This window comes from Pteropus medius, unplaced genomic scaffold, assembly GCF_902729225.1.
Source record: "Pteropus medius unplaced genomic scaffold, Ma_sr-lr_union100, whole genome shotgun sequence".
In the NCBI taxonomy this organism is placed as follows: Eukaryota; Metazoa; Chordata; class Mammalia; order Chiroptera; family Pteropodidae; genus Pteropus; species Pteropus medius.
This window is the reverse complement of record NW_024354911.1, coordinates 3654287-3898079: the sequence shown is the minus strand read 5'-3', so window position 1 is coordinate 3898079 and position 243793 is coordinate 3654287. Positions and strand designations below refer to the sequence as shown.

The following is a 243793-nucleotide window of genomic DNA, read 5'->3' as shown; positions in this document are numbered from 1 at the left end:
TCCTGTAATACTGGCTTGGTGTTGATAAATTCTTAGCTTATTTTTGTCTGGGAAACTCTTTATCTGTCCTTCGACTCTAAATGATAGCTATACTGGATAAATTATTCTTGGTTGTAGATCCTGGGTTTTCATCACGTTGAATATTTTGTATCAAGACCTTCTGTCCTGCATAGTTTCTTTTGAAAAATCAGCTGCCAGTCTTATGGGTGCTTCCTTGTAGGTAACAACTGCTTTTCTTTTGCTGTTTTTAAGATTCTCTCTTTGTATCTAACCTTTGACATTTTAATTATGATGTGTCTTGGTGTGGGCCTCGTTGGGTTCCTGGTTTTTGGGACTCTCTGAGCTTCCTGGGGTTGTATGTCTATTTCCTTCACCAGGTTGGGGAAGTTTTCCATCATTATTTCTTCAAATAGCTCTTTAATGTCTTTTTTTTTTTCCCGATACTCCTTTGACACGGATATTTTTACACTTAATAGTGTCCCATAGACTCCTTAAATAATTATTATAGTCTTGGCTTCTTTTTTCTTGCCATTCTGATTGAGTGTCCTTGGCTTTCCCATCCTCTATATACATCATTCGATGCTCTTCTTTATTCACTCTGTTGATTCCCTCTAATATACACTTCATCTCAGATAATATTTCTTCATTTCTGACTTGTTCCCTTTTATAATTTCCATTTCCATTTTTATGTTTTTTTATCTCCTTGTTAAAGTTCTCACTGAATTCATCTGCACTTCCCCAAAGTTCCTTGAGCATCTTTATAATAGGTGTTTTGAACTCTGCATCTGTTAGATTGCCTGACTCCATTGTTCCTGGATCTTTGTTCTATTCTCTCCTATGGTTTCTGCTTCTTTGTCTTTTCATTTTGGCTGCCTTTCTGCATCTGTTTCTGTGTACTAAGCAAAGCTCCTAAGTCTCCCAGTCTTATTAGCATGTCTTTGTGTAGTAGGTGTCCAGTGACACAGTCCTGAGAGGAGTTCTGCTGCAGACCAAGTTTAGCCCTAGCTCATGCCCCTCCAGGGCCACCTATTGAGATTCAGCAAGCAATCCACAGATGCTGTGTTTATAGTTGCCTCAAAAGGCCACACCAGAAACTGTGTTCAGCTGCCACCAGTGTGAGTCTAGGCGCTGCTCAGCAAGTGGCAGAAAACTCGCTGAGGGCGCAACTGGATGTGGTTTGGGTAAGGCCAAGAGATGAGGGAGGCAGAATTTCAGGGAATACTATGGGCGGAAGGACCTCTGTTACCAGTTTGATGATGTCTCCCCTGTGGTGGCACTGAGACCGCGCACTGGGAACGGGGAGGGCTCAACAGGGGAACAATGGATACCGCAGGCACTTCTGTACAGAGCAAGTCTTGCTCTGGTCTTCACTCCAACATCTCAGTGTCCCCCCTGTAAGTCTCTAGTGCTCCTCATGTATCATGTATCAACCCAGTGCTGATGTTCAGAGCAAGCAGGTCCATCACCGCGAAAGTCTGCTTTTGGACATGGCCCCTTTAAGAGACATCTGCAGCTGCTGGCTTCTGCTGCTATGGCCTCTGTCCCACTCAGCCCCTCGAGACCTGGCAGCCTTGAATCCCCCACTCCATCTTACCTCTTCCTGTTGCAGGGTGATTTCTCATTTCTCTCCCTAGTTGTATGGCTTGTTCATCTAGATCCCAGGTGATTTGCCTCTCCATTTGCTCTTTGTTTATGTCACAACTTTGATTTGGTTGCCAGAGGAATAAACAGAGCCTCTGTCACCTATCATTTTTTCCTCTCTCCCTCTTCTATTTTCTTTAGTATTTGTCCAATGTACCTTTTATTTTCTGAGACTATTCTCTTTTTTCTAGTTGCTGCTTTTTTCATAACAACCTATTCTTGTTTTACAGATATAATAGCTTTTCATGTCTTTCTGAAGGTTTTAATTATCTTTTTTTCTTCCCTCTGTTATCTCTGTTCTCTGGGGTCACTTATCATTTCTTTCAATCTCTTCATTATGGTGGAGATTTTTCTCAAATGTCTGATAATATTAATTGTTGGTTATTATTTAATAATGAGGCACTAAAACGCCTATTGGAGCTATGTAATGGGTTGGGCTTTAGGAATGGTGAAGTTTGCTATAGATTATCAGATAGGAAGTTTTTTTATACTGTGGGTGGCCCCAAATACCAGATAAATAGAATTTATTCAATTTCTCCGTGAAAGAACCCTCTGCCTGGGAAGAGTTGCCCTGCATTTTATGCTCAATTTGTGAGAAGATATTTCATTCATAAACTTTCAATTAATCCATCCGTCTTCAGTCCTACATCTTACTCCTGCCCCTTGGGGATACATGCCATCTCTGCTGGGGCTGTTTGCTTTCCTCTAGATTCTATCATCCTCCATGTCCCAGGCTGCAGCTTTCCTTGCCCTACTCTATCAGTTACCTTACCTCATGAAATATTCTCTTTGGAAACTTTTTGAAACCTCTCTTTCACTTTGGTTTGTGACCATAGTCTTTTTTTCTTCTTGGTGAGTTGACAGCTACACTTGTTAACATGACAATACATTTGGTCTTTTAAGTTATTTCCTTGTTTTTAATATTTTTTTGATATTTTACTATATTGATGTTTCACTTTATAATCTGCAATTACATTTTTGGAATATGTGTGTATACTGTCTATGTGGGGTTTTCATCTGATAATTTGAATGTTTTTTAGTGTAGTGTTCTTCTAGTTGATAACTTTATAACTTTAATTTTATGTAATATAATTAATTCTAGCATATAGCTAGATTTTAAAACTCCAATATGTTAATTTATGTTTTTAACAGGTAAGTATAATCTATTTACATTTTTATGAATATGCATATATTTGAATTTTTTGTACCAGCTTATACATCATTTCTGTTTACCATTTTTTTCTTTATTCTTTCTTTCTATTGATAGATATATATTTATTCCAATCCTGTTTTTTTCAGTCTACTCATTTGGAAAGTATAGATTGTTCTTCCATTTTTTAGTACATATACACACTTAAGTCCTCACTTTTCTAAGACAACTGTTATTTAATATTTCAATCCTACCTTCAGACATTGTCATACTTTTACTACTCTTTGAATACTCTCATCTTCTATCATTTTACACTTCTTTAGAGTTTCCATTTTACATTTTTAACACAAATAGTATTCTTTTTACTGTCGATAGTTATATTTCTCTACATTTTAAACAAATTTCTATGTTATCGTTATATATATGTCCTCTAATAATTATTTTAATGAGTGTCTAGGAGTATAAATTCTTTTAGTTATTACATTGAACTTTTATTTATTTTTAAAATTAAAATTTTAAAAATAAAATTGCCTTGTCTTTCATCCCAACTTTCTTTTTCTGGTTATCTCTTTTTATATTTGACCTGTTGTTATTATGTATCCAGAAATGGGAAAAATTGAGAAGTAAACTTAACACTATCTTGCTTGGACATCTGCATTGCTTTGTTTTATCAGAGGATAACAAAGCTATTTTTATTCTGAAATAAGTAAAGCACTGTTCAAGAGTCCCCACTTAGGTAGAAACAACCGAATGTCCATCAACTGATGAATGGTAAACAAAATGTGGTATATCTATACAATGGAATATTTGTAATTCCATTAAATAACTATTTAACCATTAAAAAGAATTACTGATCCGTGCTATTACATAAATGAACACTGAAAACATAATGCCAAATAAAAGAAGCCAAACATGGGCAGGAGGTGGAGGTGGAAATGGCATAGATGATAGAGCCTCTGTACATCCCTCTGGTGACCAAATCAAAGTTGTGATGGAAACAAGGAGCAAGCAGCAAGGAAAAATTGCCTGGGATCTAGATGAACAAGCCATACGACTAGAGAGAAATCCAAGAAACCACCCTGCAATGGCAGAAGGTAGGATGGGGCGAGGATGTGGGGGCTGCCCAGTCTTGAGCAGCTGAGTGAGACAGAGGCTATGGCAGTAGCAGTGGCAAAAGCCTCTTAAAGGGACCATGTCCGTGAGTGGATTTTCACGGTAATGGACCTGCTTGCTCTGAGCACCAGTGCCAATTTGGCTGCCTTCAGGGGACACCAGGGACTTACAGAGAGACATTGTTGGAGTGAAGATCAAGGTGAGATTTGCTCTGTACAGAAGTGCCGATGGTATCCATTGTTCCCTGTTGAGCCCTCCCCTCTCCCAGTGCATGGACACAGTGCCACCAAAGCCATGACATCATCAAACTGGATAACAGAGGTGGCTCTGCCCAGAGGATTCCCTTAAACCCTGCCTCCCCCAACTGCGGCCCCACCCAAGCCTCATCCAGGTATCCTCAGTGAGTCAGGTGCTCTTTGCTGAGCAGCACCTAGACTCACACTGGAGGCAGCTGGCTTTGGTTTCTGGTGTGGCCTTCTGAGGCAATTATAAGCACAGTATCTGTGGATCACTTGCTGAATTTTAACAGGTGGCTCCAGGCGGGTAGAGGCTTAGGCTAAGTTTGGCCTGCAGCAGAAACCCTCTCAGGACTGTGCCACTGGACACCCACTCACAAATCTACTAATAAGACTGGGAGACTTAGGAGCTTTGTTTAGTACATAGAAAAAGGCACAGAAAGGCAGCCAAAATGGGAAGACAAAGAAGCAGAAACCATAGGAGAGAACAGAACAGCGATCCATGAATAATGGAGTCAAACAATCTAACAGATGCGGAGTTCAAAACACTGGTTATAAAGATGCTCAAGGAACTTTGGGGAAGTGTAGATGAATTCACTGAGAACTTTAACAAAGAGAGAAAAAAACATAAAAATGGAAATGGAAGTTATAAAAGGGAACCAGTCAGAAATGAAGAACACATTATCAAGATGAAGAGTATATTAGAAGGAATCAACAGAATGGATAAAGAAGAGGATTGAACCACTGATATAGAGGACAGAGAAGCCAAGGACACTCAATCAGAATGGCAAGAAAAAAGAAGCTAAGACTATAAAAATAATTTAAGGAGCATATGAGACACTATTAAGGGTCAAAATATCTGTCTGATTGGCATACCTGAAGGAAAACAAATGTTGAAGAGCTGTTTGAAGAAATAATGATGGGAAACTTCCCTCGCCTGGTGAAGGAACTAGACATAAAACTAAGGAAGCTCAGAGAATCCAAAAAAACCAAACAAACCAGGAATTCAAAGAGACCCATACCAAGACACATCATAATTAAAACGCCAAAGTTTAAATATAAAGAAAGAATATTAAAAAGCAGCAAGAGAAAAGCAGTTATTACCTACAAGGAAGCACCCATAAGACTGGCAGCTGATTTTTCAAAAGAAAGTATGCAGGACAGAAGGGTTTGGCACAAAATATTCAATGTGATGAAGACTCAGGATCTACAACCAGGGATACTTTATCCAGCAAAGCTATCATTTAGAGTCAAAGGAAAGAAAAGGAGCTTCCCAGACAAAAATAAGCTAAAGGAGTTTATCACCACCAAGCCAGCATTACAAGAAATGTTGGAGGAACTTCTTCAAGAAGAAAAAACATGTATAGAAAACAAAAACAGGAATAAAGAATGGTAACAACTACATTCTTATTAATAAGTACCTCAAGTGCAGAAGAATTAAGTGCTCCATCTATAAGATAGAGTGGCTGAATGGAAAGGAAAACAAGACCCATACATGTTTCCTATAAGAGACTCACTTCAGATTAAAAGACACACACAGACTAAAAGGAAGGGGATGGAAACAGCTATTGCTTTAATGGACCTAGAAGGTATTTAAGTCAGACAGAGAAAGATAAACATTATATGATTTCACTTATATGTGGAATCTAAGGAATAAAAAGAGCAAACTAATCAAAACAGACTCACAAATATAGTAAACAATTTGATGACAGACAGAGGGGAGGGGATTTGGGGGGATAGGAGAATGGGGTGAAGGGTTAAAGAAGTACAAATTAGTAGCTAATGAATGGTCACAGGGATGGGGAGCACGGCATAGGGAATGTGGTTAGCATTAATATGTTGGCTAGGTGGAGGGTCAGGGGAAAGAAGGATCAATTGGGGGGATCATTTTATGAACTATATAGATGTCTGTATACTTGAAACTAATTAAAATAAATTTTTTTTTTAAAAAGAAGCCAAATACAAAAGGCCATATATTGTATGATTCAATTTATATGAAATATCCAGAACAGGCAAATCCATAAAGACAGATAGCAGATTGGTAGTTTCCAGGAGCAGGAGGGTGGGAGAAATACAAAGTGACTGCTAATGGGTATGGAATTTCCTTTTGGGATGATGAAAGTGTGCCAGAATTAGACACTGATGATGATTGCACAACATCGTGAATGTAGGAAATACCACTGAATCGTACACTTTAAACTGGTTAAAATCATGCATTTTATGTTATATGAATTTTACCACAAGGCAAAATAGTCTCCACCCCTGCTGCTGTTTGAATGTACCACTCCTTCTTTGCACCAGCACAATACTAAGTTCATACCTTTATTGAGCATCTTTCACATTATACCACAAATTATATATCCTTGTGTCTGTCTCTCTACCAAACTATAAGCATTTTCAAGAGAAAAGTTGTGTCCTATTCAGATTTGTTTCTCTATTACCTTGTTCAGTGCCTGGCACAGAATAAACCCCCCAAAATACTTGCTGGATAAATAAATGAACAAATTAGTTGAACTCAAATGACCATTCGAAAAAAGATTCGCTCTTTCTCTGGGTCTCTTGATTTATTGTTAAAATTATCCCCTGGGGAAATTTATTTTTCATTTGCAAATATATTGTGATGTTCTCAGGGCTGAAGCCTTTAGTGTGAGAAAACAATACGAGCAGCTCTGATAGTTCCCCGGGGGTCCCCCTAAAACTTTGACCTTCCAGCTTCTGCCAGTCTTAACCTAACATTTGCTGGAAGTGCAGTTGCAATGGCTTCAGGCTCAATTATTCAAAATATTCTCAACAGCCAAGCTCAAAAATGCTTCTGCTGAGTCACCCTCCATCCAGCACAAAGCATTTTTTTAATGATGTTTTCATCGGCCTTCTGTGGTGTAAATTGCAAATATTGCAGCCTAGCTCTACAGAGGTAGGTTAAATGACTTCACCTGGGTCAGGCAACAAATGATGAAATAAGCGATGCATCAAGTTGGAAGAGACTTCAAGGGGGTCTTCCTCTCTATGCTCCTACATTTAACTGCTATGTATTTGTGGGATTCAGGGTTATAAATTTCCCCAAAACACCAGCTATCAGATAAAGATTTTGAGATACAAAAACTTCTTCCTTGGCTTTAGCTCCAATTCTTTATGATATGGTTGGAGATGTTCTTTCTTGTTCTAGCTTGTGTGGAGATGGGGATAGGAGTTATTAACCATTTCCCCAATATTAGCCCTATGTACCCTCAAAGTGATTTTTAAATTATCCTCTTCATTCTTCTATATTAAAATTTATAATCCTTTCATTTAAGAAAATGTGGAACCTATCATATGCCAGGAACTCTGGGTTCCAACATAAATAAAATATAATCCCTCTCTTCAAGGTGTGAATTCATAGTCTTTCTTTAGGGTTTAAGTGAAGTTCCTATTTCTGACTCTAATCCAGGTTTGTAAATTTACCAGCTGGCAAATATTTCTTTACTAGCTTATTATTCTGTGTGCTTTTAATAAATGAAAAAAATCAGTGGGAATCTCTATGTTGTGCCAATAATCAGCACCCTGTAGACAGGTTGGGATTGTCTGTGCCCAGTCACATGGAAATCCCTTCAATTACCTGAAATGGAGATACAGAGTAGAAACTTGAAAATAATTGCTTTCTAGCAGTAAGTGTAGAGTTCCATGGAAATATCCCCTTCTGACACACAGTATCCCCAGATCTGACATCACGGAGACACCTCGTCTGGCTTGACTGATGCAAACAGGGCTTTTCTGAGAAACTCCACAGCCACCAACAGTGTCCTGAAGTTCTAGTCACTCTGTATGGTTCCCAGAACTGTTTCTGAGGGATATGGCAGGCAGAATTAGAACATATTTCTCTATTATCTAGGACAGAGGTCCCCAACCTTTTTGGCTCCAGGGGCCAGTGCTCCTATGAGAATCTAATGCTTGATGATCTGAAGCGAAGCTGAGGTGGTGATGCTACTAGCGCTGGGGAGCGGCTGTAAATACAGATGAAGATTCACTCACTTGCCTGCTGCTCACTTCCTGCTGTGTGGCCCGGTTCCTAACAGGTCACTGACTGGTACTGGTCCACGGCCTGGGGGGTTGAGGACCCCTGATCTAGGAGACCCAAGGAGATTGAAGCCATCACTTCCTTTGCTGACTCAATATCCTAGGGTGAGGGGATGTATGGGGTCCCTGGTCTGCTTTGAAAGGGATATGATAAGATTCCAAAACATGCAGCCTGCCTCCAACAGTAATGCTGACTACTTAAGCAGCCAGCATATCTCTGTCATTTAAGCCACCTGTAAAACAGAGTTACACAGTAGAAGGATTTGGGAACAAAAGATGTTCTGTTAAGTAAACAACCTTTTTTTTTTAACTTTAGGGGCTAATTTTTTTTTTTTTTAACTAGTGATAGTCTCCTAAGAGAGAGATGTATTGGTTTGTAGTTACCGGTCATTCATTAGTTCCGATCACAAATGCTATTAATCTGCTATGGCTGGTCAGCAGGGCATTCGAGGGTCTGCTTTGGATGAAAAGTGACTGATTCCTCTTAATGCTTTTTGTATCATTTTCTTGTATGTAACTATATCATAGCTAAATATCTGCCTTGTTTATCACTCTTAGTTTGAGTTCCCCCAGAAGCTGACGCTGGGACAAAGATTCAAGTGCAAGGAATTTGTTTGAAAGGTGATCCCAGGAGACACTGGTAAGAAAGATAAGGAAGGGAAGTTAGTCAAAAAAGAATGATTACCAAGCAAGTTACCTCATGAGTAACTGGATCCTGATCTGATGGGTTAACTCTGGAAAACAAGGTATTACACAAATCTCAGAGTTATCACACCTGAGGAGTGAGTAAATTAGGGTATTTATATGCCAATTTCCATCAGTCATTGATTGTTTCTGTGTAACGTTAATTCTATAACCATATGAGGAAAATGAACCTTAATTCCTTCTTCATTTCACATGAACAATTTAATGCAAGATAGAACACATGCCTAGATGTAAAGCCAGAACTTTAAAGTATCTAGAAGAAAACATAGGAGAATATGTGTACAACCTTAGGGTAGGTAAAGATTTCTTAGGCAGGACACAAAAAGCACTAATAAAATGCACCTGAAAAATTAATAAACTGGACTTCATTCAGAATGAAATACTTCTGTTCCTTGAAAAATATTGTTAAGAAAATGAAAAGGCAAATCATAGAATAGGAAATATACTCAATACATATATCTCACCAAAGACTTGTACCAGAATATGTAAAGAACTCATACAAATCAACAATGCAAAATATTTGAACAGACATTTCATAGAATAAGGTATACAAATGGCCAGTAAGCCATTTGAATGGGGTTTGACATTATTCATCATCAGGGAAATGCAAATTAAAACCACAATGAGATACCACTATACATCCACTAGAGTTGCTAAAATTAAAATGATCTGACAATGCAAATGTCGGCAAGGGCAACTGGAACTCTCATATTTTGCTGACAGTAGTGTAAAATGGAATAACAGTATGAAGATTGCTTTGGCAGTTTTTTTTTAAATAGACTTAAACATACATCTTTGAAGAACCCAGCAATACCACTCCTAGGTATATATTGAAGATAAACAATAGCACATATATACAAAAAAGACTGGTACAAAAATGTTCATAGCAGCTTTAAAAACAGCTAAACAAACAAACAAACAAAAAAGCAGAAAACCCAGATGTCCATCAACAGGTGAAGAATGAACAAATTGTGAAACAACAGGATGTTGTTCAGCAGTAAAAAGATATGAACTACTGATACACATAACAACATGGGTAAAGCTAAAATTACACTGAGCAAAAGAAGCAGAAATAAAAGAGTACATCCTGTATGGTTTCATATATATTAAATCCAGGAACAGGAAAGCTGAGCTATAGTGATAAAAATCAGACCAGTGGTTGCCCTTGAGAGTTGGCGATTGACTGGAACGAGAAACTCTTAAGGGAATTTGGGGCTTTTGAAAATGTTCTACATTTTGTTTTGGATAGTTGTTACATGAATGTATACAAATGTCAAATCTTACCTAATTAAACATTTTATATCTGTGCTTATTACTGTATAAAATTTTATCTAAATAAAGATTACAGATTTATCTGTAAAAAAAACACAATGACATTAAAAATATGAGGTAATTTGCTCCATGTTCTGCCTTCCTATTAGACTGAAAGCTTCAGGAGGGCAGAAGCCACACATCTTGTTCGTTATTATATCCCCAGCACCTAGTACAGCTTCTGGGACCTCTTGAATGCTCAAGTCACGTTTGTTAATATCATAGGTTTTTTTTTTTTAAGGGCCTCTGTCATGAGCTGTGGCTTTCTATCTCCTTTTGCAGATATGATCTGTTCTTGGCAGATGCTGGTGACCCCAGAAGCTCAAGCACAGGTGCATTGTCTAGGAAGGGAGCTTGCAGGTGGGAACCCAGCGGGGCCCTGGGTGTCCTTGGACACTGACAGAGTCCCAACTGTGAGCACCATCTGCTCCTGTGAAGGGTGTTTGACAGCATCCACAGCCCTGGACCTGGAAGGTGAGTGCCTCTGAGACCAAATGTCAGAATCTCACTCTCATTCTCCTGCCTGTAGGGAGCCATGGAAAATCACTTTAACCCTGCAAAAAGAAAGTACCAATATGTGTGCCACTTTGTAATTTACCAAGTATATTCCCCATATGTGATGTTATTTTATCTTCCTTATGACCCTATGAGGTGATATTTACTAACCCTGTTTTATAGAGAGGTTAAGTGACTTTCCCAAGGTCACACAGCTGGAAAGTGGCAGAACTGAGATTGAAACCAAGTTTCTGACCATTTACTACTATATTAAATGCAGTGCTCATGTGTCATTTAAGGACCTTCAGAAGCAGTTTCTGAAATCTGACCCCTTCAAGCTCTACTGGACTAATGGAAAGATAAGTAACAAATATCCCTTGCCTTGAATGCAATTTATTCTATATGCTTCTGAAAGATTAGACTGCCTGGACAACCATTATGATAGTGTCACTGCCTTGTGCAAATTTTCCATGCCCCTTACCACCTACCAAGTAAAATTCACTCTCCTTAGCTGTTGTTCCGCGCTCTTCTGTTCAACTCATCTTTGTGGCCACATGTTCCTTAAAAAATCTTGCATTCTAGCTATATGTCACTATCCTTATCTCTGCAACTTTCGCTTCCCAACTTGCCCTCCATCCTCCCTTTGGACATCTTTTCTCACCCTTCAAGTTAGGACTGAAATGTCACTGCCATTCCCATTTGTAGATGTTTACTTCATCTGAATCCTTTGAGCACATGATTTACACCTTACACTTGGTATTAACTGTCAGGTATGATAAATATCTCCCTGTTTCATTAAATCCTGAGGTCGGGGAAGACTAGATGCATGTTTTACCCATTTCTGTAAATCCTATGGTGACTAGCATAGGTACACATTGTAGATATGTAATCAGTACTGTGTAGAGTGAAGGAATTACCACCTTTTCAAACACCGTCCATACATTTAATGCCTTTTGACATGTATAGTTTTAAAAAATGTTTGCATTACAACTTTTTGAATTTGATTAATATACATCTTCTGTATATATTGCTTCTGATTTGACACGGACTGGGCGAGTGCCTAAATTCTTTGCAAGTGGGGTGGGCACATGGAGAGATTGTGGAGTCCACAGTTCTTCTCTGGCTGTGTAACCTTGGACAGACTGCTTCTACTCTCAGGAGGACCTTATTTTGCCTCCATCTACTCAATGGGGGAAATAGTCTGCTTCTTTATTCGGCACACGGTAATTGGGAGTACAAATAAAATAACAGATGTTTAAGTGCTTTGTCAACTATAAATCACCCAGACCTGTCATTTAGTTGGACCTGCTGTTTGAGACACACCTATTATTGCCGGCAGCATTCCACCCATTTTCTTCTCTCTTTTGGAGAGAACTTGACCATCTATAGGCAGTATGTCTAGGGGGCTGCAGGATGATTGAGGAAGTAACCCTATTTCCTGAATAGCGGGTGAAATTAGGGCTGTGTTGTGGTGGGTTAGAGGTATGCAGGGACATTATCTTCTGAGAGGCTGCTGTGAGGAAGGAGCACACACTTTTTCAGGCAGCCCGGGAGAGCAGCCTAGTCCAGTGCGTAGAAGTTACAAGGAGTCAGCCAGTTTTTAGAAATGTCTTAGAGCACTGGATGGTGGCATCAGCTGCCTAAAGGAAAGGAACAACCCAAATGCTGCAGAGGCGAGACCACAACTCCATCTGAAGGTGGTAATTACCACCACCATTTTGTGCACCAAAAGAAAGTGCGCCAGCGCCAAAGCGACGCCTACAACCCGAGAGCCCCCTACAGGAGTCTCTGGACCCTGCCCATTGGCTTGCAGCGGAGGGAAGGGTGGGCCTTGGGTCACCGCGCTTTTTGATTGGTTAGCTGTGACGATTGGCAGGTGCCCACCGGCTGGGCGCGCCGGGAGGCCGGACATGGCGGAGGCGGGAAAAGAACAGGCGGGCCATGGGCTTCCGGGCGGAGACGTGGCACAGTGGCCTCTGCAGCGATATGGCCGCTTCATGCCCTCGGGCACGGGAGAGCCGCCTGGGCCTGGCCTGGAAGCTGGCACGGCCTCTTCCGCCACGTGGAAGGTGAGGCCTGAGGGCATGAAAGACCTCGAGGCACTCACCCCCTCAGGAAGGGAAAACTGCGGCTGTCGCAAGCTAGTTCCTGAGTGCCAGGCGGACAGGAGGAGGGGACAGCGAGGGACTGGCAGAAATGGTTAACCGATAGCTAACGTAGGAGATACATAGATAGATAGATAAGATGAGGTAAGATAAAATAAATATGATTGAAACCTAGTATATTCTCAAGTGATTATGCGAGGGAGCAGTAAACATTCATATATTCAATAGATATTTATAATGAGCATAAATTATGTGTTAGAATTTGTTAAGGAGGCTGGAGATATATCCGTGAACAAAATGTAAATGGTCCTTATTCTCGTTTATGTTTTTAGTCTGGCGGAGAATTAGTATTTATCTAAATGTAACTGTATAATTGTGTAAACCAGTTCCACATCCCTTATGTGGAAGAGAAGGTTGAATAGTCCATAACCAAGATGTCATGCTACAGGCAGTCAAACATTCACACAGAGTAAATTTGTATCCTAACTTTGCACTGAATTCCTGTGATCTTGGTGAAGTTACTTATCCTCTCTGTACCTTATTTATCTTGAAATAGAGGTAATAATAGTACCTATTTCAGAAGATTATCAATATTGAATATGTTAATATATATAAATCACCTAAAACATACCTCGTATAAAGTTATATAAGGGTTTGCTGTTATTATTATTTTTTTGTCCTGATGTTATGTTTTAATGCCACAGGTTGCTAGGTATTCAGTTCCGTTTGGTCTATTTTGACTACTGCATGTGGGCTCTAGAGTTTTGGAGTATGTATGTTGGTGTGGTTTGGGCAACAGTGGGTAAAAAGTGCAAAAGAAACAACAGATATTCAAGGTAGAGGACACAACATGTGCAAAGGCCCTGCACCTGGAGAAACCACAGCATGTGTAATGTACAGAAAAAAAGAGAGCTGGTGCTTAAGGAGAACATGGTGAATGATAGCATGAGATGAGGTTGGGGTGGTAGGCAGGTGCCTTATGAAATTATCCTAAAACTAATAGGAAGCTACTGAAAAGTTTAAAGTAGGAGCATATTCATCTGTGAAAGATCAGTCTGCTGAATAGTGGAGATGAAATTGGAAAAGATATGAGTAGATTCAGAAAGATCACTTAGCATGCTATTGCACTGTGATAGGCAAGAGCTGATAATGACTTAGACTGAAGGGTGTTGGTGAAAGGGGATGATGGCAGTAGAGGTGGGAAACTGGACATATTAAAGCTATATTTTGAGGCTAAAAGAGTAGGAGTTGGAGACTGATTGAATATGAGTGGCGAGAGTAAAGGACTTCTGGGTTTCAAGCAGGAGCAGCTAGATAGGTGGTTTGGGTATGGGAAACATTAGAGGAAGAACAGTGAGGGAAAGATCCAAGACTTTAATTTTGGTTGTACTGAGTTTAAATATGTTTTTGAAGCATCCATGTTGAGATGTTCAGTAGATGGTTGGGTGTACTGGTCTAGTCTCAGAAGAAAGATCTGTTCTGGAGATATAAATGTGTTATTGGCATGAAAGTGTGTCATAAACATAAAGGGGGTGTTTATAGTCATGAAATTATATGAGATTCCAGGACCAAGCACTTGTAGGTCAGATAGAGGGGACAAAGTCTGTAAAGAAGATTAACAAGGGGCAGAGTTGGGAGGCACACAGGAGAATGCAGGTCCATCAAAGCTACAGAAACATCTCAAAAGAGAGAGATTAACTATGGAATGATGCTGCAAAGTGAAGAAAAATGACGACTTAGGCACATCCATTAGATTTAGCAACATGAAGTGAAGGGGGTGGAAGCCAGATAGGGGTGGGCTGAAGAGTAACTGTGAGAAAGTGAAGCCAATGCGTATAGACAGTTCTTCTGAGAGACTTGGCTGAGAATGTGAGTAGGAGGGAGCTTAATGAATTGTTCACCACATTCTAGAATATTAGAGCTAGGGACACTATTTAAACCTTGAAATCAGTATGCCTAGGACCATTAAGAAGGAATTAAATACCCAGTTGTACTCTTGTGGAATGCTGTATCCTGGGAAATTATATAGGCTACAGACACAAAATGAGGTTAATAAAGAGTTAAATTCAAGTGTGACTGACCTATAATAGGATCTTATTTAAAAAACTGGTGATGTTTGAGGACATTTAGTTTTTGAGACTGCCCAACAGGTTCCTCGATACCTTTTCTTAACACCCTCTAAACTCTTTTTCCTAAGGATCTGGGTTGGATGCATTGGCTCAGATGCAGTTGGTAACCTTTAGATTCTTATCCTGCAACCCAGAGGCCATGGGCATTTGACCATGCTAAGGAGTTGATTGTTATTAGAATTTCCTCCCTTCTTTTTGCAAAGCTCTTCATAATTGCTTATACAGAACAGCACTTTTCAACAATTTTCAAATGGTTGGCATATAGCCATGGCTACAGTGAAAAGAGATGAGGTTGGCTTTTGCAGTGCTTTTGAAAAGTGAACATTTGTACCTTCCTTTGAATCTGTGCCGAACTATCATACCTGCTGTGATCAGTTTCAGCCTAGGTCTGTCATATTTTTTTCTCAAAATAAAAGAGAAAACAGGATTTGCTCTATTTTATGTGCACTGTGACTATTGTGCAATAGTAATAATAAAAGATGAGCCATCTAAAGAACTGCACTAAGTCCCATGTGAATTTCTTATTTTAAGAATTTGTGCTACCTGCAGTAAAAAAAAAAAAATGTTAGGTAAAGCATAAAAATATATTATTGTGGAGGATAGAGTCATTCTGGTCTTTTTTTTGTCTAGGGAACTTTGAAGTTCAACTTTAGTTGAACCTATTTTGAGTTTTTTCACTTTTTAAATTATGCAGAAAATTTGATCACCTAGTATTTTAGTTGTTTGATTACAGAGACTTTCATCAAATGGCCATATGCTAAAGCAAAAATGTTGACTCAAGAGAAAAAAATGAATAGTACAAGACGTCTAAGACTTGAAGTCCTAGTTGAGAGGTAAGATCAAGTCTGAGACAAATATTGTATATAGAATATCTAATATATATGTATATTGATTTGATTTATTTGTCTGAGTTGAATTATTCTTATAAAAAGTTACTATCTGGAGATAAATGAACCACAATTTCTAAGCAAGTAAACTCTTGTAATACTGTGGAAAAAAAAAAGTTTAGCACTATGCTACTCAGACTTCAGTGTGTATAGAAATCACTTGGGGAATTTTTTTAAATGCAAATTCTGACTCAGCAGGGCTGGTTTGGGGTATAAAATTCTATAGTTCTAACAAGCTTCCAAGTGATGCTGATGCTGTTGATTCTAGGATCACACTCTGTGAGGTAAGGGTTTAAGACCTTAAATGGGTAGCCATGTAGTAAAATTAATAAAATTAGTAAAATGAACGAGGTAAGGAAATGAGCTTCATAATGAATATGCAGACGTTTTATTAATAGGATTAATATTTAAACCATCTGTCATTTAAATAGAATAAGCAAATGAAATACAAACTTGAACTTGATTTTAATTCCTTACATCTGTTAGCCTAGCCCTTCTGAAAAAGATTATCATAATGACAGATTGGTCCATTTTATGTTTTTTATATCTGAACATAATTTAGTCTACTAATTTGAGAATAATTTTGAAAGGTAATGTTAATTGCAGGTTGCTTTTAAATTAAAGTTTTAACACATTTTTAAAATTCCAAGGATTTCTTAGACATGTCCTAATTAATTGAACCTGAAAACTTCTTATTTTTTCCTTTCGGTAGGACAAAATCATTTTTTAATTGTTATAGGAGGAACTTAAATTATTGCCCTACTTAGAAATTAGGAAATAGAATACGAAGTTTGTACTTGAACTTTTAAGTGTGAACTCAACATAAGATATACTTTGGGTCTTCTTAACTGGCCTTTTTTCCTTTTTATTCCTAGTGCTTACATATTTCCTAGCATGCGATAGGTGCTCAGTAAATGTTTGAATTGAATAGTAACTTCACTGAACTTTGCTTATGAAATTTATATAACTTATGAAGTGATCCCCCTGATAAGTCTAGTACCTACCTGACGCCATATATATTTATTATAATATAATTGACTATATTTCCTGTGCTGTACTTGACATCCTTGTGATTATTTTTATAATTAGCAATTTGTACTTTTTAATCCTTTCACATTTTCCACCCAGCCCCCTAACCCCCCTCCCAATGGCAACCATCAGTTTGCTCTCTATATCTGTGAATTGGCTTTTATTTTGATTGTTCATTTTATTTTTGTTTTTTTTTAGTTACATATAAGTGACATCATATGGTATTTGTCCTTCTCTGTCTTATTTCACTTAGCATAATACCCTCTTGGTCCATCTGTGTTGTTGGAAATGCTAAGATTTCCTTCTTTTTTGTGGCCAAGTAATATTCCATTGTATATATGTACCACATCGTCTTTATCCAGTCGTCTATTGATGGACACTTAAGATTGCTTCCATATATTGCCTATTGTATGTGAAATGTCCTTTATTTTCTCCCGTTATAGCCTTTGCTTCAAAGTCTATTTTGCGTAATATAAGTATCGCTACCCCAGCTTTTTTTTTTCATTTCCATCTGTACGCAGTATCTTTTCCCATCCCTTTACTTTCAGTTTGTGTGTCTTTTGATCTGAAGTGGGTCTCTTGTAGACAGCATGTGCATGTGTCTTGTTTTCTTCTCCTTTCAGCCACCCTATGTCTTTTGATTAGAGCATTTAATTTATATTTAAAGTAATTATTAATAGGTATGTCATTATTGCCATTTTATTATTCATAATTTTGATCTTTTTTTTTTTTTACCTTCTCCTTTTAAGTTCTTTTAACAATTCTTGTAATACCAGCTTGGTGGTGATGAACTCCTTTTGCTTTTTCTAGTCTGGGAAGCTCTTTATCTCTCCTTCGATTCTAAATGATAGCCTTGTTGGATAGAGTAATCTTGATTGTAGGTCCTTACTTTTCATTGCTTTGAATATTTCCTGCTAGTCCCTTCTGGCCTGCAAAGTTTCTGTTGAGAAATCAGCTGGCAGTCTTATGGGTGCTCCCTTCTGTATAATTAACTGCTTTGCTCTTGCTACTCTTCAGGTTCTCTCTTTGTCTTTAACCTTTGGCATTAATTATGCTATATCTTGGGCCTCTTTGGGTTTATCTTGTTTGGGACTCTGTGCATTCTGGGCTTGTATGTTTATTTCTTTCACTGGGTCAGGGAAGTTTTCAGTCATTTCTTGAAATAGGTTTTCAATTCCTTGCTCGCTCTCTTCTTCTGGTACCGCTATGATGCAAATGTTGGTATACCTGATGTTGTCCCAGTGTTCCCTTAATCTATCCTCTTTTAAAAGTTTTTTTTCTTTTTGGTGTTTTGATTGGATGTTTTCTGCTACCTTGTCTTCCAGATCGCTGATTGAATCTTCTGATTCATCTAATCTGCTGTTGATTTAATCTAATGTATTCTTCATTTCTGACTGGTTCTTTTCTTAATGGTTTATAGCTCTTTGTGTAAGTTCTTAGTGAGTTCATCTACTCTTCCCCTAAGTTCACTGAGCATCTTTATAACCAGTGATTTGAACTCTGTATCTCGTAGGTTACTTGCCTCCATTTTGTTTAGTTCTTTTTCTAGAGTTTTACCCTCTTCTTTTATTTGGGAAATGTTTCTTTGTTTCCTCATTTCGGCTGCCTCCCTGTGTGTGTTTCTATGTTTCTATTTGGTAGATCTGCTGTGTCTGCCAGTCTTGGCAGGGTGTTCTTATATAGGAGGTGTCCTGTTGGGCCCAGTGGTGCAGACTCCCTGGTCACCTAAGCCGGGTGCTCCAGGGGTGTCTGTTGTGTGGGTTCTGTGTGCCCTCTTGTTGTAGTTTATCCTTGATTGCTATTGATACATCAGTGGATAGTATTGGCCCCCAGGATGACTACAACCATGACTACAGAGGACGAGCTATTTAGTTGGGGCTGACCCCACAGAGTAGAATTTTCTCTAGTGGGGCTCTGGTGCCTGCTGAGTTCACCCTTTGGCTGTGTCGTTTGTGGAGTTAATTGGGTGGTACTCTGGTGTGGTCTGAAGCCAGCCACTGGGTGTGTTGGTTCTGAGGCCTCTTGGGAGGGGTTCTGGTGCAAGTCCAGGTCAGCTGCTGCCAGTGCCCAGCCTGGGGCCACCTGAAAGGAGCTACAAAGTGATCCGCGGCTGGTAGCTACCTGTGCTGGGCTTGGAGGTGCCTGGGTGAGGCCATGTTTTGAATTGAGGCAAATTGCCACTAGTGCTGAGGGCTGCTGAGGAAGAGGTATAGGGCACACCAAAGCCAGCCACTGCTTGTTTGGGGTTTGTGGACCTGGGGATTCTGGGAAAGTTTGTAACATGGGCTGAGGCCAGCGAATTGTAAGAAACAGCCACTGACAGAGGTTCAGGCTGGTGTGTGGGTTGGGTAGGGCAGGTTCTTGGAATCACTAAGATAGAGACTCAGATTTGGTGCCTGCCTGCACCTGCAGGCTGGGTGGGGGATGGTCTCAGCAAAGGAACAATGGCGCCTGCCAACAGGTTAGTCTCATAGAGAACTGACAGTCCAGCCCTTGTCCTGAAGCCAGAGAATTCAGTTCCCCCTTATAATCCCTAGCCTGGAGCTTAGAGCAAGTGAGTTCATCAGTAAGTTCATGCCTAGGTTCTTTAAGAGGAATGCCTGGGACTCTAACAGCCTTCCATCTCACCTGGAAGGAATCCTTGCTGATTTTCACAGCCAGATATTTTGGGGACTCTTCCTGGCACTGGCAGTCCAGGCTGGGGAGTCCAGTATGAGGCTGGGATCCCCTTGCTCCTCATGGAGGCCTCCACAGCCGAGGTATCCCTCCTCATTCTTAACCACCACACATGGGTGTGGGACCAACCTGTTTTGTGTCTCTACCCCTCCTACCAGTCTCAGTGTGACTTCTTTATATCCCTAGTTATAGGAGTTCTGTTCAGCTAGTTTTCAGATGATTCTAGTTTAGTTGTAATTTTGATGTGGTCATGGGATAAGGTGAGCACAGTGTTTACCTACTCTGCCATCTTGACTGGAAGTCCAAAAATTATTTTTGAAATTAGTAAAGTAGTAATTCTTTGCATGATGGGTAATTTTTAATTAGAAACCTGATGTTATGAATTTTACCCTGTTGGGTGCAGGATATTTTTATACTTCTATGAATATACAGGCGCGTTTTTTTGGGATAAGTTATCTGGAAACAGTTTGATCCTTTTAAGTCTTGTTTTTAAGCTTTGTCAAGTGGGACCAGAGCAACATTTGATCTAGAGCTAATTTTTTCCTCATTCCTAAGACAAAACTCTTCTGAGTACTCTACCCAATGCCCCATAAGGTATGAGGTTTTTCACTCTGGCTGATGAGAACAGGCACTATTCCCTGTCACGTGTGAGCTCTTGGGATTGTTCCCTTAAGTCATTTTAAATGGTTCTTTGCCCAGCCTCCAGTAGTTGCTCACACACATATATGCTGAAGACTTGAGGAATCTCTGCAGGTATCAGTTCTCTCTGTGTGCATCTCTCTCCTCTCTGGTATTCTGAACTGCAAACTTTAGTGACACTGACCTTGCTGGACCCACAATTCTATGTCCTCAACTCAGGAGCACCTTTGCCAGCCTCTACTTGGGCTCTTCCTCCTCTTCCCCACTCCTAGCACTTTAGCCTGAAAACTTTCTCAAGAAGTAATCTGGGGCAATGATAAGACTCAACTCCTTTCTTTCCTATTATTTCTCAGGAATCATGTCCTTTATTACCTGATATCTAATGTCTTAAAAACTTGTTTACTATCATTTGTCCAGTTTTTTGGTTGAGTCAGGCAGGAGGGTAAATTTGGTCCCTATTACTTTATGTTGGTCAAAAGTGGAAGTCTTTGGGGGTCATTTGATTCATTTCCACTGTCTTTTTCCACTTCAGTTCATCAGTTCAACAGAATATTATTAAGTTATCTGCTGGGTACTTGGCATTTAGGCAGTGGAGAGGCTTTGGAAGTATCCTGGGGTTTTATCACAATCTTAAAATAGTGGGGCACTCAAGCACAGGATTGCGAAATAGGTAGGTCCTGATCATTAGAGCAGTGTTTCTCAAGGTGTATCGGGCAGACTACTTTAAACAGAGTCTCTGGGGGTGCTTGTTGAAAATGCAAATTCATGGGTCCTGCACGACTGAGTCAATCTCTGGGGTGACTCTCTAGGTGTTAAATGTATGGCAATGCCCGAATTCTAAAAGAGGGGTCGGGAAGAGGGAACAATTGACAAAGTAATATTGATAGTATATAGCACTTTACAATTTAGAAAGTATTATTATAAACCTCTTATTTAATTCTCACAACTCTTTAGATCTTATTACCACTTTACAGACAAGAAGCTAAGGCCTGCCTATGTTAAGTACCTTACTGAAGGTTTACATAGGAAGTGGAAGAGCTGATTCTAAAATTCAGATCTTCCTCAAGCCAGTTCCCACTCTGCTGTACAGTGCTGCTTATGACAGTATAGTGGTATTATCAAGAATTAGTCTTTCATGCAGTTTGCTTTTATGGACAAATTATTAGGTTATATTTTATATTAGAATTAAGATGGGTTCTGAATGACAGAAAATGTAAAATAACAGTGGATTAAATATGATGAAAGTTTATTCTCCACATAAAAGTACAGAGCTGGTATGACACTTCACAGTGTCAGAAACTGAGGATCCTTCTGATTTTGTTCCTCTGCTGTCCATGGCCATGGTGTTATAGTCACAGATAGAATTGATATTCTAGATGGCTTGGTGGAGGAAGGGATAAAGAAGTGGATGAAGGATACACACCTGCTGTCTCTTAAGGAAATTTCCCTTAAGTTGCCACAAGATACTTTCTTCTATAGCACAGTGGCCATAAATTAGACCTATGGCCATCAAAGCTGCATGAACAGCTGGGCACAGGTAGTCTGTATTCCATGAGTTCACATGTATAGCTAAAAAATAGAGGTTCTATTACTGTATAAGAAGGAAAATGGAATTTGGAGACCAACTACAAGTCTGCCACACACTTTTCTCTTCTGAATTTGGACACTGCTGAGAAATGAAGGCTTATTCCTGGGGTTCCTGGTTGGAACTCAAAAGACATTTTTTGATAACAATAGCAACAAACAAAAAACTGCTATTTAGTGTATAATTATTATATGTTAACACCTACAACAGTGCTTGGTAGATGCCCCAAAATATTTATTGAATGAATGAATCAAGGCCAGGCATTCTGCTAAGCATCTGATCTTGCATTATATCATTTAATTTTTCTGATGAATTTATAAGGTAGTTATTACTAATTTTATAGATGAGGAAATTAAGTATATTTCTAAGTTGCAAAGCTAAGATTTGGTCTGACAACAGGTAGTGTCTTTTCTAAAGTACTAGTTATTGGTGGTGTTCAACAAGTACACTAAGATTGTATATTCTGGCCTCTTGAAGTTCTATGTCACGTGACTGGTTTTGGCTGATGACTGTGAGCAGAACTGAAACTGACCTATGTCATAAGCAGAAGGTTTAAGAGCCAGTGCATGATTTATGATCTTCCCCTTTGCTATGTTGCTGCAGATATCAGCTGCCCTGTCAGCCTAGGTCCTGAGAATGATAGGCAGGCAGTGTGGAGACAGGTAGAGTGAGAATGAATCGGTAGCATGAATGTGTTTGGGGAGTGTTAATTTCTGTAGAAAACTCTAGCCTACACCTAACTGATATAGAAATATTTTCTTATAATTGTGTCTGTTTAATTGAATTATGTGTCACATACATTGGATGTCTATATAGCGAAATATAGTGAAAAACTCTTTTCTAGCTTAGTGTTTGAAGGAGTCTAAAAACTTGCAGTTTAAAATGAGGCCCAAGAATATTAAAATTCATCCATGTTTAGAATTTGTTCCCTGCCTACTATGTGCTACACACTATTCAGGGCTCTGTTTAGAGGTAATTAAGGCATTACCACTGGAAGAGCTAGTCAGTTAAGCTCAAGTACCTGGAAGAGCTAGTCAGTTAAGCTCATTTGGAATATAGGTTGCCATTCACCTCACAAATGACAACATGGCATTTGAGAAATAAATGTAGATATTTCTTTTAACTCAGATTTAGAAATACTGTTTGGATATTGGAACTATTATGAGCTTAAATGAGCCTTGTGTGAATAAATAGAAGGTAGTGTCTATGAAGATAGTAAAGATGAGTGTGAAAGTGGCAGAGGCTTAGAATAGGTATGTCAGTGGGAGGTACCACTTTCTGGTATACTTGGTGATTTTTATAGGATTTATTAGTTTGGGAAATTTTTCAAATATTTTTAAAACATATTGGATAAATGTCCCAGGGTTGTGTTTTATAGAAAGAGCAATAACCAGAGGGGCCTTGGTTGATAATTTCAAAGACATAAAGAACTTATTTCACTGTTCCTGGGAGGTGTTTTGAGTACATATATTCTGCTTATGGCTACTAATCAAAATGATCAAGTTAATTCTAGTAGCTAGGTTTAAAAGGCCTAGTTAATTTCATAATCTTATTTTTGTGTATAAAAGAAGGAGAATCACATCTCCTGCTTCGATACATAGAAATGACTTTTTTAGGTTCTAAAGAAAAAATTGATTTTCCAGGTATATATTATTACTTTTTTTTTTGGTCTGGGTGTTATACTCTTGTAATTTTGTTTGTTATTATTACTGTTAACACTTTGCATTTCTGTGAAACATCAAAAAATACTGACTTTTAGAGTTGGTAATGGGTATGTAGCAGAACTACTTTCGTTAGCATAATATACTCTACAAATTTGTTGAAATAATTTATGAGGCTCTTTAGCTACCAAAAGTAAGTGGGGAAGCAGCTGATAGCCTATTAGCAATTTTGCACATTTTTAATATTTTGTAATGCATATCAACAGTACATACAATTTACTTTAAAGTAAGTATATTTGAAATATTTTTCTATATTTTCATATATTTTAACTTTTCTCTGTTAATTTTATATTAGTTTTATAATACAGTCTTGTACAAATACATGGATATAAAATATGAGAAGACCGATGATTTTATGATTTAATCAATGAATAAGCTGTGCGAAAAACCAGCTTGTAATTAGGCAGGCTCTATATCTCTATGTGTGTTACTGTGTTGATGGCAAAATATCACAATAGACAAAAGTCAGGTTGATGTAAATCTTTTTCTCCCCAGTTTTATCGAGATACAATTGACATACAAATTTATAAGTCTAATATGTACAAAATAATTTGATATAGGTATATATTGCAAAATGATTATGATAAGTATTACATCCATCATGTCACATAGTTACAGTTTTTTTTCCTTGTTATGAGAACTTTTAAGATCTATTCTCATCATCTTTTAAATATATAGCATAGTATTCTTACCCATAGTCATCATGGTGTACATTACATCCCCAGCACTTGATCTTATAACTGGAAGTTTGTACCTTATGACCCTCTTCACTCATTTTGTGCTGACCTTCCCTCTCCCTGCCTCTATTCTCCACTAATCTTTTCTGTTTCTATGAGTTCAGTTTTTCTAGATTTCACATATGAGACCATCTAGTATTTATCTTTTTATTTCTAACTTATTTTACTTAACATAATACCCTCAGCTTTCATCCATGTTGTTACAAATGGCAGGATTTCCTTCTCTTTATGGCTAATATTTTTATATGTATAAATATCATTTATATATTATTTATTTGTTATTTATTATTTATATATCACATTTTCTATATTCATTCATCCATTGGTGGACGCTTAGGTTGTTTCCACGTCTTGGCTATTGTGAGTTGTGCTGCAGTGAACATGAAGGTACAGATATCTCTTTGAAATAATGATTTTATTTCCTTAGGATATATACCCAGAAGTGGAATTGCTGGATCATATGGTAGTTCTACTTATAATTTTTTTTTTTTTAGGAACTTCTGCACTGTTTTCCATAGTGGTTGTATCACTTTTCATTCCATTCAACTGTATGTGAGGGTTCCCTTTTTCCCACATCTTTACCAGAACTTATTATTTCTTATCTTTTTGATAATACCCATTCTAACAGATGTGAGTTGATGTCACATTGTAGTTTTGGTTTCTACTACACTGATGATTGAGCACCATGTCGTGTAACTATTGATCATTTAAACATCTTTTGTCTTTTAGGTCCTTTGCGCAGTTTAAAATTGGATTATTTGCTTTTTGCTATTGAGTTGTATGAGTTCCTTATATATTTTGGATATTAACCCCTTGTCAGATATGTAGTTTGCAAATATTTTCTCCCTTTCCATAGGTTTTCTTTTCTTTTTTTTTTTTTGGATCATTATTTAGATGATGCAGAAGCCATTAGTTTGAGGTAGTCCTACTTGTTTAGTTTTCATATTTCTTGTTGCTTGTATTTTAGGTGTTATATCTAAAAAAAAAAAAAAAATATCTCAAAAAAGACCAGAAAGCATTTTCCCTATGTTTTCTTCTAGGAGTTTTAATGTTTTCAGATCTTACATTTAAGTCTAACTCATTCTGAGTTAATTTTTGTGAGTGATGTAAGATATTCTTTTACATGTGAATATCCAGTTTTCCCAGCACCATTTATTTATTTAAATTTATTTATTTATTTATTTTGATGATGTTGGTTAATGAAATCCAGTAAGTTTCAGGTACATAATTTAACAGTAAGGCATATATATAATCCTTTGTGTGATCTTCACCCACAGTTAGATTTCCTTCTGTCACCACATATTTGACCCCTTTAACCCATCTCCCTCTCTTCTCCTCCAACCTCCCCTACCATCTGGTAACCACTAGTCCATTGTCCATGTCCATGAGTCTCTGTGTGTCCTGTTCGTTTGTTGCTTTTAGGTTTATATCTCACATATAAGTGATATCATGTGGTTTTTATCTTTTTCTGTCTGGGTTATTTCGTTTAGCATGATTATTTTGAGATCCATCCATGTTGTTGCAAATGGCAGTAGTTCATCTCTTCTTATGGCTGAGTAATATTCCGTTGAATATATGTACCACAGCTTCTTTATCCAATCATCGATCATAGGACACTTCAGTTGCTTCCCTGCCCTGGCCACTGAATAATGCTGCTATGAACATTGGTGTGCAAATATCTTTTTGGATATGAGTTTTCAAGTCTTTGGGGTAAATACCCAGTAGAGGGATTGCTGGATCAATTCTTAGTCTTTTGAGAAACCTCCATACTGTTTTCCATAGTAGCTGTACCAATTTGCAGTCCCACCAGGAGTGTATGAGGGTTCCTTTTTCTCTTCATCCTATTCAACATTTGTTATTGTCCTATTGATTATAGCTATTCTAACAGGTGTGAGATGGCATCTCATTGTGGTTTTGATTTGCATTTCTCTAATAGTGATGATGAGCATCTTTTCATATGTTTGTTGGCCATTTGTATGTCTATTCAGATCTTCTGCCCATTTTTTGATTGAATTGTTTGTTTTTTTTGTTGTTATTGAGTCGTATGAGTTCTTTGTGTATTTTGGACATTAGGTCCTTATCAGAGGCATTGCTTACAAATATATTTTCTCATTTGGATGGTTGTCTCTTTACTTTGTTGACGGTTTCTTTTGCTGTACAGAAGCTTTTTATTTTGATGTAGTCCCATTCATTTAATTTTGCTTTTACTTCCCTTGCCTTTGAGGTCAAATTCATAAAATCCTCTTTAAGTCCAAGGCCCTTGAGTTTAGTTCCTATGTTTTCTTCTATGCATTTTATTGTTTCAGGTCTTATATTCAGGTCCTTAATCCATTTTGAGTTAATTTTGGTGTGTGGTGATAGCAGTCTAGTTTCATTCTTTGCAGGTGGCTTTCCAGTTTTCTCAGCACCATTTATTAAAGAGGCTTTCTTTTCTCCACTGTGTTTTTGGCTTTTTTGTTAAAAATTATTTGCCCATTGAAACATGGGTTTATTTCTGGACTCTCGATTCCGTTGCACTGGTCTGTGTCTGTTTTTCTGTCAATACCATGCCGTTATGAGTATTGTTGCATTATAGTATAATTTGAAATTGTGCAGAGTGATGCCCCCAGCCTCATTCTTTTTCTCCGAATGGCTTTAACAATTCAGGGTCTTTTGTGCTTCCATACAAATCTGATGGGTTTTTTTTTGTTCTGTTTCTTTAAGAAAAGCCAATAGGATTTTGATGGGGATTGCATTAAATCTGTATAATGCTTTAGGTAATGAGGTCATTTTAACTATGTTGATTCTTCCAATCCAAGAACACGGAATATCTTTTTCATTTCTTTGTATCTTTTTTGGTTTATTTTAATTAGGTCTTATAGTTTTCATTCTATAGTTCCTTCACGTTTCGTTAAATTTATTCCTAGGTGTTTTATTCTTTTTGTTGCAGTTGCAAAAGGAATTATTTTTTCCACTTCTTTTTCTGACAATTTATTATTAGAGTATAGGGATGCTATGGATTTTTGAAGATTGGTTTTGTATGCAGAAACTACATTGTATTTGCTTATTGTTTCTAGTAGTATTCTTGTGAAGTCTTTAAGATTTTCTATATACAGAATCATGTCCTCTGCAAATAATGACAGTTTGATTTCTTCATTTCTTATTTGGATGCCTTTTATATCTTTCTCTTGTCTGATTGCACTCACTAGGACGTCCAATGTTATATTAGTAGTGATAGTGGACAGCCTTTTCCAATGTTATATTAGTAGTGATAGTGGACAGCTATCACTTGTTCCTGATCTTAGAGGGAAGATTTTTAGCTTCTCACCATTAAATATAATGTTGGCTGAGGGTTTGTCATATACGGCCTTTATTATGTTAAGGTACTTTCCTTCTGTAATGATTTTGTTAAGTGTTTTGATTATAAATGGATGCTGTATCTTGTCAAAGGCCTTTTCTGCATCTATTGGTATGATCATGTGATTCTTATTTTTTAATTTATTTATGTGATGCATTACATTAATTGATTTGTGTATGTTGAACCATCCCTGTGCCCCTAGGATGAAGACCACTTGATCGTGGTGTATAATCTTTTTAATATGTTGCTGTACTAGGTTTGCTAGCATCTTATTTGGGACTTTTGCATCTTGTTCATGAGAGATATTGGTCTGTAGTTTTTTGTGCTTTTTTTTTTTGAGTTATCTTTACCAGGTTTTGGTATCAGGGTAATATTGGCCTCATAAAATGAGTTAGGAAGTACTGCCTCCTCTTCGATTTTTTGGAAGATTTTGAGGAGAATAGATATTAAATCTTCCTAGAATGTTTGGTAGCGTTCACTGGTGAAGCCATCTGGTAGGTTTTTGATGGTTATTTCAATTTTCATACTGCTGATTGGTCTATTTAGATTTTCTGGTTCTTGATTCAGTCTAGGAAGGTTGGATCTTTCTAAGTACTTGTCCATGTCTTCTAGGTTATTAAATTATGTGTTACATACTTTTTCATAGTATTTTTGTATGATCCTTTGTATTTCTGTGGTGTCTGTCATAATTTCTCCTCTTTCATTCCTGATTTTGTTTATTTGTGTCCTTTCTCTTTTTTCTTGAGTGAGTCTAGCCAGGAGTTTGTCAATTTTATTAACCTCAAAGAATCAGCTCTTTGTTGCATCTATTATTTTTTTTGCTTTGTTTTCAATTTCATTTAATTTTGCTCTAATTTTTATTATTTCTTTGCTTCTGCTGATTTTAGGCTTCATTTTTTTCTTCCTTTTCTATTTTTTTAAGATGAAACATTAGGTTTTTTATTTGGGTTCATTCTTGTTTTTTGAGATAGGCCTATAATGATATGAACTTTCCTCTATGACTGCTTTTGTCATGTCCCAAAAGTTTTGATATATTGTCTTATCATTATCATTCATTTCTATGTATCTCTTGATCTCTCTTTTTATTTCATCTCTGACACAGTTATTCTTCAGTAGCATGTTGTTTAATCTCTATGTATTTGTGGTTCTTCCTGATTTCTTTTTGCAGTTGATCTCTAGTTTCAGAGAATTATGATCAGAGAATATGGTTGGTATGATTTCAATCCTCTTATATTTGTTGAGGCTGTCTCTGTGTCTCAGTATGTGGTCGATTCTTGAGAATGTTCCATGTGCACTAGAGAAGAATGTATAAGCAGCCGTTTTTAGATGGAAGCTCTGTGAATGTCAATTATGTCCAGTTGGTCTAATGTGTCATTTAAGGTTGTTATTTCTTTATTGATTTCATGTTTGGATGATCTGTCCATAGCCGATAGGGGGGTATTTAGGTACCCTACAGCAGTAGTTGTTTTGGTCTGTTTCTCCCTTTAGTTCTGTTAGTAATTGCTTTATATATTTCAGGGCTCCCTGATTGGGAGCATAGATATTAATAAGTGTTATGTCTTCTTGGTGCATGATTTCCTTTATCATTATGAAGTGTTCCTCAGTATTCTTCTTTACCTTTTTTTATTTCGAAGTCTCTTTCGTCCAACATCAGTACCTCTACTCCTGCTTTTCTCTGAATGCCATTTGCTTGAAATATCATTTTCCACCCTTTCACTTTGTGTCTGTATTTGTCTTTGGAACTGAGATGTGTCTCCTGAAGGCAGCATATGGTTGGGTTTTGTTTTCTGATCCATTCTGCAACTCGGTCCCTTTTTATTGGTGAATTCAGTCCATTTACATTTAGGGTGATTATTGAAATAGGTTTTCCTCTAACTGTTTTATGTTTTGCTTTATGGTAGCTTGGTGTTTCCTTTGCTTCCTTGTCTGTGTATGTCTGTTTTATTTTTATTTATTTATTTATTTTTTTTGGTTGGGTTCTGTGGGTTTTCCTTTTGTTGTTTTTGTTTTTTTTGGTTGGGTTCTGTGGGTTTTCCTTCTGATCCTTCTTGTTTTATGCTATATACCTCAGTTCTGAATCTTTAGCGTGTAGTTACTATTATGAATATATAGAGGACAGTTATTTATATTTGTCCATTTTCTTCTGTGCGTGCCTTATCTCCATTTCCCTTTGCGAATTTGGATTCTTGATTCCTCCCCTTTTCAGTCATTGTTGTTTAATTTGTCCCTATGTACGGTGAATGTTCATTTCTATCTTGCTATAGCAAATCTCTTCTTATCGTTTAAGCTTATAATGCCTTGTTCTTAGTAAGGATTGCACTCCTCTGCTTCTATTTGCCTACTAGTTGCCCTACTTCTAATTATGGTTTTTTTTGTTTTTTGTTTTTTTGTCATTTTGTTTCAAGCGAGCTGATCCTTTTCAGTATTTCCTGTAATGCAGGCCTCGTAGTGGAGAATTCTCTTAATTTTTGTATGTCTGGAAAGGTCTTTATTTCTCCTTCATATCTAGAGGAGAGCTTTGCTGGATACATTATTCTTGGCTGGTAGTTCTTTTCATTTAGTAGTTTGAATATTTGATTCCACTCCTTTCATGCTTGTAAGATTTGTGCTGAGAAGTCCAGTGATAATCTCATGAGTTTTCTTTTATGGTTACCATCTTCTTTTCCCTGGCTGTTCTGAGAATTCTTTCTTTGTCATGGATTTTTGATAATTTTAATACATTGTGTCCTGGAGAAGATCTTTTTGGGTTGAGGGCATTGGGTTTTCTGTTGACTTCTTGAATTCTAAGCTCCATCTCATTCCTTAGATTTGGGGAGTTCTCATCAACTATTTGTCTGAAAATACTTTCTAATCCCTACTCCTTTTCCTCCCTTTCGAGAATGTCCATTATTCTTACGTTTCCTCTCCTGATGGTATCAGGTAGTTTTTGTATTTCTCTTTCATTATTTTTCATCCTTCAGTTTCTTCTTCCTTCTGATTTACTTATAGATTTCTGTCTTTGATATCACTGATCCTTTCCTCCATTTGGTCAACTCTATTTCTCAAGCTTGCTATTTTATTTTTCATCTCTTGCAGTGTGTTCTTCATCTCCAGAAGTTCTATTTTGTTCTTTTCGAGGGTTTCAAGCTCCTTGCTAAAGAACTCATTCTGCTCATCTAGTTGTTTTTCGGTTTCTGAAATTGCTGATATTAATTGTTTTGGATCTTACTGAGTTTTTTCAGAAGTACCATCTTGAATTCTCTGTCATTTAAGTTGCATATTTCTATGTCTGTAAGCTTATTTTCTGGAGATTTTTCTCTTTCTTTCTGAGATGCCTTGTCACCTTGTTTGTGGTATTTAATGGACTATTTCTCTGGCTGGACATTAATGGAAATGTATTCTGCTTTTTCTTTTTTTTTCCCAGAAAGAAGATTTATTATATAAAGGTCTCTCTAACCTGTTGTAAAGAAGGCATTTTTCTTTTGGCTTCCAGTAGGTGGCGTCTAAGTCTCTTGGATCTTCATATAAAGTCTCAATAATGCCTTTTTTTTCTTATAGATATTTAATCATGCTCACTACCCTCAGTCTCAGTCCCTGTCAGTGTTAGCGACAGTTTCTGTAGCATTTGCTCAGATTCCCCTGGGGCTGTGCATTGTTCAGTCTCGGAGGATATGGGAGGATGGGACCTCTGGCTTGGGGGATTAGAGGCTGTGGCTCAGCCTTACATTTTGCAGCCATGGCTGGTAATAATCAACTGTTGTTTCTCTGCCATCTCTGCTTCTCTGCCATCCCCACGTCTCTGCTTTCTGCCCTGTTGCCTAGGCACTGCCACGGGCTGCATGGTGCTCATAGCTCTCCCAGGCAGGGCTGTTCAGGGAACTTGCAGCACCTTCTCCCCTCCCCCTCCTCCTACAGGGAGCTCCAGCAAGAGGCAGCTTCTTTGTTTCTCCCAGTCTATCACCCAGCTCCTGGGGTTCTGACCTGTGGTAGCTCTTATTCACAGATCCCATGCTCAGTAGTGCTGGTGTGCAGTTTGGGGGTTTTTTGTTGTGTTTTAGATGTTTAGCTTATTGTTGTTTCAAGGGGAGAGATCTGGGTATGTCCCTCACTCCACCATGTATCTGATGTCACTCTCCCCAGTACCATTTATTGAAGAGATGGTCTTTTCTCCATTGAGTATTCTTAGCTCCTTTGTGAAATATTAGTTAACTGTACATGCATGGTTTTATTTCTGGGTTCTCTATTCTGTTCCATTGGTCTACATGTCTGTTTTTATACATATTGTTTTGATGACCTAAATCTTAAGCCACACTTAGTTAGCAACTGGAAAGAAGATATGAACATGATTTATGTTCTCTCTGACACCTTAAAATTAATATCTTTTTCTGTGATGACTTGGTCATTAGAGATAACATTTTTCTTTGAGCTTTTCATATTGTGCTAATGTGGACATTCCAATTAAAAGCTATATTGAGTCATTAAAAATATTCCCAAGAGCCAGAAATAAGTAATTTTTTCTTAGTTCCTGTATTATGGTAGGCATTATGATATTGAAATTTCTCTGTAAAGTTAGGAAATTACAAATAATAATCTTGTTCTTTGTAGGAAGCTGAATGCTTTCCTTAACCTTGCTCTACCTAGCCAACAAAGAACATGGATGGATGCATCTTGTAGAACTTTTATTATAAAGAAATTCAAGCATAATTAAAAGTAGACATAATAGTATAGTAAGCCCTCATGTACGTATTACTAGCTTCAACAATTATCAACTCATGGCTAGTTTGGTTTCATTTATATCCTATCCATGTCCATCATGTTATTTTGAAGCAAATTTCAGACATTCTACCATTTCATCAATTATTTTAATTGTCTCTAAAAGATAAGAACTTTTAGAAAATAATTACAATAACATTTTACCTGAAAAAATAACAATTCCTTACTATTATCAAATAGTGCTCAGATTTCTAAGTCTTATAAGTGCCATGACACTTATTATTTTTTATTTATCCATTCATTTGTTCATTTATTTATTTAGGATATTTCTGTTTTATTAGATTAAAAATCCCAAACAAAATCAGTAGGAGCTAGGCGGGGAGTTGGTGAAAGAAATACAGAAAAAGGCTAGGCAAAACCTAGAGATGACAAAGGGAGAAGCAGGGAGAGAAAGGGGAACACTGAGAGCCCCACATCAGGGCTGGAAAGAGGTTTCTAAGGATTAGACACTCATTTATGACAATTTTCTGGTGCAAGGCTCCTGGCCCAGAGCCAGGGAGGGGCTGATGAGGTGGTGGGCCAGGGCCCAGGGCCCAGGTGGTTGTCAGCAGTCATGGGCAGTGATGTACTTTTTATAGGCCTCACAGAGTAGTGGCATAGGGTATGTCTGTCACAGGGCCCCGGTATAGGTCGGGGTGATGGGTCATTGGGCATATGTCCCAAACAAGGACCTTTGGGGGCTTCCCTTGGGGAAGTCATTCCTTTAATGTTGCATCATCACTGAAAATGATTAAAGTACAGTGAACAGCAAGCAGGAGGATTGACAGGTCCAGTCCCGGCACTGGGAGCCGATGCAGAAACTATGGGAGCAGGCTTGAGCCCTTCCACATCAACGTTCTCTTCTTTAGGGCCTGGCTCTCCAACCAGTGGCACTGTCACTGAGTGGTAGGTAATTATGGGCCCAAAGGACTTCTACTTCTTGTAAACCCGCTTTCTGTTGGCCTTGAGCCGCTCCTAAGTCTCCAGAGAACGTAAGTTGAATTCTTCTGTGATCTTGGCCTCCCTGAGCAGCTCCTCCTGGGTCAGGGGCCACTCGCTGTGGGCTCCCTTTTACTGCTGTGACTGGCCCTACCTCTCCTGTACCTGAAGGAATGTTTGTCATGTGTGTTCAGCTATAGATTGACACATGGACTTTCGACTGTCAGCCATCATCCTGTAGTTCTAGCAGTAGCAGTGCCTACTCTTCTCAGGCCTTCTGAGAGCTACCAGCTGGGGTGCTCAACCTCTTGAGAGGCTCCTTACAGGCTTTGATGACTATTCGGTGCTTCTTTCTTGGCTCTTCTGCTTCTCCATCACTGAATGGTTTATCCCCTTCATCCATGTTAAAGTAAGAGTCCACCTCCTCCTCTGTGTCTGACTGGTTCCTTTGATACTTTTTATGTCCTGATTCCTCTGTGAAACCTCCATAAGTTGTCTGGTAGAACTCTTCTTCCTCCTCTACCTCCAGAAGCCCGGAAAGCAGGTTCCCCATGGTCTTCCAAAGGTCCTGGCCCCCAGCCAAACTGAGACTGCACGCTTCCATCCGCCCCTCATCCAGCGCAGTACCATAACTCTTTTAAATAGGACCATACATTGTAATTGATTGGTATATCTTTTAATCTTTAGGTTTTCCTCCATATGTTTCCCTGACCAAACTCTTTCACTTCCTTGAAATTTATTTGTTGAAGTAACAGAGTCCAATGGTTTCTGACAGTATGGATTTTGCTGACTCCATCCCTATAGTGCCTTTAATGTGATCTTTTGTCTTCTGTATTTCTTGTTAATTGATAGTTGAATCTAGAGCCTCGATCGAGTTCAGGTTGGATTTTTCTTGGCAATGCTACTTAATAGACGTTTTGGTTTCTTCCCATTGGAAGTATGTAATGCCTGTTTCTTTGTGATGTTGCAGCTATTGATGCACAATGTCTAGAGCCATTAGCTAATTAGGAGCTGCAAAATGTTGATATCCTAATTTTATCATTTTCCTTCAATTATTGACTGGAATATAAAAATATTTTATATTCTTTATAGAAGAAGTAAAGAAAAACCTCATATTTACTAGTTTACTTAGTGGTCAGTTTGTATAGGAGAGATGGGACAAATGCTTGATACTTTTACTTTATTTACCACTTTTTTAAAAAATGAGTTAGTTCTCTAGAATCCTCTAGTATTGGACAGAGCCTTTTAAAAAGACTAGAAGCTTTTAAGACCTTCCTCTATACTTCTAATTTAGAAACTTTATCAGGATGTGTCTAGTTGTTGATTCCGCCGCTCCCCCACCATCAGTAGCTGGAGCTTGAACCTTTTCTATCTTCTGTCTCATGTCTTTTTTGCAGTTGTAGGACAGTTCTTCTATTATTTGTTTAATCATTGCATTTCCTCAGTCTGTTTCCCACCTCCAGTTTAGCTTCTATCATTAATTCGATCTCATGGATTGGAATCTTTGCTTCATATTATCTTGCACGTATGATTTGTAGTTTTGCTCTGTTTCTGACTATTTCTCCTGCCTGATCTTTCAGAGCATTAATTTGGCCTCACAAGTATCCATCTAATTCTTTAATTAAGCTATTGAAGTTTTATATTTATAAAGCATATTTTTAGCTCCAGGACTTTTCTTATGTATTTTTAATAATAATAATAATAATTTTTTTTGGTTTAAGCTATTGTTCTCCAATAGTTCTGTTCCATTAGGAGCTACCTGTTCTGGGTTTTCTCTTTCTTTTTCATTGCTTTTAGCCTGTTTGGCGTGTAGTTATTTTTCTTTGTCTAACTTATACCTCTTTTTACCCTTGGGGCGCAAGTACACAGTGGATATATACCTTAAGTGACAGAAGGTGCATGAGCCCCAGCCTTCTGGGCCTTCTGTAGAGGAGTAGGAAGGACTCATATAAGTAAATTGTCTAGCTCCATTGTAACCTCTTGGAGGCTGGGAGACCAGTAGGGATTTCAGACGACACAGGCTGATACTGCTCTTCTTGGGGGTCCACCAAATTCTATGGGCTAGGCTCTCTCCCAAGAACTGGGGCATTTCTAATTTTGCCCTAGGGCTCCTTGCTCAGGCTTGGGCCTCCTTTCTCCTACAGGGGAAAATATCCAGCTCTTTTTATCTGCATCCTGAGACCTCAACCCTTCTGGCCCACTTGGTTGCTGATTTTAGTAACTGCTCAAGGAAAGGTAATTGGTATTTGGATTGAATTTGGGAAGGCAAGACTACAGAGATACAATCAAATTACCATTTTTTTCTGAACCCTTTGGAAGTCTTATATTAAACATTTTCAAACTGTATGAGCATACTAATAAGACCTTTTAGATGAAGCATTGCAACAAATATCTGAAAAAATAATAAGTATGGTATTCCTGGATATCTTGTTAATCATCTCACACCTTCAGGGCTTTGCTCAAGCCTCACCTCAGCGATGCCTACCCTGACTATCCTATTTATATGGGCCTCCTTTCTCCTTTCATGCCTTGTCTTTATACTCCCATTCCCCTTATCCTGCTTTTTATCCCTAGCTTCTTTCTTACATACTTGGTAATTTACTTATTATGTTCAGCAGTGTGTCTAGAACATGACAGCGGGAATGGATATTTTTTAACTACTTTTTTAACCTTTCTCCCCTAAATGATGAAATTATTTTCATGAAAATTTTATAAGTGAAATTATTCACTTATGCAGACAGTGAAAATTATTTCATTGAGCTTCATTATTATAATCATGGCAGTAAAATAAATAGGAAAAAGAATATAAACATTATAGTATAAGGCAGGAAAAAAGCACAGCTATTTAGCCAATTGTGTTTATATCTAGTTAACTGAACTTTGATTCTTTAGTTACAGGCTGATATTTTATATAACTAATTACCCGTTAACTAATAAGTGATTAAAAAACTGAAAATCTCCAAAGATAAAGCAGTTTAGGCAACTAGCGATAAAATTGGTGATGTATTTTATTCTCTTTTTTTTTTGTTTTTTAGTTTGGAAATATTTAACAGTTTAAAAAGAATAAATTTCAATGTTAAAGGTATTATTCAAATATAGTAAAATATTTTGAGTGTAAACTAAAATTTACACATACCAAACAAAAATGTTCCATCTTGGTGCTTGCACTCTGTTTAAAAATTTTAAACAAATGTAGATACCAAAGCTCCCATAAAATGACGGCATTGGAGTAACTTAAGTTCTGTTTCTTCATCTTCAAAATCTCTGTTCTGTCATGATTTATTTTGGATCAATGTTTTAAATGCAGAAGAAGTAGTACCACAGGGTTGAAGTGCACTGCATACTAAGAAAGGATTAGAGATGAGAACTCTGCATTAAGCAATCTTGTAGTATATCAAAGCATCGTGATCTACTCTTGAAACCAGTGCATGTGGTAGTCTGCATGTATGCAGGCCAGCTTTATAACTGGGCATTTGTCAAATGAATGTCTATGTGAAAAACAATTTATTAAAGAATAAATAATAAATCTGAAAATTTGCAGCTTACATGTATTATTTTAACTCAGCAATAACTGTAGCAATTGTTTAGAACTTAGCTTAGACCACAAAAGATTTTTTTCAGAGAGGAGTATTTTATTAGCGACATTGATTAGAATTGTTGGCATATGGTGGTAATAAAAAGCTGTTTTTTAGTCAATTTGACTATTGTCTATAATTTATCTCTTATAGTTGACATACAATATTATATTAGTTTTAAGTATACAACATAGTGACTCAACTCTTTTCCTTACAATGTGATACTAAATCTATCACCATACAAAATTACTACGATAATATTGACTATTTTCCCTATGCTATACATTACATCCCTGTAACTTATTTTATTTTATTTTTTATAATTAGAGGTTTGTATCTTTTATTTCTCTTTACCCTTTTCACCTATCCCCCTACCTCCCTCCCCTCTGGCAAGCATCAGTTTGTTCTCTCTGTCTATGAGTCTGTTTCTGTTGTTTTATTTGTTTGGGTTTTTTGTTTTTTGTGTTTAGATTCCACAGAAAAGTGAAATCATGTGGTATTTGTCTTTGAATGAATATTTCACTTAGTATAATATCCTCTCGGTCCATCCATGTTGTCACAAGTAGTAAGATTTCATTCTTTTTTATGATGGATATATTTCATTGTGTATATATATATGTACCATATCTTTATTCATTCCTTTATCGGTGGAAACTTAGATTGCTTCCATGTCTTGGTTATTCTGAAAAATGCTGCAATGAACATAGAGGTGCATATATCTTTTCTAATTAGTATTGTCATTTTCTTTGGATAAATACCGAGAACTAGAATCACTGGGTCATGTGGTAGTTTTATTTTTAATTTTTTGAGGAAACTTCACACTATTTTCCATAATGGCAGTACCAATTTACAATCCTACCAACAGTGCAGGAGGAATCTTTTTTCTGCGTCCTTACCAATACTTGTCGATTGTTGATTTATTGGTGATAGCCATTCTGACAGGTGTGAGGTGATTTTAATTTGTATTTTCCTGATGATTAGTGATGTTGAGCATTTTCTTATGTGTCTCATGTGTCTCATGGCCACCTGTATGTCTTCTTTGGAAAAATGTCTATTCAGGTCCTCTGCCCATATTTTAATTGGATTTTTTTATGTTGAATTGTATGAGTTTCTTATATATTTTGGATTATTAAACCCTTCTTGGATATATCACTTGAAAATATCTTCTCGCATTCAGTAGTTTGTCTATAAATTCTTGGCAAAGCATTCCTTTATTGCTGCACCAGGGTCGATGACTCTCACCATCCCACTACTTATATTTATTGTTAATTGTTGTTTGTGCCATTGTCCTGCATCCCATTTCACATTAGCTCCATGAGGGGAGCTAATGTTTTGTTCAACTATGTATCCCATCTAGAAAAATACTTGGTGTCTAGTTGGTTAAGTGCTCAGTAGATATTTGTTGAATGAACAAATGAATAAATGAAGCTCAAGGTCAGGGACGTTCCTTTTTATTTATGAGAGATCAGTATATAGTAGGTACTTTGTTAATGTTAACTGACTTAAATACTTTGTATATGGTCTCTTTTCTTTGCATTTCCACATGAATTTTAGAATCATCTTACTAATTTCTACAAAAGAATTTAGTATTTGATTATTACTGCTATAACAAATTGCCACAAACTTAGTGGCTTAAAATAACCCAAACTGATTAGTTTACAGTTCCGGAGGTCAAAATTCTGAAGTAGACCTTATGGGGCTAAAATCAAGGTGTCAGCAGGGCTGCACTCCTTTTGGAGGCTCTAGGGAAGAATCTGTTTCTTTGCCTGTTCCAGCCCTAGAGGCTGCCTGAAATCCTTGCCTTGTACCACCCTTCCATCTTCAAAGCCAGCAGTCACATTTCCTTTTCTCACTCTGGCTCTTCTGCCTCATTCTCTTTCCCTTATGAGGATACTTGTGATTTCATTGAGCCCACCTGGATAATCCAGGGTATGCTCCCCATCTCATGATCCTTAACTTAATGACATCTGCAAAGTCACCTTTGCCATGTAAGATAGCATATTCACAGGTTCCAGGGATTAGAACATGGGCATCTTTGGGGGATCATTATTCTGCCTACTTCAGCATCTTAACAATATTAAATCTTCCTATCCATGCACAAAGTATCTCTCCATATATTTATGTGCACTTAAATTTCTGTCATTTTTCAGTGTGCAGATCTTTAACTTCTTTTGTCATATTTATCCCTAAGAATTTCATGTTTTTTGATGCTTTTGTAAATTTTGATATTTTTAAAATTTCAAATTCTAGTTCTTTACTAGTTTGTGTAAATTTAGTTTTCATTTCTTGATCTTGTATCCTGTAACCTTTCCAATTTCTTATTTACCCATGTGTTATTAAGAAGTGTATTAGTCTCAAAATATTGAGGGATTTTTTCAGAGAACTTACTGTTATTGATTTCTAATTTAATTTGTGCTCAAAGAATGTACTTTTAAATTGACTAAGCCTTGTTTTGTTGCCCAGAATTTGGTCTGTCATGGTAAATGCTGTGGGTACACTTGAGAAGAATGTGTGTTTTGCTGGTATAGGGGAGAGTAGTCTATAACATGTCAGTCAGGTCATATTGGTTGACAACATTATTCAAGACTACTGTACTTGCTGGCTTTCTATGTACTTGTTCTGTCAATTATTGAGAGAGGAGTATTGAAATCTCTGACTATAATTGTAGATTTGTCTATTTCTCCTTACAGTTCTATCAGTTATTGCTTCATATATTTTTAAGCTCTGTTATTGGGGACATAAATGTTTAAGATTATGTCTCTTAATTGATCTCTTTATTATTATTAAATGACCTTCTTTATGCCTTTTGATATTCTTGTCAAATATTAATATAGCTACTCCAGCTTCCTTTTGACCAGTGTTAGCATATGTTTTCCAAACCCTTTTGTTTTTAACTTGTTCATGTTTTTATATTTAAAGTGTGTTTCTTGTAGGCAGCATATAGTTTTGTCTTGTTTTTATCCCAGTGTCAGATTGCCTTTCATTGGGGTGTTTAAGCCATTTACATTTAAGGTGATCATTGATAGGGTTGAGTGTAAGTCTATAATCTTGTTTTTGGTTCTGTATTTGTCCTATCTGTTCTTTGTTCCATTTTTATTCTTATTCTGCCTTTTTTTTGAGGGGGGGGGAGGATTGAGCATTGTTTATAATCCCATTTATCAATTATCTTTTAAAGAAGATAGGCAGACAGATAACAAGTAAATATAAAGCAACAAAAGTAAGAACTATGGAGAAAAACAAAGCTGGAGAAAGGAATAATAGAATCGATCTGCTTTGAGTAATGGGGGAGTTGGAGGCATTTTTCAGTAGGATGGTCAGGAAAGGTGTTACCTGAAAAGATGACATTTAAGAAAAGACCTGAAGCATAGAGGTATCATTTCATAAACTATATAAATGTCTAATCAATGTACTGTATACTTGAAACTAATAATAAAAAAAAATTAAAAAAGAAAAAGAAAAAATCTGAAGAAGATGGAGCAAGTCATGTGGATATAGAAGAGAATTTCAGATAGAATAGCAATTGTAAAAGCCCAGAGGTTTATAATCATGAATGGGCCTAGTGAGTTCAGGAAGCAGCAAGGAAGTCAGTGTGGTTGGAGCAGAAAGGCAATGAAAGGCTAGATTGTGGAGCATTTTGCACGAGTCTCTGAATGAGATGGAAAGCTGCTGCAGGGCTGTGAGCTGGAAATGATATGATCTGACTTAAGTTTTGAAAGGATCACTCTGGCTACTGGATTGAACATAAACTGTTAGAGAAGAGGAGGAAGAACAGAACTAGGAAAAACACTTAGGAGGTTATTATAATAATCTAACTAGAGATGGTGATAACTCAGACCAGACCTGTGAGAAGTGGTTAGGTTCTGAATATTTTGAAGGTAGACATGAAGGATTGGCTGATAGATTGCATATGGGTATGAGAAAAGGAGAGGATTCAAAAATGTTTCCATACTTTTGACCAAAGGAAAAATAAGCATTGAATTATATCCTGAGATGGGTAAACTGTGGGAGTCAAATGCCAATAACAGCCTGTCACATAGTGGGTGCTTTGTGTTGGGAAAGGCAGTTGTGCGTGCAGTTTTTCGATCGCCTCTTGGCCTTGGGGCTGGAATACTTTCTTACCAAGTGATAGAGTCTTCACAACCTGTGCTCCTTTGTTCTGCTTAACCATCATATAACACCTGACCAACCCCACTGCTGTGGTTGTTGTCTGAGGGAAGGGGACAGGATCTTTCTACTGTAGCACGAGAGGGATGAGTACAGGCCAGCTGCCCTGCATGGCTGCTGAGAGGGACCTTCTGACCCCAGGGGAACCACCCCACTAATCATGCTGATCTTGATTAGTTTCTTCTCTGTGTGAGTAAAGTGCTCTTCCATCCAGTGCTCGACTGTGTTGTATTTTCCCTGGTGACTCCAGTACCAAGATGAAGTGGGAAAAGTGTTTGGACTTCTATTCCTGGTGATAGGCAACAGAATTCACTTGCCAGACACTTTGTAAATGATGAATGAATGGATGAATGAATGATAAGGTTTGTACTTCCAAGTTAGGGGCTGTTAATTTTGAGATGACTGTTAGATCTTTAAGTGGAGATGGTGAGTGGCCAATTAGATGTAACAGTTTAGAAGGCAGGGGAGAGGTCTACTGGGACTCTGTTGAAAGTCATTAGTTACAGCTTGAAAAATGCAGTGTTTCTGCCCTGCAAGAGACACATATAAGAATGTTCATAACAGCATTGTTTGTGTTAGACCTAAACTGGAAAATGGTATTCTATAGTTATGAAAATGAACTCACTCACTCACTTACAACAGCATCGATGAAACTAGATATAAAAGAATTCTTTCCATTTGATTCCATTCATATAAATAAAACTAAACAGTGGTGTTAGAAGTCACGATGGGAGGTTATCTTAGAAGGATTGGGAGCACGTAAGTATTGGGAGACAGCACTAGGGTACTTTTTGGAAAGTTGGTAATGTTTTGCTTCGTCACCTGGGTGGTGATTATATATTTGCTTTATCATCATTCATTGAGCTGTACATTTAAGTGTTGGATACTTTTCAGGATACACGTTACAATTCAAAAAAGGAAAAGTTAAACTATCATGTTAACATATTGCCTCCCAAAGAAATCGTTGATCAGACTCTAATTCTTAGCTCTCTATACTTGTGGTTTTAAGTGGGCATGAAACGTACAAGATAATGCATTTAAACTATGGTGGGGATTGTGTCATACAAATAACTGAGTTCCTAATACTGGGAAAGAGGCAGAATAACAACCACAGCAGGAAATAGTGCAGGGCTTAGCATACCAACCCCTTGACATCTAAAATATTATATGATCTTTAAGTATGGAATTTAAAGTGAATTAGAGAAAACTCAGTAGGAAATCTTGAGTTTATGACATTAAAGCTACGAACCTCACATACGAAACTATAAGATACAACATTATTTCTCAGTAGGATGCAGTAACCTTATAAAATATACTTGAGTAAGGTGTGTGTTATTTTGAGCTTTGAGCATTAAGGTGAGTCTATAATTTCTTATTTATACAGGATGTTTGTTAACGATATTAAAGCCACCTATGCAGTGTAACCTCTTAAGACCCAAACTTAAGACTCCCTCTCATGTACCTATCAGTCATGTCTTCCCTGACATTTTGATTTCATTGCCTCAACTCCCCCACTACAACTATAAACCAAATCTAACGAGATAAAATATAATGGGGATAAATGTAAGATCTCACATTTAAGTTCAGATGAAGAAAGTGAAAGTATGATTTACCAACATAGGTAATGAAGTTTCAGGAGGTTCGATTGATCTGAGATCACTCTTGAATGGCACTACCACTCAAAAGGTTAATGTCATTATAGGCTATAAGTAATAGGAGATAATTAGACCACACCAAGAGTATTATGGTCAATTTGGGGCACCATATTTTAAGAGTAACGTTGACAAATTAAAGCTCATCCAAAGGAAAGTACCAGGTTTTGAGGGGTTATGAAATATGATTATGTGGCTGAAGAAACTGGGACTCTGAAGTCTCACAGCACCCTGGTAAGGCATTATCCCCATTTTGCAGAAAGGAAATTGAGGCTGAGATGGTTAATGATTTATTAAAAGGTAACTGAAAAGTGGTTGGTTCAAGCCCATCTCTTGATTCTCAATCTAGTATTCTTTCTGTTTCAAAATATTGGTTTTAGTTACATTTTTAAAAAGCCTGACTGTTAGCCCTTATATGAGGATAAACTGCCGTTTACAACAACATGGATGGACCTTGAGATAACCATGCTAAGCGAAAAAAGTCAGAAGTTGAAAACCATATGATTTCACTTATATGTGGAATATAAAACTGAAAGCAACAAACGAACAAGACAGAGAGAGACTCATGGACACGGACAACAGTTTAGTGGTTACCAGAGAGAAAGTGGGAAGAGAGGGAGGTAGATAAGGGTAAAGGGGGTCAAATATATGGTGATGGAAGGAAATTTATTTTGGGTGGTGAACATACAATGCAATACACATATTATATATATATAATATATTATTGAATTATTTACTTGAAACCTATATGATTTTATTAACTAATGTCACCTCGATATATTTAATTTAAAATTAGAAATATGAAAAATTCAGAAATATGAAAAAACCAAACTTGAAACTGTAAGGGAATGATTACAGATTGAATGAGAAGAAAGGGGACATTCAGGGTAGGAAGATCAATGTGAGAAGATAATTTGGTTATCAGTATTATAAGTTTATTAGTATTACAGAAATGTATTGTCTTATACAGATTTCTCTCTCTTCTCTCTCAAGGTTTTTGACTCCAATGAAGAATCTGGACATCTTGTTCTCACCATAGTTATATCAGGTCATTTCTTTATTTCGCAAGGACAGACACTACTGGTAGGTTTTATGCAATAGTTTAATATGCAAATATATTTCTTTATCTTCGTAGCTTTACATTAATTTTTGGATCTTCAAACTTCTTCATTCTCAATGAAATCCAAACAAGCATTTATTCAATGTTCTATAACAGAGGGAAATAAAAATACATACTGAATATTGCTTGTCCTAAAGGGGTTTAGGGTTTTGTTGGGAGTCAAAATTGATCAAAGGATTATTAACCAGTATTATAAAGGATTCTTAATTGGGGAGATTGGGTTGAAAATAGGTTAGGTTTATAGAGAAATGTGTGGAGGATTTTCCAGACAGGGTAAAGAGCAGTTATAGAAGGATAGATTTGAAGAAATAGCTAAAAGAAAACTTGAAGCATGCTTTATTGGTATAGCCCTCTATAGAACTCGAATTTTATAAAGATGCATTTATTCTTTATTCTAAATACACACACATACTGTAGGAAATTTTTGGAATGAAGAAATATATAAAGGAGAAAATAATTTTGTTTGAAAGTTTGTTTGAATTTGTATTTAGAAACAAAATGAATGAGGAAACAAGACAGTTATTAACTTCCAGTCAAAGAAATTATAGAAGAAAGTTATTACAACATTTAGCTGTGAATAATATCTATGTAGACATAAATTTCTACAAATATTTGCTGAATATCTACATAGGCATAAGTTATTAATTTAACAAATATTTACTAAGCAATTACTATATGCTAGGCATTGTTCTACAAGCTAGGGATATAGTAGTGAACAGCAAAGACAAAAATCCCTGTCATTGTGTAGTATCATCATACATCATTGTAGTAGGGAGAAACAGCAATAAGCAAATAGGTCAGTCAAATGTATTTAAAAGACATGATTTTTTAAATGAATTCTTTGCATATTCTACTATAAAATGATGGCAGCACCCCCCAGTTGTACACTGTGACCACTCATCTCTTCGTTTAAGTGAAATACAGCCTTATCCTTGAATGTGAGGTGACCTGCAAAGTCATCTTTGTGTTCCTTGTGGCTTTTAAAACTGAAGCACTAGTTATACTGTTTTGCTTTATCTGCCATCATTAGAGCTTTTATCAGTTGCAAGACATAACATTTCTTCTTCAGCTTTGAATGAATACTATTCCAGATGGTGGACTGAAGGATGTCTAGCACACAGCTAGATCTCCCTGTCAATATTGCAGGTCTTCGCCGAATGGTGACATTAATGCAGTTTGGCTTCCTCAGACAACAGGGGTCCACCCTGTGCTTTGTCTCTGCTCCATGTTTGCACCAGTGGCGAATGTTGTTACAAAATGATAGAGCTTTCTTTGTATAAATTCATGGAATGATTTTTGCACTGGAGCTATAAAACTAAGTTTATCAAATTACAAGACACCCATTGCTGAGAAATATAAGGATAACTCTACAATTTGGAGCAGGTTGCATATACATATAACTTAGACATTCAGTAAATCTTTAAACTCTTTTTAAATATTTACATAAAATAACATTCACTAATTTTAAGTGTTCAATTTGATGTGTTCAATTTGATGTGTATAGTTGTATAACCACCACCACGATCATGATATGAACATTTCAGTTAACCCAAAAAGTTTCCTTGTGCCCCTTTGCAGTCAGTCCCCTCTGCCCTGGAACCTAGCAAAAGCACTTACCTTCCCTGTCATCATAGTTTTGCCTTTTCTAGAATTTCATATATATGAAACCATATAGTATGCAGTCTTTTGTGTCTGGCTTCTTCCACTTAGTGTAATGCTTGTGAGATTCATCTAAATTTTTAATTCTGTTTCATTACTGAATAGTATTCCATTATATAGAGAAACCTAATTTGCTTATCCATTCAACTTTTGATTGACATTTGGGTTGTTTACACTTTTGGCTATCATGAATGTTGTTGGTGTAAACATTTGTATATAAGCCTTTGTGTGAACATATCTTTTCATATTTTTTGGCAAATTCCCAAGAGAGGAGCTATTGCTGAGTCATATGGTACATCTGTGTTTAACTTTATAAGAAACTGCAAAACTGTTTTCCAAAGTTGCATTCCCACAAACAATGATGAGGGTTCCAGTTGTTCCACATCCTCACCAACACTTGGTATTGTCAGTCTTTTTTAAGTTTAACTGTTTTAGTGGTTGTGTAGTAGTATCTCATGATGGTTTTAATTTGCGTTCTCTTAATGACTAAGGATATTGAACATCTTTTTGTGTATTTATTTGCCATTTGTAAAATATCTTATTGGTATAGTATCTGTTCATATCTTTTAACAATTTTTAATCGAGTTGTTTGTCTTTTTATATTTGAATTATGAGCATTCTTATTCTGATGACAGCTCTTCTGTAGATATTTTTTTCCACTCTGTGGCTTGCCTTTTCATTTCTTAATAGTGTTTTTTGAAGAGTAGAATCCTAATATTTTAATGAAGTCCAATTTTTTTCTTATGGTTCATGCTTTTTATATGCTATTTAAGGAATTTTTGTCTACTCTAAGATTGTAATGATATTTTTCTGTTTTCTTCTAGAATTTTTATAGTCTTAGCTCTTGTATTTAGGCTTATGGTCCATTATGAATTTTTAGTATTATTTAATAATATTAATATTTATTATTATTATTTTGTATAGCATCCCTTCTCCTCAGTTAAAGCAATGTGGTATTGAAATGTGGAGTATAATCATGGATCTCAGGAATCTACTTCTGGAACCACTGAGTTAATTTTTAATATATGGTTAGAGTTAAGGGTCTGGGTTAATTTTTTTTTTTTGCATGTAGATAACAATTGTTCCAGCACCATTTATTGAAAAGCTAGCTTTTCCTCATTGAATTACCTTGGCATCTTTGTTGAAAATCAGTTTGCTATGTATGTTGTGGGTCTATTTCTGGACCCCCTTTTCTGTTCTTTTGACCTATATGTCTACCCTTAGTCCAGTAACACATTGTCTTGATTACTTTAGCTTTGTTGTAATTTTTGAAATTGGTAGCATAATTCCATCAACTGTTATTTTTCAAAGTTTTTGTGACTATTCTAGGTCATTCGCGTTTCCATATAAATTTTAGAATTTATATAGCTTTCCTACCGAAAAAAAAAAAAGCCCACTGCAGTTTTGATTGGGATTGCTTTGAATCTATAAATCATTTTGGGGAGAATTAACTTTGAGTCTTCTCATTCATGAACATGTTGTAACTCTGCATTTATTTACATCTTTTATTTATTCCATTTATTTATATACTTTCAGCTGTGTTTTATAATTCTCACAATAGGCCTTGCAAATATTTAGCTAAATTTACCCACAAATACTTAAAGAGTTTTTATGTTACTGTAAAGAGAGCTTTATAAAACATCTAATAGTTTGTTGCTTGTGTGTAGAAACACAATTGATTTTTTTTCATGTTGACCTTGTATCCTATGATATTGCTAAACTCATTTATTAGTTCTACAGCTTTTTTGGTGGGTTTTTTAGGATTTTCTACGTAGATGATAATGTTGTTTGAAATTAGATACTTTTGGATTCTTACTTTCCAATCTGTACACACCCCTATAATTTCCCCCAGAATATAGTGGCTAGGACATCTTTTACAATGTTGAATAGAAATGGTGAGAGTTGACATCTTTGCCTTTTTCCTGATCTTAGGGGAAAAGCATTCAGTCTTTTCACCAGTATGTATAATGTTAGCTGTAGGGTTTTATAGATGCCCTTTATCAGATTGAGAAAATTCTCTTGTTATAGTTTGCTGAGAGTTTTCAATCATGAATAGGTGTTGAATTTTGTTGAATGTTTTTTCTGAATCTGTTGAGATGGTTTTTCTTTTTATAGTTATGTGGATATAATACATTTTTAAAATATTCATTTCTTACTGAATCAACCTTTATTGTAGAAGTGTTTGATTTTTAAAATTATATACATTGTGCATGATAAAAATAAGAATGAATATTTTAAAAAACATTTTACCCCCTAAATTAAAGAAAAAATTTGTCAGTTCATACAATTTATTCATAGTACTTGTTGGGTTTCACAGGAACCAACATGCAGAAAAACAAACACATTTGGATTATAATACATTTCAATTGCACCCTCTCCCCTCATACTGAGTTGTGATATATTTTTAGAATTTTTCCCATAAAAGTTAGGGACAGGACAGCCATGGAAAGCTTTAACCACTTCTGTTTTAGTATGAGAATCAACTTGTTGGCATGGATTTAAATGTGCTATATTTGTAGTATCACATTTTTGTGGAAGCTACAAAACAAAAACAAAAACAAGATTATTTCTTTCAGGGAAACTGATGGCTAGGGCCCAGTAACAGCTCCCTCTGTGACATGTTTTGTAGAAATCCAAACAGGTCAAGAAAGCTTTGGGCTTTCTGCTTGGACCTGGGCAGCTATTTAAACTTAATTTCCCTTAAATTTCAAAGTTCTCTGATTGCTGCTTTTTATGAGGTTCATGGGAACTCAGTGCTGCAGGTTAAACTGTAGCTTCGTGTAATAGGTTTCCATTTTGCTTGTTCAGTTAACACATGCATTCAAGTGAGGACATCACTGCCAGAAGGCTCCGTGCAGACCCACCATTGGTCCTTCTAAATGTCATTTCTTTCAGAGAGTTGGTACAGCAAGAAGATGAGGAGACCTTGGACTTGGGCTCAACTGGCTTCTCCTTTCTAGTCTTGACATCTTCAACAAATTCTCCCTTGGCTATTTTGGGCTTTTAAAATTTGTTTTTAATTGTCATAAAATATATGTAACATACAACTTATTATCTTAACCATTTTTAAGTATATAGTTCAGCGGTATTAAGTACATTCACATTGTTGTGCATTCATCATCTTGAGAATTCTTTTAATTTTGCCAAACTGAAACTCTGTACCCATTAAACAATAACTCCCAATCCCCCCACCGGCCCAGGCCCAGGCCCTGGCAGCAACCATTCTACTTTATGTGTCTATGTATGTGACTACTCTAGGTACATCATATAAGTGAAATCATACAATATTTGTCCTTTTGTGATTGGCTTATTTCAGGTAGCATAATGTCCTCAAGGTTCATCTAGTTGTGGTATGTGTCAGAATTTCTTTCCTTTTTTAAGGCTGAGTAAAATTCCATTGTATGTATATACCACTTTTCTTTAGGCATCTATCGATGGACACTGGGGTTCTTTCCACCTTTTGCCTATTATGAATAATGCTGCTATAAACATAGGTATACAGATATCTCCTTGAGACCCTGCTTTCAGTTCTTTTGGGTATATGCTCAGAAGTTGGATTGTTGACTCATTTGGTAATTCTATTTTTAATTTTTTGAGGAACTGACGTTTATTTTTCCATAGTTGGCTGCACCATTTAATACTCCCACTAGCAGTACACAGGGGTTCCAGTTTCTCCACATCCTCATTAATGCTTATTTTCTTTTTTTTTTAATTGAGGTAGAATTGACATTTAACATCATATTAGTTTCAGATGTACAACATAAATGATTTGATATTTATACACATTGCAAAATGATTACCACAATAATCTTGTTAAAATTCGTCACCTTGCATAGTTACAGATTTTTTTCTCGTGATGAGAACTTTTAAGATCTACTCTCTTAGCAGCTTTCAAATATGTGATACAGTAGTATTAACTGCAGTCACCATGGTGTATATTATATCTCCACAACTTATTTATTTTATAACTGGAAGTTTGTACCTTTTGACCCCTTTCCTCCATTTCTTCCAACCCCTCACTCTTACCTTTGGCAGCCACCAGTCTGTTCTCTGTATCTGTGAGCTTGGTTTTTTGTTTTTGTTTTTAAATTCCACATGTAAGTCAGGTCATCCAGTATTTGTTTTCTCCCTACTTATTTCACTTAGCATAATGCCCTCGAGGTCTGTGCATGTTGTCACAAATGGCCAGATTTCATTCTTTTTATGGCTAAATAATAGCCCATTGTTCTTTATTCATTCATAGATAGACTCTTAGGTTGTTTCTGTATTGTGACTATTGTAAATAATGATGCTGGGAACATGGGGTGGGTATATCTTTTTGAATAAGTATTTTCATTTCCTTTGGGTAAATACCCAAAAGTAGGATTGCTGGGTCATATGGTAGTTCTATTTTTCATTTTTTTAGGACCCTCCATAGTGTTTCCCGTAGTGGCTGTTATCAATTTACATTCCCACCAACAGTGCACAAGGGTTCCCTTTTCTCCATATTGTTGCCAACACTTGTTATTTCTTGCCTTTTTTGGTAATAGCCATTCTAATACATGTGAGGTGATACCTCATCATGGCTTTGATTTGTATTTTCCTGATTAGTGATGTTGAGCATCTCTTCATGCACCTGTTGGCCATCTGTATGTCTTCTTTGAAAAATGTCTATTCAGATGTTTTTCTCATTTTTTAATTAGATTGTTTTTTAGTTGTCGAGTTGTATGAGTTCTTTATACATTTTAGATATTAACTCCTTATCAGATATATTGTTTGTAGATATTTTCTCCCATTAGATATGCTGCCTTTTCATTTTTTGATGGTTTCCTTTGCTGTGCGGAAGCTTTTCAGTTTGATTTAGCACCACTTGTTTGTTTTTGCTTTTGTTGGTTTTGCTTTTAATGTCAGATTAAAAAAATCATCACCAAGACCTGTGTTTTCTTAGAAACTTACCACCTATGTTTTCTTCTAAGAGTTTTATGGTTTCAGGTCTTATGTTTAAGTCTTTATCCATTTTGAGTTAATTCCTATATATGGCGTAAGATAGTGGTCCAGTTTCATTCTTATGCATTTGGCTCTCCAGTTTTCCCAGCACCATTTATTGAAGAGACTGTTCTTTCTCCATTGTATAATCTTGGCTCTTTTGTTGTAAATTAATAGACCATATATGTGTGGGGTCTCTGTTCTGTTATAATATGTGTCTGTTTTTATGCTAACACCATACTGTTTTAATTACTGTAGCTTTGTAATATAATTTGAAATCAGGGAGTATAATGCCTCCAGTTTTATTCTTTCTTAAGATTGCTTTGGCTATTTGTGGTCTTTCATGGTTCCATACAAATTTTAGGATTGTTTATTTCATTCCTGTGAAAAATGGCATGTAATTTTGATAGAGATTCCATTGAATCTGTAGTGCTTTGGGTAGTATGGATATTTTAATAATATTCTTTCAATTTATGAGCATGGAATATCTTTCCATTTTTTGTGTCTTCAATTTCATTAATGTTTTATAATTTTCAGTGTACAGGTCTTTCACCTCCTTGTTAAATTTATTCTTAGGTATCTTAATATTTTTAATGTAATCATAAATAGGATGGCTTTCTTAATTTTTCTTTCTGATAGTTTGTTATTAGTATGTAGAAATGCAACAGATTTTTGTATATGATTTTGTATCCTGCAAGTTTATTGAATTTATTTATTCTAACAGTTTTTTGGTGGAGTTTTTAGGACTTTATATAATATGTCATTTGTAAATAGCGACAGTTTCACTTCTTCATTTGCAATGAGGATGCCTTTTATTTCTCTTTCTTGCCTAATTGCTCTGGCTAGGACTTCCAATACTGTGCCGAATGGTGAGAGTGGGCATCTTTGTCTTCTTCCTAATCTTAGAGAAAAAGCTTTCAGCTTTTCACCATTGAGTATGATGTTAGCTGTGGGCTTGTCATATGTGGCCTTTGTTATGTTGAGATATGTTCCTTCTATACTCACCTTGTTGAGAGTTTTTATCATAAAAGGATATTAAATTTTGTCAAATGCTTTTCCTGCATCTACCGAGATGATTGTATAATGTTTTCTCCCTTCATTTTGTTAATGTGGTGTATCATGTTGATCGATTTGTGGATGTTGAACCATCCTCACATCCCTAGATTAAATCCTACTTGATTGTGGTGTATTATCCTTTTAATGTATTATTGAGTTCGGTTTGCTGATATTTTGTTGAGTATTTTTGCATCTGTGTTCATCAAGGATGTTGGCCTGTAATTCTGTGGTTTTTTTGTTTTTGTTTTTTGTTTTGTTTTGTTTTTTACAATCCTTGCCTGGTTTTGGTATCAGAGTTATGCTGGCCTTATAAAAATAAGTTTAGAAGCATTTGTCCTATTTTTGGGAGAGTTTGAGAAAGATTGCAATTAATTCTTTTTTTGAATGTTTGGTAAAATTCACTAGTAAAGCTTGTGAATTTTACAAGCTTTAAAATTGTAAAATGGCCTGGACTTTTTGGTCCTGGACTTTTGTTTGTTGGGAGGTTTTTGACTACTGAGTCAGTCTCCTTACTAGTATAATGATCTGTCCAGATTTCATATTTCTTCATGATTCAGTCTTGGTTGATTGTATGTTTCTAGGAGTTTATCCATTTCTTGTAGGTTATTAAATTTGTTGGCTTATAATTTTTCATAGTAGTCTCTTATTATCCTTTGTATTTTTGTGGTATCAGTTGTAAATCTCCTCTTTCATTTCTGATTTTGTTTATTCAAGTCCTCTTTTATTCTTGGTGGGTCTAGCTAAAAGTTTTTCAATTTTATTTATCTTTTCAAAGAGCCAGCTCTTAGTTTCATTGATCTTTTCTATTGTCTCTTTAGTCTCTATTTATTTTCTTGTTTTTTTTTTATAGTAGCCATCATAATGCATGTGAGATAGTATAGTTTGTGGTTTCGATTTGCATTTCCTTGATGATTAGTGATATTGAACATATTTTTCATGTGCTTCTTGGCAATTTGTATATCTTCTTGGGAGAAATATCTATTCAAGTTCATTGCCTATTTCCTGATTTTTTTTTTTGAGTTGTAGGATTTTTTTTTTTTAAACTATAATACCTCTCCAAATATACAATACAGACACATATACATCAGCTGGTAAATGCAGCTTCTTTTTTGCTAAGTCTCATATGATTTCCATCTGTTCCCTTGTTTCCTCTTTCAACTTGGGCTAGGTGCATAATGAGCACTGTGAACCCTTTTTTGAGTGAGGACATTGAATTATTGGGGCACAGAGTTCTGCACCTTGCTGTACCCTCACCCAGTCATCCTTAAGTATGAGCTTGCTCCAGCTACCTGCTTCTTTGCTGCCTGCTCAGTCCTATGTGGCTCCTTCCCTCCTGATGCTGGAGCTCCTGATCATAGTGAACTTATTCTTCAGTAAGCTACCAACCATTTCCCCTCTCTCAAAAGTCTTTTTTAAAGCTGTGAAATTCATAATTCCTTTTGCTATATTTCTTTAAATTTAAAAACATATTATATTAATAATTGTAAATCTGCAAAGATCCACCTTTTATCAGCATCCTCCTTCTCAGCTCAGAAGTTGCAGAAGCCAGAGTCTCAAGCCAAGATTCTAAAGATATCTAAATGGGGGTAATTATTTCCTTAGACGTTAGCCTCTATTTCCAACCACTCCTTTTTTTTTTTTTTTTTTTTTGAATCTCAGTTGGTTCTGATCTAGCACAAATGTCTTCACCTAAATAAAATTATGTCTTAAACACAGAAGTTAAATGGTCTTGAGACAATATGAAATCTGTTTTCTTGGGAAATATGGATCATCCTGGAAATGATGGGGAATCATAGTTTTTGTTTTGTTTTCCTTTTCACTTTTCACATGCAGCCTAAATATTCTTCCAAAAGAAATTGTCTTACTATTTACCAGTGAAAATATTATACATCTATTTAAGTGAACTCTGAAACCTTCAAAAACTTTTAACCTAGTTAGTTTAAAAAATATTTGTCCGAATTACAGTCTAGACTTCAGAATTTTCTGAGAGGAAAGGTTTAGCATAAACATTGAAAGTCAAGTCATTCACATAGTTAAACTCTTTAAATTAGAACCAGTCTTTTCTTTGACCTCTTTTTCTGGAAGGATCAAGGAAAACAAAGCTCTTCCTAACTTTATTACCATCCACTTCCTGCATTTAAAACCATTGGCATCAATTAACATCACTGTGTGTTTTGTTCCCTCTCATATATAGAGAGTTGGGTTAGCAAGAGTTAAAGCATTTTGCTGCTCTATTTTTATACTTTCCCATATCTAAATAAACTTTAGCTCTTATGCATTTCTACACTAAAAAGCTGCTGACTATGAGAAGCACATGAAAGGGTCCTCTATATGCTTCATAACTCTTAACTCCCTGGCTTTTCACATCTCTTTAGGAATCTGTGATCATCCTTACCACCTTAGTTAGTGAGAGACCAGTTAATTAGGCTTTAGACTATCTTGACTTTCCTCTTATAAATTATCCATTGGGCTCAGTTGGTCAGAAGAGAATAGTCTGTGAACTCGGCTCCTAATGACTACTCCAGAAAAAAACTCACATACCTGCTCCAGTCTATCTCGTCTCCACCCAGACTTCCTCAGGCAGCAGTTCCCTCACTGCCTTGCCAACAATCCTTCCAAACTCGTTTAACAAGGGTAGTGGTGTGTCTGTGCCAGTCTCACTCTGATGTCAAATCATGCATTTCAGGTTGGTGGAAGGAGAAAGCACACTCATACACGATGGAGTTAGATTATGTTCCTTGCTTAATTGGCAAAGGGAATATAATCTTATTAGAAGCGAGGAGACCACACATGATTATAGTAGATACAGTGAATCTCATCAGAGCTTTCCCTAATCCTGTTGTATGGTGACACTGGTTTTTGCCAGGCTCTGGAAATACTCACTTTTTGCTAAGCCACGGACCTTTTGTACTTGTGATTTATGTTATCACACTGGAAAAAAATTATCAGTTAGCTTCTGATTAAGGGAATATTTACAAGGATTGGATTCTCATCTGCGTCTTTTTCTAAAATTGAAAGCTGTCCATGCTCAAATGTTTCTGCAAGCTTTTTAGCATTCTGGAAATCCACAGCGTCCTTCACATTGTCTATTGGGATACTGGGATTTTGTTGTTGGTATTGCATTATCTCTCTAGAGTAAGAATATTTAATCTTTGTATGTTGAAATCTTTTTCTTAATTTGTTATTGCTTTTTTGAAAATAAGTTTTATTGGCATATAACTTATATACAATAAAATGCCTTCACTGAGTTTTGATAAATGTATACAACTATACAAACTATCATCACTATGATGATATGTAACATTTCTCTTATCCCCCAAATTTCCTCATGCTTACCCACCTTCATCCTCAGGCAAATACTTTCTATCTGCTCTGTTTTCTGTCATTACAGATTAGTTTTGCCTCTGGTAACAATTGAAATAAATGAAATTATATAATATATACTTTGTGTCTGGCTTCTTTTACACAGCATAATGTTTTTGAGATTTGTTCATGTTATGTATATCATGTTCTCTTTGATTGTTGATTAAAATTTCGTTTTATGGGTGTACTACAATTTGTTTATCCATTTATATGTTGATTCACCTGGAGCAATTATGAATAAAGCTTCTGTGGATATTTGTATACAAGTCTGTGCGGACATCTGTTTTAATTTCTCTTGGGTATATACCTAGGAGTAGAATTTCTGAGTTGCATGGTTAGTGTATATTTAACTTTATAAGAAATTTCTCTACTATTTTTCAAAGCAATTGTATGATTTTGCTTTCCCGCCAGCTCTGTTTGATAGTCCATGTTGCTCTACATTCTTGCTAACACTTAGTATCGTCAGCTTTTATAATTTCTGGTATTCTAGTGTGGTGTAATGGTATGTCATTGTGGTTTAATTCTAATTTCCTGGATGACTAATGAAGTGTATCTTTCATATGCTTATTGGCCAGTTTAAGAAACAGAATTTTTTTGCTGTATAATTGTTATATAACGTTTTATTAGTTTTGGGTGTACAGCATAATTATTTGATATTTGTATATGTTGTGGAATAATTACCACAATAAGTCTAGTTAACATCCATCATCTTATATAGTTACAACAATTTTTTTGTGATGAAAGCTTTTAAGATCTACTCTCAGCAACTTTCAAATACATAATACAGTGTTATTAACTATGAGCATTATGCTGTGTATTATATCTTTAGACTTATTTATTTTATAGCTGGAAGTTTGTACCTAAGAAGCAGAATTTTTTGAGTACCCCAGAAACCTCTTTCTTTTTGCTTCTGGTCACTATTATATACCACCACCCTCCCAAAGGCTAACCACCATTTTGACTTCTGACAGTACAGATTAGTTTTTCCCATTTTTGTTCTTTAATATATATAAAATGAATAGGACAGGACTCTTCTGTGTCTGGCTCCTTTTACTCATTATAATATTTATGAGACTTGTCCATGTGCAGTTATAGATTGTCCATTCTTGTTTGGTGAATATATCACAATTTACTTATTAATTGTATTGTTGATGGGTATTAGGGTAATTTCCAATTTTTAGCTATTAGAAATAGTGCAGGGTCTTTCAGTCAAGAGGACAGAGTATGTAGACTCTGTGCTTTGTCCCACAAACACATCAAAATTACAACTAAATTATAGAACAACTATCATTGAGAACCACTTGAAGACTAGCTGAACAGAATTTCTATAACTAAGAGTATGAAGAAGCCATGCCGAGGCTGGTAGGAGGGGCAGAGCTGTGGAACAGACTGGTCTCACACCCATCTCTTACCATTGAGAATTAGAGGGGTATCTCAGCTGCAGAGATCTCCCCTGAGGATCAGGGGGTCCCAGCCCCATACCAAGCTCCCTAGTCCAGGGCTCTAGTACTGGGAAGAGAAGTCCATATAACATCTGATGGTGAAAAGCAGTGAGATTTGTGACTGAGAAACACAATGGGCTGCTGGGGACCTAGGTGCTGCAAGTCTTAAAAGGCCCACTCACAAACTCACTGGCTCAGAGCTCCAGCACAGAGGCATCATCTCAAAAAGTGCCAGCAACATACGGAGAGGAAATGAATTGACGCTTCAGGGCAATGCTGGAGGAGCAGGGGTTAAGACAGCTCTCTCTGGGACAGAAGTTGAGCCCTCCTTCAGCCCAGACTGCAGGTGCAGATGGGTACCAAATTTGTACTCTCCATTAACGTGGCTAGCACTGTTTGCCCCACCCTGGTGATTCTCTGAGATCCTACCCTAGCCAACTCACATGTTCAGCCCCAACCTCTTTCAGTGGCTTTTCCACATAAATCACCTGCTTTACCTCATGCTATAGACTTTCCTAAAATCTCTCAAAAGTCTACAACTCCCGCCCCGCAAAAAAAAGCAGCAGCTGGCCTCAGCATACCCTATACCTCTTGCTAAGTGGCCCTAAGCCTGGCACTACTGGCATCCAGCCTCAGTTCAGAGAATAGCCTCTTCATGCTGAGCCCAGGTGGCTACCAACCACAGATCACTTTGAAGCTTCTACCAGGTGGTCTCAGGCTGGGCACTGGTAGAAGCTGACCTAGACCTACACCAAAGCCCCTTCCAAGAGGCCCCAGAACCAACAGATCCAGTAACAACTTTAGACTATACCAGAGTACCACTTAATTAGTTCCACGGATGACACACCTAAAGAGTGGACTCAATAGGTACTAAAGCAAATCCTACTCTGCAAATAACCCCTCTCAACAGTTCATTCACTGTAGAAATGGGCAGTCCTCAAAACCAGTCAACCTAAGTGTCAGTTTCACCCACTGGTGTGCCAACAGCTATCAAAGATCAACTACAACAGGAGGACACACACAGTTTACACAAGGGCCACCCAGGTCAGTTGACCAAGGAGATTGCACCACTGGGCCCAACCAGACACCTACTACATAAGGACACCCTGCCAAGACTGGCAGAATAGCAGATCTACATAGTAACACACACAGGGAGGCAGCCAAAATGAGGAAACAGACATTTCCAAAGTAAAAGAAGAAGGCAAAACTCTAGAAAAAGAACTAAACAAAGTGGAGGCAAGCAAACTACCAGATACAGAGTTCAAAACACTGGTTATAAGGATGCTCAGTGAACTTATAGGAAGAGTAGATGAACTCAGTGAGAACTTTAACAAAGAGATAGAAACAAAGAGACAATAAGCATAAAAAAAGACCTCAAAACCATAAAAAAGAACCAGTCAGATGAAGAATACAATAACTGATATGAAGAATACACTAGAAGGAATTTATATTAGATTGGATGAAGCAGAGTATTGAATCAACGATTTGGAAGACAAAGTAGCAGAAAACTCCCAAAAAGAAGGAAAGAAAAATGAGGAAAGTTTAAGAGACCTCTGAGACAATACCAAGGATACTAACATTCACATCATAGGGCTACCAGAAGGAGAAGAGAGAGACTAAGGGATTGAGAATCTATTTGAAGAAGTAATGACAGAAAACTTTGCTAATGTGGTTAAGTAAATACACATACAGGTCCAGAAAGCACAGAGTCCCAAGCAAGGTGAACTGAAACAGGCCCACACCAAGACACATCATAATTAACATGCCAAAAGTTAAAGAGAGAATCCTAAAAGCAGCAAGAGAAAAGCAGCTAGTTACTTACAAGGGTACTCCCATAAGAATATCAGCTTATTTCTCGACAGAAAATTTGCAGTCCAGAAGGGATTGGCATGAAATAGTCAAAGTGATGAAAAGTAAGAACGTACAACCAAGACTACTCTACCTAGCAAAGCTATCAGTTAAAATTGAAGGTGAAATAAAGAACTTCCTGGACAGGAAAAAACTAAAGGAATTCATCACCATCAAGCCAGTATTACAAGAAATGTTAAAGGGACTTCTTTAAGAAGAGAAGGGGAAAAATCATAAAGATGAATAATAAAATGTCAATAACTATGTTATTATCTGTTGGTAATCATTTTAAATGTAAATAGATTCAATCCTCCAAATAAAAGACATAAGGTAGCTGAATGGATAAGAAAATGAGGCCCATACATATGCTGTCTACAGGTGATCTACTTCAGATTAAAAGACACACACGAACTGAAAGTAAAGGGATGGAAAAAGATATTTCATGGAAATGGAAAAAAAGGCTGGGGTAGCAATATTTATATCAGACAAAATAGACTTTAAAACAAAGAGACAAAGAAGGGCATTACATAATGATAAAGGGAGCAATCCAGCAAGAGGACATAACCCAAGTAAACATATAAGCACCCAACTTAGGAGCACCTACATATATAAAGTAAATATTGACCAGCATAAAGGGAGAGATCAACAATAATCCATAGTAGGAGACTTTAACATCCATTGACACCAATGGACAGATATTCCAGACAAAAAAATCAACAAGGAAACAGTGACCTGAAATAACATGCTAGAACAGGTAGATTTAATTGACATTTTTAGAGTGTTTCACTCCAAAGTGGCAGAATATACATTCTTCTCAAGTGTACATGGAACATTTTTCAGGGTAGACCACATGTTAGGCCACAAAACAAGTCTCAGTAAATTCAAGAAAATCGAAATCATATCAAGCCTCTTCTCTGACTACAATGGTATGAAACTAGAAATCAATTACAAGAAAAAAAATTGAAAAATACACAAAAACATGGAGGCTAAGTAACATGCCACTAAACAATGAATGGGTTAACAGTGAGATCAAAGAAGACATCAAAAGCTACCTAGAGACAAATGTAAATGAAAACACAACAACCCCAAATCTATGGTACACAGTGAAAGCAGTTCTAAGAGGGAAATTCATAGCAATACAGGCCTACCTCAAGAAACAAGAAAAATCTCAAATAAACAATTGTACCTTATACTTAAAAGAACTAGAAAAAGAACAGCAAACAAAACCTAAAGTGAATAGAAGAAAGGAAATAATAAAGATCAGAGCAAAAATAAAAAAATTCGTCTAGAAAAACAATACAAAAGATCAATGAAACCAAGAGCCGATTTTTTGAAAAGATAAACAAAATTGATAAACCTTTAACCAAACTCATCAAGGAAAAAGAAGAGGACCCAAATAAAAATCAGAAATGGAAGAGGAGAAGTGACAACAGACACCACAGAAGTACCAAGAATTAAAAGAAAATACTATGAGCAGAATGTACCAACAAATTGAACAATTTGGAAGAAGCGAATACAATCCTAGAAACATACAATCTCCCAAGACGGAGTCAAGAAGAAACAGAAAATCTGAACCAACTAATTACCACTAACAAAATTAAATCAATAATCAGAAAGACTCCCAGCAAACAAAAGTTCTGGACCAGATGGCTTCACGGGTGAATTTTACCAAACGTTCAAAGAAGTAACACTTATTCTTCTCAAAATATTTCAAAAAATTCAAGAGGAGGGAAGGTTCCCAAGCTCATTTTACAAGCCTGCCCTTACTTTGATTTCAAAACCAAAGACAGTACAAAAAAAATTATAGGCCGATATTCTTAATGAACATAGATGCAAAAATCCTCAACAAAATATTAGCAAACCGAATTCAACAATACATTAAGAAGATCATACACCATGATAAAGTTGGATTTATTCCTGGGATGCAAGACTGATTCAACATCCACAGATCAATTAGTGTGGTACCCCACATAAACAAAATGAAGGATAAAAATTATATGATCATATCAATAGATGCAGAAATAGCATTTGACAAAATCCAGCATCCATGTATCATAAAAACTCTCAGCAAAGTGGGAACATACCTCAACATAGTAAAGGCCACATATGAGAAACCCACATCTAACATCATCCTCAACAGGAAAAAGCAAAAGTGTTTTCCTTAAGATCAGGAACATGACAAGAATGTCCACTTTTACCACTTTCATTCAACATAGTACTGGAAGTCCTAGTCGCAGTAGTCAGACAAGAAAGAAAGGCATCCATATTGGAAGTAAAACTGTCATTATTTGCAGATGACATGATACTATATACAGAGAACCCCAAAGATTCCACCGAAAAAACTATTAGAACTGATATTGAATCCAGTAAAGTAATAGGATACAAAATTAATATTTAGAAGTCAGTTGCATTTTTTAAATTTTTTATTTTATTATTAGTTCCAAGTGTACAATACATTGGTTAGACATTTATATTGTTTATGAAGTGACCCCGCCGATTACTCTAGCAACCATCTGGCTCTACACATAGCCATTACATTACTGCTGACTGCATTTCTTATACTGTGCTCCCCATACTCATGGCCATCTATCAACTACTTGTTTGCACTTCTTTAACCCTTCACCCCTTTCTCCCAGCCTCCCAACCCTCCTCCCTTCTGGCCATCACCAGATTGTCCTTTATATTTGTGAGTCTATTTTCTATTAGTTTGGTTTTTTTGTCCCTTAGATTCTGCATATAAATGAAATCATATGGTATTTATCTTTGTCTGACTTATTTCATTGAGCATAAGAACCTCTAGGTCCATCAATGTCGTTGCAAAGATAAGACTGAATTTTTTTATGGCTGAGTAATATTACATTGTGTTTATGAGCCATAACTTTATCCAATCATCTGTTGATGGGCATTTAGGTTGCTTCCATACCTTGGCTGTTGTAAATAGTGCTACCATGAACACAGGGGTTCATAGATCTTTACAAATTATTGTTTTGGTTTTCTCTGGATAAATACTCAGAAATTCAATTACTGGATCAAAAGGTATATCCATTTTTAATTTTTTGAGGAACCTCTAGACTGTTTTCCATAGTGGCTGTACCAATTTGTAATCCCACTAACAGTGTATGAGAGTTCCCTTTTCTCTACATCCTTGCCAACCCTTGTTGTTCTTTGATTTATTGATGATAGCCATTCTGACAGGTGTGAGGTGATATCTCATTTTGGTTTAATTTGCAATTATCTGTTGATTCTTGAGCATCTTTTCTTATATCTGTTGGCCATATGTAGTTCCTTGTTGGAGAAATATCTATTCAGATTTTCTGCCCATTTTTTAATTGGATTTTGTTGTTGTTGTTGTTGAGTTGTGTGAGTTCTTTATATATTTTAGATATTAACCCCTTATCAGATGTATCATAAGCAACTTTTCCCCTTCAGTAGGTTGTCTTTTTGTTTTGTTGATGATTTCCTTTGTTGTGCAAAAACTTTTTAGTTTGATGTAGTCAAACTACATTTGTTTATTTTTTCTTTTGTCTCCCTTTTGTCTCCCTTGCCCAGGGAGATATGTCCCAAAAGAAATTACTAGTAGAAATATTAGAGAGATTACTGCTTATGTTTTCTTCTAGAAGTTTTATGGTTTTGGGTCTTACATTTAAGTGTTTAATCCATTTTGAGTCTATTCTTGTATATAGTGTAAGAGGGTGGTTCAGTTTTGTTTTGTTTTGTTTTGTTTTTGCACATATCTGTCCAATTTTCCTAGCACCATTTATTATACTGTCTTTACTCCATTGTATATTGTTGCCTCCTTTGTCATAGTAAATGAATGCATAGGCATGGCTTTATTTCTAAGCTCTCTATTCTGTTCCATTGATCAGTGTATCTGTATTTATGCCAGTACCATGCTGTTTTGACAACTGTAGCTTTGTAGTATAGTTTGATATCAGGTAATGTGATACCTCCAGGTTTGTTCAGAAGTCAGTTGCATTATTGTATACCAATAATGATCTATCATGGAAATTTAAAAAACAATCCCATTTACAATTGCATCAAAAAGCATAAAATACTAGGAATAAATTTAACTAAGGAGGTAAAAGACCTGTACTTGGAAAATTATAAGTCATTGAAAAATAAAAACGAAGTAATACAAATAAACGGAAGCATATCTATGCTCATGAATAGGAAGAATTAACATCGTTAAATTAAAGTGTCCGTACTACCCAAAGCAATCTACAAATTCAATGCAATCCCTGTCAGAATACCAATGGCAATTTTTAGAGAAGTAGAACAAATAATCCAAAATTGTATATAGCACCATAAAAGATTTTGAATAACCACAGCAATCTTGAGAAAGAAGAACAAAGTTGGAGGTATTACACTACCTGATATCAAACTATACTACAAGGCTATAATAATTTTAAAAAATGTGGCAGTGGTGTAAAAACAGACACACAGATCAATGAAACAGAATTGAAAGCCTAGAAATAAATCCACACCCATATACTAATTTAATATATGACAAAGGAGGCAAGATTATACAATGAAGACATAGTCTCTTTAATAAATGATGATGTGAAAACTGGACAGACACATGCAAAAAAAATGAAATTGGATAACTTTATTTTACCATATACAAGATAAACTCAAAATGCATTACAGACCTGAATGTAATTACAGACCTGAATGTAATTAAATGTAAGACCTGAAACCATAAAACTACTAGAGGGAAACAGAGGCAGTAAACTCTTCAACATTGCTTTTAGAAATATTTTTTTGGATTTCTCCTCAGGGAAGGTAAACAAAAGAAAAAAACAAATGGGACTACATCAAACTAAAAAGTTTTTGCACAGCAAAGGAAACCATCAACAAAATAAAATGACAACGTACTTAATGGGAGAAGATAGTCTCCAATGATACATCTGTAAGGGGTTAATATCCAAAATACATAAAAAACGTATACAACTTAACACCAAACACCCCCCTGCAACAAGTCAATTGAAAAATATGCAGAGGACCTTAATAGATATTTCTCCAAAGAGGAAATATAGATGTCTAATAGACATATAAAAAGATGCTCAAGGTCTGTAATCATCAGGGAAATGCAGATTAAAACCACAATGAGTGTTTTGTGGAAACATGGCAGAGTGAGACTTCCCAGATCTCTTCCCATGAAACAACAATAAGCTGAACATCTAAAACTCAACAAAAAACACCCCAACTGCACAAGCATGTCTGAGCGTGGGATCTGCGCATAAGAGCTACCACAGGTGAGAACCCCGGGTGTCGGGTGGTGGACTGGGAGTAATGAAGAAGCTGCCTCCTGCAACTGCCAGAGCTCCTTGCAGGAGGAGTGGGAAGGGTGAAGGAGTGTTAAGTTCAAGCGGCAAGTTTCCTGAACATTCCTGCCTGGGATAGCTGTGGCTGAAGTGCCCAGTCATCAGGGCAGAAAATAGAGAAGAGGGATGGGACCGCAGAGGAACAACAGCTGATTTTTGCTGGCCACAGTTGTAAAACTGAGGCTGAGCTGCAGCCCTCAACCCCCAATGCAGAGGGCCCCTCCCCCAATATCCTCCTAGACCACTCACCTTGGAGCCCCAGGGGAATCTGAGCAAACACTGCTGAGACTGTAGCTGACATTGACAAGGACTGAACTGAGGGTAGAGAGCATGATTAAATATCTACAAGAAAATTTAAAAAGCATTATTAAGAGTTAATATAAAGCAGGGATCCAAGAGGCTTAGACTCCACCTACTGGAAACCAAAAGAAAACTGCCTTCTTTGCAACAGGCTAAAGAGAGACCTTTATATAATATATCTTTCTGGAAAAACAGAATACACTTCCATTAATGCCCAGGTGGAGAAATAGTACATTAAACACTATGAACAACCAAGGTGACAAGGCATCTCAGAAAGAAAAAGATCTCCAGAAAATAAGCTTACAGACATAGAAATATGCAATTTAAATGACAGAGAATTCAGGATGGTACTTCTGAAAAAACTCAATGAGATCCAAAACAACTCAAATCAACAATTTCAGGAATTGAAAACACAACTAGATGAGCAGAGGAAGGGGATTGAAACCCTCAAAAAGAACCAAATAAAACTTCTGGAGATGAAGAACACACTGCAAGAGATGAAAAATGAAATAGCAAGCTTGAGAAATAGAGTTGACCAAATTGAGGAAAGGATCAGTGATATCAAAGACAGAAATCTAGAAATCAGAAGGAAGAAGAGAGAAACCGAAGAATGAAAAATAATGAAAGAGAAATTCAAGAACTAGCTGATACCATCAGGAGAGGAAACATAAGAATAATGGGCATTCTCAAAGGGGAGGAAAAGGGCAGGGATTAGAAAGCATTTTCAGACAAATAGTTGACTAGAACTTCCCAAATCTAAGGAATGAGCTGGAGCTTGGAATTCAAGAAGTCAACAGAACACCCAATTATATCAACCTCAAAAGGCCTTCACCAAGATACATCGTATTAAAATTATCAAAAATCAACGACAAAGACAGAACTCTCAAGGCAGCCAGGGAGAAAAAAATGGTAATGTATGAAGGTAAACCCATTAGATTATCCTGGGACTTCTCAGCGCAAACCTTACAAGCCAGAAAAGAATGGAATCAAATATTTAAACTATTAGATGAAAGGAACTACCAGCCTAGACTAATGTATTTAGCTAAGCTCTCCTCTAGATATGAAGGAGAAATTAGACTTTTCCAGACATACAGAAATTGAGGGAATTCTCCACTACAAGGCCTGCACTGCAGGAAATACTGAAAGGAGTCAGTTCACCTAAAACAAAATGACACACAAAAAATACATAATTAGGAGTAAAGTGACTATCGAGCAAATAGAAGCAGAGGAGTGCAACCCTTACTAAGAAAAAGGCATTATAAACTTAATAAGAAGAGAATTGCTATAACAAAGATAGTAATGAACATTCAGCATACATAGGAACAAATTGAGATAACAATGACTGAAAGTGGGGTGAGGGGGATTCAAAGATCCAAATTCGCAAAGAGGAATGGAGATAAGGCACACGAAGAAGATAATGGATGACCGTATATATCTAACTATCTTTTACATATTCATAATGGTAACCACACACCAAAGATTCAGAACTGTTGTATATAACATAAAATCAGAAGGAAACCAGAGATAAAACCCACAAAAGCCAACTAAAATAAAGAAAACAGAAGCACAAGGACAAGGAAGCAATGGAAACACTGAGCTACCAGAAAGCAAAAGATAAAATGGCTATAAGAAGACCTCATATTTCAATAATCACCCTAAAGGTAAATGGATTGAACTCACAAATAAAAAAGCAGAATTGCAGAATGGATCAAAAAAACAAAACCGAACCATAGGCTGACTTCAGGAGACACATCTCAGCTCCAAAGACAAATATAGACTCAAAGCAAAAAGGTGGAAAATGGTATTTCAAGCAAATGGCATTCAGAAAAAAGTGAGAGTAGTGGTACTAATATCAGATGAAATAGACTTCAAAATAGAAAAGGTAAAGAAAGATACTGATGTAAAGGGAATCATGCACCAAGAAGACATAATACTTATTAATAACTATGCTCCCAATCAGGGAGCCCTGAAATATGTAAAGCAATTACTAACAGAACTAAAGGGAGAAAGAGACCAAAACACTATTGTAGTAGTGGATCTAAATATCCCACTATCAGATCTGGACAGATCATCCAAACATGAAATGAATAAGGAAATAACATCCTTAAATGATACATTAGACCAACTGAACATAATTGACATTTATAGAGCCTTCCATCCCCAAACAGCTGCTTATACATTCTTCTCTAGTGCACATGGAACATTCTCAAAAATTGACCACATACTGGGACACAGAGTTAGCCTCAACAAATATAAGAGGGTTGAAATCATACCAACCATATTCTCTGATCATAATGTTCTGAAACTAGAGATCAACTGCAAAATGAAAGCAGGAAGAACCACAAATACATGGAGATTAAACCACATGCTACTGAAGAATGACTGAGTCAGAGAAGAAATAAAAAGAGAGATCAAGAGATACATAGAAACGAATGATAATGATAGTACAACATATCAAAACTTTTGGACATGGCAAAAGTGGTCATAAGAGGAAACTTTATATCATTACAAGTCTATCTCCAAAAACACGAATGAGCCCAAATAAACAACCTAACACTTCATCTTAAAAAACTAGAAAAGGAAGAACAAATGAAGCCTAAAATCAGCAAAAGGAAAGAAATAATCAAAATTAGAGCAGAAATAAATGTAATTGAAAACAAACAAACAAAAAAATGATAGAAGAAATAAATGCATCAAAGAGCTGGTTCTTGAGAAGATTAATAAAATTGACAAACCCCTGGCTAGACTCACTAAAGAAAAAAGAGAAAGGACACAAATAAAATCAGGGATGAAAGAGGGGAAATTATGGCTGACATCGCAGAAATACAAAGGATCATACAAGAATACTATGAAAAAGTATATAACACTGAATTTAATAACCTAGAAGAAATGGACCAGTACTTAGAAACATACAACCTTCCTAGACAGAATCAAGAAGAACTGGAAAATCTAAATAGACCGATCAGCAGTATGGAAATTGAAACAATCATCAAAAACCTACCAAAAAGTAAAAGTCCAGGACCAGATGGCTTCACAGTGAATTAATTCTACCAAACAAAGACGATTTAATACCTATTCTCCTCAAACTCTTCCAAAAAATTGAAGAGGAGGCAATATTTCCCAACACATTTTATAAGGCCAATATTACTCTGATACCAAAACCTGATAAAGATAACACAAAAAAGAAAACTACAGACCAATATCTCTCATGAACACATGCAAAAATCCTAAATAAGGTACTAGTGAACCAAATACAGCAACATATTAAAGAGATTATACACCATAATCCAGTGGGCTCCATCCCAGAGACACAAGAATGGTTCAGCATATGCAAATCAATTAATGTGATACATCATATAAACAAATTAAAAAATAAGAATCATATGATCATATCAATAGATGCAGAAAAAGCCTTCGACAAGATACAGCATCCATTTATGATCAAAACATTTAACAAAATTGGTATAAAAGGAAAGTACCTTAAACATAATAAAGGCCATATCTGACAAACCCTCAGCCAACATTATGCTTAATGGTGAGAAACTAAAAACCTTCCCTCTAAGATCAGGAACAAGGCAAAGCTGTCCACTGTCGCCACTGTTATTCAGTATAACATTGGAGGTCCTATCGTGTGCAGTCAGACAAGAGAAAAATATAAAGGCATCCAAATAGAAAACGAAGAAGTCATACTGTCACTATTTGCAGATGACATGATTCTCTGTATAGAAAACCCTAAAGACTCCACAAGAACACTGCTAGAAACAATAAACAAATACAGTAAAGTCTCTACATACAAAATCAATGTTCAAAAATCCAGAGCGTTCCTATAATAATGAATTGTCAGAAAAAGAAGTGAAAAAATAATTCCTTTTGCAATTGCAACAAAAAGAATAAAATACCTAGGAATAAATTTAACAAAACGTGAAGGACCTATCTAATGAAAACTATAACATCTTAGTAAAAGAAATCGAAGAAGATACAAAGAAATGGAAAGATATTCCGTGTACTTGGATTGGAAGAATCAACATAGTTAAAATGACCTTATTATCTAAAGCATTATACAGATTTAATGCAGCCCCCATCAAAATCTCATCAGCATTTTTTAAAGAAATAAAACAAAAAATTATCAGATTTGTATGAAAACACAAAAGACCCCGAATTGCCAAATCCATCCTGAGAAAAAAGAACAAGGCCATAGGCATCGCTCTGCCCAACTTCAAATTATACTACAAAGTAACAGTAATCAAAATGGCATGGTATTGGCAGCAAAACAGACACATGGACCAGTGGAACAGAATTGAGAGTCCAGAAGTAAACTCACATTTATATGAGCAAATAATTTTTGACAAAAAAAGCCAAAAACATACGGTGGAGAAAGGAAAGCCCCTCCAATAAATGGTGCTGGGAAAACTTGAAAACCACCTGCAAAAGAATGAAACTATACTGTTGTCTATCACCACACACCAAAATTAACTCAAAATGGATTAAGGACCTAAATATAAGACCTGAAACAATAAAATGCATAGAAGAAAACATAGGAACTAAACTCAAGGACTCTGGACTTTTAAAGAGGATTTTATGAATTTGACCTCAAAGGCAAGGTAAGTAAAAGCAAAAATAAGTGAATGGGACTACATCAAACTAAAAAGCTTCTGCTCAGCAAAAGAAATTGTCAACAAGATAAAGAGAGAACCATCCAAATGGGAAAATATATTTGCAAGCAACACCTCTGATAATGGCCTAATATCCAAAATATACAAAGAGCTCATACAACTCAATAACTACAAATAAAAACAAATGATCCAATCAAAAAATGGGGTGAGGACCTAAGCAGACACTTTTCTCTAAAGGACATACAAATGGCCAACAAATATATGAAAAGATGCTCAACATCGCTAGCTATTAGGGAAATGCAAATCAAAACCACAATGAGATACCATCTCACACCTGTTAGAATAGCTATAATCAACAGGACAAGTAATAACAAATGTTAGAGAGGATGCGGAGAAAAAGGAACCTCATACACTGCTGGTGGGACTGCAAATTGGTACAGCCACTATGGAAAATAGTATGGAGGGTCCTCAAAAAGCTAAGAATTGATCTACCACATGATCCAGCAATCCTTCTACTGGATATTTACCCCAAAGACTTGAAAACCTGTATCCAAAAAGATATTTGCACACCGATGTTCATGTTAGTAGTATTCACAGTGGCCAGGACCTGGAAGCAACTGAAGTGTCCTACAATAGATGACTGGCTAAAGAAGCTATGGGACATATATACAATGGAATATTACTCAGCCATAAGAAGAGATGAAATACTGCCATTTGTGACAACATGGATGGACTTCAACATAATCATGGTAAGTGAAATAAGCCAGACAGAAAAAGTTGAAAGTCACATTATATCACTTATATGTGGGGTATGTACCTAAAAGCAACAAATGAGCAGGACAAACAAACAGACTCATGGACGTGGACTATAGGCTAGTGGTTACCAGAGGACTATATACTAGTGGTTACTAGTGGGGTGGGGGAGGAGAGGGGAGGTAGACAGTGTAAAAGGGGTCAAATATAGGGTTTAGGGGGAGGGTGAAGTGGGCAAAGGGGATCAATTATGGTAGCTGAAGAAAACTGGACTTTGGGTGTATATTTATATACAATTAAATATACAGACGTCAAATGATAATGTACACCTGAAAAGCATATAATTGTATTAACCAATGTTACCCCAATAAAATTAATTAAAAATTATAAAATAAAATAAAACCACAATGAGATATCACCTCACGCTTGTCAGAATGGCTATCATTAATAAATCAACAAATAACAAGTGTTGATGAGGAAGGTAAATTGTTAAGTACTGGAAATGTAAATTGGTATAGCCCCTTTGGAAAACGGTATGGAGGTTCCTCAGAAAACTACCATATGACCCAGCAGTGCCACTTCTGGTACTTATCCAAAGAAATCCAGAACATTAATTTGAAAAGACATATCACCCCTATGTTCATGGCAGCATTTTTTACAATAGCCAAGATATGGAAGCAACCTAAGAGTCCCTTGATTGAGAAATGGATAAAGAAGATATGGTACGTACTAAGTGAAATATTACTCAGCCATAAAAAAGAATGAAACATTGCCATTTGCGATAACATGGATAGTATTATGCTAAATGAAAGAAGTTAGACGAAGACAAATGCCATATGATTTCACTTAAATGTGGAATCTAAAAATCAAAATAAATGAATAAACAAAACATAAAATCTCATTGATTCAGAGAACATATTGAGGGTTGCCAGATGAACTGGAGACCTGCAGGGGAGGGTGAAAAAGGGGAGGGATTAAAATGTACAAATTGCCAGTTGTAAAAACAGTCATAGGGATATAAAGTACAGCATAGGGAATATAGTCAATAATAATGTAAAAACTATGCATGGTGTCAATTGGGTACTAAATTTATCAGAGTGATTATTTTGTAAGTTATATAAATGTCTAATCACTATGTTGTACACCTGAAACTAATATAATATTATATGTCAACTGTAATTGAAAAATAAAAACTTAATAGTGCTTTATGAACATCCTAGTATATATCTTTTGGTGAACATTTATATATATTTTTGTTGGGCATATGACTAGGAGTGGAACGGATGAGTTTGAAGTAAAATGGATGAGTTATAGAACAGCACTTCTCATACTTTAATATGCATATCAATTACTTGGGCTCTCAGTAAAATGCTTGTTGTAAATTCACAGGTTTTGGGTGTGGTCTAAGATTTTGTATTTCTAAGAAACTCCTACATGATGCTGTTGCTACTAATCCATGGACACACTCTTATAGACAGGTCATAGACTATCCCTACATTTAGCTTTGATAGTTTGCGCCAAAAGTTTTCAAAGTGATTATGCCCAGTTTATTCTTTCACTAATAATATATGAAACTGCTCCACATTCTTGACAATGCTTGGTATTTTGTTTTTATTCTGGCAATTTTTGTAGGTATGTTGTGATATCTCATGATTTTAATTTACTAATTATTAATGAAATTGTATATTTTTTATGTTTATTGGTCATCTGGATATCCTCTTTTGTGAAGTGACTGTTGAAATCTGCTCATTTTTTATTGGGTTGTCATTAATGTAGTTTTTACTTCTGTTATAATTTTTATTTTCTTATGTTTTTTCTACTGTTACATCATTTATTCTTATTATTATTTTTTCCTTATTTCAGCTTCCTACTTACATCTCCCTTACTCTTAACCAAACCTCGATCTATTACCCAATATTTGATCTTTCATCTTATTTCAAAGAACATGTTTTTAAATTTTTAAATTAAATTTCATACAGTGCAATTTTAATTAAAATTTACTTCTATTTCCATGTTTTTTCAAAACTAATGTCATTTTTATATCCTGGGTGTTGTATTTTCCTCTTTTATTGTTGTAGTAGAATGATTTCATAGATCCGGTATGGTTTTTTCTTTTTTTTTTCCCCCACTTCTTCTCCTGCTAACCAGCCTCCACCCCTGCCCATCCCTCCTCTTTCTTCCTCTTCTTTTATTCATCCTTATGCTTGGAGAAGTCTCATCTAGAAACCTGTGGATGAATACATCTGCAATAACTTCACTGTCCTTGGATACTAATAGATTTTCCTTTCAAGTATTACCTGGTTAATAGAAATTTACATTTCTGTTCACCAACCCCGAAGCCTGAGAGGAGTGGATTGGAGGGGAGTGATGTCTCTGTCTAATTTCTTCTATGAGAAGTGGGTATTTTGCTAGCCACAGTTGTATACTATACTTATCTATTCACCTTCCTGGTATAACTGCCCTCTCTTTCTGAGAGAAATTCTTAGATCATTGTTTGATATGCTGCAGTGTGCATCCTGGGGCATAGTTGCTTCCAGTGCTCCTAGTTGGTAGTGGTAAAACGGATTCCAAATGGAGGGTTTCTTATTTTTTTCATACGGCTCCTCCATTTCCTAGCTCTTACTCTTCTTAATTGTGTTTCTGCCAGTATCTACTCTGCTTTCTCTCAAAGTCACAGCATTCCTTTCTCAGGAAGATAAGTAAGTCACTAGTTGGCTCTTGACATCTTCCTTCTATTCAGATCTATCTTACCATGTCTTGCAGAAATTCTTCAACAGTTTCGTCATATGAATGACATCCATTCCTAGTTTCTAATATTAGTGTAGTTCTCTCCTATTTTAGATTTGTTTTGGCATTTTAATTGTGATGGGATGAAGGCGTGAGTTAAATGCCTCTATTTAAAATGTTATCATATCTGGAAGTTATAAAACCTTTCAGATAATTTTTCTGATTTTTTGCTCCACTAAAACACTTTAAGCATGCCACAAAAATTTACCTTTTCTCACCATAGAGTAACAAACAGTTAAAAGTTTTGCAGTTTCCTGTGATATTTCGTTATTCAGGGTATCTCAGATGAGGTTATATTTTAGTAATTGAATGATCTGCTGTCAGTGGGCTAGAATATCCAAATACAAGTCAAGAATATTAATGTAGATGAAAGTAATTCACTTTCTGTGTACAGTAGATCAGACAAATGAGGCACTGTAATTGAGTGATCTTTGACCTAAGCCTGAGTCACTTTGTTATATTAAGTAGAAAGTAAGAATGTATATCTAACTTCACTGATAGGGTAATGGCTCTGATAGGGGATTTAAGGACTTATCTAGTATGCTTTGCTTTTAAAACTATAATTATACTTTTGTTCTGTTGTACTTCATTGTAGCCTTCTGTGTATTTCTTGTTATTCTTTCTTTAGGGACTAATTCTTGATTTAGTTTTTAAAAGAGCTTCTATTTTGTATTTAGTATGAAAATATTAAGCTCATGAAGCCAACAATATTGACCATTTCATTTCTTCTCTTTTTCATCTTTTCTCTCTAAAGTAAGTTATAACTTTGAAATAATGCTTTTGAAAGGATATTAGCTACTCACAAAGAGAATAATTTTGACACTTAAGACCCAAGTATCTTTTCCCCCCTCCATTTTTCATTTTCTAACATCTTGTCAGACATATTTGTGAAATTTTATAAATTGTGCCTTTACTTTTAGTGCCCCTATTTGGTTTACTAGATATGTAGTTTGGAAGAAAAAGTACTTTTTTAGGGCTAAATTCTGGTTGCTTCTTATGGCTTATGTTGAAAGTTTGCATAGATATGTAGCTCACCAGTTATCTGTCATGTGTCTTTTTTTTTTTAATTTTAATTTGTTATTTTTTTTTACGCCTACAGCACATAGTCTTCCTAGGTTGCCTCCTATCCAAGTACTAACCAGGCCCGACCCTGCTTAGCTTCCGAGATCAGACCAAATTGGGCGTGTTTAGGGTGGCATGGTCATAGACTTGTGATGTGTTTTATCATTAATGTCATCAAAACCAAACATTGTAAATACTAATCTTAAATTTTTTACAGTGAAAATCTTCAAAAAGAAAGTTTTCTTGCTTCTGTTATTATTTTTGACTGCAACAAAATAATTCTTGGTTTAATTTACAGCCCTGTTTATCATCTTATCAAATGACATGGCACAAATTTAGTCCTCGTACTGCCAGACTTCTAGATTCCTTCTCTTATTAAGAGGTTATAGATTTTAGGGTCTTTCTGAAAGTACCTTAGATCTAAGGTTTTTTTCCCACTGTGTTTCTCTACACCAGTTTCAATTGGATCAGTGTTACTTGGATTCTTTTAAAATGGTAAATCTTTTATTATTATTGGAAAAAAAAAGTTGTCATTTATATCACTAATCATTAATGAAGGGGAAATGAGCAGATTTTACTTTGACTATTACTACTTAAACTCTTCTTTTTAAACCTTCAAAATAATCTTGTGAATGTTTAATCCTTCAGTGGAGCTTATTGAGGAGACAAAATTTATACACTTGAAACAAAGAAATGATGTGGTCTAGATTATAAGCACCAACACCATAATCTTTAAAAAAAAAAAAAAACTTTTTATTTGGAAATAATTTCAGACTTATAAAAAGGTTACAAAAATAATGCAAGAAATGCCCATCTACCCTTCACCTAGCTTTCCCAAATGTTAACATTTAGCATAGAACAGTGATCAAAACCAGCAATTTAACATTGGCACAGTACTAAGTAATCTAGACCTTATTCTTATTTCACCAGTTGTCCCACTGTCCTTTTGCTGGTCCAGCATCTAAATGAGGATCCCACATTGCATTTAGTTGTCATGTCTCCTTGAGTGCCTTCAATCTGGAACATCTCTTCAGTCTTTGTTTTTTATGACTTTGCACCTTTACAAGTACTGGCTGGTTGTTTAGTAGAATGTCTCTGAAAGGGAGATATTTGGCCTTTCTTAGTTCATCATCTCAGGAGGTACATGATGTTGATTAGTAGTGATGATAACCTTGATCCCTTGGTTAAGGTGGTCTGTCAGCTTTATTGTAAAGTTACGGTTTTCCCTTTATAATTAATAAGTATCTTGCGGGGAAATACTCTGTGGTATGCAAGTTTCCTGTTTCTCATTTTATGCTTGCCACTAATTTTAGCATCCATGGATGATTCTTGCCTGCAACAGTTATTGCTCTGGTGTTTGCGAAATTGTAATTTTCTATTTCTTAAATTCTTTCTATATTTATTAATTGGAATTTTACTATAAAAAATGGTCATCTATTTCTCCTCACTTATTTATTCGATTATATCAGCATGTACTCACGGATGTTTGTTTTATTCTGTTGATTATCGTACATTACTATTATTACTTATTTTGCCACTAGCACCATTTTATGAGAATGTCAAGGCTCTTTAACTTCCCTGTGTAACACGAAATTAAACTCTAGGCAAAATATTCAACTATTCTCACCCTCCATGCCCTTAGTAATAAAATGTAAATAATATCTGTCCTGCTGTATATAAAGTAGATTTGCTGACTATAAAATGTGATCCAAATGGTATCATTGTCGTTATTTTGTTAAGTGGCTGTGAGTGTTCAGAGAACAGAGGCTGTTTTCAGGGGCAAACTTAAGAGTTAATTCTTTTAGACTGTTCACTTATTTCTATAGGGAGGACCAAAAATGGAGGTAGAGAGAAACAATTGCATGGAGATCAGAGGCAGAAGAAAGCCAAAAGTAAATCATAGAAACACAGAGCAGCATATATTCTCACATTCTGTTGCATACAATAAATACCTTCTGAATTCCCTAGAATATTATGCAATAGAAAATGTATTCCTTTGACTAATAGTTTTGAAAACTTTGTTTCATGTAACAAAATACATTGCCAAGCTAAATATGACTTATAAAAACAACATTAACTTAATTTTTCTTGCACCTTAAACTGTAGTTTGGTTTGGAAATGTTATATATCTGGTGTACTTTATTAAGGATGTGTGAAGCACACAAACCCATAAGGTGCTGTGAATATTATTACTCTTGGCTTTTGTTCCAGTTTGCTTTGTGAGTCTTTTAGGTACCTGTGACAATACTTTGTGCAGAGGTCCTTGATGTGACTTTTCCTTATTAAGTTTCTGAATCAATACATGTAACCACTGTGCAGGATCATTTGTTCCTTCATCCTCTTTGCTCTAGGTATTTGGAGGATCTATTGAACACTAAATTTGTGATTTAAGGTTCTTTTGTCTTTGGGGATGAAGCTTTTATTTCTTCCTGTTACAACAATCAGGCAAAAAATAGTAGACCAAGCTGCTAAGTAGGTCAACCTACCTAAGCATGGTGAGGTGGCAAATTCCAGTGAGAGTTCTTGACTTCAGCGGTTACTAGTGATGGGAACAGGGCTTAGAAATAGCAGTATTTGAACTGCAAATAGTCAAGGAAGGATAGATGGGTTTCCACTTCGTCCAACATTTGTAACTGAGGAAACCACCTAAGATTTTACACCACATCATGCCTTTTCTACTTCATATTAATGAATATGGCCAAATAAAGGCATGAAGCCAGAATGAAATAAAGAACAGATCACAGTAAATGATTATATTAATGGACGTAGGCTATTTCAGTTGGCATTTTCTGTGTTCTCTTATACAGTAAAAGATTAGAAGTAAACTTGCCTTGTTGTTGTATGCGTTTATAAAAGCTAACACAAGGTGTTGAAGCTATCAAAGATTGCTGTTTTATGCCACTTATTTGACGGATGGATGTTTTGTAAAATCCATGGACATCAAAATCAATAGTAAATGCCATGAACTTTAAAAAATTTGAGTTCAGCTTATGTTATGGTTTTAGCTTGAAATTTCATCTTTTTTTTTTTTTACTGGTCTTTGGCTATTGACTTGTTTGTACAGTGGCACTCTGAACTCTCCTCCTTGTCACTGCTGTTTTAACCGGGTCTACCGAGTACCTAAAACTCTCTAGCTGACAGTGAGGATGCTGGCATTCTCATGGAATACCTGCCAAGTTGTTAGCACTTCTAAGTTAGTTATTCTGATTCCTTTTATTTAGTCGAACTGAAACCCCTAATGAAGGGGAAGTATTAGGGAAAAATATTTTTAATTGCTGCAAGACCATGTAGAGAAATTTAAATAGAAAAATTAAATATTCACCAGAATTCAGTTTGACCATTTGCTAGTTAATGCAACCCTTTGTGTTAAACCTTTCAGCTTGGTTGACAAAGAACAGGCTAATTTTAGTAAATATAGTAAAAACAATATTTTTACACATGTGTTGCCTTCATCTTTATTACAATTACCTCAGTTTAGGTCCTCATTTTTACTCTTTTTAACTAAAAGTTTATTTTGAAATAATTATAGATTTTAGTCCCTCCTTATCTCCTGCCAGGGTTACTGCAGTAACTTCCCACTGATCACTTTTCTTTCTTTTTTTATCTAGTGTCTATATTGGTATCTGCATGATAATTCTAAAATATGGTTCTTACCAGATCATTCTCTTATAGTTGCTTCTGTGGCTTTCACTTACCCTAAGATAAAGCCCAACTTTCTTTGGATCTTCCTGATCGGGCCCCTGCATGGCTCTTCTGTCTTAATTCCTACACTTCTCCCAAAGACTTATGATTCCCTGGGAACTCTGTAGTTTTCCTTCTCATCTTTGCTTTTAGTATTTCTATGCCTGGCATGCTGTTGTCTCATTGCCTTTTCTTTTTTTTTTTTTAATTGAACTTTGAATATATAAAACATACCAGTAAAATAAATAATAAAACAAAGATTATGTATAAAAAAGAATAAATGTAATGAATTAATTCTCTTTAGTTACATTAATTTTAAGGAAAAATATTGAACCTACATATTGCTCTTTTAAAGTAATGAACAATAACATTAGAGTTTAACTGTAATTAAATAAGAAGAATCCAACTAAAATAAAGATATTCAAGTTAACTGAGATATTTCAAGTATGAACAAAAACTTATTAGCCTCCTGCTCAGGAATTCCAGCCTGCTCCAAGTCATGCATTTCAGTGTTTGCCCCCAAACCTTTTATGCAATCAAGTCTTTACCAAACAAAAATATTTCACCTTGCAGTTCTGTTTCACTATTTAAAATTTTAAACCCAAATCATGACTCTTAAGTGGCTACATAGAATAACAGGATTAAAGTCATTCAGATTCCTTTTTTATTTTTTATTTTTATTTTTCAATTAGAACTTACATTCAATATTATTTTATGTTAGTTTCAGGTATGCAGTATAGTGGTTAGACATTTATATAAATTACAAAGTGATCCCTCCGATGAGTCTAGTACCTATCCTGTCTCATTGTCTTATTGTTTAGCTCCTATTCATGCTTTAAGACACAATTTAAACTTTTATTATAGATATTGTCAAGCACACACAAAAGTAGAGAGAATAATATAATGAATCCCCCGTGCATCCAACACCAAACTGCAGGTTATCAAGAGTTAGCAAAACTTTCAACTTGGTCTTTTTCTTATTTTTTCAAGTCCTTTTTGGAGCCTTCCATGACCTCCCTAGGCAGAAGGTCCACTCCTTTCCTGTATTCTTAGTACATGACCATCTGCTCTTAAAGTGCTTATACATTGATGTATTTACTCATTTACCTGTCTGCCCCTCTAGATTGTAAGTCCTTTAAGGTTAGGTACCAAGCTCTTTCTACCTGGTGTTCTCTGTGCCTAGTATAGATACTGATACATACTAGGTGTTTGATAAATATGGAAAGTAATAAAATAAGCCCATCTTCCTCATCCCCACTTGCCACCACCCCATCCTCCTTTGGTTCTCAGAAATACATACATAAAAGTGAATGTTTCCCCCAAAGAAGCCAATACAAAAGAGTACATATATTCAAGAAGAGGCAAAACTACTCTATGGTGGCAGAAGTCAGAATAGTGGCACTTTGGCAGCAGGTGAGGTGGGGACGTTATTGACTAGAAAAGATCATGCACAAGGGAACCTTCTAGGTCCTGGATATGTTCTAGCTTGTTGTGGATGATGGTTTTATACACACACACACACACACACACACACACACACACACACACACACACACAATATATATATCAAGCTGTAAACTTATTTGTGTGCTTTACTATATGTAATTTGCACCTCAGTTTTAAAAAACCCTGTTCTCTTCAATTATTTTTCTTGCCAGTGTCCCATTTTCTTGATTACTCTAATTGGAAACTAGTAATTGCTCCGGATTCCTTATACTCCCTCCTCTGAATAAGTAGTATTTGAATCCTTCACTTCCTATTCATCACCAGCATCTCTGTCCCTAGAATGCATAACAACCTGTGGATAGGTTCACTTTGTGTCAGGGTCCCCTTCCCCCAGTCTTATGGATTGAGGGAGACAGTCATCAGATTTACTACCCATTTAACAGGAGTTGTAGTTTGGGAAGGCAGTGACTCACTCGCCAGTATAGATTATTTGAGAATTTAAGGCATGTCCGTGAAGCCATTTTTAGGACCTGGATAAATGTATCTGCGTAAATGAGACATGATATTTGGAGTAAAAAACACCCAAAACACCACTTTTGCTAAGAGTATATCTTATTGCCTTCCACAAGGGTATAATATTCAGTCTAGTCAAGTAAATGTTAATTGAAGTTTAAAAGAAACAAGTTTGTAGTACATGTAATGTGGAAGTGTATACAGTCATGCACTGCTTAATGTTGGAGATATGTTCTGAGCAATGTGTCATTGGGTGATTTTGTCATTGTTAAACATCATAGAGTGTACTTACACAAACCTAGATGGTATAGTCTACTACACATCTATGGTATAGCCTATTGTTCTTAGGCTACAAGTCTGTAGAGCATGTTATTGCTTAAAACAATATGAGATTAAATCAAGCAGAAGAGAAAATGGTGCAGTCAAGAGACACTGTAAATATGAGATGTGTGAGGCTCCTGCTGGCATAATATGGCATTCTGTTGTACAGCACACTTTTTTTTTTATAAATAGAATACACTCTAAGAACAAAAAGTATAGTATAGTAAATATGTAGACCAGCAACATCGTCATTTATTATCACGATCAAGTATTATGTAATTCCATGTACTATATTTTCGTATGACTCGCAGCATAGTAGGATTGTTTACAACAGTGTCACTACAAACAAATGAGTAATGCCTTGTGCTAAGACCTTACAATGGCTACGGAGTCACTAGATGAGAGGAATTTTTCAGCTCTATTATAATCTTATGGGACCACTGTTGTAAAATCATCCATTGTTGACCAAATGACCTCATGAAGCACATGACTGTAATAGAATTTAAGGAAAGATGCATTTTACTCACGTATTCCTTGTCATTTTTCTTCTATTAGAGGAAGGATAGTAAAAGTAAAAATCTATAGAAAGGTCCAAAATAAATGGTCAGAGTTTATCTTGTGGGTCATTGCCAGTTTTATATAAATATTGAGGAAGGACAGATTTGATTCCCTTTAAGCAAGCTGATTTCTTGTTTTATTTTTTCAGAGTAAATTTTCCATCAGACAATCAGAGAGCAGGTGCAAAAGTACAGTGCAATGCTTGTAGCAGTAAATACTTAAATATATAGTTTATTTTCTTGAAAATTTGATTAAGGTCATATTCTTTTGTACATATGCTCAGGATTTAAGAGAGTTCTGTTATGAAAAGTACAACTTTAAGAGTAATCTTCGTGCTGGGAAAAAATGGAGTAGATGATAGAAGCTTTGCTCATCCATCTTACGACCAAATCAAAGTTGTGGCAGAAACACGGAGCAAACAGCAAGCCAAGTCATCTGGGATTAGACGAACAGAAGCCTTACAACTAGGGAGAGAAATAAGAAATGACCCTGGAAGTAGGAGGAGGTGAAGACGCTAGGCTGCCCAGTCCCTAGTGGTTGCCCCGTCCTGAGAGACTGAGGCAGCTGCAGACGCTTCTTAAAGGGGCTGTGTCTGCAAGCAGACTTTCTCTATGACAGACCTGCTTGCTCTGAGCACCAGAGCCGGGTCGGCTCCACAGGTGGCACCAGGGACTTACTGGTGGACACTGAGTTGTTGGAGTGAGGGACGAAAGCGTGGCTTTCTCCCAGGCAGAAGTGCTGGCGGTATCCATTGTTCCTCTGTTGAGCCCTTCCCACTTCCAGTGTATGGACTCAGCACAGTCATAGCTGGGACATCATCAAACTGGATAACAGAGGTCGCTCCGTCCAGATGATTCCCTGAAACTCCGCCTCCCTCAACTCCCAGCCCCACCCAAGCCACATCCAGTTGTGTCCTTGAGGGGAGCCCAGTGCTCCTTGCTGAGTAGAGCCAAGACTCATACTGGTGACAGCTGGCCTTGGTTTCTGGTATGACCTCTTGAGACAACTATAAGCACAGAATCTGTGGATTGCTTGCTGAATCTTAACAGGTGGCTCTGGAGGGGCATGGGCTGGGACTAAACTTGGCCTGCAGCTGAACCCCTCTCAAGACTGTGCCACTGGACACCTACTACACAAAGACATGCTAATAAGACCGGGAGACTTAGGAGCTTTGCTTAGTACATAGAAACAGGCACAGAAAGGCAGCCAAAATGGGAAGACAAAGAAGCAGAAACCATAGGAGAGAATAGAACAAAGATCCAGAAACAATGGAGTCAAGCAATCTAACAGATACAGAGTTCAAAACACCTATTATAAAGATGCTCAAGGAACTTTGAGGAAGTATAGATGAATTCAGTGAGAACTTTAACAAAGAGAGAAAAAACATAAAAATGGAAATGGAAGTTATAAAAGGGAACCAGTCAGAAATGAAGAACACATTATCAAGATGAAGAATATATTAGAAGGAATCAACAGAATAAGTAAAGAAGAGGATCAAACCACTGATACAGAGGACAGGGAAGCCAAGGACACTCAATCAGAATGGCATGAAAAAAGAAGCCAAGACTATAATAATAATTTAAGGAGCCCTATGAGACACTATTAAATGTAAAAATATCCATGCCATAGGGATACCTGAAGGAAAACAAATGTTGAAGAGCTATTTGAAGAAATAATGATGGAAAACTTCCCTCATCTGGTGAAGGAAATAGACATACAACCCCAGGAAGCTCAGAGAGTCCCAAACAAAATGAACCCAAAGAGGCCCACACCAAGACACATCATAATTAAAATGTCAAAGATTAAATTCAAAGAGAGAATCTTAAAAGCAGCAAAAGAAAAGCAGTTAGTCACCTACAAGGGAGCACCCATAAGACTGGCAGCTGATTTCTCAAAAGAAACCAGGCAGGACAGAAGGCTTTGGCACAAAATATTCAACCAAGAATACTTTATCCAGCAAAGCTATCATTTAGAGTCGACAAAAATAAGCTAAAGGAATTTATCAGCACCAAGCCAGTATTACAGGAAATGTTAGAGGGACCTCTTTAAGAAGAAAAAACATGTATCAAAAACAGGAATAAAGAATAATAATGACTACATTCCTATCAACAAATACCTCAAATGGAAAAGAATTAAGTGCTCCAACCAAAAGATAGAGTGGCTGAATGGATGAGAAAATAAAGCCCCTACATATACTGCCTATAGGAGACTCACTTCAGATTAAAAGACTGACACAGACTAAAAGGAAAAGAATGGAAAAAGATATTGCCTTGTCGGACCTAGAGGGTATTGCACAGAATGAAATAAGTCAGATAGAGAAAAACAAATATCGCATGATTTCACTTAACATTTGGAATCTAAAGAACTAAATAAAGAACAACAACAAAAATGGAAATAAACTCATAGATACAGAGAATATTTTGGGGGCTACTAGATGGAAGGGGTTTTGGTGGGGACAATGGAAAAGGGCAAAGGAATTAAGAAGTACAAATGAATAGTTACAAAATAAACAGGGAGATATAAAGTGTAGTATAAGGAAATAGTTAATGTAATAAACATGTAAGGGGGAAGAGGGATACTGGATTTGTGGGGTGATCACTTTGTGAGTTATATAGATCTCTAGTCACTATGCAGTACAGCTGAAACTAATATATTATTGTATGCCAACTATAATTGAAAATAAAACTCATTGAATTGTACAGTGTAAAATACGAGCAACTAATTGTCTATTTTATTTCAGTAAAGCCTGAAAAAAAATAAAAGGAGAGAAAGTGACAATAATTTGGTACTTTTCAAAGTCAAAAAAAAAAAGTGATCTTAGTAATGAGAGAAAGTAATTTTGGTTTATATAGAATCTAACACTTGTACACTTTGTGTTCTCCATATCATCATTACATAACAAATCATATGAGAAAAGTAATGAAAGTAAAATATCAAGCTGAAAACTTAATTTCCTCAGTAATATCATTTTACTGCACTTAATTAAGATTAGATTCCATTTAAGGAAGTTTTTAGTACTAAAAATTTGTCAGGGCATAAAACGTTGAAAATTTTGTGTTTCATCCTATTATCTATCCAAACTAAATTGTATTCTGTTCCTCATTCATGTTATCTTCTTCTGCTCCTCTATAATGTATATTTGCTGTCTTTACTTCCTGGAATGACTTTTTTTTCCCTTTTCTGCTTGGAAAATTCCTCCATGTTTTATCTTCCTCACTAGTCAGTCTGTTCTGTTTTATTTATTTTAATCTCATGTACCTTGCACAGCTCCTACAATATAGTAGAGGAGCCCTGTAAATGTTCAAGCATGATTTTACATTCACTAGTTTTGTGGTATTCTTCATGTATCAAAGTTTTGAAGTTTCTCTGTAATTTGGTTTGACCTTTGGCCAATGTAAGTTTACCAATTAAATATGCATATATTGTTATTGGTCAGGTCCTAACATGAATACTCAACCTGTTTGCCTCACATTTGCTAAAACCACCAAGATTCTTTTGAAAATAGTTTTTTGTCCTATTGCTGTGTGTGTAGTTTCTGAACATCTCTTTGGCGCAGCCTGGTTGGGACCCTTTTATTATTAGTATTTTTAACCAATGCCCTTTGCCCTAAATAGGGCCTTTTCGTATCCAACATTCAGCTCCAGTTCTCTTAACCTGGTTATACTTCGTAGAAAATTCCAATTATACCTTGTTTATTGTAGCTCTCATAATATTGTACTCTTGATTTGAAAAGGCTTTCTTTTTATTTTCATTCCTGCCAATAGAGCAGTTGAGAAGGCATGCCTGAAAATGTGATTTAGGCAGAGCATATCCTCTCTGAACTGACAAAGAACTGACATCTCACTGCTTTTTAAAAAATTTTTGTAAGCAGATGTTTTCAAATTGAGTTTGTCATTTTATGCAGAAAACTTATAGTAGGCTCCATATATTAAAGATAAAGAAAGCTTTGTTATTTCTTAGAAGCTAAAATCTTTTACTTTTTGCATTTGGTCTTTTGTTACACATATTTTCTAATAATGGAAGATAGTGTGAACTGAGAAATAGGACTCTGGATTGTGACTTTTTTTTTTAAAAGCTTTGCCATGTTGTCTTGATTCTACTTTTAATGTCATTTAGTATTGTCTAAGCTATACTGAAATAGCGAGAGGTGGCATTATACCTAGCTCAGCTGGTTCACTGCATTGTTATAATTACTACTACTTGTGAAATCTAAAAATTAAAAGTTTAAAAAGATGCCTGTGGTGCTGCTATAACATGGCTGAAGTGCCACTAGAAATAAATGCAAGCGGAAGTGCTATATTTAATAATTCAGGAATTAGATCAGAAATTGATGTTAACTGTGAACAATGTAAATTTACTTGGTTTGATAAGGATTGAAATTTAATTCAACCATACATATTTCTTTATCAAAACTAAATTCAGTTATATGTAGAATCATTGTTACAGCTGTAAATATTTTGAGGGGTAAATGTAAATGAATGAATGGTTTTACAAATCCTATCTATATACCTGAGAAGCCCATGACCACATCAAACTTAGAGGCGCCTTGGAAGATCAAAAGACATACAGGACTGAGGGGAAGGTACTTATATAAATTCGTGTACTAACTCCATAGCTCTCTGACCTTAGAAAGTATTTTCTAAACCACCAAGGAAAAGATCAAGAGATACTGACTACATAGAAGTGGAAAACTTTTCTGTGTCCATCAAAATCTATAACCAAACTAGAAAAATCTTAAAGTATATAGTGAGGAAGGCCTTTCTAAATCAGATATAAAAACCCAGAATCCATAAAAGAAAAGATTTCTGTGTGGAGAAAATACTATAAAGAAAATTTAAAAAAAATGACAACAGAAATAAAATTTCAACTTAAGACAAAGTGTTTACTTCTTGAAAATATAAAGAATTCTACAATTTCAATTACTAAAATAAATTATAACAATTAAAAATGGGCAGAGGATGTAAAGAGATAATCCACAGAAACTGTGTATGTGTGTGTATAACTTCAATAAAAATGTATCATATATACATATCTGCTTTTGCATATGTATAGAGTATATCTACAGGTTTTACAAGAACTTGATCTCAGTAGTTGTGCCAGGAGGGGAACTGAGTGGCTGAGGACAAAGACAGGAAGAGGACTTACTCTTTCCTTTGAAACGTTTTTCACCTTTTGATTTTTCTCATTACATATTAAATAGATACACCGTCTATATGTATATACACACATATGGGTATTTTTTATGTTAAAATCCTAGAAACAATATTTAGAACACAAAATGACATGTTTTTATTACAAGAAAGTACTCCTGCAAGTTAACAAAAACAAGATTATTATAGATAAGTAAGCAAACATACATGAGCAACCAGTTAACAAGAAAAGAGAATGGATAAACAAACTTGCAGAAATATGTCCAATCTAAGTAGTAATCAGTAGGAAACTTGGACAAACCTTCTGAGAAAGCTGCTTCCAAGCACCTGAAGGCAAGGCAGGAACCGTTTGTGTACCTGCAGCATCTTGCACTTGCCCTTGTTGTGGTGCTTATTTTCTGTCTTTACCTGAGGTCAGATTGTGTCTTTTGTCATTTTCCCCAGTGTCTGGCACATAGAAGCCCATTTGTTGAATGAATACATGAACAGAGTAAATAGATAGTTATCAAAGATAATAGATATTAAAACAAGATGTTTTAGTTTCTTTAATAAGGAGAAATTACAGTGTGTCGATAAAACTGTGATGAACGATTATGCTCATATTGCTGGTGGTATAGCACATTTTTTTCTAAAACGTTTTCATCATTTTCCAATATTATCAAGACCTCCCTACAGGACACAGTTGGTAACCTTTAACCCAATTCCATTTCTCCAAATCTGTCCTAAGACAATAATCTAAACTATATTTTAAAAATTACATATCCAAGTAGGGATAAAATAGAAGCATCTATAAGAGCCAACACTGAAGTAATGATGTTTTAAAAATTATTAGGTTCATATAGAAAGCATTAAAAATTATTCCTACAAAAATGTAACAGCATGAAAAATCTTTGTGATATAATAACATTAAGTGAAGAAGGCACAATTCAGAATATAAGTATACTTTAATAATATAAAATGTAAAGAAAAACTAGAAGGCAGTACTTTAAAATGAGAAAACATTTGTTGTAATTAGAATAATTTTAAGTACAGTGGCTAAAACTCATTTTTTCCTAGAAAGTTCTTATATGGATACTACCAATATTTGCCTTTGACACTGACATATTTTTTCTTTAAATATATTAATATGTTCATACAACTTATTGTATTACCTTTTATTATTTTTGATATGATAAGGCTGGGAGTCTGGAAGATTTCCAATAGCTCATAATATGATTATATTGTTTTTAAATTAAAGAATATTGGCAGAAAAACAGACACATAGACCGATGGAACAGAATCAGAAGTCCAGAAATAAACCCCTATGGATGTGAGCAAATAATTTTCAACAAAGGAACCAAAAACATACATTGGAGAAAGGAAAGCCTCTTCCAAAAATGGTGCTGGGAAAATTGGAAAGGCACATGCAGGAATATGGTGACAGGCACACTAATGTCTGTCACCATATTCCAAAATTAACTCAAAGTGTATCAAAGACCTAAATATAAGACCTGAACAATAAAATACATAGAAGAAAACATAATTACTAAAACTCATGGGCTTTGTTTTTAGAGAGGGTTTTATGAACTTAACCTTAAAAGCAAGGGAAGTAAAAGCAAAAAATAAATGAATGAGACTATATCAAACCAAAAAGTTTCTGCACAGCAAAAGAAACTATCAGCAAAACAGAGGCAACCTTCTGAATGAGATAAGATGTTTGCGTACAATGCCTCTGTTAAGAGAATAATATCCAAAATATATAAAGAACTCATACAACTGAACAACAACATCAACAACAAAAACAGTTCAGTTAAAAAGTGGGCAGAGTACCTGAACAGACAGTTCTTCTAAGAAAACGTACAAATGACCAACAGACATATGAAAAGATATACAACTTCACCAGCTATTAGGGAAATATAAATCAAAACCAAAATGAGATACTACCTCACACTTGTAAGAATGACTGTTATCAACAAGACAAGTGTTGGAGAGGTTGTGGGGAAAAAAGAACCCTCATACAGTGCTGGTAGGAATGTAAATTGGTACAGCCACTATGAAAAACAGTACAGAGGTTCCTCAAAAAATTAAGAATAGAATCACCTACCATATGACCCAGCAATCCCTCTTCTCGGGCATTTACCCCCAAATTTTGAAAACATTTATCTGTAAACATACATGCACCCTGATGTTTGCTGCAGTATCATTCATGGTGCCCAAGACCTGGAAACAACCAAAGTATCCTTCAATAGACGATTAGATAAAGAAGATGTGGTACAATGGAATGTTACTCAGCTATAAGAAGAGATGAAATACTGCCATTTGCGACAACATGGATGGATCTTGAGATGATCATGCTAAGCAAAATAAGTCAGAAAGGGTTGAGAACCATATGATGTCACTCATATGTGAGATATAAAACTGAAAGCAACAAACAATACAGACTCATGGACATGGACAACAGTTTAGTGGTTACCAGAGGGAAAGGGGTTAGAAAAGAGTGACAGAAGGAGATGTGATTTGGGGTGGTAAACACACAATGAAATAAACAGATGACGTATTATTGAATTGTAACCTACATAATTTTATTAACCAATGTCAACCCCAATAAATTTAATTTAAAAATTACCAGTACTGAGGGAAAAAAAACTCACAGTGAGATAACACCGTACATCAATTAGAAAGATTACCATGAAAAATAATAACAAACAGAAAATAAAGTGTTGACGCTTTGGAGAAACTGGAACCCTTGTGTACTGCTGGTGAGACTGTAAAATGGCATACTGCTGTGGAAAACAGTATGATGATTCCTCAAGACATTAAAAAAAGAATTACCATATGATCCAGTAATCCCACTTCTGGGTATATATTTAAAAGAATTGCTTTCAAAAGCAGGGTTTTTAAGAGTTATTTGTTTCCCTCATGTTCATAGTATCATTATTCACAGTAGGCAAAAAGTTGAAGCAACCCATCAACAGATAAATGAATAAACAAAATGTAGTATATCCAAGCAATAGAATATTATTGTAAAAAGGAGAGAGATTCTGACACATACTACAATATCGATGAACCTTGAGAACATTATGCTAAGTGAAATAACCAAGTCACAAAAATAGAAATACTATATGATTCCACTTATATGAGGTACCTAGAGAAGTCAGATTTATAGAGACATAAAGTAGAATAGTGGCTGTCAGGGGCTGGGGGAGTTGGAGAATGAGAAGCTGTTGTTTAATGGGTAGAGAGTTTTACAAAACGAAAAAGTTCTGGAAATCTGTTGCATGTACAACAATGTGAATATACTTAACGCCACTGAACTGTACACTTAGTGATTAAGATGGTAAATTTTATGTTATGTACTTTTTACCACAATTAAAAATTTTTTAAAAGACACATTGACTAATTCAATAAATTATGTAAATTGATATTCCTTAAGGATGAATTTATTATATTTCATAAGAAGGATTGGTGCCCTTAGCTAAAGGCAAGGGGATTTTAGAGGTTGAATTTATCAGAAGCTGTACCTAGCACCATCGCTACTACTGCCCCTTCCCCATTTTGCCCTGGATATGCCTCTGAACCCTGTGGTGGTTTTATTTTGCAGTGGCATTGATAGATTTGTATAACCCATTAACCTCCTTTTTCCTGGTCTTCTCTTAAATATTCCACTTGCATTATGTGTATCCTTTTAAAAGGATATTTTTAATCTAGTTTCTAGGAGTTTGTAATTCATCATTCTACTTGTTTGTAAGAAATCAACCCACTTTTTTATGCCATTAGACATTATTTATTTAACAAACATTCTAAAAAAGTAAACATTTATAAGTGCCTATTGAATGTCATTTTGAAATTTTTACTGAGATATGATTACCATATAACATTAGTTTCAGGTGTACAACATAAAGCTTGCTTTGATATTTGTATACATTGTGAAATGATCACCACAATAAACCTACTTACTATCTATCACCTTACATAGTTACAAATTTTTTTTTCTTGTGTTGAAAGCTTTTAAGATTGACTCTCTCAGCAACTTTCAAATAATACATTATAGTATTATTAACTGTATAATTCAAATAATACATTATAGTATTAACTATAGTCATCATGTTGTTACATTACATCCCCATGATTTATTTCATAAGTGATAATTTGTACATTTTAACCCCGTTCACCCATTTGAATGTCATACTTGAGCTAAGAAAGAGTTAAAAAGATGTGAGATATGGTCTTTGTTCTCAAGGGCCTCACAGACTAGGCAACTACGCAGGACAGAGTGGTAAGTGCTGTGACAACAGTGTGCACAAAATAAGGGAACACAGAGAATCAGTATCTCTTTCTGGATGGGCCAAGATATAAAGAAAGTCTTCTTGGCAGAGACAATGACTGGTTTAAACTTTTTAAATTTTTTAATGTATAAAAAATACTTAAGAAATAGATGAATCCACAATTATAGTGGGAGACTTTAACATGCCTCTCTAAATAGCAAATAGAGCAGACAAAAAAATCAGTAAGGATGTGTAACATGAAACAAAATAATGAACAGTCTTGACATAATCGATGTATGTAGAACCCTGTACCCAAGAATGATTGAATGCACATTATTTTCAAGTATATGTAATTGAATATTTGTTGGCCTAAGTACTTAAAGAAATTTTGTTGTAAAAGCATGTTAGAAAAAAGAATGAAAGTCAATTATTTAAACATCTAAAAAGATTGGGAAAAGAACAGCAAATCAAACCTAAGGAAAACAGAAGAAAATCAATAGAGAAGAAATCAATGAATTAGAAAACACATATACAATAGGAAAAAAATCAACAAAGCCAACAATCAGAGCTTTGAAAAATATAATAAAATCAATGAACGCTTACAAAGACTGATTTTTAAAAAATAGATAAAATATATTAATGAAAAGGGGTATATGACTGTAGAGCCTACAGACATTAAAGAGATAAAAGAGGCTATTTTTTAAAACATCTTTATATAATGCCATTTGATTGGATAGAATGCACAAATTTCTTGAAAAATACAACTTATCAAAGCTAACGAGAAAGAGTAGAAAATGTAAATAATACAATGTCTATTAAGGAAACTGATTATTTAAAACCTTCCTACCTCAAGAACCTCAAGCCCTATATCTTGGTGAATTCTTTCAGACACGTAGGCAAGAAACACCAATCTTACACAAACTTTTTCAGGTAACAGAAAAAGAGGGAATAGTTCCTAATTCTTCTTATAAGAAAGAAATTATAAGAATAATTTACAAGAAAGAAAAAGTACAGACCAGTCACTCTATTGATCTTTTTTATGATTGTAAAAATCTTTAACGTAATATTAGCAAATTGGATGCATAAAATGGATCATTTGTTACAACAAAGTAGATTTATTTCAAGTATGCATAGGTAACTAAGTATTAAAAAATCAATGTATTTCACCACGCTGACAGAAAATAGAAAAATTATATGATCATTATGATAGATAAAAACTTTTTAGCTTAGCAGAAAAGACTCTTCAAAAAATCAACCTATGTCTCCAGACTCTTCTCTTTGCATTGTCATACACGAACAATTTACACTTCATGAATTATATGTTATTTCTTGCCACCACCGCAGTCAGTAATGTAGAACATTTTTATTACCCTCAAAAGAATGTACCTTCTCTGTAAATACCCTAACATCTAACCCTAGACAACTACTGATCTATCTTCTTTCTGTTAGTATAGATAAATTTGTGTTTTCTAGAGTTTCATATAATCGGAATTATATAATATGAACTCTTAGGTGTCTGGCTTTTTTCACTCAATATGTTTTGAGATTCACTCATGTTGCTTGCATCTGTAGCTCATGCTATGCTATTGCTGAGTTATATTCCAGAGTATAAATATTCCACACACCCAATTACTCATTCATGGACATTTGAGTTGTTTCTAGGTTGAGGCTATTATGATTAAAGCTGTTATGAATATTAGTGTACAAGTTTTGGTGTAGACATATTTTCATTTTGCCTGGGTAAATTTCTAAAAGTGAAATAGCTGAGTACTATGGTCGGTAAGAAACCGCCAAACTGTTTTTCCAAAATAGTTGTACCGTTATATGCTGATCAGCAATGCATGAGTATTCCAATTGCTCCATATCCTTGACAAAACTTGGTATTATCAGTCTTTAATTTTAGCCAATCTAATGGATATGTGGTGGTATCTCATTATAATATTAATTTGTTTCTCTTATAATGAATGATGTTGAGTATCTTTTAATGTGTTATTGGCCATTAGTTTGTCTTTGTGAAGATCTTTTGCCTATTGAGTTGTGTGTAAAGTTTTTAAAAAATATTCTGGATTCAAGTCCTTCATTAGATATGTGTATTGTGAATTTTTTTTTCCCTAGTCCGTTGCTTGTTTTTCATCTTAACTTTGCATTTGGAAGAGAGAAAGATTTAAAATTTTCAGAAGTCTGATTTATGAAATGTTTCTTTTATGGTTTGTACTTGTTGTGTCCTATGTAAGAAATCTCTGCCTATCCCAAGGCTGCAAAGATTCTCTCCTATGTTTTATTTTAGAAGTTTTATAGTTTTAGCTAGTATGTTTAGGCCTATGACTTATTTTCAGTTAATTTTTGTATATAGTGTGAGGTAGTGGTCAAAGTTTATTTCTTTCTCCCATGGATAATTCCGTTGTCCCAGCATCATTTGTTGAAAAGACTATAATTAATTGAATTATTGTGGCACTTTCATTGAAATCAGTTGTCCATGTATGTGAGGATCTGTTTCTGGACTCTGTCCTGTAATATGTGCCTGCGTTTATGCCCAAACCATATTGTTTTGATAATTCTAATTTTATAAAACTCTTGAAACATGGTATAAGTCTTCCAACTTTGTCCATTTTCAAGCTTATTTTGGCTATACTAGATCCTTTGCATTTCCATATGAATTTTAGAATTAGCTCATAATTTATACAAATTTCTACAAGATTTTAAGTGGGATTTCTTTAAATCCATAGATCAACTTGGAGAGAATTCAATCTTAATGTCATAATTCAGTCTATGAACATGTATATGCTTCCATTTGTTTAAGGCTCACTTTGTTTGTTACCCTTTTGTCAAGCATTACAGTCCTGTGCTACCTGTTTTCATTGTATGAAAATAGTTGCTTCTGATAGTTTGTCTAGTTTTTTAGTTGTTTATGATAAGAGTATAACTTTTGACCCTCTTATTCCTTCTTGGCTAGAAATGGCTTCATAGCTTTTGAATCTCCTCAGTTCTTCCCATAAAAAATACATCAAACAGGACTGCAAAACCAAAGACCCATGGATAACACTTACAACAAAACTAGATGTCGAAGCATTTCTGTGACCCTCCAGATATGAGTGGGTAAGGCTAAGTCACCCACAGCTAAAGATCTGTTGTGATATTGTTCGTGCAGAAAAAAACAGGTAATTTCTGATACTAAGCTAAGGGCAGGTCAGGACTCAGGGGTCAACTTGAAAAGGTTCTCACTAGCCAAAGAGAGACAATTCGAGGATCAGTAACTGCGATGGACTGATACAGCAAATATATTTAGATTTGTGTTTCAAATGATACTTTTTATAAAACCTTCTTTGTCATCTTTGGAGTATACGAGGGAACCACCTCATTACGTTGAAAGCTGGCAAATAAAAGAAGCATTATTCCTGCATTTCCTATTTCTGTCTAGAATGATAAAGTAGTAGAGGCGAAGTTTCTCTTCATAGATGTACTTCATAGATGTACTTCATAAATGAAGAATGAATGGAAAACTAAGCCATCATTTTGCAACAACTTGATGAAATTAATGGGTCTGGAAAGTGATGATCAATGGCTGCTAACTTCACAAAAAAAAAAAAAAGATGGAAAAGGTTGAAAAGACATTCATATGAAATCACACACTACCACCGAGGAAGTAGTTTTGAAAATTTAGGGAAAAAAAATTAAACCTGAATCTGATCAAGCTTCTTGATCTGAGTACCAATCAACAAGAATTACAAGAGACTGAGACACATATTAAAAGATACCATGGGGGTACAATAACCAAATTTAGTGAGAATAACTCTAGAGTAGGGGCCAGCATATTATGGCCTGTGGAAGAGATCTGGTCCATTGCCTTAGTATGGCTTGTGAGCTAAAAATAGTTTTTACATTTTTATTTTATTTTTATTTATTTATTTTTTGCATTTCTTTTTTTTTTAATTTATTTACTTTTATTATGGTGACATTGGTTAATGAAATCCAGTAAGTTTCAGGTATACAATTCAACAGTAAGGCATATATATATATTACATTGTGTGTTCACCAAAGTTTTTACATTTTTAAATGGTTGAAAAAATACAAGATAATATTTTGCAAGATGTGAAAATTATATGAAATTCAGATTTCAGTGTTCACAAATCAAGTTTCATTGGAACACAGTCAACCTCGATTATGCATTGGCTATGGCTGCTTGGCTGCTTTCATGCTACAGAGTAGAGACTGTAGGGGTCTGCAAAACCTAGAATATTTACTCTCTGACCCTTTACAGAAAAAAAAATGTGCCGATCCATGATCTAGAGGACTGATGATCCAATTTCTTCAACAAAAATTTGCAAGGGATAAAAAGATGAAAGGAAGAACGAATAATGTAAAAGAGACTTAAGAGACATATTAATTATCACAATATGTGGATCTTATTTGGATGTCTTAAAAAATGAAACAATGTAAAAATTTTAATAAAATAATTGAGAAATGTGAAGTGACAAAGATATTTGATATTAAAGAATTATTTATTTTTAAATGCATGCTAATGATTATGTGTTTGTTTTAAGAATAGTCCATAGCTTTTAGAGGTGCATTCTGAAATACTTACAGATGTCTGGATTTGCTTCAAAATAATCCAGGCAATGAGAGTTAAAATTGGCCATGCAATGAAAATTGTTATCACTGGAAGATGGGAGCATGGTGGTTCATCATACTATTTTACTGTTTTCTCTACTTTTATGTAAGTTTAGAAATCTATATTACAGAGATAAAAGTAGATCAATTATTTTACAATAAAAGATTTTAAAAGTCAATTTAAGAGTCATTTCCTCTGGGCCTCATAATCTAATGCCTCTTTTCTGTGCTTCTGTAGAGTCATGGAACTTGCCACATTATTACTGTTAAATGGTTTATTTGTTGGATTTCCCCTAGACTGTCAGTTCTCTAAGAGACTTTGACCTGCTAGTGTCAGTCATAAGACCTGGCACAGAGCCTGGTACATAATTGATTCTTAATAAATATTTTTGGAACAAATTGGGACTTTTCATAGCATATCATAATTTCTAAACGTTAAATGTTCTAAAACATAGTAGTCCTTATGCGTTAATATTATTTATTAATTTTATTTATCTTACTCCTCCAAACAGACTGTTTTACTATGAAACCATACTGTTTATATATCTCTTATAAGTTAGGAAAATTACAACTCCAAAATAAATTATTGAATGGGCATGTTAGTTTGAGCCATCTCAGTTTGAGACAGAAAGTTGTTTATCTTCATGCTAAGGAGTAAGTCCTTCTGAGTAAGACAATTACTTCTTCCCCAAGGACAGTATTGTGTATTTCTGAATGTAGAAGAACTTTCCATATTTAAATCTAAGATCAAAATCTAATCCTTGAACCCAGCTACAAATTTTTATTATCTACCTTATTGCTCCCTTTTATTAGCTTAATAAAAAAACAGTTGGTTATGATTATTAAAAATTTAATTTTTAAAAATCTCAGTTCTTTTGTTTGCTTTCTTCTCACTGCACATTATCTTCATATTCTGTAGCAGCTCTTTTATGATGGATTTTTTTGTCCCGTTTTCAGTGTAATTTGAACCTCATGAATCCTGAGCTCCCGGGAAAGTGAGTCAAAAGCAGAACCCTGAAGCTTAAGCCAGGATCTAATTTTTAAATAAATCACCAGGCACCTAAACACCTCATATTCATCAAGAAGTTTTTTTGGTATTCTGGGTTTGGTGACTAGGTGGATTGTCAAGTGACTAGGTTAGTTATCAAGTTATTTTTGTAACCATATTCTCCTATGCTGTTTTTCTTTAAATCAGCGTATTTGTAACAGGCATGAGCATTTTCAATTTTTCATAAAAGTAAAATGCTGTGGGTTTTTTTAAAGCATTTATGATCATCTCTGGCATGTTTTTAAAACAGATTACATAGCTATATGCCAGTGATCCCTATGATACCCTCAAACGGGTAGGTAAAGTCAAAACTGAGAGGTGTCTGAAGCCCTAAAGAAACTAGCTCCATGATAGAATCAGCAGCAAGGGAAATAGACTTGGTAAGGGTGAGTACACAGATAGTTTTTCTACCATCTTTGGATGTCAGATTGTCTAAATCTAATCTCTGCATCTGTTATTTAGAGGAGCCATCAGTCGAGCTAAACTGAATTCACCAGATGGATAAGTCTTAGAGGAGATTCAGAGAGGTGGATTTTCAAAGATAGGGAGATCAATTATTAAAATCTAGCAATATATAAATGACAGGTGATTACTAAATCCCAAAACATTAGAATGAAAAATGCTCTTTCTGAATCTTGAACACGATTAGTATAAATCACAAGTAAGATGTTCTATATCATTGGACAGGTAATAAATTGGTGGACCTCACTACCCCCAAGAAATGATACTGGCATGAAATATTGTTAATTAATTTTAATAAAGTTTCATTCTTTAATTCATTCACTGAATAAAACTTATTGAAGCATCTTCTAGTGTCAAACACTGTAATAGGTTCTATATATACAGAAGTGAGCAAAACAGACATAACCCCTGCCTGCATGGGGCTTATTAGTCTAGTGAAAAAATAAACAATAAGCACATAATTTCTACAGGCAGACACACACACACACACATACAGAGTGATAATTGCTATAAAAGAAAAAGAGAGTGCTCTCGGAAAGTGTAACAGGGTGCCCCAGTTGAGTTTAGGGGTAAAACGAACAATGATTAGAGGCTAATTAAGCAAAAAATCAAGGTTGTGGAGGAAGAGGCAGAGAGAAGAGATATATAGAGGCTAAGACAAAATAATTTTGACAAACCAATGAAGAAGAGCTGTAAAATGGCTCAACTGAGAGGTGTTGTCAGGAAGGAAGGCCACAGTCTTTCTCCGCATAGCCACAGAGTCTTAATCTGAATGGCTGCTGGGACTGACTCAGTAGCAAATATTTGCTAAACATTGTGATAGTTACTGGGGACTCAAACCTGCCATGCCCTGCCTAGAGAAGGATCTAATTCTAATCAGGGAGGAAGAAATGTAACTATCATACAGTGTGATAGACACAACAAAATCCTGAGAGAGCATAGGATTCTTTGCCTTGTGAGGAATGGTTGAGATAAAGCTGGGTTTTAAAAGTTGAGTGAAAAAGGAAGGCCATTTCAGGAATCAAGGCGTGAGGAGCATGACATGTTTGCAGAACTGTGGGGAGTTTGCTATGGCTTTAATGTAAGGTTTGTACAAGAGCTGAAGGAAATAGTCACTAGAGAAAGGCAGAAGCCAAATGTTAGAGATTTATATTCACTGAGGAATTTGGACTTTATCCTGCAGGTGTTTCTTGTGATGGGGTGGGGGTGGGACAGGTGTGGAAGAGACGATGACGGGAATCCTGTGTTGAAAGGCAGTGACTTATTCAGATTTTTGTTTTACAAAGACTATTATGGCAGTAGCATAGATAGATTGAGAAACTGGGCCTGGAGAAGGGGCCCTAATTGGGAAGATATCGCAGTAATTCTGGGGAGAACTGCTGGCAGCCTGACGTAGCAGTGACATTGTAAATGGGGAGAAGGGTCAGATGAAAAAGCTGTTTGGGGAAAGAATCTCTGAAGACTTGAGGACTGATTGGTGTGACAGGAGGAGTGAAGAAAGACAGAGTCAAGCATGGTACCAGGTTGACGCCCTTGGTAACTGACTGGTGTGTGAAGCCATTCACTGAGGCAGCAAGTGTGAAGAAAACTGTCGAGTTCCAGTTGGGCAAGTTTACATGGAGAGGTCTGTGGAATAGCCAAGCCGAGAAGTCCCATAGGACCCAAATTGGACTGGAGCTAGGAAGAAACAAGATCAGGCGTGGGCTAAGAGCTGATCGTTTCTTTTCCTTTTTAATAAATTTTTATAGTTTTAGAATTACAGATAAGTCGCAAAGATAGTACAGGGTTCACATAGAAATAGCATTTCTTTGGGTCTTGCTTCCACCTCTTCCTTGGGTTTATGCCATATTGCAATGAGTATCCTTATTTGTACAAATATTTCTGTACATGTGCATAAAAGGCTTGTATGGTTCAAAAAATCAAAGCAATATAAAAATGCATACAGTAAAAATTTTTACTCCTGCCCCTACCCCTGCCCCTGTGCCATTCAGTCTCACTCCCTACAGGTAGCTATTTTTATTAGTCTCCTGTGTACTCATTCTTCTGTTTTTTAAATGTAAATGCAAGCAAGCAAATAATAAGGGTATATATAGTCAGGCACTGCTTAGCTACCAGGATATATTCTGAGAAATGCATTGTTAGGCAATTTTGTCATTGCACGAACGTCATAGAGTGCACTAACACAACCTAGATTGTAGAGCCTACTACAGTAACTGCATGTGCTATACTTTTATGCAACTGGCAGTGCAGTAGGTTTGTTTACGCCAGGATCACCACAAACATGGAAGGAAAGGATTGCTCTAGAATGTTACCATGGCTACGATGTCAATAGGCAATAGGAATTTTTCAGCTCCATTATAATCTTGTGGGACCACCATGTATATGCAGTCCATTATCGACCAAAATGTTTTTATGCAGCACACAACTATATACATTGTATGTCCCCTACCTTTCTTATACAAAAGATAATGTATTATGGACATTGTTCTGTAGGTTGCTTTTTTGCTGGACAGTATGTACTGTAGAGATCAATACATATAGAACTGTACCATCTGAGAAGGTAGCTAAGGACCATATGTGGCTACTGAGCATTTGAAATATGGCAACTAAAAGACAGAGTTTAAATTTAATTTAAATTTTGATTTTAAAATGGAAGCAGTATAAAATATTTTCCCATAAAACTCAACTTTATTGTTATGCTAGAACTATATTTCATTTTTACCATGGAAAATACAGCATCTAAATTGAGATATGGTGTAAGTTTAAAATACACTCAATTTCAAAGACTTTGTTTACATTATTTTTGCGCTGTCATATTAATAATGTTTTACATTGTTTACATTTTAAATAGAATATTTGATTTAAGTTAAATAAAATATTAAATTTTACCAAATCCTTTTTCTTTTAAAAATATGACTACTAGAAAATTTTAAAGTAAAGTTACATAAGTGGCTCAAATTATATTTCTACTGAAGAGTGCTGATATAGTGTCTCCATTATTTTTTACAGTTTTATAGTATTCCACTGTATAGAGTACCATACTTTATTTAACCAGTCCACCACTGATGCATACTTAGATTGTTTCCAATCTTTTACCATTAAAAATGCAGAAGTGCTTAACCTTGTCCATGCGTCACTTTACACATGTGCAGGTTGATCTGAGATTCCCAGTATTGGGATTGCTAGATTAAAGAGTAAATGCATTTGTAATTTTGATATTGCCAGTTGCCCTCCATAAGAGATGTACCAATTTGTACTCCCACCAGCAATGCGTTCGAGTGCTAGTTTCTCCATAAACTGTCATTTAAAACTACAGTATCTGCATGTTTTGGGATATAATAATGAACACATTTCTTTTTGCTAATTCCAAGAAAGTTTTAAAAAGAAATCATAAATGGTTTACCTAACTTCTTTTTCTGTTAAAAAAAGAAAGAAAACCAACCATTAATAATAAAACTCTTAGAATCAACATTTTAGAATTGACTCTTTTTTCTAATGAAAATGTTAAGGAATTAACCTACACGTTTTTCCTGGGCTGTGAATTTCTGCAGAAGTTTCATCATTTTAGGATTTGAGAATAGAGATTTTGTGATGATTCCAGTGGATAAGAGATAACATTTTGTTGTTGTTGTTTTCCAAGACTTAGAGATTTCTCAAATGCCTACAGCAGCCTTCCCTGGTTCGGTGGACTGACATTACAAGGTAGAAAGGCAATATGCATGCAGGTTTTACGTACTGTCAGTTTATCAGTTCCCTGTATTTGTTTCATTAAATGCTAAACACTTTCTAACTTAATGGGCTGCTTAACTGAGGAAATCCACCCAAACATAATTGGAGCTTATGAGCTGCCATAATCATTAGATAGTTAATTCTATTTATTAATAAGCTGCAGAAAAAGATCATCTTTCCACTTTTAGGATCCAACTGTTATCCTTCTTATGAGACTTGTGTGCTTTCTACTGCTCTCTTTGCCTTTTTTGTTTTTGGTTTGTTTGTTTTTTTCAGATTGAAATGAAGAACTAAACATTGAACCTCCAAAAACAAATTGTTTCAATTTTTCTATTCATAGGAATCTGAAAATAAGGTTCTCATGAAGAGAAATCTCACTATGTAGTTAGGGATGTGTCCAGTAAGTTAATGTTAGTATAACAAATCCTTGGATTTCAGGAATATAATGTCATATTTTGGCAAATCTTAGAGGCATAGAAGAGTATTTTATAGCAAATATGACTGTGAACATTTACCATCTTTAATAGTTTATTGTTTTTCAATATGAAATGATTAAGAAAATGAATAAAAGGTGAAACAGTGTTAACGTGCAGGAAGAGCACTAGGACAGAGAGATTTATTGGAAGGGTCATCTTTAGCAGTTGGTGATATTGAGTCATTTCTCCTGTGTTTAAGTCATAGAATAAATAATCATACAACTTTCTAATAGGAAGCAGCTGCACTACAGCTATTCTTCATGTCCTGTTTTTTTTTTTCTTTTGCTAATTTTGCTTAATTATTTTGTTTCAGGAAGGGTTTTCACTCATTGGTAGCAAGAACTGGTTGAAGATTGTAAGACGCATGGATTGTCTGTTGTTTGGAACAACGATAAAGGCAAGATACTTGTGTGGCCAGCTGTTTTTAAGTGCACCCTACTCATCTTTTATGTGCATATGGGAGGTGGGGGTGGGAGCTTCTCTTTGCAGATGAAATGGTACTGAGAATAACACACATGTTTAAGAAAGGTTTGCATGGTGAACAACATGAAACAAGGACTCTAGAGGCAGAAGCCTAGTTTGTAAGAGGACATTCCTGAAAAGCCAGGGCTGGGCTTGGTCTGTCAGTACCTGTCTGAGGGAGCTGTGTAGCCATTCTCCATTGCCCGGGTGCAAATCCAGTGAAGATGGAGCAAATCATTGTATGTCTTGCCACTGAGGTGTTAAAAAGTTGTGTACTTTGAAGTGCTTCACTGAATGTCTTTTCATTTTTCCTCTCTTTAATATTAAAAATTCCCTTTCTTTTGCTTTTTACCTATATTAAAGATAAAGAATGATTCTCATCAAAGAAACATGTAGACTAATCCCCTGGATTATTTTTTTTTTTTCAGAAATAACTATAAAAAATCAATCTATTAACATTCACTGAGTAGGCAATATTAAAATTTAGGTGAAAGATCCTAATTTCTAATGGGCTCATAGACTGAAAGTTGGAAGAGATCTTTAAGAGCATCTAATAGAAGTGTCTTAACCTGGGGTCCACAGGCCGTCCAAAGGTTCCTCAAAAAATTCAGGAGACCAGGAAATGCATGGATTTTCACTGACCTCTAATTGAAATTTATCATTTCCTTCAATGACGAATGTATGCATCAGACCACAGTATTAGAGCTTTACACCAATAGAAGTCACAGTTATTTTTGAATCACATTATAGTTGTTTCAGATATCTTAAATGTCATTTATGCTCATCACTACCTCAAAATTATGGTGGTTATTAGCATTGCTAGATCTCTTTATTGAGTATGTTAATCATATATATTATTCACAAGTTAGTGTTTTAATATTATAATAAATCATTTCAGTACAATTGGTTTCCTTTGCAATCTTATATATTTTGTGTGATTAAAAATATTGCTCTAAGAAGGGGTCCACTGGCTTCACCAGATCACCAGAGTGGTCTGTAGCATATACTCAAAAAATTCTAGAACCCCCATTTTCATTTTTACATGTGAGGGAACTGATTTCAACTTAAGTCAATAGCCAAAGTTATAACTAGCTATCAGAGAACTAGGCCACCCATTGGGCTTCTGACTCACAGCCCTGGACTGTGTCATGCTGAATGAATGTATATGTCTTTTAAAAAGTTATACCATGCCATATGTATTTGAATTTTAAGTTTTCCCTGATTATAAATTATTATTTAAAGTTTTTACTATAAAGAGTAAAATAAAAATCAGTCATAGTTTGACACTCAAAAATAATCATATTACAGACAACAGAATGTTTGTTACCAGAAGGGAAGGGGGTGGAGGGATGGGTGAAGAGGGTAAAGGGGGTCAAATATATTACAGAAGGAGACTAGACTTTGAGTGGTGAGTACACAGTAGTGAGTATACAGATGTCATATTATGAAGATGTACACCTGAGACTTATATAATGTTATTAGTAACCAATGTCACCCAAATAAATTTAATTTAAAAATAATCATTGTAGAGAGAGAAGGAAAAAAAATGGCATAGATGATAGAGGCTTTTTTTGTCCCTCTTGCAACCAAATCAAAGTTGTGACAGAAATACAAAGCAAACAGCAAGGAAAGTCGCCTGGGATCTAAATGAACAAGCCCTACAACTAGGGAGAAAAATAAGAAATCACCCTGCAATAGGAGGAGGTAGATGGAGCAGGGACGTGAGGCAATTTAATATGAGTTAAATTCTGTGTAGTGTTAAAGATTATATTTCTTTTCTCTGGCAGAAAGATTATATTTATTTCTCTAGCAGAAATAATAGAGTATATAAGTTCTGCCTACTTGTATTTCCTTTTTTTTCAGTAATTCTGATCAAAATGGCCTGGTAGATTAGCTAACAGTTGACCCATAATTCCCTTTCTGGAAGGACTTTGGTTCAAATAAGTAAACCCAAACCACGGTCCTCTTTACTTTTCACTCCCAGTAACTAACTGAAGAAACTTTTCATGATTTCTTCTGGCCTAGGCTTTGGTTTCAAAGCAGACAGTCAAAGAAAATGCTGAAATCCCATCTCTGGTTAAGTCCTTTCTCTGTACTTTCCCCTGTACCCCATTTTTTACAATAGAGGAATTTACTACTTGAGGTGGGGAAAACTGCTCTGGTTGGGACCCTAGTGGTGATGGGAAACTTCTTACAGATCTAAGTGATGAATCTAAAACCAGCAGGAAAAGTCAATGGGTTTGTGAGATCTCTGATATCTCCTTGGCTCTCCTCTAATTTGGTGCTAACTGGGCCCCATGTCTTCTGTATGGGTTAAGACCGTGTAATGTTAACTATAGAGCCTGTGGCTTAAGAATTTCCACATGGCCAAAGTGAAGAGACAAAGAAACAAAACTCCGGATAAAGAACTAAACAAAATAGATACAAGCAATTTACCAGATGCAGAGTTCAAAACAGTGATTATAAGGATGCTCGATAATCTCAGTGATAACTTCAACAAAGAGATAGGAAGCATAAAAATAGAGATAGAAAACATAAAAAGAACCAATCAGAAGTGAAGAATACAGTAACTGAAATGAACAATACATTAGAAAGACTCAACAGTAGATTAGACGAAGCAGAGGATTGAATCAGTGATTGGGAAGATAAAGTAGTAGAACACACCCAATCAGAACAGCAAAAAGAAAAAAGAATTTTGAAAAATGAGAATATTTAAGGGGCCTCTGGGACAACATCAAGCATACCAACATTTGAATCATAGAGGTACCAGAAGGAGAAGAAAGCGAGCAAGGAATTGAAAACTTGTTTCAAGAAATAATGACAGAAAACTTCTCTAACCTGGCAAAGGAAAGACATATAAACCCAGGAAACACAAAGGATCCAAAACAAGATGAACCGAAGAGGCCCACACCAAGACACATCATAATTAAAATGCCAAAGGTTAAAGGCAGAGAATCTTAAAAGCAGCAAGAGAAAAGCAGTTAGTGACATACAAAGGAGCTTACATAAGACCATCAGCTGATTTCCGAACAGAAACTTTGCAGACCAGAAGGGATTGGCTTGAAATATTCAAAGCGATGAAAAGCAAGGACCTACAACCAAGGTTATTCTATCCAGCAAAGTTATCATTTAGAATCGAAGGACAAAGAGCTTCCCAGACAAGAAAAAACTAAAGGAATTCATCATCACTAAACCAATATTACAAGAAATGTTAGAGGGGTGTCTTCATTAAGAAAAAGATAAAGAATATGAATAATAAAATGGCAATAACTACATATCTATCAACAATTACTTTAAATATAAATGGATTAAATGCTCCAATCAAAAGACTTAGATAAGAAGACTAGAATTTTACATATGCTGGTTACAAGAGACTCACTTCAGATCAAAAGATCCACACAAACTGAAAGTAAAGAAATGGAAAAGATATTTCATGAAAATGAAAATGAAAGAAACAAAACAAAACAAAACTGGGGTAGCGATACTTATGCCAGACAAAATAGACTTTAAAGCAGAAGTTATATCAAGAGACAAAGAAGGACCCAGTCATCCCACCTCTAGGTATTTATCCAAAGAAACCCAAAACTAATTCAAAAAGACATATGCATCTATATGTTCATTGCAGCGTTATTTGCCATAGCCAAGATATGGAAGCAACCTGGGTGTCCATCAATAGATGAATGGATAAAGAAGTGGTATATATATACAGTGGAATATTACTCAGTCATAAAAAAAGAATGAAATCTTGCTATCTGCAACAACAGCGTGGCTGGACCTAGAGGCTATTGTGCTAAGTGTAATAAATCAGACAAAGACAAAAATCATGATTTTACTTATATGTGGAATTTAAAAAACATAATAAATGAACAAACAGAAGCAAACTCACAGAGAACATTTTGATGGTTCCCAGGTAGGGTGTGGGAGTTTGGGGGATGGATGAAAAAGGAGAAGGGATTAAGAAGTACAAATTTGTAATTACAAAATAGTGTGGGGATGCAAAGTACAGCATGGGGAATATAGTCAGTAATATTGTAATAACTGTACGGTGTCAGATGGGTACTAGATTAACCAGGTGGTCACTTCATAAGTTGTATAAACATCTAATCACTATATTGTACACCGGAAACTAATATTATATGTCAACTGTAATTGAAAAAAATAAAAATTATTTTTAAAAAATCTTTGCTCGAAGATGCTGTTCACAACTGTGGGTTAGAATTTAGTGGGCCCCATACCTCCCGGAAGGTGAGTTTTTCTGTGAGTACATAAAGTGAAGTGCAAAGAGAGAAGCACTTATCCTTAACCGTTTTTTCCTCAAGGAGTCTGTGTAAAGGGATTTTTTACTTGAAATTAAGTGTTTTGAAGTAATGTGGGAACAATTTAACATGAGCCACCACTTAACATACAATAATTTTGAGCTAATCTCCTTAGATGATGGGAGCTGAGAGTGTGTATTTGGGACTGTTCCCGGCTGTTAGTATATACTTGAAAACTTTTCATTTCACAGCAAGTGAATTTAAAAGATTTTTTGACTTTTAATTATGGCCTAAAAATAAATCTCGTCAAGATTTTCAACCTAGGAGTCCTCTCCGTTAACCCGGTGGTAGGTTTTCCATTGCGCTACCGCAGGATGTTAAGGATGTGGGATGGAGACGGAACTCATTTTCAGACTTTTCCTGATGTACCTTGGGTCCTTGGGTTTATCTTGGGTCCTCACACAATGAAGTGGTATTTCTGGCTTCAGATGATAAGCTTAAATTCTATCTGAGAATTTTACAAAAGGAAACATGGAGCAGTGCTGCAGTCAAGCTGTCAGACATACAACCTTCCCTGTCATTTCTTGGAACTGCATTCCAAAAAAACCCTAAATACCCAAATTCATTCTATGTACACTCACATGTAGACACCACTAGACTTACACAATTGATCTGAGATTTTTGCTCTGTTTATACACTTAATAATTGTCTATTTCTGCATATAGTTTTTCATCTACCTATGAGGTATAGTTTTTAATGTATTGCTTCTCAAAGGTTATGTAAGTAGAGAATCGTAATAGAAATAGCTACTATAACTTCATATACATATCTTCACATAGAGTCTGAACTAGAGTGAATTGGAAACAGCTGATTAACTGTAAACAAGAAATCAGCTCAATTTCAGAAAAAGAAGATTCATAGTATTACCAGAAACTGAACTTACCAGTTCTTTTCTCTTCCTCAGGGAAAGTTAGCTTTCAGTGACTCTTGATAATTTGGCGATTATTCATCCAAGAGAAAAGTGGCTAAGGAAATGAATAGGCACTAACAAAAGAAAAAATACAAACGACCAATAAGTATAAGAAAAATATTCGACCTCACTTATAATCAAAGAAATGAAATTCTAAGATAAAAATCTCTGTTAACCTAGTAGGTTAAAATTTTTTTTTAAAGATTAAGAATCCCTGGTGTTGGAGGGCGCAGGGAGATGGGTGCTTGAATGCAGGGTGAGAGAGAATTGGTGCTATCTCGCCCCAGGCAGTTCGCCACTGGGTACCAAATTACACAGATCCTTTGACCAGGCAAGTCTGCTTTCAGGCATTTATGTATAAAAATGTGTGTATAAGACTGCTTATCAAACCTTTGTGGTTTATAATAGGAAAAAAGGCTGGAAATAAATGTTTGTTAATAGGGAGTCAAAGGAATACTCTTTAGCTATTAAAAGTAATGAAGTATACGTCTATTTTTATAGTTATTGCTAAATGAAAAATTAGGTTACAAAACAGTAGTGTAAAATATATATGTAATATATATAACCTGTATATTATATAATATATAAACTGTAATACATATATTTGTATATGGGTATGTATATGTTCTAATATATAGATACAAGAATATTTCCTTTTCATAGTTTTTTATTGTTGGAGGGAGTGATAATAGATTATTTGTATATTCGGAGGGTGGCGGGGGGGAAGATTACATGAATTAAAAATGAAGGGAACCCAGCAGTGCAGTAAAGGGGTAGCAGTGTCTGTTCTTCTAAACATGACACCTGGCCACTGCTCAGCCATGCCAAGAGTTTTCTGTAACCTAAATATGGGGCTTTACTTCGTGGTTTTATCTAAACATTTAAATCGTGTAAATTGTAAACAGGAGAATCAAGGAATTTTGTGTATAGGAACTTACAGGATTTTGCTAACTGTGGTTAGACACATTTTCCAGTTAGCAGTGTGATTTAATAAATGGAAAGCACTGTCAATTATGCTAAGCTAGCATCTGAATTTCTGTATGGAGGAAATTGAATAAAGGTACAAAATATATACAATCCCATTTGGGGTGTCTTTTGTGTAAGTTGACTTCTCTAAACTAGGTAGAATATTATACTAGAAAAAGAGGAAACTACTTCTATTAAAATAATAAGTTTAGTGTTGTTATAATTTAGTCTTTCTTAAACTTACAATCAAATAAATTCGATGTAGTTGCCAGATCTTTAAAATTTTAATTCTATCTCTCCTTCACTTGCTGATTTGTCAAGGGATGTAACTTACACAGCCTATTAAAGGCAACATATGATTCTGTGTGTGGTCTGTATGGTACTCTGGCCTCTTTAAAGGTAAAAGACACTACACATCATTGACATGACACATGAGCTTTTAGTATCAGCCTTTCCCCTGTTCCCAGTCTTGTTTTTCAGTTTCACTGGCTAGTTTAATGGGGCATCTACATAGTTCGATCTTTTATATACTTGGGTCTAGAAAATTTTTGTTGAGCTGGGGATATGCTGTATTAGCTTTACTGATTTTTCAACTAAGGAATTAAAAGCTATGAAATCTTTATCTCAAAGTAAGATGAAACATTGATCTTTTACTACAGTCAGTATAGTCACCTTCCTGGTCTGCATGGTATGGGCTTTGCCATTTTTTACTGAAGGAAATGAACTTTAGTATGAGGAACAGCTCCCAAAAGTGGGAAGAAAACTAATTATTGGCTTTTCTATACCTACATCAATTATTTAGGGTACGTGCTCCCTTATCCACATTCCTCCTCCTCCAAGCAAAGGGGGCACCCACTAGAAGACCCTACAGTAAATAAAGCTGAAGTGATATGACAAGGGTCACTTAGAACAACTTCTGATTTGTCAAACAGAACAAGAGTCGCATGTTCCGGGTACAGTTTAGTGGAGAGTCAAAGGAGCAGTCGCTGGAACACTGCTGCAGCTGCGTGCAGAGCCTGGCCCAGTACGTAACCGTCCAGGTGCCCGATGGAATCAGCCAGGAGCTCGGGCCGTGCCCCAGCTCACTGAGGGAGGATGAAAGCCAAGGGAAGGGTGTCCCACTACAGCACCAAGTAAGTAGGCTCGTGTGTGTGTTGGCTGTGCAAAAAACCTGACGAGGTAATAATGCTCTCTGGGGACCAGGATCACAGTTGTCGAGTCCGTCAGGTTTGTAGGTTAAAAGATATCTAATATTGAGTGACTTATTTAAGTTGAAGGTTGATTCTCATTGTAGCTACCTATAATTTTAGAAATTAGACTGGGAGGGGGTCCCAGCTACATTCTAGTGTCACTATGGGACAGCGGTAACCAAAGTATTGTCCACAGGCCCCTCCCTGAAACCTTTTCAGGGACCCACACAGTGCATGTAGTAATATTAAAACATTATTTGCCCCTTTCACTTTGACGATATTTGCCTTAAGCATTGTGAGCAAAATTGTTGTCACCTTAGTGCAAATCAAGGCTATGGTACCCAGCTGTACCAGTAAACACCATATTCTTCACCAATCACTTGCAAATAAGAACAAACAGAAGAATCCTGCATTCTGAAGCACAATACTTGTTCCAAGGGACAGCATTTGTGTCACTGCATTGGGAGCTGAGCTAGCCTTTCTTCAATGAACACTGTCATTACTTGAAAGAACAACAGACAAACTATGGTTATTCAGGTTTGGGTATTTGGTGGACATTTTCTTAAAAATGAGTAAAGTGAGTGTCAGTCATTTCAAGGCAACAACTGATAGTATTTATCAACAATGATGAAATAAGCTTCTCAAGTAAAAATTAGAATCTCAGATAACTTTTATTAGCCACTTGAGCTTCACAGCTTCCTAACCCAGAAGACTTTTCTATTGCTGCTATTAATGAACTTGATTTTTTAAATATAATTACATGACAAAATGTTTCAACATTTGGAAGATCTGTATAGTTCAGTGAGCCAGTATTTTCCAAATGGCCAACTGTATGGTGCTAAAAAATCACGCATGGATAAAAGATCCATTCAAAGTACAAAACAGACCAATAGATTTTAATTATAACAGAGTTCATTGCTATGATTTCAGATTCTTTGTTACAAGTAACCTTTAAGAAACTATCACTTGTTGAGTTTTAGTGTCATATCAAAGAATGTTCACGATTAAATGAAAAGGCTGTTTTAAAATACTTCTGCCATTTTCCATCTACGTATCTGTGTGGAGCCAGATTTTCTTTAGCCAAAGCAACATGTGTCAGCAGATTGAATGCAAAAGTAGAGTCCAGCTGTCTTCCATTAAGCTAGATGTTAAAGAAGTTTACACAAATTACTTTTTTTAGAAAATATATTTTTCATAAAAATGTTTTAAAATATTAACAATGAGTTTATTATTTTTAATGAATTAATATTAAAAATTTTTGTTTTAACTTCTAACAGATAAATATCAGATAGATGTAACTGAGACAAAAACTGTTTGAGGGCCTAAGTGTGTAAAGCGGTCTTGTGATCACAGCTTGAGAATCATTATTAGGCTTTCTCCGAGGAGTACATATTCTCTCATTTCTTTGGCATAGCCTCAGATGCTGTTACAATAAGCACCTACTTCTGCTCTTGGAATGAAATGCCAGTTTCAAGCTGTTTTTTTTTTTTTCCTGCTTTGAGAAACGACTGTCCAAACATGGTTTCCATCGCTTTATCCTGCTAGGTCTCCTTAAACTCACTGGACCAAGATGATTCATTTTTGCTGTTTTATCACCAAAGTTTCTTGTCATTCATAATTTATCTAGGGTGAACATAAATTTACATTATGTATTGTAAAGTCTGTTTCTTTAAGCAAATGCTGTATGATTTTCTCTTAAATGTGTTGTTTGCCAAATCAGATTTCGGTGTTTTAGAATTCTTCCCCTTCATTTGTTTCTGCGTGATCTTTTTGCGAAGTCAACCCTAAAACTGCTTTTCTCACAAACTCTGGATCTTTTCAAACATTATGCCTCATCAGCTCCTGCTATGTTCTTAAAGAATCCCCTCTCTACAAATGGGATAGTGTGGTTTATTATGGGGGACTTTATTGCTTATGATCCTTTGCCCTTTAAATAGATTTCCTTTTATTGTAGGTTTCATTGACCAGTTGTTAGAGTCTGATTATAGTACCCAGTGCATGGGCTACAACAGGAACCAAGTAGGGTCCCAGAATTTGGGAAATAGGTCTGGGATGCCATATAAAGGTAATGAAGACAAATCTGTCTACATAATTATCTAAATGTAAAAAGATAAATCGTAATTGTAACATGTAGTAACAAATGCAAGCTGGAGGTTTTGAGCTACAGCAGCAGATGGCTCTAGCTCTCTGATTTTAAAGGCTGGTCCAAATATCTAGATGGAAATATCCCAAGCAGCTGGAAAAGTTTCATGTCTTTTCTCGATTTTGTATTCAGGGACCTTACTGAGCCATAGTTTGGTGTTCTGAGTAGATGAAGAGAGCACAATGTGCAAAGACCACTGGCTTTGGAATCAAAATGGATCTAAGTTTGAATCATGGTCCAAGTAGGAGTTGCATGATCTCATGCAAGTCACTGAACCTCATCTGTAAAATGGGAGGATTTAAATGCTGTATATATAGAGCACCTAGTACAATGCCTTGCCAATATTTAAATAGCATTATCCATTATTACTATTACTGACAGTACTGTTACCCTTTCAGATCTGCCTGCCTTTTGCAAATGAACGAATTAGCATCCTAGTCAGTTAGCAAGGGTCAGGACTCCAGAGTCAACAGGGCCATGGCAAGATGGAGTATAGGCTGCAGAGTAGAAGATAAAGCCACCGTGTTACTTCACCAGAGTGCAGACCTTGTGAAGCACTGCTTAGAAGAGTCTAGTCATCCTAATGACAAAACAGTCCCTAAGTTTGCCCTTAGTTGCCGCTATGCAAATTTGGTGTCATGCTCCCTATCTTGGAATCCATCTCACAAAGTATAAGCTGTGGCCAAGCTCTAGTCACCTTGTTGCTTTCTTGTATTCAGGTGTGTCATTTTCCCAATACCTATATATTTCTTTAGCATAGTTTTGTCACCAGTGAGGTGATGTGAAATCCAGCGTTGCCCGAGTGGTGTGGGGGAGGAGGTGGTAGATAGTAGAAAGTGGGTTTGTGTGTTGTTGACCCTCTGTTCTTACCCGCTGATGCAGCAAAGAATTACACGTCAGAGAGATTTAGAAAAAGATTAAAAGTACATTTTAGAAGGATGTTCCCTGCTGAGGAAGGCTGCAGTCCTTATGAAGAGGTAAGATAGTACGCCCTAAAGGGAGGGGCGGGTTTCCAGCCAGGAGAGCTGTAACATTGTGGAGATGGGAAAGTCTGCTTATATTTGGGCCGTGATGGGAGGGCCTAGGTGATCTGTATGTGAGGTCACCTTGACTGACATACGAGGCTTTGCCTACTGCGCATGTGCTTACTCAGAATTCAGTCTGTTATAACTAGATTTATGAACTTCTAGGCATAGTCATGAGATTATGATGATGCTATAATGAGGCTGAAGTTAGGGGCAGTAATTTCTGTGCATGTGTTTGTAGCTGGTGTAGGCCAGCAGCTCTTATGGCCTTCGTGCTCTAGGATTTAGGGTAATTTCTAACCTTAAAAGGGAGGTATTTCTGCGAGGTGCTGAGGAAAGGTCTTTGAGGGAAGTGTCTATGGTTACAGGACTGGGCCTTGGCTCCTGTTGCTCATGCCTACTTACCTAACAGTTCTTTGTTGCAAATGGAGTTATTTCTGTGTCTATTTCAAGTTCTTGAGTCATTTCCTGGCTCATATTTTGTTTTTACTTTTCATCAGCCTTGCAATTTTGCTAATTGTGGCTTAACCAGGTGTTTCTCGACCTGAGGGCTTCTAGGTCAACCCAGCCCATCCAGGAGGAGGGCAGGAAAGACAGGAAAGAGGATGATGGCATTTGCTAGGTGAACTCTCTCCTCTTTTAGCACAAGAATTCCAGAAGAAAGCAGCCAGGGGGCTCCAGCTACTGTGTGCACAAAATCCTCCATCCCTGTGTAATCCTGGAGCCACCCCATTAGCCTCAGGTGCTTCTATCACACATGGTAGTGTTTGTGGCATGTGGCTTTTGGTTGATGCCTCTTCCAGTCGTTTGAAGAACATGGTGTTAGCTGAATTGATATGTATCCTAGGAAAACATCAAATATCAGGCCTGGAAGAAACACTAGGCACTAGAATCTGACCTTTTTTTTATAGGCGAGGAAGCTGAAGAGAGGAATGAGGCTTGCCTAAGGGCTCCTGATTCGTTTCCCTTTTGCTCATTTTGATTTTAATCTTGACTAGTTTTCTCCTTGTTCTTTCCTTCATCTCTGTCCTTCCAACATTTTTGATGTGTCCAGATCTACTCTTTTGCTAATACCTACTAACAACAGTCAGCTTCCATATAGGACAGGAAACATTTGGCACCTCTGACTTCCTGCAGCCAGAGCAGAGGCACCTTCCAGAGAAGGCCTTGGTTTCTCCCTATATACCACCAGCTCACACGTGGTGTGGGAACACCTGTCTGGAGATGAGCACCGCAACAGCCGAGGGTATCTGAACAGAGCCAGATCTGCAGTCCTGTGGCTAGGGCGGAGGGCTGGTGGGGCTCTCCTAAAGTGCTGGTAGGCTGAAGCAGCCCTCAGAGCCTTTTACGCCCCCAGGCCTCCTCCTACACCTTGTTGGTGGTATTTGCCTGGACTATGTCACGTGTGTTCTGAGAACAGTCCCTCACATCATAGCTTCTTTTGAAATAGCAGGCACTCTGGAGCATTCTTGCACTTCATGCTCAGCACAATCCCCTCCAGTTAACCCCCTCCACTGTGAGCCCAAAGCCCTACACTTGCCTCCATCCTAGCACTTCCTGGGGTAGATTCTAATCGATGTTTTACATGTTAGGATCTCACTGGGCTGTGGGTTCTTGATGGCTGGACCTCTACCTTGTTCTTTGTGGCTCCCTTCCCTTTATCACCAATGTCTAAGAACTCGTTCTCTCAGAATGTCTAAATTGAGATTTTTTTCCCTCCAGTAGCAGTGTATGAGGGTTCCTACTGGTGGGAATGTAAACTGGTACAGCCACTATGGAAAACAGTAAGGAGTTTCCTCAAAAAATTAATAGAATTACCATATGACCCAGCAATCCCTCTTCTGGGTATCCACCCCCAAAATTTGGAAACATTTATCCATAAAGATACATGTACCCCGATGTTCACTGCAGCACTGTTCACAGTAGACAAGATATAGAAACAACCAGTGTCCTTTGATAGATGACTAGATAAAGAAGAGGTGGTGAATATATACAATGGACTATTACTCGGCCGTAAGATGAAAAACTGGCATACAACATGGATGGATCTTGAGGTTATCACACTAAGCAAAACTGAAAGCAACAAACGAACCAGACAGAGACTCATAGACGTGGACAAGTTTAGTGGCTACCAGAGAGACGGGGGAGGAGAGGTGGATAAGGGTAAAGGGGGTCAAATATAACGGGCCAGAAGGAAGCTTAATTTTAGGTGGTGAACACACAATGCAATATACATACGACATATTATTGAACTGAATACTTGAAACCTGTATAATTTTATTAACCAGTGTCACCCCCAATAAGTTCAATAAAAGTATGTAAAGTTTTTTAAAACCCAGTTTTTATTAAAAACAAGTGGTTGTCTTACAATTATAGAGCATTTTTTTCCTGCTTTGCTTTTCTGCAGTCTACATGTATTACCTGAGTAATAATTGTTAAGTAACCAATATCATGATAATCAGAAGCTGGCAATGTCCACTGCCCTCCGGTACCAGCATGTCCCGGGCTGGGTCCTCAGCTGGGCCTCTGAAGACAAGTACGCCACCACAGTGTTGGACAGAAAGGAGCACTAAGTCTGTCAGACACTGAAGAACCCCAGGTCCAGGGCAGGAGCCCGATTTAAACTCTGTGCATACCTCTGTGTGGTAAATCAAGTAACAGCCCAGCTTAAAACAGGACAGACTACACCGCCGGTGATTTTGCCCTCTTTTCTGATACTCTTCTTTGATCATGAATGCATGTGTTTCCACTTCTTTAATAGCCTGTGGTGTTTATGATCATTTTCAGCTAGTCTCCTTATTGCCGTTGTTTCATTACAGTCACACCAGCACCCGGAGCAGCAGCAGTGTGTACCAGCCCGCACAAGTGTTCCAGCAGGAAGGACCTCAGTGGCCTGGTTAGCTCAGGTAGGGCCTATTTCCATATTTAGTTTTCTTGTCACGAAAAACAGCGATCCTGAAAATTTGTATCCTTCTGTCACTTTCTTGTTCTAGATTAGTAACCTAAAGTCTTGTCAGAGAAGGTGTTACAGAGACAGGCCGTTTTCATCTGCTCTTTTGTGAGATTAGACACGATGGTGCATACTGAAGAACTGTGCTCCTAAGGAAGTAAAAGAAAGAATGGCCTAGAGTGTTAGCCTTTAAATGTGTGAGAGAAAGAAGTTCATTACCACTTTCCCAAAAAGAGAAATAAAGGGAAGAATTTCAATTTAATTGAAATTTGGTAACTATTCTAAGACAAATAACAATATGAATTTGGAGTCAGATCACCAGTGGTTTCTACAGGAACAAATTTTCAGTGCTAAGATCCCAGCTAGGATGTGTGGAAACCCAGGATTCAACTGTTCCCACACACCTGCCTTCAGACTTCCCAGACTTCCCGGCCCCTTGCAGTGCGCTGTCACGAGTCCTGCATAGCCTCTTCCTTCAGACTGTTACCTGGCGTCTGCTCTGCTGGGAACTCCCCGAGAACTGTCCCCTCACTGCATTCCCGGTGGTGCTTGACAGGCTCGCAGGCCAGCAGCTTACACTTCCCACGGAATCCTGCATGGAATTCATCATTATTAAAGGATGAATTTTCTCTTTAATGTATCAAACTGTACTAACTGAAAAAGAAGATATGGGTATTCTCTCCATCTGGCTTACCACTGACTCAAAATAAATGGACAATCAGAATAAAAAACTTTAGAGGTTTCTTTTAATAACTGCAACGATGACAAGAGAAAAAATTAAAAGTTTCTTTGTCCAGCAGCAGTGCAGACTTCATAGTGCCAGTTTGTAGCCTCATATTTGCATTGAGGGTTAGAGATTAATTGAATCAGAGTGGCTGAGGACAGTAGAGGTACCAAAAAAAACATGGAATAAGGTAGGGTGTGATTCAGGAAATATCAGCTGCTATAAAAGGTCTTCCTTAGCCCAGTTTATTTTACATAGTATAGAAGAACCATGTACAAATAAGAAAAAGCAGCAGACTGAGCTCAGATATGTTACTTGTTTCCTTTCTGGACAGTCTAGGAATATGATTAGTACAACTTTTTGGAAAGCAACTGAGCAATACAGGTCAACTTTAACATCTATAATTCTCTTTCAGCTACACAAACATACATGTAAGGGTGTTGTTCACTATTGTTTATAGTAACAAAATTGGAAACATCATAAACGCTCACTGATAAGATACCGAGTGGTTCAAATGTAGAATCACCATGGATGGCATGAAAATGCAGTTAAGAGGGATGGACACCCATCTCTACTGACATGGAAAGATAGTCATAGTAAAAAGTTTTTTTAAAGGGTATAAAGCAGCATATATAACTTTATTGTTTGTAGTAAACACATATACACAGCAAGTTTGGAAGGAGATAAACTGACATGCTAACAGTGGCTCTTACTGGAGAACAGGGCTCCTTGTTACTTTCCTTTTCCTCTTTCTACCTCTAGGTAGAGTCTGAAAAGCTGGTTTCAGTTTAGAAAAGTAAATTTCTATCATACGTAATTTCTAGAGAAGTTGTATAATACACACCAAACCTTGTCATCCATAGAGAGGTTATAAAACCACCTACCTGATAGCATCTATTTGAGGAGCAACTAAGATGGACGTGTCCAAGAACCAAGCACAGGTGGACGCAGCAGAGCCCATTGTCATTACATCGGTGTCGCTGCCATACCTTCCAAATTGCCAAACACTATCAGACTTACTTGAACTCTAATATTTAAGTACTGGCAACTTATTCAACTGGTTTTAAACACTGCAAGTTACCAAAGACATACAGGTGGCAAATAAATACATGAAAAAAACGCTCAATTTTGTGACTTCATTTATGTGACAATCTGGAAAAGATAAAACTGTAAGGTATGGAGAATAGATCAGTGGTTTGACAACAGGAGAGGGTATGATGAGGGGATTTCCTGAGAAGCGATGGAAATATTCTGTTGATTGTGCTGATGGTTGCATGCCTTTCTGTATTTGTCAAACCTCATGCAAAGGGCCAGAAAAAAGACACTGGTGAGTAAACTGTGTCCTCTGGACCAGGGGTCCCCAACCATTGGGCCACAAAACAATACCGGTCAGTGGCCTGTTAAGAACCCGGCCACACAGCAGGAAGTGAGCGACATGCTTGCGAGCGAAGCTTCATCTGTTTGTAGCCGCTCCCTAGCACTAGCATCAGCACCTAAGCTCCACCTCAGATCGGCATTAGATGCCCACAGTCCCTGGTGCCAAAAAGGCTGGGGACTGCTGCTTTGGATGGTCAGTTTATGACTGCTCTTTATTACATTCAGAGCCCGTTTCCACATGGTGAACTGCTCACAGCCATCCCTCCACGTGTGAGGTGGGAAAGATGAACTAAGCTAGGTTTTCTTATCAATCCATAGTGTTACCAGCACACTATTCTTCATTAAAGTAGGATCTTTGCAAATCATTTCATTAATACATTTAAAATACCTAAGAATGCAAGTTTATCTAACTTCTTATGTGTATTTAGAAACATTATGTAAAGGAGCCCTGTAAAGCTAATTCACACTAATTTTTAGTGTGTATTATTTCCCTAATCTTTCCTGTGTTCTGTTATTCAGGCTGTTGCTTTCACCTGTAGTCGCTGATAAAATGCTCTCTTTTGGAATCCCCACAGTCTCTCCTGGCTTCAGAGGAGCTGCCCCTTGTCTATGAACAATCCGCGTGGAATGCTGAAGAGTTAGGCCCCTTTCTACGCTTGTGCCTCCTGGATCAGAATTTCCCAGCATTTGTGGAAGAGGTGGAAAAGGAACTAAAAAAGCTGATGGGGTTGAGAAATTAGTACTCTATGTACATGTAGAACTAAAGAACTTGAAAGCATTGAAAAATCCTTCCTCAAGATTAGAGAAGATACTAGAATAAAGAATATTACTCCAAACACCTTTTATCAATATTTTATTTTTAAAAACAGGTGATCCACTTTTTTATACATCATTGCACTTCAACAATTACACAAAACACAAGTACATGCATCTGCGGTTACATACCGTGTGAGCACCCTGCCGGGTGAGAAAATCTACACTCAACCGTTAAATCAATGTGAAAAAATACAGTGTCAACCCCAAAGTATAACTAGTTGCATAGAGTACCATGCTAGAACATTTCAAGGTCACTGGAAACAAAAGATAAATTATAAAAGTCTGCCTTAATTGAATGTACAGTAAGGTTCAACACATCAGTGCAAAAGGATTTATGAATTTACATGATTTAATAAAAGAAAAATAGTCACTTAAAAAGCAATCATACATATATACTGCAATTCATTATATCCAATCAGTGGACTGTTCCAGCTTCTTACCAGAGTCATAGGTTAAGCCCTTAAAATTACAGATTTCAGTTTATATTACTCATCTTTTTGTACCAGAACCGCACAATTTTCTCATCTGACAACATACAGTAAGGAATGAATATCAGCTTAAAAATGAAACAAGCATTTATTTTATTTTGGATTTCTCCCACCCCCAAAAATATAAATATATATATATATATATTTATATACTGTATATATCTGTAGGTTTTGCTGTACTTTACAAAAATGTATCACTAGATGGCAGCAGTGCATTTTAGAACTTTGCCAATTTAACAGCTGCATTAAAAAATGGCGCATGCATGGTCTGATCCTCAGAGGACCTTTTCACTTCTATTTAAATATTTTAATAAAGGAAAAGAAAGCAACATTCACAGCACATCAAGCCCAAAATAGTTTACACCTTCTACACTGAAGCACTGTTTAAAATGTACCTGCCTAGGTCACCCTTACAGGAGAGGCTAAATAAGGCATGCTTTAGACAGTCATTGTGTGTTGCTCACTTAAAGGGGAAAGAACCAAAGAGGTCTGAGCAGAAAATGTAGCAGGTCATGTTTCCACCAGTTTCAGGAACCTAAAGATCTGTAAAAAAAAAAAAAAAAAAAAAAGAGCATTTGGAAATTAAAAGGGTATATGTACTGTCACTTAAGAAGTGCACCAAGTGCCACATAAATCAAAGCTTTGTTTCAAGCATGCTCAGGGATGTGGTGTGAAATTCTGATCTCCATGTGCCTGACGAAAGGCAATCTGGCCCAGCTCTGCCTGGCTCCCATTCTTGCCTTGCCCTCAGAAGCAGAGTGAGACTAATTGGGCCTCTGGGAATAATCCATCTAAGGAAGGTGACAATTTAATCTTTATCTCTTTTAAAAGATATGAGTGGACAGTAGCACAAAGTGTTTGTTTTGAAACATCATACATATTCTGAAATGGCATTTATGTAAATATGTGAAACAGCTGAAAAATGTTCCTTTCCAGCCACTACAGTGGACAGACATAACGGGTTCTATCGGTATGAGCCGCTCTGAAATGAATGCAGAGATCTTGCAATACAACACCAAGTACTGAAGAATTTGTAACAAGGTCAACAGAGGCACATTCATTTGAACATAATTTTTAAAACTTCTAAAGAAGGCCATACTTACATTATAAGTAGTACTTAATTTGTGTTTCTCTGGCGCAAGTTTTTATCTTTGTGATTGTTGGTAGAGTTGGTTTTCCTTTGGAGGAAAAATTGCATTACAAGAGTTAAACTTAAAAGTGATTAGCAACTTTTGAAAGTATAACACATGGAAATACAGGGACTCTTTCACTTACAGCCATCCCTGGTATACTAAAAAATTTTACTGCACAATATCAGTATATTAAAACATTCCCTGTGTAAAATACCCACACACTCTTAATTAACAGATCCATTTGACTCCCAAGGCAGACAACATAGAGGTAACTTCCCCTTTGATTTATAAACTATAATTATTATAAAGTGAGAACAGTAGTTTTTTCTCCACTGAATGCCACTGTCTCTCTTGAAAGATAAGAGATACTCATATACAGGCAGTGCTGTGCCCTCTGGTACTTAATTAATTTAGGTACTGCTTGCCTGCCTCTCATTCCTTAGTCCCCAACTCTAGGAGATTCTGCTAATCTTGGATTGATCCAAATTTGCAGTTCTATCTCTTGGATACACTTAATTGTTAATGGAACCAAATCGGTTATTTATGCTACAGTCCACCTTAAAATTAACTTTAACAAAATCCGAAGTCTCAGATATACCAGTCGCTTCCCCCATGTTATCAATTTAAGCATATGGGATGTGCAAAATTTTAAACTGTACAGCCTGTCCTGGGAATCAAATGGCCATCAGTCAGCTGCATGTCAGGCTGAGAAATCTACACTGCAACATTCATCCTCACTCACTGTCTTCCCCTACAATCTTAGCTACTCCATTTGATTAAACCACAAATGCAAAATAATTCAGTCAGAAACTACTGAGTCAATGTTCAATAAAGTACTTACATTGGCCCAGCTGGTTCATCGTCTACACAGGCATTCAGTTTTTGAATTATCCATTGAGAGACAGGAGAAGAAAGGAGAAAATCGTGAGACTCGGCATAAGGATTAACAGAAGAGCAAACGGCAAGTGGCAAACATGGCTATTCATAGCATTTATTCAAGGCCATTCCATCTGGAGGTGCAAAACACTCATGGAGTTATTATTTCTAGATTCAAGTTTCTAATGGCAGGTATGTTGTTTCAATGGTTTTAGTTAACACTTTGAATGCTTGTCATGAAAAACTGCAACTGTAGCGGACAGATAGGCTGCAATATCATTATATTCATCTTGTCCCCAAGTTCCAGTGCTTCACTCTTAAATAGATGAGAAGACAAACCAACATTTCAGTTGTAAAATCCTGCTGTTTGTTTTCTTGTGGTGAATGCATGCACAATTTTACCTCAATCCTGCAAATGTAGATGGATGTGTATATTCTATACATTTAGCCACACATCCTCACCTCCCCAAAGGACACCGTTCTCGCTGTTTTGTAAGCTTTAGCAGAGTCTAGTCTGGAGAATGAGTTTGAGAAGGAAGAAGCCATATAGTTCAACCTAATACTGGGTCAGCCAGGCAGGGCTATACCAGCAACAACTATGCACACCAGAGGATGTTCTGTGACACACCGGGGAAAGCTGAATAGTGGTGACATCTTCAGATAAAGACAGGCTCATTGTTGTGCCTTGGCCAAAACCAGAACCCAAACCCAGATAAGCCAGGAGATTTTTTAAATCAAAAAGCTTCCATTATTTGAGTTTAGAAGCCTTCTTAAATTGGTATTTTATGATTCTGATTTCTAAGTTTGTCTTTCCTGGTTCAACTAAGGGCAACTTGGTCCCCTTTAAATAGGGATATACATACACAGAATTTTTTTTTAAAGGCCCACAAAGTGGGAGGGAACAAGTAAATGCTCTTAGTTTCTTTTTATTTACAAAAGTTGGGTAGACTAAATGATTCACAATGGGTTGGTTTCACTGAAGGCTTCTAGAAAAACTCTCAGCAGGATTCCACAAGGGGGCTTGGTGCACATGAAGCAGTTATGGAGGTTACAGCCTCAGTGTCGGCATCCGCAGGAGCACACGTCAGGAGGAATGTCTGTCAGAGGGAGACATTGCTCCACCTGTTCCTTTAGGGCAACGGAGAGGCAAAGCCACCGCCAGCACACACAGTGACTGGAGCAAAAAAAAGATTAAAAAAAAAAACTAACCACAAACCAATGACTTATCAGCCAAAACAATAGGCTAGCGACACACTAGTGTCCACAGGATTCTACTACTAACAACAGTACACTACCGAACAGATACAGAGAACAAACTAAGACTTAAGGACACCCAAGACATCTGTGTGCTATGTATGCAGTGGAGATAAACAAAGACATATCAGGTACTAAGACATACAAGCCCAGCCTAAATCCTCCCTCACCATGACACCCTAATGCTCTCACATCCCAGCCAAGCCAGCTCAGCTACATGCTAGGAATAGGAACTAAGCACTCGGGGACTTAAATGAAAAGACATCGTTGCAAACTTAGAATATCGTTAGTGCTCTAGCTGTGCACCTGAAAATACAAAAATCTAAAGCAAGATAGCCGACTGAAAAATACCACCAATCTACTCCCAACTTGAAAAGAAAAAGCAGGGGAGGGGGAATCGCAATAGCCAGGCTAATCCCTTTTAAAGCATGATGCTGTCTGCACCGACCCAAGCATGTCACACCACAAGCTTCTCTTTCTTTTGTAGAGGGTGTGCCCTGGGCTCTGACTAGTAACATCACTGTCCAGCCCAGTAAGCCAATAACGTGCAAAGGGCTGCGGTAGGGTTTTAGCAACAGTGGCTCTGGTGTAGCGGCCATGCCTGCAAGTGGGAGCAGCTGTTATTCACACTAGTGTCTAAATCTCATGAGCCCCTTCGTTTCTCTCTTCCCAAATCCACTTTCACATTTACAAGGAGCAAAGAAAGGAGCCTCGTGCCTCCTACTTTCCGGGACTAAATCTCTATCTGCAGCACCACTCTCCCTTTACAGGTCAGACAAAAAACAACTTGATCGCTAACAGGGCAATCAGGAGAGAGGGAAAGAACAGAACTACAGAAAAAAGGTACAAAAATCAAAGTAAATGAGGATTAAACAGCAAACTGAAATCCAAATTAGTTGTGAAAGTGAATGAAGTAAACTTGAAGAAAAGTGTTAACATTATGAACTGTGCATCGTATAGACTGAAGCGGAGATTAAACAAACTCCAAAAGCATGCATATCGCTCACTTACCACCATGTTTTAAGGGTTTGATGCAATTGAGGGGGGAAAAAAAAGAAGTCATAGTAACCGACAAGTATCAACATACCCCCAAACCCTCAGGCCAAAAGATAGCCACTTAAACAATGACTGTTCTCTCCACCTAGGCATTACTCACAGCCACTGGCTAGATGAGGAAGAGGACTGGGGGAGAATGGAAACAAGACGCTTCTGGAATCCATCTTATGAGTGAAGTTCCTGGTGGAGCTGTTGCACAGACCGAATCTTGTCTTCCCAACCAAATGTACTAGAGCCCTCACTCCCCTATATCCGCCTCATATTCTGGAGGGGTACTCTGCCATGCCCAGCAAATAACGGATTACCTGATTCAATATCACCTCCAAAAAGATGGCTTTAAAGTCAAAATAACCAAGAGTGGACTGTTGGTTTAAAGCTCCTTTTTCATTGCCTTCATGTCACTGAGGATCGGGTTTTATGTTTTCTGAACCCACTTAAATTCTGCCTGATCTCAGCGGAGAAGATTAACCGAGAGAAACGGTTACTTCCAATTTCCTTTCTTGTTTGGTCCTACTGTTAGTTTCTCCATAAGGTAACTTGGTACTGATCCAATGACCCCTAGTTAAGAGACAATGAATGCATGTTTTGCATGTCATTTAAAAAAGTCACATTTCTTTTTCAACATTCCTGACATGTTGTAAAGCTTCATATGCTATCAAACGTTTTGCCCAACTAATAGATTTTAGAACATTAGAATAGCTTTTAATTCTAAACTGTCTAAGAGTTTAGATAACACGAGAGCCACTAAAAATGGTCCACCCCAAAACCTAAACTATCTTCTCTACCAGTACCTAAAGGAAAAGTTCCTCTGACTTGCTTATAAAAATTATCCTCCCAATGTGAAAATAGAAAACTCTTTCTGATACCAGCACTTTTCTTAAGTTAGCTCTTATTATTTTCATTTGAGGTTTCTGAAATGTCTGGAAAACTGAGGGCCCCAGCGACTAAGCAGATTCACTCCCCATCACCACAGGGGATTGAGAAAGGGAGACTTGAAAGCATATACTAAGCACTCTCTGGGTTCAGTCTGCAGGGAACCAACACAGAAGGTGTGCTCCAAGCATGTGTCCAGCTATAAGATGGATGGAAGGCTAAGGGATGCTGGCTCAACCTACACTTTTAGAGAATTACCATTTAACGTCTTAAGAGAAAGTTGTCAAGAGGTGAGTAAAGTGAAAAAAAGAAGCCCTTATTTGGCTCCATGATTCACCTGTTACTAAAAACACTGAAAGTAAAAGATGACAGGCAGATAAATTACCTACAAGTCAACGGACTGCGCCCAATCCCCAAAGAAACCATAACGGAGCCTACAGGGGTTTAGGTGTGTTTCACTTATAAGATATCCTGAATATACTCCAGGAGACAAAAAGACATAGGCCTCTTTTTCTTTTTTTCCTGGAAGCAGCTAACCCTTAACCCTAAGCATTTCATATGTAAGAAATCTAAAGCAATATTTGCTTTTCTAGGAAAACATTCAGACTAAACTTTGTAAGTTCGAAGTTGTGTTCACTTAGTACTTTTCTAATGAAGGGCTGAGCCACCAAGAACTCAGACTGCCCAAATATGAATATTATGAGTTTTATAAGAAATTTTTAATATGAAAAAAGTTATATAGTGAGTCAGAAATAAATCATAGGTGTATCTTGATAACAAAGTACCTATCTGACAAAGGAAAAGCATGTCAAGCCTATAAAAAGTCCATTTTCATAATGTATTAATATGTCAACACAGAGCCACAGATTATAAAAATTCATCACCTCTAAAACTCCAAATTTGTATCAGATATCATGTTTTGAAACCATTTATTCTGAAAAGGAGTAAGTATATACATATGTCTATATGTAAATTTGGGGAGGGGCATATTAGAAGATGGCATATGCGGTTGAGTCTGCTCATACACGAAATGCATAGGAGTTGAGGGGAAACTAGCTAAAAAAGAAAAAGCCACAGCATAAGGAAACTTACTGAGGAACAATCAACTTTTTTGTTAATGATTACTTACGAGAGAGGAGAAGAACAAAGGGGGTCGGGGCAGAGGGAGGAGTTGGAGAGGAAGAGGTAGTCAAAGGAGAAAACTATGGGATGGAAATGCTGGAGCTAGGGCAGGGATGTGGAGATGGAAATGGAACCTGGACCACGCTGGCTGTCAGGAAGGGAACGGAGAGAAGGCGAACACTGTGGTAATTCCAGCATTCTAGACTTTTCACCCCAATTCAACAACAACAAAAAAGTAAAAGCTGCTTGTGTTATTCTTCCAAGAGACTAGAGCATGACTAAGATGTTTTACTTTGCACCTACCCTGGTCATCTCTTTATGTAGGATTCATTCGCCTTCTTAAAAATTTAGCTTAAAAGAGGTATTTTCCCTCCAGGACACTGTCCAGAAGATCTGCTGACCACACATGTCTCCTATAGCAAACTGACCCCATTTGAGTTCAGTAGCCATGGAGCCCTTCAGATAAGAGCGCTGCTTTCCTGGGCAGGTGTGTGCGCCTGTCAGACTGGACCAAACCTAACCTGAAGGTCTTTGACATATGCTGCGACAGCAACCAGGTCAAGGAAGTGCCTCCTACAAGGAAGACTGGAACCTGATGGGGACATGCTAAACCAATGTGTCACTCTGCCAAGAATGGCAGCCAGCCTGTCTTAAAATGAAAAATCTGGTTCTGAAGCTCATCTTTGCCTTTCCTACCTGACTTTTTGCTTCTCTACCTTTCCAAAAGGAGGGCTGAGGAAAGGTGACACTCGACAAAGCAAAAGCATTCTAAGGAGTTGAAAAAGCCTTTTCAGGAGTGAGGCACAACTGCTCCCAAAGAGCCAATCCTGAAACCACACAGTTAACTCGCCCCCTTTACTCTCAGCTGTAAATGCAGGTATTCTGCCTTGGGAGTCCTAATTTGTAGCAGGAAAGAGAAAAATCTAGAGAAAAAGTATTATGCATATATGAAAACCCCAAGAAAGCAGTTTTGCTTCACAGAAGAGCAGTTCTATGGACTTAGGAAAAGGAAAGTAAAAACCCTGGGAACACTCTTTTGTTGCAGGGCGCTGGCCCGCTTACATTTACAAAGGCCTGTCTGCTTCCGACTGAGGTCCATCCCACTCCTCCATCTAGTCCACTGTTAAATGTACATCTGGAGGGGAGTCCACCAGGTATTCCCGAACACCATTGTTAGCTTTAACAAAAACCTTTTCACCAGCCTCACTAGAATACTCACTCTACTTAGTGCAGGCAAGGAGAATTAGGAGTTGTTGAGAAGAAAAGGAGAAGTGGCAATTGCTCTCAAACATGTCCTTCCAGCGAGTCTGAATCCACTGCATGCCTTCAGGGCTGCACTCTTTCTGAGGGAGCACCAGACCTCCTTTAGTATTCTCTCCTGACATACATGGTGTGTGTTACAGTCCCACTGGTCAGCCACAGGGACAAAGACAACTCGGTGGGGCAGGGTACAATACCACAATGTACAAGCACAGGCCCAGAACAGTCAGACTAGGGCTGGCATCTTCACCATCACGCAAGGTCGGACTCTGCTAAGCTTAGGAGCACACTCTTCTAGACTAGTCCCTGAAAGGCAAGTGGTGGTAATGGCTGGCTGGACAATTAATTTGTTTTTGCTGGTGATATTATAGGGCAGGAGGGTGGGGATGGGGAGATAGTTAGGAATCTGAAGTACTACCGATACAAGCGTCCATCAGTAGTTCCCCCAACTGTAACCACAGGGTTAGAAATGGAATATCCACGACAAAAAGCATATAAAAATCTCCCAGGACTTTTATGATTAAGCATGTCCAACAATGAGATTCTTGTTCTTTCCAATGCTTAACAATTCTGTGGTTCTGCTGCTACTATCAATCCCTTCTCTGGTCCTAGGTCAGCTTGAGGGGGCTGCCTCGGGCTTGGACTCCAGGTGTTACTGCTTAACTATCTCTGTCCTAAACTGAGGGGGGGGGGGGCGGGGGGGGGTGATGGATGGATCAGACGCTATCATTCTTGTCTATGAGACACAGAAAAGTCAAACGGTAGGTACCAGCTTCACCAAGAACCTTGAAAATCTATTGAAGGAACCAACCAAGGGAACCAAAGGCTGGCTTGTTCCCATGGCTCTTCCCAAGAACAGTCTGACTGAACTGGGGCAGTGACCTACAGGGGCTACACCAGGCAACCATGTGACAACCAATTAGATACCTTAAATCTGCCTGAAAGGCCAGGTGGCCTGCGATCTTGGGGTGGCTTCTAGGCTTGACTTGGATTCTCCTCAAGCTCAATCTGCCTGATGATCTGTATTGAAGGAGGACAGAGCTGAACAAAGAGACTGACAGCTGCCCATTCCCCACTCGGGGCCTGAAGGGCGGATGGGACTGGGGTTTGGAGAACACCCAAGTGAAAGGACAGAGCTAGTAATTATAGCTCTAGGTGGCTGATCTTAGGGGTAGGGGATAAGAAATCAATATAAGAATTTTCCTTCTCTCCTTTTGAGACTGAATCCCAATATCCTTAGAGTCCTCTCTGGGTGCTTGGACACCACCCAATGAACCAACCCCAATATCATAGCTATTTTGCAGGGATGCTCTTACCATCAGGAACTTCATCTGGCCTCTTCCTCTTCTCATACACAACAATGATCACCACGAGAATGATGATTTCAGCCAGAATTCCCAAGAAAGGCCATAGTGGGGCCAGGTGGCTCCGTACCCTGAGGATGGTGACAACGGAGGCAGAGCCAATGGAGTTGGTAGCATTACATTCATATTCACCAGGATCTTCTGTGATCTGGAGGTTCATGATGCTCAGCTCCGTGTAATTTTCCTTGTTGATAACAAAGAAGCGGCCAGAGGTATTGACAATCTCCTGCTCAGGGCCAGAAAAGTGAGAATACACAAAAGTAAGAGAAAGTGAGTTAGTGCCCAACACAGAGTGACACTGTTCTCCATTCCTAGCAGGACATTGGCTGGGATGAGGAAGCAGTGCCTAGAACAATCTTTGTCCAAGAAAGTTTGAGCATGTCGCTACTGACTTTTCCTCAATATCAACAACAACAAAACAACAACAAGTCAATGAGCTTCTGATAGAGCCAGGGTAAAAGCCTCCCTCCGTTGGTCTTCTGGACTTTTCCAACTTATATGAGTGAACGGAGGTCCTACCACCCTGAAGACCTGGAAAAGACCAACTCGATACAGAAAATGGTGCTTCAAATACCAGGTAAATAACTGTAACAGGAAGGGGATGGAGAAAGAGGGGTGTAACTTCCACGTTAGTCACGTCTGGTAACCTCAGGCCTGTCTGATGATTTTAGCCAGTACATCTACTTAACACTTGGTGAAGTCTAGAAAGCCTCCTTAAATTTTCAGAATCAATGGTAAGACTTGCTCCTAGTCAGAATTGGGGACATTCATTATTTCCCTTTCCTTTCAGAATTACAGAGTTAAAGGAAAGTTTATTCAGTCAATCAATAAATACTTACTAATATAAGCTACATGTTTCCTACCCTACAAAGCGGAAGGTGAGATAAAAAAGGAAAAAAGTATGATACAAAATAAACAAGGAGATGGGCTTCAATAGGGAACCAGACCTCCAAAGGGATGGTCATAGGGATGTGGGGGAAAGCCCCAACAGAAGGTATATATAGAGCATTGTAGGGCACAGAGTGAGTGGCCACTGCCAGAAAGAGTCAGGGAAAGCTTCAAAGAAGAGTTATATTTGAACCAGACTGTGGGGAAGGAGAGCTGATCCTGTAGGACAGGAGGGCTCCAAGCATGTGTGGGAAGGCAGAGGTACGAGTGCATGACCAGGGATCTGGGTGGCGCTGGGACAGGCTTACAGCAGTGATCTCATGGGATACCGGCACGGAAAAAACTGACTTGTGTCAGTTGTTATGCAACAACTAAAGGAGAATCAGAAATAGGAGAAGAAAGGGGAAGACAATCTTCAGAATGGTCTAGTATAGCACATAATCTTGTCTTCATGTGAGTGTGAACTGGTCCCCCAAAGAACTCACACAAGTTCCCACCAGATTGAGCATCTGGATACCTGCCATACAGAGGCCAGTCAGTTGAGACCACAGAAGCAGCAACAACCAAGAATGGACTATAAGATATACTCGTCTCCCCTCCTGCCCCATACAAAAGCAAGCAGAACCCAGAAGACAGAACAAGGACAATCCTCCGCTCCCCCTTGCAGGCTATGGGCGAGAGGACAGGAGATAAAACTTGTATTTTGGAATGGATTGGACTAAACTCTTTAACAACAAAGGGGTCCAAGAAAGGTACATAATTTGTCCAAAAAAAGGAGTTACAGAATTGCTGAAACTAGTGTCTAGAAAAAAATTGAAAGCATTTTATCTCAGCACTCAACAGAGTTTAGGCCGTTCAACAAAAGTTTTCAAAGGCATCAACCTAGAAATAGCTTTTTCCTCCCATCCCTCTTTCGTTAAAAGTTTTCTGTCTCCCAAATGATATACAGCTTGAAAGCAAGAGGAAGAAATAATGTTTGCTTTTAAATGTTTTTCAAATACAACAGATAATTAAGAGTTTGTGGGCATGAGAATAGGTGAGATGAAAATCCCCAATGAGGACTCCCAACCTGCGTTGACAAAAACTCAAGGGTTTTTTTGCCAGGGACCAATAAAGAGAAATTTCCCTGCAAGCAATTCAGAATACTAAATGTTTTGTTGATCTTTCAGGGCCTGTTCTGAAAGCCCTGCTTTCATTCCTCATTCTAATCTCCTTATTAAAGGGTTTCTGAAATCTATTCATCATTGTTCATGTTAGAGTCCTCATCACCACTTGACACACTACTGAGAGGTCATGGAGTGTGAAGAAAAATGGACTTAAAAAAAACAACAACTGGATTTGACCCTTTGTGTTGTCACTAATTTACCTTGGTCAATATGTAACCTTTCTAAAGAAGCTAGATTAGATGGTCTCCAGGGTCCCTTCTGATTCTGAAGACTGACAATCAACGAGGATGTCTGAAAAGTATAGTGCTGGGTACACAAGGCCTCGGGACAGGAGGAATGGGGCACCCTTAACAGAAAAGGTCAAACATCATTAAATCAGAGAAGAAGGGAGAGAGTAAACCTTTGACTCCCCCAATACCATCAGGAATCATGCTACAGACTGGAAAAGATGTTTTCTTTTCCCTTTTTTGGAACAGTTACATTTCCAATGTCTACGGCTACCCCAGGGCATCATCGGGTTGCCTCCATTCCTAATCATTACTTCCTGTATTCCAGGAATATACTAATAATTGTTCTCATTGCCTTGTCTTACCCAAATACAAGAAAGGTACATTAAGACCACTTTAAGAACAGTGTTTTCTTTCAGATAAACAGGCTAGAATAGTAGTAAAAGTTTAAGCTTGGAGTTAACTCTTTTAGTGTCCTATTTTGAAACAGTTTAATCTATCAGACAGACAGTTTTAACAAATAATGGATAGGGATTCCATGCTGAACAGAAACAGTTAGTGACCTCCAGATTCATGACTCTAGAAAAGGTGGCCCAAGCCATGCCAGCATGGCAGTTATAGCAACTGGCTCAGATGTATGGATCTCCCCAAGAGAAAGTCCAGCAACCACAGAGACCAAGGGCTGCTTCCTACTCACCATGAATTGACCGTTCTCCTTCTTGCGCCATATCCACTCTGGGTGCGGGTAGCCAACTGACTTGCAGTATATCATGGCATCCTGCCCTTCATTCTTGTTCTCACTCCGTTTATGGCCAGTGATGTCAGGAGCAGCTGTGAGAAAAAGTGCTGAATGTTACCATGGGAGCCAACTCAGAAGAGGATACAAAGGCCCCACCTACTGGCTCAGAGCCCTGCTTCATTTTTTAGGCTCACCCTCAAATTCAGCTTTGATAACATGCACTTCAGGTGAGAAAAGAGCAATGGAACCAACCCCACCCCCTACTGCCTGTCCACCAAAGCATCCCAAGCAGACACCGGCATTACTACACGTGGATTTCTACTAATAATGTTGGTGCTTCTCCAATCTACTTGAAGAGGGCACAGGCTCAATTACCCTAAATTAAGCCATGCAAGCAGAAGCTATTATCATCTCCTCCACCAGTCATGGTTTTTCTTAAAACATCCACACTAACAGCAATGATGGATTATGTCCACTGGCATATATCCCTCTAAGGAAATAAGGGGTCCAAGAGATCAAAAACCTAAAATAATTTACATACCTATTGCGAGGTATGTAAAACAATGAATGCCTAGAGAAGTTATCTAATAAATATCAATGACCAAGGCTCTCCCATGGAAGAGACTCCAGCAAACCAGCTTCATAAAGGAAACAAAGGAATGAATAGGAAATTTAGTGTCCCAAGAGAGTTTATTAACAGCTTCAGGACCTGATTTTGATTTGTACACCTGATCTAAAGTAATCTCAATGAACATAATCTTGGAGGAATGTCTAGACATGCTAGGGACTGCTGGTCCTCTCTGCTTTCAGAGATCAGTTAAGAAGAAATAAACAGCACTTGTGATTTAAAAATTAGGACTAAGTTTCAACGATCCAAGAAGCCTGAGATGGAGGCTAATTCTTTGAATCTGGCCTTCTTTGATCTTAACTATATTTTCCACCACACCTAAGTGCAGGTATGGAATGATCACCAGTTAACAGTGATCTGAAAGCAATAAAACTCAAAGTAGGCCAGACATCACTTTATTGGTCAAGATGAGAAAGTGAAATCAATAGGCCTGGTCCAAATTCCAGTTTTCATGGTTCTTTAATTACTCTGTGCTTTGGTTCTATACCCATTATCAAATGGAGATAATTCTAGGCCCTGCCTATATCCAGTGTCCTTGGACAGATAAGATGTCAAAATACAATCACTGAGACTATAAACGCCTATGGATGGAATTGTATTATATCATGGGCTGATCCCATGTTTCCCCTCTGACTAGCTTACCTTTTTTTGGCTTAAAAATAATCCAGTCCTGCTACTCTCAGACTGTGCTTCCCAGGCCAGCTCCAGAAGCTACTGGACAAGAATGGGCCGAGCAAGGCCCAAGCGGTCTCTATAACCACTGCTTGCCAAACGATCCTGCCCAATACTACTCGGTGTAAGGTTTTTCTAGATAGGATGTTATAAAGCAAATGTCTTTTTGTTTTTCTAGGTAAAATTCCTAACTACAGAAGGGAGTGGGTCAGGCTAGCTCATTCATTCTTGTTCTCTCCACACCAAATTTCTCCCATAGCCACCAGGTCACTTCTCAGGCCTACTGGTTGACCTGGTCACCTTTCCTCAAAGATTTATTCATTCAATAAATATTAAGGACCATCTCAAGCACTCCAAAGAGTAAGTTCCATGGCCATACACTAAAACATTACTTGGGGTGGGGGGTGGGGTGGGGACTGGGAGACACTACAAGCAGAAGAGCTATCACATTTTGACTATAGTTGTGTTTCATTCATCTGACAAACCTTTGTTAATCATCCACAACATGCCAGGTATGACATAACAGTTATGGGGGAAGGCCTTTCTGATGAGGTGAATTTTAGCACAGTCATAAAGAAAATGAGAATAGGCTACTCATATATCTGTGAGAAGAACTCTCGTAGAGGAAAGGCCAAGACCTTGATAAGTGTGCTTATCATGCACAAGGAACAGCATGGCAGAGTTTGTCAGAAACACAGTAAGCAAAGAGAAGCCAGTAGGAGAGGAAATCAGAGAGATTGGAGTCCAGATCATATAGGACTTTGTAGGCTACTAAAATGAATTTGGCATTTACTCTTGATCAGGTGGGAAGTCACTGGTGAACATTAAGTGCAGGTATGGACTGATCTGTGTGTTTTAACATGTCCTTCTGGCTACTTATGTGGATGACAGTTGTTAGAAACAATAATGGAAGACAGACCAATTCGGTGGCTTAGTTAAGTAATCCAGGCAAGGAATCTAGGCACGGGAGAGGGTGGTTTGGATGAGGACAGTAGCAGAAAGGAGGAGATTCTGGATATATTCTGGATACAGGTTGAGTTAATATATTTGTTAATGGACTACATGTGGGATGTGAGAGAAAAAGGAGTCAAGAATGACCCCAAGGTTTTTGACCTAAGTAACTACAAGTATGAAGTTATCAGTTACTTAGATGAGGAAGACTGCAGAAGAATCAGGGTGGGCTTTTTGTTTGCTTGTTTTATACTGTTTTGTTTGGGGATGGAGCAATGATGGTGTAAAAACCAGTTCAAATTTTAGGATACATTAACTTCAAGATACTTATTTAACATCCAAGTGAAGCTGTCAAGTAGGCAACTGAATATCAAGTCTGGAGCTCAGGAAATAGTCTAGGGCGAATATATAAATTTCCGAAACCAGCTTACATGTAATATATTTTCCCATTTCCATTCTCCTTTGCCCCACAGAGAATACTCACTCTGGCCCAGTTATCTGACTAACTGCAAAAATCAATACCATCAGCTTTTATTGTGGGGACTCATTTCCAAAATTACACGTTAGAAACACATAGAAGGCTAAAGTTGAGTTGGTTTATGGCTCCACAGCCTCTAAAAAGTCTATTTTGAAAAGACACAAACATGAAGGTCAAGACCTAGGGAGAGGGGTGGGGAAGGTCGTCACTCCTGCCTTGAGTTATTTAGGAGGAGAACACCACTAGGAAACTTATCTAACCCCTACCACACTTTGTTGGCCATGTTTAGACAGTGTAAGCCTACAGGAAAGCGTTTCCAATGGTTAGAGCCATTGCTGCTTTCTCCTCAATTTAGCAAAGAATACTGAGTAAAGCTTAACATTCTCTCTACCTAGTGTAGTCAAAAGAATAATGCCCACATTATTCACCCTAGGGATAGTGGAAGTATCACTAATGTACTAAGCAGAAACAGAAAATTAACCCAACCCACACCACTCCATCCTTATAGGGGATGATCATAACTACTGTCACTTTACCTTGGGGTCAATGAAAAGTTTTTTTTTTCACTTTTCTCTATCCTTTATGGTAGCTGCTCAATCAGAAAGCCTGTTCCTGCCCTACCTGCTGAGCAGGACAGCAGGGCCACAGAAAGAATAACCAGGCTCTCAGAGCACATGATTGGAGAGAGGGCCTCTTAGGGCTCAGAGTCCACCTGTGGTAGTTTAATAGTCTAGAAATTCTCTGATACTCTTCTCTTCAAGAGGTGGAGTCTAATTTCCCTCCCCTGGAGTATAGGTTGGGCTTAATGACTTGATTCTAATGAATAAAATAAAGTAGTAAAGGTATACACTAGTTCACAAAAGACAGTGGGGTTCTCCTTGTTCTCTCTGGGATCGCGCACTCTGGGGAGGTTAGCTGCCATGCTAGGATGATGCTCAAGCAGCCTATAAGGAGGCCCACACAGTGAGGAACTAAAGCCTTCTGCCAAAAGCCATGTGAAGCAGATCCTCCAGCCCCAGTCAAGCTTTCAGATGACCAGAGCCCCAGCCAACAGCTTGACAGACCCTGAGCGAGAACCACACCACTGATCTGCTAATTCCTGACCTACAAGAACTATGAAGTGGTGTTTGCTGTTTTAAGCCACTAAGTTTTGGGTTAATTTATTATGCAGCAATAGATAACAATCCAGCCACCAGGATGAAGCAGACATTACCCCATTTTTATAGACTGGAAAACTCAAGTTTGGAAAAAGTTATTTAACATCTAAAAATATACTGATTCCATAAGCTAGAATCCAAATTCAGGGCTGTCTGACTCCAGACACCATACTTTTTGTACTTTACCATATAGAGGAGAAAATAAACTGAACTAGAACAGGGTCCATAAAAATATAAATATACAACATGCATTACTGGTAACCGCACAGCAAACTGCCCAAAAGTTATCTCTGCTTGTAGATGTACCAGAACACTCTAGACCTAAGACCTAACGCAGGACTGATTTTCCTGTCAAGAGTTTAACTACTCTATATACTAAAACATAAAGAAAAGAGTTTTAGACTTTAAGTCTGAGAAATTTGGGCTCTATGGAGATTTCTATTACTCACCAACTGAGCAACCTAATGGGGGTGGGGAGGTCATTAAAAATCCTTTGAGCTTCAGTATTCACTTCTGTAAAATGAGAATATTACCCACATACTTTATAGAGGTCTTATGAGGATTAAATTACATCTCTATATCAATCAAGCATATGATTGGCACTCAGGGCCAAAAATAAACATTTAAATTGATCTATTAGGGCAAGGAAAGGCTAGGGTTAGCCTTTCTGAGTTCTAAGAAATCAAAGAGATGCTGATTATTCGGTGTTCTCTCCCTGTATGTGCTTATATAAGCAGGACTTGTTTGTGACTTAAAGTTTATCAGGTCAGACACTGACGAATTATATTATTATCTTATTGATATTAAGGTGCCTCACTTCATTTAATAATGCCGGGTCCTGCTGGGTCTGAAGTTAGGTCTAGGGTCTGACAGAGCAAATACTCCTTACTTCCTTGTACTTTCCCAGGGAGGCACAGACTGGTGGCAAGAGTGTGGGTAGATGTGGCGAGGAGGTAACAAAGAGACTCTTAAAAGAGATTACAGACCTGCTAGAGGTAAACTCAACCTCTGCCTTGTTAGCCACATGCTCTAATTACATTAGTTAATGGATAGCCTTCCAGTGTGCTAATAAATGGCAATGCAAAAGACTCTTGGTTACCCAACCACACGTGACCCAATTTTATTACCTGGGCCTTTGGCTGAGAACAAGTGCATGTTCCTCGGTACGCTCTGTTGCCTGATTTGCATCCAGCTCCTCTGCCAGGCTGGTGGCTGCAGAAAGTGTCAGCTTAGACAACGGAGGTATGTTCAGCTGAAGCTGACGATAAAGTTAAACACAACAGAGCTAAGAAAGGTATGGAGCCTCTTAGATGAAATGCTTATTTGGTACTCACTTTTCAAAGTAAATTCATAACTTTGCAACTCATTTTCAAAGAAACTCCATACTTAAAGGTGTTGTCAATGAATGGGTTGTCTCCAAGTAAACATAATGATACTGTATTGATGGTCTCTTTATTTCCTTTATGCAAAATATCAAATACCAGAGACATCTTGTCTTTGCTGTAAGCAAATTAGAGACTTGGCTGAAGGCAGAGGGAGACTTAAGATTTACTGCTATCCAAAGGCTAATCCAATAAGCAATATGAGATTGGTCAAGATAGAAGCTAGAAAGATGTTGGCTTTTGACTCAATAAGGCTTCTCTACACAGAGTAGGTTCATTCTTGGTTGTGAAGATGAGAGCTGTCTGGGATGTGTGCTGCCTCTTGCAGGTGAGGCTTTTCCCTTTCCTGCAGGTGAAATCACTGAGTGGAAGGCGCCAAAATCTCCAAGACAGTGATTCTAACCTTGCTGTATACTATAATCACCTGGAGTGCTTTTAAGAAGCCTGATGCCAAAGACATATTTCATACACATTAAATCAAGTTTGAGAAACACTGTTCTAACACCATTCCTGGTACCAGTGTTTGAGATCAGGGGGCTACAAGGAGGAAGTGTCCCATAAGATAGGGAGATGAGTGAGCGGAGGTGAGGGGAGCACTAAGGTGACATTCTCAAAGTTAAGAAGCTGACAGTCACTAACACTAGGAAAAGCAGCTTAGAAATAACTTCTTCAACAGCTCAACCTCTCATGTGTCCATGGAAGGAAATTATAACCCATTAGAGCCCTACGGGACCTTAAAGACCATCTATCTCATCCTACTTCACCATACACTGGGCAGCTGAGGCCCAAGGAAGGAAGTGACCGGTCAGGGTCATGGCAAGTTTAAGGCAGGCCCAGAATTTGAGCCCATCACTTCTCTCATTTTGAGGCCTTTTAATTGTCATGCACTGAATGCAGCCGCATGGCTTAGTCCTTTGGGGCATGGGCTCTGGCACTAGAATGCCTGGGTGAGAACCCTGGCTCCACCGTTTAACTCTATCTCTCTGGGCAAGTCATTTAATTCCCTTGAGCCTCGATTTTCTCACCTGGAAAGAGGGGATAATAATGGCATTTACCTCAGGGAGTTGTGAAGATTAAAGGAAGAGAATGAGTAATGCACCTAGCACACAGTAAGTGTGCAATATTAGCCCTTCTTAATCTTATTAAGGAAAACCAGCGTAGCACCCTGAAGAAAGGAAAATAAATAATAGGTATAGTTACTTGGGCTAAGGTTGATAATCAGAATGTTCTAGTAGCTTCAACATACTATTATGCTTCCAAAGACTTTTTAAGTATGGGCAATTGAGTCAGAATCAGCTTCAACAGCACCTCTGACCTCAAGGATGTCACCTCTAAGCATCCTCACCTGTCAAACTAGCTGCCTATCCTATCAAACGAATAAATAACCATGACAATGCTCTACACGCTCAAAGTGCTGTACAAATGTGAGATGTGTATTGTTCTCTTAATGTTATCTGTCATCTCACCATACAGGCCATCTCAACCAGTTTGAACTTTAACATATCACTTGTAAGGCTATGCAACAGAGTAGGAAACGGGGAAATGGGGCAAGGTCACTTGTAGAAATCCTAACATTTAGTCATAATATTCAAATAGAAAGCTAAGAAGTAGGGAGGAGAAAAGCAAACTTGATCCTGGCTCTTGCAGCCACCAAAAGACTGACTGTCATTTGAAATGCCCAATGAGTAGGAAGAGAGAATGACGGGCCTAATAAGATGAGAGACCCAAACTTTCCTAGGGCCGGGTTGTACCTTTTCAGAAGAGGCACTGGCCTGGGTGCTGCAGAAGGTTTGATGACCACCAAAATCCTTTTCTAAAAACAGCAATAAAACTAAACCTCGTTTCTTAGAATAGTCAAAATAGTTGAGGGATGAGGATAGGGTTCAGGAGTCATGACAAGGATTTTTCTTTCTACCTTTGTAAATTACATAGAAAAATTTTACTTGCTCTTTTATGAGCACTATTTTTTTTTTTTTTTTTAATTTTAGAAAAGGAAGAAAGGGGAAGAGGGAGGGAGTAAGAGTTAGAAAGGTTAAAGAATTACGGGGTTAGGAAATCGAACACCTATTCATTCACAAATGCTCTATAATAAGGTATGGAGTCTCTGGAAGACAGGGGCTCTGAAGAACCAAAAAGTTGGGGAAAGTGATGTGTCCTCAGAGTTATCTAAGTGGATCCTTAGAGAGGCTGGGCTATGGGGCAGAGGTCCCACTAAAGTCCAGTCATTGCTGTCCTTCTCCTTTGGCCAGCCCTGCTCCATCTTCTACCCTCAGCATTTGCTCAGGTCACCTGCCAAATAACCAAGAAATGTAATCCTAAACAGTAACAGTATCTTCCTGTTTACACTATGCCTCATCCTTGTCCTTTAAAACAAGAAAAACAAAAAACAAAAAAAAATCTACTTTAGATGCAAGGTCTTCTTCACTATATGCAGGTACTACCATCCTCAGAAATCTTTGACAGGGATCTACAGACGAAGGTGGAAAAGCACTACCATTTCTTGTCTATTCCCAGACACACATTCCTCCCTCTGACTCTTTTAGCCTTCTTTTTTTGGAATACAAGTAACTCAAGATTTGGTAATGTGACATATGCTGCCTAGTCCCTGGATACTCCAAGTCCTTTGCTCCCCACAGTGCTAAGCCCAAACAACACCCTAGGGAAGTTCTGAATTGGAGGAAAAGCCGGATGGGGAAGAAAAGGGCTGGGCATAGAATAGGTGCTAAAAATATATATATTGCCCCGAACTGTCCATTTAGGTAAAACACAAATGAAGATTCTCAGGAACTCCTTTCATTTCAGCAGAGGTCACTTATGTACCCTGAATCCCCTGAATTTCTCTGTTCTCAAGTACAACCATCTCTCATCTATTACTCAGCAGATTTTTCAAATCACTATTAGCTATAAAAAGAAAACTCTCTTATCCCACTCTAGAGGCACTGTGGAAATAAGAAGTTTATATAAAAATGCCTTGAGAATAACACACACATACACCGCACTCTAAATTCAAGGCAGTTTTGTACCCCCACCACAATCGAGAGCTAACTTAGAATATGATCTTGGGCTTATAGCAAACCTTTTTAAATTTACACAGAAAAAGCCAAATGTTCAGTCTTTACCAGACTAAACTATCTATAACCTGAAAGGCATTAAGTGTACAGCTGTTGTTCTGTCCAGATGTTAGAGGAGAGAGGGATGAGAGCAAGACTAGAATTCCTTATGAATTTTTTTGAGAGACTAACATCTCTAAGCGAGTCACAAACTATGTTTTAGAATTGTATAAAATAGAATTCTCTTATGGTCTACTTCTTTACAACCAGGATATCACCACCTGCCCAATCTTCCTCACAGGGCTGTTGTACAGTAAAAATGCAACTCTGCACAGTACACACCTTCACTATGGTAAAACACAATGTAAGTTGTAACTTCCTCTGAAAACACTCTTGCCTGTAGCCTCCTCTTCTCTGTCCCTCCAGACTGCTGCTTCATATCTGCTAAATAGAATGTGAGGAATGATGCCTCTAGGGCCAATGAACCCCACCTTTTCAAGGAGCCAAACCAATGGAAAAAACAACATCTGTTTCTACTCCTGACAGTACTGCTCAGAAATAAATCATTAATGCCAAATCAATACGAGTACAGTTAGTTAGGACTTGCAATTGTATGTAATTATCCTTTAGGCTTAGAGAGGACTATTATTAACTTGAACGCTACTTACCTTCTCTGGCCTACCCAGTCCCCTGTGCATTTGGACTTTGTGCCAAAGGCTCAACCTGTAATGTAGGACTTCAGGTCTTACATGGAAGAGTCTCTCCACATAGCTCAGCTCATCCCAGTGGGGAAAAGCCTTTGGCTGACTGAGAGAAAATGTTTTCTCACATCTTCATCCTCATGTTGAACAAATGTGGCATTCTTCAAAAACAGAGATAAACCCAGATCTCTCCAAGAAAAGCCACTGAATTAATCAAATCCCAGGTTCTTTGGCCTATGTGGACTGTAACCATGTAACTGTGACTCAACCCCTTCAGGCATTTAGAACTCAATCTAGCAGCAGAGGAGGTACTGGCCACCCTTTTGTCAACTCACTAATTAGGGCTGTGTCACCAAGACACTACTTCATTTAATAATAACATATAATAGAAACTTTGTATCTAAGCCTTTCTTGAATCTGAATTTTTAGTCTTCCAAATATTTTAAGGAACATCTGAATACTTATTATACGGGCCCTTCCTATTTACTAAATTTATCCTTCCAGCTCCTAGGGACCACCCTATGGATCTAAGGAATAAGACTGCATCTTTCCTAAATTGGGGGAGAAAAAAAAAACCTTGGGAAAAAATCTCTCATCTCTTCAGTCTAATCTCAAACAGTAGCCCCATCTCCCCATGGTCATTTTATAAAATGGAAAATCATGAGACTGGGAGTCAGGACCTGAGTTCTATGCTAGCACTGCCCCAAACTCACTGTGTGACACAGAACTAATGGTTTCATTTTTCTGAGTCTCAGTTGCTTCTTTGAAATAATACAGGAAAGCTAAGATTAACGATGTACTTAGTAAGTAGCTCCAACTCTTATAATTCTATTGGTATTTCTTGTAGTTTTCAGCTACAGCCTCATCTTTAAGAAGCCATGCACCCAGAGTTGCTATTAAAATTCTAATGAATTATCCAGAAAGTTTGTTTACCCTGCACACTCTACCACCAAATCCTGCTGGACCACTGGAGAGACCTATGTAAAAATTCTCAGAAGGCACTAATCTCAAGAGCTTTACATGAGGCTGAACCATATGAAGCTGACAAAATTCATACATTTTTAACACATGAAATCAGCAATTTCATATAGTTCAACCTACTAAATTAACTTATTTAATCCTCCTAACAAACCTATGAGGTAGGTTAGGCTTTACAAATGAGGAAATAGAAGTACAGACAAGTTAATAATTTGCCACAGTCACAAAGCAAGTAGATGATGGGGTGTGGATTTAATCTCAAGACAGCTGAGCTCCTGAGCCTGGGTCCTAACTAGAACGTTATATTGCCTCCCATAATGGAAACAAAAAGAGCTTGATGACTGGGAGTCCAGACAAAGGTAGCGCATCAGAAGAAGAGTGAGAAGCTCACACCAAAGCCTCTGTTGGGTTGTACCTTTCACTTCAATGGTGGCATTTGCTTTAGGAGCACTGACAAAGTGATATACACAGTGGTATTCGCCTGAATCCTCAGCTCTCGGCTTATTGATCCTGCAGAGATGAGAAGAAAAATCAAGTGAGGAAGCTGGGAACAGTCAAAATACACAACAGAAGGAGAATCCAAGGGGCTACTACGGACCCTACTCTCCAAATCGTGCCCCTGAATGCAATTCACTTCTCCTCCTAACTAAAAGGAAAAACCTTCCCCTTGTATATCCCAAAACATTAATGTTTTACTCCTTACTGGGTGCCATGAATACAAAAGAATGATATATGGTACCCAACCTTAAGGTGCTCCGGTCTATTGGGAGAAATAAACTACAAAACAAGTAATCAAACTAGAGGGCTGTACGAAGTACTATAATCTATATTCAGATAAAGAGGACGGAGCCATCACAAAAACTTCTTGCTCATCCGTGGGTTCCAGTCAAATAATAAAGAGCAGGAAAAGAAGCAATTCTTTGCCTGTGCTTCCCTAAAGACCTTGTTTTGGTAGGCTTGTTCTTCCTACCCTGTATTTCAGTAGCATGCCTTTTAGTAATTCTATTAACAGGACTCAAGAACAGTTAAAAAAAAAAAAAATCTGCCATCAGAGCATCAACTTTTAAGGATTTTGGATTTTAGGGGCAGCTAAAACTCCAGGGCCCTGCATGATCTGGCCCTGCCTACCTCCCTGGCCTCATCTCAGCCACTTTCTAGCCCTGTTGATCTCTTTTCAGTTTTTCAATGTGCCAACCTTATTCCTACCTCAAAACCTCGACACAAGAGGTTCCCTTATATAGAATGCTCTTCTTATCAGTCTCAGCCTACCTAAACTCCTTTTCCATCAGCCTTAACTTACATGTCATTTTCCTCCCACCCCCAATTTAAGTGACATCCCCCTCCCTGACATTCTCTCTCATATTACACTGTAATTCTTCACAGCACTTATCACAACACGTAATTATATATTTATGTGGCTGCTTGATGAATGTCCGTTTTCCCAACAGACTAAGTTCTATGTGGATAGGCACTGCTTATTTGGTGCATAATATATTCAGCACATAACCTGGTACCTTGAATAGAGTAGGGGTATAAATAAACAAATAAATGAATGCAAACTCAGAGTGAACAGCTGTGCACAAATCCAGACCAAGTTAAGCAGAGTGACAGGAATGAATGTAAGTAGTATATATGATGGCCAGAACAGCTCTTCCTCTCAATCACATAGAGTGATCCCAAACAAGCTTTTTTTGCCCCTGCAGACCAATTTCACACCAGCTCAGTATAGTATGTCCTATATACACCCCCAAACATGTGCAGAAAGGCTGGTGTGTAATTGCAGAACACAGAGAAACAATAGCCTCTACAGATGAGAGGATAAACAGTATACAGGTCCTGCTCTTTTGCTCAGTGGTTAAAATGATACTTATGTACATCTCCACTGTATTAGCAAACGTCTGAGAGAAATTCCTAACCATGACCACTGACTGGCCCAACGCATTTACCCATCTTACTGTTCATTCCAAAAAGAAGCATGGGTCAAGAGACTATGGATAAAGAGAGACACTGCCCATCCCCAGGACTGTCTCAGCATATCCATGGCAGCATAATATGCTCATAGTCAAGAGTCTTCTCAATTTGACACAAGTGCCTCTTCTTAATCAATATGCTCACAGTAGAAAAACAGTCACAAGTCAGCTGCTCTTAGTAAATGTTCCAGAATTTAGAGGAGGAGCAGAAGTTCTATCTTCAGGGCTTAGACTGACTCTAAGTTTCCTAAGAAGACTTGGGAAAATGAGGCCACACCTATGGGCCAGAATCTTTCTACAACATTCCCTTCGACTATTAATCGGGAAGCAACTGAAGCAAATGGGAAATGTCCACTACAGGCTACACAGAAGCAGGGTCTGAGGCTGGCTCCATGGCTGACCTATCAGGTGTCCCAAAGGACTCATCAGTTATTATTCCACAAAATGTGGGAGAACACAGATTCCCTGAAAAACTCTGTCATGTAGAATACTCCTGGAAAGCTTTAAATGAGCTGAGAAAAAAAAGAAGAGGCATTTTAAAAACTCAAGGTCAAACTTTATAAAGTTACAATTCAAAGCTTTGTGGGTGACACAGTACAAGACCCAAGAGAAACATGATTGGATGGCTGATACCTTCAAAGAGCTACTGTAAAAAAAAAAACACACACACACACACACACACATATAACCAATGGACACATCTTGAAATAACACCTTTTATTCCACCCAACATCTCTATTCCATTAACCTTTTCCAAACTATAAAGATACAGCTGAGACTATAGTTCTAAATTTTTATCAGAGGAAACTACAGTGGAGATAGATTAACTAACTTGCCACTAACAGGTATGGGACAGACCTATCAGGCAGGAAAAAAACAATGACCTAGATCCCAGAAAGTCAGAAGACCTAGAACTAATCTTGGTTCTGAAACTTATTAGATACAGTATCTGAAAGCAGTCAAGAGTTATTTGAGTCTTAGTTTCCTTATCCAAAAAAAGGAGGAGGATCCACAAATTAATGTGGATTAAATAAGCATATAAAAAGATCTCAATTCTGCAAACTACTGCAAAATGCTCTTCCCACTACTGGGTATACAGGTTTTCCTGATCTCACTTCAGTGCATTCCTTCTTTGCACTGGATCATGCTGCCAAGCAGGATTAGCTGATCCTTTTCCAGATCAGTTTTCAACCAGAAACAAACTATTCTGAAAGGTGAGGTGCTATGTGTTACTAGGTATTCCAAAAGAGCACCAAACCCTTTGGGTACCAGGTAACTTCAGCCAGCAAATATACCCCTTTCATCAAAGGATATTTCCAGGCTACTAACCTTATTCCAGGTCATTAAATGCCCTGTATCCACTGGTCTTGATCAGGTTATGGTTAAACACTCCTAAAAGGTAATTCACTAGGAAATCTACCCAAAGATCACAGGATGATCTTGCTCTAAGAGTCCTAAAGCAAATTGCAATCTAATTTCTCAAATTCTAGACTGTCAAGAGACCTGCATTCTAGTTGTCTTTTCTATAGACTAGCATTGTTACCCTGAGCAAATCACTCTCTATGCCCTTAGCTTCTTTGTTATGATAGAGTGAGGAGATCATCTATGGCTTGCAAACCTGGCTGCTCATTAGAATCATTTGGGAATCTTTTATAGGTTCCTGGGCCTCACCCCAGATAAACTGGATTATATTCTCCAGAGGACCATTTATATCTCATGTCTCTCTCACATAGCATAATTATAGATTATGAATGTCAAGGAAGCTCAACCATACTCCCTCCCATCTTCCCAGAAGTTGCTAGCCCCTCTCACCTGTATTCCATGTTGCTGGCATTCTTACGAGTGGCAGTCAGTTCTACCCCATTCTTTGTCCAGTAGCTGTATGTAAGGGTGTGAGAGTTGGAGGTGAGGTTACACTGCAGGGTGACGGGGAGAGCAGGGCTGTCCCGAATAATGACCTCTTCACTGGTGACAATTCTTGGCTCTGTAATAAGAGTGCACAATGATAGGGAGCCATAGCTTTCCATTCTCTGCAGCCCTGGCCTGAAAGTTGGATGGGGCAGGATGGGGAGACTAGAAGAAGAGGGAGGGCAGACAGGACCACATAAGGAATTTCACTTTATCACTTTGAAGGAAGTCAAGAAAGGAAAAACAATGATTATAAGCAAATGACCACTAGCGCAGACAACAGCCTGAAGACCAGTTGGCCTAGACGTGAAAAGAATGGGAGTATTAAAGGTGTTTGTACTGGCAACAATCCACTAACACTTTTGAATACCACCGTTTTATGAGAATCGCCAACTAATTCGGCTTCAAATAGAAAACCAGGCTCCACCTTGCAGTTTTGAAGACAAAGACAATATCATTTATAGAATAAACTCCCTATGGAGTCACTAGGCCTTGGAACAACAATAACAATAATTAGATAATACATGCGTGCGTTTTCCCACATTTAAATCTGATAAACCTATGGCAAACTAGTCATGGCCATTAGTTATGCAGAAAAAGACAGTGTACATCCTAAAAGCAAATTTCCTGTTGGAAGTCTATTGCATTTTCCAAATTTTGTCTAAGTAAAATTCTTAAGGAACGATCAGTTCTCTCCAGCCCATAATTATTCCCAAAACAAAATTTTTTTCAGGATGGCACTGTAAAACACACATTCCATTTTGAGATAACTAGATGTGTTATAATAATTATAACTAGATTCAATATATGTTGGTATTATGGGCTCCTAGAATTTTAGAGCTGAAAGGCCCTTAGAGTTCATGGAATCCCACTCTTTAAGAGCTAGAAAGGTAAAATGATTTCTGCAAGGCCATAATTATTATTAATGGCAAAGCTGGGCCTAGAAAACACATCTGGCTGAATTCTTTACCCCTGCCCACCCAACCCAAAAACACTCCACACACCTTCCACCCTCGGGCAAATTATATACTTTAATCTTCTGGTTCTATTCTGGGCTAAGATAACCTGCAATCACTACTTGAGCATCTACAAAAATAACCTAAGTGAAATATTATAACAGAATGAGAAATTTTTTTAAGGCACACTTGTATCATTCCTGGAAGGTTCATCCTTAAAGCACTCTGAATTCCATCATTATATTAAAGTCAAGATATTTCTGTTTGTGTCTTTTGTTGTTGCTATTTTTGTGGTTATTATTTATCTTTGATCCTTTCCCAGGTTTAGTTCTTTTTCTACTTTTGGTCAAACATTTTGGGGTGAAGCCATCTTTTCCCATGCACAATTAGAGGTATTTGCTCTTTTATTTTTTTTCCAATTCTTTCTCAGAAATCCTTGACTGACTTCCCATTTCCCTGCACCTGGCTACCTTCTGTCTACAACTGTGTAGCAGCTCACTGACACCATTTTATGCAGTGTAATGCTGACTCTTATCTCTTGAGAACAGAACTCTCCCTCCACTGGAACTAAGCTGTGCTCATTGTGTAGGGAGAAGGATAAGATGGAGAAGTCATGGGACACAAAACATAATGCCCAAGGACCTTCTAATCAATGTAACATTTCTGATTGTACAGCTCATATCATCAAAGAAACATTTGATGAATAAAGCAAATCCTTAAGTTTGCTCAATTAAATTGGTTCTCGTTATTTTCCAATTCTGGCAAAAAGATAGTGGTTATCTTCCATTCAGCACTGGACCTTATTGATAACATCAAACAGGGTCTCTATGTACAGATAATGGAGGCATAGCAGCCACTAAGACAGAAGCAGATGCATGTAAACACGTTAGCGCAGTGGTGTCCCATGGTTTCCAAAACACACTGGACAGAAGCCAAATCCCTGGGCCTTAAAGTCGAACAGAACGGCTGCAAACCCTGCAATGGAAGGCGCACACACACCATCAGCAGAAAGCATCACAGTTTCAAGAAAAATCAAAACTAAGCAAAAACAAAAGAGAGAACCAGTACTCCATGGAAATTAAAAAATATAAAGGCAACATTAAAACCCAAACACACTTTTAGGTTTTTACTGAATTTTTATTATCCAAATTCATTTTCTGTCCCACTTGGGACTCTCCTGGATCTTCTCAGACTTCACTGAGAAAGGGCAAACTCTGAGAATGAGGCCAAGAGCTTCCAGATGTTTAAATACAAGGAGGCCAAAATAAATGCTACTCTTACCTGTGGTGATGCAAATGACCACTGCAGCTCAGGGAGATTAAGAAGTTGATGAAAGCAACCTGGTAGAATGTCTGCCAAGAATTCTTGGAAGACAAAAGAAAGCACTTTTCCCCATAAGTGTTAAAGATCCTAGACAGAGTCAGCTGGGAGCATGTGGATAATTTAAATAGGTGTATGTATGATTCTGTATCACAGGACAGTAGTGAGGTGAGGTAACAACCTTCCCGTGACTGATGTATATTGGAAACCAGTGCTGGACCAACCTCCTTGGCAACAGTGTCACTCTGCATTCTGCACCAGGATAAAGGTGGGGCTTTTATTTCTGTGACTGAGCGATGACCATAAAAGTCCAAGAGAGATGAACATTTAGGAGAAGCTCATAATTTTTTACCTGCCACAGACTACTATTTAGAAGTAATGGGTAGGAGACCTTTACATCAGCCATCATTCATATGTAGGAGAATATGCTATGGCCAGACCCCCCAAAACTGGGCACATTTCCTGCCTTACATTACTTAAGGAGCTTTGTGGAAAAGTACTGTCGGGAGGTCATTCTTAGACTTCAACCTCCCCCTGGAGGCAAATATCCTTGGGGATACTGGGATAATAAAACAATCTAATTAGAATGGAATTCAGGGTGTTAAAAAAAAAAAAGAAGACTATGAAGAAGAAGAAGAAGAAGAAGTCTGGCTTTCTAAAAACAGTTAACTAGGGTTAACTGACTGAGAGAAGTCCGGGGAGGGACTGAACTAGCCAAGGTTTCATTAAACCACATATAGACACCAATTTAGGAAGCTTACTTCCAAATAAACTGGAGGAATTCTATATTTTCTCAGGATTGGTAGGCAGGTGCCCCAAAGTTTCATCTTCTATTCCCAAGGCATGATCTTTCAACTGTGAGTTTACTTGAGTCAGGCTCCTAGAAGTACAAATATCAAATGCCCGGCCCAGTCCATACCCTACAAACTTCTGCGGATCTTTGTGGCCATTTGGGTAATTCTACTTTTATAAGGAAAGGAGCAAAGGGGCAGGAGAAGGAGGCGTGCAAGGGAAAAAACTGTTAAATAAAAGAAAAATCACTGGGTTAATGTTCCCCATTTTCACAAAGACAAGGTTTTCTTTTCCCCTTTCCAGAAGCAGGTTCTCTGATTCAACAGTGCCAACTGCAGCAGCCTCTCCTCTCTCTCCTTAAGGCCTCTTTTCTTCATAGGCATCTTCTGAATTACTATAAAGAATGGACACCAAATTTGCTATTTTCCATATAAGATTATAGATTCAGGGCCCAAGTCATATTACCTACTGTGTTATTACCAAATTCCTCATAAATGTATTTTACTTACTCTCTCTCTAAACCAATCAGTTCTGTAAGCCAGAACTGGCTAGAGGTCTCTTAGTCTTTGAAGAGAAGGTAAAATACCCAGAGGATCTTTCAATTAAACAGAGAATCCTCCCTCAGTTATAATCAGGTCAGATGTGGAGCTAGAACTCTTCTTGGCTAGGAGCATCAGTGGCTTCTCCCTCCCTCTCCTTCCCACCATACAACTAGAAAGACACTTTCCAGAAACAGAAGTGGCTACAAAAGCTCGTGTGTCTGATGTCTTACTTGTACCTGCTATAAGAGAGGAAGGGGAGGATTCTGAGCCAGCCACTCAGCTCACCATCACCACTCAGAAGAACGGGGTTGGAATCTAGTTTCTTGTTTTTTTTCAAGACACAAGAAAAGGCTAATGTGAACGGCTTCCAAACTATTTTTTGGAAGTAATCAGCCTCTGAGATGAGGAGCACAGTGCCAACAATCAGTCATCAGAGTCAAACTGTTTGTGAACAGGAATCAGATGCAACTCTGATTTTGAAACAGCATGATGGGATTTTAAAAAAATACTTTGTGCCTTAGGGTCACCTGGCTCCATAGCAAGACCTATGGAGGAAATCTCAGGCTGCTGCTTTTAAGAGAACAGGAGACTGGATGGGAAGGACCAGTGAAGGGCATACTGCTGCAGTGGAGGGCTGTTATCAGAGAAGTACATGCCACTGTTTTAGAAAAGAAAAAGAGCTGGAACTATGGAAATATCCAAGCTTACATGCCACCCAACAACCAAACACACCACCACATCGCACCCATGGCAACACTCCCAGCACAGAACAGGATGACATCAAGTCACAGTGAGGGAAGAGGCTGGGCAGACACAAACTTAAAACCATAGAAGTGAAGGCAGTTACTCAGAGAGCTTCAAGCAAACGAACAGAAGAAATAAAAAGTAGTTAGACTGGGGAGAGAAACAAAAATAGAAAGGCACCAGAGAATAAATCAGCAAAAGGATAGCAGGAAACCTACTACAAAATTAAAGGGGAGGGAAAGAAACAATTCAACACTACCCTGGTTTGACTGCCTGGTTTTGTAAGTTTTAAGTGTTTTTGTTTGTTTGTCTGTTTGTTTTTTAGCCTCCCCAGTACTCCCTCCCCACCTCTTCCCAATGCAGATGATTTTGGACAGTCACGGTTTTCCCCAAGTTCTTTGTTCCTGAGGAGAAAGACACAGAGAAGGGTTGAGGAATAAAGGAGGTAGAGAGGACGGCAAAGAAGAAAAAAAAAAGTTGCCACAGATGTTTTCATACACTACAACCAGTAGGGTCGTGGGTTTGAAAAAACGAAGACAGGGGGTAGGGTGAGTGATCAAACTGGGGAAGAGGGAAGGAATCGGAGGGGAAAGGTCATTGGGCCACCTCTAATGACTACAGTACTACTACTGTAGGGTGCTGGACTCACTCTGAAGGACGCTTATGGTGGCCTGGGCTCGAATCCATGTTATGGAGGGGTTTTGCCTCAAGTCATTCCTCTTGGGGTCGTTGCTGGCCCTGCACTCGTAAGTCCCAGAGTCCTCCAAGGTGAGCCGGGTTATTCTCAGCACACTCACGCCGTTTGACCCGTAGGCGGTGTTTACGGTGACACGGCGCTTCCGAGCACCGTCCCACAGCTGTCTGAAAGACTCTGCTCGGTTGACTTCTGCGTACCACCACTGGATCTCTGGCGTGGGGCTCCCGACCACGTCACAGTACAGCTCAAAGGCGTCCCCAGTGAGCTTAGTTTCTGACATGGGCGACTTGACAAACCCAGCTAGAGGGAGGGGGAGCAGGAATGCAGTGACAGGCCAATCAGAAAAAAAAAAAAGAATCAACAGGTGTTAATAGTAATTTAAAGGAAAGAAAAGAAAAAAGCAAATGAGTTGCAAAGAACAAAAAGGATTCATTTTTAAACTATAAAGAGACAGTAAATAGCATTTCATACAAGCTTTTAGAAGAAGAACCACCCTGGGAAGCTTATGAAGCAAAGGCAGGCTACTTATAAGCTGGGGCAGCCCAGGTGCTGGCCAGGCAGAAGCAAGCCCACTAGAAAGCGTTTTAGCAATGGGCCCAGCTGGTAGAAAGGAGAAAGCCTCAGGTCTCAGGGAAGAGTCTCTTGCCTTAGAGCACAAATTATTACCTTGTCAAACTCAGACAAGTGATGAAAGATAACCAGAAGTGGCAGTAGGTTTATATTCTTAGTCGGGATCTCTCTTTTGGATGAACACTTTGTTAGAGATACAGCATCTTTTATGGGCCTCAACAAGAAGTATTAACTGACCTATTGACACATTCTCTAGGGAGTCAGAGTTCAAATTTCAACTGAAAGGATAGCAAATTTCTCTCTCATGCAGGCCCACATTCTGTTCTTCCCTGGGCCTACGGCAAACAACCAACCCAGTTATCTGTGATTAGATAGCCTCCATCTGAATGCAGACCTTCAGGCAAAGGAGAACAAGACAGTTTACTTCAGAGTGAGAATTACTACGGGGGTCAGCTAAGGAGTGGAACCAACAATAACAGCAACCCAACTCATTACCAGTGAATGGGGGGACTATGCCCTCCATAATCCCGTAAGTGCATTCATCTAGAAAAGTCTCCTGAAAAGTCAGTCTTAAAAATAACCATTGTGCTTGACAGGCTCTCTATACATAGTTTAGTTGCCTGGCTCCTAAGGGCCAGCTCAAAAAAAAAATAAAAAATAAAAAATAAAAAAATGAAAAATGTATAGTGATGAATTAAATTAAACTCTACAGTGAAGGCTAGGCCTCAACAATGTTGCCAGGCACTGCCCAGGAACTAAAGTTGATGTCTACTTTCATTGGCACAATATTTGTTTGCGGTCATATTTCCTTGAGACCAAGTGGCAATGGCAGAAAGAGTAAAAAAAAAAAAAAGGACCCCCCCCACCCACCCAAAAAAAGAGATTTATTTGAAGAAATTGGAAGGGGTTCCGTAGGAAACTAAATCACAATGCAAGCACACTTCCTCTGAGCTACTTACTCCACCTAGGGTCCACACTCAGCATTTCTACCAATTCCGGTACTGTCCTAAGGTATAGATAGGGAATGTAGCTAAGAGGGCAATTTCTCTCAGGACCAAGCCAGCCCCTCTGCAGCGATCACAGCATGGGGCTAGAATCTACCAACATCTGACTGAAAACATTAGAGAAGTATGAATTAAATGAACAGTTTTCCTACAGTCCAGATGCCAAGGATGCAGGAGAGCTAGCTGAAAATGGAGGGTGCTTAATGGACAGTTTTCTGTTTATATCCATATCAGTATTTGCCTTTGGAAATAAACTCTACCCCATGGATTGCAGAACCCTAAGGGAGGTACTTTACTTACTCAAGTAGAGTCAAGACCTCCAAATTCACACTAGTTTTTCAACTCATAAAACATTCAGAATCTGGTAAAGAAGGAATACAGTAATTAACAGCCTTAGACTAAATGTTCTGTCTTGAAAATACCATTCTAAACCGCATCTTCAGATCAATGTCAGTTCCTTGTAAGGAACTACCTACAAGAGCCCTAAGAAGCCAAAAAGATGTCGTTCTCAGATGCAGAGGAAGTTTTAGAATGCCAGAAGGGAGACACCAAGCCTCTACAAGAAGAACTGTGCTTATTCTCAGATAAAGTGGTATCAAGGAATCATGTCTTAGTGTCACAAACTGCCACCTGCTCACCTGTCAAGTTAATGCCAACTAATACAGACAAGAAATAAAGGAAGCTGGTTTCATTCATTTCACTACTGGTTCAATCACCAGAGAAAACTGATCATCAGTAAATACCTCGAAAGCAGTAAAGAGTCATTACTCTGTTTCAATCATATTCTTGATCATTAAGTGGCAATCACAAATGCTCTTATTTTCACATTCCCTGGAGAGTTTATGTCCTCTCAAATGCTGTGATTAGTATTTGATTATGCTCTAGATATCTGTTAGTGGATTTGTTTTGTATTTTTTCCCTTTTTCTGAATTGCACTTTAAAGCAGGCTGATTTAAGCCTGTTTATCAATCTGTTGAGCACCCTAATGCAAAAGAAATATCTGCAAATAGGCCCAGAACCACCCAGAACTTATCCAATTACAGTATAATCTCAAATCTCAACACCACACAATTCAAAAGGAGATGAGGAACGGCCTGAACACAATTCTCACTGCAAAGAACTGAACAAGTCACTCAGCCTGACACTACCAGCCTTGGGCAAGACTTCTGAGGAGGAAGGAATATTGATTGATGATTTAGTTGAATTTTCTACTTGCATACAGGCAAATGAGACCAAGTCAAGAAAGTCCTTTCAATTAGCAAATTAAATGATGTACATACATTTAAACTTACCTAAAACTGAGATTAAAAATCCCTCAAAATACCAACAGACATGTATCTGTGCTCTTTCAAACGTATTATTACTATTAGACGTCTATCAACAGGTAACATTTTCTAAGTATGTGTTAGACAATGTACTAGACACTTTATCTCACTTAAGTCTCACAACAGCCTTATAAGGTAGGTGCCATTATACTCCCATTAAAGATGTGGAAATTAAGACCCAAAAAGTTGAGTACTTTGCTCATAGTCACAAGCTAATAGTAAAAGAGTCTGTCCTAGAATCCAGGTGTGTTCAAAGCCAAAGCATGGTCTCCCAACACTTTCCACAACTACAGTCAATATGCCTTATTGGGCTGGAAAAGTTCTTTATAGTTATTTGAAAGTTGAAGACATTTTTTGTCACCACTTAAAATTAATTAATAATTTATGGCCATGAAAAACCAGGACCCCTCCATTGGAACGTGCAGCACACTATAATCACTCCTTAAAATTATAATCCTATTTAAAAATGGAGATGGAGGAGCACAAGATTAAAGAATTCATGGCTCAATTGTGTGTGTGTGTGTGTGTGTTGAAGGGCAGGAGAAAAGTGAGAATACAAAAGATGGTTCACAAGCAAAACTGTCCCCTATTTCTGATGAGTCCGTCACCCTGCTCTTGAGAAGGTTAACTTCATAGGAAGGAGTTTAAAAGATATTAGATGCATTTCTCTCATGTTGTAGTCAGTCTCCAAATTAATATAGGGCAGCACCCGAAATTTTCATAAAACTTAACATTTTACAAAGTGCTTCCACACACATTGCATCTCATTTCATTCACATAATTTCACAAAGTTCATAGGGCAGGTGCAGAGACAGATTCATGACTTGTACAAGATCACTTGGGCAGCTAATTCTGAGTGGAGCTGGGATAACACAGGTCTTCAGCTCTTACTCTGTGGTTTTTTCCAATAAACCATACTGCCTCTAAACATACCAAGTGGAGGATCCCTTGATAACAACACTCAACAGAAATCATGAAAACATCTATTTCTCCTAGCAATAGGTAAAAGGGAGGCGGGTGAAGGACGCTCTCTGCACAGTACAGGCATACCTTAGAGATATGTTGAGTTCGGTTCCAGACCACTACAGCAAAGTATCACAAATAAAGCAAGTCATAATCTTTTTGCTGGTGGAGTCTTACCTTCAATTTGTAAAAAAAAAAGTGTGAAGTGCAATAAAATGATGTATGCCGGTACTGTGAAATCACAACTAGCAAGGGAAAGTTATTAGCAACCATCTACACCTCATTATCTATCCAGAATTAGCTCCAATTCAGAAGAGAACCAGCTAGCAATGGCAACAGCAGGAGGCAGGCAGTTCAGAGCCTGACTCACTGCCCTGCCTTTCATTACCAAGGGTTTTCAAACAAATATGTGCCCTCAAAATGAGAGTACACAACTGCTTAAAGGTGGGAGGCCAGCAGAAGCATCTGTTTGATCTCCCAAGTCAAAGATCATCTAATATCTTAGAAAAAGCCTAAATATCAGAAAAATAACTTCCCATACCTTTCCTACCATCATCTCCACCCACTGCAACACATAACTGGTCTCAGATCTCAAAGAGGTTTGAGAAAGTACTAATATCAGTGCATTCAGTTCAACAATGATAAGGAGAAAATGAATGGTGGCCACTTGCTTTGGTGGAGGGAGGGACTAGAGGTGAGGGGTGTGGGGTGGAGGAGAATGGCAGGAAGAGTATAGGGAAAAGCATAATGTAAAATTGTGTAACCGGGGATGGGAGATGGGAGGCAAAGATGACAGCTGGGACTGGCAGCCTCAGAGAGGAGGAGCTCCCTGGCAGGAAAAATTGAATGTATATAAACGTGTAGCAGAGGGTGAGAACACAAAGGGAACACAGAAGAGCAAATTGAGTCCAATCCTAAGAAAACTGCTTTTACATACGCCCTAAGGAAGAAAAAGAGCTAGCTTCGCTCCATAGAAGAGAGACTATCAGTGATTTTTTATAGCAGAAATTCTTTGACCTCCAGAGCAATTACTGAACAGGCAATAAGACTAACTTCTCCACTCTCACAGCTGACTACTGCCAAGGCCAGGCCTTAAATCTAGCCTGCTTTTATTACCTTTTACTTTTTTTTTTTTTTTAAAACAGCTGTTAACTTTCAAGCCCCTCTCTACTACTAATTCACTGAGGGTGGATCACACTACTATTCTTTCCTTCATGCCTCATAACAAAGAGGAAATGACAGCCAAGGACACAAGAGCATTTCTCTTTCCTCTTTCTCTTTCTCTCTCTCTTACATCACGTATCTCAAAAAAGAAGACTGAGCAAGACAAATTAATACTGCGGTTATAGGCACAGTATTTCAAATCTGTCTAAATAATTTGACTGCTACAAGTATACACAGGCTACTTACAATACAGCGTGCCTACCCTTAGTGTTAATTTTAAAAACGAAATTGCTTATCAGTATTCCTTAACACCAAAGGCAGGTCATAAGTCCATATGCACCCACCAAGGGCAAGGCAGTCCTGAAGCTCTAGGAGTGGATGAAATGGGCTAACCTCATTCTCCGCAGCAGGAAGGAGGTATATGGGTCTGATCTCATGGATTACTCCAATCTGTAGATAGAGATGTCAGTAATTACAAAGCATTTTCCAAATTCAAACATGTTCCTTTCACAGCTACCTCCATCAGGAAGACAAAACAAAGGCTTAGAAATTAAGACTGTCTCTATCACTAGTTTCTAAACCATCCAAATTACACCATCCAAACAGCTAATGGAGCTTGGCATATTTTAGCCGGCCTTCTCCTTTGGAGAAAAAGGAAAATCTAGTTCAAAAAAGACTATGTAGTTCAGTGATTAAAAGCAACAAACTCTAAAATCAGATTTGTGTGGAGGCACTGTCACTAACAGTATGGTCTTAGGCTACTGACATAACCTCTCTGAGCTTCTCCCTAATCTGTAGAACAAGGCCAATAATAGTAGCAATCTCATAGGGTTATTGTGAGGATTAAATAGCGCGGTTTAAAATAAAGTAGTGCCTGGCACATAGTAAGCAATAATGTTAGCATTATTATATGTCTTCACAGAAATAATGCTTAGCAAGCCACATGCAGTAGCCTTCAGGACTGCTCTGCAACAGGCTAGGGAGCAGAAACTTCACACAGAAATATATTCTAACTCAGAACTCTAACTTAGAACCCAAACTTCTTCAAAAAAACCAAACCAACAAATTAATCTTAACCTGAGAACCAGAATATAAATATTAATTGTAGAAGGCAGTGAAAAAGAAGAGAATTCTTCATTCCTCCCTATCCTTAGAGCAAACTAGAATGGGGAGAGTGATAACAGCAGTGTGGACTCAAGGAGTTAACAGATGTTATTACTGAGTTAGAAGCCATTAAATCTGAGATATTATGAACAATGTAGAAAGCCCACAAGTAATAAGAATAAAAAGAGGCAATACAAGACTCTCCTTTTAAAAAGAAAATAGTAAAGAATAAACCTACCAATTACAAACCAAGCTGCTAAGCAATGATATATGGCAAGATACTGGACATTAGGCAGGCCAACCTGTAAATTCACAAAATGTAAGATAAAATGGTAGTTAAAGGATTTACGTCAGATTAGTTTGATTTCAGCCTAAGAAAAAATGTCAGCTCTTGGGTCGTTACCTCCACGACTTAAATTGTCTTTACTTTGAGCAATTTCTTCAAATGGAAATGATGCTACCTTCTTTGCAGGGTATAGTTGTGAAAGTCATGTAGTATATGTGGAAGAGTTCTGTAAATTGTAAAGATCTATGCAAATGTTAAACTACTTTAGGACAGGTAAGGGATAAGCATCTGATCTTCAACAAAGATTTTCATTTAGTCCTATTGTCAATTTCCATTGAAAGGCTAAACAAGCATGATCTACCTAGATCCATGAGTCTAAAAGTCTGTGACAAAAAATTAAAAAAGTTATAAGTATGATAAGCCATAAGCTTCTCTCATCCCAGAAAACACACACAAACAAAATTTTGCATATAATACAGGGTTGTCACAGACCCGAGGTTACATACCCTGCATCTTTATTGTACTGCTGTTCAATGAGTAGAAAAATAAAGGTTTCTCTATTAAGCTGAGAGCTCACCTTATAGGGAAATGAGCCATGGTCTACAATATCTGGGTTGGATTCTTCAACTTCTTCAACCTCAGTCTCCTCATATGAGGGAATAATTCCCACCTTCTTCATAAGGTTATGGACACACACACACACACACACACACACACACACACACACACACGTAAAATTCCTTTGTAACCCGTACAGCTATTACATGTAATAATACAACGTGGCCTTTTATGTGAGCATGCTACTCTATAATTTAAAGGGTGATCTAAATCAGTCCTGGTGTTCTGTTGAGGTACCTCAAAAGCAGTGTGGGATAAAGTGGGGGAGAGGGGTGAAAGACAGGGCTTAGAGACTCATCCATGTGAGGAGAGGGGTTGTCTAACTGTGCTTTTTCTTAATTTTTCAATTTACAAAAAAAAAAAAAGCATTGAAAACCACTGACTCAAATAATTTCAACATGTTTCAAATAGAAAGTGACATTAAATAAAGTAAGGTTTCCAGCAATTAATTTAAAAAATTAGAATAATTTTGGTTAAAAAAATCTGATAAAAATAGAATTTGACACCAGATCTAAGAAATACAAGGGAATGGAAATTTTTAATAGCAAAGGGAACAATCAGCTCACAAAGGACCACCTATTAACATGTCTTCATGCATGTCTAACATGCTCCAGGGGCTCAGCAACACTTGCCTATGACTCTGAATATCCTCGAATGGGCTTACAACAGATTGAAAAATCCTAGTCACTTAGTCTATACTTTCATAGTCCATAGGTAAACAGCTTCATTTTTAAAGACAGTCCTTAAGACTGAACATTTCTTCCTCACCATAGGGAGGAAAGAGGTTTTTTAATTTAATCTTGAACAAAGTAAGTGAGGCTAAATAGATCAGGTCTCATTTTGACTGTGACATCAAACTGACCATAATATTACTTTTAAAAATTACAAATGCATCCAAGAAGGAAAATGAAGTAGCCAAAAACTGCTGTCAAGATAGTCTTTTTAGGAAACTTTAGAAAATCTACGTTTTAACTCCACAAACAGTACTCAAAGTTTGGTAAGTACACAAAGGTAAAAAGCTGGTTTTACTAGCCATTAAAAACTAAGGACGTCTCATCCAAAAGAAACAGACAAATGCTTACAAACGGGCTGTAATTCGAATAGTGTTCTTAACGAACGGTTTGGTTTCAAACAGTGAAACCCTACATATTTAAGCAAATGCTCACAAAAGATTTCTTTTCCCAAGAGACTGTCAAAAATAGCTATGAGCCAATATGGAACTATACCCAAATGGAACCCTGAAGCCAGAAACAATTTTTTGAAGGGGATGGGGTGGGGGAAACAGTAACAGAGCATATTAAGAGCATGCCTCAGTTGACCCTCCAATTATGATTAAAAGCAAAATGAAAACAATATGCTAGAAAAGTTGAATACTCCAGCTAAACAAACCATTCTCAAAGCCATGAGTAATCACTAATCAAAAGTTAATCTCCACTAATTACTTTTTCTGTGAAATTCACTTGTCTATAGATTCAGTCTAACTTTTGATAACAAGCTCACTTTGTCCCTGACAGCACAACAACAATCAGGATTTAAATGTTAAAAATAACACAATTCTGCTCATTCTTCCAGAGAATAATATAATTCATCTCATTCTTTCATCTTCATATATCCGATGAGAATGGCAATGAACACAAGTAGTCCAAGATGAACACAAGTAGTTTGGATATAATCTAGAACAGGGGTCCCCAACCCATGAGCCGTGGACCAGTACCAGTTTGTGGTCTGTTAGGAACAGGACCACACAGTAGGAGGTGAGTGGCGGCCAGCAAGGGAAGCTTCATCTGTATTTGCAGCCGCTCCCCAGTGCTAGCATCACCACTTCAGTTTCACCTCAAATAATCAGGCATTAGAGTCTCATAGGAGCACTGGTCCTCTGGTGCCAAAATGGTTGAGGACTGGTGATCTAGAAGACATTTTAACTGAAAAGGTAAGAAGCTCTTTCCCCCACCTTCTTTTAAACAGCTATTCCCAGAAACCACAGAGTCAAATATTCTGCACGCAAAGAAATTCAATCTTTGAATCACATCCCAGGATGTCAGGTAATATAGTTCCAGTCTTCCTAGCTGATCCATTATCTTCCAAAACATAAATAGCTTATAGTCAAAACCACACTAAAAACGCTGCTATTATGTATCAAAAGCAAAACTTTTCTTAAGATGGCAAAATTCTAGAGCAGTGATTCTTAAACTTTATCAGGCATCAGAATCATCTGTTTGAACACAGACTGCTGGGCCCCATCCCCAGAGATTCTGATTCAATATGTCTGAAGTGGGGTGTAGGAATGTGCATTTCTAAAAACAAGTTCTCAGGGGATGCTGGTGTTGCTCCATAAAGCATACTCTGACAACTAATGTCTTAGTCTGAAATTGCTAATGTTTTTGACTATTTCAAATAGAGGGAAAATAAGGGCATAGGAGCCACACAGATGTTTCTGAAACCACATAAAGACTCTCCTAGCAGCTGAGTCTGTGTTCATAACTAAAAGAAAAAATGTAGCAAAATAGTAGGTAAAAAACTATTATGACTTCATTATGACTTCAAAATAATGACTTACCAATCCACAAATTGAGAGTATGCTTTCAATTCAATTTACCATTTTTATTGAGAACCTATTTACTAAGGACTGTGCCCAGGGATAACCAAAATAAACTTTGCTCCTAAAGAGCTCAACCTTTCAAGACATGAGACAGAAAAATAATCAAAATACAACACATCTGATAATGGCTGCTTCTTAACAGATGTATAAAAGGCAACAGAAATAAATAACTAATTTTGCTGGGGTAGAGGGCTAACGTGTGCATAGAAAGCTCATGCATAAAATCTAGGTCCAGCCTTGTCAGTTTTGGGGAGAGGGGAGACAGTCTTGCTCTAAGACAAAACAGTTATGAGCACAGTGTTGAGAAGTGGCAGGAAGAGTAGTTCCATATAAAGCTGAAAAAATTCAACATTTTTTATTGCTTTATGCCAAGCAACTATTAAGTGCTCGTACTACTCAGAAATATAAGATAGTCCATAGCCAAAGATCTCATAACTTAGGGAGAATGATAAGCAAGCATCCGGCAAGCTAAACAGCTTGGGTTTCTTTCTACAGAGCAAGTGGTTTAACTGATCTGACTGGTGGCATCATAAAGGATGAATGAGAAGTAAAAAAGGAAGTAGGAAACTCCTTCGATAATCCAAATGGAAAATGAGTCCGAACTAATTAAGAGGAGCTGTAGGAATGGTGAGATGGCAATGGATATGAAAAATGTTTACGAGAATAAACTGAAATTTTTTACCATGGGGTGGAGAGTGATACTGTAAATGGAATAAAGAAAGACAGGCTGAGAGTTGGCTTTGGAGGTGCATACAGAACTGATTATCCTGATGAGAAATATGAACCTGGTATTCAGGAGAGAGGTGGAGGCTGGAATTATCAGCTTAGGTGGAAGCTGAAGCCATGGGAGGAGATGAGATCACTCAGGGAGGATGAAAAGGGAACTGAGAATGGAACTTTCTACATAATTATAGTTTTTTCCAAATGATTCACCACTGAATGCAGTGCACTTTTACTAGGAGAAAATACACCGAAATAGAAATTAAATCCCTTCCAATATCTGGACAATAGTTTTAATAATGTCAGGTAATTAATTTATTATTTAGAAGATTTAAAAGAAGGGTCTTCTCATGTTCTTGTTGTCATTGACTTGGATACAAGGCATAGATAGTATCCATGCCAGAAGCCCCCAAAGGAGCTCTAGACTTTACTTGAGCAGCATATGTAATGCTATTAGCTTTTATATAAAAACAGCACCTATTTCATTCAAAAGATTATCCTGAAAATGCTTTTTCTTGGATAAAAAGTTAATTTTCCCAACCAAATTTTCTCAACTTTTAAAAAGGAAAATGTATGGAATCTCAGCTAAACCGCAAGGCTAAACCAACTCTCAGCCTGCACTCTACAGTAGAGTACTAAAGAGAAACAAAGCCAATATGCCATAGACCAAGTGATTCCAGAGAAAAATTCACAGAAATAGTAGCTCCTATTTTAGACTGTGATAAAAGTTCATGAAGTACCACTACACTTATGTTCCTTTTCCTACCTTTCTGGTCCTCTTCAGTATTTCTGTAAAGATGAACCAGATATGGTTTTTGAAAAATAAGGATAGCAACACACAGGCAAGTGACCAAGAGACCATTCTCCACTTCAACAATGACATGAAATGGGAAATTTCCTTCCTCCTTCTAGGCCCCAATGATCTCTCAATCTAGAAAATTAAAGATACTCAATAGAACTATACTGAGTCTTATTCTGATTTTTAAAATGATTATGAAATGAGACAAATTTCACTCCTTTACCTATGGACCATATTGATAATATGTTGAAATTGCAAACTTTCCCAGTACTTAAGTCATGACAGTGGCAAATTCATTTATATGGGGAAATTAAATGAATGAGTTCAAGGAATATTTAGTACTACATGCTGTTAACAGAGATCTATATTTTCCCCAAATTCTCAACAATTTATAAAATTATCGTTCATTCCAGTAATTTCACTTGCATCTCCAAAAGGGGAAGTAACAAGAAGTTTTACATTTAAAAAGGATGAAGAGAAAAAAAAAAAGGGAAGCCACCTGGCAAATTATTCTTAAAATAAGTTATTTCACCCCACCCCACCACTACCCCTACCTTCTTCCCTCATCTCTTCTCATCCCTCTTATATGGGAATTTTACATTCAATCTGCTCTTACAAAAATTAAGATCCTACTTGTGGAATTTAATAAGCATATCTAGAAACAGACTATCAAGAACACTTTCTTAAAATAAAATACACTTCCAGACAATGAAATATTCAGTGCTAAAATCTCCCAGCTTAGGGAAAACAATCTTACCCAATACAGAAGAAAATTTCATAAGACTTCATCACATTTAAGTACCCAAGGGCAAATATTACACTAGGGGTAAAGTAACCACATAATTTATCATTTAAACCAGGAAACTTTTACGAGTAAAAGAGATGTTATGGATAATTTTGATGGGGCAAAAAGCACAAGCTAAGAATTACAGTTACCCCACTTACGGGGAACCTGGAGGTTGTGTTGTTCAAGACCAAGCAATTAGAGTGGAGCCATCTCAGAATAAAATTCCAGGTCAGTCAACTTCCAATTCTAAATTGAGTAGAGTTATGATTCACAAACTTTTCCTAAGAACTCTGAGCAATAATTTTCCAAGAACTGCTTTAAGTATCTATGTCTCTGATTTAAATATATCTAGTCCTACAAAACACATCCAAATTCCTGGGGGGGTTTTCCCACTATCGAATCTGATAAATCCTCAACCCTATTCTCCTACAGTCAATATTACTTGGTAGCTATACCACCACTGGCTCAGATAATTTCCCCATTAACCAAAATGGTAACTATAATGCCTTACGGTAAGGTATGCAGTATATAATCAAGCCCTACTTCCTTGATTTCGATTGACAGTATACAAAGATCAATGAACCCTAATATTTGCAAAAGATAGCTCTCTGACAGTATTACATCTAGTAAAATTATAAACTCAGGTACAGAACAGGCCAAGATTGTGTAGGTTAGCATTGACTCTAGAATGTACTCTCTGATAGTGTTTCAGAAATGAATACCAAACTGCATGGTAATAAAATGCTAGACATACCAATTTAAATTGTGACGTTAAGAAAAGTATATTAATATATAGAAATTGTTCCATATAATAACATTATAACAACATAACAAATATGACATGTTAAAATCTGAAACCTCAGTTCTCTTGTGTGTACAATCAGAAGATCTAAATCAATGATTTCTAAGGTCCTTTCAGCTCTAATATTCTGTAAATCTACGTTATAAATGGTCAGTTAATTGAAATGCAGTATTCTATGAATTCATGAAGATGAATAAGGCAACGCTGTTTGTTAGAATGTATATTTTAATAGATTATAAATTATTTTGAAACCAAGATGTCTGTAATTTTGTATCCCCACAATGCCCTGCTGCACTTAAATATACTCAAAAATATTTGTTAAAAGAATAGTGAGAAAAAACAATTCTCATTAATCGAAGATTAAGAAAAAGCTTTTTATTAAATTTCAGCCTATTAACTTAAAATGTACTAGTTATCCTTATTATGCTAATGAATAGTATAATAAATGAAACCAACTTTCTTTGATTAAGAGGGCTTTTCGTGATATCAGAGCCATCTTTCTGCATATCAAGATAAAAATAAATTCTAGGAGACTAGACTATGGCACATTTGAATTTACCATTGATGCCCTTTTTATTTTAAAAAAACAAAATCCCTAATATCAGTTTTTCTTGCTTTGCACCAACTAATCCTAACAACAAGAGAATAAAAATTTAGTATAAAATAGATTTTTGATATGAGATTTCATTTCACAGTTAGAATGCAACTTTCTCATTCTTTTCCAAATTAGGTAATGATGCTACCCATCATCAATTCAAAAGAAAGTTCCAATTCCCTGTAAACCTCCTAGAATCAAAACAAACAGCTTAGAAATCTCTTTCTTAAAAAGATAAGCTTTAAGAAAATCACCTGTGGGGGAAGGGACAGGGAATAGGACATTTTCTAACTCTTCTTTAAAAAAAAAATTCAAAAAGATTACTGTACACATAACTGAATGTCTCTGAAAGTAAATTTATAACAGCAGCAGCTAATTGTTATGAATTATTTATATATGTCAGGCATAATACAAAGTATATTACATAATTTAATTCACTACATAAAAATACAGTCTACCCCTTTAGGTTGTTATTGCCGTTCTACAGATGTGCAAAGGCGGGATGCATACCCTAGCAGTTATAATTCCAGAGCTCAAAACAGTACACTCTACTGCCTCACTGGCTGCAGTGCTTTGTTTACATTTAGATCTAAATGATACCCTATATACATTATTTTATTCAAAAACATGTTTATCTTAGAATGACTGACACACAGCATATTCTACTTCTTTCTCATCAATGTTACCAGTTCAGGCCTTTATCACTACACATCCATCCCCAGTTGTCTGAGATACCTATGTAGAAATTCTACGTAGGTCTGTTAGTTTAAAAAATATTTGGCATTACTAACTGTAACCAATTGGTTTAAGTTGGTGTTCCCACCTAGTAAACTGGAACTTAGTAGATCTCCAGTTCTTACTGGCAAATCTCTAAGGTGGTTGCTAAAACCACACACGTTTTAAGAGGTTCTTCTCAAGAGAGATGAAAACTAATAGCAATTTCAATCTTTTGCCAGGCAGGGACTTAACAGCACACCTCTGCGCTCTCCTATCACATGCATATTTTTGAATTTCAAAACTCAGGGCAAATAAGAGATAGCTTTTCTCACAACCAAGTCCATTTTGCACTAGGTGATTGATTATCTTTGTGCTATTTTATAGACTCTTTCTTTTCTTTTGGTCTTATTTCATATATGGACGCATGTATTGATATAAATACAGATAATCATCAACTTTGCAAAGCATCTACAAGACCTCTTCCATGCAGATATCAAGACTGACCAAGTAGACTGTGAACCAGAGGTAAGAAACATCCTTGTGTAAAAACTTCAGAAGTAGGTCTACAAAGGGATCACCCATTTTATCCATTTGAAAACCCTGCTCCTCAGACCCTAAGGATTCTTTGGAACAACCAGGGGGCTCACTCTCCCCCAAACAGCTCTACTTTCATCCCATTAACAAATTGAGAATGACTGTACAATTTACAGTCTTTAATGAGTATTTATTCCCGTATTTATACCATATTCAGATATGGTATTGTGTTCTGATAAAATATAAAATGCAATAAACACTTTAAAAAGTATTTAAAAAAAAAAAACCAACCACAAATTGAAATTCTACTCAAATAAAAAATCTAAAATTTAATAAAAATTTTAAATTAAATAAAAAAAGAAAAAAACTTTCTGTTGCTAAAGTTTGAAAACACCTAAATCTTATTCTTGCCCCAATCTAACAGATATACTATGGTCTAAAAGAAATTGTAATTTAGCTGCAGAACCCTTATTGAATCCCAGTTCACTAATGTTCTATCCACTAAAATCTGCCCACTGCTCGATATCTCCGGAAATTCCTTAAGTCAGTCAACAATCCAAATCTATTCTCTTCTCCTTCCATAATTACTTTTTATTTGCACTCTCATTATCTTGTTTCAGGTCTTCATCTCATAACTCCATGATGAGGTGGAGGATCGGGTTATATTACTTACCTAGGATCCCAAACACCAGAAAAATACTGCTATTTCTCTTGAAAAGGGACAGCAAAATTGTACCCAGAATTCTTTAACTAAAAATTAGCAGAGTTGTCCCAGAAATTATCCACACAGCTAAGATATTACATGTGTGAACATTCAAGACTTCCCCCCAAAAATACACCTAAGGATAAAAATACAATAATATATTGTTCTTTTACATTTAATGAAACTTTTCCATTTGGAATGAGAAAGGCCTTCTCAGTGGGCCATTTCTACATCAAGAATTCAGTCATCATCAACATAATTCCCTTCAATGACGATTAGTAACAAAAGATGATTTCTAGAGGCTCCATACACTTATATAAGTGAAAAATATCTGTCACTCCAATTACTATCTTCAAAATAGGAAGGCAATCAATACCACGATGAATTATAATTGATACTCTTAAAGCATTGCAGTCCGTAAATGATACATCAATACAGAACAAGCTTTGAAAGGATACACAACAAACTACTAACAGTGCTTATTCCTGGGGAAGGGGAATCAAGGGGTAAAAGGAGTAACTTTAATAGTTTACTTTAAACACCTGGGTACTATCTGAAATAACCATGTAAGCAAGTCCTTTCATAATTTTTTAAAGTCCAGTAACTTTCCCCTTTTTTTCAAAAAACTTAAAATAATTCCATGTCAAAATGCTGGTTAAACACTATCCAATGCAGTAAGGTTCATTCACTCTGTCTGTTAATATTCTCTCCTGTAGTTGGTTATATCTATCCTTTGAAAATTCAACCTGATGAAAACTTCATTAAATTCTAGGCAACGATGGCTGGCAAACTTATGCATCTGGTAACCTCAGGCTCACCTGGTACCACTGGGCCTGTCAAGTTTTTCCAATGGTGTATTTTGAGAGTTTAAAACTTGATACAATTCTAGAGCAGGGCCAGATGGATAGTGTTGCAGAATGGTAAGGTGACACTCTTAAGACATGACTAAAAACACATTCCATTCAAATTCTTTCCCATGCTGACTTTAAAAAGTTGTTAAACTATACATACCTATTACCGAAATACAAATGCCAGCAAGCTCATATTTCTACTAGTAATTTGTAAGCAATTTTCACTACAGTTTAATGTTATTCTTACAGTAAGAACTACTACTCTGCATACTCTAGTGGGGTTTTCTTTTTTTCTTTAATGCATATCAAAATTTGTCCTTTCATCATACAGCTATAAAATCTGATTTCCCCTAGCACAACCCCCACCCCATAATTGACTTTTAATGTCTACCCACAACTGGGTAGCAAATTATATGTTCTATGGGCAGACATTTCAGAATGTTTCATGTGCACTCCACAATAAGTGGTAGACTTGCATGAAAGCACTAAAATTTACCAGCCTACAGCAAGTACCTCATATTTCACAATCAACATTTCATTGCTAGCCGCCTGCCTGGAATTCTTTCCGCCTTGATGTCCTCAGTTCCATCGGAAATTAATTTCCTCTATAACTAGGCCTCGAAGAATAGCTGATCTGTTTCTGAGAAATATGGACATTATGACCCTGTGGGGATTAAGATTTAAAAAGCATGTTAGCAAAATCTCCACCATAAAAAGGAAACCATTAAAAAGCTACTAAGAGAAGCAAAAATAACCAGAAGTCACAGTATACAAACACTGCAGCTTAAAAACCGGTCAACTAAACTTTGTGTTTTACAATAATAAAATCTGTATAATAAAATCAGCCACCCCTCTGCCTCAAAAAGATTCAAACAAAACAGGACAAAAATTGTAAAAATGCCAAGTATTTACCTAAAAACAATTGAAGATACCAGAAGGGACAAGACCAAGTATGGGTTAGAAGAAACTAAAGTTAAGATAGGAAAAATAGAAAAAAAAAAAGGGAGAGGGTATTTTATAAAAAATAACATATACATATAAAACACGGAACTCTGAAAAGGGGCTCAAAATCGATTGTATTGTGGAAGAAAACAAAGATGAACAACAGAATTATAAGGATAGTAATAAAGAAATAAAGCACATTTCTTTTACTGCTTTAACTATTTAGATCATTATCCTAAATACTAAATTTTTAAAAAACTTTCTGCTGCTAAAGTATGAAAACAAAATGTACAGAAAGATGCATACGCCTCTAACACATTTTCTAAGAACAAAGAAAATGTGGAACTTTTCAAAACATTCACTGGACAACTGGAAAAAAAATCAGAGTTTCCTAGTAAAAATCATGTTGCTAAATTTCTAACTCAAGCGACAACTATGAAAATGTCTTTTTATGGCAAAATCTTATTTTGAAGGATTTTGTTAAAGAATGTCACCATATTTTTAAAAAAAAAAAAAAAGTAAATACCACACTTAATAATGTTCATTGCTATGCTAAGGTTGAGGGCTGACCTGAAAGACTAAGGAGGCTGATCCACAGAAGTAGTTTGGAAACAGCACGTTCAGTGTTATAAGTATCAGGCTCCAAATAGCTTAAAACTATCAAGAACCAAATGCCTTAAATGGTAGGTAGGTTGTATGTTAATTAAAAAAAAAAGTTTTTAATTACTTCCTTGCTTCTGTTAATAAGGGACTAATGCCCCCCATATTAGAGATTTCAAATTTCATAACCATTTCACTATAAAATACACAGTTAGCTTTCAAATAGTTTAAATATAAACCAAGATAACTGAAAGAATATTAGTAGCAGAGAGAAAATCTTATCGAGCACATATTGTGTCAGGTATCGTGCTGTGTGATTTATGTATGCAATCTCATTCCAACCATCATCCTGTGAGGTATTATTCCTAATAAACAGAAGAGGAATCAGAGATTAAGAAACTTGCCAAAAATCAAGACTCCCATCCAATCTCTCAGGCTTCAAATTCATAATATAATCCCCTTTGGTGAAGAGGATGCAAAATGGGGTCCCTCTGACAGTTTTATTTGACCAGCACAGTATCTTTAAAAGTCCAACTTTCAATGTGTTCAGTCAAAGCATGTATTGTACTCTCCAATTTAGCCAACTGTACTAGCCCTGTGGTAAATGAGTTTGCAATTCCTGCTTTAACGCATGTTAATAAAAAGAAAAACAAGTGAACAGCTGCTCTCATCGCCTTTACATTCCTAGAAGAGGTGTGGCCTTGACCAGTGGTTGTTCTGCGGACTAGGTGCTGTAATTCTGTGTCAGAAGACAACTACAAAATGAAGATATTCTCAACAGGGGCTGCTCTGCCTTTTAATGGAGTATTTTGGAATTTTGTTGTATTTTTGGTTGGCACAAAAATTGAGATGGCACACTATAGTGGGTTGGGACCAGGGATCCTCAATATCCCACAATGTAGGAAGTCTTGTAGAGCAAAGAATTGTCCCTCCTCCTACACAACTTTCAAATGATATTCAAGATGAAAAACTAGTTCTGAGTCAAGAACCTAACTCAATTTTAAATATACCACAATGTATTCTTGCATGGTTTTAAAAATCAGTTTTCCAGGAATGCAATTACTGTGTAAAAAGTGAGGAAAGACTGTACTTTGTTTCATTTGGAACTTTACCAAGAGTTGTTCACCTTTCATAAAATCAGATTATCAATAGCAATGTCGCCTGTAATATTTGAATTATCATTGTAGTAAAAACGTAGTTCTCACATTTGTGGCTTTTGTAGTTAGCATATTTTTGGTTTTTCTATATATGAACAGCAGACTACTTCATTGTCTTCCTCTGTAGCCATGCCTTTACAAAGCGTTTACAAACTGAACTATTTTATTGTTATTTTCCCCTTTATATACATTTAAAGCATTATATACATATATATTTTTTCTTAACAACATGTAGTGAATTACAAAAAATGTGTTATAAAAAGAGAATACAGGATAAATACTTGGCTTTACTTCTGTCACCTACCTGGGGGAGGGAGGCAATGACGATGAGGAGTTACAGAGTGTCCCTGTAACTAGATTTTACTTGAGATGAGAGTAGTACTGGGAGGCATACTTCAAAGATTAGGGAAATTCAATATCTACCTTCCCTAGGAGGAGTGGATAATTCAGTGAAAAGTCTAGTCTGCTAACGACCATCTAAGATGCACATTTTATGATATAGTCATTTGTTAGAAAAATCAACCTTGAAATAATCTGGACCTTCTCTTTAGTACTTCTCCTGTTCACTTTTCTATGAACTACCAGAGTTGCAGATAACCCATTAAAGGTAAACACTTTATAGGTAGCAGGCCCTACAACTCAAAGCTATACATTTATGCCACTTTACAATATAGCAATTTAAAAAACTTTTCCATACATTATCATTTAATCTCATAAAAACTTTATGGATTGTTATACTAATTTAAAAAACAGAAACCAAGGGAACTAAAATGGAAATAGGCTTTAGGCTACCACCAAATCTAGTGCTCTTTCTATTCAACTAAGCTGCCCCACAAAATGACCTTTTTAACAGTTTTTTATTTACACTTTACAATAGTAACAGAATATATCAATTTACCTCTCCTGTAATATTGTCTCCAATTGAGTTTAGGCATTAAATTTAAACTACACTAATTTTCTAGTTTCAGAAAAACTATGTTAACACTTCTTAAAACTGCCTTAAACATATTTCAAGTAAATATGTATGTTTTTGATTATGCTTTATGTTATTTAATATTATTCACCCTGGAACGTATTATACTGTTCAATTTTTGTTATTCTTATAGCCACCTAGCCCCAGTTTATACCAAAAGGACAAAAAGTATCTCTCTTATCCTGAATTACTAATAGTAAAAGGCCTTATAATAAAGCTCATGAAACTTATTTTTCTTAGTACTGAAATTTAACCATAAAGAAATCACATCACTAGTCTGCAGAGCATACATCCACTTTCTCTGACTCTCTAAATCAGGTGGTTATAACTCAGCAAATGAAAATTATTCTGAACCCACGAGGAGGAAAAGGGTGAGCTCAGTCACATCTTCATTCATATCTTTTTTTCCTCTAAGCCAAGAATACAAATATATTCCAAGCTCCCAAGCAAAAATCTGAAAAAGGAAATTTTTGAACAGCCTCAGAAATATCTTTATCATATACCCTACAGTCTTTGAACTATTTAAAGTGAACTCCCATCTCTACCAAAGTATTATAGCACCAGCTCCCATTTATAAAGAACAAGCCTGGGCTTCTAACAGCAGAATTTTGACTGATTAAGTCTTGAGACTTAGTCTGAAAGTGTTCTTTTCTTGATGATTTTTTTTTCTGACACCCCACACTTCATCGTGAGGAGTAGTGGTGTGGTGGGAGGGAGAGGATGAGATGGACAGGCCCAGAGCCCACCTCAAGGGATTTTCCTGGACATCAGGCATTCCTCCATGAAGGTTTAGAGGAAACACCGTCATAAATGAAATCTCCAGAGGGCAGCACTGTGTCTGCCAAGCAGCAGGGCCAGCAGGGGTGCCCTAGGCACCGCTAGGCCCCTGGAACATCAGGGCTACGATGTCTGGCTCGATGTAGATGGTCGGAAAGCTACAGTTGTATCTGCACACAGGAACGCTGTCCCGGCCCACCAGGAACTTCTCGAAGTTCTCGGCAACGTTGTTGAGGCATACCAGGGACAAGGTGATGAACTTGGGCTCCGTCATGAACACAGTGGTGACGTCACTGGGCAAGGGCAGAGCCTCCCTCAAAAAGGCGAAGAGGGGGTGCACCTGTGCACCATTCCCCTCGCACTTCTCGAAGAACACGAAGTTGGGCTCGAACCCGTCACCAAGTCCGACGTACTTGAGGGAATTCACAATCTATTTGTTCTTGGCATTCTCCTGATGCCCGAACTGGGTGCACGGGAAGCCAAGCACCACCAGGTCCCAGGGCCAGAGCGCTGCTGCAGCTCGTTCATCTGGGTGTAGCCCCGGACCGTTGTGCCTCAGAGCTACGCCATATTCTCAAAGAGTAGCACCTTGCCCCGAAGGGAGCCCAGGCTCACAGGCTCCAGCCGGCCAGTGGGCGCGCAGAGAAGGCATACTTACTTGGAGCGCTCGGGCCGCAGCCACCAGCTGAGCAACGCACATGTCTTGGGAATGAGAGCAGAGCACTGGGGAGTCAGACGATAAGGCTTTCTTAATAGCTGACATTTACTATATAAAAGAAAAAACCTAATTTCAAAGAGCCAAAGGTTAAACTTTTACCAGGTTCCATCCAGTCTAGTGAATAAACTTTTATGAAGCTTATGCTTCTGTGTATCACACACAGATTGAAAATAATTCATAGTGTAGGTTTTTGTTAACGAAACAAAAAGAAGTTGTTTATGAAGGTTATAATAAACAGAATCCTATTTTAATGAATTCCAAAGTTAATCTACCTTTTTCTTGAATTCATAATCATAGAGCTTTAGAGTTAGAAACAAATTTCTGACTTCAAAACTTCTGGAAAGCCCATTTCATTTCATATTCATTTCCATAAAGGTTTTTTTCTCCTATTGAGCTCTTAAACAAGTATAGTAGTCCCCCTTATCCCTGTTTCACTTTCTATGGTTTCAGTTACCCATGGTCAACAGCAGTCTGAAAACATTAAATGCAAAATTCCAGAGATAAATAATTTATAAGTTTTAAACTGCAAGCTCTTCTGAGTAGTGTAATGAAATCTCGAGCCATTCTGCTCTCTCAGCATCTCTTTGTCCAGAATATCCATGATATATATATATATATATATATATATATATATATATATATATATATATATATATATGCAACCCATCAATCATTTAGTAGCTTTCTAGGTTATCAGATGGACTGTTCTGGTATCACAATGCTCATGTTCAAGAAACCCGTTTAACTTAATAACGGCCCCAAAGTGCAAGAATAGTGGTGCTGGCAATTCGAATATGCCGAAGAGAAGCCTTAAAGTGCTTTCTTTAAGTGAAAAGGTGGAAGTTCTCAACTTAAGGGGAAAAAATCATATGCCGAGGTTGTAAAAATCTACAGTATGAATATTCTATCCATGACATTGTCTAAATTATAAATTAAATTTTATTGCAGATATGTACATATAAGGAAAAACAGTATATATTGGGGTCAGTACCAGTCCACAGTTTCAGGAATCCACTGAGGGTCTTGAAATATAACCCTCGAAGATGAGAGACGACTGTACCAGATGAGAGAGATCTTCCCTTTTCTTTTGAGGTCCCTCTCAACCAGCTCTTTGCCCTACTTATAATGGTTTTGACAATGAGTGCGTGCAAATAACTATACTGCTAGTTTCATTAAAATGATCTTCTTAATACTAAACCCATGCTTTTCTTCCCTGTGCTCTAAGCTATTGTTCTTTGATACAGCCCATCCATCTTTGGAGACTGCCTAATTCCCTTACTTCATTTACACTGATACCTTGAAGGTATTAAAATAGATAATCACATCCCCCTAGTGCTCCCTTTCCCTAAATTTAGCTTCTCAGGCTTTTCTCTTAAGTCTTAGGCTATCATCAATGTAGAATTATCTGCATCTTTTCCTAAATGTGGTTGGAAAGTGTTCATGATTATTTGGAGTTCAATAGTAGGGAGAAAACAATTATACTGTTAATAGTACCACACTTCTGATATGTGATCATTGTTATTTGTCTAAAGGTAATTCAATGACAGTTCACTGCAAGTTATTTGAAACCTCTTTACAGTTGCTCTTTTCCAGGTAGCAGTTTCCTGGTTTGCCTTAAGGACATTTATTTCATCCTCTTTAGTGAATGATTTGAAATTCTGCATTAACAAATATAATTTCAATGCTGGAACTGTTATGCTATTTTTTCCCAGTTGCTCCACAATGGTTTCCAACCTGCTAAACTTGTAGAATCAAAAACTTATGAGTAAAATTTAACATATCCCATCAATCAAAAAAATCTTAATTACATTTAGCATATTCTTTCAACCTGTGGATTGAAAAGTATTTCACAGATAGCGGCCAACACAGGATATCTTGTTGCCTTTTTGTCCTCTAAGAAGCAACATCTAAAAGTAAGAAAATAACCTTCTCTAGGATTTTAAACATGAAAGGCAAATGATTCCTCCGTGATGGTTCTACTTTCCCTCTCTTCCCCTTCCCTTGGCCAGTGTTCAAGTCATTCTGTACTCACCAGAAATGTGCCTCAGACAATAGCATCAGAGTAATAAGCACTCAGCTCAGAAAAAATAGCGTGCTCCCAGCCCCTGTATGCAACCAATAACTCAAAGGCAGGGGGCTAAGGAATAAGGAACATATGTCCTAACATGAAAGGACAACAGAACTTATTGGAAAACTTCTGTTTTGATTATGAAATTCAAATTACTGTAGCTTCCTCTTTTTTCCAAGTTCAAATAGGGTAAAAAAAAAAAAAGTCAATGTAACTAATAGCCAAGGTATTAATTCAATAATGCTATATTTTCTTTACTAATAATGACTAGTAACAGTACATGTTGATATTGCTGATAAATGCCTCATGAAAATCCTTATTGTTTACAAAAATCATCAGATTGTTTCAGATTACATGGCGGATAAAAAATAAAGCAAAAAAGCAAAACTACTCAATACTTGAAAATGCTGTTTCTCAAACATGAGTCTCATAGCCAATAAATTATGAAATCAATTTAGAAGGTCACAACAGTTTTCTTTAAATACACTACAGAGTAAGGATAGATACTGTTTCACAAAGCATTACATATTTCTGCATAGACTTAGTCACAAATAAAATCTATCTCTCTATCTGGGTCACAAACAAAAGTTTGAAAGCCTTTTTTCTAAAGAGCTTTTATATTTTTAAAGTCATTTCAACATGATTATGTATGAAACAAATTATTTCTATTTTACTAATATTAGCTAATCTCTAATATATTTCAGCACCTAGAAAATTTTACTTCGTAATGTTAACTTTTCAGATTTTTAAATTAACAAGCAGCAAGGATGTGGCTGATAACAGATAATGATTATATGGGAGTTTATTACATTATTCATTCTACTTTTTATGTTTGAAATTATAACAAAAATGTAAAAGAAAAAAGAAAACAAGGAAATAAACCTACCTGATACAAATAAATATAATGAATAAATATATAAATTGAGACTGACACATCGTTTCTAAGGAATACCAATCTAGGAACTTTCTCAGATTTAATTCAGATAACACTTGTGTTGCCTTGTTCAACTATAATGGACAGGTTTAGAAGTCAAAAAAATATATAAGGGACAAGAGAAACTAAGGCATAAATAGAAAACAAACCTCAAAATATAAAATAAAAATACAATTAGTTAAGTGTGCTTCACTGTGTCTTCATTGCCTCTTCAATAGTCAACTACTTCTCAACCAACAGAGAGAACAAAATACCTACCTACCTGGCAGTGATTTTCATTTAATTGTTTAATTCATCTGACAATTTTTCTGGCAAGTTTAATATGAGACCTCTATAACAGATACCATTCTACCTTCCTTGAAACAAGAACTACAAATGTAGTCTGAAGCAGATTTACAGCTAGTTGTATTTCAAAACAGTGCAAACTTCAAAGTCAGCTTTCCTTATTTCCAAAACGTAAATTTCTAAAAACTTATTAAAACAAAGTATTCTCTCTCTAGGCCCTTTACCCATCAGAGGCAGTACCTAAGCTGTAAGATCAATAGAGTTCTGCGATTTTAGAATTGGAAGGGAATTTAGACATCATCTAGTCTAGTGGTTTTCATATACTATCAGGAAGAAAAGAAGAATCAGTGTTATAATTTATAAATGCAAGCACACTCTTACCTTTTTTTAATGTATCTTACTGTATATGGAACATTTTGCCCTGTATTCTGTCAGAAAGGACTTGACATTTTGTCTTGTATTTTATATTTAATCATTTTTAGAATGTGAATATACATTTGGATATGATTAAAACTATTGCCACAATCTGTAATTTGTTTTCTAATAATAGAACCTTATATAATATATAGAACCCTAATACTTTCAAAGTGATTTCACATCATCTCATAATTCATAGTTTAATCAATCTGAAGCAATATTTGGGTGTAACAAGATAAAACGAAGTGAAGCAAAGCATATCCAAAGTGATATACTACTGGAAAATACCATAAAGTGTACCATAAGGTTCTAGTAACTAAGATCACTTGGAAAAACTAGTCTTAAAACATTCCATGATTATTTTCAGAAATGCAAAAGAATACCATTCAGTACTTTTTAGAACAAGGAACTTAACACAAGATGTTTCCATCAAAGTCTGCTTTAATGAAAAAATAAGACTGAGTTGTTGTTTTTTTTAATTTGAAACATTAACAAAAACAAGAAACAAAACAAAAAACTAGAGAGTGCCTGAGGAACATTAACTATGTCTCCCACTAATCTTCTGTACGCAAATAAATGTAGATACTTAGGAAATTCTTTAAATATTCAATAAACTCCATTTCCATACAGAGCTCTGAGCAGTCAAGTAAAAATAACCTCAATCTAATTAGGTTTGATTAATAAATGTATACTTTGTATAAATGTAAAATCAAACAAAAAAGGCCTACTTTCGATTTTAGATAACAATTTTGAATAAACTCTTGAGAAACAGAAGTATTTTACTTACGTATTCAATTTTTTAAATTTAGACATCAACTCCACTGGAATAATGTTTTTACACTGGATCACAAAAGTATTTCACTTTAAATTCAGTGAGAAGTTTATGACTATAATCAACTAATTTTACTGAAGAGTTTTCCTGCCTCCCTAAAACTATTTCGTTGGTAAGGACCAACTAAAATTGGGAATTCTGAAAGAAAAATCCACAAAAACCTCACAAATTTTAAAAGCATTTATCTAAGGTGCTTAAAATTAAACTCCATACCATCAATGGCATTTTTATAAATTCATGTAAAATGATGTTTTGTTTAAAGAAGCACAGTGAAAGCCAAGCCAATTGTTCACACAATGGTGATTTTGCACTATTATTTTAATTTTGATATGTGAATGTACTTGAAAGATCTCTATTTACTCTTTCTGATAGATTCTATTTTTCCAGATGCTCCTCATTTTTGCTTCCTGCTTTTCTCTTTGTACTACTGTAGACTTTCTTCTTTTTCCTTTTCTCTTACAACTTCATTCTCTATTTCTGATGCTGTCCAGATTGTGTTCTCACTGTAAATAGAATGCATCAGAAAATTTTTCACAGAATTTACTTCTGCTAAAATGTCTTTGCATAACTTTATTCAAATTTTTATTGAACATCTGTGTGATATTTAATATAGTCATTCATTGTTTTTCTACACATTTCATTTGTATAGATATTAGCATCTTATCTCCTTTCCAAATTCTTGTTAAAAAAACTTTTACATACATCTGGCAAAGTTTCAGATTTTACATATGAAACATCTTATTTTGAAAAAGTACCTCAAACTAAATAAATTTATATTTAGTAAAAAATAAAGACAATAGGATAACATTTTGCTTTTTATTAATATATAAAGGTATACTCCACAAGAGAAAATATTTCACATAAAAACTGAATTAATGAGAAAAATAAAGGAATTCTTTCAAGACCAAATAGTCCAATTTCTCATGGAGATTTGTATAACTCAGACAAAGTAAGGCCTGTAATGAACCTCAATCCTAATTTATGGCAAATGTTTGGACTGTGGAGTACATTTATATTTAAGGGCTTTTATTTCCTTTTGTTGTTTTAAACCTTGGTACATTAACAGGTTAAGCTATATTATGTCTGGCAACATAAAATCCCATCTGCATCTCTTTCTAATTTGGATCCAGTAACCTTGAAAAACAAAGACTAAGAGCCCAGCAACAGGTCCTGATGTAGTAACACGGCCTTTCTACTCCAGATCCCTGAAAAGTTTCTCATGCCTGGGTGCTCCATTATGTCAGTAGTGATACTCTGGTCAGTTGCCTGAGAGACTGGAGGCTTATGATCTTCTCAGAAAATGCTTTATTCCAAGGCAAACTATTTCTTCATTTAAATTTTTATTTGGGTTAATTATGTTAAGATCTCTTGCATGACATTTGGCATGTCATTTGTGCACAGCTGCCATAGATAACATGTCTTCTGTTACTCATTTCACTTCACCCAAAGAGGAAATGCACAATAGCAAATACACATCTAAAAATGTACTCAAGGAGAGAAAACTGCCAAACCACTGAAGCAAACAGCACCTGACAGAAAAGAAAAAAACGTGTGTATTATCTAATGCAAATACTGACATTGTTAAAAACACAATGCTCACAGCTATCTAGTATCACCCAAGCAAAATGGTTTCTTAAAATTTAGCTCATTAATAATAAAATTGATTAGACTTTTCTTTTTCTCCCACTAAACTGTGTTTATTATCCAACTTTATATTTTCAATATTACATTTTTACACTTCACTCCACATTCATTCATCAGCTAACATCTTCGACACTCCCACTGTGTGCCAGGCACTACATTCTATTTCTATTAACAACTAAGGGATTCTATGAAGAAATATTTAGTTCACTGAAAGAAAAAGAAAGCCATGAAATCTCCCAGACAATGAAATGGACATACAAACTTTCTTGCCAAATCTGAAACTGCAGCACTGCTGGTCACTTTTCTTAAAAAGTTACATGTGCAAAAGTGCAAATCTCTCTGTTCGGAGCGTTCAAATGAAGTTAACTTCATTCAAGATAATAGTGAGTTAGCATTAACAATTAAATGTTCAATATATATATATGAAGAAAATAAGTAATTAATAATGCTACTTTTTACATACAGTAATATAGCATGTTACAGTACAGTAACATGTTACCTATAATAAAAATGGACTCTGAACTGAGACTCACTATATGCCAGGCAGAAATCTAAGTGCTTTATGGCCATTATCTCATTTAATCCTCGCATCATCCCCTAGAGATTGACATTATTATAAACCCCATTTTACAGATGATAAAACTGAGGCTTGGAAATACTAAGCACCTTACTTATTCAAGTTCACTTAGCTACAGAGAGCTGGGACTCAAACCCAGGTCTATCAGGATCCCACGTCTGTGCTCTTGACTACCATAAAATACCGCTTGGCTTATACTTGTTCAATTTAATTCTAGTCTAAAGCTTTTGAATGTCTTAGCATTTTAGGAAAAGTTTCTTCCTTTAAAATGAACTACATTTTTCACGATACATTCAAAAATCAACACTTTACATAAGGATTTTACTGGAAACTGTGGTCCTTCAAGTTTAAATATTTGGATGAGAAACAAAATCTATCTGAATGAAAGTCTTGATAACAGGTCACAGAACTGGAAGAGATCTTGAGGGTCATCTAGTCCAAATTCTTCATTTTAGGAATAATGAAATAGAGACCTTTTGAAAAACATCTACACTCAATTTATACTACCACATACCCAATCCAGAAACATGTAGGTTTTGGTGTTTTTTTAAGTCATCATTTTGAAATCTAACATTTCTAACATTTCAATATCATACAGAGAGCATGGTATCCATTTCTGAAGCACTGTAAGAAAATGCAAACTCCATGACACAAGGTCAGACTACTATAAGGCTATTACCAATTGAAAGTTTGAATCTTATTATGTTATAGGAAGCTATAAAAAAGCATCCTTATCTATGTGTACTCAAATTCAAATGATAACCGTTTCTTCCTTGAATTAAATTTACATTCATTTAGGTCAACAACAAGCTCAGCTTCACTTCACCGGTCATGTCATGTGACTGAATTCAAGCTCATTTCAAGGAAAAGGCTGAACTATGCTGTATTTGGAACACATATCACTGAAAACAACCAGATGAGTCTTTGAAGGCCTATCCAAAAAACTTGCTTTAGTTGCTAAGAAACTACAATTTCACTGTATTATCAATCACTGAAAGATGCTATGCCAGCAGAGAGATTAGTGTTAAGATCAAGAACCTCTCACCTATGGTGCCAAATGAAACCATGCTATTTCCACAAATCGAATAGCTGAAATTAGTATTAGGCTTAAGTCATATTGTCAAAACAGACTGTTGGTTAATTGGTTAAGACAAATCAATCTAGCTCTACCCTGCCTTCCACAGTGGCCTATGCTTTGGAGGAAAACAGGAAAAATACACAATATACTTCACATACATTAAATGCTAGAGACAGAAAAATGTTTCCTTTCTGACCCTTACAGTGATAATTCAAGGCCATGAAGCACACACAGGATTTGATTGGTACAATTTGGTATAACAAACATATATTTAACTGATGGTGCTTTTTCGATCCTTTATTGATATATTTTCACTGTAATCGTCAGCAATTTAAGCATGGATTCACCTTAGAATGCTTAACTCCATTAGCTCTATCACTGACTTTTTTTAAAATGAAAGTCATTTAAAATTTCAGATATTCCAACAGGAGTAATTTCAAATTGTTCTAGCATAACAACAAAGAAACACTGAAGTAGCAAAAATACTTCATAGTTCACTCTCTAGTACTGACTTCTTATAAATTCTTTACTATAAAAATATTTTTTAAATCTCTTAAAGGAAGTTTCCACAAGAGCAGAAACTAATTCATACTTTTAGTCTCACCTATGAAAGATCAATTCAGCAGTTGAACCGTAACAAATGCCTTCAACAATCAGAATCTTTTCGTCTAGATCAGATACCCCATCACCATGATTCCCCACCACTTCTCCACCTTCTCTAAAGAGCCTGAATTCAAAACCTAAGTCTCTCGTTTTCACTGAACACTGCACGCATCCCAGGCAGGGATTACTTGTATGTTCCTCAGAAATAATGTCTCTTTTGTCTTGAAACTTTTAGATCTTAAAAACCCATTTTCTCCAGTCACTGTCCTCAATCCCATCACTGCAGTTCCAGCTATGTGTCCCTGCCTTCCCAAAGGCCCAACCAATATCATACAGCGCTCGCCACAACTCAGCTCTTTCCTTCCCGAATATACCTTTCACACTGCAAACAACGTTAAGACCCCGGCTTCCCGCATTTCACTCCCTTCGTTTATTTTGTCTTCCCCCACCTCCATCTCTACTTCCAGGCACCCTTCTTTCTCTAATAAATATTACCCCTACCTCAGTTTCAACCCTTTCTCCCCATCCCTCTGCTCATTTTTCCTCTCCTTATTTAGAAACTCCCTTTTGCTCTCCCAACCACTACCCTAGAATGCCCAACACTCCACCCTCCTCTTCAAACCCAGCCCTCTTCCCCCCCCACCCCGCCCATGTCGTTTAGAGCCACTGCTGCTTCCCTTTCCAGATCCCCAACTGCAGTCAACCCACTACCTTAGCTTTCCACCCACCTTCCGTCTACCTCTATATCCAAGGTTCTCTGATTCTTCACCCCCTTCTTAGGGCTCCAATACTCTTGCTCTTGCTCAGTTTTCTCCAGGACTCCTTTACCCACAACGTGTCCTCTATATTTTAAGGATGTCATCAGTCCTACAGGGCCCCAGTAGAATCCTAGACGACCCCTATGCCGGGGACCCTGACAACACCACTTCCCGTCGCCTTAAACACAAACGCCGGTCTCCTGCTGTCTTAATAGCTGCGCCCCTTCCTCATCCGCCCCCGCTACTCCAGCTCCTCACGTCGGCTTCCTGAGTGTCCCCGACTCGGAGCGACGAGCCCCACGATGTGGCGCCTCTAAGTCAGCAATACACCTCAGGCTCTTATCTGACGCCCCCACCTCTCACACTGGCGAATCCCGTTCTCACACCCGCGCCTCCAACTCCGACCCGCTTCTCCTCGCTTTAGGTCCGCAGTCCCTCAGACTACCCACCAGCTCCCTTCCCCTTACTCTCGCACCTCCTCAGGCCCCGGACGGCCGCCGGCGTTCCACAGCCCCCGCCCGACCCGCCCCCGGCGCCCCGCTTACCGTTCTGAGCCGCGCCTGGCCCTGGGAGAAGGGAGCCAGAGACCAGCAACAGCGAGAGGGCCAGGGCGCTGGGGAGAGACGAGCCCGACATCCTCCCAGTAGAAGAATGAACAGCAAATGGGCCAGGGCCGGAGCCGGGGCCGGGGAAGGGAGGGGAGGGAGGGAGGGGGCGGGCGAGCGCGCGAGGGAGTGAGCGAGGGAGGCAGCGGTGGCTTAGCGCCGTCCTTCTCCGTCCTCCTCCTACCGCCGCAACACCCAAGCCTCGCGAGACCTTAGCTCCTGGTCGTGGGCGGCTGAAGAAGAGTGATGGTGGCAAGGCTCGCGAGAAGAAGCGACCTCAACAGATGCTCCCGCCCCTTGGACTTCGAGTCCCCGCCCCTGCAGAAACTGATTGGCCAGGCTCTAGGTAGGTCACGTGCCTTGGGCGCTTCTGCCCACGTGACGGAGCGAGGTTAGGGAGCGTCCCTCCAGCTCTCTTGGCCTGGGGGAAGTGCGAAGTCTGCTTTCGCTAATCCCTTTGTGAACTGGAGCTCACCTAAATAAGAGGAAGCTTTAGGAGCCTAATGTATTTCCTCCATCCGTCCTGCTTTGCAATTTGAGTTCTTGGCTGCGGAATTTGATGCACCACGTCCCATTTCTCGCCTTCCCCTCATTGTCCCGTATCTAGCTAGCTCCAACCTTCCTCTTTAACCTATTGTTTTAACCTTCCATGCTAAGTGCGGCACTCCCCATGCTGGATATTACCTTTTACTTTTCTAACTCTACACCTGCTCCCTCCGCCTGAAATGTCCTTTTTTAACTCGTTCTTCTGTTTTCCCCTCCCCCATTTTAGCCTTATTTTAGATTTATAAAATCAACTAGCCTAATTGCTAGAGTTTAGTTAGATACTAAATTCTACAAGGAAATCATCATGTGTTAATTCATATGAAGACTATTCAGAAGCATTTTCATACAGTGAACCTTCATTGAGTACTTGTTTTGTACCAGGTTGTTCATATCTGCCGTGAAACCCAGATGTAAAGATGCTCCTCATTCTTACGAAGCTCACAACCTAGTCTATCGGAGGAGCGAGGAAGAGGACAAATGACCTAGCAAAACAACCCATAAGAAAGAAGCCAGCAAAATGCTCTGGCAGTGTGGTCACAACTTTTTGCGTGGAAGTTTGGGAATTGCTCTTTTTAAGGGTATTTTTTGTCCTCTCCTCAGCGCTACCATTCCTTGGTTGGCAAAGGAGTTTCTGAGGCTTAGCTCATCCCTGACTCAGAGCAGACATCTTGGGGAGAGTCATTCCAGTGAAACTGAGAGGAGCCAAGTAAACTATCTTGAAGACCTGAGAGCTCAGAGAACCTGAAGGAAGGCATTCTCGCCATGACCCTCACATGCTCAAGCCTAAGTAGGCACAAGCTTTAAACATGAACTGAAACGCTGATGGTTCCAGACAACTCTGGCCAGCATTGGAACAACAACTATGGCATGTTGTTTATTAAAATGAAAACTATATCCTTCACAACCTCAGGTGTGTAAGTAAAAAAGGTTCTCGTATTGGACAGAGGCCATTCCAAAGACAGCTCTGTATGAAGGGCACAGAGCCACCTGTGATGGAACCAGGCTTTTCAGCTGATAGAAATTTGAGGTTAGATGCAACCACTCTGCCTTATTGTTGGTAACTAACATCTCTATTTGATCCTTACAAGAGATCCTTACAAAATGATTATGGTCATTTTGTGGGTAGAGAGATTGAGGCTTAAAGGAACATAACCTGGCCAGGGCCTGCGTGTTTGTGGTAATCATTAATACCAAATAGTCTGGATTGCCTCCTTCAAGGCTCATAGCAGGAGTACATTTCTCCCTTGAAGTGAGGAAGGGCATGTGACTTGTTTTGGCCAGTGAAATGTGAGAAGTGACATGAATCCTTTTCGAGCAAACACATTTCATTCCAGTTACACTTTAGCACACGCTTGCCTTCGCGGTAATCAGTTCAATGATCCCCAACCTTTTGGCACCAGGGACCAGTGCTCCTATGAGAACCTAATGCCTGATGATCTGAGATGGAGCTGAGTCAGTGATGCTAGCACTGGGGAACAGCTGCAAATACAGATGAAGCTTTGCTCGCTTGCCTGCTGCTCACCTCCTGCTGTGCCGCCCAGTTCCTAATAGGCCACAGAGGTTGGGGACTCCTGATCCTGATGATGAAAGCATGTGTGAAAATGAAACATGTCAGCCTGGGTCTATGAGTTAATATAATAGCTTAGGCCTCTGCCAACCCACATAGAATAGGTAGTGTCTGTTGAGCTAAGCTATTGAGATTCAGAGGTGTTTTCTCCTACTGCATAACCTGGACTATTTTGATTAAGGGAAAGATGAAATTCAGGTTCGTCTCACCACCACCACCATTTACTAAACTATATGGCCTTTGGCAAATGACCTAAGCTCTCTGGACCCTATTTATCTGTCAGATAGGACTGATGATAGTACCTACTTCATAAAAAGAATATATGAAAGAATTTATGTACACTGTTTAGACCACTTATTTTTTAGTGCACAGTAAATACTCAAATGTTGATGATAATGATAATAAATATTATTGTTGCTGCTACAATTCTGACTCCAACTCTAGTATTCTCCAGCACTATGCCATGCTTCTTACAAAAAGTAATACAGGAAGAACATTTTTAAGTATGGTATTACCAATCAACTCTCAAAACCCAAAGTTCTGAGTAATCCTTTTACCCGGGAGAAAATGTCATCAAATCCTACATGATAGTAGCTGTACTTTTAGAACTTTTTGGTTGGGAAAACACATGATAACTAAAACCTTCCAATAACTCAGTAACTTCTTTAAAGGAATTTAGGAATTTGGCGTGTTTTTTTTTTTTTTTTAAGCTTTAAATACACTTAAAAATATCTACAGTTAAATGCAGCTGTGAAAGATGGCTTAGCTCCAATATCTCACAAGACCCCTAGGGGTCCTCAGTGCTCAGGCCGAGACACTTTCTGGCCTCCAGGGACTGCTTGCAGGTCCGCCTTCCAGTCTTTCCAGTACTGACAGCACTTCCTAGTGGCAAGACCTATAATAAAGCATTCCACATTGAAAGACTTCCAGTGGTTTTGTTTGGTGTGTTCCACTCAGCCATTGAAAGGATGTCAATGAAAATTAAAATAGTGTTGGCAGAGTTGACTTCGAACTTCCTAATGGTTTTCCCCCATCCTCCCTCGAAGATCTCTGCTCTTTTGAAGTTCTTGCCATTCAGGTATAGCACCCTGCCCATCTTGATTGCTCCCATCTTCTGACCTCCGAAAATAATCTTTTCCCCTGCTCTTTCCAATTCCTAGCACCAACCTTTAACTTCATGGGTGAGTTCAACATACATGTTGATGATCTGTTCAATACCCTGGCCTCTCAGTCATTTCATGATCTCACATCCAACAATGTGCTCCGCAACTGAGTCACCCCTTCCAAGTTTACACCCTCCACACTTTAATTAGCCTTAAAAGGGCTCCATATTTCACTCTCCATTTATCACCTCCTATCCTTTCAATCCCATGTGCTAGGGCCCCATTTGCTATAATTCTTCAACCTCATTGAGACCTCTAATCTATTAATCCTACCAGTTTTCATTGTCCATTCTTCATCTCCCTCTGGCCCAGCGTAGAGCCTATGACCTATGATTTGTCATTATAATCATTTCCTTATCCACCTCAATTTTCAACATATTTTCTTAGGAAAACCACAACCTGGATAAACACTACCACCTGAGATGAGATTTTATAACTGTACCTGAGCAGCTGAATGTCACCAGAGAAAAAGCACACACAGACTGAATGACTTCATTTTAAATTCCTGGTCTTAAACCTCAAACGAGTGCCTAGCACCACCCAGCAAGTCTGCTCTTCCATATGTGGTAAGCAGGTAATCATGAATTTGCAACCACAATGGTCACATACAAGAAACGCTCATTTCTTTCATTTCTCTAAGTCAAATTTAATCCATTCTAAGCACCTTTATGCTGAGAAATGAAAACATGTGTCCACAAAATAATTTGTACAAGATTGTTCATAGCAGCTTATTTATAATACCCCAAACAGAAAACAATCCAAATATTTATCAATAGGTGAATGGATGAATAAACTATGGTATAGTCACACAATGAATACTACTCAGCAATAAAAAAAGAATAAAATTCTGACACATGCAATGACATGGATGAATCTCAAAAGCGTAATGCTGAAAGAAAGGAGACCAGAAAAGTATGTACTATATGATTCTATTTATACAGAATTCTAGACTAGGCAAAAGTAATATATATTGATAGAAATCAGATAAGTTTCAGTGGTTTCCTGAGTTACTGACTAGAAAGGGGCATGTGGGAACTTTCTAGGATGATAGAAATTTTCTACATATTGGTCAGGGTGATGGTTGCACTGGTGTATGTATTTGTCAAAATTACTTGAAATTATGCCTTAATAAAATATGCAAAACAAAACCATCCCATTGTAGGGGAAGCCTTTTCTGAGCTCCATGATTCAATTAACCTGACTATTATATACATCTATAAGGCTCCTCCTTTGTACCATTGAAAACTGTTATCAAGTCTTGCACAATGGATTAATTTAACACATCCCCACATCCAGTCTTCCCATCTAGAACATAAGCTTATTATAACAATCTCATATTTTTTCACAGTTCACCAAGTTTCTACATTCATTATCCCATTATTTCACTTGGTTACCAAAGTTCCATTTCATAAACAAGATAAAAGAGGCTAAGAAAGGAGAGTGACTTGTTCAATTTTTCCAGTTGGAGGGTAATAAAGCCAAATAGAATTTTCAACCAAGTTCTTTGGATTCCAAAGGAGATATGCTGAGGGTGGCTGAGTCACCATCCTAGCAATCACCTAAGATGACCCTCTTCAGACATCATGAGTCTTGCCTGATGATAAGGCAATCTCCTTGGGCAAGGTCTGCTTAGGTTGTTATAAAATTGGCTCATCCTCTGGCCAGGACTTTGGGATGCTCATCATTCTTTCAGGAAAAAACTTGGGTACCATCTGTACTGTTATGGCCAATGAAGACACTTGATATCCAAGTTAGGCTATTTTTGGTGCTAGAAATGAGGTTTTAGGGGCTAATACATAACACCATTTTAAATCCTGCTCAAGTTGGAAATAACTGAGAGACAGACACAAGTATTTGACTGGATAAGTCTGCCAAAATCAGGGTCAAAGTGTTACTAGTAAGCTTACTTGGCTACCAAGGTAATTCATGTTCTCCAACATCACCTTTATAGGGAGATATTTTGATCTCCTAGGTGATGTTTTTCTTACTCTGGATATTGTTATAGGTAGCTATTACACCTGAAATTGTGGCAGCTATCTTGTCATTGGCTTGAAATGGAAGCCAATGCTAAGAGATGGTAGAGCAGAGATATGGAAACAACCTGGGCTCCAGATGATATCAACTAATTCTGGAATCTTACATATGGACTTTCTGTTTCTTTATTGCTTAAGCCAATTTCTGTTTCGTAGAGCCAAAATAATGTTTTATGTGGAAAACACTCTTGGCTGCCTGCCCATTATTTTTTCCCCTTTATTAATACGAAAACTTCATTTTTTTTTTTCATGGAAGGAAAAGCAATATGTCCAGCTAAAAAATGCTTTTCTCTATAGTTTCCTTCTTCCCTAGGCATGGCCATCTGATCCATTTAATTCTAGCTAATGAGATATAGATAAAAAATTTCTGAGTAGGGGCTCAAAAATAATCTTTCTAATTGGAGTAGATTTGGTTTTCGCACTTACTCCTTCCTTCTCTCTGGGAATGGAGAGGTGATGTTTGGAGTTACTGCAGCCATCTTGTGACAGGAAAGATGAACATCAAATGCTAGAGTTGGCAGAACTGGAAAAAATAAAAATAAAAAGTGCCTAGAAACTTTATGACTTCCCTGAGCTGTTAAATACCTATGCCAGCCTTTTTGTTATGTGAGAAAAATAAAACCATATTTATTTAAGCTACCATTAGTTGTATTTTCAGAGAAGACATCAAAAATGCAACATCTTTCTCTTCCATGGTTTTTATTTTTATTTTGCTTGATTATATCTTAAGGATTCTCCCTTCTAATAGTATATGGGAGGTAAATGTTCTTAGTCTTTGCATATTTGAAAAGTTCTTACTTTGTTCTCATACTTGTTTGAAAGTTTGATAGTCTAGATGAGTATACAATCTAACTTGAAAATAAATTTCCCTCAGGAATGTTAAAACATTGTTCTATTTTCTTTTCAAATTTAATGTTACTGATGAAAAGACCACTGTTAACTTGATTTTTCACCAATGCAAGCAGCTTTAAAAAGAAATATTTTGAGTCTCTTTAAATCGCACTTATTTTTGTTGTTCTAAAATTTTGTAACAATATATTAAGGTGTTGGTCTTTTCATTCATTATGCTCAGTATTTGCTAGGCTCTTTTAATTTGAAAACTGTTTCTTTACTATTTGAGATAAATTCTGACCCTCCAGGATTTTTTCCCCTTCCTTTCTGAATGTTTCAATTTTTAGATTTATTCTCTCTCTCTTATCTTTTTCTCTCATATTTCCTATGCCTTTTGATTTTTGCTCTGTTATGAGATTTTCTTTATTTGCCAATTCTTCTACTACATTTCTAACTTTAATAACTATATTTAAAAATTTAAGAGCCATTTCTTTTTCCTAAATAATATTTTTCATTTTTTAATTCTAGTTGGCATACAATATTATATTAGTTTCAGGTGTAAAATATAGTGATTAGACATCCCCCCCAAATTTAATACCCTTCTGACACCATACACGGTTATTACAATATTATTGACTATATTCCTTATGCTATACTTTATATTTCCATGACTATTTTGTAATTACCAATTTGTATTTCTTAATCCCTTTTCCCTTTTTCACTGATCCTCCCTCCAAAAGCCCCCCCATCTGGAAACCCTCAAAATGTTCTTTGTATCTATGAGTTTTTTCTGTTTTTTGTTTGTTTGTTTGTTTGTTTGTTTGTTTGTTTGTTTTGTTCTTCAGATTCCACATGTACATGAAATTATATGGCATTTGTCTTTCTCTATCTGACTTATTCAACTCAGCGCAATACCCTCTAGGTCCATTATGAAATAGCTTTCTCCATTCCTTTACTTTCAGTGTGTGTGTGTCTATTAATCTGAAGTAAGTCTCTTATAGGCAATATACATAAAGGTCTTGTTTTCTTATCCATTCAGCCACCCTATCTTTTAATTGCAGCATTTAATTTTTTTTCATTTAAAGTACTTGTTGATAGATATGTAGTTATTGTCATTCTTTATTCATATTTTTGATACATATTTTTTTCTTCATCTTAAAGAAGTCCTTCCAACATTTCCTGTAATACTGGCTTGGTGGTGATGAATTCCTTTAGCTTTTCCTTGTCTGAGAATCTCTTTATCTGTCCTTTGATTCTGATAGCTTTGTTAGGTAGAGTAATCTTCATTGTCTGTCCTTGTTTTTCATTGCTTTGACTATTTTGTGCCAAGCTCTTCTGGCTTGCAAAGTTTTTGTTGAGAAATTGACTGATAGTCTTATGGGAGCTTGCTTGTAGGTTACTAACTGCTTTTCTCTTGCTGCTTTTAAGATTCTCTCTTTGTATATAAACTTTGGCTTTTTAATTACAATGTATCTTGGTGTGGGCCTCTTTGGGTTCATCTTTTTTGGAACTCTCTGAGCTTCCTGGGATTGTATGTCTAGTTCCTTCACCAGATTACGAAAGGTTTCCATCATTATTTCTTCAAATAGGTTTTCAATTTCTTGCTGTCTTCTCCTTCTGGTAATCCTATGATGCAAATGTTGTTACATTCAATATTGTCCCATAGGCTCCTTAAACTATCTTTTTTTATTTTTAATTCTTTTTTCTGGTTGCAGTTCTGATCAGGTGTCCTCTGCTACCATATCTGTTATATCGGTATTTGATCTTCCACTTCATCCAATCTGTTCGTTCTCTCTAATGTGCTTTTCATCTCAGTGATAGTGCTCTTCATTTCCGACTGGTTCCTTTTCATGTTTTCCATCTCCATTTTTATATTTTTTATCTCTTTGTTAAAGTTCTCACTGAGTTCATATTCTCATCCCCTAAGTTCATTGAGCATCCTTATAATCAGTGTTTTGAACTCTGCATCTGTTAGACTGCTTGTCTTCACTTTGTTTAGTTCTTTTTCTAGAGCTTTGTTCTGTTCTTTCATGTGGGACATGTTTCTTTGTCTCCCCATTCTGGCTGCCTCCCTGTGTTTGTTTCTATGTATTAGGTAGGGCTCCTAAGCCTTCCAGTCTTAGTAGAGTGGTTTTATGTAGTAGGGGGTCCTGTGAGGCCCAGTGGCACAGTCTTCCCTGGTCACCTGAGCAAGGTGCTCCAGGAGTGTCCTTTTTGTGGGTTGTGTGTGCTCTCCTGTTATAGTTGAGCCTTGGTTGCTGTTTACATGTCAGTGGGAAGGCTTGAACCTCAGGCTGATTGATTGTGAAGATTGGCTGGTGAGGGGCTGACCCTATGGAGCAGGATTCACTTTAGCAGGGCTTTGGTGCCTGCCCTGTCTGTCCTTCAGGTGTGTCCTCCTCAGATGCAGCCTGGGGTGGTGCTCTGGCTCTGGTGCTGGTCGAAGCAGGCCACTGGGTGTGCCAGCCCAAGGGCCTCCTGGAAGGGGTCTGGCCATAGGCCAAGTTCAACAACAGCCCATGCACTTTCCATGGCCACCTGTTAAGACTCACCAAACAATCAACAGGTGGCTGCCACCCATGCTAGGCTTATAGGTACCTTGAGAGGCCAAACCTGGAACCAAGGCTGGCTGCCACCAGTGTGGGACTTGGGGCTGCTCAGCAAGAGGTACAGGGCATGCCAAGGCTGGATGCTGCTTCTTTGGGTTTTGTGAGCCTTTGAGAGATTTTAAGAAAGTCTGTAGCAAGAGCCCAAGGCAGACCATTTGTATGGAATAAACCCTGGAAGTGGCTTGGGTGGGCTCGCAGGTTAGAGAGACGGAGTCTCAAGTAATTACCTGGGTGAAGCGAACTGTGTTATCCACGTTGATGGAGACTCTGATATGGTGTCTGCCTGTGTCTGCACGCTGGGTGGGAGGAGGGCTCAACAAAGGAACAATGGACACTGCCAGAACTTCTGTCTGGGAGAAAGCCACCCCTCCAGCCCTCGCCCTGAAGCCCAACAATTCGGTGTCTCCTTGTATATCTCTAGCACTCCTCGAGCTGCTGCTCCAGTGCTGGAGCTCAGAGTGAGTGAGTCCATAACTGAATAAGTCCATGTTCAGGCCCTTAAAGAGAAATGTCTGCAATTCTCACAGCCTTTCATCTCACTCAGCTACAGTCTCTGCTGGTTTTTCCTTGCCAGAGATTGTGGGGACTTCTCTTCCCAGCACTGGAAGCCTCGGCTTGGGAGCCTACTGTGGGGCCAGGATCCATCGCTCCTCTGGGGGTAAGGGAGCTCTGCAGCCAAGGTAACCCTCCAGATTCTCAAACACCACATATGGTTGTGGGACCTGGCTGTTTCACTTCTCCACTCCTCCCATCGATCTTGAAGTGACCTCTTATATATGTTCCCAGTCGTAAGACTTCTGTTCAGCCAGACCTCAGGAGGCTCCCAGTGATGGTTGCTCTGTAGTTTCGTTATTATTTTGATGTGGTTGCTGGAGGAGGCATGCACAGCATCTACTGTTCATGCCATCTTGACCAGTCCTTCTTAAGAGCTATTTCTTATTCCATGATTGTTCCTTTATTATAGCAATTTATACTTGTTCTATGGATATATTACATATCGAAATGTCTCTGAATATGAAGCTTTTAAGATTTTCTGTTCTCTACATTCCTTATTCCTCTTCTGTCATGTTTTTAAATGTATATTTTAATCTTTTCTTTTTCTTTTATTTATATGTGTGGTGATCTATATTTGCTTTTTTTTAATTTAAGAGAGAGAAAACATGTTGATTTTTCTTTGCAGTTGGTATTAGTTTCCTGTGTGCTGCATGAGTCTAGGTCTGCTTTCCTATTCAGTATCTCTCTGAAGGGAAAGGCTGACCAGAGGCTCCAGGCATAGGAATGAGGTTTGTTATTATAGCAAGACTGGGCTTGGAGCTGACTTTGAGAATTGGTGGGGGAGAGACGCTTCAAAAGGAGAGAACTTAATTCTGAGATTGTTATCCACCTAGCAATTTTTGTTCTTTGTGGCTAATCCTCTCTGAGTGAGCTAGAAATATCAGGGAGAGTTGTTTAAGGGGGGATTCTTGGGAAGTAGTTTACAGAAAGACTTCCACTTAACCTCCTTTTAGCTCTCCTTGTAACTCTTCTCTCCTCACCTGCCAACTCTTGGACTCTGCTGGGCATACCAGCCCCCTCCTCAGCTACAGATCCTTTCTTCACTTATTCTGGAGAGTGGACCCACTTCTATGTCTCATCCATTAATAAATTCTCTCCACTTACTGCTTTCCAGAAAACTTAGAAAGTCTCTTGGTGATGGTCCAGTCTCATTCTCTTTGCTGTGTTAGGTTAATTTACTTTTACTCTCACTTCAATGGAATTTCAGGAGGGAGAGAAGAAAAATGTGTGTTCTTAATCCATTATCTTTGCTAGTATTTTATTTTTAATTTTTCATTTGTCTTTTTAAATGAGATTATTCTAATAGTGCTTTTTTTTCTCTATGTGATCTTTAGTTGGCTCACATTCCATGTGTTTTTCATGCTCTGGGATAGTTTAAACTCATCCAAACACTGGTCCAAGGACTTATTACATCACTGTCACCTGGGACTAATTTTTATGAATAGATTTCATTTATGTTTATAAAAACACAAGAAAAATATCGACGAATGTACATAAATGATAATATTTATTAACTCAGAAGGAGTGGAATTAAGGAGAGTAATGGGGATACTTAATTTTTATTTTATACATACCTATATTGTTGTTGTTGTTTTAATAACCAGTAGGTATAACTTTTGAAATAAAAAAAAATTCTTAATGAAAAAAATAGATTTCCAGCCCAAACTTTGGAGACTCTAGTTCAATGAGTTTAGGAGGCCAGGGAATCTATACATGTATTTTAAAATGTACCCAGGTAATTCTAGTGTGCAGTCCAGTTTGGAAAACATTGGCATAAACATTATAGACAATATCTTTTCCTCAAAGGTATGAAAGTATTTGCATATAGAAACCTGTGGGTCTGAGGTTTGGTTGGGGGTGGGCAGGGCAAGTGAAGGGAAAGTAGTTCTCTGACTTTTTAAATTATTGTTATTATTATTTATTTGTCTAGTTTTTCTACCTCTCCTTGAGTCAGTTTTTCTACTTTACATATTTCCTAGAAAATTATCCATTCTTTTAAATTTATTCATGAAAAATCATATGTCCTAATTCTGTATTACCCTTACAATTACCTTTTTATTTTTAATTTTAACCCCTTTTTTATTCTTATTATTTGTGGTTTCTCCATTTAAAGTATTTTATCGTGGTAAAATATACATAATGTAAAATTTGGCATTTTAGCTATTTTTAAGTGTAAAATTCAGTATTACTGAGTACATTCACAATGTTGTACAACCATCATCATCATCTATTTCCAGAATTTTTCATCATCTTGAACAGAAACTCTGTACCTGTTAAACATAACTTCTTATTTCTTCCTCCCCCAAGTCCCCAGTAACTTCTAATCTACTTTCTGTCTGTATGAATTTGCCTCTTCTCAATACTGCATATAAGTGGGATCATACAATATTTGTCCTTTTGTGTCTGCTTATTTCACATAGCATAATATCTCCAAGGTTCATTCATGTTGTTGCATAATGTTTTCAAGGTTCATCCATGTTGTATCAGAATTTCATTCCTTTTAAAGGCTGAATAATATTCCAATTTATGTATAGGCTACATTTTGTATTCATTTATCAGTGCACATTTGGATTGTTTCTACCTTTTGGCTATTGTCAATAATGCTGTTATGAAGATTAGTGTACAAGTATCTATTTGAGTCCTTGCTTTCAATTCTCTTGAGTCTGTACCTACAAGTGGAACTTCTGGATCATATAGTAATGCTATATTTAACTTTTCAGGAACTGCCTAACTGTTTTCCACAGCAGCTGTATCATTTTTATCAGCAATGCACAATGGTTCCAATTTCTCCATATTTTCACCAACATTAGTTACTTTCTGAGTTTGTTTGTTTGTTTGATAGTAACAATCCTAATGGCTGTGAAGTAGTATCTCATTGTGGTTTTGATTCGTATTTCCCTAATGGCTAGTAATACTGAACATCTTTTCATGTGCTTATTGGCTATTTGTTTATCTTCTTCAGAGAAATTTCTATTCAAGTCCCCGGCCTATTTTTGGATTGGATGTTTGGTTTTTTGTTGAGTTGTAAGAGTTTCTCTATTTTTTATCGATCTAATTTATTATTTTGTCCCTCCTGAACCCCTAAGAAGCATGTAGTGGGTCTTTTACATGTGTGTTGTCCAATATGATAGCTACTAGCCACAAATGACTATTGGAATTTAAACTCTTTAATTAAAATTAAATAAAATTTAAAATTTCATTTCTTCAGTGACGTTAGCCACATTTCAACTTCTCAATAGTCACATGTGGCTAGTGCTTACCATATTGGACAGCATAGAATTAACATTCTTATACAGAAAGTTCTTTTGAACAATATTGTTCTAGATCTACCTTCCACATCTCTTTTTTTCCCTCTAATATTCTTCATCTCCATTTTATCATCTTCATTCTGAAAGATGTTCTTGATTTTATCATTCAGACCCTAAATAGGTCTTCAACCATGTCTATTACATTATTGACCTTTAATATTTAATTTTAAATTTTATTTGGCAATTAGCTTTATAAATGTATTTCTTTTGTTCTCTTATTGCTGAATTTTCATACCAGCATATTCTTTATAGATGCAGTTTGCTCTTGATAATCTCAAAGAATACTAATTCACTTAAAAACATTTTTAAGTCCTCTGTCGCCTAAATGAACTTTGTTTTCTCTAGGGCTAAGTGTCCTATTTCTTCATCTCAGTTCTTCTTTTTCATGCTGTTGGTTTTCCTAATGTCTAGTGATTCTTAATTGTCCATTCGTATCTTTTAAATTTAGAGTGGGTTGATATACAGTATCATCCTCTTATCTGTGGTTTTGTTTTCCATGCTTTTAGTTACCTGCAGTCAACTGTGGGCCAAAAATATTAAATGGAAAATTTCAAAAGTAAACAATAAGTTTTAAATTATGCACAGTTCTGAGAGAGTGAAGAAATCTCAAGCTGTCTCCCTCCATCCCACCTGGACATGAATCATCCCTTTGTCCAGTGTATACACACTGAATATGATACCTGCCCATTAGTCACTTAAAGCCCTCTCAGTTACCAGATCAATTGTCGCAGTATTGCAGTACTTGTGTTCAAGTAACTCTTATTTTATTGTTATAATTGTTCTATTTTATTATTGTTGTTGTTAATCTCTTACTGTGCCTAATTTATAAATTAAACTTTATCATAGGTATGTATGTATAGGAAAGACATGGTATATATGGGATTCGCTACTATTGGTGGTTTCAGAAATGTACTGGGAGTCATGGAATGTATCCCATGAAGATAAGGGGAGACTACAGTATATCTTATTTTCATTCTCTTAGCGATTGAAGTTCCATTTACACACCAGGCCTCTCTCCTTAATTGCAGGATTGATTGAAGGCTCTAGGTCAGGAACAGTCAGATAAGCTTCCACAATTGCTAAAAAAGGCTTTACTCTAGAGGTGAGTGCTATTTCAATGATGGGTGGGATGCATTTCTTTATTTTCTTTCTTCTCTTCTTTCATTTATATTGCAAATGTACAGAATTGTCTTGGGCCTAATTCGATTCTTGGTCCTAAGACCTGACTAGGAGTTTCTCTCAGGCAAATTCTTCAATTTGATTAGAGAGTTGTAATCATGGCTTTATCCTGGGGACAAACACTGCAGCCAGCTGTTCTATATATAGAGAGGGGGGATGATGGCTTGCTCAGTTGTTCCAGGGCAGACCTTTAATTAGTTACTCCATGATCTACTCGTGCTCCCTGACCTTGCTGATTCCTTGAAGCTCTTTGAGAAAAAGCATCTCTAACTTATGTTTCAAATCTCTGCTATATTTGTTTAGGATGTGAATTTTTCTGCTGTACTTTCTCCCTCAATTGAATGCTATCTTCATCAATTGATCTTTGCTTTTATGGACTTCTGGTACATTGTATTGAATCCATATCCATAGTAATCACTTATTATCACAGTACAATGTTCTGTTATTATTATTACTATTATTTTGGTCTTCATGCACCATCTCAACTCCTTCTTTATAAGATGAATGTATTTTTGCTTCATGTATGCTTGTATTTTTAACTTATATAAATGGCATAAAAAGATTTGTTTCATTTTTTTTTTGGCCAACATTGTGTTTTAAATATTTATCCATGATATATCTCTATCTCTATCTCTATCTCTATCTCTATCTCTATCTCTATCTCTATCTCTATCTCTATCTATCTGTATATCGATATATGGATAGATAAATAGCTAGCTGGATAGATGATAAATATATGGGGGGAGGGATCCAATTAATGCTTTAGAATGCAGCTTGGTATTCCATTATAATCCTCTACTACATTTACTTCTTTATTCTCTGGTGTTGAATACTTGGTTACCTCCAACTCTCTTCAAACTCCGACAAACACGTCATAGGTATTCCTATTTCCCCATAATTTCAACACTTACTATTTCTCTACTTTCTAATTTTTGCCTATGTGATGGACATGGAGTAGTATTATTTCATTGTGCTTTTAATTTGTATTTCTTGAAAATCTCTTTCGATTTATGTGTTAACTATTTGGATCTCCCTTTTGCAGACTGCCTGTTCGATTAATCAGAATATATTAAACTGTGCTGCTCTAACAAACAACCAAAAAATATTGTTGACTTAAATAAAGAAACGTTTATTTCTTGTTCTTGCTATATGTCCATAGAGGGTTATAAGAAGGACTCTGGTCCTCAGCTACTCAGGGACCCATGATGATGGAGCAGCCATAATCTTGGACATTGCCTGTCATTATCCCAGAGGAAAAGAGAACAAAGTGAATCTTGCACTGGCTCTGGAGCTTCCACCCCAAAATAATGCAAACTATTTTCACTCACATTTCATTGTCATAACGAGTTACATGGCCATATTTAACTTCAAGAGTGCGGAAAAGTATAATCCTACTGTGTGTCCATAAGGAGGAGAACTGGAAATAGTTGGTGAACAGCACTAATGACAATCATTATCTGTCTTTCTAGTCAAAAAATCTTCAGTTTCAGGATTTTTATCCTCATTAAAAAAAATACACTCTCTCCTTGTTACTGTTTAGGGGCAATTTGAACTCTGGTGCTGCTTTGGTGGCATGGGGGTGGAACGGTAACAACGCAGGAGTGCAATTAGCATTTTTTCTCAGTTCTTTCCCACTGACGCAGCAAAGAATTACAGTTCAGCAAGATTTAGAAAAAGTAAGATTTATTAAAGTACATTTTAGAAAGAGATGGGCCATACTGAAGGCAGTAGCCCTGTGGAATTTGGGAAGTGAAAAGATAAAAGGTAAAAGACAGAGTGCACTCCAAGAGAGGAGTAAATTTTCAGCTAAGAGAGCTGTAACAACACAGAAGTGAAAAGGTCTGTATTATATTAGGGCCAAGATTGGTGGTTACAAAGGTGTTCCTAAGTGATTGGCACTTGGCTGCTATATAACTCTTTGTTTACTGTACTTAACCAGAATTCAATCTCTTAGAATGAGATTTATGAACTTCCAGGCATAAACATGGTATTATAATGATGGTATAATGAGGCCGAGGTTGTGGGCAGATTAGGGTAGTATCTTCTGTGCACGCTTCTATGGCCATATTAAACCAGCTATAGGTTACAACCCTCCAGTCCTTTGTCTCTCAGGATGCAAGAGTGATTCTTTAACTACAAATGGGGTGTGTTCTTTGGGTGGTCTCTGGACTGTCTCTGGGCTGGGCTTCCGTTCCTTTGTTCCCCTGTTGCTCAGGTCTGACTACCTACCTAACATCCCTACCTAAGGGAGTTGTCTAAACATTTGTAGAGTAAAGAAAAATTTTTCATCTCCCCTTCTAAGTTCTCTGCTGGGGCTCCTGTAACAAAAGACAGATTAACAAGAGAAAAACAAACAGAGGGTTATTAACGTGTATATTTCATATATACATGGAGAGATTTAGGAAAGAGTAAATCAAAGAGGTAGTTTAGAACTCCAGCCTATATAGCATCTTTAACAAAGAATAATAAATTTGTAGAGAAATTACAGGACAACGGAAAACACTTTTCAGGTTTCCAAGGTTGACAAACTATGGGAAGGTAAATATATGAGAAACTAATGGTAGTTAGAGGCTAATTAGTAAAGTTTAATACATAGACTCCTCTGGTAATTCAGGCTGATATGGTTTAAAGTTACCTCTGGTGATTAACTTTTGTTCTGATAGAGAGGGAGGAGGGACACCTTTAAAAATTTATGTCCTGCTTTTAGGCAAATAGGAGGAGAGCAGGGAGCTTTTCTTGTATTTACTTCTTCTAAGTTGCCTTCAGCTCAAAATAATCCTTATAATAAAGTAATGACATATTCTGATTTCCTACATATTCCACACAGTCATCCCCACCTTCTACCCCAGGGATGCATTTGTTCCTTATTTTGGCCCTGATTTCCTGCCCTGGGAGTAGCTATCTTATCCTTTCTTCTTTATAACACTTGGTTCTACCTTCTGGAAGATTCTTTTGTCTCCATCATCCTCTTTGGCCTTATCTGACATAGGCATCAGCACATTTCCTTGCCCATTGATGGCTGGAGACTCTAAAGTTATTTTAAGTCTCAAAAGGTTACAGATTTTTAAGGTTCCTACTCAAAATTTCTTTGGAAATACAGTGCTCTTTTAAAACTGAGTAGCCTCCTAGGAAGACGAGGTGCTATAGGCATTAAAAATAAAAAATAAAAAATAAATAAGGGATTGTAAGCTGACAAGGTCCTTGCAATCAGTGAGGCCAATCAAAGGTTGCCTCGCCTAAAAATTAAATAAATAAAAATAAAAATAAATAAAACTTAGTGGCCTTCATATTTATTTGATTTCATGCAGTTCCATATGGCAGAGCTCATCCATGGTTATTTTCAAGATGTACTTCTTGGATTTGCTAAATTTCTTTTTCATCCCATTCTCTACCCCTTCATTTTTACTTATTGCAGGTAAAGTATTAAGCTTATCAGGATTTCGTGGAAGAGCTGCAAATTTAGTCTCTTTTCCCAGAGCTATTTTGTTAAATTTAAAGGATTTACTGAATACCTCACCTTTAGTTGAACCCTCACTTGGAGACATCTTTATCCATTCAAAGGTTTGTATCAATGGATGAAATGGCAATAAATTTGACTTGGTCCTTGTCAAAAGTTTGAGATTTTAACTGGCCTTTGTCCTTCCAAGTCCTTCTCATTTTTTTTTTTTTTTTTACTTGTTAGGGTTGAAGGAGTTATCTCTGGGCTGTCTCTGGGCTGGGCCTCTGTTCCTTTGTACCCCTGTTGCTCAGGTCTGACTACTTACCTAACATCCCTACCTAAAGGAGTTGTCTAAACATTTGTAGGGTAGAAAAAACCCTCAGTTTTCTGATCTCTCTCCATTTCCTTCCATTCTTGTTTGGAAATGGGCCAATTATTTTCTGAGCTCATTTCAAATTCAGTCAACAGAAGCTAATGCTCACTACTCTCTTCCTTTCCTCTAGGGTTAAATGTTTACCAGGCATAGATCTACCTTCCAAGTTACTGCAGGTGGCAGTTTTATCCAATATTTTGCCATTGCATAAGATGAATCACTATCCTTCCAGAATGTGCTCACAGTTTCCTTGCCACCTGGTGACCATCTCCTAAGCCATTGCCACATATTTTAGATGTAGCGCCATACTTCTGTATCAGTCAGGATAAAATAAATTATACTAAGCTAACAGACAACCATAAAATCTTAATGGCTTAAAACCACAAAGGAGTATTTCTGAGTCACTGCAAGTCAACAGGGCCTCCACTTATCATAAGCACTCAGAGAGCTAGGTTAATGGAGTGGCTACTACCTCCAACATTGCTTGTCACCATTCCAAAGGGAAAGAAAATATGGTCAACTGTAAGATGGCTCTTCAGCTTCTGCTTAGAAGTGTCATTTCCACTAAAATTTTGTTGACTGAGCAAGTTATATGGCCACACCAAACTTCAAGAAGGCAAGAAAGTATAATCTTATCATATACTGAGAAGGAGAACCAGAAATATTTGGTGAATAGAACTAATGACTATCTCACATACTTTGTCCATTTTTATTGCAGTTCCTGTCATTTTCTTATTGATTGTTAGAGTTCCTGGTAAGCTCTAGAAGATGTTGCTTCCTCATCAGTTTTAAACTTGAAAATATCTTCTCTCCACCATTCCTCTGTTAACTTTGTCTATGGTGTCCTTCACTCAGTAGAAATCCTTTCTGTTGCTGTAGATCAATTCACCAATTTTTCCAGATTAAAATTTCTCTATTCTGCATTGGGTTCATGTTTAAGAACCATTTAACAGCAACAAATAAGATTAGTGAATTCAAAGGCACATATGTACAAATTATACAAACTGAAGCCCACGGAGTAAAAAAGAATGGAGAGAAGTGAGTACAAGAGACATGTGGGACACCATCAAAAGTTCAAACATGTGTACAATTAGAGTCCCAGAAGAGAGGAGAGAGAGAATGAGACGGAAGCAGAATTAGAAGAGAGAAAGATTGAGAACTTGGCAAAAATTACCAAGATATCAATGTATAACTTTATCCAGCAAAGCTATCATTTAGAGTCAAAGGACAGATAAAGAACTTTCCAGACAAAATTAAGCTAAGGAATTCATCATCATCAAGCTACTATTACAGGAAATGTTGGAGGGACTTCTTTAAGAAGAAAAAACATGTACCAAAATCATAAATAAAAAAATGGTACCTCAAATGGAAAAGAATTAAGTGCTCCAACCAAAGGATAGGGGGGCTGAAGGAATAAGAAAACAAGACTCTACATATGCTGCCTACAAGAGACTCACTTCAGGTTAAAAGACACATGCAGACTAAAAGGAAGGGGATGGAAAAAGATATTGCCTTGATGGACCTAGAGGGTATTGCACTGAATGAAGTCAGACAGAGAAAGACAAATACCACATGATTTCACGTACACATGGACTCTAAAGGACAAAATAAATAACAATAACAACAAAAATGTTAACAAACTCATAGATAAAGAGAATATTTTGAGGGCTACTAGACAAGATTGGGGTTGGGGAAACAATGAAAAGGGCAAAGGGATTAAGAAATACAAATGCGTAGTTACAAAATAGTCATGGAGATATAAAGTGTAGCTATAGTCAATAATGTCGTGATAAATATGTAAGGGGGAAGAGGAGTACTAGATTTAGTGGGGTGATCACTTGAGCTCTAATCACTATGCCGTATGACTGAAATTAATTTGTTATTATATGCCATTCGTAATTGGAAAAAACTCATAGAATTGTACAATGTAAATATGAGCAACTAATTATATTTCAATAAAGCTGAGGGGGAAAAGACCCAGAAAAAAACATAATCAAAACATAAACAGATTCAAAATGCTCAGTGAAACCCAAGCAGAATAATCCAAAGAAAACCATGCAAGCACTTACTGGTCAAATAGCTGAAAACCAAATCTAAATAGCAAATCTTAAAAACAACCGGAAAATAACGACATTACTTTCAAAGGAGCTAAGAGTAAGAGTTGATATTTTTGCATTAAAACTATAGAAACTAGAAGAAAACTAAATAACACCTTTAAGCTGCTGAAAGAAGAAACCTGCAAACATATAATTCTATCTCCAGAAAAAATACTCTTTAAAATATGAAGGCAAAATAAAGATATTTTCGGATCAAAAAAAAAAAAAAACTGTAGCCAAAATATTGTACTATTCATGAAAGGATAGTTAAATAAACCAATGGAATCAAATACAGAGTCCAGAAATAGACCCACACATATACAGTCAAATGATTTTTGAGAAAAAATATCAAAGCAATTCAAAGAGGAAAGGAAATATCCTCAACAAACAGTGATGGAACAATTGAATATTCATCTGGGAAATAAAGGGCATCAACCTCTACCTCACACCATACACAAAAGCTAATTTGAGATGGATCATGGACCTAAAATAATGAAGCTACTTGAAGCGCTAGAAAATATCTTTGTGACCTTTGAGTAAGCAAAGATTTCTTAGGGAGGATCCAAAAAGTATAAACCATAAAAAGATTGATAATTGGACTTCACCAAAATTAAAAAACTTCTATTCATCAGAAATCACCATCAAAAAATAAATAAATTGGCAAGCTACAGACTGAGAAAAAATATTCACAACTCATATTTGATGAAAGGCTTGCATCACAACATATAAAGTAGTCTTACAACTCAATAATAAAAATACAAACAATTTTTGAATGGGCAAAAAAACTCAGACATTTCACAGAATAAAATATACAAATAGCCTATAAATATGTGGGAGGAAAAAGCTGAAAATCATTAGCTATGAGGGAAATGCTAATTAAAGCAACAATCAGGCACTATTACATACCTGATAGAATGGCTGAAGTGAAAAAGATTTTACAATTTACACTTTGTTATTCTGCACCTCCCCAACCCCACCCCCAGTCGCCTTTGCACTCAGCAAATGTTTTATAGGAGAAAACCAACTGTGCTTCATGGGCTCTTTTCAATCTAAGGTCCCACATCTTTAATTATAGGTAATAATTGGACATTGTATCTTAAATATTTTATCTTCTGTTTCTTTTTTGAGATTCCAGTTAAATAAATGTAGGCATTTCTACTTTTGTCATCCATATCTCTTTTCTTTATATTTTCCATCTCTATATCCTTCCTAATATTATTTATGTTGGTTTTTGTCCTTACTGATCTTCCAAGTCTCTCATCTGTTCTTTGACTGAATACATTCTGCTCTTTACCCTATCTACTGAGTTGTTTCAATTATCAATGATAATATTTGTCATTCCTAACATTTCTGGGTATTTTCTATAATTACTTTTCTCATTCATATTTATACTGCCTTCCCTTATATCTTGAAGATATGTATTGTCCTTATTGTAAATTCTTCTTCTGCCTAGTCTGTTCATTTTACTTCTTCTACAGTCATTCATTTAGTGGTTGTCTTTGGAAGTGTCAGTTCTCTTGGCCAATTAAATGTATTTTGGGAAGAGGAGTGAGATTAAAGACCAGATGCCAGCTTTGGCTCCTTTTGGTGAATTTATGAGGAGAGTGCCTCAGGGAGTAGATAGAGCCTCTGAATACTAGTTCTCTGTTTGTCAGTGTCCAGATAAACCAGAGAACTCTGCCTTCCAGAGACCATCCCTGAGCTTTGCCCTGGTCACTCCTCTTTTCTAAGAGCTGCCTCCCTCTATGTGGTACATTTATCCCAATCAAGGCATGGAAGACTGCTCAGTGGCTGCTTGCCAGCCTTCATTTGTTGAATCTATTTCCCATCTTAGCTGCCTCCAGAACTGCCTTGAGGTTACATTTTCATTTCCATCTGGTATTGCCTACAGAGGTGAGAGGGCAGGCTATTACACACCTAGAGAATTGTGGAGGAAAGAAAAGTTAATAATTAGAGGGTTTTACCCCAGATTCTCATTCAATCTTGATATTCAGCTTTCTCTATCTCTATGCTGTAGTATTCACCCAGACTGGGACCTGTCTGGCTTCTGGTTTCTTTAGGGGTTAGGTTCTGGGATACATCACCCCTCTAGTGTATACAGTGTATCCAGGGTTGAGTTCGGGGGAAGGAATATGCAATCCATTTAATTTAGCATTAAGATAGGAATGTGACACTACAACTACTGCTTTCCATTTCTGGAAATTCCCTAATATTTCTGGTCTGCTAATGGTTCTTCACGTTGTTTTCTATTTCTCTTATATATTGTTTTAAGTCATTTGTATATCTACTCCGTCATTTCAAATGCAAGACTAAATTCTGAAAGCCTTCACTCCTTTCTTCTGAAAGATCTTATACTTAGTAAGAAGCTGGGGTCTCATTCTTTTTCTCCCCAGTATTTCCCATCTGTAAAATGGGACTGGATGGACTAGCTAACATTTGAGGGCCTTTCCATCTCCCATGGGCTATCACTTCAAGGATCAGGCCCAACTATTATTTGACTTGGTTTCTTCTTTATATTCCACATTAATTCAGAAATGTGGGTGGTGACACCACATTCGTCCTGATTTCACTCTGTTCATGAGTAGTCAGAGGGCAAAATATAGAGCTAAGAAATGAAAACTGTTTTCTCTTAGAAAAAAAGCATAAACCATCCACAAAAACAATTACCATAATGAATAGCTAAGCTAGGTGAACACAGGCCTACCCCGAGAAATGTAAACCTGGTGGCAGGGGGTGGAGAAGTGGAGTAGGGGATAATTTAAGGATTTCTTGTTATTCCCAAAGCAAAAGATGACTTAAAAATTACTTTGATCTTGCTCTCTGGTCTTTCAATGGCCCTGAAGCTTCTAGAAGCTGCTAATGACTAATGTGAAATTATAATTCTCTAAGAGATAGGGGTGTCTCTGTGTGGCCTGTGATGCCAGAAGAGTGATAAACTGAGTGACCTCTAAGAATCTTGCTCATCAAATATTTAGTGATGTTTCATTGTAGGGGCAGAAGCCATAATGATTCTGGGAAGAGCTAAAATCCATTCTGAGAGGGATTGGGGAGTTGAAAGGTACACCGGACCCTCATTCTCTCCTAAATCTATTCTTGGACTTCTATTTGATTATTCAGCCTGTGACCCCTGGTCATAAAGACCTGAGCCTAACAGCACTAGAAATGAGAGGGGTAGGGTGGTGAGTGGGGACTTTGGGGTCCAAGAATGAAGCACAGGCAGGCCTCACTCCTTGCCATCCATGATTTTAGGCATCATAAAGCATGGCCTATTTGGCAAGGACCTCAACTCAATCCTCATATACGGATGGAGAAACTGAGGCTGAGAGAAGCCAGAGACTTGCCTGTTGTCACATAGTGAGCCAATCACTGACCTAGGATTAGAATTCAAGGCCTCTTACTCCTATGTAGGAGTCTGATACCTGTACCCAGGTGCCTCAGGTAAGTTCCAGAAGATTTTAAGCCCCACATTGAGTTTGAGGGAGATCCTTGGCTGGGCATGGAGTAAGGACTAACTAAAGATGTATTACTATGGTGGATGCTGCAGTGTGCTGCCGGGATCCCCTTTATGACTGAAGGACTTACTACACCAGCTGCTAGGTGTACTGCAGGAAGACATCTCTCAGCTGTAAATCTTCTTTGGGAATTGCCTCTGCTAAAGAAAGTAACCTGAATAATGTCATTCTCCCTCCCCAGGAGATTCATATCCAATGATCAGTGCTTGGGTATAAAAGGAACCCTGGCCCTAACACAAGACGATTCTAAAGAGGTCATCCTAGCTTCAGAGTGTTCCAGGGCATTGGTCAGATCCTTTGTTGAGATTGTATTGTGCCCCATCATCTCCCTGTGCCCAGTCCTGTTTCCTCTCCTTTTCTTCTCCTGGCATTGAGCCTAACAGCATCCCTAATAAACTTCCTGCACATTAATCTCCATTTCAGTTGCTTCCCAAGAACTCATCCTGCCACACTTGGGTTGAATTAAACTCATGAGGAAGCCAGACCTTGGGAAGGAGCTGGGGTCAGGTGGTTTCAGTCATGGTGGGAGAGCAGCTGAAGAGAGATGGGTCATGAGGTAGGGCATAGACTCTAGATCTGGAGGCCGAGATTCCTGCCTCCCCATAGCAGCTCTCTGTCCTACTGTGATCTTGCCTGCAACCCCAAAGCAGAAGAGGGAGAGGGTATGTGATTACTGCTGTTTCAAACTGTGATCTTTCATCACTACTCAAAAACCATGCTACTCAGAACCTTCGTGACACAGCATTCAACCCTTATTGCTCCAGCCCCCAGGGTACATCCCGTCTTCCAGCCCGTTACCAGCAGCAGAGAAAAATAAAATTACATATTTTCTTGCCCTGTACATACCTTGAGGTGAGCAAAAAAATTAATTTGAACCATGAGGGAAATTGTGCACATCCAAGCTGGCCAGTATGACAACCATATCGGTGCCAAGTTCGGGAAGGTGATCGATAATGAACATGGATAGCATCCACCCAACTGTCACCTACCACAGGGAAAGTGACCTGCAGCTGGATCACATCTCCTTGTACTACAATGAAGACACAGGTGGAAAATATGTTCCTTGTGCTATTTTGGTGGATCTAGAACCCAGGACCACAGACTCTATTTGCTCCGGTCTTTTTGGCTAGAATGTCGGACCAGACAACTTTGTTTTTGGTCAGTCTGGGGCAGGCAGCAAGTGGGCCAAGGGCCACTATACAGAGAGTACCAGCTGGTTGATTCACTCCTGGACATATTGCGAAAGGAGGCTGAGAGCTGTGACTGCCTGCAGGGATTCCAGCTGACCCATTCACTGGGCAGGAATGGGCATCTTGCTCATCATAAGATCTGTGAAGAGTATCCTGAACATATCATGAACACCTTCAGTGTGGTGCCCTCACTGTGTTTGAGCCCTACAGCACCACCCTCTCTGTCCTTCAGTTGGTAGAGAATACTGATGAGACCTACTGCATTGATAACAAGGCCCTTTGCGTCAACTTCTGTACCCTCAAGCTGACTGCAGAAACCTATGGGGACCTGAACCACCTCATCTCAGCCACCATAAGCGGTGTCACCACCTGCCTCCACTTGTCTGGTCAGCTCAATGCTGACCTCTGCAAGTTGGCAGTCAACATGGTGGTCTTCCCATGCCTCCACTTCTTCATGCCTGGCTTCATGCCAGTTGTGGAAGCCAACGGTATCAGGCCCTCACTGTGCCCAAATTCATCCACCAGGTATTCGATGCCAAGAACATGATGGCTGCCTGTGACCCCAGTCATGGTCAGTGCCCCCACGTGGTTGCTGTCTTCAGTGGGCAGATGTCCATGAAGGAGACAGATGAGCAGATGCTCAATGTAGAAGATAAGAATAGCAGCTGCTTTGTGAAATGGATTCCCAACAACATCAAGATGGCTATCTGCAACATCCCACCCCATGACCTGAAGATGTCACTCATCTTCATCTGTAACAGTAGGCCATCCAGGAGCTGTTCAAGTGCATCTCAGAGCAGTTCACTAGCATGTTTCACTGGAAGGCCTTCCTCCACTGGTACACAGGCGAGGGCATGGACCAGATGGAGTTCACCAAGGCCGAGAGCAACATTGAACAACTTCATTCCGAGTACTAGCAGTACCAGGATGCCATCACAAGAGAGGAAGATTTCGGTGAGGAGGCCAATGAGGCGATCTAAGGTCCAGCCTCATCACTCAGGTTTCTCAGTTCCCTCAGCCTTCTTCTTCAACTGCCCCTTTCCTCTCCCTCAGAATTTGCATTTTCTGCCCCTATCTTTTTTTACTTTTAGGGAGGGGTTCTAGAATAGTGCCTGAAACATAATAGGCCCTCAATTAATATTCATTGTTTGTTGAATGTCTCCTCTCTCTTTCCACTCTCGGAAACCTAGATTTCTGCCATTCTGTATAAACTTATATTTCCTTCTGATGCCCATTCCTCCCATCTGTCCAGTTAATATTTCCCTCTCTATTTTCAAGATAATTTTCCAAGAAGCTGAGTCTCATCCTAATCCCATTTAGAACCGTGTGCTGAAAACCCAGATGGATGGCCACCATCCTAAGCCCATGTAGTAGCCAAGGGGAAAGGAAACCATGCTAACTGTAGATGGTAGAGGTCCTTATAAGGAAGAGGTGGGATTTGCCATCCTAGAGCAAATTAAGTTTTCCTTTTATCCTTGGTTTTCAGGTTAAAGTCCTAGTTTCCAGGTATTTCTCTGCTCCTCTTTCAGTTTTGGGGGAGGTGTTAACAGTATTACCTCCATTTTCACTCTCCCTCCAAGCTTTGTCCTGGACTCTGTTTCCTTTGCAGGGGTCAGGTAGGATCCTTCCCTCTTCCACTTTACCTCCCTCTCACATCAAATCCCTTCTTTTTTTCTGGTTAGAAAAGGGGGTTAAGGAAAAAAAAGAGACCAGGCTTGGTCCCTAAGCCTCCAGAAAGGCCTTCCCCATCTCCACCTTTTTTTTTTTTTTTTAACCCAGAAAATTTTACCAAAGAAAGGGAGGAATCTTGCACCTGTATGTGTATGGAAAAGTATGTACTGCCACCTAAATGTTTGAGTTATTTCCAAGAGGAGAGGGGACAGGACACCATCTTATTTCTTCTTTTCTTACTGCCTTTCCTCTCTTACCCTTGGTTTTGTCCTATCTAACAGTTCAAATTTATATTTTCTGTTGAACTTGCTTTTTTTTTTTAATACTGAAAAAATGACGTTGCCTCAAAAGCCAAAAATAAATGAGAATTGGGGGGAAAAAAATACCACACAATGTGTCCTGGAGGATCAATCTCTCCCATTCTTCATAGCCACTATCCAAAATCTTCATCCTTTTTCTTAGACTCCTTCCACTCTCACTTCCCTTGCTCTCAGGAAATGATCTTGCCTTATACTTTACAGGAAAAAAAATGAAGCCTTCAGTGGGGCCTCCATTGATTTTTCATCGCTCATCCGTATTACCTCCTTCTTTCCAGTCCAAGGAAGGAGTGGCTCTCTCCAAGCTCTGAATCCTGTCCCTTTCTGCCTTTTCAGTGATCTTTCTGTGCCAAGTATCATATCCCTTCTCCCTCAGGGCACTTATCTTCTTCCTTTGTCTTTCTACCTTCCCATGGGAACATGAACGTGCTCAGCACTCTCAGATCTTGAAAAAAGCACTGCAATCTTTTCTCATCCATGTGCTCTTCAACTACTGGTCCTTCTATTCACCCATCCATCCACTCAACAAACGCTAATTGAATACCTACCACGTGCCAGGCACTATTCTAAGTGCAGGAGTACAGCAGTGAACAAAAGAAAGTCCTGATTCTCATGGAACTGATATGGAAGGAGATAGAAAATAAATGCATAAACAACTAATATGTGATATTAACAGAATAAGTGCTAAGTGGAAAAAATCAGAGTAAAGGAGTTGGGGGATGGCTGGGGATTGGGGGGTAGGTGGGTATCACTTTATATGGGTGGTCAGAGAAGGCCTCCCTGGTAAGATAATATTTAAACAGAGACTTGGAGAAAGTTAGGGTATGAGCCAAATAGACATCTGAAGAAGGAGTGCCCTAATCAGGGGGAATAGCAAATGCAAAGGTCCTGAGGCAAATGAGCTTGGTGTATTCAAGGAACAGCCAGGAAGGAAGCATGGAGTAAAGGAAGAAAGAAGGACTGTGGCAGGCGATTAGATCAGAAGGACAGCAGGGGACCAGGTCATATAGGGCTGTATAGGCCATTTTAAAGACTCGCCTTTTATCCTGGAGAAATCTGAGGGGAGGAATGATAATTTGACCATGTTTTAAAGGATAATTGTAGCTGCTGTGTAGAGAGTAAACTATAGAGAGAAAAGATGGAAGCAAAGAGACCGGTTAGGAGGCTATCCCAATACGGGCAAGTGATGGGAATGGCTTGCAACAAGGTGGTAGCAGTGGAGACGGAGAGAGGTCATCTGGTTCTGAACATATTTTGAAGGTTAATCCAATAGGATTGGTGAGGTAGGGTTTGCAAGAAATAAATATCAAGGACAACTACAAGACTTTTGGCCTGAGCTACTGGAAGAATGGAGTTACCATCACCTGAGATAGAAAAGGCTGTAGGAGAAATGGTTTGTTTGGGTTTTGTGTTGTTTTGTTTCTTTGGTGGTGGAGGATGAAATGGAAATTATGGGGTGGATTAGAGACAAATGGAGATGTCCAGTAGGCAGTTGGATGTATAGAATTTAATGACAGTCTAAGTTGGAGATTTGAATTGGAAAGTTGTTGGCACATGGTGTTTAAAGGGATGAGATAACCAAGGGAGTGGATGTAGACCCAGAAGAAAAGACCTTAGAGTACTAAGTCCTGGGCTTCCCCAATATGAAGGGGTTGGGGAGACTAGAAGGAGCAACCAGTGAGATGAGAAGGAAAGCAAGAGAGGGGAGTTCTAGAAACACAAAGTATTTCAAGAAAGAGATTGAATGAATCAGGGGAGAGAGTGAAATGGTTGATGATGCAGGAGAGAGAGATAATGGCTGGAGTGATACCCTTGAGTAGCTTGGAGTGCACAAGAGGAAGGCTGGTCTCAACAGGAGCACCTACCCTTCACCCACAATACCAGGGCAGCAGGCAGAATATGTGGGCACAGATGCTTTATCACCCCTTTTAGCTCTGATCTTCTCAAGTGTGGCTTTCTCCTTATGCTTCCATCACCTGACTCCTTTCCTGGTCTCAGACGCATTAAGTGCACCACCAAGGTAATCAGATCAAGGTCTTCTCAACTTATCTTAGAGAAGCACCTGACCTGGGCAGAACTATGATGCCGTTCACTTGTCAAATTCTTCCTATCTTTCAAGTACAGCTATAAGCCCACATCCTTCTGGAACACTTCCCTGACCTCCACATTCCAGCCCACACTGCATCCTCTTCCCCTACTACCTCCAACTCCAAGACTGGCATTGAGGAGCATCCTTGAGACCTAGGATGGAGAAGATGGGATGTCTCTTCAGCTGCATTTCCACTTTTCACCATGAGGGGGCGAAGGATAGCAAGTGCTTGTGTCAGCCATGCTAGGGAGAGCTTGAAAAAGAGCTGAGAGAAGCGTCTATTCAGGTCCTCTACCCATTTTTAAAATCAGATTGTTTTGGTTTTTTTTTTTGGTGTTAAGTTGTATGAGTTCTTTACATAGTAAACCCTTATCAGATGTATCATTGGTGAATATCTTCTCCAATTCAGTAAGTTGTCTTTAGGTTTTGTAGCTGGTTTCCTTTTTACTTTGATATAATCCATTTGTTTATTTTTTCTTTTGTTTCCCTTATCTAAGGAGTCATATCCAAAAAGATATTGCTAAGAGCAATGTCACAGAGTTTACTGCCTATGTTTCCTTCTAGGAGTTTTATGGTTTTGGGCTTACATCTAAATCTTTAATCGATTTTAATCATGTTTATGGTATAAGAAGGTCATCCAGTTTCATCTTTTTGCATGTATCTGTCAAGTTTTCTCGACAATACTTATTAAAAAGACTGTTTTTACCCCTTTATATATTCTTGCCTCCTTTATCGTAGATTAATTGATGACCATTCTTACTCAGCCATAAAAAAGAATGAAATCTTGGAATTTGTGACAACATGGATGGACCTAGAGGGTATTATGCTAAGTGAAATAACTCAGACAGAGGAAGACATATAGCTTATGATTTCACTTATATGTGGAATCTAAAAAACTAAATAAATGAACAAACAAAACAGAAACAGACTCATAGATACAGAGAACAAATTGATGGTTGCCAGATGGGAGGGGTTTGGGGGATGGGTGAAAAAAGTGAAGGGATTAATAGCCAGTAATAAAAATAGTCATGGGGATGTAAAGCACAGGATAGGAAATATAGTCAATAATAATATAATAATTATGTATGCTGTCAGATGGGTAGTAGACTTATCCGAGTGGTCATTTTTTAAGTTATATAAATGTCTAATCACTACATTGCACACCAAAAACTAATGTAACATTGTATATCAACTATAATTGAAAAAAATTTTAAATTAAACAGAAAGAGCAGGGAATTTGCAAGCCAACTGTTAGTCCCTCTCTGGCTTTACAGGCCTGCTTCATTAGTCCTGCTTGCTATAGGGCGGAGCGGTAGATCTTCTGGTGCTCTCAATGAGAAAGCCAGTAGCTCAGCAGGCTACACAGGAGACCAGAGAGAACTCTTTTGGAAGAAGAGGAGGCAGAGGCCCGGAACAGCCGACCCACTTCCTCCGGCCACATGGCCATTACTTGGCAGGCTGGGAGGTCCTGGTTTCTAGCCTACTCTCTACTCTCTTGTCTGCATTCCACTCCTGCCAGCCAGGGTTAAGGCATTCACTCCAGAGTTTAAATTTTCAAGTTCAAATTTTCTTAACATGGGAGATGGGGTAGGAGGTAGGGGTGGGCAGGGGAGTACTAGTGGGAAATCTGGAGGAGAATGAGCTGGGGTTTCAGCTCTGAGGGATCTATCAAAATGCCTAAGGAGATACGACATGGGACAAGAAGAGAACACTGGACAGTGCATGTTAGAACAGACCAGAGTTGAAGCTGGCTCCTGTACCAGGAGACTTAGGGAAGTAAATGGACTTGTGTAGTTTGAGAGGACCACCTCTGATAGACTCCCTTTCCTTGAAGTGAAAGGAACTAGACTGTATGAACATTTACAGAGGGGTGGAGGGCGATGGAGAGGGACCATGTTTTGACAGCAATGCTGCCAAAGGGTTGATTGGGGAATTTCTAAGGTGAAGGAAGAAACTTGGTGCCTGGGGTCATTCCTCAGAGGTGGTCACACATCTCTGTGAATGGATAAAGTCATCACTGCAGCTAAAGTTCTATTTGGAAACCCAAGGCCCATCACCATTTGTCTGTGAAGGACAGTCTGGACAGTCTGGTTGTAGAGGTTTCTTTAGAAGTTATGTTCGTGATGATCTCATCATGGGAAATAAGGAAAGAAGAAGAGGTGCCAAATATGTTATTGTGCCGAAGGTCCTGTTTTAAGAAAACAAACACCAGATTGTATTCATTAGCAACTGCTAGCCACAAAAGTGGAAAAAGCAGTTAAGCCAATAAGAAATAATACCCACATGTGAGGTAGTAATCTTGGGTGAAGTAGGCCAGTAGGAAGAGAGCCTCACTTCTGGTGGCAGAAGCAGGATAGAGGGACACGGCAAGAAGACTGAGACTTGGTTGCTGACGGGGAATGCTGCAGTTTACACAGCCTGCTGATCTTGGATGGGGCTTTTCCCCAGGAGCAGTGACCCAAGTGGAGACCTAGCAGCAGCCAAGACATGGTCCAAGAAGGGCCACTTCCATCACACATTGTATTTCACCACAATAGAGGCTGAGAGAAGCCAGGGAGGGAAAGGGGGCTAGGAATGGCAGTCAGTGGTCCTGCCTCAGAAATTAGACATTGTCATGAAGATTAAGAATACCTCACTAGGGAGAACCGAATAAACTGTTCTTACCGTTGGGCAGTTAAGACTTCCCTATGTCCATACTAGGCCTGGGACTATGGATGTCCTGAAGAAACCTGGCAGAGTGTCTCAAGCCAAACCAAAAACAATGTTACTACTAATATTGCAGTTTTCATGCACAAGGCCTGACAGGGTAGGATGAACAGTGTGAATTGCTGGGGAGGCTGACGACCTCCACAGACGCTGGACCAGATGTCCTGGCCTTCATTTCCCACTCTCTGGCCCCATCCCTCGAAGTAGTCAGACACTGCCACTAACAAACTTATATTAAGAAATGCATATACACATAGGCTCAAATACAGTGTTGCTCATGTGTTCACAAATATATATACCCATGCACCACTAATCAATCTCTCTCTCTCTCTCTCTCTCTCTCTCTCCTCTCTCTCTCACACACACACACACACACACACACACACACACACACAAATACACATACACACACACACACACACAGTAGAGTTTGAATTCAGCACTAAATTCAAAGGGGCAAATTCTGGTTCCTCCATGTAATAGTTGGATATCCTTAAGCAAATTACTTAATCTCTTTGTGTTTTAATTTCTTTATTTGTAATAACAAAGATAATAAAAGCATTTACCTCACTGAGTTGTGAAGACAGAATGAGATAAAATGGTAAAGAGCTTATGACATGCAGAGACACATGTATTCATGTATAGTTCCTAACCCCTCCCTCATACTTCTACCACTTGTTGGGCCTGGAGAAAGCACAAGGTTAGAGCCCCAGTTTTCTCCTCTGTAAAATGGAGATAATATCTACCCAGAGGGCCGTTGTGAGGATCGAAAGAGGCCCAGCATGAAAGGACCCAGGCCCACAGAAGCTGGTCACACTGGAGCTGTTACCCTCTGTATCTGATAAAGAACAAGTCACAGAACAGGTGCAGGGCTGAGATGAGCCACGGCAGAGACTGGCCCCCGTCTCTTTTCAGGCTGGAGCTGGGTCTTACAAGGACAGAACCCAAGGCCACAGGGATGAGGGGAGTCAGAACTGCTTCTCCCTCCCCTTTCCCCGTTGGAGCCTAGTCTGGCCAGCGCTTGGCGTGGGGCTGGGGGCAGGGCTGGCCGGGTGGCCGTGGGTGGAAGGAAACGAGGAAAACCAGCTGGGTGGAAATTACTCTGTGGTTGGCTCAGGCACCCACGACGCTGTATTTATAGAATACTCCCTGCAGCTCTTAATTCCTCTCTGTAAAGTTAACCCTTTTCTGGCCCGGGTACCAACCTAGTGCCCAAGGAAAACGCAGACCTGGAGTCGGACAGCAGAATCTGAGCTCCGGCTCTGCCATCAGCAGCCTGAAGGGTGAGGGCGAAGAGTGTGATCAGTGACTGGTCACCTGTCCCCCTAGCAGAAAATAAACTTTGGATCCTGGGAATGTGGGAACGGGGTGGGGGAGGGGCAGCAATTAGACCAGCGCTCCCTTCCCGGAGAACTGGGTCTCCCCGCTAGGTCTGGACTGGGGTCAGGGGCGGGGTCCAGGCCCCGTGCTCTGCCCAACGGGCGGGCTCAGGCCTTGGCCCCAAACTGCTGCCGCGGGGCCAGTCCCGCCTCTGCGCGCACCCGGCTGCCTTTCCGGGCCCAAGGCTTCCTCCAGCCCGCCCCGCCCCTCGGGCTCCCGGGCCGCCCCCGGCCCCCATTAGGGCCCGGCCTCGCGGCGGCTGCGGTAACAACGGAGGCAGGGACTCCGAAGCTCGGAGGAGTCTTGGATCCCGGGAGAGGGCGCGGCACGGTGAGTGCTTGCGTGGCGCGGGCGCGGGCGGCCTTTGTCTGTAGCCCTTGCTTGCTGCAGGGCCGCTAGAGTGGGCAGCGAGGCGTCCCCTCCCTTGCAGTGTGCTCTCCTCCGTTCCCTCTCTCCCCTCCACCAACACCCCTGGGTCCCGCGCCGGCCTCCGAGCCGTGAGCACCGGGAACCCGAGCCGCATTCCGGCCTCCCGGGCCCTGAGGCAGCTGGGGGCGGCTGGAACCCAACCCCGCCCCCGACCTGGTCTCCCCCTCCTCCTCCGGTCCAGGGGGCTGGAGAAGTGTGCGACCTGCCCTCACCCCGGACGCCGCTGGAGAAGATTGGGTGGGTGGTCGTGATTACAGAGGCCCGGGGTGTGCAGGGGGGCATGGAGGCAGATCTGTCACTGTGTTAGTGATTCTGGAAAGCTTAACCCGCTGGCTGGAGCTGGGAGAGAAGCAGTCTCCCGCGCCCTGCAGAAGAAAACACCGTGACCACGAGTGCTGAGGAGGGGAAGCTGCCCGAGAGCGGAGGGCGAGTGGTTCGGGTCCACTCCACTTGGCCTTGAAGGATGAAGGAGTAGGTGACGGGGGGACTGCCACAGGCAGCAGTGGACATTGGGGGGACAGATTCTGAGAACAGGTAGGGACAGCAAGCCTGGGTGAAGAGGTGAATAGATGTTGGGGGAGGGGAGGAGACAGAAGGAAGCCAAAGAACGGGAGAGCGCAGGGATGGGCGGTTTGGGCTTCCGAAGTTTCAGAGATGGTGGATGTGGTAGGGTTAAGAGAGACAGGGACCGGTGGAGGGAAGGTAGAGGCCAGGGTAGGGGCACACGAGAGGGGAGGGGATTGAATCCCAAGGCCCTCACTTGCTGTTTAGCCAGCAATGGGTAGGTCTGGAGGCCTAAGACAGTGAACTGCCAGAAAAAGGGATTTATTTCTAAGGGAAACCTGCCCTAATGAGAAATGCGTGATGAGTGACTCAGATATGAGGTCTGTCATTGAGGAAAACGTCAAGCAAATAGTAAAGCAAAAGCGATTGGGGAATGGGGGCTGGGGGAAAGGAGATTGACTTAAGAAAGAAAGACTATTTACTTTCAAATTGGCTGTGGATGATTATAAATGAGTCTGATTTCATCATTCAGTTAAAGCCCCAGGTCCCTTTCTTACAGGCATCTTTAGCAGTTAGCTTCTGCTTTAGAAAGTATTGAAGCCAGTCAGTCTTTAAAAAAGAGTTCTTTATTTAGTTCAGTCCCCTGGCTAATTCCCTCTGGCCTCCCAGAAATCCCTAGGAAATCTGATGCTGTGCAGCCTTCCTTGTAGTTTGGGGGCCTGCTCATAGGTAGGGCACTTTTGGAGGCTGAGAGAAATTGAAGTATAAACTTGAAATTGAAGTTTAAACATGTTCAATGGGTCAGACCTGAGTGCAGGGAGGGGTGGAGGGCTGTGGGGATGCGGGGTGTGAGTGGGGGCTGGTAGTTCCAGCTTGTTTGGGAGTGGAACTGTTTGGGGTAAGTACATTTCTCTGACATCTGAAGTTCCTGAGCTTAAGCAGTAACACTTCTGTTAATTGTTGAGCATGGAAATCTTTCTCCCCATATTACATATAGCACAATCTGACATCAAGACACTCATTTTCCTTCATGACTTTAGGTCGGCACTGTGTGCATCAGTTTTTGCACTAAGGGGTAGTAAGGCAAGGGGACTCTTAAGAGAGTGAGCTTTACACTTAGTGGCTTTAGTGATGCTTTTATTGGTCCCATTACTGATCTCTGGACTTCTCATCTCTCTTCAATGACCTCACTAGTGGTTTCTCCTGACTGCTAACGTGAGCTTTCCAATTTACTCCAGACTCCTATGCTCCAAGAAATCAGACAATCCAGCTTGTTAGAGGTGAGCAGCCCAGGTAGATGTAAGCCTGAAGGTGAGAAGAGTGCCAGACTTGAGGACTGCTTCCCTTCCTGTCCCTGGTCCTCTTCAGCTCTGCCATGCACCTGATGGGAGTAGGTTAGCTGGAAGTCTGGGTTGCTCAGATACCTGATATGTGGATGCTTGAATGTTTGTGGAAAGGACAGTTAGGGAAGTGTTGTCCCTTCTGAGGAGGCTGGGTCCTTATTCTGGAGAGGCCAGCTTCTAAGTCTTCCTATGGGAATTCCCCCATCCTTAAACTGTAGCCTTCTCTAGAGTCATAAATCTTCATTCTCTAAAGGAGAATTTGGGTTTCACTGACCTGAACAGTATAGTTTGGGGTCAGAGATGCAGTGGGATCATAGAACCATGAGCTGGGACTCCACAGCACCCAGAGAGACTCCTCGAAAGTGTTGTAGGACAGGCATCTGGCCTGTTGATGGCTACTTCTCAGTTAGACATGTGGAGTTAGGGCTGGGTGAAGAAAATGACCCAGATCCAAGAGGCCTCTGAGATTATGACCACATAGGGCCTGAGCCTGTGACCCTGAGTCATGGGGTCGGGAGGGGGAAGAAGGGCAGGCAGGATGAGGTCACTGCCCATGAGCTTGTCCTCTGGATGACAACTTCTCATTGCTATTGTTTTCCCACATCCCCCAGGACCGGAGTGACAGGGTGGTCCACCAGCAAAAGAGGGGAGGCATATCCAGGACCTGGAGGAGAGGGAAGTGGTTGGGAACATGTGATCCTCCAGAAATTTCCTTTGGCTCGGAATGAATCAAACATCTGTGAGAGGGCCACATGCACTATTATGCAACACTCCCTCACTTGGCACCCTTAGTTCTGCCTCCCCTCTAGTATGAGGTTCCATACGGGAACACTGGGTTTTCAGGGTTGGAGTGGAGCTGTGCTGGATGCTCAAAAGATATCATTTCATTTAATCATCATTGCAGTCTTATGAGGTAGGGTATCATTAGCCCTCTTGTATAGATGGGAAAACTGAGGCTCAGAACTGAGGGGAAGTCACATGCCCAAAGACTCACAGCTGGCAAATGCTAGAGCTGGGATGTGGTCTGTCTCCAGAACTGGCTCTTTCTGCCACTCGGAAGGCAGGCATATGCTTCACTCATTCTGTAGCCTGGCTAGGGGTCCCCACAGCGAGGTAGAGAGGACTCATTTGGAGAGTCAGGGAGAGGGCAGGCTTGACCTTCATGTCCCAGACTAGTCATGCTGACAGCCTTGTAGGGGCCATTGCTAGGTCCTTATCCTTCTGGAGACCTGGTTCTCAGTACCCTCATGCCTCTAGGAGCCCCTCCTATGCCTTCTGGTTCTGACCTGTGCTCCGCCAGCCACCCACATTCTCCCTGTCCTCTTGTCCAGAGAATGGGTTCCTCCTCTACACCCTTAAAGCCTTTGGGCATTTGGCCTTCCCAAGGCATCACAAGAGTATGGGAAATGTACTGGGAGTGGGGAATGAAAGCATTTTTTATTGGGAGCCTTGGAGTTTGGTGCAGGGGGAGATACTACCTCTGGAATGCAGGATTCCCATGTCACCTTAAAGTCAACATAGGCCCTGAGGAACTGGGACTCCTCAAGGGAGACACTGGAATGTGTGCTTGGTGGAGGCTCTGTACTGGGGGACATGGCAGCAGCAGGGGCAGTAGGGGCTGGATCCCACGATATACGGAGCTGTGACCTGATTTCCAGAAGGAGGAGTGGGGAGAGGACCATTTGGGGTGAGCTAGGCACAGAGATGGAGCCAAATTGTGCGTTTGCTGCTTTGGACCTGGGGTGCTAGTGGGATTCCAGGTGGAAAGGGAGTCAGAGGAGGAGTAATGGGCCCAGGGACATAGATGTATAGCCTGACAGTGGGAGTCTTGGCTGAGAAGGGTGGAGTGGGAGGGAAAGGGGAGGCTCCGTGTAGAGGGGTCCAGGAGGCCTTGTCTCCATGCCCATGGCAATGATAATTAATAGTAGTTATAATTGTTACCACTGTTGAGTGCTGGGTGCTTTCCTGTCTTCTCTGTATGTTGTCTTATTTTATTCTCAAAACAGCCTTGTGGGGTAAGGATTGCAAACCTGTTTTAGAGATATGGAATCGAGTCTCAAAAAGGTTAAGTTATTTATACCTGGTCATATTCGAATTCTGAGTCAGAATTTTAATACAGGCCTGCTTGCTCCTGAACCAAAGCTGTACCCTGGGGCAAACAAGGCAGCCAAATGAGTCCATTTAATAGGTGAGGAATTGAAGCCGGAGGGCACTTGTGAGCTCTCAGTCACCATTGTTGGTGACTGATGACTGAGTCTGGGCCCTTGGGCAGCCTGCCCTCCTTCTCCGGGCTCAGATTCTCATCTGTACAATGGGTGTGGACTTGGGCACTGGATCAGGTGAACTCCAAGAGGCTTTCAAGCTCTGAGGACTGGGGTGAGGGTGGGGGGTCATGCTACACTCCTGAGGGGGAATCCCTGGAGAGCCAGAGGAGCTGGTGCTTAGGTGGATGAGGTCAGCAGAGTTGTTCCAATAGGATGAGCCTCTTAAGATAGAAACCTAAAGAATTTGGAGGCAGATAGGCATTTAGACAGAACACATCTAGAGAAAGTGCATCCTTCCTTGAGTAAAGTCTGGAAAGGCTCCTGAAAGGGATGGGATTTCCAAATATATTTAGGTGGACACCTAGCAGGACTCCACAAATGTTGAGTGAATGCAGATGTGTGTGCCACAGGCCTGCCAGGGACCTACTCTTTGATTTGGTCTTACAAAATCTCATTTCTTCCCTTCCTCTCTTTACTCCCCTTGGGCCTATCCCTTCTTCTGGCTGGACCTCTTCTGAGTTCAGTGTAGCTTTACTTTTTTCAGGGTTCTGTGTCTCCAGTGATGTATTGTATGTGTACATGTGTGTGCACATGTACACACACATGCTCACATATCTGTGCACCCATGCGTGTATGGCCTCTGCACACACTCCCAGTTCTGAGATGGTGTCACGCTGCCTTGTCAAATGGTGTTGAGCCCTAGAAGATGTAGACTCATTCTGTGGCAGCTCCCTAACCAGAAGAGGGGGTGAAAGGCAGACCAGCTCCTGCAGTAGATGTCTCCCCATGCTCTCAGACCCACAGAGATGGGCTGGATTCTCTCTCTGTTCTTGCCATCTCCCATTCTGATGCCCTGACTTCATTGTGGAGAGGGTGCTGTGGTGCAGATGGTGAGGCTTAGAAAGGCTAGAGGCTCTTCTCTGTCCTGTTCTCCTCTCTTCCTTGTTCTTCCTAAAGCCATGAGGGAAGCAGGCGGAGGATGCCAAGAAAACCTTGGCCCCTCTCTGCTGGGCTGGCCCTGATGACACACTGCTGTCTTGACTCACACAGAAATCACTTTGAGAGGAAGAATTGATTTTTTCCCTGGGGTGGGATCACAGGGCTGTGGAGCGGTGCCCAGTGGACAGCCTTGAACACAAAAGGCCTAAATTGACTCAGATTGCCAGGAAAAGGGAAGGTCAACATGGAGTTGTTCCCAGGGAACTCTGAAGACCACCCCCACGCCCCAGGCCCCCACTCATTTATAGAACACCTATAGGTTGGTTTAGATAATTTTGCTCAGTTGAGTCCTATAATCATCCTATGAGAGTAGAGTTTATAATCCCTATTTTACAAAAGAACAAACAGAAGCTCAAAGAGGATGTTTTCCCAGTCACACGACTAAGAAGTGACAGTCTGGATTTGAACCTGTCTCTCCATCTCCAAAGACATCTGAAAGGGCTCACTTCTTCCTTGAAGCCCCTTGTGACTACACCAGCCCAGCATTTGGTCATCAAACTGGATGGTGGCCAGGACCTTTCTTTGAGGGTTGTGGAGATGAAGACCAGAGAGAGAATGCGTTTGCTCAAGAAAACCTAGCAAGTGAGTGACGAAGCCTGGTCTAAAATGCACGTGAATTTTTGATGTAGCTGTTTTTCTTTTTCCTTTTGTTAACTGCAAAAGAATCACATGCTCATTGTCAAAGTTACAGAAGTGCATCAGCTAGAAAAAGGAAGTAAACTCGTACTCTCATTCCCACGCCCCAGGGTTGGGTTCACTATCATGCTTCCAGACTCTTCTCCCATATACAAACATCCATCCATCCATCTCTCTGTCCACCTAAACACACATGCACTCATTTATTCATTCATTTATTCATTCACTGAACAATGCACTGAGCACCCATTATGTGCCAAAGTCACAAGAGAGAAAGCGGGGAGACTGGCGAATGGGCTTTTGTGGTCATCTAAGCAAGAGATGATGCTGACTTGGCAGATCAAAGAGAGAAGCAGAGATGGAGAGAAAGTGAGAGTAAATAAATATCAGGGTTTAGCAAACTTTTCTGTGAAGGGCCTGAATGTCAGTATTTAAGGCTTTGTTTGCAACCATTGCAGCTGCTTGTCCTGCTATTGTAGTACATAAGCAGCAACAGACAACACATGAATGAACGAAGCGTGGCTGTGTGCCAATGAAACTTTATTTACAGATGCTGAAATTTGTATTTCAGAAAATTTCCTTGTGTCATGAAATAAACTTCTTCTGATTTTTCCCAACCATTGAAAAAGATGTAAAACTTTTCTTAACTGGTGAGCTGAACAAAAACAGGTGGTAGGCTGGATCTGGAACTCAGGCTGTTGTAGTTTGCAGACTCCTGGGATATATTTTAGAGTGAGGAATGGCTGTTCTTGGTGATGGATTGTAGAGGTGAAAGAAATTCATGTTTCTGGCTTGAGCAGAAAGGGAAGTGATGCCTTTCCCAACTGGGAAGGGGTTGGGGGGACAGGTTTTGGGGGAGAAATCAAGAGTTTGAAGAGGGACGTGTGAAGAGGGAGATGCATGTGAGTCACTGGAACGGAGATGTTTAGGAAACAAGTTGGTTTAAGTTTGGAACTCAGATGATAGGTGTGGACTAGAGAAGTAAATTCAGGAGTTGGCAATATATAAATGATATTTAAAGCCATGGGAGTGGCTAAAAAACCATCTAGGGAAAAAAAAAAAGAGAGAGAGCGTTGAGGAGACAGCCTAGATGATGCAGGGGTTTCAGCCCTGGAAAAAGAAGGACATGCTATGAAATACGGCTGATAGAGAGATGGAGAGATAGGTGACTAGATCTGGAACCATAGGGCTTGACCTTTTGTTAATACAAAAGTTAGGCCATACAACTTGCAATATGGTCTGTTTGCTCAACAATATGTCATGGACTTATTTCCATGTTAGCACACGTTCTTTTCCAAAGCTGTATATTATTCCATTATCTAGATGCGCCATAGTTAATGTCCATCATTAATGTACCGGTTCCCCATTGTTTCCCATTTTTGCTGTTACCTGGGTATCTTTGAGCAGTGGTGCTAGTGTTTCTGTAAACCAGTTTCTAAAACTATGGCCCATAGGCCAAATCTTCTGCTGCTTGTTTTTGCATAGCCCACAAGCTAAGAATGGTTTTTACATTTCTAACATTTGGAAAAAAATCATATGATTCATGAAAGTTACATGCAATTCAAATCTGAGTGTCCATAAAGTTCTATTGGAACAGAGCTCTGCTCATTCAGTTATACATAATCTACGACTGCTGTCCTGTCACGGCAGGGAGTTATGACAGTTACTGGATGGCCTACAAAGCCTAAAATATTTTCTATCTGAACCTTTGCTGACCCCTGCCTGACTTGATCTGACATCTAGGACCAGTCCACACACAGGCGGAGTGGGGTCTTTTGAGCAGCTTTAGGAAGGTACAATCCAGAAAAAAAATTCTTTGATGCCCCAAATTCCACCATCAGCTCTCTTTTATGTTGAGTCAACGATTGCCCTTTTGAAATATCCTCCTTTAAAATGCTAACCTCCTCAGTAAGGTTAGCATTACATATTAATCAATTAATCAAGGTCGAGCCTACCTATAGCAGTAATGTTACTTTAAATCCTGTTTTCCTCATCACCTTTAAACGAAGTCCAAGGAAAACTTCCTGCTCTAGCCCCTGCCTGCCTTTTATCTTCTCCTCTTCCTGTGATCACCACCTTTCACCTCATGTCAGTCCATACTGAATTGCTTGTAATTCCTCCAGCTTGCCGTGCTGCTTCTTACCTCAGTGCCCTTGCACAGGTTTCTCCCTCTGCCTGGAATGGGCTTTCCCAGCCTTTCCACCCGGGAGACTTCGGGTCACTTTTTCAGGTTCAGCTGCAGGATTACCAAGTGTCTGAGGTGCCTTCAAGTATCCCTCACTGCATCTTACATAGTACAGTATAATGAGCTGCAGTGATTCATGTGCATGCCCACCTTCCCTATTGGAATGCAGGCTCCTTGAGGATAGACACATAGTTTAATCATTTCTCTGTCCCCAATGTCTTCCTAACAGATACTTAGTAAATAGTTAAATGAATTAGTGAATACATGAATGAATGTCTATTCAAGGACTCCTTCAGTTGCTGGTAATAGAAACCAAGCTCACAGTGGCTTAAAACAAACGATTGGATCAAGTATCTGAGCAGTCGAGGTGTGCAGCTGGCTTCAGGCATAGGAGCTTAAATGATGTCTTCACGGCTCTCTATCCCTCTAGCTTTCATTTCTGCTTCTGTTTATTTGTTCGGGTCAATTTTTTATATTGTCGGTAGTCAATAGATTCATTGCTAACAGCCCCAGAACACATCCTTCTTCTTAGCAACCTCAGCAAGACAGTCTTTTCCAATAGCTCCAGCAGAAACGCTCTGGGAAGTCTCTGACTGGATGTCGCTTGGCTCACAGGCCCATTCCCAGGCAAGTCACTGTGTGGGGCCAGTACATCAGGTCTGGTTACGTGCTGAGCCCTGAGGCTGAGAGTCAACCCCACCAGCACCAAATGGACTGGGTTCCCTTCAGGAAAGTGGGGCTCTGTTATCAGAAGGAGCCAGTCTAGAATGAAGGAGAGGGGCACTCTAGAATAAAGGATGTGGAGCAAAATAACTAAGAGTATCAAGACTAGCAACTGAAGACAGAGATTTGCTTAGCATCTGTTTTGCTTCTTTGTCAAGGACAGAATGAGCAGAAGCTGTGAAGAAGGAACTGAAATTGGGGCTGTACGAGAGACAGATTTTGGCTCAGTGTAAGGTAGAGCTTTCCACCAATGGGAGCTGCCCAAGGGCCAATAGACTGACTTGGGAAGTAGTGGGTGTCCATCACTTGAGGGGACAAAAAGAGGTTGTGGGAGTGGCCAGAGAGAGGTCCCCTGTTCTAATATCTGGCCATTGACTTCTGCATTTTCTTCGGAATTTGTTGGGGGACCTCTTCTCACTCCATGATCTCACTCAGTGATCCCAACTTTGGCTTCAATTACCACCAATGCATGCATGGTTCTCTTGTCTCTCCCTGTTCTGAGCTCCAGCTCTGTGTGTCCAGCAGTCCATCAGACCTTTTGGCATGGATGATCCATAGCTTAAGCCCAATAGGAACTGTTTTTCCCCCTAAACACACTTCATTTCCAGATCTCCCTATTTAAATATGTGTGCCCAACATGAACCTATTTGTTCAAGACTTCAGTACCACCTTGACTCTTTTAGCCTTCCTTGCCATACAATCCTCAAGCCTGTCACATCTGCCCTTGAAATATCTCTGATTTTAGGCCAGGCATCACTAAGTGACTCTGAGGAGATGGTGTCCACTTCATATTTTGAAATACCTATTTTAGATGAGGTTTCTTTTGCTGCGCTGAGCAGTGGCAATTTTCATGGGATGAGAAGAGTCGGGAGAGAAGGAGGGAAAGTAAGAGAGGGATGGCTCTCTGAGTTAGTCACTTCAAGTGTTGTAAGAAAGACCCCAAATTAAAGTGACTTAAGCTAAAATAGGTGTTTATTTCTTACTCATGTGACAGTCCCAGGTATGCCCAGGGCTGGTACTGCAGCCCCTCAGGGGCCTTCTGTCTTGCCACTCTGTAGTCTCTAGGGTATTGCCTTTTGCAGCTTGGCCCCAGATGTCTCCCCACATCTGTGTTCCAGCCAGTAGGAAGGGGGAAGAGAAATTAGAGGGTATGTGCCCTCTCTTTAAGGGCATGACCCAGAAGTTGTACACCTCAGTTCCTCTCACATACTATTAGCCAGAAAATGGTCACATGGCTACATCTAGCTGCAAGGCAGGCTGGGATCTGTAGTATTTAGCTGAGTGGCCATGCACTTAACTAAAAATTTTACAGAAAAGGAAGAGATTAGGTGTAAAGGGAACATTGGTGGTTTCTGTCACAGTGATTTTGTACATTTCAATGTGACCTGTGTGGCAGCTAATTGACTGGACCTTAGGGATATAGTACCCAAAGTCTTAACATGCTAATGAAGTTCTACTAGCATCCAGCAAAGCTCTTCTTTTATAGGTGGGAACATTGAGCATAGAAAGGGGAAGTCATGTATTAAGACTGTACAGCAAAGTGTCAGAGCTAGGACTAGCACTCCAAACTTTGGGCGTGTCACTCTCTACCTTTTCAAAATGATCTCTACCTGTCTGAGAGGCAGACAGGCAGTACCAGGAGGACAAGTCTCTTGAGGATGGGAGGGGTCACCTTTCTAGTCTGTCTACCTGGGGAGTGCAAATCATTTTTCAGGACTCACCTTTAGGGTTATTATATATCTGAGGTACCTCCAAGTAGCCCTCACCACATCTTCAATAGTACACTATACTGAACTGCAGTGATTTCTGTGCATTTCCACCTTCCTTATTGGAATGCAGGCTCCTTGATTTTAGTCATCTCTCTGTCCTCAGTACCTGCCTAATACTGAACGCATGAATGAATGTATATTAATTCATAATGTATATTAATTATATAAGGACTCTTTCAAATGAAAGTAATAGAAACTTAGCTCAAACAGGCTTAAGAAAAAAAAAAAAGATTGGCTCAAATACCTGTGAAGTTTGTGCAGTACGTGTGCAGTGTGCTTCAGGCATAGCTGGATCCAGAGGCTTAACTGCTATTTTCAGCGGTGCTTCTGTGCTCTGCTTGTTAGCATAGCCTCACACTGGTTATATGGCTTGACTCTTTTTGTCCTCTTTGCGGGAAGTGTTGCCCAAGCAGCCCCTGTAGAAACTGAAAGCAAGACAGGAGAATATGAGGCGCTGCTAGTGGTCATGGTGGGGGCAAGGAGTCCCTCTTCGGTAGCCCCATGTCCAAGACTTCTTGGTATAGAGCTCAATCTCAGCCCTTGTTTTTGGTTTTGGTTTTGTGGGGGGCACATCTTGGGTCATTTCTCAGGAGCTTCCCTGAGGCTCTATCTCTGCTGGAATTGGATGAGCCTGCTGCACCCTCAGGTCAAAGGTGGCCTGGGCCCCTCACTCCTGCTTCTCTGGGAAATCCAAGACATGCCTGTCTTTTCTGTCAGGGCTCCTTGGAGTTCCCACATATGGCTGGGATTGGGACAGGGGAGCGGGGAAGAGGAGGAAGAAAGAGGGCCGGCTGGCTGGTGACTCACTGGGAGGGGTGGCTCATGTTGACTGCTGGGCAGGTCCAGTCTGAGGGTGAGAATTCCCCTCTGTAGAAGAGATAGGCAGGGTGGTGTGAATGCAGCATGAGGTCTGTGCCTCTAGTGAAACTCTGTGTATGGGATGGCCCATCTGTCTCCACGAGCAGTGATTGGCTTTCTGTTCCTGGGCCATGTTCCCATTCCCTGAGCAGCACTTCTTCTCCCAGATGTGTTTCTCCCTTCTGCCTTCTGCTCTTGGGGGCCCAGTTGTTGTGATGGAGCCTCTGGGTGCTATGGAATTCTCAGTCTCCTAGGTTCTGGGCTGTCAGGCTTCTCCCCAGAGTAAGCCATAAAGGTGGGAACTTTCTTAGATCCAGAGTCTAAGAAAGGAGTCAAAGGCAGCAAGCCCAACACTCACCCATCAGACATTCCTCATCTTTCCACTGGAGGGAAGGACAGTTTGGCTCTTGGAGGGGCTTGATAGGTCTGATCAGGAGAGAGGCACTCCCTGATCTCCCACATTCACAAAGGCGGCAGTCATTCCCCTGGGGAGTAAAACCCCATAGCAGGAATTAGCTTGATGTATGGAAGAGCCAGTCATAAGAAAGGTCTTGAGTACTGGGCAGGGGACAATGGATTAACTTGGGTAAGAAACGAAGAGCTACAGGAAGTTCTTAAGCAGGGAGAAGGGTTCCTGCCTTGAGTCCCAAGAGGAAGCACTATAGAAAATGGGGTTGATGGTGGTGACAGAGTGGAGATAACAGGGCCATTGAGGAGGGTGGCAGGAGGGTCAAAGGGAGATGGTCACACAGGCCAGGGTGGGAGATAGCAGGCATGAGCAGCAGGAGGAAGAGTGAGGGAGGGCGCCTGGGAAGAACAGATAGGCCCTTGGTTTGTCTGCAAGTAAAAGTGAGGAAGGAAGACTTGGAATCTGAGAGCTTCTTAATCCTTAGTCCTGGGTGCTTCCTTTGGGGACAGGCAGGCATGGCAGGCCACTAGCTTTTCCTGTGGGCTGTGGTGGTGGCCCTTGTAGGCAGGATGTGGTGCTGGCCAAGGGTTCCTTTATGAATGGAGCAGGGAGGGGTGCTGACTCAGCAGGCGGTGAGGCTTTGCAGCCACCAGGTTTGGACAGGAAGCATCCCGGAAGGAAGTGGCTGCTCAGGGCTTCCCCGCTGCAGACAGCTGCAAGGGGGTGCTGGCAGGATGCACCCAGTTTGGCTGAGGGACTCCCTCAGCCCAGCTGCTGGGTGTGTGGGGGTGGGGGACTGCTTGGCTGGGATTGGAAGGGTCGAGGCCTGGTGTCATAACTGGAATTGATGCTAATGTCTGTTCAGTTTTGCTTCGTGGAAGAGCAGAAAGGTGTGGTTGGGAACCCAAACCTTCTCAGCTGTGCTAACTGGCAAATTATATCATATTATGATGTCACTTCACTTATCTGGACTTTCATATTTTTTTCCTGCAAAATGGGATCAAGTAGTGCAACCTATCTTCTTGGGTGGTTATAAGAATGTGAAATCATTTATAGGCTTGTCGATCAGTGTTGGAATGTCGACGTAAGAAACGTCCAAACTTGTAGAGAATTTTTGAGTTTATTTAAGCCAAACTGACAATTGCCAGGAAGTAAAACTTAACAGATTGAGAAAATGCTCTGGAGAATGGCAGTTTTGCGATTTATTTTATACATTAGAATAAAAGGAGGAGACATAAGAAGGGTTACATGAAATCCACAGGTGGTAGATTAAGGGGATGGGAGAAAGCAAAGGGGGCGGGGTATCTCCGATATTGGATAAAAAGTAAAACAGAGACACATACTTCTTTTACATTGGGATACAGCACATAGAGATGGTGTGTGGGAAACAAGATAACAATGAGGGTTCTGTGGTCTTGTGCTCTGATGAGTGGTTGTGCCCTGAGGATGGGAAAGGAGATTACTCTGACATTTTTAAAGATGTTATCTTAGATGCAAAAAGACAGTAGACAGGCTCACTTAAGGTGAAGACTGACCTTTGTCAATGAAGCTACAGGCCTACATGTGACTACCCGCCCTGACCTGCTTTTAGTTAGGAATTTTTATGTTCAACCGTCTTATGGTTAATTTCAGTCTCTGAGTTAAACCATCTTATGGTTAATTTCAGTCTCTGGGTTTGTAGGGCCTACCATGCTGACCTCCCCTGAGCTTGTCAGGTTTAGTATGTGTCCCCTTCTTCGTCCACAGTATCATAGATAGATGCTGTATATGTAGCTTGATCAGGATGTGGCACGAACAATCAGGTAGCAGCTATGGGACACAAGGAAAAGGTTCGAGCAGGCAGCCCAAGTCGGACACCTTGCGCACAGCCAGGACTGGGAACAGGGCTGGACCCAGGGATGTCTGGGCTCCCCGAGGCTGAGGTCTGACCTGTGGCCACAGACCAACTTCTCAGTCCTGTCTCCAGCCTTGGCGGTTAGCCCCAGTCCTGGCTTCTTCCATTTCTGATCCATCTTGGGCACTTAATCTACATGTTTAAACTAGCAAATGTCCTCTCTCTCTCAGGCCCCATGCTCATACACCCAGCTGTCCCCTAGAACTCTCCCCTGGAAGTTTCTGCACAAACCCTGCTAACTTTACACTCCTTGCACTGAACTCTTTCATGTTCTCTGTCTCAGTGAGTACCCCACCTGGTCACTGGGCTCAAAACTATGGACCCCTAACTGCTTGCTCCCTTTCTCTTTCCCTATATCCTCCAGTGCTGTCACTTTCACCCAGATCTGCTTCGTCTCTTCTGTTCAGCTTTTTTCACTCATCTTGTAGATACCTTCAGAGTAATCTTTATGAAGCACAGCCCTGACCATATCTTTTCCCCTAGTCCAGAATCTTTGATGGTTCCCAGCTGCCTTCAAGGTAAAAGTCAGACCTCTTAGTCTATCCCTAAGTCTGGCTCCAGCCTCAGCTTCTCTCCCCAAACTGATCTGTGTGCATCCTTGCCCCAGCAGGCCGACCTTGCCTTTACTTGCCACCTTGCCTGCTCTTCCTTATATTTACATCTTAGTTCTGAAAGGGTGAGTCCCGGCCACTTCCCCTGGTCTAGCCTCCACAGTTTGTGAATTTCCTCCTGCTAGCATCTCTCAGAAATTCTCTTAAGCTGGTTCAGGGGAGATGAGGTGAGAGTGTGCCTGGGGAGGACCTTTTCAGACAAGGTCTCACTTTCTCTTCTTCACAGACAGGGGCAGCCTTCCACCACAGAGAGCCCAGCTGTCAGCTGCCCCAGAGGAAGATGGGCAGCCCTGCCACAGGTGTGCGTGTGGCCACCGCCCTGGGAGGGCTTTGGTTCTGCCTCACAGGTGAGGAGTGCAGTGTGGGGACTGGAGGTCGGGGAAGGGCACCCTCTCCCACCAGGGGTCCTACAGAGCCTCTCTAATCTAGCAGGGATGGGGAGGGTTTTGGTGAACCTCCTCCCAGTCTCCTTAGTACCCTGTCCATGCTCATTTCCACCTCCTGGAGCCACCAGGCAACTTATTTTACATTTCTTAGCCTCCATTTTCTCTTCTATAAAATGATAGTATGAACACTAACATGTCAAATGTCACCTCCTCAGCAAGGCTTTCCTAGCTACCTTTTATAAAATAGCACATCCCTCCCCAGCCCTGACCTTACTTCATGCTTCTTCCTAGCATTTATCTCCACCTGACATATTATATGTTTACTTGCTTATTGCTTGCTCTGCTCAAAGAACAGGGTCTATCCCCAGTTCCAGGGTTGGTGCCAGCCACATAGTAGGTGCTAAATCACCATGTTGAATAAATGATGTAAATCTTCCCACACAGTGTTTGGCACAGAGTTGGCATTCAACAATGGCAGCCACTTTCATAACAATGTCCTCATCCCATATTTCAAATTTTAATCAGTGCCTCTGCTCTGGAGACCTACCACCTTCCTCTGTGGAGGAAGATTAAGCTCAGTGTTTGGTGCCGTCTAGTGGTCACAAAAAGGAAGCATCTCTCTATCTGCCGCTTTTCTTTCTCTAGAGGAAGGGCTTTGGGTGATTCCTCAGGTTTCCTCTCCTAAATGTCCCCTAAAAGGAGTTTTCTGTTCCAGTTGGTCTCCAGTTGGAGGGCTGGCCTGGGGCACCTGGGGTTGCAGCGAGATCCAAGGCCAGCTTAAGACTTCTAGAGATCTCTATGCACTGAAAAGATTATAGTATCCCCCTGTGTGTGCAATTCACAATAAAAACACTACCATTCAATGTTATTTTTCTAAATGCAAGAAACCTTTTGGGTGCTGTATTCAGTAAGTTTTGTGTCAAGACTGTTTGATCTTTACACTTTTTGACTGTGCCTGCTTTGCTGGTGCCCAAAGCATACAATCTAACCATTACCCAAGTATTGCAGTGCCAGGGTAGGGGGCACGCCTCTCCAAAAGAAAAGCTACCGGGGACACCTGCATAACTTTTCAGGGCTCTAAAAGAAGAGCTAGAATGGAGACAAAGGTGACAGGGAAGGCTGCAGAGTAAATCCACAGGATGGAGGGCAAGGGCGGAGCAGGGGAACCTGGCACTGGGGGCTTGTCTCTGGCTATGCCCGGGCTGTGTCCCTGGGGATGGAGTTGACCCACGCTGCTGAGATCCATGCTCCTGTGTTCCTCTCACTTCAAATCCATCAGCAAGCCCTGCTCATTCTCCCTCTGAAATAAACCTTGAATCTGTCCCATTCTCTCCATCACCACTGCCATCCTCTGAAGTTAAGCCATCGTCACTTCTTACAGGGACCACTGAAATAGCCTCCTAATCCATCCTCCACGGAGGAGTCAGAGTGAGTTGTAAGCATCGTTTCCCAGATTACGCCTTATTAAAACCCCACAAATGACTTCTCATTGCATGTAGAAAACCCTTAATTCCGTACCATCTCACAAAGCTGTCTCGTCTAGATGCTTCAGCCACACTGACAGCTTCCTGATATTGTCGCATAGCAAGCTGGATCTTGCCTCAGGGCCTTCTCACCCACTGTTCCCCCCTAACTCTTACACTGGCTCTTTGTACATCAGGCTCTTTTTCATTCTCTTTAAATCTTAGCTTAATAGCTCTAAGAATGTACTTCACCACCATATTTAAAGGCATGGGTATTCTTTCTTGTATAAAAACTAATTATGTTTATTTAAGAAAAGAAAAAAAGAAAAAGCACTTGTGATTCTTTATCTTCTAGAGAAAACCACTGTTAACATTTTGGTGTATAGTTTTTTAGACTCATCTTACCAATTTATCAAGATAACATGTACTTATGGAAAAATGCAGCCAGCACGGACAGGAGTAAAGTACTGGCCAGGTTTTTGAAAAGCTACCACCTTACTTTCTAATCCGTTGATTTATTTTCTTCGTTCTACCTCTAATCACATACTAATGAGGATTTGTGCACTAGTTTATCCTTTCCCTCCCATTAAAATGTCAGCTTTGTAGGGGATGTGACTTTGGTCTTATTCTCTGTTACATTAGACCTGGCAAATAGTAGGTGCTTACTGTATTCGTGTTGACTGAATGAGGACCACAGGCAATAAACTTAATTTAGGTCTCCTGCCTTAAAGGACTGGTGGATGGGGCTTGAAGTTTACCCCGAAGGAGAGGGGGACTAGGGAGGCCCGAAGTGTCCACGCCCCTCCTCACCGCCCCACCCACCGACTCCGCCCCCAGGCACCGCCTTGGTGGTCCAGGTCCCCCAAGACCCCGTAGTGGCCCTGGTGGGCACCGACGCCACCCTGCGCTGCTCCTTCTCACCGGAGCCCGGCTTCAGCCTGGCGCAGCTCAACCTCATCTGGCAGCTGACAGACACCAAGCAGGTGGTGCACAGCTTCTCCGAGGGCCGAGACCAGGGCAGCGCCTATGCCAACCGCACAGCGCTCTTCTCCGACCTGCTGGTGCAGGGCAATGCATCCCTAAGACTGCAGCGCGTGCGCGTGGCGGATGAGGGCAGCTTCACCTGCTTCGTGAGCATCCGGGACTTTGGAAGCGCTGCAGTCAGCCTGCAAGTGGCAGGTGAGCGCCTGAGGGGTGGGAGGGTCGGCACACTCCTCACACTTCCCTAACCCTTTACCCATTGCTCAGTGCCGACCCCTGTACTCTCAGCCCCAGGTGCCCTGTTCGTCCACTGTGACGCCCCCCTCGGCCCCCACCCTTACCTTACCTTGACCTCTACTCTTTGCCCTCCTTCCAGCCCCCTATTCAAAGCCCAGCATATCCCTGGAGCCCAACAAGGACCTACGGCCTGGAGACACGGTGACCATCACGTGCTCTAGTTACCGAGGCTACCCCAAGGCTGAGGTGCTCTGGCAGGATGGGCAGGGTGCACCTTTGACCGGCAATGTGACCACGTCGCAGATGGCCAACGAGCAGGGTTTGTTCGATGTGCACAGCATCCTGAGGGTGGTGCTGGGCGCTAATGGCACCTACAGCTGCCTGGTGCGCAACCCTGTGCTGCAGCAGGACGTTCACGGCTCTGTCACCATCACGCCCCACAGAAGCCCTGCAGGTTGTTTTTTTGTTTTGTTTTGTTTTTGTTTTTGTTTTTGTTTTTTACTTTTATGTCCCACTGAGAGAAGGAGGTTTTGGTCTTATCAGCAGGGTCCACGGCATCTGAATCTAGCTCCCCACCTCAGTCTGCCAGAACAGTGAGATGCCTAGTAATAATGGGAAAGATAACTGGGGTGGGTAGGGGGTGAGGATGGTGATGGGCCTTCTTGGCTCTGTGGGCCTCCTGACTCAGGGCTTCGGAAACCTCCGGAAGGATGGAGAAGCAGTCAGATCTCAGCAGAGATGAAAGGGAGGAGAGGGAAATGGGTCCTGGCTGAGAAGAGGGGTTTGCTAGGGTTGGAGGTTGCCCCAAGTCTGTACCCTGGAATGTGCCTTGTCAGGCCAAAGCCAACTTGCTGTTATTCTTGTCAGAAGATTAGGGAGACTCCAGGTATGGGAGTCCTGAGACAATCTGCTTTTGGATGTGGGAAGAAAATGGGAAAATGAACGGGGCATGGGGTTGATGGGGCGGAGATCTAGGAGGCTGTGCGGTGGTAGCCCGGAGTGTCACCACTCCTCCTCATACCCTGCCCCTCCAACCTCACCCTCAGGCGCTGTGGAGGTCCAGGTCCCGGAAGACCCCGTAGTGGCCCTGGTGGGCACCGACGCCACCTTGTGCTGCTCCTTCTCACCCGAGCCGGGCTTCAGCCTGGCGCAGCTCAACCTCATCTGGCAGCTGACAGACACCAAGCAGGTGGTGCACAGCTTCTCCGAGGGCCGAGACCAGGGCAGCGCCTATGCCAACCGCACAGCGCTCTTCCCGGACCTGCTAGTGCAGGGCAATGCATCCCTAAGGCTGCAGCGCGTGCGCGTGGCGGATGAGGGCAGCTTCACCTGCTTCGTGAGCATCCGGGACTTTGGAAGCGCTGCAGTCAGCCTGCAAGTGGCAGGTGAGCGCCTGGGGCGTGGGAGGTTCGGGAGGGCTCTTCCCTTGGCACACCCCTCACACTTCCCTAACCCTTTACCCATTGCTCAGTGCTGACTCTTGTACTCTCAGCCCCAGGTGCCCTGTTCGTCCACTGTGACCCCGCCTTACCTGTCCTTGCCTTACCTTACCTTGACTTCTACCCTTTGCCTTCCTTCCAGCCCCCTATTCAAAGCCTAGCATGACCTTGGAGCCCAACAAAGACCTACGGCCTGGGGACACGGTGACCATCACGTGCTCTAGTTACCGGGGCTACCCCGAGGCCGAGGTGCTCTGGCAGGATGGGCAGGGTGCACCCTTGACCGGCAACGTGACCACGTCGCAGATGGCCAACGAGCAGGGTTTGTTCGATGTGCACAGCATCCTGAGGGTGGTGCTGGGCGCTAATGGCACCTACAGCTGCCTGGTGCGCAACCCTGTGCTGCAGCAGGATGCTCACGGCTCTGTCACCATTACAGGTAGGGGGCAGATGAAAAGCTGGGAAGGATGGAGGGAGTCACCCCTTTTTTCTAGACCCTAAGCTGGAATTTAGGTAAATTTGGGTGCTCAGAAGACTTTTGAAAAATCATATTCATGTGTTTCAGGTGTTTCAAACTCTCCCCCCAAGAAGTCCTTAAGGGACTTGTCTTGAGCTGATAAGAGGCATTTGTAATATTTGCTCTCCTGGGATCACCTTAGGTGGCACTTGTTCTTATACAAGAGTACCTGCCTGGAATCTGAGGTGTGGGCGGGAGTTCTGGGGCGGCCCCAAGGCATGGCCCGGGGGACCTGGTGACAGAGTGTTTTCCTATGGAAGCTTCTCTGGGCGATGAAAAAGTGTTGCTGCATTTATGGGCATCATCTGATTCTGAGGCCCTGAGAGATAGCTGGGCCTCTACAGGTGGTCAGTTCTCTGCATCCTATCAGTGTCAGCAGTTAGAATGGTGGGGTGCTCTCTGCTTCCCCCATGTGGTCAAACAGTAGATGGATGCCACCCATTTGGCAATTCCCTCAATTTCTGGTTTTGGGGTCCTAGCCCAGACACCCTTTCCCTTCCTTGAATGCCTACCTTAGTGGGCACCCCTTGTGCCTGGAGATGTGAAGCAGGCTCAGGCCCACATTCAGGCTAAGGGAGGCAGTCTCCATTTGTCTTTGGACCACAGGCTGGTTCCTTAGTTTCTCCCCAAGGGCCAGCCGAGCTCTCCCAGGGCCTCTCCACATACTCTAGGGTCAGGACAGCAGGTTCTATTTGTCTGGTTCTCCAGTTTTCTCTTCCCATGACTTCCACACAACCTAGTCTACCTGAGTCCTCATCTGCACCTGGTCCCCAGTTTCTGCACAAGCCTCCAGGATTCACTGATTTATTCCTGTCCTCCCCCTGAGCACACCTGGACCTTACATGGCCTTCACTGCTGACAAGCTCAGAGCTGGTGGGCATCACACTTGTCATCTAGGCATTCAGGCTTGTTGTTCCTCCTTCTCTTGTAGGTATTTCCTTCTGGCAAGTACCCCCCGCCCCCGCTCCCAAGATTGACCCTAACCTCTCCCTGGACACCCCCTGGATCTGTGCTCTTTGTGGAGAAGTCACTGCTCTGGGCTCTTGGATATTCTGAGTAGTCTCCTGGACCTTTTAAAGAATAGCATATGGTCTGCTGTGTTCACAAGAAAGAATAAGAACTATCAGATAGAGTGAAATTGACTGGAGTGGTCAGAATTCTCCAGGGACCAGTGCGAGTTGAGAGGACCTTGAAGGATAATTTGCACGCTGGGCTGAATTGGATATTTGCCACATTGCAGAAAGAGCTTTTCAGTATAAATGCAGTTGCAGGGAGAATGTTTATCCCATCAAAAAGAAAAATCTTTATTTTAAACTTTAGTAACTAACATTTACAGTGCTTTCATTTCACAGATGAGGAAACTGAAGCCCCAAGAGAAGAGAGAACTTTCCTGAGACCACAGACTATAGCACAGTGGCTCTGGCTCTTCTAGGGGTCAGGCACCTCTTTGAAAATTGGATAAATGATAAATGCAGTAATTTGCATTTGAATTTTGAGGGTCTGTGGCCCCTCTAAACTCATGCATGGGGGTCTGTGGGCCATGGCTCCAGCACCCTGCAGTGAACAGATGAACCAGGACCAGAATTCAACTTTTAGCCTCTCAGCCTAATTTTCTCTCCTCCCCACCACCCAACCTCCTGTTTTTGTTAGAGCAGGTCTGGCCTACTTTGGAGCCCTTGGCCTGTATTTTGCTTCCGGCAGCTTTGTGCCTTGTAAACATTCTAGGATTCAGACTTTCAGTCCTCTAGCCTAGTCTCTCCCACACCTGCTGGATGTTAGTGAAGTTGAGTGTGCCGTGGGGAGGGGGCTTTATGGAGCAAGCACTGGACATGGAGCCTGAAGAAGCAGGTCTGGGCCCTGCTGTCCTTTACTAGTTGAATGAGGGCAAGTCTGACCTGCATTCTAGGCACCAAACCAGCCTAGGAGTGAACACAGAAAGAGAGCCTCTCTCCCCTTGGGTACTTCCATCTCCGCTCTGTCCCCGACTGCAGGAGCCCACCCTGGGCTCCCCAGGGGTTTTTCCCATTTACTTCATGGACGGGCCCTCTTGGCCCCTCATGTCAGCTGCTGTCCTCCTCTCCTCCTTTTCAGGGTGATGGGTCCCTTTGCTTCCAATGTCCAGAGCAGCAGTTTTGCCAGCCATGTTGGCTGAAGGTAACATCTGCTGCAATGCCTGCAGGGCGTCTGCTGCTGAAGGGTTCATGGCACTGCTCTCAGCCACTGACCCCTGGCTGCTGATGCCGTCGGTGCTCATGGTTTTCAGAGAGCACAGGAAAACAGCACTTTCTTTGGTTAGATCTGTCATCTGCAAGGCCTCTGTCCAGGACCCAGCATGGGTGCAGGGGCTGGGCTGGAGGATGGTGTGTTCAGAACAGGTGCTGGCCCTGACCCAGGCATGGGCACCTCAGCTCCTTTCCTCTGCCATGAGATAGTTTACAGGGGGGCCCTCAGCGTTTCACGGAAACCTTCCTCTGGCAAGTCTTCTCACTCTGGCACCTTCAGTACCCACCCTCCTTGCTTTGCAGGGTCTACAAACGCTTTCTGTAAAGGTCTGGATAGTAGATATTTTAGGCTTTGTGGGCTACATACCATCTCTTGCTGCTGCTGCTTTTCTCCGTCTGTTTCTCCTTCTCCATTTTTTTGTAACCCTTTACAAATGTAAAAACTATTATTAGTTCATGGGCTGTACAAACACAGGCCACAGGCCAGATTTGGCTGCCAGGCCTTACTTAGTTCACCAACTCTTGACTTGGATGGAGAATATCACCAGGTGGTGCTGTAGCAATCACGGAGGGCCTCCCAAGGAGGTGGATCTTAAGCTGTGTGGGGAGCTTGGGAGCACTTTTTAGGTAGGGGAAACTGACAGCAATGGTGTAGAGGCTGGAAGGAGCCAAGTATCTCTGCAGAGAATGGTCAGGACACTTGTTTGGCTGAGATACAAAGCCTGGGGGAGGGTAAGTGGCAGGCAGATTATCGAGGTCCTTGAATCATCCTATGAAGATTGAAGCAGGGAGCCATAGAAGGTTCTTGAGCATCAACTGCAGACTCTTCAACCTTGCCGGGTTGGGACATGTCCACATGGCTGTGTCAGGGTTTGGAGGGTGTATGGATGAGTGAGGAAGGACATGAAAACTTAAGTGCGCTCTCTTCTTAGTGCGGGGGTCCAGTGAGGGTGGGAGCCTTCTGTTCATACCTTGGAGGAGGATGCTGTCCTCATGGCCGTGGGACTCAGACATAATGATTTCATTCTCCCCATTTCTCATTTCAGGACAGCCCATGACATTCCCCCCTGAGGCCCTATGGGTGACTGTGGGACTCTCCATCTGTCTTGTTGTACTACTGGTGGCCCTGGCCTTTGTTTGCTGGAGAAAGATCAAACAGAGCTGTGAAGAGGAGAATGCAGGTGAGTGAGAGAGGGGGCATGTATGATTGTGGATGCCTGTGTCTTTGGGTATGTTGCCGTGTCCGTGACATCAACATGAGTGTCACTTTCCAGTGACAGAATGAGTGCGGGTGTGCAAAAGAGGCTAGAATTTGATCCAGAGGCTGAATATGTCTTGTATGTGTGAAGAAGTATGAGCCTGTCTGTGTGTACAAATATGGCAGGAGTGTGTATATGAGTGACTGGAGGTGAGTGGTAGACATGTAAGGCCGAAGTGTGAGGAGGGGTTGAATATGTCTGTGCAAACAAGTGTGGCTGTGAGATTGTAGTCCCATGAGTGTGTCTGAGAGTGCAGGTGTAAAGCACAGAAATTTAGCAGCACAAATTTAGCAGCTTCATGCATTTGGTGTCACTATGAGAGGGTGAGAGGGTGTGTCTATCTCAGAGTAGGTAGAGTCTGAAGCCACTTGCTGGGCTGGGTCAGTATGAGCTGATTTTGGTGACTGGCAAGTAGTGAGCTGATATTGGCAAATGGGTGGCTTGACCTTTGTGGTGAGTAAGTAAGTTGACTCTGGTGGTGGGTGAGGAAATGGACCTTGGTGAGTGGGTGAGTTGACCCTGTTGGGTGATACATGGGTAAACAGAAAAGTTTTCTTGGGTAAACATGAAAGTAGATGGTGAGAAGTAGGAGAAGACTGGGCATCAGAAATGACGGTGACTATGTGAATGGGGAAGAGGCTGGTCTTTTGACAGACAGGTGGCTGGGTGGGCTGGTAGAAGGATGAGTGGACTGATAGACGGATGTGTGTACATGTTAGAAGGTGATGGTTGACCGGATTGATGAGTGAGTGGATGCATGAGGTGATGAGATTGGAAGATTGGTGGAGGCAAGTAGCTGTTTCTTGGCTTGGTGAGTGGTGGGCTCTAGGCTGGGAGCCCTTTTATCTTGCCTTTTTTCTGCTCTGTGCTGACCTTGGAACAAGGTCAGGCCTGCTCCCCACTTACCTGCCTCTTACACCCCTAGGTGGGGAAGTTCAGTGACGAAAATGGGTGTGAGAACGTATTTTGTTCACTCTTCTAGGAGCTGAGGACCAGGATGGGGATGGAGAAGGTTCCAAGACGGGTAAGTCTGAGCTCGGAGCTGGCCTTATTGTCTGAGGGAAGGACAGAGGGATAGGAGAGAGGACTCCAGGACCTGGAAAAGCCATGTTTGCTTGAGGTTTAAATGAAATGTGTCCTGTGGACTGAGGCCTCCCCACTCAGGTGAGTCTGGTCCTGCTCAGCATTAGTCCTGGAGGTAGATTTCCCGATTCCTTCCCAGGTGCTGCTTCTCCTCTCCTGCCTGCCTTCACCAATCTATCAGCCGGCTCCACCCCCACGGGACCCTGCACTGTGGAGTTTGGTGGCTTCCTAGGAGAGGATGAGGGCACAGGAGACAGGGCAGCCTGGGTTTAGGTTCCAGCCCCAGGTCATAAAAGCTGAGTGGCCCTGAGCTAGTCACTTTGCATCTCTGAGTCTCCCTTTCCTCATAATAACTGCCTCCCCTCATTGGTTGTGTGGTTTTCATCAGATGAGACAATGTTTATAAAGGGCCTAGTATTATACCTGATGCCAGGTAAGTGATCAATACCTTGGAGTTCTGTTACTAGGCAGACAGTTTAAGATAGTCCCATTCTGGTTAGAGGTTAGGTAACTCTGGTCAAAGTGATTTTTTCCTCTGGCCTACAGTTTCCCATCTGTAAAATGTCATCCTGCTCCTGCCCCAATAGCCCCAGAGGGCTGTTTCCAAGCTCCCCGGAGTGACTAGATAAGAAGGGGGTCGCAAAGGTCATGGTGCTATGGGGACACAAACTGGGAGCCCAGTGTGGGGTGGCTACTGAGACACTGGTGTCTCACGACCACTGGAGCCCTCACTGCCTTCCCTTCCGGCTCCTGGGCTGGGAGAGGCAGGTTCCTGCTAAGCCATTTGGGATGGTGTCAGTTGATACCAGTTCCCTCCCCATCCCCACAAAAGGAAGGGCAGGAGATTGACACCTGGGACTGCTATAAATTATGCCAATTAATTCTCTGCCTTTGGTGTCCGGGTATGGAGACAGCTCTGGGATCAGGCCTCATTTTTCATTCTCAGAGGCAGAGGTAGTTGACAGAAGGGAGGGAGTGAGGAGAAGCCGGTGGCTTAGAGATTTGGTCAGTGTCAGTTCCACATGATGTCGGGCCCATCTGGGGACATCTGCAGCCTCCTTTATTACTTTACTTCACCCTTATTTGTAGAGCAGACTCAGTGCACCTCCACATCTCTAGCTCGGTGGAGGGCAGGGTAGTTGTTCCCATTCTATAAATGCAGAAAACTGAAGCCCAGAGAGAGGAGCGACAAGCCACAGAGTGGAGCTGGGACTTGGGACAGCAGCCTAGGGCCCCCTTCCCTGCTGCTGTGATGTCGCTTCCTCCCTTCCGACCTCTCCCTCTTGCCACTCTTCCTCCTGCCAGTCCTTCTTGCCCTCGCTTCTTCATCAGCTCCTGTCCCTGTGCCCCACCCCTACCCCACCACTTTCTACAATTTACCCCTCACCATGTGCTCTTTCCTTTTTTGCAGCCCTGAGGCCTCTCAAACACTCCGAAAACAAAGAAGGTAATGACATGTGGTGCTTGAGATTGCATGTGTGTTTGTGCACCTGTGTGTAGGAGGCAGGGAGGGTTGTGGGGAGGGGATTGTCACCCTTCACTGATGACCTGAGGCTCCCTCCCCAGAAGAGCAGCCTCGACACCCTCCTGGTGAAAGGGCAGAGGAAGGAGTAACCAAGGTCCTGGCTGCTCTACTAGGGCACAGATATGACAGAGGCTTAACCAGGACAGGAGCTTATTTCTCTCTCCTGTAACAGTCTAAACATAGGTGATCTTAAGGTCACCAGTGTCCTGGAGCCAGCTTTCCTTTACCTGGTTTCCGACCTCTTCAACTCAAAGCTTCTGTCCCCAAGTGCAGCGTGGCTGCTCCAGCTCCCACGCCTTCCACCCTCCCCCACCACCCCCGCCCCTCTGAGGCAGGGGGAAAGAAGAAAGAGAGGTACAGTTTTTTCTAGGGCTTGACTAGAAATAGCTCATGGCACTCCCGTTTACATCCCATTGGTCAGAATGTATCGCATGACTCTTAACTCAAGTGAGACTAGGAAATGTGTTTTTCAGCTGGTACATAGCGGATGGGTAGTAAATGTTAACAATCATTATTCATGTTGTAACAAGTAGTTATATTAGGAAATAATTGATTGGAGGTTATTTTGAGATTCTCCCTTATTAAAAGTAACTGACAGCCACATGTATGTATGTATGTATGTATGTTTGTGTGTAAATATATGTGTATTTGTGTGGGTGTGTCTGTGTGTATTTTGACCAAAGTATTCTTTGATGCAGACTTGCCACTAGATCTAAGTGGCTTACACCTAGAAAATCAAAGTTGGCTGCCAAAGGTTATAGAATCGTACATCTTTTCAGGTTGCCTTGGTGTCCCTGTTAGGAATTCCTGAATGCTCATCTCTATGTTTAGCTTTCCTCTGGGGAGGAAAGAAGCAGGCGGGCCCTGTCCTCAGGAAACTTCCAGAGAGAGGGAATGGGGCCCTCAGGAACTTGTCCAAAATATATGGGTGATAGACTCAGACTTCATGAGAGGAAGTAGGAGGTCTTTAGAAAGGCAACATCATATAGCGGAAAGAGCCTCCTGGGAGGGACAGAAGGCCTAGGTTCTACTCTCTGCCCCTGACCTTCTAGGGCAGTTTCCTCACCTGTGGAATGCAGTGAAATCCCTCATACTTACAAGATGGTTATGAGGATTAGGCATGGTTATAGATGCGGAAACGCTCTGTAAATTACTTTCAAATGCTGTGGAATGTTCTGTGCAGTAGAGGCAGTAGTGGAGGCCTATGCTGGTGTCCGGAAAGGTGGAGACGGTTATCCCCCTCCTGTTGTTCTGAACCAAATGAGGCACAGAAGGATCAAGCAGATGGAGAAAAAAAATGTCAGCTTGATTTCTGAAGGGAGCTGCTGGAGAACGTGGCCTGGGTGTGTGGAGCAGTGGCTTTCTGATCTTGTTCTCCATCGTGGCAGCCTGGCCCCCAGGCTCTGGCCATGCTGGACAAGTGCACAGAGGTAGTCCCCAGAAAGGAGAGCTATTTTTCCAGACAAACACAGCCCGAAGAATGGGAGAGGAATGGGTGAGGTTGTAAACACCCCGGCCCTCCTAAATTCTCCATGCAGGCCAAGGAGTGGAGTGAGGCTGGGGCTATGCATCCATAGGGTACCCCTCCACAAGGAGTCAGGAAGTCAGGGGAAGGGAGGTTCCCCACAGCAAAGCTCTGGGGGAAGTCTGTAGGAAGGAGAAGTTGGAAACGGTTTCCTGCTAGTGAAGGGAAGTGGGCCAGGCTGGGGAAGATGGATCACGGACAGGCAGGGGGAGATGGGAAGGGAAAAGAGTGCCAGGCAGAGGAACCAGCGAGAGGAAAGTGTGCAGGGCGAGTGGACCCATGGGGATTGAGCCAGGCCAGGGAGGACTGGGCAGTCTCCCTCAGGTGCCTTCATGGTCTGTCTGGCATTCAGCCCTGTGTTTGTGTCTGTCTGGGCCTTGAAGGCAGCACTTAGCACGAGGGGCTGCTAGTCAGATTGTTGCAGCCACTCTTACACAAGTCCCTGGCCCCTGGAAGCATGTGACCGTGTGCCTGGGGTTCTGGCATACTCTCAAGAGTAGAATTCCTGCATTTAATGCTTTTTCCCCACTTTTTTCTTCCCACGATGAAATGCAGATGATGGACAAGAAATAGCCTAACCACAAAGACCAGGGAGCTGCCGCCCCTGCCCTGGGCCCCCACCTCCGACTGCACTGGGGCCTCAGCACGAGCCCTGGGTTGGGGCTTCCCTGTCCTCAACAGATGGTTTCTGCCCTGGCGGGTCTACTCATTCTGCAAAGGACACGACACATAGACAACCCCGCAGCCTTATTTCTCCAATGGACATGACTTCCAAGTCATCCTGCTGCCGTATTTCTCCAGTGACACAATATTTAAATCATCCTGCTGCCTTATTCTAATGGACACAATACGCAGACCACCGCACCACCTTATTTCTCCAGTGGATATGCTACACAGACCATCTGGCTGTCTTTTTTCTCCGAAGGACACAATAGACTGACCCTCTGCCTTATTTCTCCAAAGACATGACACACGGTCACCCCTCATCTTGTTTCTCCAGTGGCCCTGATACACTAGTTAACACTTTTCAGCCTTTCTTGACCTGTCTGTAGTCCCATCTCCTCAGACAGAGCACTACAGCCTCAGCGTCTCCTTGAGTCTATCATTGTCTCCTCCCGCCTCCTCCCACCCTGGCCTAACTTTGGCCTTCCCCTCAACGAAGTAAAGACAGGTCCCCTCTCAAAGCATGCAGAGACATGCAGCTGCACGTGCTGGAACACGTACAAACCTCCCCTGGCCCATTCTCTTCCGTGGTACTCTGGGTTGTGTCCTGTGAGCCCCCCTCTGCCTACCCTCCCCACAGGAAGCATGTGCTGGTCACACTGGGTCTCTAGGGGTCAGCTTTTGTCCATCTGCTTTTCCCACCTTTCCTTTTGTTTATCCATTCAAGTGATGTTCACTGAGCACCCATAGGGTGTCAGCACTGTGTTAGGTGTGGGGGACCCTCCGTGAAAAGACAAGCCACTCCCTATAGTAGCTTGCCCTTGAGCTGGAAACCCTCATGAAACCCTCATGAACCCTCATGAACAGTAGTTCATGAGGAGGGGATCCTGCCTTGCTACCTACTGTACCCCTCATCCGTGCCCACAACCTGGGTACCTCACCCCCTTTGCATCCCTAGTCCTTACCCAGAGTGGTGGGGGTGGGGTGGGGCAGGAGCAAAAACTGGGAGAGAGGGATGGAGAGCCTATTGCCACAGCTGGAGGAGCTGATGGTTCCCAAAATGTCTTTTTAGAGCGAGCAGGTGGGCAGATAGCCAAGGCCTAACAAATCCCGAGAGCCCTGCACAGGGGAAGCCTGAGGCCTCTGGGAGCAGGGCTGCAGCTTCTCCTCCCACCATGGTGCTATTTTGGGGCCAGGCAGACATCTCTAGCCTGTCTCTGGCTGGCCCCCAGCCTCTGGTAGAGTAAACTGATGTTCTCCCACTGACATATCTCCCTTCTCCAGCAAGGGAAGATGTGGGGATTTCTAATTTAAATGTGGAACTCCAAGGAATTTTGTTAAATGGGGGTGTATCTGGGGGAAAATAAATGCCTTTGTACAAAGTTTTTTTCTCTGCAAAGTGCGTGGAAGCAGGGCGGGCATCAGGACTCTAGGAAGGGTTCCCTCCTGGACATCGGGCCGGATCTCCTTTCTCTCACCACCCTTAACAGCACTGGGTCTCAAATGGCCATGGTGCCCTCCCTGGCCTCAGTTTCCCTCTTGGTAAAGTGAAGTTGGCTATGCAGAAAGGCAGGTCCTTTGGTCACTGTATATGTCTCCACCCACTCCTGGAAGCATCTCCTAATTTCTTTGTCTCAGAAGACTCCACCGTAGGCCTGTTGAGGGCCTCTGCTAACATCCCATTTTGCAGATGGGGAAGCCGAGACTCAGTGAGAAGCTGACAGGAAAGGAGTTCTGCATGCCATTCTCGGCTGACCCAGTAGAATGGGCACCAGACCTGAGTCAGAAGTCCAAGTCTAGGACCTCGTTCTGCCTCGTGCCCCTGAGCAGGACGTTTAGCTTCCCTGTGCCTTACTCTTCCTATACGAAAAGAGGGCCTGAGGTTTTCTCCACCTTCCACCTCCAACGATTGAGAAGAGAGAGTAAACGTGGCAGGCAAACAGGTTTCCCAAGAACTGTATTCAGGTACATGGCAGCCGCAGAGTGCACTATGCTTGCTCATTTGACTCCGAGGGACCAGCCAGTTGGTCCCAGAGCTCCATGGGCCTCGGGGTGGCAGGAGGAGCCAGGGCTAGGGGTCAAGACACATGGCTTTTGTTCCTAGCTCTGCTACTAACTTGTGACCGGCCCCTTCATACCTCTGAACCTTAATTTCCTTATCCATTAAGTAGATGTGACAGGTCCTCTTCTGAAAAGTATGCAACATTCTTTACAAACTAGAGCACCTGTCATAAAGTCGATGGCTCTAGGAATGAGATGGTCACCTTGCTTGAAGTTCCACCACTGGTGCTGCAGGTGGGTTTTAGAAGCAAAAGATCCATGGGAGGCTCCTCCTGCACCCCACCCCCCATTTGCTGACCTCACTGGACTTCAAACCCTGTAAGGTGTAGTGATAGCAGTTCTCATAGGGTTGTTGTGAGGGTTGGACAAAGCTGAGGTAAGAAGACACTGCAAACTATAAAGTGCTGGGCACACAGGCGGGCTTGTCTTTCCTTCCCTGCAGTGGGGGCCTCACACTCTTGCTCCCCAGGCAGTTGTGCAGAACAACATTCCGAATCTCAGTTTGCTTATCTGTAAAACAGGCATGGTCACCAGTGCTTTTTCTTTCTGACAGGGCTGGGTTAAGTCTCAGATGCGATGCTGTATCAGTACTTGTGGGAGCAACCCAGCAGGTGAGGGACTAGCCTGTGAGGTGAGGGGTGAGGAATGTGGCCACTAAGTCTCTGGTGACAAATGCCCCAGAGAACAGTATTTTTAGCTGCCCTTTCTGGGCAAAGCTCCAACTCCTGCATTTTAAAGGAGAAATAATTCTCACAATGCGACAAGCTGTAGCCTGCAGGTGTCACATCCATATTAAAGAGGGGAGAGAGCAAGGGTTCATTTGCCTGGCTCGAGGTGTGACCAGAATTCACCTCCAGGACCATTTGTAACTAAGGCTTGAAGACCAATTAGTGGATTTGACCACTCAGAAGGAGGAAACCCAGTGGGAGTGAAAACAGCAAGGCCAGGGGCCCTGAGTCACCCTGCCTTTCCCTACCTGCTTGTTTCTTCTTTCAGAGCATTCTGCTTCTGCTCACAGGCATAAACGGTGTCTCCCATGGGGTCTATTCAGGGGGAGGCACCTGACCTTGCTCATCCCAGAAGGCAGTTGCTGAGTGGGATGCTGGTCCACAGAGGCCAATGAGCAGGGACCCTGGCAGACTCTGAGCCGGATGATGTCCAAACATCCTGTTGCCAAGCTCAAGTCTTAACCTGAGATGTGGAGCCTGTTTGCCCTAAATAACCAAAAACCCAGGCATCCAAGGGCAGGAGACTTACAGAGAAACAGGAGCTGGGGGCTAGCATGAAGTGAGAAGCTGCGGGGAGGGGATTCAAATGCTACAAATGCAAATGATAGAAAAATGCGTAAAGTGGTTGTCCTCACTTCCAGTCCGCCTCTCAGAGGAAAGCACTATTAAGGGTTTGCTGTCCTTCCAGACTTTTTCCCAGCCTTACACATTTACAAAAATGAAGTTATATGTATTATTCTGCAACTGTTTTGCAGAATAACCATTTTTCCAAGGCAGTTCTTTTCTTACTTTATTTTTTTATATCGACATGTAGCATACATCTAGTGTTTAAAAGATGCTAGTCTTTAGTGTATAGTTCCATAAATTTTCACACAAGTATCTCTACCCACAGAACTATCACTCAGGTCAAGATTATAAAACACTTCCAGAATCCAGATGTTCTCTCATGCCCCTTCCCAGTCAATAGCCCCTCCAGAGATACTATTGTGGCGGCTTTCACAAGAGATTCGTTTGGCTTGTTCTTGAACTTCGTATAAATGGAATCCTATAATATATATTATTTTGTGTCTAGCTTCTTGCAAAGACCTCCCCCATTCTTTTGAAATAGCTACATGGTATCTTACAGTACTACTGTTCCAGAATATATTTTGCCAGTTCATACATGCAATTTGGATACAAATAATGCAGACTCGTGCTAGAGTTTCTACAGTATGGAACCCCAGAAGTGAGATCTAAGGGTCACAGGCCTGTGCATTTTAAATGTTGGTAGAGTTGCCAATTGTTTGGGCTGCCTTTTTAGTCAGTCCCTGTAGCAGCAAGAACATACAAATGAAGACTACTTAGGGCCACTAGCGAAACTGATTCTAGACAGGGCAGGTAGGGCGCTGGGAATTCCCACCCCGTCTGGACAGGGAGCTGAGAGGTGGAGCCTGACTCAGCCATGGACAGGACTTGTGGTCATCTCTTCCTCCCCAACCCACTCTGGACCCATTTCCCCTTCAGCATTTGCCTTGTGGCGTCTGCTGCCTCACTTCCCTGGAACTGGAAGTGAGTGTATCTTCCACCCAAGGATGGGGGTAGGGGCAGCGCTGAGGTCTAAATCTCTGCTGGGGCTGTGCTGAGCCCTGCATCCTGCACCCGGAACACGTGACAGTAACAGATAGCAGAGGCTCGTCAGCACCTCGCTGGGTTCAGGTGCCTCAGAGCAAATTAAATCTCCTGTAGTTGTGTCAGAATGTTCTTAACCTGCGATTTGGTTCTACCAGCTTCAGGTAATTATGGTGACACTGTTTCACCATTGATGAGGTGGTGCTTGCTAGAATACAGGAAACCTTGGGTCTCAAGAGCAGATGCATCTCATCACTCAGAGACAGAGTGCCTGTGGCCTGTCCCCAGCCTTTCCCCAGCATCTGAGCAGCAAAATAGCCCCTTCCCCTCTCTTCTACCTCCCTCAACTGATATGACTTTTCCACCCCTATTGCCATCTTCTGAGCATGTTTCATCATTGTCCTTTCATA

General features: G+C 39.2%; 3 protein-coding genes, 1 long non-coding RNA gene and 3 pseudogenes across 8 annotated transcripts; 3 read left to right on the top strand and 4 right to left on the bottom strand.

Annotated features, from left to right (window-relative positions):
• The first annotated feature begins 12576 nt into the window (after positions 1 to 12576).
• On the top strand, positions 12577 to 115971 carry REC114 (REC114 meiotic recombination protein). The gene is given in 8 exon segments (XM_039856643.1): positions 12577 to 12773; positions 43604 to 43693; positions 99452 to 99535; positions 106725 to 106905; positions 109952 to 109961; positions 111375 to 111396; positions 112970 to 113056; positions 115777 to 115971. Coding segments are annotated over 8 exon segments (798 nt in total). The 5' UTR covers positions 12577 to 12614; the 3' UTR covers positions 115942 to 115971.
• Positions 33256 to 33823, bottom strand: LOC120597816 (vacuolar protein sorting-associated protein 72 homolog; annotated as a pseudogene).
• Positions 115972 to 116037: 66 nt separating the features above from the next.
• On the bottom strand, positions 116038 to 178711 carry NPTN (neuroplastin). Of its 2 annotated transcripts, XM_039856640.1 has the most exons (9): positions 178439 to 178697; positions 147342 to 147689; positions 142243 to 142414; positions 138876 to 138970; positions 128422 to 128555; positions 125396 to 125669; positions 118480 to 118501; positions 117609 to 117683; positions 116040 to 117048 (listed from the first exon to the last, which is right to left on the bottom strand). In XM_039856640.1, the coding sequence occupies exons 1-8, from the start codon at positions 178527 to 178529 to the stop codon at positions 117623 to 117625; spliced, it is 1197 nt and encodes a 398-aa protein (XP_039712574.1). In that variant the 5' UTR covers positions 178530 to 178697; the 3' UTR covers positions 116040 to 117048; positions 117609 to 117622. The 2 variants fall into 2 exon arrangements, with proteins under 2 accessions (XP_039712576.1, XP_039712574.1); XM_039856642.1 differs by lacking the exon at positions 147342 to 147689 and having other exon boundaries at positions 116038 to 117048; positions 178439 to 178711.
• Positions 119434 to 125386, bottom strand: LOC120597903 (uncharacterized). The gene is made up of 2 exons (XR_005651468.1): positions 125007 to 125386; positions 119434 to 124162 (listed from the first exon to the last, which is right to left on the bottom strand). It is a non-coding gene; the product is annotated as an uncharacterized LOC120597903 (long non-coding RNA).
• LOC120597902 (glutathione peroxidase 1-like) lies at positions 159109 to 169313 on the bottom strand (annotated as a pseudogene).
• A 23875-nt stretch (positions 178712 to 202586) lies between the features above and the next one.
• On the top strand, positions 202587 to 203879 carry LOC120597827 (tubulin beta chain-like; annotated as a pseudogene).
• A 6981-nt stretch (positions 203880 to 210860) lies between these two features.
• On the top strand, positions 210861 to 240371 carry CD276 (CD276 molecule). 4 transcript variants are annotated; one of them, XM_039856409.1, is made up of 10 exons: positions 210861 to 210965; positions 225913 to 226033; positions 228373 to 228714; positions 228893 to 229207; positions 229800 to 230138; positions 230335 to 230631; positions 233978 to 234112; positions 235173 to 235214; positions 236685 to 236720; positions 238879 to 240371. In XM_039856409.1, exons 2-10 carry the CDS (start codon positions 225967 to 225969, stop codon positions 238899 to 238901), a joined length of 1596 nt encoding a protein of 531 aa, XP_039712343.1. In that variant the 5' UTR covers positions 210861 to 210965; positions 225913 to 225966; the 3' UTR covers positions 238902 to 240371. The 4 variants fall into 4 exon arrangements, with proteins under 4 accessions (XP_039712343.1, XP_039712345.1, XP_039712344.1 ...); XM_039856411.1 differs by lacking the exon at positions 210861 to 210965 and adding an exon at positions 211170 to 211392; XM_039856410.1 differs by lacking the exon at positions 210861 to 210965 and adding an exon at positions 211709 to 211728.
• Positions 240372 to 243793: the final 3422 nt, after the last annotated feature.

Excerpts from the sequence above, each read along its gene's own strand:
- NPTN (XM_039856640.1), bottom strand. The coding sequence starts at position 178,529 with ATGTCGGGCTCGTCTCTCCCCAGCGCCCTGGCCCTCTCGCTGTTGCTG. Across the intron at positions 138,971-142,242 it reads GCCAGCAACATGGAATACAG|GATCAATAAGCCGAGAGCTG; the intron begins GTGAGAGGGGCT and ends TCATCTCTGCAG. Across the intron at positions 128,556-138,875 it reads TGCCACCATTGAAGTGAAAG|CTGCTCCTGACATCACTGGC; the intron begins GTACAACCCAAC and ends TTTTTCTCACAG.
- CD276 (XM_039856409.1), top strand. The coding sequence starts at position 225,967 with ATGGGCAGCCCTGCCACAGGTGTGCGTGTGGCCACCGCCCTGGGAGGG. Across the intron at positions 226,034-228,372 it reads GCTTTGGTTCTGCCTCACAG|GCACCGCCTTGGTGGTCCAG; the intron begins GTGAGGAGTGCA and ends CTCCGCCCCCAG. Across the intron at positions 236,721-238,878 it reads ACACTCCGAAAACAAAGAAG|ATGATGGACAAGAAATAGCC; the intron begins GTAATGACATGT and ends GATGAAATGCAG.